Here is a 288,358-nt window from a genome sequence, read left to right as displayed (position 1 = left end):
TTGGCCATTCTTCAAACTTAGCAAAAGCTTGAGCCTTATCATGAAGAAAATACATCTATATTTTCTTACTAGAGTCATCAATGATGAATATAAAGTAAGAAGATCCCTTAAACTTAGCAAAAGCTTGAGTCTTATCACAAAGGAAGTACACCTACATCTTCTTACTAGAGTCATCGATGATTAACATAAAATAAGAAGATTCTCCAAAGGCTCATATAGACATTGTACTACACAAGTTAGCATACACCAAGTTGAGAGGAGTCTTCACTATCAAAAGATTATGTACCAGTGAGACAGTAGGGTTTGTGGGGAGGAACGCGGAGTGAACTCAGCAAACATGGAGAAGAGAAGAGAAGAGAGAAGAAACTCTAATGAATGGAATGATGAAGATTTGAATCATGGAGTGAATGTAATACGAGGGAACAAGGGTGCCGTAGCACAAGGAAGATGATGAAGACAGCCGTGAACCACGAACCGCAATGTCCTCCTAAAGGGGTGTGAGGGTAGTGGAGAGGCTGGAGAGAAGAGACGACGGACTGAATGAATCAGCCGTGGGGAATGAATGAAAGAGTGGCCTATAAATAGGCACAATCAGTCTAGGATGACGTCCCTTTTTGGGGCTGCAAACCCTAAACACAAACCCCTAGCTCCGTGCATCCATGCTGGAAGGAATACGAAAGCCTCATCACAAAGTCGCGGCTGAATATTCGAGGTCCCAATCTAGGTGGTACCTGAAGATCCTGGGTATCAGTAGAAGAGATGACCAGTCGAAGACAGCCACCCCAAGAAATTAGAGGATGGGTGAAGAACTTCATGTGGAGTAGGTTCCCCCTCTGAGGTGAGAGGTGGAGGAGCCCCCGCTAAAGTCTAAGAAGTAAATGCCTCCTCTAAATCTGTCTCTAAAGTAGAGAGAGAATCCAAAAACTCATGGATCACGGACTCTGAAATGTCTGATGATGAAGGAAGTGCCGCCGGTCGTGCCGAAGAAGGTATCTGGGATGTTGAAGAGCTCCCAGAGATAGCCTCTCGAACCTGAGTAGTTGAGGGTGGGGAAGGGTGGGGCTCAGAATGAGCAAGAGGTGAGAAATAGTCGTTGTCTCTCAATGGAGCTGACTGGGTAGCCAAAGAAGAGGAAGGAGTCGAGTAGCCACTATCTCTTTTGGAGCGTACTGATGAGGAGATGGTATTAGACAATCATTGTCTCTTGATGGAGCGGACTACAGATCCATAGGTCGTGGAAGCCACTATACCTGAAAATAAGTGGGAGAAGACGACCGTTGGCATTGAAATGATCTCCAAGAGGTCATAGCACCAATCGATCCTTCATGTGCTCGAAAGGACTTAGTGCACATCGGATGCATCTTATTGCCTAAAGCATAGTACTTTGATAGCCGATGCAGAACGTTTTCTATGGCCCAAAAAGAAGAGGTGGCACAAGGAGTGCCTAGTGGAAGACGCATATACTCCGGGGGGTGGGGAGCAAAGATCGAAGTCGACAAGCATCGATGGTGTGTCTGGTAATGCCACAATAAGAGCACCCAGTAGTCTGGTCATCTTTTGGTAAAGAAGCCATGGATACTAGAGTGCCTTGTTGAAGAAGGAGGAGGTCAACCACCATGAACCACAAACCGCAATGTCCGCCTCAAGGTGTGTGAGGGCAATGTGAAGCACGAACTGCAATGTCCGCCTCAAGGGATGGGAGGATAGTGGAAGGGCTGGAAGTGAGCTCCCAGTGGGAGGAGGATATGACCAACAATAAGTGGTTGCAACTAGTAGAAAAACGCAGGTGAGGAGAGAAAGACTAAAAACGCAAGCAGGACAGCCTGCAAGAGAGAGAAAGATTAAAAGCGTAGGCAATAGGTGAGAGAAAGACTAAAAACGCAGCCAGCAAGACTGTGATGATGTGGCAAGCTATACGACAGGAGGTCTGCAGAGGAACAGCAGTCGCCTGGGTGGAATCAATTCCAAACTATGTGAAGAGGGTTAGAAATCAGGCGCCAACTAATGGAGATAGCAATGGATAGCTTCAGCTGAGATGTCCTCCGCGAACGGGATGTGGGCAGCAAGCTGAAACACTTGAAATCTGCAAAAACGAGATTGTTTTCTGAATGGAGAGTGATCAGCAACAGTTGCTTTGCTGTAAACAGCTGCAAACTGCAGGTGGAAGGCTGGAAACAGGCACCAGATTGTAGATGACAGCAAGGGACAGCTAGGACTGTGATTTTCTCCGCGAAAGGGGTGTGGGCAGCAAGCTGAAAACACCTAAAACTTGCAAAAACGAGATGTTGATTCAGCGGAAGAAGAAGAGAAGTGGATGCCAAACCTGCCACCGGTCTTTGCCTTCACTGAAGTGGAGAATCTTTGTTGCTGTTTGAGCAGATCTAGCTCTGATATCATGTCAAAAGATAACATACCAGCGAGACAGTAGGGTTTGCGGAGAGAAACATGGAGTGAACTCGGCAAACATGGAGAAGAGAAAAGAAGAGAGAAGAAACTCTAATGAATGGAATGATGAAGATTTGAATCATGGAGTGAATGTGATACAAGGGAACAAGGGTGTTGTAACACAAGGAAGATGATGAACAAAGCCACGAACCACGAACCGCAATGTCCTCCTGAAGGAGTGTGAGGGTAGTGGAGGGCTAGAGAGAAGAGATGACGGACTGAATGAATCAGCCGTGAGGAATGAATGAAAGAGTGGCCTATAAATAGGCACAGTCAGTCTAGGATGGCGCCCCTTTTTGGGGCTGCAAACCCTAAACACAAAACATAGAAACACAAAAATGCAAACTGCGGGTGAAGGGTAAACAATTTCTCAACATTCACTCTATTTTTGCTTTCTTGTGGAAATCTCTTTGTCTATTACTTACTTATCGTACAAGCTTCACATGGTTTTTTCATTTCAGTTTACTACTAATAGGTGAGCAACCATACCTTGTGTAACGCAACAAATCCAATGTGACCAAATCTTTCATGCCAAAGTTCACTTGTACCCATATCAACAATGGCTATAAGAGCACTTAGTTCATACATGTTATTCCTTCTTTCTTCTTTGCCACAACTTTGCCAGCACTATCGAAAAATTCTACACCTGTCTTGGTGAACCTTACTTTGTGACCAAGATCAATTATGGAAGTAAGTGATAATAAATTTCTCTTAATCTATGGAACATACAATACATTTGAAAGCTTTTTGGTTTACCATTTGCAACAACAAAGCAAATAGTCCGTGAACAATGCATTTTTTATTGTTCCCAATCATCATAATGATGGATTCTTACAAAGGCTACATAAAATTGCATAGACCTTTCTTGTTGGTCATGTAACAGAATGTGCTACTATCCAATATCCATGAGTCAATGGTAGATACTTTTTGCATTGAGGAACATACTTCCTCAATAGTTGCTACAAATAACTCTAACATTACTTCAACCGTATTGGCCATCTCCTTCTCTTTAGTGGCTTTAAGCCGCAACTCCATTAATAGTACACAAAATTTCTCAAACATCAAAGCTTGGGATCTCACCTAAGTGTTTAAGATAGTTACTAGTCTATCAAACTTTGGTGGACAAATCCAAAGGCACCTTTGAGCTAGGGGTCTTCCTTGTATGCCCAAGAAGGCAGTCTAGCTGGCATGTTTGACCATATTATAAACCTTCCCTAGTTAGCCATGGAGTATTTCAAAGAATGTTTTCTTCACCGTTGGGGTCAAGGGATCCTTGATAACTCCCACACTCCACAACTCAATATAGTGCTCCTCAAGTTTCTATCAAATTAACTATTCTATCTCACCCAAAGGCTAGACCTAAAAATATTAGCTTTTTCCTATCCCATCACATAGACATCATTTGATATACAAGTCATGACTCAATCAATACATTTGCTCACGCATGCCTTCTCCTCATAATCGGGGCCTTAATCTTTGAGCACCATGGATCATTGGTGGCACCTTATGAGAGTGGGACATGACAGCGAAATAGAAGCATGGACGTATTGTTCACCCTGTTATATAGCAATCACACAGAGACAGAGCTAGAGACAGATAGAGACAGAAGTAGAAGCAGAAGATAGAACAAAGAGCTTGTTCTTCTCTTATAGAGCCCCCACAGAGATAGAAACAGAAACTGAAGAGAACGAAGGTTATAATGCAGAAGAAGATTATGGACGCGAGCTAGAAGAGTCAATCCTACCCATGGAAGGCAAAGATGAAAACAATATACTCTACGGAAAAGAATTAGGAAAAGGTACATATGGCACAATATTTAAAGTGAAAATTACAAGTATAGTCAATAGAATCTATGTTGGAAAGTGTTATAGAGGGAAGAATTATAGAAGACAAGCAGAACAACATAGAGAGATTGTAATGCAAATTAGACACCAAGTACTAGTGTGTGTCATTGCAACCACTATTGAAGAGCCGTTGTGGAATATTACACCATACTTTAATGGAGATAGTCTTGGGGACTTCATGACTCAACTCCCTTCATTGCATGGATGATTCACAAGATTTTTTCACCCATGGAGTGATAAGACAAGGCGTGATGAAGACATGCAAATAGCAAGTGATCAGCAACTTCTCTAAGTTTTGAATCTTTGTTTGGTTTCGCATTTCTTATTGACTTATCAATGTGTTCCAAGCCTCTGATGCCTTGATTGTATGTTCAATCAAGATCAAAACATTGTCAAAATAGCTTGTAATTTGCGTTCCTTCGTTTCCAAGCCCATAGAACATCTGCATTTGAAGTAATCATAACACTTAAATTTAATGAATCTAGGATGGATTGTGATTTTGGGTCAATTCCTAGCACCATCTCCAAAAGCTCATAAGAATCAAGAATAATTGTAATTTTAAACTTCCACAATATGTAGTTTGTACCATATAACTTGCCTTTGCTGAAGGTTGGTGGAGGACTCCTCAATGTTTGAATTACTAGTATAGCCACACCACTTTGATGCACTCCTCTTCATTGCTCCTCTTCATTGTTGAAGTACTTGTCTCTCATGTACTCTTCACTACTTAAAGCCTCCTAGGCTCTGATATCATGTAAAAATTACATGACACAACAAAAGAATCTGAGCAAGGAGTAGATAATATACCTCAAATATGATAAGAATAGAAACTTCTTTAATTTTAAACAACTAATATAAAGATGGCTTTGTCCATCCATGCGCTTCCATCGTGAAGCTTAGATGGTGATCCACATGAATGATAGGCAAAGAGTTTAAGGCTAGCTGGAAGCACTTTGACTTGGTGAAAGATAGATTGATGTTGGCTTTGGAGGAGCCTTCCTTTCATAGCCCAAGAAGATAGTCTAGTCGACCTATCCGACCATATTATGAACCTTCCTTGGTCGGCCAAGGAATATCCCCTTTAGCATCAAGCTGGCAGCGTTGCCTTTGAAACCGCAACAGGGGGGTTGCTAGCCCCCCTAAGACCTCCTAGCTAGGAGCCATAGAAGTGGATCCCAAATTAAGAGTCTCTAATAACTCCCCAATCCTCCAACTCAACACAATGTACCTCTATTTGCTACCAGCTCCATACTCTTATCTAACCCAAAGGTTAAATCCACAACGGTTACTTTTTTGCCATCTAGTCACATAGACCTCATCTGACATACAAGTCAAGACCCAACAACCAATGTCCAAACTCACACATGGCTTCTCCTCGTAATGGGGGCCTTACAACTAGGAGCACCAAGGATCATTGGAGGCACCTTACGAGGGTGGGGCATTGAGCAAATATAGGATTACAATGGTGATACCATTGGGATGCCATTCTATAGAATTTCCTTTGGTGTTACATTCATAGCTAGGGATGGCAACATTTATGCCTGCCCTTTTGACTTGCAAATTTTCATGTGTGACTCAACATGTGCACATTTTTCACTTAGTAAAATGTTCTCTTACTATTTCAAAGAAACCGTTGCATCATTGAAAAATTGTGACTATAGAGGTTTCAGGGACACATAAAGATTATGCTTAAGATTACAAATATGGCATTTTTAAGAATAAATACTTGTGACTCGATTGCTGGAGAGAGAGAAGATTGTGTCAAAATTGAGGTGATGGATGATTGCGCTGCTTTCAAGATACATCAGATGACAGACGTGATGATGATAGTGTTGAAGATGGCTTCAATGCAAGGCGTTGCATGATCTAGCTGTCCTGTCTGACGCATTACGGCAAGTTGTCGAATTTGCTTCATGTCAGCATCTGGTTCATTGATCATTGTGGCGCTGACCTGGAGCTCCTCTTGCTCATCAAGTCTCTGGTGCCACATGAACATACTACCTGCCCTGGCCACGCATAGATGCACCTTGACCTGCCTGTTGACCTGACATGCATCACATCCTTGACAGGTCATGAACACACGTCATCATTAGGCATGCCCGACATCAAGATAAGGTTTATCACATTAAACCTCATGACACCTGATGGCCGACTACCATTGCTGCCAACTCCCTGTTCTTATTGCTGCCTCACCTTACTGCCGAATCCTATCACAGCCACCTCCTCTATCCCACCACAATCGCCTCCTTGGCTCACAGCAATCACCCTACCTACCACGCCTCAACTTGCTTTGCCCGCACTGTCTCCTCGCTTCGTAGCCATGGACACTTCCTCAACCTCCTTGTCCACCCTTGTAGCCTTTGTAAGATTCCTTGCACAAGCAACCTCCATCTCCCCTTCCCCCCACAACCTCAGCGAGTAGATCAATGGCCATACCCTGTGCCAACAGACCATGAAACACCCACACCATCAACACATGGAGCTAGGATATCGCCCAAGATTGCAGCTGGTTCTCCACCATCCTTAGGGGGTTCCATTGTGACCTCCCGCATATACTTAGTCAATGCCTTCCCACCGATCTGCTTTGCTCCGGACACAGAGTTGGCACTCAGGGAGAGAGTGTCAGCCTTAGAAGCATCATCCTTGGCTTGCAAAATGGTTGGAGATCGTTCGCCTATCCACAGTCTTAAGGACTCCATCACCATCTCTTTTCTTGGCCTTGATGAGTATTTTACGCTATACCTTTCTGAGATTGGCAGTGCATTCGGCCATGTCATATAGAGGGATAAGACTTTTGTTGACGTAGTCTCAAAAGGTCCACACAGATACCCTTCGGTCTGAGTGATAATACCCACAAAGTCTTTGCACTGCCTTTCTTAGACTAACAGGATTCCCTCCATTCACGGGGCCTTTCTTATCCAGCTAGTCTCTTATACAAGCCTCCCTAGTCAGTGCTTTACTTGCAGGATGATTGGACATCTCGCAGTTGAATGCCCCAGGACACGCCGACACTAGACCTCCTTCAAGGATGAGGGAGGTGGTAGACCCGAGACGTGTGAGAGGAGTGATGTAGAGCACAAGAGACGGCACAAGGCTAGACAGAGGAGGAGACAACGCTTGCGAAGAGAGCGCAGTGCTGAGATGCAGGAGCACGAGGGCCTAAAGCCGAGACAGTGGAGAGTGATCAGGGATCTCATGCCATTAGCCCATGTAGAGCCACTCTAGCCCTCCACTACTCCCATAGACGCTCTTTTGGATGCCGTAGAGCCAGAGGTCCCACGGCCATTGATAGGAGCAGCACTACAGATGGATGTGATTCAGCCCACAGAGGCAACGACACCAGTAGCTTCTCAGGAGCTACAACAAGCTACAGATACGCCACAGTCCCCCAGACCATCGCCTCATCAAGTTGAGCTTCCCAAGTTTAGCCCATCTCAGGTACCCGACACACAATAGGCAAGGGAGGCCGTGATGGCCCAAGATAGTGAGCAGGAGGTAGAGAACTCAGATGACTACTCTGAGGACTTCCCCCCATTACATCCCGCTGCGATAGCAGAGAGGACACATGATCGGGTATATACTGGGAGGCAGCAGAGACAGGCTTGGGCTGTACAGCCACGCCAGTCTGAGAGATTGAGACACTCTCCATGAGGATACTCTCATGGAATGTACGAGGCTTCGGAGGTTGTTAATTTAGACAGGGCCGGAGCTATTGGAGAGTTAGCAGCTAGAGGAGTGAGCAGGAGTGAGAGTGAGAGAGAGAAATGATATATTAGCGTCTACAAAAGGCCAAAATGACCTATGAGACCATGAGTTACAATCATGTGTATGATGTTACAATTGTTTGGGCAAAATATGTATGTAGCACAAAGCAAAATAAGAAAGGAAACTAACTATAGCTATGTGTAAAACATAAAGCTCTATGTAGTAACAATGAGCTCCAAATGGTACAATCCCATGTGGGTATGGAGAACCTAGCTCTAGCCCGAGCAATAATCCCCTGTATCCGCCTATGAAGGTGTCGTCGGTGTGTGTGCTGAGGCCTAGGACGTTTGGATCAGCTAAGCTGAACGGCTCGAGCAATCAGTACTCCTTGTCTGTGTGTGGATTGTGGTGGTGAGAGAGGCTCTCGTGTGGACTGTGGTTGTAACTGTATTGAAGTCTTCTGAGTCTCCTTTGCAGAGAAGTCTGTGAGCTGCCTCTATGAAGGGCCTCGATGTCTTGGGGCAGCTGTACTCTTGAGGCACATGTCACGAAGCCGTTGTATCTCAAGAATAAAGGCCAAGGCATTGTTGATCGGTAAGATCCATGACTCTGGTATACGATTTGATTTGGGTGTACCAACAATGTGTTGGTACACAAAGAATAAAATGTATTTATACTTAGGGGGCTTTCTCCAAGGTGTTATTAATAGAATTTTCTTTTCCTGAAAAAAAAAAAAGAATAAATACTTGTGAATACAATATAGCAAAAGGTGTGATATTGTATTGATCACGTGGTGGTTTTCTCCTTTCAAATACAAGAGGATGCAGGACCCTCTTTTTGTTAATGGAGGACCCTTAACTACATATCCATCATAATATCACATATCTATATTTGGATACACAACTGTGTCTATGATATCTATGCAAGATGTGAAAAGAACAGGGTCTAAATTCCATTCACTTCGTTAGATTTAGATACTCCTCTGCCTACAATGATTACTGACACAAGTTCTGTACTTTGTAGGGCTTCTTGATAGCGTCTGTGGATGCAGCAGGCATTGTCAAATTATGGGATATACGCAAGGTCATCGAGTTTTCAACAATTGATACAGGGCCAAGTGCATCCAATGCATGTGCTTTTGATAAAAGCGGAAGTCTGCTCGCCATTGCAAGCAGTGACAGCCGAATTAAGTGGTAAGATTTGCGTACTCTAACCCATATGACTCGTGAATTCTGCCTCACTTGCGATTGCATTTATTTGATTATCTACAGCTTATCTGATGTTGGAGCTTGAATTTTCTGCAGTTTTCACGTTAGTGAAGAAGTGCTGCCCGAGACAGAACTTTGTGGTCATGGAGATGTAGTACAGGCCATTGTGTTTGACCCTTTGTGCAAATTTCTAGTTTCTGGTAGTACAGATTGTACTTTCCGAGTTTGGGCCTAAGGGTGCAAGCTATGCATGCGGTCTTGTTGATACTGTCTGACGTAGGTATGGTGCTGCTATCTCAAAGACGAAACACAGGATTTCCGGGTACGAGCCCGGAATGGAGTTTTTGGACATGTATTTGAGAGTTCGCATGCTTTACGCACTAGTAACTCACATATATCCTCGTGCTTAAGTCTATTCTGAATGCTAGTAGGGTTAATGTTAAAGATTGGGCCCTCACTTTTCTCTTATCTTTATTTCTTATCAATAAGAAACCTAAATAGAAGCTTTGAATGGGATCCTTGGCCAAGATCACTAGAAGTCTTAAATTCTGAAAGAATATCACAAAGTAGTTTTCATGCCAAAAAGAGGCTATACAAGTGATCACAATCAACATCAATAAGTATTTAACATGGTGCACACATCTTTCACTAGATCTCAAAAAGACCCAGCAATGGCTTTGTTTAAAAGTATAAGATGGGATTATAACATAGTGAAATCTTTATTTCAAGAGATACAAACAAAGGTGTGTTGCCGCATCTTTTTTCGGAGATTTGGAGGCTTTATTGGGAGCCTTGCAAGTTAGCATATTTGGAATTCTATTTGGGAATTGTGTGTGCACAAGGGAGAGCACTCTTCAATATGCTCTACTTCAATAGATGCCACCTTGGTACTTCCATTTATTCACTCAAGTATTATTTATGGTGACTCATGCCATCGCTAGGAAGCTATTCAAATCTTGTTCCCCACAAGGGAATTAAGGCCTACTCTCCAAACTCCAAGATGGCAATCTTAGTTTATCTATTCTCCTTTGCCTTGGCTTCTCTTTGCAAACCTCCCTAGTTTGGCCTCAGAAAACTTTGTGTATGTATTACATCTAGATGTGTGTTATTTCATTTTTTACTCAAAAGTCATGACAATTCAACCCATGTGTTTCCACACCTCACATCAAGTGGTATAAGTTTATTTAAGTTCCTAAAAGGGCTTGTAAACATCCAAAAGGCATTTTTACAATGTGGCTCTCTTTGAGAATGTACATATTTTACTCTAATATATCCATATTCATTGGTCCCTTTTTTTTAAAGGTAGCTACACTTGTCTCTACAAGACAAAACAAATAAGGTGATCTTTATTTCAATAAATCTCAAAAGGAGTTCCAAATTTTAGCAAGTAGACAAGATTTTACTCTAGGAAAAAGGAAGTTCTTTCATAAGTTATGCTTCTTATGGCCCATGAATCTATAGCTTCAAGATACACCAATGGAAAAGAGAAAGAGAGAAATTGTATACCAACATCTTTGAAGGACTCAATGTGACTTATGAGACCACACTAATGCATACATCGAGGTGTATTTCTCATTTTAAAAAGATAAAATATACACCTATGAGACTAGATGTTAGGTGATATTCTAAGAACATGCTTGTGGTACAAATGTAAATGATATTAATAAAGAAGAGAAGAAAAAAGATAGAACCATTCTTTTCCTAGATGAAGTATAACTATTTGGATAAGGTGTTTACACATTGTTGCCTTCCATGATGTATGTTTAATGTTCTTATATGTGATATTGTGGATGGAGAAGGTCAATGCAAAGCTTATCTACAGCCAAAAAAAGTGACTCAAATGCTAGCATATACATGTAAGATGGCCAACTAAACATTCATGTGGGAAGGTGAAAGGCCAGTAAGTTGAGATGGAAGACGCATTATGATTAGAGATTAGAAGTCTAGAGGGAGTATGGTAAAAAGTAAGGGTTTCCATGATTTTTTTAAACTTATAAATAGATAACAAATGCTTTGCAAATCAAAGGCTAAGACTTTAGACAATAGAACAAAGTGATGCTTCGAAATCTAATTTTGTGTTTGATGTAAATCTTGGATCAAAATCTCTAATATTTTGTATGATAAATATTTTTTAGATTTCTAAGCCCAAAAGTTTAGCTACATTGCCAATAAACCTCCAAAGAATAGCGATATTTGGGAAGGAGAAAGGAGACTTTGATTGAAGTTAGCCTTCTTTAGGGTATGTTGAGACAACCATAGAGAGAGAGGTGACTTTGATTGAAGTTAGCCTTCTTTAGGGTATGTTGAGACAACCATAGAGAGAGAGGTGTATGTAGATTTACAAAATAAGAAGCTAAGGCAAATTAAATTTTAGTGTTTGCTTTTGTGGATTTGCAATAGCTAGTCATGCAAACTCATTAAAATTGCTCTCATCGTTGGCACTTGCAACCACCCACTCAGTTGCATTGTGACTTTATGTTGACGTTTAAGCATTCATTTACAATAGTGACTACCAATGCATATGTGGAAGATTGCAATGGTGAACACAAATGCACATTTGTGTGGGCTATGACTAGTTATTATTGGCATCCAAAGGATTTGATATGAAAGTTTACTTTGCTTTTGATGTTGTGGAAATGTCTCTCCTCCCTTCCACATGTGGGAGGCCTCAAACCCCCTTATGACATGCTATCTCATATGCCAATTGCACCAATTGTTTGCCTTTTAACAAAACTATCACGAGACCTAGAACCTTTATGCTTGCTTATGTTACATTATTTCCAATGTGAGATTTGTAAAATTCAAGATTAGTACGGTTAATTACTTACATGGAGAAAAACTCATCCCAACATGATTCAACATCACATATGATAAATCAATCAAACAATTTGATGTTACATACGATAAATAAATTTGATATAATCAAACAATTATATAATCACAGTATTCATATAATTGAAGTTTCAACAATTTGATATAAATCTAAATTGCTTCCAGTAATGAATTTGAAAATCATTTTTTCAAATTTATTAATATTTCTCTCACCCTTTCTTCAACGACCCACTTGCAAACACTCACTCAATTGCTTGATGTTTGTAAATATGTGCTAGAATTAAACTATCGGTTTAGAAGTTAAAAGTTTGAATGAGAATTGCATTATAGCTGCGCATATGAGCTATAAATAATATTGGTTTAAAAATCCATTAGAATTTGAATCAATACTTTATTATAGTTGTGTATGGGTTGTAACAATACTTTAGTACAGCTTTGCATTTAGTTATAGGTACACTATTGGTTCGAAATTTAGAGTTTGAATCAATACTTTGTTATATCTTTAAACAAAATTTATCAATTAAGTTAGAATACAATTCGAAACAACTTTACTATAGCTTTGCATATGGAATATAAGTAAAATTTCGAATTAGATTTCAAAAGAAGATTTGAATCAATCCTTTAGTATAAGAAATAATTGGTTTAGAATGAACATATGAAATGAATACTTTACTAAAGTTTGTAAATCCATTATGAAACATTTACTTGGAACAATCTTTATGACATTATCCACATGAGACAATTGATATTATCTTTTTTAAAAAAGAAAAAACGTGAGCCAATTAGTTTAGGTAAATTATGTCATACATTTGGATGATCTGGGTCTTTAGTAATTTGCACGCAAGAAACATCCTTTAAAAATAAGTTAATGTCGTCAACTATTTGTTTAGGATTCAAAACATTAATTATTTATAATTTCTTTTATAAACATTTTGTATTATATGCAGCTAGGATAACCACCATGGACTTTTTGTGGTATATAATAAATGAAAAGGCTTATACAAAAGACCAGGGTGATTGTTTAGGTAAATATGTCAAACATTTGAATGGTAAAGTATTCCAAGATTTTGTAAGCTTAAGAATGAGAACATGATATAATGTAGTCACGACTTAAGAAACACGAGTAAGTTTTAGGTCAAACAAGAATACACCATTAAAATACATATGATAGAAAGAACATAATGTTCAATAAAGTATATTTTTGGAATAGTATTCATATAAATATACTCGTTAAAGTCAACAAGGTTTATTAAAATACTAAAACTTTCAAATATATGCTAAATATTTAAATTATTTAAAATTGAGAAAAATAAATGCATCCTTTAATGAATACAATCTTACATTTATGTTATTTAGATTTTATGAGTTGTAATTACATTTATACATGGTGAATGTCATAATAAAACTCAATCTTTTAAGTATTCACTTGCTTTTGTGTTTAAGAATTTGTACATACAAAAATGTTTTGCATAGCATAATGTGATAACATTTTGCATCGATCTTGTATATATGATTAGTAGATTTCATTATTATTCTATGCAAGTATAAATTTGATTATCTTTAGTCTATGACTAGTCTTTTGTTACTTGTGTTAGTATTGCTAATTTGGATATAAAAGGGGATTTGAATTAGCTCAACATAACGACCATGAAGATAACATATTTTTAAAAAGAAATATTAATGACTTTTTGAATCATTGTTTTACACATAATCAGTACATGATTTCATTTCTTTTATTCCATCTATGAAGTTGATAACCTTGAATTTGTTAGTGGTTTTTTTCTTGTTCATATTATTGTTCTACATGTAGAAGAACATCTAAAATAGCTCAACATGATAATCATAAACAAAAAATTGTATTGAAAGCTAATTGTGGAAATTTATATTTACAAAATGTCAAATCACTTGCAAGTGACGTATAATAGAACTTTGAGATATTAAATGCTTGATTAAAGGAGGTTAAATTTTTTAAAAGACATGTGTATAACTCAACTTTCTAAATCAATATATACTTAGTTTATCATTAGATCTTTTTTTGTCATGTCTATCATTATCTTATATGTTTTTAAATTTTTCTAATAGCTTAATACAATGATCATAGGTCAAGAAATCTACTTCCTAAGGACTAATTGTAAAGGTTCATATTTATGCCAATGAAAATATCAAGTTTTTTATTAAATAAGTCTTATTTTTAAAATAAACTCATATGGCTTAGGATTTTTTTCCTAATAGTGAATAATAGTTGCATTTATTTCCTATATAATTATATATAATTTATTTATATGTGTTAAAGATTTAATGTATACATCAGTTATGTATGGGAGTATAACGTCATGTTTATATGATTTTAAATTAATAAATGTATTATTGAATGGTCAAACCAATGTGTTAGAATCTAGTATATTTCAATATGTATTGGAATTTCACATACTTAGAATTGTAAGCACGCTTTTTTCCCACTTTAGGAGGTTTCTTTCCCACAGCCTTACACATATTCCTATTCACTTTAAGGGCATACTTAGCCTTGTAAAACTTCTCTATGAAAACCTCTCAATACACTTTGAGCTATACTCTCTCAAGCTTTTTCTTCTCCAAGCTATGTACTTGCATTCTTGCAAACCTAAATCCAACAATTAGTATTAGAGTGGGATAAAGGCGCCTTTGCCTAGCTGCCCGTGTATTACTACACTAACAATATCCGCCATTGCACACTGCAAGTGGCGGGCGCCCGTCACTATCACTTTATTCTTTATTCTTTTAGTGACGGTTTGAACAAAGGAAGGCTCGATTACACATTGTGACTGTTGGAGTTCCCATTCGCTCTCTCTCTCTCTCTCTCTCTCTCTCTCTCTCTCTCTCTCTTTCTTGCTCTTGCTCTCCTGCCATAGCTCTTCCAAGCAAGCTTCAATCATTCTCACCTTTCAACTAGTATTAGAGCATGGATTCATGATTACTCAAGCTTGGTTTTTGGAGTCTTCAGCTTCATGTTGAGTCCCTACATTCATTGGGTCTCCTTCCCAACATCCATAGCCAACTCTCCTCCCGAGCTCCCGTCACTCCCTGGCTTCCCGAGCACCTACTCGGCCCCTTCGAGCACACTTAGGGCATTCCAACAAAGGTATTTCTTCATTTTCTTTAGGGTTTTATGCTCGTTATAGGTCTACAGGTCTGAGAAGAGAAAGGGGATAGTACCATTGAAGCTCTCGTACTCTATATCTTGATATAGGCTTTACTGGGGCACCTTAGGCTTGTTGTGTGCCTTCTTTGGCACCCACTTGAGCTTCCTACCACTCTGACTAGCACAAAAACGTGAACAGCAACCCCATGCAGATTTGCATCATTTTTTCATGTGCATTTACAACACGTAATCAGTTGTTTAATCTTCTCTAACTCATTCCAGTCATTGGCTGCCTCAATTGGCCGCTATACACTTGGTTTATGCTTAGCATTTGATTCCGAGCCTTGGCATTGAGCATTGATGTGATTTACTTTGGGTTTGGGACTGTTATACATAGTTTATAAGCATGCTACATTAGCATTTTATGTCTGGACCACTTTGGCATTGACATTGGTTGCTCGATTGGTCCCGAATGCTCCCCGAATGCTAGGGGAATGTATGCCTATGATATGAGATGCTTTTGGGGCTGAATTTGCTTAGTCATTGATTGTTTTACATAGTCCACAGGCAGCCCAAAACAAGGCAACCCCCTATCATTATACTTTATGCTCATGTTACATAGTCATTTGATGTCCCATTATATCCGATTGGTTCTTATACATATGGGAAAGTATACCTATGGTTTGTCTATGGTTTTGAGCTTGGATTGAGCCACTATTTGCTCAGTTTTTGACATTTATTTGCTGTTATAATATTTAGGGCTGAAGCTCTTTTGCTTATGTTTGGATACGCCTATTGGATTCGGGCTATATCTTGGATATATACATTGATGTAGTGACTCTTGAGGATTGACATAGAGCTTGGATTTTCTCTTGAATCATTGGTTGAGCTTGAGCTCGCTTTGCATAGTATTTGGATCTTCATCTTTGATGTACTTATGGCATGTACTTTACTTATGTTTGACTAGTCTTGACATGCTTAACCTATGCCACTACTACATACCCGTTACATTGTTTGGAGTTGGATGCTACTAAGCCTTGCTTTGGCTTGACATTTGATTGCCCGGAGCTTACTGTGGCTATTTCTTAACTTGCCTGAGTTACAGTTTGGTTGTACTTGATATCTATGGATGTTATGTATGGATGCTACACGGCCTATATGCTCATGAGATCTTATTGATGCTTCATCTTAGATCTTCTAGTGCTATCATATGCCCTTGTTGAGCTTCTTTGCTTGATATTTACAGCTTTTGTGCCAATGGAAGCATCTTGATACACTTGACAGACATTGAACAGGCGGTTTATGCTACTTGAGCATTCGCATACTTAAGACTGGGATCTTCACTTGGATGTTGTATGGTTGATATGTCGTGGTCCTCACAGATGTACTTGGACCGATTGGAAATTTGTACTCCTTGAGCATACACCTCTTTGTGTTAAGTCTTGACAATGTTGTGTACACTTTGCCCTATTACACAGGGGATGTGCCGGCTTACTGACTGATTCATTTGACATGCTTGGGTCTTTGCTCGATGTTCGTATGACCGTCACATGCTGATTTATGCCCACTTGATACTAGTTATGCTTTGATAGTCAGTGGTTGACTTGGTGCATTCATTTTTCCTACAATTCGCTCTCATTGTACCTTGTTGTAATTTATTATAGCAAGCAGTTATGCATGGACTGACGTGGAATTTTAATGCTAAATCATCTTGATTTTATGTACTTTTGATGATACTTGGTGGACATCATCATTAGCTATCAATTCGTGGTCATTTTGTCTTGGTTTTGGTGGTATTTTGGTTGTTTACAACAAAAATTAGCAAGCAAATTTAAACTGTCTACACCGTTTTGTTAGAAATCAAGCTCACCGTCAGTGTGTCTTTATCTATGACCGATATCTATGACAGCTAGTGTGTGCAGCTGTCTACATGTGACTACATTAAATAAGTCGGGTTAGTAGTCAGTTAGTGACATGACTAGAGTTAGTTTGTCTAGTCTACACTTACACTAGGTCACTTTATCTTTGTATTGTGTGTGCTTTTCAGTTTAGAGTATGGAACATGAAGGAATGACCTTGAGAGCATGAAGGCTCAAGGAAATGGAGTTTCCCTGTCTCTCTCTCTCTCAACTTTGAACATGGTATCAGAGCCTTACTTGGTGGACCTCTTGGAGCAGGAGAGAGTGAAGATGATCTGCAGTTGAAGACTTGTGTCATTTTTTCACATGCGGTGTCATGTGGTTCAACGCTCCAGAGTCAATGTACCATCTGTCATCTCTATCATGTCTCGATGCATTTTTAGATACATGCTGCATGGCAAAGAGTCTATCAACTGGCTCATCATGAGCACCACTGGAAGATGCATAGTGCCCATGTTGTCTGCCCTTTGCCTTCATATCTCCCTGCTTCTTGTAACAATCCTTTGCAATATGCCCATACCGGCCATAATAATGGCAATCCTTGTCCTTGTTGGACTGATCAGATGACTGTGATGAACCAAATCCACCACCTCTACCTCGGGGTGATCTCCCCCTGCCTCTAAACCCACCAGATCCACGTTGGCCTTGTGTATTTGCACCATGCCAATTACTCTGCTGCTGCTACTGTCCATAAGCATTACGAGTGTCACCACGACCTCTGGATCCTCTGCCACGCTGGCTAGAGTATAACACAGTGTCTCTACTCTGAGATGCACTGGAACCTGTATTCAAACCAAGTTTGACTTTCTCATGCAGCAACAAAGCAACTAGCTCTTTCCATCTAGGGGGCTCTTCTCTGACAGAAATGGAAGTGTCAAAAGCTTTGTACTCTTTGCCTAAGCCATTCAAGGCAACAGCAATCATATCATCTTCTGATACACTTGAGCCAATAGTAGCAAGTTGATCAGCTATGGTCTTAATCTCCATGGTATACACCTGGATGCTCCTACCATTTCTAGACATATTATTGAACTGTTGTTTCAACTGGATCTTCCGTGCATGTGTCATGGTTCCATAATTTCTCATCAGTATATCCCAAGCATCCTTTGGAGACTCACAGCCAATGATTTGAATAGCCATAGCATCGGATATACATAGTGAAAACCAATGCAGTACCTTACATGCTCTTTCAGTACATAACCTGTGAGCTTTCTTCTGTTCATTTGTTGCATTTGCTTCAGGCAATTCAGGAGTAGCCTCATCTCCTGTACATAGATCCCAATAACCTCTACCAACCAGAAAGTTTTTCATTCTGAATTTCCATAATGCAAAGTTCTTGTTATCCAACTTCTCTCCAACTATCTGAGTGATATTTTCAGTCCCATGTGTATTAGCCATGATGCAATAGACTGTCTATCAAGTGCCAATAAGTATGACTGACCAAGTTCAGTCCGTAACAGTTTATGACAGTTTTCTGCACTAAATTGCAGAAAAAAAAGGGTATTTCAGCCCACTGACACCCCAAAACAACCCACAAACAAGTGGTCTCAATTGTAGATATAACTATCAATACATAAGCTATGTGTTTGCTTCAGCTTAAGCTTCTGTAACCTCACTACCAGGGTACATACATGCAGTCTGAAAACTGTAAACTGTGAGTAACCAGCAGCAATTTCAAGTCCAAAACTGAGTGGTAACCATGTCATACATGTTCCAAAATCTCCCAGGTAGCTGCTAGTACATTTGGCAATCAAGACATGAGCATAGAGACACAGAACAGTGCATAACCAGCACATACAAGTGTCAACAAATTTAGTTGCAGGTTGCAGTCAACCAAAATTCAGCATAACAAGCTCCAAACCGCTTCAAAGTGTCTTCAAACCAAATCATACATTTGCTCCAGTATGACAATGTCAATGCATGACTATGTAGTGACCACAGACTGTCTATCTCTAATGAGCAAAGTCATACATTACTTCTGCAATTTGTACTCAGCCCACAAGACAAGATTGCATTTGCTTCAGCTCCAAAAATTTCAGCATTCAGTAGCACTTAATGTATGCCCTGCATGTCAGTTTGGGAAGCAGGCACGGTTTCCTTTCATGAGACATGTAAAAAACAGCACTAGGCCTTTACAATTGGTACACTCTGATGTCTGGGGTCCTTCACATAATGCTTCTTTTGGCAGTGCACGGTATTATGTCTCGTTTATTAATGATTTCAGCAAGTACACTTGGCTTTATATTTTGAAGCATAAGGATGATGTATTTGATGCATTCAAAGACTTCAAGAAACATGCTGAAAATGAATTGGGTTGTTACATATCATGCTTGAGATCAGATGGAGGAGATGAATATGTCTCAAACTACTTTGACATGTATCTTGCTAAACATGGGATCAGAAGACAGCTCACATGTAGTTATACACCGCAGCAAAACGGTGTTGTAGAGAGGAAAAACAGGGTTTTGATGGAGTCAGCTAGAGCTATGTTGAATGAAAAATGTCTGCCAAATGGTTATTGGGCTGAAGTAGTGGTGACTGCTATCTATGTGCTGAATCGAACCCCTACAGCAGGGATTCATGATGTCACTCTGTATAAACGGCTGTATGGTCATAAACCTGATATTTCACACTTGAAGGTATTTGGCAGCATTACATATGTGCATATACCGGATGAGAAGAGGAAGAAATTGGATTCTAAGGTAGTGAAAAGTGTGTTTATAGGATATGCACAGGAACGGAAAGCTTATAAGTGTTATGTACCTTCTATGCATGAGATACTCATAAGCAGAGATATGGTATTTGATGAGTTAGCATCCTGGTATGGGAATCCTATTGCAGTGCCTACTGATGGCTCACCCAGTATGAGTCATGCTAAAAATACTCCTGCAGAGAGTACTTCCATGAGTGGTCAGACAGGTGATGTATCATCTACAGTGAGTCCTTGGACAGAACGATTACGGAGTCGCACTACTGCATCCACTGACACGGATATGTCAGTGAGGGGGAGAACAGATAAGGGAAAAGAAAAGGTTTTTGAAGATGTAACAGGTCCACTCACTGCAGGTTATGATTCATCTAGCAGTGACAGCTTAGACAGTGAACTGGGGATTCCATCTGTTATGACGCCAGGTGCTAGGCAGAGCCGTTATGTGCCGCCTCATGAGAGGCAAGCTCACAGTGAGCCACAGCTCAGGAGATCAGAGAGGGTCAGATGACCTGTTGACAAGTATACTTACATTGGATATTCAGCCCGTCATTATGCTTATATAACGAAAGTAACAGGTTTTAGAGAACCAAGTAAGTTTGATGAGGTAGTTGCAGATGAGAATTGGCATGTTGCTATGGATGAGGAATATTCAGCTTTGGCTGAAAATGGTACATGGGATTTGGTACAGTTGCCTAAAGACAAAACACCTATTGGATGCAAGTGGGTGTATAAGGTAAAATGTAAATCAGATGGATCATTGGAAAGATATAAGGCCAGGCTGGTTGCAAAAGGGTATGCGCAGCAGTATGGTCTTGATTATGAGGAGACTTTCAGCCCTGTAGCAAAGATGGCTATAGTTAGAACTGTGATTGCTTTGGCAGCAACTAGAGGCTGGAAACTATGGCAGATGGACGTAAAGAATGCATTTCTCAATGGAGAATTACATGAAGAGGTTTACATGGAACAGCCTGAAGGCCATGTACATCCAGAATTTCCAGCACGTATGTCGGTTGAAAAAGGCATTATATGGGTTGAAACAGGCACCCAGAGCATGGAATGCTCGCATAAGCAGTTATTTGCAGCAACATGGTTTCCGATTGGGTGATGTTGATCATAGTCTGTTTGTAAAGAAGACAGATAGTGGCTATGTTTTCCTAGTTGTCTATGTTGATGACTTAATCATTATAGGAGATTATGAAAATGGGATTGCTGAAATAAAGACATGTTTACAGGTCAAGGACCTTGGAGAGCTGAAATATTTTTTGGGGATTGAAGTTGTCTCTACACCTCAAGGCATATGGCTGCTACAGAAGCAGTATGCTCATGACATGTTACAAAAATATGGTATGGCTGATTGCAAGCCTATGGATACGCCTTTGGAGCAGAATGTCAAACTGCAGATTGATGTTGGGACAGAGATTGAGAATGTTACTATGTACAGGTAGATGGTAGGCAGCTTGATCTATCTCACGATCACTAGACCTGACTTGAGTTATGCTGTGGGGCTGATCAGTCAGTTCATGCAGAAGCCTCGCAAACCACACTTGGATGCAATCAGGAGAATTCTGAGATATGTAAAGAGTACCACAGATCATGGGCTGTTTTATGCATATGGGAAACCCCTTGACTTGATGGGGTACACTGATGCTGACTGGGCTGGTTGCACGTATGATAGGAGGTCAACCAGTGGCTATGCATTTGGATTGGGTAGTAGCATGATCAGTTGGCAGAGTAAGAAGCAGCCTACAGAGCATTGTCTAGTACGAAAGCAGAGTATCGTGGTGCGGCCTTAGCGGCCTGTGAAGCTAAGTGGTTATCAAGTTGCTGAATGACTTGGGAGTACACTTGGACAGCAAAGTCAAGCTGTACTGTGACAATTTGAGCAGTGTTATGTTAGCAAGCAATCCTGTTTATCATGCAAGATCAAAACACATTGAGGTTCACTACCATTTCATCAGGGAAATGGTTTTAGCATATCGGATTGACTTGGAGCATGTGAAGACTGAAGACCAGGTAGCAGACATCTTTACCAAATCACTTGGTAAAGATAAGTTCATTCACTTTAGACAGCTACTTGGAGTGATGCAGATGATTTGAGTTTTGTTTTTGAGCTTGAGGGGGAGTGTTAGAAATCAAGCTCACCATTCAGTGTGTCTTTATCTATGATCGACATCTATGATAGCTAGTGTGTGCAGCTGTCTACATGTGACTACATTAAATAAGTCGGGTTAGTAGTCAATTAGTGACCTGACTAGAGTTAGTCTGTCTAGTCTACACTTACACTAGGTCACTTTATCTTTGCATTGTGTGTGCTTTTCAGTTTAGAGTGTGGAACATGAAGAAATGACCTTGAGAGCCTGAAGGCTCAAGGAAATGGAGTTTCCCTATCTCTCTCTCTCTCAACTTTGAACACGTTTTGGATTGCAATATGGCATCTTCTTCCACTGATAGTGCCATCTTCAACATCACTAAGCCTGATGATACAAATTATGCCTACTGGAAGAGCCAAGTTTGGCAGGTATTGGTGCAGAAATCGCAAATAAAGCCACTAAGGATACATGGTGAGCAGCCTAAAACTATGTTGATGACGAATGGGATGAGCTTGATGAGTTATGCAAGTCTACCCTCATCTTGTCTCTCACTGAACAGGTGCATTACAATGTGGTTGTGGAAGCACAGAGTGCTTTGCAGCTTTGGAATAAGATCAAGAACCTCTATGACAACAAAAGTCTAGCAAGTCAAATGTATTGATTGAAGCAACTTATGGACCTGTGCATAAAGGAGAATATGACAATGTCTACTCATTTGAGTCAGTTTCATGCTATCCTTAAGAACTTGTCTTCGCAGGGCATTACCTTCAATGATGAGGTTACTCCATTGTTTTTGCTTGGGACTCTGAGTGAGTCATGGGATGTATTCTGCACTGCCTTATGTGCTTTTGCTACTATTTTGAACTTATGTGATGTTGTAGAGAGTGCTCTTCTGCAAGAAGAGATCAATCGTAAGAACTTGGATGCCTCTTGTGTGTTGCATGCTTTGACTGTTAGAGGCAGAGATGGTAATGGAAAAAATGACCCTGAGAATGGCAGTGGAAGAGACTCGCAAAAGTCTAGGTTCAAGTCATGTGGTAAGTCACGTAGGAAGTCTCATGGAAGAAATGCTAATGTGACATGTCATCATTGTGGCAAGAAGGATCATATACGCCCAAAGTGACATGAGTTGCACAATGAGAAGCGCAAAGAGAAAGGGAAAGACAAAGTACAAGAAAAGTCCATTGATGACTCCGATGGAGAGTATGTACCTATGAAATCAAGTATAAAAGCAAGCAGTTGAGGAAATTTTCATGCAGACTGATGACTCCGATGGAGAGTACATACTTGCAGCTAGTTCTTGTGTTGCTATGCTGTTGACCGAGGTTCACTCTATGTATGCGCAGTGCTCACTTTTGGATTCTGGTGCTTCATTTCATATTACACCATGCTGTGAATGGTTTCACTCCTACCACATTGTCTCTGGTTCATTTCACTTGGCTAATGACAGGTCACTTGCTATTGTTGGCATTGGGGATGTACGGCTGCAGTTCTCTACTGGCAATACTTTTCTATTACAGAATGTACATCATGTACTTGCACTTACATGCAGTCTTATGTCTGTAGGGCAACTTGATGATGTTGGATTTCATGTTTCATTTGGAGATTTTGCTTGGAAGATCACCCATGGTAGACTTGTGCTTGCTAGAGGTGCCAAGGCTGGTAGCCTTTATTCTCTTGTAGTTGATGGGTCCTTTGTTGACCATGTTTTGTCAGTCAATTCTATCCCACATGTATCTCTTTGGCATGCTTGTTTGGACCATATGTCCTTGAAGGAAATGAAAATGCCTTTTGGTTTGTAGTACTTATCATCCCTTGACTATGCGTGTTTTGATTCATGTGAGCATTGTCTTTATGGCAGACAGACTAGAAATACACATAGGAAGTCTGGTAGGACAAGCATGAGCAAGCCCTTGGCATTGATACATTTGGATGTCTGTGGGCCCATGCCCTGTCAGTCTATGGGTGGTGCAAAGTATTTTGTGATGCTCATTGACAATTTTTCACGTAAATTCTGGGCTTACCTCATTAAGCTTAATTCAGATGTCTTGATTGTGTTTCAGAGATAGCTTGCATTGGTTGAGAACCAGATTGGGCATAGGCTGAAATTCCTTAGGACTAACAATGAGAAAAAATATGTGTCACGTGCCTTTGAGCAGCTATGTGACAAGAGGGGTATTAAGTGTCAATTGACCTCCCCCTTTACCCCATCCCAGAATGGTTTGGCTAAGCGGATAAATAGAACCATCCAAGAGCATGTATGCAGTATGCTTAGCTATGCAGGCCTACCAAGAGCTTTTGCGTTGAGGCAGTCATTACAGTTGTGCATCTCATCAATAGATGTGGTTTGCATTTCCAGGTTGCAGAGGAGGTATGGATTGGAAAACCTTCGTCTTATGCACATCTACGTGTCTTTGGTTGGATGTGAGGCATTATGCCATGTGCCTAAGGACAAGCAGACTAAGTTGGATCCTAAGAGTGTCAAATGCATTTTCCTTAGCTATGGAGATGCACGCAAGATGGGTTACTACCTCTGGGATCCACAGGCATGAAAAGTCATCCACAACCATGATGTAGTCTTCCATGAAGACAAGATGCATAGGCAGCCTGAGAAGGTAGTATAGATATGCAATGTTATATTGCAGGAAGAGCCACGTGCTCCTGCACAGCCAATTGGATAGCCTGTAGTAGTAGTTGGTACACATGGCCAATGTATTGGACAGGATATTAGACATGCAGTAGAGCCTACAGTGAGATGGTCTACTAGAGCTAGACGTCCACTTGATATATTTGAGCCCTTGATGCATTATGTCTCGGTTACAAATATAGAAGAGCCTCTCACCTATGATGAGGCTATGTGCAAGGGTGACAGTCACTCCTAGGAGAGGGCTATGCAGTCTAAGATGGACTCCCTGCATAAGAATATGACTTGGGATTTGGTTGCATTGTCTAACGGCAAATAAGGCTTTACCATTCAAATGGGTGTACAAGCTGAAAAGTACCCTTGGACACCCCAAGTCGGCTTATAAGGCAAGACTTGTTGCTAAGGGTTTTAAGTAGGAGTATGGAGTTGACTTTGATGAAGTAGTTTCTCTTATGGTCAAGATGACCACTCTATGCTTGGTTTTGGACTTAGTCATGCAACTTGACTTGGACATATATCAGATGGATGTCAAGACTGCATTCTCATATAGGTATTTGCATGATGAGATTTACATGGAACAACCCAAGGGCTTTGCAGAACCTAGCAGGGAGCACCTGGTGTGCAAGTTGAAGAAAAGTATTTATGGCTTGAAGCAAGAACCTAGGGAGTAGTATCATAATTTTGATGCATTTATGCAGTCACAGGGCTACAACAGGAGTGCTATGGATCCGTGTCTTTACAAGAAGATAGCCCATGATGGCTCATTGCTTATTTTGATACTTTATGTGGATGATATGCTGATAGCAGGGAAAGCTCATGATGAGTTAGATGCTCTTAAATCTCAGCTAAAGAAGAGCTTTGAGATGAAGGATTTGGGACAAGCCTCTCACATTCTTGGTATGCGCATTAAGCGTGACAGGCATCAAGGACTACTTTACCTCTCCCAGAGGGAGTACATTCATAAAGTCCTTGAGCGTTTCTGCATGCAGAACGTAAAGCCTATTGGCTGTCCATTACCTTATTATGTGAAGGTTTCACATACCAATTGTCCGCATACATATGAGAAAAGGGCCAAGATGGCCAAGATCCCTTATGCATCCGCCATGGGCAGTTTGATATATACCATGATAGCCACTCGTCTAGATATTGCCTTTGTAGTTGGTATTGTGGCACGCTATATGGCTATACCTGCTAGCAAGAAACATTGGGATGTCGTGAAGGGTATAATGAGATACCTGAAAGGCATACCATATATGTATATTTGCTATGGCAGCTAGGATACTAGAGTTGTGGGATACACAGACTTCGATTATGTAGGACATGTAGATAGTAGGAAGTCCACTTCTGGCTATGTATTCACCTATGCTAGAGGTATTGTCTCTTGGATATCCAAGGTTCAGAAGTGTACGGCTCTCTACACTGAGGCTGAGTATATTACAGCCCACTGAGGCTTGCAAGGAGGCCATATGCTTAGGTCATTTGGTTCATGATCTTGGGATTGATTCTATACCTACATTGCATTCGAATTCTATGAGTGCTATTTAGCTAGCCAAGAATCCGATCTTCCATCTGAAGACAAAACACATTGAAACGAGGTATCACTCCATACGTGGAGTCATGGAGGACAAGTCTGTTGACCTTTTCAAGATCTCCACTGACGAAAATCTTGCAAATCTGCTCATGAAAAGCCTCACTACTGAGTGCTTTGCCTTCCTCAGGAGATTGATGGACGTTGGATGAGATAACATTTTTCCTCATCATGTTGTACATGTGTACATTGTATTGTCTTTTCTTTTTCTTTTCACTCCTCACTAGGGCAGATGTGCCTTTAAGTGGGAGGTTGTTGGGGTAAAGGTGCCTCTGCCTAGCCACCCGTGTATTACTACACTGACAATACCCACCACTACACACTACATGTGGCGAGCGCCCGTCACCGTCACTTTATTTTTATTCTTTTAGTGACAATTTGAATAAAGGAAGGCCCATTCGCACATTGTGACTATTGGAGTTCCCATTTGCTCTCTCTCTCTCTCTTTCTTGCTCTTGCTCTCCTGCCATAGCTCTTCCAAGTAAGCTTCGATCCTTCTCAACTTTCAACTTCGATCTCTTGGGCAAAGTTATCAAAACCCTCAACTTAATTTCCTCAAATTTAGTCAATCTTTGATGAGCATTTGCAAGCTGACAAATATTGTAGGATACCCCATTAGGGCTTAGCATCATCGTATTTAAGATTTGAACTCATTTTGGCATCTCCTTATATTATTGCTAGAACCACGTAGGCTATTTCTTCCTTTTGTATAGAATTCTTGATATCAACAAATTTTGTAGATAAGAGTCCTTACAATCTCCTTTATATTGTGCTACCATAGTACATGTTGATTCTATACATATTTTTATTTATGGAATCAAATTTTGCATCAAATATCATCAATGGCCATGGCTAGCAATAATGATATATTCCATATATTGGCTATTGAGTGAGGATAAGTTAGATGGAACAAACTATTCATTGTAGGCTTATATGATGATGCATCATGTACTGGTTCCATTCCCTCTAATGACATGTGCCCAAGGCAACAATAGCACAACAATACATGTGGTATTATAGTCACAACCAAAACATGGTCAATAGACCCAAATACAAGTAAGGGATAAAGAGTGTCAGACTTGGCACCTCATGCAAGGACAAGATTCCTACGGATAATCTTCCATGTAGAATCACCAAAAGATATAAGGTAACTTGCATCATCCAACATGCCAGCAAAATGAGGCTTTTGGTTCAAGCCAAAACATGGCGTACATCATGCAAAGTGAAGCAAACTACAACTGTACATCTCCAATACCAACAATATCCAATGCCAATTCATTACCCAATCTAATAGATCCTATCATGCTATGATAGGCATAGAACCACTCTTGATGAGAAGTAACATGAAATGAAGCCCCTAAATCAATCAGCCAACACTGAGTATAAGAAAATGAGGCATCGATCAACTATGAAACATCAAGACAAGAAGCTCCGAGTATGTAATCATCATTCAAATCAATCTACACTATATTAATATCTTCAATCTTAACATTGGACTTATTGGGGACAATGCTAAGATTATCGTTCTTTTTCTGAACCTTTTCTTGCACTTATCATCACACATTTTATGGCACTGTGGCCGAATATGACATGGCTTTCCACAATAATGACAAGTCAATGCAGACTTTTGGCCACAGGACTTATTGTGAGACTATCCATGTGACTAAGAACAAGACTTTTGAGAGTCTCTTCCACAGTTATCATTGTCGCTCTTAGTGGCCTTACTACCTTTGAATGTCAAAGCATGAGAGCTACATGAAGCATCAACATTCTTTATGTTAACTTCTTCATTCAATAATGCACACTCTATATCCTACAATTTTATCCTATCAGCAATAGCAAGTATATTTGCACATATAGCACTATAGAATGTGTCCCATGATTCAAATAATGTAACCAACAATAACAATGGTGGAAGATTCTCCTTAAAGTCAATCCCCTACGAGGACAAGTGGTTAAAAATAGAATGAAACTCATTTGAGTGGACGGATATAAAAGTCCCCTCCATAATCCTCGTCATCAAAGTCTTTGGGCTTTACATCCTCATGTCTGAATGTCTTAATTTGCAATTTTACACCAAAACTTGTCATATTTTTGTCTTCCAGTAGCTATAATTAGTACCATCTAATTTGTCAATGTTAAAGATAGCACTATCATGTGATCCACTAGCCATCACGTCAATAAATGAAAGTACCAAAAGTATCAAGAGAGCATATACATAACTCAATAAGTCCCATTGTCTTAATGAAAGAAGCTTAAGCTTCAACTATATGAAGAATCAAAAGCTCAATGCAAATATCTAAGTCTCAAAAAGTGACTCCCACTAGAACAAAACTGAATGTCAACTATACAAGACAAGCTCAATACATCATGTGCATGAATCCAAGATACATCAAGTACATAGCTGGAAGCATAAAACCCAATAAAATCTTCAAAGCCCATATGTAACAACTACTGTAGCAATTAAAGCATGTAACAACATCTAATTAAAATGCCATCAAGCTCAATCTCGAAGCTCAAAAGCTCTCAAGAGCATGTCCAAGTGCACAACATCCAATGAAGTACACAAATGGCATCAAAGACCAATAGGTATATATTTTCCATGTGTAAATGCTTGCTACCCTATTTATTACAGTAGTGAAAATGACTATGAAAACTAAGCAATTGAAGCTTAAAGCACCCCACAAAGCATCTCGAGACATCCTCTAAAAATTTACCAATAATCCCAATATCATATGATCATCAATAGGCATAGATATGAGCGCAAACAATAAATAAAATGGCTATCCCTATTTTATGACAACATATTGTCCTATGTATCCAACCACAAACAAAGTTTTGGAAGCTCAAGATCAAAGCCCAATGATAAATGCCAATGTCAAGAGGGTAGGCAAGCAATTCCTAATTATCACCAAACTACCAAAGGAAGCAATAGTGATGATGTGAATGATTGAGATGCTAGCCTATCAACAATTCATGACACCACTAACATGGTTGTACTTGCTAGCTACTACTATGGCTAATCTAAATGCTCATTATAGAGCACTTTAACTACGCTCAAGGAAGCCCTAGAGCAAGCCAATACAAGTCAAGAAGAGGCAGGGATCAAACCATACATGGGGAGGAAGAAGCCATGGTTGCCATGAATGTTTGACTGTAGATATTCGAATGCGAGCTAAAGCAATGTCGAGCGTAGCTCCTTGATCAAGCTCTAATACTAGTTGAAGGGAAATGCTCAAGTGGGAGCAAGAGCAAGCAAAATTAAGAGAGGTGCAAGCTATGGAGAATGAAGAGAGAGAGAGAGAGAGAGAGAGAGAGAGAGAGAGAGAGAGAGAGAGAGAGAGAGAGAGAGAGAGAGAGACTCAAGATGTGGAACTCCAATAGTCACAATGTGTGACCAGTCTTCCCTTATTTATTTGTCATTAAATGAATAAAGATTGAAGAGATAATGATGGGCATCCACCACCACATGTAGTGTATATGTTTGTGGTTATTATAAGTGTAGTGAAGTGTAGTGAATACACAAGTGATATATAGACATAGGTGCCTTTACCCCAAACACCCATGCTTTGATTGCATTGTCTATGTATCATGGTCCCACATATTCGCGCATATGAGATAGGTAAGAATGCTTTGATTGCATTGTCTATGTATCATGGTCCCACATATTTGCTCAAATACGATATGTAAGAATTCTTGGGTTACTCATGCACACTTGCATCATGGTCTATGTATCATGGTCCCACATATTCGCTCATATAAGATAGGTAAGAATGCTTTGATTGCATTGTCTATGTATCATGGTCCCATATATTTGCTCATATAAGATAGGTAAGAATGCTTTGATTGCATTGTCTATGTATCATAGTCCCACATATTTACTCATATAAGATAGGTAAGAATGCTTGGGATACTCTTGCACATTTATCATGGTCCCATAAATAGTCGCATAGTACACAAAACTATATATTCACACATACAACCTAGCACTCATACCGTTAGTTAGGACATGCATTTAGTTAGTGGTATACTTGGGCAATTAGTCGTATGTGGTGAGATCATGAAGATCATCTAAGGATTGCATTGCAAACCCTCCATGAGAACCAACTCTATACCAAGAAGAGAAAGTGTATGGATTTCTTTAAGGGGGGAGGATGTGAAAGATAGAGCCCAAGTGGAAGCAACATACAAGCAGAAGTAAGAGCAAAGCAAGAGCTATGGCCAATGGAGCAAGAGAGCAAGAAAGAGACATTGAATGCAGGAACTCCAATATTCATAATGTGTGATCAGCTTACCCTTATTCAATAGTCACTTAAAGAATAAAGAATAAAGTGATAGTGATGGGCACCCACCACCTACAATATATAGGTGTGTTAAGTAAATACAAGGCAGCATAGACATACCCGTCTTTACTCCCAACAACCTTCCACTTAATGACAATTTGTCTCTAGTGAGGAGAGGACAAAAAAAAGTGACAATGTACAAATGTATATAAAGTACAACAAGATGAGGAATAGATGTCATCTCATCCTACACCCCTCATCTTCCTAAGGAATGCAAAACATTTCAACAAGAGATGTTTAGTGAGCAAGTCTGTAGGATTCTCATCAATCAAGATCTTGACAAGCTCAATTGACTTATCCTCTACTATCTCCCCAATGAAGTGATAGCGCACTTCAATGTGCTTTTTTTTTCACATGGAAGACTGGATTCTTGGGGCCAACTGAATAGCACCCATAGAATCTGAATGCAATGTAGAAATAACAGTAATATCAAGGTTTATCATTAGATGGCCTAACCATAGGGTCTCCTTACAAGCCTTAGTGATGGTTGCAACATACTCTGTCTTAGTAGTAGTAGATAAGGAGGTGCATTTCTATACCATGGGTATCTAAGAAACAACACCTCCAACAAAAGTGAAGACATACCCAGAGGTGGACCTCCTACTATCTACATATCTTGTATAGTCAAAGTCAATGTAACACATGACTATAGTATCTTAACCACATAGCAAAAATACTTATATTTATAATGCCTTTCAGGTATCTTATGATACCCTTCACATTGTCCCAATGTTACTAGTCACCTATAGCCATATAGCGTGCCACAACTCCCATTGCAATTGCTATATCTAGATGAGTGACTATCATGGCATATATCAAACAGCCTATTGCACATGCATAAGGGATCTTGGTCATCTCAATCTTCTACTCATATGGGTAGGGATAATCTGTTTGACTGACCTTCATATAGAAAGATAAAGGATAGCCAATAGGTTTAATATCCTATATATGGAAGCACCCAAGGACCTTCTATATATAGTTCTTCTATGACAAGTAAAGGAGTCCCTTTGAGCAATCACGTATGATGCGCATGCCAAGAATATGTGAGGCTTGTCCCATGTCCTTCATCTCAAAACTCTTTTTGAGTTGACTTTTTAAGATATCTAGCTCATCATGAGCTCTCCCAACAATCAACATATCATCCACATAAAATACCAAGATAATAAGGATGCTATCACAAGCCTTGTTCATGTAGAGATACAAATCCATATCACTACATGGGCATCCTTGTGAATACATGAAAGCATCCAACTTGTGATATCATTCCCTAGGTGCCTACTTAAGGCCATAAAGGCTCTTTCTCAATTCACATACTAGGTGTTCCCTACCCTTTTTCTCAAGACCCTTAGGTTGCTACATATAAATCTCATCATGTAGGTTCCCATATAAGAAAGTCATCCTTACATCCATTTGATAAAGGTTCAAATCTAACTAAGCAACCACAACGAGTACCAAGCATAGGATAGTCATTTTGATCACAAAAGAGAAGACCTCATCAAAGTCAATACCATGCTCCTGCTTAACACCCTTTGCACCAGCCTTATATGCTGACTCGGAATATCCAAGGGTACTCTTTAACTTGTACATCCACTTACATGGCAAAGCAAGCTTTCCAGTAGGCAAACGGACCAAATTCCACATATGATTTTTGTGTAATGAGTCATACTTTGACCACATGGACCTCTCCCAAGAGTAACTATAACCTCTATGTATGGCCTTATCATAGGTAAGAGGCTCACCAACATCTATCACCATAACATAGTTTATGGAGGGCGTAAATCAATCAAGCTAATGTCTAGCTCTAGTAGACCATCATGAAAATAGACTATGGGGCATGTACATCCTATCCAATATCATGATCATGGGCCACTTGAATATTCAGTATAGACTATCTAGCTAATTGTATGGTAATGTGAGACTCCTCATGAAATATCACTCTACGTACCTCAACTACCTACTCAAGTTGCTTATGCATCTTCTTCTCATGGAAAACAATATCATTAGCTACATATGACCTTCCTAGCTTGCAAATCCCATAGGCAATAGCTTATCTCACATGCATCCCCATAACTAAGAAAGATACATCATCTCACCTGCATCCTCGTAACCAAGAAAGATACATGTCACCGATTTAGGATCTAATTTATTGCATTTGTTCTTGGAAACATGGCAAAAGGCCACACATTCAAAGATACGCAAATTAGCTTATTATGGAGATTTTTAAGACTACCTCCTCTACACTAAACCAATAGCAATGTATAGGGATTTGTTTATCAACTATACGGTAGTAGTAACTACCTCATTTCAAAAATGCTATGATAAGCCTACCTACCTATCAAATTCTCTCTTGATTCATCCTACTCATATGCTCTGCAACACCATTATGGAGTGGGGTATAATGGGATGTCAACTTATGCTTAATACCCTGCTCAAAATTTCTCAAATGCTTTAGAGACATATTCACCTCCATTATCTAACCTTGGGCATTTAAGCCTATATCCAAATTGGTTCTCAACAAGAGCAAGCCAACACTAAAAATTAACTAATACATCTAATTTCTCCTTTATGAGATATGTCCAAAACTTACGCAAATAATAATTAGTGAAGGTCACAAAGTACTTATGCCACCTAATGATTAGCAAGGCATGGGACCACAGCATCACAATAAACAAGAGCCAGAGGCTCAGCCATATACATAATGCCGCCACACTTCTTATGAGAATTATGTATATGTTGTCTATCATAAAGATAATGATCACATGAATCAGAACATGTGTAGTCAAGGAGCAAAAGATACTACAAATGAGAAAGCATTTTCATTCATATTAAAGGCATGCGTCCAAGGTGATGATGCCATAGAGATACATGTTGTATATCAACCAAAACATAGTCAATAGATCTAGATATAAGCAAGGGATAGAGGCTTCCTACCTTGGTACCTTGAGCAAAGACAATATTTCCACAAGTAATCTTCTATGTGGAATCACCAAAAGATACATGACAAACTGCATCATTCAATCATCCAGTAGAGAATAGGCTTTTGGTCAAAGCCAAAACATGGCGTATATCATGCAAAATAAAAGTATTACTTGAACCAAACTACAATCTAACATTACCAATGCCAATACTATTCATTGCCAAGTCATTTCCTAGTCTCATAGAATATGTCATATTGTGATAGGAATGAACCCAATCCTTATACTGGGTAACATGAAAAGAAGTCCCTTAATCAAATAGCCAACGCTGAGAAAAAGTAGACAAGGTATCATCCAACTAACTACATCAAGAGAAGAAGTTTCCAAAGTGGTAATCATCATTAAACTCAAGCTCCAAGGTATGTATCTCCTCAATTTTCATGCCAGACTTATTAGAAACAATGTTATAATCATTAGACTTATCTTGCACTTTATCTTGCCTTTCTTTTTGTGCTTATCATCATGCATCTTATAGCACTGTGACCTAATATGACCCTGTTTTCAACAATAATGATATGTAAGAGAGGCCTTATGACCACACGACTAACTGCAAGACTATCCACAAGATTGAGACCTCTGTGAGTCTCTACCATGGTGTTCATTACTACTCTTACCATCATGTTTCCCTCTAATAGTCATGAGAAGTACAAGTTGTATCCACATTCTTTCTGTTTATCTCCTCTATGAGTAAGGCACTCTCAACATCCTAGAGTTTCAAACCATCCTTATGCATATTAGCATACATGGCAGTATGGAAAGTGCCCCATGACTCAGAAAACATCACAAGCAAGAACAATGGATGAAGACTATCCTTGTACTCAATGGATTGCAAAGTCAACTAGCTAAAAATGGAGTGAAACTCATTCAAACACACTAGTTTCTTCCTTCATACAAAGGTCCATGAGTTGTTTCAACCAATACATCTATGAAGTGGGATTCTGTTTATCATAAAGATTACATATTTCTCCCATAACTACCAAGCATTATCCTTAGGTGCCAGAACATTGAAATAAACATGTTTTGACAATGTTAATATAATATTGGATTTACATAGCTCATCCAACTCATCCAAAGTATCCTCATCAATGCCTTTGGACTTTACGCTCTTGGTCTTCAAATGCTAACCTGCTTCTTTTGAAGTAGTTTTACCTGCCATATTATCTACATCTTTCAATACATAAATTTTATACCATCAAGCTTTGAAATATTAAAAATATCGATGTTATTCAAAGAACCAGCCATAATGACACTATACTGATGTAAAATTCAAGAGAATAGGCTACTCTGTAAATTACTACAAATCAATCCCCAAAACTCTTCATCCAAAATAAAGGCAAAATAGAAGAGAAGACCAAAGTGTAGAGCTATGCAACAACTACAAGCAATAGACTGTCAAAGTACGATGTTTTCTCTCTAAGACAATGCTAAAAATTATAATTACAATAATACTAAAATAAAGGCAGCTATATATAGTAATCCAATTGTAGGCAAATAGTCAAGAAAGCAAGCTTCCATTGCTAGGGATATGTAAGTAGCAACTAGATACAAAGAATGCAACTAGCAATGACTAAGCATAGACTACCAATACCAAAGACTATCACAAACTTCAATTGTTAGTAAGTTATACATCCCATAAGCATATATATCACTGACAAAATACTGATAGAGGTAAATATCATTGTCCTCTTATCAAATAGATTGTCAATCATGGATACATACTTCATTATGTATTTAGTTTCATTGTTCATGAGTAGTGAATTCGTTGCAACTTGGTAGATCTCACAGTTGTTTGGAGATCTCTTATGCATAGTTAGCTTATGTATATGGCTACCTTGTGGTTGGAATGCATATGTATTTGACACTTTTGGGCGTTCATATTTGATAGAGGCTACATTGGTCAATGCCCTACCACTTAGCGGCTTGAACGTTTATGTTATTCGTATGCTCCCAGATGTATTGCTTGGAATTATTGGGTTTTTGGATATGATGTTTATGCATTGAGCTTGATTTGCTCTCTGACACTTTGGTTTTCTTTTAGTGGGAGTATTTTAGATTTTGTATTGTAGAGCTTGGCCTTTGGAGCCCGTGGGATATTGCTATATACTCATTGATTTATGCAAAGCTTGTCCTTGCAATCATTGATCACTATGGGCTAATCTTTTTTTATATTTGGTTCTCTAGTGCTTCCTCTTATCAAAATAGATTTTGTCAATCATGGATACATACTTCATTATGTATTGAGCTCCATTGTTCATGAGCAATGAGCTCATTGCAACTTGGTAGATCTCACAGTTGTTTGGAGATCTCTTATGCATAGTTAGCTTATGTATATGGCAATAACTTTAACTATTAGAAGAATGATATATGGCAAGTTTTGATACTAATGAAGTAGACTAGACTGCTGAAATGCAAAGGCATAGAGCTCGAAGATATGGATGTTAACACTTGGGATGACTTTGATGACCTTTGCAAGTCCACTATCATATTGTCTTTGCCTAAACAAGTATCATATCATTGAGACTAAGGGTGGTGCATGGTAGCTATGGGAGAAAATATGCAATATTTATGATAAACAAATCCCTACTTCATAATTGTATTGGCTTAAGAAGCTTGTGAACCTTCATATGAAGGAAGGCAGTGTGATGTCTACTTGTTTGAACGAGTTTCACTCTATTTGTAGGCCATTTTACTTTGTAGAAGATCATCTTTGATGGTAACATAAAGTTTATGTTTTTTCTTGTCACTTTTCTAGAGTCTTGGGATACATTCTATACTATTGTTAGCACTGACACTCCTCAAGATAGTTCTAAATGCTTACGTGTAGAGAGAGCCTTACTTTATTGAGGAAGTGAATAGGAAAAATATTGATGTTGCATGCACCTCTCATGCTCTTATAGCTAGAGGCAAGAATGATACTAGAGGTAGTTCTGACCATCATGATAGAGACTCATAACTGAATAGGTCTAAGTCTAGACCTCATGGGTAGAGTCGTAGCAAATTCCACAATCCCAAGTCTTTCCTTACTTGTCAATATTGTGGGTAGTAGGAATATATATGACCATAGTGCCATAAAATGCACTAGGATAGACATGAGAAGGGAAAAGGAAAAGTGTCGATATGAAAAGTATCCCATGACTCAAGAAGTGTAACAAGCAAGAACAAGGGAGGTAGGATGCCCTTAAACTCAATGTCTTACAAAGTCCATTGGTTGAAAATCAAATTATACTCATTTAAGTGAGTGGAAATAGAAGTTCCTTCCTTCTTGCAAAGGTCCACAAGCTATTTCAAACAATACATCTATGATGTAGATTTTTGCTAGTCATAAATATTACATATATTTTTCCATAACTGCCAGGCATTATCTTCAAGTATCGCAATATTAAAATAAACATGTTTAGATAGTGACCAAATAAGAGTAGATTTCTAAGACATCTGATGATCAATAAAATAAACATGTTTAGATAGTGACCAAATAAGAGTAGATTTCTAAGACATCTGATGATCAACATATTACAAAGTCCACTATTAAAATTGAGGAGATTAATGCATTTGTGAATAGTTTTGATGATTTTATTTTGGCTACTTCTTCACTTGCTGCCATAGAGTTAGGTCTTCTTTCTCTCAATGTTGGTTACTCATATTGGATGCTTCCTTTCATGTGACCCCACATCATAGTTGACTCTACACTTACCATAATATTTCCAATTCAGTATGCATGGGAGATGAACATGTATGTGATGTTTTTGGCATCATGATGTATGTTTGTAGTTTCCCACTGGTACTTCCTTTGTTCTCCATGATTTACGTCATGTATCAACCATTGAACAAAATTCTTATCTTTATAGGACAATTGGATGATACTAGGTATCATGTTTTTGTCTTGGTGATTCTACATGAAAATTCCTCATTTTTTATAGAGATACTAAGATTTATAGTCCTTATCCTTTGCTTGTCTTTGGATCCATTGATAATGTATTGGATGTTATTGATCTCCCTCATATATCTTTGTGGCATTGTGGCCTTGGGCACATGTCACTCAAAGGAATGAAAAATGTGACCCATTGTAGTATCTCCCACCCTTGTATTATTCATTTTTTAATTCTTGTGATCATTATTTATATGGCACTCATATAAAGTCTGGTTTTAACAAAGTTTGGTTCTTGTAGCACTCATACAAAGTTTGATTCTAATGCATGGGTAAGCCCATAGCTCTTGTTCATTTGGATGTTTTGGTTCCATGCCCTATTAGTTCTTAAGTGGTACTAAGTACTTTGACATGTTTACTGATGAATTTTTGCATGAAGTCTGGGTCTATTCTATAAAGCAAAAGTCAAAGGTTTTAGCCAAGTTTCAAAGTTTTGTTGCTTTGGTTGATAACCGGTCTAGCACAGGCTAAAATGCCTATGATCTAATAATGGGGATGAGTATGTCTCACATGCTTTTGAGAAGTTTTGTGACAATGGAGCATTAAAAGTCAGTTCACCACCCCCTAGACCCCACCCTAAAATGGTACAGAGTGCTTGAATAGGACCATTCAAGAGAGAGCATATAATATGCAACATTATAATATGCAAATTGATAGATTCATTGACCACGTCCTAGGACCTTGACTCAATAGGAGATTAGCTTTAGCTCAATCAAGATAGCTCTCAAGGGAGGTATTGGGCAAGCCATGTTGCAAACAATTCTGTATCCACCTTCATGCTATCCCTTCCCCACTAAGACATTATTTGCAAAGATGTGGTCTTAAAGAATGCAAGACTATTGCTAGTCCTATGGAGATAGGTTTGAAATTGAGCCTTCATGATATTAAATATTACTTTAATGGCTTTCTCTATCAACATGCTATTGGATGCTTGATTTATGTATGCATCATGAGGTATGTCATTGATTTGTAGTCTCATAGATGAGTAGATTTATGCATAGCCTAGCACTAAACATTGGTAGGTAGTAAAGTGAATCTTTTGTTACTTGAGTGGTACTTGGTACGTCATGTTGTTTTATTCCAAGTAGGAAATCATTGCATCTAGATTTTCATGTTTTTTCAATTCTAATTGGATTGTTGTTATTACACTCTTGCATTCACAAGTGGTTTTTGCATCATGCTCGATAGCTCATGCATATTGTGGTTGAGTAAGAAGCAATCCACTATTGCTACTTCTAGTAGTGAAGCTAAGTACATGGTAGCTTTCACATCTAGGATTGAGCATGTTTGGCTCAGATACCACTTGGTTAATTTAGATGTTATATAGTCATCTTCAACCATCATATCCATTGACAATCAAAGTGCATTGGCAGTTGTATGGAATCCAGTGTTCTATGCATGTACTAAGCACATTGAGATACACTATCATTGTGCTAGGGAGATGCTCATGCATACTTATCTCATATATTCTGGGCCAAGGCAATTACTAATGTAGTTCACTTGATTAATAGATCGTCGTTGCACTACTCTTGGTAATAGAGTTGGTGAGGAGATATGGTCTAGTAAACCTCCCTCATATGCACATTTGGGAGTCTTTGGATGTGAGACTTTTCACAACAAGTTGGATCCAAATCCAAAGTTTGCCAAAGACATCTTTCTTGCACATGGTGATACAAGTGAGAATAACTCTAATACCAATTATTTGATTTAGGGTTGTAAGAATACAAGTCTACATCTTAGAGAAAAAGAAGCTTGAGAAAGAAAAACTCAAGTATATTGAGAGATATTAATAGAGAAGATTTACAAGATTGCATACATCCTAAAAGTGAATAGGTATATATATAGTGGGCAATATACCCAATAGAGAGTAGAAACCCTAAACTTTTATATGTCAAAGATAAAAAGGAATAAAGCAAGCTATTCATAGGTATGCAAACTTGAGTCTCTATACTTTTTGTTATTCATTTTTTTTGTTTGGTTGAGAGTGAAGGAGAGGGAGAGAGATGAGAGTGCATGTGAGGGGGAGGAACTTGAGGGGGAGACAGTGAGAGTGTATGTGAGGGTGAGACACTAGAGGTGAAGCTCTCTTCCATTCTTCTTTCTCTTGCTCCAGCCATCCCCTTGTCATGAGAATTGGAGTATGTGAGGATCAAGTTGAGAGTGAGTAGGAGACTTATGCATGAATTTTTCTCCTTACCCTTCTTCTTTACTTCTCTATCATCTCATCTTTATGTAGGTGTGCAAAGGTGGTTACAAGGATGTGGAGATATGACTCTTGGTGCATCATGTGGGATCGTGGAGCTATCAACAAGCCTTTAAGTTTTGGACTACAATGAAAGAGGTGAGTTGGTGTGCACTTAATCTTGCATCTGTTTCTTTCAAGGTTAGATGGGTGAGTGTATGATTGATTTGAGAGGAACATGAGATGGGTAGATGAGAGATGGATGACTAACATGGTTGATGCTCTTGAAAAGAATAAGATTCAATTTGATCTCTTGCTTGTTGCACACATAGCTCAACATTTTGTCTCTATTGTTGGGACATAGGATGGAATCAATTGTTGAGGTTCTTGTTTTCTTACCATGTAGTGGAATAGGAGTCCATCCTTGGTGTACTCACTTTGAAATGCACACAACTAGGTAGGAAGATTGGATCAATAAAAAATTGGTTTGACAATGGGATGTTTGGTACAAGTAGAGTAGATTAAAAGCAAAAGAAGTACCACAAAAGTTGAAATAAAATAAAAATGAAGTAAAAATAAGACATGAAAATTGAATCCCCTATAAGACACTCCAGCATTGTTACTTGAAGTTGAATCATGTTATGCTTCAAATTAAGACTTCAATGACAGTAATCTTAGATATGTGTGTTTCCCTTTTTATTTTTGGTTCGTGGTAATATAGCCTCCCAAAGCTCTCAATTGAATTTAGGAAAATATGTAGGGAAAAATGAACTGATTAGGGGAATTTGAGACAAGTAATGTGTTGTTGCTTTTCAATATTGTGTTATGCTCTGCTAGTGAGAAGGGTGAGAAACAAGAGGAGCAAGATTGGACCAATCATAGGTACAAGATCAATTCCATCTTGGGGAAGCTCTTCAGCAATACACAACACATCATAATCACTGATCACCACAAGTGACCTTTGCCTTCTTACAGACATATGCTAGACCAATAGCTATGTTCCTATTGTAATTAAGACACTATGCTCTCTTGATTTATATCTAGATCCCTTTTGTAACATTAGAGAGGACTATTGCATAGCCATTATAACATAGAATCTTGAAGATGATTCTTACCTTGTTGTTCCAGAGTGGGATGAGTATTTATTGGTGGCTTCAAATGTTAAGAATACGCACTAATCTACATTATAGACATTGACCATGATTTACAATTATGCACTCCGATATGAGTCGACTTGGAGGAGTTTGAAGCAACATTGAAAAAATTAAACGTATCTCACCTTCAAGAAATTAAACAAGGTTTTGACTCCTAAGCCTTTGCAGATAGGCTAATCAAGCATTCAAATATGAAGTGAGGAGTTGCTAACTTCATATGAAAATCAAAAGGTTTGTTTCAAGCTATATTCATTTGGATAGCATATTGATTTTCATATGAATTTTTCTATAATTCACTAAGTGTATTTCTATTTTTCAGCTTGTTGTATATATGTGTTTATTGATTGTCTAACTAGTAAACGAAGGGGAGATTTAGGCAAGGACTTTGCCTTGTGACATTTTGTCAAAAATATGTTTTCAAAGTTTGTTATTTATCATTGCAAGTTCTCAAGGAACAATGTAGGGTTTTCTCTTTTTTCATTGAACACCCTGTCAAGATATCTTGGAGGTATCTTATTAGATGGAATGCAAAGGAGATTATGTTGTTGGAGAAGCAAGAATCTCCACCAATTTTTTATTAAGGCCCTAGTTGCCATGTATGATGTGGTAAATAGAATTTAGTATATGCATCATTTGGCTTGATTACAGGATTAAGGATCCAAACTTCCTTGGTGAATATGAAAAAAGATACATACTTAGATGTAACTTAATAATGGGTTTTCTCTACCCCTTCAGTTGAACACACTAACAAACTACCATATTCCTTGGCAAACCAAGGGTTGTGACTATATAATATGTTATCAAAGCAATAAAAATAGTGGATTAGTAAAGCACTTGCAATCAAACTATTGAACCTTATCAAACTTTATGAAGAAAAGTTACCATGTATTGGGTAATATATTGATCTATCCATGTATGAATCATTGACTTTTTGAACTTATCTAATATTGTTTCAAAGGCCTAATAGTTATATGTATTCGATACTTGTATGTCACAGAAAGATGGAAGGCTTCTTGCCAAAGAAAGCCTCATAAAGAATCATGTCCTTCAAAGTTGATCTAAAAGACCTATTGTGGATGTGAGTTGCTATAGAAAGTGCCTCATCTCAAAAGGGAGTGAGGAAGACCACAATGCTCTATCATCGATTCAGCCATCTCAAGTATGGGATGAAAATACTCCATTCAAATGTAATGCTCCCTACAAGGCTCATCAAAGACATTAGAAAAGAATTCATTCTCATAGTCAGCTCATACACCTAAAATGTTGGAGGTCATTTGTATTTGAGCAAATACCTTCCAATATCATAGAAGTGGTGTTGGGGGTAAAGGTGCCTCTGCCTAGCCACCCGTGTATTACTACATTGACAGTCACCGCCACTACACACTGCAGGTGGCAGGCGTCCATCACCATCACTTTATTCTTTATTCTTTTAGTGACAGTTTGAATAAAGGAAGGCCCGATCACACATTGTGACTGTTGGAGTTCCCATTTTGAGTCTCTCCCTTTCTTGCTCTTGCTCTCCCGCCATAGCTCTCTGTTCCAACCTTCAATCCGTCGCTCCCTTTCAACTAGTATCAGAGCTTTGCTTTCCGACTCTTGAGCTTGGTTCGTGGCATTCTTAGCATCCCATCGACTCCTTACTTGCATTGGGTCTCCTTCCCTGCAGCCATATCCGACTCCTTCGAGCTCCCTTCACTCCCCGGCTTCCCGAGCACCTTCCCGGCATTGTTGGGTACCTTCAGGGCATTACATCAAAGGTACTTGATCATTTTTTAAAGGGTTTTTTTCAGTTCTTAGGTCTCACATGCTATAAACAAGATTGGGGCAACCACCATTGAAGCTCCCTTGCTTCATATCTCACTTGCCTTTGAACAAGACTTGTTGGAGCTTGTTTGAGACCTTCCTTGGGTTTAACCGGACCTCTCCGAAGCTTAGCCACCATTTTTTGTAGCCCCAGGACCAGCATTTATAGTTGGCGGAATCACCCAGCCCTCCCATATGTGTCTTCAGCATTGACAGTCACACAACAACTCTTCCCCTCTATTGGCACTTGGAAAGGCTCCATTTTGGGCATATGAACATGCTTTGATGCTTGGTTTTGATGGTTGATGTGTTGGCATAGCATTTGGACTGATTTAACATTGTTTTGGGATTGTCATAACAGTCCACAAGCAGTTTATGACAATGTTACACTGACATTTGATGCTACAGTTTGTTTGGCATTGTCATTTGTTGATGCTTGGTTGGTCTCATTTTGATGTCCGGATGTTAGGGGAATGTATGCCTATTTTGGTGCTGAAATTCTCAGTTTTGAACAGTAAATCACTGTTGTACACAGTTGGGCTGAAGTCATTTTACTCATGTATACTTATGCCTATGCTTTTTGGACTATGTTTCGGGCATATATGGTGATGTATTGACACTTGGGGCTCGACATAGAGCTTGGTTTTGATTCGGGATCATTGGTTGAGCTTGAGCTCGCTTTGCAAAGCATTTGGATTCTCCGTCTTGGATGTACTTATGGCATGTATGTTGCTTATGTCTGACCGGTCTTGACATGCTTAGCCTATGCCATTACTACATGCTAGTTACATTGTTTGGAGCCTATTGCTACTGGAGCTCAATCTTGGTTTGACCTTGGATTCCCGGAGCTTACTTGAGCTATTTATTGGCTTGCCAGAGTTGTATCTTGGGATGTACTTGATGTCTTACATGCTTATGGATACTACATATGGATACTCTACCGCCTACATGTTCGGGATGTACTATTGATGTATTGTCTTGGACTTATGCCATTGGCACTGTGTCTTGCCTTGGCTTAAGCTCTTGAGCTCATACATACGGCTTTTGTGCTAGTGGGAACATTCTTGAATGCTTATTAGACATTGAGCAGGTGGTACTTTTATGCATCGAGCCGTTACATGCTGTTGAGCAGTTACAGACACTTGAGACTTTGGGACTTCTTACCTTTTGGAATGATACATCATATGTCTTGATTCATTGTATGCTTATGAGCTAAGTCTCAATTTTGGATCCATATCTTTGTGAACTGACACCTACTTGTGTCAAGTTTTGGCAGTGGTAGGAACACTTTGCCCCGTTGCCTGGGGGGTGTGCCTACTCACTGGCAGATGTTTGTATAACATACTTGGGTGTTGGATTTATACTTATCGACCGTCATATGGTTATGCTATGCCCACATGATGCCGGCTTTGGTCTTGGCAGTATCTGATTGCCTTGGGATCCAATTTTGGCACTGTTAGCTCTCTTTTATTGAAATCTGAAATTTATTACAGCAAGCGTATATGTATGGCCTGACATGGATTTTTCATGCTGAAACACTCTGAAATGATGTACTTTCACTAGCACTTGGTGGGCAGCAACTTTGGTTCCACTTTCTTTGTCATTTTTCCTCAATTTTGGTGATTTTTTTGTCATTTTCTACAATAAACAGCAAGCAGTTTTGAACTGTCTATAGTCTTCCAACCTGTATTATGGCGAGTTCGTCCGCTGATCATGCTATTTTCAACATCACTAAGCTTGATGGTATGAATTACTCTTATTGAAAGATACAGATTTGGTAGGTGTTGGTGCAGAAATCACAGATCAAACCTTTGAGGTTAAGCAGGCATCTGCCTATAACTATGCCAAATGGGGAATGGCTTGAGCTTGATGAGTTATGCAAGTTTACTATTCTATTGTCTCTCACAGAATAGGTTCACTATAATGTCTTTGAGGAAGAACAGAGTGCATGACAATTGTGGGAAAATATCAAAAATCTCTATGACAAGAAAAGTCCAGCGACTTAGATGTATTGGCTGAAGCAACTTATGGATCTGCGCATGAAGGAGAATGTGACTATGTCTGCTCACTTGAGCCAATTCCATGCTATACTCAAGAACTTGACTTTACAAGACATCACTTTTGCAAAGGATGTCACTCCTCTTTTCTTGCCTGGTAAGAAGACTAATAACAAGTAAGATGACAAGAATTATGAGAGGAAGACTAAGCCAAAGTGCCCACATTGTGAGAAAGGCACTCATCTTGAGAAGTATTGGCAAAAATATCCCCTCTTGAAGAAAAGGAAGGTGCTAAGGACTTAGAGGCTATACTAGCTACTATTGAGTCATTCTTCATCCATTTGTATGAGGTCGAAGACCTTACACTTCCTTCTTGCATCAAGGAGAAGCCATGATTCATGGATAGTGGAGCTTCTCCACATATGACTTATCGACAAGATTGGCTTTAGAAACTTAGATCTAAAGGAGGTTCCATCACCGTTGATGAGAATGCTTATGTATAGAGTGGGGTCCATCCTCCTACCAAATCATCAAGATTCTTCCACTAATGTACTTTATGTTCTAGATTTGGGTTTAAAAATCTTTTATCTATTCATGTCTTGACATGGCTAGGTACATGGATGGTCTTCATCCAAGATGTTGGCATTGTTGAGAATACTTCTACATGTGTTATACTTTGGACAAGTACACATGAAAGTGGGTTACACAAGCTTAGCATCCTTGCAATACGGTTTTCCCACAAGCTTGGTCTACTTTAGCATAACCATTATAGACACCTAAACTTTGACTCTATTCAACAAGCTCCTTGAAGAAAGTTGGTAGAGAGGCTTCCTAATTTCCTCCCCATCAACAATTCATCCCTAGTTGTATACGAGGCAAGCAACATAGGAAGCCTCATCTACAAGTTGCCTTATGGAGGGCTCTACTTTACTTGACTTGGTTTACACTAACTTGTGTGGATCTGCGAGTACATTCTCCCTTGGGAAGACAAAGTATCTAATGCTTATCGTTGATGATTTTGGCATGTATGTGTGTCCCTATTTTGTTGAACACAAAAGCAAGGTGTATTCCAACTGAAAGGGAGCGATGGATCGAAGGTTGGACTCGAGAGCTATGGCGGGAAAGCAAGAGCAAGAAAGGGAGAGACTCGAAATGGGAACTCCAACATTCACAATGTGTGACCGGGCCTTCCTTTATTCAAACTGTCACTAAAAGAATAAAGAATAAAGTGAGGTGACGGGTGCTCGCCACCTGCAGTGTGCAGTGGCAATGAATGTCAATGTAGTAATACACGGGCGGCTAGGCAGAAGCACCTTTCCCCCAACAACCTCCCACTTAGATAAGATACAACATAAAGGAAAGTGGCCTACGAAGTCAAACAGTGCATAACCAACTACACTAATCAACTGGCACTATGTCTTTGCCAACTGTAGGTAGGTGTAACAAACTAAATATAATAAGTGATAAGTCAGTGGCCATGTGAGTATCATAATGACCACTAATGTGCTAAGTGTAGACATGTGGACCCATCTAGCCAGGCGATCCATCATCAATGTCCACACCTGTTGAGCTTGCCATCTCAACACTCCCCCTCAAGCTCAATTCTATCTCTGAAACTCCAAGTAAGCTTTGGAACTTTCGAAGCTTCTCTGCACCCAATGCCTTTGTGAAAATGTCAGCTATCTGATCTTGTGTGCTAACATATAGCAAGTCAATCTCTCCTGCAAGTACCTTCTCTCTCACAAAGTGATAGTGCACCTCAATGTGTTTTGTCCTAGCATGGAACATGGGATTCCTAGCTAGCTGTATGCTACTCATGTTGTCACAATGAATGACAACTGCACTATCTCCCTGCACGTCCAAATCACCTAATAACTTTTGCAGCCATACCACCTCACATGCTGCCATAGTAGCACCTCTATACTCAGCCTCTGTACTCGATAAAGCAACTGTAGGTTGCTTTTTGTTGCTCCATGTAACTGCTGCACTATTAAGGAAAAACATGAATTCACTTGTAAATCTTCTGTCTGACATACTACCAACCCAATCTACATCTGTGTATCCAAAGACATGTACATCCTTACCTGCCCCATAAAAAAGTCCATAATGTAAAGTGGACTTCACATACCTCAATATACGTCTAACTGCCTCCAAATGAGGCTTTCTAAGCATCTACATAAATTGACTGACAAGGCCAACAACATAGCTCAAGTCTGGCCTTGTGATAGTCATGTAAATCAAACTCCCTACTATCCTCTTGAACATAGTAGGGTCTTCTATCTCATCCCCAACATCAGCACTCAACTTCACATTTTGCTCCAATGGTACTGAAAGAGGTTTACATGCTGTCATACCATACTTGGATAACATATCCAAGCCATACTGCCATTGGGATAGCCATATACCATCATCACATCTGATCACCTCAATATCAAGAAAGTGCTCACCCAAATCTTTCATCTCAAACTTCTTCTTCAAGAAGTCCTTAACTTAAGCAATCCCAGTGTCAGTGTCACCTGTAATAATCAAGTCATCCATATAGATGACTATGATGACCAAACCTGCATCTCCCTTTCTCACATAAAGTGAGTGATCAGCATCAGAAATATAAAATCCAATATTGACAAGATACTCTCTAATCTTATCAGACCATGTAGAGCGTCTTCTTTAACCTGCACACATATGTGGGATGCTCTAAGTCCTCATAACATGCTGGCTGCTCCATATACACTTCTTCTTGCAATTCACCATGCAAGAGGCTCTCCTCATCCATTGCTACATCCCAATGAGCATGAACAATAGCATCCTCAAAACAAGTGGGCTCAACATCCTCAACTAGTTTCACCATATAAGCATAATGGTGAGCTGCATAACCTTCAAAACCAAATCTTTTAACAAGGTATCTGACCCTACTAGATCTGCGTACCACCGGATCACTCAATGGAGCCTTTACATTATTATGAGCTCTCTGTACACTTGGCGTCCTGACTGAAGGAATGCCAAGCTCATCATCCAAACTCTCCAAACCACTAGAATCTCCACCAAATCCCAAATGATTGGTAGATCCATCATTACCATCCATCACTTTCTTCTTTCCTTTGTCCTTCCTTGCAACACTTATAAATCCACCTGAAGGTGTGGGGCTACTCCTTAGTCTCCCAGACTAAGGGCTCACTATAGATGTAGTACTAGATGATGTTTCTGGTCCACTAAGACTCTGTGATTCTTGTTTATCTTTCTACACATCACCAGCAGGTGTATACCAACTTTCCATCTCATCAAAGATAACATTCTTGCTCCCTCTTAACTCACCTATGATAAGGTTATAACAACGATACCCTTTCTGCTCTAAAGAGTATCCAATAAAAACACATTTTTTAGCCTTTGGATCAAGCTTCTTCCGTAGCTCATCTAGCACGTGAACGTATGCAATACAACCAAATACCTTCAAGTGCGATACATCAGGCTTCTTGTCAGTAAAGCATTCTTCAGGAGTCATCCCATGAACTTCAACTGTGGGAGTTCTGTTCATAATATAAACAGTAGTATGGACAACCTCAAACCAAAAACGTTTATGCATATTCTTTTCAGCTATTAATGCCCGTGCAACTTTTGCAATATGCCTGTTTTTTCTTTCTGCAACACCATTTTGTTGTGGGGTATACCTGCAAGTAAATTGCCTCTTTATCCCATGAGTCCTCAAGAAGCCACTGAACTCATTAGAGAGGTACTCTCCCCCTCCATCTGATCTCAAGCACTTCACTTTTAAGCCTGTTTCTGTTTCAACAATTGCCTTAAAAGATTTGAAGTGCTTAAACACATCACTCTTTTCCTTCATGAAGTATACCCATAGCTTCCTTGAATAGTCATCAATAAATGTGACAAAGTATTTGCTGCCACCAAGGGGTACATTCTGTGTAGGCCCCCAAACATCTGTATATACTACATCAAGTATATTTCTGCTCACTTCTCTATCATGCGAGAAGGGTTGTCTTGCATGCTTACCAAACTGGCATACTTCACAGACTTTATGCAATTCTGCAACTCTAAAAGAAGGCAACCCTGTAACTAATCCTCTGGATTGCATTAATTTCAGCCTTTGCACATTTGCATGTCCAATACATTTATGCCATATTTCAATATATGTAACTACTCCTTTTCCTTTAGCATACATAGGAGCATCCATTGCAGGAATTCCAGCATCTAAAGTGAACATTCGGTCAACTCTACTTCCTTTTGCGGATCAACCTGCCCTTATCATTAAAGTCTTCTACAAAACAACCTTTTGCATTGAATTGAACCTGCAACCCACCCTTGCTCTACCATTTGGCCAACAGACACTAGATTCTTTGTAATCGATGGCACATGTAATACATCTATCAGACTCTTTGTCTGGCCATCATACAAGGATAAGGGAACATTTCTAATGTGTGAAATTGGGTGGCATGAATCATCACCCGTCTGCACATAACCTGGGTTTTGTAAGTCATGTATCTCTGCAAACCATTCAACATGACTGGTCATATGATTAGATGCACCTAAATTGACATACCGTACATTATCATGTGTTCCCTTTCCTATAACTGCATTCATCATATGCTGCATAACAAACAGACTCTCATTTTTTCTTCATTCTGTCGTGAAGTCGATGCATGGTTTATTTGTTGCAATTTATCATTGCGAATATCATCCTTCTTTGCATAGCAATGGGCTACAATATGGCCTATTTTGCCACAATAATGGCAAACAATAGCAGAATTTCCAGAACCTCTATTCTGCCATCCACCTCTTCTCCTAGAGCTCCCCTTGCCTCTAAAGTTTCCTCTGCCTCTAGAAACCTGATTTCACCAAACTATTAATTGAACCTGTTTTACTGGTTATCACCAACACGCCCCAATACCACGGCCTCTCGAAGAGGATCTACCACGTCCCCTTCCTGAACTTGACTAAAATGCTTGGACCTATTCACCATTTCTTTCATATGAATCACTCTGCATATTGATCTCTTCAGTAATCATGAGAGAGATTAGTTCATCAAAATCTGGAAATGGCTTCCATACATATACTGAAGTAATAAATGATTTCCATGCCTTCTCATTGTTAAGGCCACTCAGAGTGGATGAAACCAAATCATCATAGTCCAGCATTGCATCAATCGCTGCTAAAGCATCTGCAATGCTTCTCACCTTCAACACATACCCATTGACAGACATTTTTCCTTTCTTCAAGGCATTCAACACTTGCTTGAGTTGAATCTTTCATGCCTTTGTATTTACTGAAAACATGCTCTCAAATTTTGTCCAAGCTACATGTGAAGTTTTTGCATTCCTGATATGTCCCAGCATAGTATTATCAATGACTGCAGATAACCAGTACATCACATTTTTCTCTTTTGCATTCCATTCTTTCCATGCTTTTAACTCATCTGCAGTCGGAGGGATACCCAACTCTGGCTCCTTTTCTTCACCTGAAACAAACTCATAGAGGCCCTTTCCAATGAGGAAGTTTGTCACACGAAACTTCCATGAAGGGTAGTTGTTCTTGTCGAGCTTCTCAATAATGGGATTTCCACTGTTCTCTGCCATTATCACAAACAAGGATACAACACGGCAAGCTAGTCTTCTGCAATCTTTCACAACACATACACAACAATACACCAAGCAACCTTTTTCACTGATTGCTCAATAGTACATGTAATCTGCAACCTGTTTGTAGATAAGCCTTCTGTTTACTTCCTGCAAACACCTTAAAAATTACAGATTCGCAATCTATAACGTGTACACCCACTTTTGGTCAATACAGCTGAAATCACAGTGTACCCTAAAACTATTGTCCGTAACCTTGCGGCTCTAAAACAAGGCCTTAAATGGCCTCAGACGCCCAAAATAACTGTGGAAAAGCCCCAAAGGATTTATTTGCGGAATATACAATGATCTACTCGCACACCAAATCTCGCGACAATCTGAGATTTTTGATCGACCTTGCTTCCAGTGCCTCCACAGGCACTATCCAAGAGAGAGAGTGGAAGAATGGGAGAGCTTCTTACCCGTTGCTTGCTTGCTCGAACCTTGCTTCTTCTCCTTCACTTTGGCCTTCAAAATCAACATCTCTCAGTAGCGCAGCTTTGATACCATATTAAGAATCGCGTGGTGGGGGGAACTTGCTTGAGCTACTACGCCAAACACACACTGTATACACAAGAGGAAGCTCACTCAAGAACACAAGAAGAGAGATGGAGGCCAAAACGTCTTCTTGTTGGTTTTTTTCTTCTTCTTCCACACACTATACAATGTACACAAAGTATAGATAAGATACAACATAAAGGAAAGTGGCCTACTAAGTCAAATGGTGCATAACCGACTACACGAATCGCTATGTCTTTGCTAGTTGTAGGTAGGTGTAACAAACTAAATATAATAAGTGATAAGCCAGTGGCCATGTGAGTATCATAATGACCATCAACGTGCTAAGTCTAGACATGCGGACCCATCTAGCCAGGCGATCCATCATCAATGACCACACATGTTGAGCTTGCCATCTCAATAAGGATTACATCAACAGATTTCAGGAACGGGTTGCCCTCCTGGATCTTTCAACAAAGAGTGAAACAGAGGGTGGACTGAGTGTGACTGGTGTTTCTTCAATCAATTATTGAGAGGTGAGGCTTGAGGGACGTTACGACAATTGGCGTCAAGTACGTTTCTGTTTCCTTATGCACCCACGGGATGGGATCTTTGCCATCATCACATGACACGCTACTCTATTCTATGCACTACACTACAAGGCTCCCTGGCCTTCCTCCTTGCACTTATGCTAGATGGGTGAAAACATGAATGCACCATTAATTGCGCACACTGGCATACTCCCTCCAAATCAGTTTTCCCTTGTTCAATTCTACATCGTCTGTGAGTTATGGGATTTCATGCTTATTCATTGAGCAATGTGCATCATGGAGTGATCTCCGGATGCTGTACGGTCCCTGCCATGCTGGCTGAACGCTGGAGCGAGCCGTGCTACCTCCTGCAGCCGACTCCAATCCTTTTGTAGCACTAATGGTTCCTTCAACCATATGCGAAACGGGCCGAATCTTTCTAACCTTATCCTTATGAGTGCAAGTGTACGTTATGTTTTAAGTGTGGGGATGCCAGCATCCAGTCGATTGACGAGTCCTAGGTTGTGTTCATTTATTTAACCCTATCCGTTAGGTTTTAAGTGTAGGGATGCGTCCCTACGCGTCTATGATGCATACCCCCCTGCCTATGCCTTACTTTAAATCCTGCATGTATGCCATGACCTAATTTTACCCTGATGAGGTCCTTTCTCCACCCACTCATCCATGTTCAACCCACCCTTGGGGCCGTTCCTTCTCTTTTTCCCTTTATCCCTGATTGTGACGATTTTCCATGAGAATGCATCCTACATTCACCGAGACCCCCATCCAACCTTACAACCTTGTTTGTCCCTTCGACTTGACCATTTTTCCTTTTACCAACCCTTGTTCCGGCCGATGGTTCTTGAGTTATTAATTTTTGAAGCATTTCTCGTAAATTAGACGGTTTTTCATGTGAACGTATCTTTGTTGCTTCCTAACAACAATCAAATGTGATAGTCCTGTCCTCCATCTTCCTCTTGACATTTTTTCTTCTTGCTCCCTATCCTTCCAATGCACGGTTCATTCGATATTAATTTTTGCACGTTTTCGGGTCATTTTTTGTACATATTTTTAACAGTTTTCCATGTGAGCATGCCCTATTTTCACCGGAATTCCTATTTCATTTGACTGATGAGTCCCCTCCACCTTTCCCCACATTTATCCTTTTTTTCCACCCTATTTCAATAGCTGCATTTTTTATATTAATTTTTAAATATATTTTTTTCTATTTTTTGTGTTTTTCACATGTGAACCCCTTCTAACTCCATCAGAAGTGAGTTTTGACATGACAACCCTATGCATCCCCTTCCTCGGGCATTTTTCCTTTTTATTGCCCTTAAGTTCGCTGCTCGGTTCTTTTCATTGAGCCCATTTTCGGATTCCTTTTTTTTGTTTTTCCCATGTGAATGCATCCTCTCTCAGTTGGAACCATGTGTTGACGTGATAGGATTGTCGAGCACGTTATTTGGCATATTTTGCCTTCTTTTTGCCCTGCATTCCAACAAGCGGAGTTTTCCATATTAATCCTCGTATGTATTTTTAGAGCCATTTTTTGTGTTTTTCCATGTGAACACCCTGATTTTACCCCGGCACCTATGTCGCAGTTTTCTATCATCTTCCCCTTGTCTCCCGGCACATTTTTCCTTTTTATGGTCTTTCGATCGAGTGTATGGTTTGGATTTTACTAATTTTTCTTTCTCTTGACATGTGGCTGCGTCTCCCATGTTGCGCGTGAACGCGTATGTTTTTGGTTTTAAGCATCTCGGGATGCCCCCGTGGCCTCTGCGCCTTGCATGTCGCCGTTCCCGCCCCCGTTTGATCCCGTCGATGTAAATTTTTTTACTCCGGCCCCGTGCATACGCACAGGACGGGGGTGCGTTCACCTTTTAATGTATTTCCAAAAAGAAAAAAATAATAAATTAATTAAAATTTAAAAAAACCTACAAGAATACACCAAAAATAATTTTTTAAAAAAAAAAACAAAACAAAACAAAAAACCAAAAAAAAAAAAACATACACACACACACACATACCCACATACAAAACCACAATAATAATACTAAGCAAGAGAGAAAAAAACAAGAAAAAAACCAAAAAGACAAAAACAACCACAAAAGAAAAGCCCCCAAAAGACGAAAAAACAAAAAAAAGAACAAAAAATCACCCAAGACACGAAACAAAAACAAAAAAAAGAAAAAAAAACAACAAAAAGAAAAACAAGGGAAAAAACAAATAAAGGAAAAAGCCAAAACAAAAGAAGAAGAAGAAAAAACCCCAAAATTTTCCAAATAGAAAAAAAACAAAAACAAGAAAAACACAAACAAAAAGCAAAAAAACAAAAAAGCACCAATAAACCAAAAAGAGAGGAAAAACACCCAAAAAAAATGAAAACAAAGAAAACAAAAACAAAACACGAAAAAACAAATGAAAAAGAAAAAAAAAAACAAAAAACAAAAAACCACTTACATGTCGCACGTCCTGTGGCGTCTCCCTCTGCGCCCTCCTCTCGCGCAGCCCCTCTCCTCCCTCCCTCGCTCCTCACCGTCCTCCTCTCCCTCCACGCCCTCACCTCCTGTGCACCCGCGCAGTGCTCTCCCTCTCCACCTCTTCCCTCTCCGCGCGCCTCGTCTTCCACGCCTCCTTGAAAATGGAGAAAACACAAACAAAGGAGCAACATGTGATTGAGATTTTGAGGAAAGAGATTGAGGAACTCAAGAGTGTAGCTACTTCTGGCATAACAACTGCTCCTCCTTGGTGTACCCATTGTCAACAACAAGGATACGTGCCAAGTGAGTGCCCTCAACATAAATTCTGCATGCATTGTCCCAAGATGGGTCATGAAGATCATGAATGTTACTACCTTAAGGGACTCAAACCACTACCCCAAGTAAGTCCACTTGCACCCCCAAGACCTAAGGCCCCCCACAATCCCCTTGACTACCCCATATTTATGCAATAGGTGTAGAGAATACATATTATCAAAGTAGATGCATCCTCCCAAAAGAAACATATCCATGCTAGTTTTGCCCAAGTTCTCATGATTGCTATACTCAAGACTATCCCAAAACCAAAAATATACAAGCACCTTAAACCTCGAACTTGATTGATATCACTGACCCTACCACTAGCACACTAGCTCCCTTGGTGGCTATTCTCACACGAGCACAAGCATAAGCAGAGGCCCTTAAAAATTCTTCCGATCATGTAGAAATCTCGCCATGTGCTCCCTCCTCTTCCTCCTTAAAAAATCCACAATTTCCACCAAGAAAACTTGATAAGGTACCCCTAGCGAACTCTAAATCGGTAAATGAATTTGTAGAAAAATAAAAATACCCATTATCTTTTGCAAGGAAGTCCACCCTTTAGGTGCCAAAATAGTAGGAAGGCCACAATGCTATGGAAGAGGCTTTTGAGCAAACTCAAGAGCAGTTATGTCATCCATCCCCAACAAGTATGGCCAAGGCCCTTGATGATCAGCCAAGTGAAGCTTTACTCCAGGAGATTTGTAATAGTAAGTGGCTTCATCTCTCTCTTCCCCAAGAATGTCCTTCCCTGTAGTAGACATTCCAGCCATGGAAGAATCATACCAGCTACTTTATTGGCCACCCACCATGGTCATGCGCATAGCTAGGCTGTGCAAAGATTGGGACATGGATGAGCTATGGATTAAACATGCCAAGGGGCTAACACCACTGTAATTAGAGAAAGGTCCAGACTCTTATTCTTATCATGGTACCTATTGTGGAAGCTGCCATACCACTCAACCACCAATGAGCCCTTAATCCTTAGGTGACTCTGCACTCTTAGATTGGCTATGGGAATTTTCATGAAATACGGTGCTGATAAGTGAGGTTTCCCTTGCCACTCCACCAAGTGAAAAAGAGAAACCATTGCAAAACTTTGACAATTCCCCAGTTGTAACACCCCATTCAACTTCTAAGGATGTTTATAAAAACCTAGAGCTCAATGCCATAAATGTAGAAAACTCCTCATAGAAGGTAAATAATCACTTAAAGGATAGCATTGTCATAGAAAATATAGAGTGCATGGATTCATAAAACCTCTACCTAGAGAAATCTATGGGATGCCAATTCAAAAATTTGTTGCACTTCAAGTAAATTGATCCTTGGAAACTAGACACTCTTCACTTTGATCTCCATTGAGGCAAAGGACACTATCCTTTGCCTAAAACATGTCAAGCAACTAAAACCACCTTCTCAATATCACATCATTAGGAGCACTAGTATACTGACCGCACCTTCTTTCGAATAACCCATAATTGCAAACATGCATACTGAATATGGTAAGTTACCAGCATCTTGGCTAAGTGACACTATTGCAACATGAAAGATTCATGATACCCCTATCCATGATCCAATGGTTCTCATAAAGGCAACATAAGAAGATCAACTGTTGGAGCTAGAATGATTTCAAGACATGTTGCAAAAATACAACATTGGTAGCCTAGAAGTCCCAAAGCCATCTTGCTAGCAGTATGGCTATGGAAATTTCCTTCTCATTTTGAAAAGGTAACCTCTTTTTTCCACTCCTTTGATGTTTTTGCATGGAGCTACAAGGATCTTCCAGACATTCATCCTCAATATGGCCAAAATTGTATCCCACTCCACAATGGTGTTCATCTCGTATAAGATCGTGCATATAAGCTTAACCCTAAATATGCATTAGACATCAAGCAAGAAGTGGATAAAATGCTAAATGAAAAAATTATCACTCCCATAGAGAGCTCAAATGGCTTGCATCTATTGTAATTGCTCCTAAAAAGAATGCAAAAATCCAAATTTGTGTTGACTTCCAAGAATTAAACAAGGCCATAATCAATGATGGTTCGCCCTTACCTTACATTGATATAGTATTAGAAGATGTGGCTAGGCATGCTCTCTACAATTTCGTGGATGGCTTTAACAGGCTACAACTATGTAGATATACATCCAGACAACTAAGCAAAGATTGCCTTTGTCACACAACGGGGAACATTCCAATATAAAACAAGCTTGCTTTTGGGCTAAAAAACAATGCCCAATACATTCCAACAAGATATAATATTCCAACCATTCCTTAATGATTTCCTTCAAATACTTTTCAATGATTTTTCTATTTTCTTAGTTATGGGGAATGACGCTGCTTGAAACCTTGGAGTTAAATCTTTAGCAACTTGAAAAAGTATTTGGGTGATGTAGAGAAATGGGACTAAGACTCAATCGAGGTAAGTGTTATTTTCTTGTAACCAAGGGAGCATTGCTTGGCCACATTGTTTTAGCTAATGTCCTTACCCCTAATCTAGATGAGATCTAGATTAAATAATGACCATATAAAAAATTCCTATCCCAACATCAACTAAGGTAGTCCACTCATTTCTAGGACACACTAGATATCATCCATCGATTCATTAACCTATATGCACACATTGTCCATCCCTCTTTCTCAACTCCTTAGTCCTTTGTACTCATTCAAGTGGTCTTCTAAGGCTGATGAAGCCTTCAAGTATCTCAGACAATGCCTTACTCAAGCACCCATCTTAATCACCCCTAATTGGACCAAGACCTTCTAGGTCCACAGAGATGCAAGCCTTCTAGCAATAGGAGCTGTCTTCACACAACTCGATTCCTTAGACAACATCAATCGCCCTATCTACTATACTAGTCATTTGCTCAACAAGGCTGAATGCAATTGCTCCACAATTGAGTGGGAAGCATTGGCTATTGTTTACGCATGTATGAACATTTGACATTATCTTTTAGGAGTTGCATCATCAGTGAAGAAGCACCATTGTCCAAAGGTCTTGACCTAGATTTTCCACATAGCAATCTCTTCAAACTTACTTGCTCATTTTTCCAAGTGGATGTAGTATTGGCTTGGCATGAGGATATCACAAATTTATTGGCACATGGTTCGTTTTTGCACCAAGCATACACAAGGGACAAGTATCATATTCTACTCAAGAGCCGCCCATATCAATTGTGTGGCGGACAACTTTATTGTCGAGGTGCAGACATGGTTCTTCAAATATGTGTGCACACTCATGAAGTTGAAGATCTTGTGTCATCCACTCATTTTGATCCTAGAGGTAACCACAACTTAGCTCATGATAATGCTTTTAAAATCTTACAATCTAGTTCTTGGTGGCATCGTTTATTCAAAGATTCCAAGAAATATGTCGAAAGTTGTGACGCTCATTAAAGATATGGACCCAAGCCTACGAGGAGTAAGTACTTACCACTTCATGTCTCCACTAGGTGGTCACCATTTTCTAAGTGGGGCTTGGATTTCGTCAGGCCAATCTCATCAACTACCAAGAAGGGTAACAAGTACATCTTAGTCACCATCGACTACCAAGTGGGCGCTAAAGGCATTTCTTCTAAACATGTCACCACTAGGTGGTGTCCATTTGCTAAGTGGGGGTTGGATTTCGTCAGCCAATCTCATCTGTTAAGAAGGGTAATAAGTACATCTTAATCACCATTCACTATGCTATCAATTGGGCCAAAACCATTTCCTCTAAACATGCTACCACTTCTACAATTGTAACCTTCCTCTACTCCCACGTGTTCTCTCACTATGGTTGCTCCCTCAATATGATGACAAATCGTGGCGCACACTTTAATAATGCTCTTATCACAAATATCTTCTTAGTCTCATTACAAGATTTTCCATTTGCAATCTTGTGCCTAGTACCCACATGCCAACAACCAAGCAAAAAGCACCAACGGAATATTGTGTTACCTCCTCCTTCGCACACGCCACTCACATCCCCAACATTGGGATGAGGCTTTGCTTGGCTGCTTATGGGCATACTACAAGACATGCAAAATGACAACGAGCCACACACCCTTTCAGCTCGCATTTGGTATGGAAGCAGTCATGTCATTCGAGTTTGCCACCCTCACACCTTGTATCCTCCACCATCCCAAAGTCATGACACTCCTTTCCAAGCCCAACAAACGAATGTGGTCTTTGGAAGTAGATCAATGATGGTTGATGTGTCTCTCGCCCTTTGTGGCTCGAAACTATCATTATCTATAATACTACTTTTAAGAGTGATTTTGTTTTAGACCTTGTGGTCTTGTAGGCCCTTTACTATGCTATAAAATTAATCATAAGAAATTTGAAGAAATGCCCATAAATTGCAAGGGAAAGAAATAGAAGAAAACTACACAATACAATCCTTGGGTACAACGTTCTTCCATGCATGGGTAAGCATCTCTCACAAATATGTATTTATGGACCTTGTATTATATTTTTGTGCTCAAGATACATTGAAAAGAACATCCTTTTGTGTTTCTAGCTTTCTTTCCTTGAATGCCATGCTTTTGGCCTAATAATTTCCAACTCATATCTAATAAACCTATTTAAAGATTTATAAAAGTAACAATCTAGTCATTTAGGCCTTGCATAAATGTTACAACCAAATAAGTAAATTACACATGTATACACACAATAATCTCGTGCTAAAGTGCCAAAAAACACAACAATCTATGCTAATGAAGTGTCCATAAATAATTATTAATTGCATATTAAAATGCAATCTACCCAAAATGATTATTCCACATAACTTTGTTTAATAATCTACTCACCATTACACAAAATACATTAGTTTCTTACCATCTATCTAGGCATAATGTGACTAGTGCTTCATAGGGGCCCATGCATAACAAGTTACTATCATGTGGCAAACAAACAAATGAAAAATACACAAAAATAAATAACATTTTCGGGCAAGGATGCATTCTTATGAGACCTTTGATGAAACCACATGTAAACTACAAAATCATGTAAAGATACGGTCATGATACTTTCTTTGATTACCACATGTAAACTACAAAGTCATGTAAAGTTGGGGTTAGGATACTTATTTTTAGACTTGCTTTAATGAAGCCACACGTAGAGAGTTCACCCAAGAGACATTATATGTTACCTAAATTAATGAAGCCACATGTAAAGAGTCCACATAGGAAATTTTCTTTTCAACTTGCGTTTCAAAATCTCTTAAAAATTATGGGATTTCATTGTGTACTTACCACATGGGATCAGCACAAATCTTTATATTGTGGTCATTACCAAAGCCACAACCAAAGTGTATAGATAGAAGATTAGATATAAAATACAAACCCGCGGCCCACAACCAAAGTGCATACATAGAAAATACAGATAAGAGACGAGAAGGCGGGAAATAATAATGAGGCTTGTTATAGCATCTCAACGTGCAAGCCTAAGGCTACCTGGGGGTTCTCGTACTCGGAAGGCTAAGGATGACTAATCCTGTACTGAAGCGGATACCAATCGTTCTACTTGGCTGTGGAGGGGTAGGTCAACAGGTCATTGCTCACATATTGGCGACACGAACGCTCCATTCAGGCTGGGTAGGTGTCCGCTCCTAGTGACTAGTATGTAACGAGCTGGTAGCTTGAGAGAGAGAGAGAGAGAGAGATGTGTATGTTACATGTAGACCTATCTGATTTGTGTCATGTATTCTGCATGATCTTTGATGTTGGCCTGAAGGCCTATTTGTCATTCCTCATTACAATTTAGATATTGAAAGTTTTTTTCGAGCGGGTGCCTCACCCTCTCTCCTTCCATGCTCAATTTCAGAGGCTCCTCCCTCGCTCCACTTCAAAGGGGCCACGTTTATGATTCTTGTTTATGGTCTTACATTCGATATTGCAGTCTGTTCGAGTTTGTTACATTTATCTTTCTGTCCAAAATAAAAATGAAAAAGAGATGGAAAGGAAAATGAAAAAGGGATGATGAGAGGTGATCTTCACTTTGTCTCAGCTAGCTGGGGTGTTTGAGAGTTGCTTTTCACTTCGTCTCGTATGAGTTATGGGATACACAGACTCCGATTATGTAGGACATGCATATAGTAGAAAGTCCACTTCTGGCTATATATTCATCTATGCTAGAGGTGCTATCTCTTGGATGTTCACGGTCCAGAAGTGTATGGCTCTATCTACCACTAAGGCCGAGTATGTTGCAAACATCGAGGTTTACAAGGAGACCATATGGTTGGACCATTTGGTTCATGACCTTGGGATTGATTTTATCCCTACGTTGCATTCAAATTTTATGAGTGCTATTCAGCTAGCCAAGAATCTGGTTTTCCATGCGAAGACGAAACACATTGAGGTGAGGTATCACTTCATACGTGGGGTTCCATGGAGACACCGTCATTTTTGTAGTGGTGGACTATTTCTCCAAGCAAGCCTACTTCATCCCTGTCAAATCACCATTAAATGCCAAAGAGGTAGCTCGCCTTTTTTTCACACATGTGTTCCAACTACATGGCCTATCCTTAGCCATAGTGTCAGATAGAGATGGAAGATTCATGAGTGGCACGTGGAAGGAACTCTTCAAGACCGTGAAAACACAGTTGAGATTCTCATCATCCTTCCACCTTGAAACAGATGGATAAACAGAACAAGTCAACCATGGCATTGAAGATTATCTCAGGAGTTACGTCCAAGTGGATCGAAAATTTTAGGCCTTGTATCTTGATGTGTTGGAATTCCACTATAACAGTTTCATCCACTTCGCCACGGGTTACACGTCTTTTGAATTGGCCATAGGAAAAGAAGTCATCATCCCCCTTGCCTTAGTATCTGGAGCGGCCAAAGGTAAAGATCAAGATACAAAGAAATTCTCGGGGCTCTTTCACCCAAAGCCAAAAATAACTACCTAGAGTGTTGACTGACACCTAGGGCAAGAGGTCTCTAGCCCGGGTGGGGGGTCTCCTCATGCGATGGCATGAGAATCAAAGAGGCTTTGGTCGTGTAGTTAATCCTCCCATAACCGTTCCTAAGATGGAGAAGAAATCCCCTATGTAGTTAATCCCCATAACCACTCCTAAGATGGAGAAGAAATCCCCTATGAGCCTAATGCAATTAGCATATTCAGTTTGTCATGTGTTTTGATGGAGGAGGCAGCTCTTTCTAGAGCATGCATTTCTTTTTCAGTAAGTTTAGGTGTGTTTTCAGCATAGTGCATTTCTTTTTGAGTGGTTTTTGATTTTTGTTCACACCACATAGGATGAGGTGATCAGGATTTTCTTTTGGCGACTATTTCTTGCATCATTTAATGCAGGTCAGCCAGCATTTTTGGCCCCGATTTTATATAGTCGATCAATTTTGGGCATCTCTTGCTATTTAGAAATTATAGCTGCTCCACTTAGTTGATTGGTTATTTTTCTTTTCAAGTTTCAGTACACTTCGGCATCTTGGTCATTCCTTCATCTTCCATTCTTGCCATCCATCATCAGCCTGATCAGGTGTCCTCACGGACGCCTTAGGTTGCATACACGGATTGATCAATCCTTGTATTTAGCATCGGAAGCTTAGATTCTCAAACATGGTAGATGTACTCAAGCATACTTGGTGATGTATTGTTGGATGAGCCTTCTATCATGTGCCAATGACTTAGTGCAACGTGCTTGAAACATGATGCCTGATAGACATGTGACGCTTAACTATTGCTTTGACCCTTAAAAGTGAGACTAGTATTGTCTTGCACCATTTGCTCTTTCGACTTGTCGTTTACCCTTTTGTCACTACCTTCTATTATCCTTGTTTGCTATGCTATTCTTGCTAGCTTTTGCTGTTAGCAGTCATGTTTGTCATGCCTTGTCATCTCTCTTGTCATCTCCTGCTTGTGAGCCTCAGTCTGAGTCAGACGAGGACATTAGGAGCTTTGACATGTCTGTCATATGTTATGATGGGGGAGGCTAGTCACTCTTGATTGGCTATCTTAGGATGTGTATTTCTTTTTGGCCTCTTTTAGTGGGCAGCCAGTAGCTGCCCGGCCACTTTTTTAGTCATTGATGTGGGGCGCCCATTTTAGGGCATTTTTAGGGTTTGCGCCCATTTTAGGGTTAGGGTTAGGGTTTGTCCTTTTGTCTATTTATAGGTAGCTCCCCTCCCCACTTGATCACTTGTCTTCTTGCAGATTCCGACACTTCTCCCCCGTGGTGGTGCTGCCATCATCATCAGCCTGATCTGGTGCCCTCACTGACGCTGTGGGCTGCGTGTAGGGACTGATCAGTCTCCTTCCGCCTTCTCGTTTGTATTCAGCATTCATTTCAGTCAGTGCAGATTCCTCTTCCTTATTTTTTGCATTCTCTCTCTCTCTCTTCCTCTGTATTCGTATTCCCTCTTCCGCAGCGCACTCTCACATGGTATCAGAGCCGCAGGAGAGTACACAGAGCTGAGATTTATGCAGGAGATCACCCAAAATCTTTGCGTTTGCTGCTGGTCTCATCCCCAACGGTCAAGGTGGCCCTTCCAGGAGGTCACAAATCCTTGCGTTTGCTGCAGGCGCCCTCTCCAAAGGCTGCCACGTTATCAACCACCACTTCTTGCTTGCGTTTTCAGTCAGGGCGGCCACTCCTACAGCTGGGCGACATTCCTTCAGTCTGCGTTTTGCTGATCTGGCTGTCGTTCCATCCCCAGGCGGCTCTTCTCCTGCTGGCGACCTACTCCTAGGCTTCTGTCTTGGTGCTATTCATTAGACAACCTTGCGTTTTGCAGCTCTAGGTGTCTGTAGGCCTCCCCCGCCTGCGTTTTGGTGATCGGTGACCATACTATTGGTCATTATTCGGCATCGGCAAAGTTTTCTTTGGTGTTTTGCAGATTGGAAGATGTCTTCTCATCAATTTACGGGCTTTGATGACTTAGATGACAAGCTTTTGTCTCGACACTCATCTGAACAGAGGTGTGATTTCTATCACGAGGACCGTCGTCCGGAGTCTATTTCTCTTTCCCGTCCCCCTTCTATTCATGTATCTCGGCGAGTCCCTTCCAGTGGGCCGAAGATGCAGCCTTTGATATCCCCTGTACAGGTACCCATACTTTCTCAGCTGCCCAAAGAGGACCGGTTGGATAGCTCCAACTTTTCTCTATGGTCCTGCAAGGTGGAGTGTATCTTGGACTCCTTCGATCTTTGGGAGCTTGTTTCCGTTCCTATTCCCCAGCCTAAGGTGGATCCTGCAGATGGGACTTCTATGGATCGTGCAGCCTTATGGGATCGGCTCAATTCTAGAGCCAGATCTTTCCTCTTTTTGAGTTTGCAGGATTCTATCCTTGTTCATGTTCACAGGTTGAAGACAGCAGCAGACGTGTGGAGAAAGCTTACGTCTCTCTATCAACAGAAGCCTAAGGGATATCTCTCGAAAAGAAGTTGCGGATGCTCGCTATTGATGATAGTCCTTCCATGAAGGACCACATTAACATATTACAGGATATGAGGGATGAGCTTGCATCCCTTGGTCGGACGATATCTTCTGAAGACATGGCTATGATTCTTTTGACTCAACTGCCATCGCCTCGGTTTGATTTCTTCTACACTAGCCTTCTTACTTCGAGGACCCGTGTTCGGCTTCTATGGGAGGAGCTATCCCCGCTTGTCTTGGAGCATGACGAGCGACACAGAGAGATCAGTGCTAGTGGATCCGACTCCACTAGAGCCTTTGTTGCAGGTTTGGGAGGACAGAAGAAGAAGAAGAAGAAGAAGAAGTTAAAGACTAAGAAGAAGGACCGTTCTTCAGGCTCTGACTCAGATTGAGAGAGACTGAAGTGCCCACACTGTGGGAAAGGGACACATCTCGAGGAGAAATGCTGCAAGAAGTACCCTCACCTTCGTCCGGGAGCGAAGGGTGGATCTATATCGGAGCCTTTTTCTACCTCTACACCAGCTGTTACCCATGAATCAGTGTTCCTTCATATCCATGCTTTAGAGGAGGATCCTTCTTCCGTGGCTGCAGTGTCTTCTGCGCAGCCTTGGTTAGTGGACAGTGGTGCTTCGAGTCATATGACTCCCCGAGGTGATTTGTTACAGGATCTCCATCTATCAGAGGGTTCAGTTACTGTTGGTGACGTTTTATCAGTGCCTATTAGTGGTGTTGGCACATTGCCTTTGTTTATTGACCGATCTTCGAGCTCCTTTTCACAGGCCCTACATGTTCCGGATTTGGGCCTTCCCCTCCTCTCAGTTTATGGCCTTACGAGGCTTGGCATATGAGTGATCTTCACCGAGCATGCCGTTGTTATTGAGGATTCTTTTACAGAAGCTATCTTATCTACAAGTTGGCAGGAGAGCGGGCTTTACAGGCTCCTTTCCCCTTCTTTGATGCAGGGTCCTCCGCGGTAGTCTATTGCTACACCCGTTCTCGCTTGTGCACCTTCTATTCCACAAGTTCCTTCCCATCCCCCCACCTCGGTGGTTCCCTCGTACCCCCCATCCCTTTCAAAGGGGGACGATCTCGGTGATGCGGCCGTGGATTCCCAGGCCCCTAGTGTTTTAGAGGGGGATTCCCAGGATTGTGAGGAGCTCCTTCAGCGGCAATCTACATCGACGGACTTCATCAACATTGGCATTCCTCTTGCCACCCCAGGATCTATTTCTTCTTTGGCCTTCAGCCACATCCAGGATCTGAGAGGGGGTGTTAGCAGTCATGTTTATCATGCCTTGTCATCTCCTGCCTGTGAGCCTCAGTCTGAGTCAGACGAGGACATTAGGAGCTCTGACATGTCTGTCATATGTTATGATGGGGGAGGCTAGTCACTCTTGATTGGCTGTTTTAGGATGTATATTTCTTTTTGGCCTCTTTTAGTGGGCAGCCACTGGCTGCCCGGCCACTTTTTTGGTCACTGATGTGGGACGCCCATTTTAGGGCATTTTTAGGGTTTGCGCCCATTTTAGGGTTAGGGTTAGGGTTTGTTCTTTCGCCTATTTATAGGCAGCCCCCCTCCCCACTTGATCACTTGTCTTCTTGTAGATTCCAGAACACTCCTACTCCCTAGTGGTGGTGCTGCCATCATCATCAGCCTGATCTGGTGCCCTCATTGACGCTGTGGGCTGCGTGCAGGGACTGATCAGTCTCCTTCCACCTTCCCGTTTGTATTCAGCATTCATTTCAGTCAGTGCAGATTTCTCTTCCTTATTTTTTGCATTCTCTCTCTCTCTCCCTCCTTGTTCGTATTCCCTCTTCCGCTGTGCACTCTCACATTTGCCACATTGTCTAATAGTTGCTTGGCATCTAGCTCGGCTAGCTTGATCGCTAGCCTCTCATGACTCTAGGCATTGTTGAGCTAAAACACGCTTTATAGTTGATTAGCATCTTTAGAAAGCTCTGAAACACACTTAATTAATGTAAAATTCTAAATTGATGGGCGAGTTCAAGAGAGTTTTAATGGTCCCTAAAACCCTAATTTTTGGGGCACCCTGTAACATCTATAAATAGATAGGTTTCCCACCATTTAGGCTCATTCTTTTGATGCAGATTTCAGCCATCATTCTTCACCCATGTGGTAGTCCTACCTTTGCGACTACTGCCACTTCTTCCACCACTCTAGTGCCTGGCGCCTTCTTCCACAACTGTTGCTCACTGTCTGGTGCCCTCCCTCTCTCTGTGTTCGGCATCTCTGCCATCGCTAGCTCTTGCTGCTGCTTGCGCTTGGACTCCACAGTCTCTAGAGTTAGGTGACAGCCCTTCCCATCATTAGGTGAGCTGTTGTTGTCAGTGTTGGCGTGTCTCTCCATCCTCCTGGCAGCTCCTCCATAGCTGCGTTTGCAACTCCCTGATGTCGGCACCCTTCTCGGGTATCACCCATGTAGTCATCTCAATTTCCTAACTCTTTGGTGATCGGCGCTTGATGTCTCCTTGCCTACTATCACTTCAATTGGTGGTCACAGCACTTGGGATTCATCTCTGGTGGACATTACTCTCCGATAGTCCATTGCTTTGCCCTTGGACATTTTGTGCACTCTTATTTTCATTTACAACATTCATTCACTTAAGAGTTTCTTCTCTCTATGTTTGAGTTTTGAGTTTTGCGTTTGCATTTTGCGCCACATTATCTCTCTATCTAGATGGCAGACTTTCTACGAGCTAAAGTGTCGGTTCACAAGAAGTACGCCACACATGTATATAGATCACAACTCCACAAGTACTCCATACATATCTTTAGAGGGGTGAGGGTTAGTTTCCTCTTCTTCCAAAGGGAAAAGCAATAGTGGCAAGAACTTGCAAGATGTGAAGGCAAGCCAAAGCAAGGGTGATGCCACTCCCTTCGATAGAACCAAATAAACACGACCCCTTTTGCAGCAAATTCCTAAGAAAATAGGTTTTGCACATATTGTCAGAGGTTAGGCCATGTGGACAAGTAGTGTTGTACCAAGGCGTGGGGTCTTCCACACAGAAAACTACAATAGATTGTTGCAATTGCCTCCACTCTGGTTGGCAAGTCCAGTGGAGCTATACCTCCCATTGCCACACCCTCTGCTCCATCTACGCCAATGCCTGTTAGACATGTAGTACAGGGACAGCCTCAACATCCTATATCTTTTACTACTCTTGAGGGAATAGCTGATTAGTTTGCTAGTGGTTCACCTATTGCACTTTTCATATCCATTCCTAGGGTATCCACTACACCTTCTAGGATGACTGCCCCACTTCAATGTACGTAATGGTGGTTTCACACTTAACCTTTCATTTTTTAGACTTTTGTTGCATACTTATATACTCATTGCATTGCACTTAGCTTTGCTTTCCTTTTCTTTCAATTTTACTTTTTGGAGCATCTAACTACTCACCTTTGTGCTTGTAAATTTCGATCTCTTTTGTAGGGTTTTGTACTTCAGTGTAGGGCTAACATGCAGGTTTGCACCAATCCTTCCTGAGCTGGAGACAGGAGCTGCACATTGTTTCTTTCATGGTTTTATCTACTTGGAGTTTTGCTCTTCTACTAGCATGGAGACTTTCCCTTACACGATGGCTTGTGCAACATCTCTCTTGATGCTATCATGGTAGTGACTTCTATCCTTGCTCTTCCAGTGGGGATGCTTCATCATCTCATCCACATGGTTCTCGACACCACACGAAGACCAATATCCTCAAGCTTCTCTTCCTTCTTTGGCATCGACATCCTGGTTAGATAGGGGGTTTCTACCCTTCTTGGTATTCTACAGGTTTTTGCACTTGTCTTCGACATCAATCTTCCCTCCCTTGTTGTACCTTCTGTGCATCGTATGATTTCATCATCTTTGTACTAGGGCGCTAGGGCACGTGAACAATTTTTCCATGAGGGAGATTGTCCAAGTGGCACCTATTGCATGAGCATTCTTCAGTATGTAGCATGCTATGTATCCCATTGTGTAGAGCACCATTGGCCGAATCCTAAGTTGTTTCCATGGGTGGATTATACTACCTTCCTTCTTTCTATGATACTTCATCACCTTTCCCTCGTCATCGACATCCTCGAGTGGATGGGTAAGCTGGTACTGTTTTGTGATGTGTTCGGTGCATCATCCTTGCTCTTGTCTTCTAGGTCAATGCTTTTTAATGGGCGCCACCCATCAAATTAACTTTAAAAAAAAAAGAAAAAAAAAGTTCAATGTGGTTCCATCTGTCTTTGTAGGGTATGGTAGGACACTAGGCAACCAATGAGCACCCTTTGTCCAGTGCCTTGTCCTCTCTAGGGTGACTACTTGGGCTTCCTTGGTAAGATAACCATTGCCTATGTAGTCTAGTTGATGTGCACCCTTTGTTCGTTACCTTAGCTGCTTTGCGATGAGACGCCTTGGGGTAAACATTGTTGGCCTTTCCTTTCAGCTTGGTTTTAAGCTTGAGAGGGGGTGTTGAGCTAAAACACACTTTATAGCTGATTAGCATATTTAAACAGTCCCAAAACATGCTTAATTAGTGAAAAACACAAAATTGGTGCGTTGTTCGAGAGAGTTTCAATGGTCCCCCACAACCCTAATTTTTGGGGCACCCTTCAACATCTATAAATAGAAAGATTGCCCGCCATTCACCTCATTTTTTTGGTGCAGATTTCAGCCTTTAGCCTTTATCCATGTGGCGGTCCTACCTTCGGGACTGTTTCTACTTCTTCCACAGCTCCTCTAGTGCCTGACACCTTCTTCCACAATGGTTGCCCACTGTCTGGGGTGTTGGGATGAGAGTGCAATGAAGTGTGAGATAGAAATGGAGTAGGAGCAGCGTTGAGAGTGAGTGAGAGAATCCTAAGATGAGTGTACCAGTGAGTGACGATGCACAAAGAATAAAATGTATTTATATGTTAGGATATAAATAAGGGTGTGTTCACATCCGTATAAGTTTATACACCCGAAGACTAAGGGACTGTATACCCGAAGGGACTTTACACCCAACAATCTTCCACTTAAAGGCTCTAAGTGGTACTTTGAAGCTAGCTAACTCCCACTAATCGGATGCAATGCTCATACCTAGCCTTTGCAAGACTCTTAGTGAGAACATTTGCAGGGTTATCTTGGGTTTTGACCTTAGTCAGTGTGACAAGACCATCATCCAAGACCTGTCAAATAAAGTGATACTGAACATATGTGTTTGGTACTTGCATGAAACATGGCATTCTTAGCCAGACATATGGTACTCTAGCTATCACAACCAAGCACTAGAGTACAGGAAGAAAGACCAAAATCCTTGACCAAACGGCCAAGCCAAATAGCTTACTTAGAAGCTACTGTGGCTTAAATGTATTTAGCCTTTGTAGTACTGAGTGCCACAATTTTTTGCAATCTTGAACACCAAGAAATAGCCCCACCAACCAAAGTAAAGACATACCCATTGGTAGATTTTCTAGTGTCAAGATCTCCTGTCTCTAGTGTATCCTTTCCATAGCATATACACTTGTGTACCTTTTAAGTATCTAAAGATACATTTCATTGCTTCTCAATGTGGCTTGCCAGGGTTAGACATGAATCTACTAACAACTCCCACTGCATGAGCAATGTCAGGGCGAGTTGCAACTATGGCATACATCAAAGAACCACAAGTTGATGCATGAGGTATGCGCTTCATAATAGTAGCAGCTGCATCATCCTTTGGGTAATCAGCTTTGCTAAGCTTTGTATGTGGTGGTAAAGGCACACCAAGAGGCTTAGCATCAGCCATATTAAATCTGTCAAGTACTTTGTTGATGTGCTTGTCCTGCGAGAGGAACAACAAGTGCTGCCCTCTATCTCTTTTAATGTGCATGCCTAAAATGTGTTCAGCTGCCCTCAAATCTTTCATTGAGAAGGCTGAACTTTGCTGCCTTTTAAGAGTATTTAAAGTACTCTTATGCTTTCTTGCAATCAGCATGTGATCCACATATAAGACCAGCACAATAAGACTTCCATTATCAGCCTTTTTAGTGTATAAGCAGCGATATGCATGGCTACGTTTAAATCCTTGGCTGAGCATAAAGGTATTTAACTTTTTATACCACTGTCTAGGGGCTTGTTTCAGCACATATAGGTTATGTTTCAGCTTACAAACCAAATGCTCTTTCCCTGGAATAGCAAAACCTTCAGGTTGTTTCATGTACAGCTCTTCATCCAAGTTACCATGAAGAAAAGCAGTCTTCATATCTATCTGATACAACTCTAAATCCAAGGATGCAGTGAGAGCAAACAAAACATGGAGCCTAGTCATCTTCACCATTGGTGAAAAAACCTCTTGGAAGTCTATGCCTTCCTTTTGTGTATAGCCCTTAGTAACCAAATGTGCCTTGTACTTGGGCTTCCTATCAATACACTTCACCTTGTAAACCCATTTATTAGGGATAGCTTTCCTATCCTTGGGCAAACGTATAAGCTCCCATGTGTTATTTGCATACAGAGACTTCATCTCTTCCTGCATAGTAAGCTCCCACTTTCTCTTGTTTTCACATGACTGAGCCTCTTTGAATGTTAGAGGCTCACCTTCATCACTCAATAAAATGCAATCCAAAGATGGCTAAAACCCCCTGTGGCTACCTTTCGACACGTGTAGACCTTCTTACCCAATGATCTGTATTGTTAGGCAATGGGTCCATATCCTCAAGTATGTGCACACCATCATTTGGGGTGGCTGATTTGCAGCATGTTCTTCTTGCTGTCCTATTCCATCATGTGCATCAATTTGCTGTTCATTATCTTTTGGCTATAGCACAATAGGTTGCTACTCGTTTTCAGCATCAAAAGGGACATATCTTCAGCTAATGGTTGCTGAATGACTAACTATTCATGCTGAAATTTGAACTTCTGTTTGTCAAGGTCACCATGTGTAGCATTTTTCAGCAACTTTGCCTCATTAAATACTATGTCTCAGTTGCGTATTATCTTTTTGTCCTAAGGAAGCTAAACTCTATAGCCACTCTCTTCCTCATCTTCACATTCCATGAAGATGCCCTTGATGGATTTCATGTCTAGTTTAGTGCTTTGATTTATAGAAATATGCACAAGGGCAATCACAACCAGACACGCAAATGGTGATATGAAGTAGGTTTGCTAGACTAAACCTCTTTAGGAATGCCATTTTCCAATCCACGATTGGGAGATCGATTGCATACATGAATTGCAATTTTAAGAGCCTCTTCCCAACCAAAATTGCTGTTGGAGATTAGCTGTGGATAGCATGCATTTGACTCTCTGACACAGTGTGCGATTATATATTTCAGCCACACCATTGTTGAGAAACCCTTCACCTGTAGTTTTGTGTTCTGTGTTTTGCATTTAGGGTTTCATAGTGGATAGCCCAAAAAGGGGTTGGGCGCCCATAGTGGGGTGTGACCCTAAACAGTTGGCGCCCTGCCTCTGGGCGCCACCCTAGACAGTCTCTTGTCTATTTATAGGCTGCCTCTGTCACTCATTCTTTATGATTGATTCATTCAGTCCTTCTTTCTAGCCTCTCCACTTCCTTCACACCCCTTCAGGAGGACATTGCGGTTCGTGGTTCATGGTTGTCTTCATCATCTTTCTTGTGTTATGGCACCCTTATTCCCTTGTGTCACATTCATTCCATTAATCGGAGTTTCTTCTCTCTTCTATTCTCTTCTCGTCTCAGTGTTTGCTGAGTTCACTGCGTGTTCCTCCTCGCAAATCCTATTGTCTCGTTGGTACATCGTCTTTTGACAGCCATTTGATGTAGGATTGTAAGGGGCTGTCAACTCCCTCTTAATGCCATGCATCTCACAAAACTTTTTAAACTCATTAGAAACATACTCGCCCCCATTATTCGTTCTTATAGCTTTTAACTTAAAGTCCTTTTTGTGTGGTAACAAAAGTATGAAACCTTTTAAAGGCATTCAACACTTTCTTTTTGCTCTTTAATACATATACCCATGACTTTCTATTGAAATCATCAATGAAAGTGACAAAGTACTGTGCACCCCATGTGAATTAACAAACATAGTGCACACATTAGAGTGTACTAAATCAAGAGCATTGGACTTCTTAAAGACACGAGAGTAATAAGGAGACTTCATATTTTTTCCATATATGCAATCATTACAAAAGTTGAGACTAGAGCCTTTTATATCAAATCTCCCTAAAGAGAAGAGAACTTGAAGGTCTTTCTGGCTCATATGGCCAAGTCTTTTATGCCAAAGTTTCATCAGTGAGTGAACTTTAGCCACAATAAAAAACTTGCTAGGTAATGATTTACAATGCAAATAGTATAAAGTCCCCTTTTAGCCTTTGTGGACGTTCCAAGATCCATCACCAAAGGTAGTAAAATATCCTCTTGTATTAAGTTGCCCAACTGACAATAGACTTTTCTTTATGCCAAGTACATATCTGATATCTTATAAAATCAGCTCTTGGCCATTTTCAAGGGCGAAGTGAATGGTACCTACACCCTCTATTTCACATGCATAATTGTTACCCAAGTAAACCTTGCCTAGGCAACTTGTAGTGTATTCAGAGAATGACTCCAAAGAGGGAGCAACATGAAAAGAGGCACCGCTGTCCACTATTCATGATTGGGACAGCCCATCATGAGCTGAAAGTAAGGCATCAATCACCTCCTTTTTGGTGATGTGCATATCATCTATTGTTGCCATAACATCCATATCATTGCATAAGGGTACAAGAAGTATCTCTCCAGTGTCAGAGAGCTCTTTAATGACCATACTAGATGCAACATTTGTGCCTTTGCAACTTCTTTTGAGGGAGAGCTGTCATCATATTTCTTGTCATCATTCTTTTTTTTCCTTGCTATTTCTTTCTTTCTTGCTTTTTCTTGTAGTACCAACAATCGGGTTTTTTATGCCCTTTGCGCCCACACTGATAACAAGTAACATCTTGCTGTTTGCCCTTGCTTTTACTCTTGCTTTTGCCTTTATTTCCTGCATTACCCCTTTTTTTTGACTTGCCTCTAAGATGATAGGCTGAACCACTACTTTCTCCATTGGACTTTCTTCTAATCTCCTCATTGAGAATAGAGCCTCTAACTGTCAAAGTGCAGTGATGCGGAAGCGTAGAACAAATACTGAGAGAGAGTGAACACACAAAGAGAGAGAGAGAGAGAGAGAGAGAGAGAGAGAGAGAGAGAGAGAGAGAGTGTGTGTGTAACGCAGAAAATCTGCAGTGTGGTAAGCTGTATAGGAATGTAGAAATATACACGGGTGCAAAGAAAATATCTATGTGTGTCTCCGCCTTGAGAACCTCGATCTCCCTTAGCCCGAGCACAGTCAGTCTCAGCAGACCAACTCTAACAGATCTCAAGATCAGAATGATAAATGAGTGTGCCACCAACTAGCTATATATAGCTAATAAATAAAAAATACCTAGTATGAGGTCGGCTGCTATAAATGCAGCCAACTGTAGAAAAAAATTGCCTGACTGCAGATTAAAAACTGTCTGACTGCTGACGTGTCCTTTACGCTGACATGGCACTGCCTGCTGACATGTCACTCTGTTGTACTCTGCTGATGTGGCACTGTGGTCGTACGACTGTCTAGGAAATGATTGTCTAACATCCCCTCTCAGATCCTGGGCTGTCCAAAAGACTGAGGGACCTGGAATGCTATCGAAGAAGAGGTTGGGGAAGTGTCTTCGTGAACAAATCTGCAAGATTATCCTCCGTCTTGCAATACTCCACATCAATGGTCCCATCCAGAAGCTTCTCCCAAATGAAGTAATATTGTTTCTCAATGTGCTTTGTTCGGGCATGGAATACAGGATTCCAGACCAAGGTATTGCAACTCTCATTGTCGCACCGCAGAAGAGTAGGATGAGTTTGGGGATAGCCAAGCTCCTCCAACAGTCGCCGAAGCCACACAACCTCACATGTGGTGGAAGACGCAGCCCGATACTCCGCCTCAATAGGAAGAAAGGGCTATGGTGGGCTACTTCTTGCTCCTTCAAGAGATAACACTTGTACCCAAGGTACAACAATAGCCTGTAGTGGACCGTTGTTGATGCACATCGCTAGCCCAATTCGAGTCACTCCAATCTGCAAGAACAAGATTTGAAGCATCTGTACCCTGCTGGATAAGAAATCCCCAAGTTAGAGGTTCCTCTCAAATTCCGAAGAATCCTCAGGGCATCCTGCCAATGCACTTGTTTGGGTTCACTTATGAACCCTGCCAAAAGACCCACAGCAAAACAAAGATCAACATGAGTGTTGAGAAGCCAAATCAAGGATCCAATCAATTGACAGTAGCGGGAAGCATCTGTCACGGGAGAATCGGAGTGTGAAATAGCCTTCTAGTTAGGATCCATAGGAGCAAAAATGGTCAGACAAGTCTCCATCTCAAAAGTTACCAAGACCTCGTGAATGTATCTCTGTTGAGAGATGAAAGTCCCCCTCTGAGATTGATAAATCTCGTGACCCAAGAAGAAATGAAGAAGCCCCAAATCCGTCATCTCGAATGTCTGATATAAAGCTGTCTTGGTCTCTCGGATTTTTTGTGCACGATCCCCTATTAGAATCAAATCATCAACATACAACACAAACAACACATGACCAATCGTGGAAGTATGCATATAAAGCTGCGGATAAGCCTGGAACCGCCGATATCCCAACTTTGACTGAAGAAACAAGTTGATATTTTCATTCCATGCACGTGGAGCTTGCTTGAGGCCAGACAAGGCCTTCTTCAACCTCCAAACTTTCCCATCTGAGGATCCAAAGCCAGAGGCTGCTCAACATAGATCTCCTCCTGCAAGTCCCCATTGAGAAAGATCGACTTCACATCCAATTGATAGATAGGCCATCTCCTATGGCCAACGAAGGCAAGAACAACTCGAATAGTCGCCATACGAGCAATGGGGACAAAGGTATCATGGAAGTCAATGCCGGGGCGCTGAGGAAAACATTTAGCAACAAGGCGAGCCTTGTGCTTGTTCAAAGAACCATCGCTAAGGTACTTGGTATTGAAGATCCGCTTGACACCAATCACCTTCTTGTGAGAGGGACGAGGCTCAAGAGACCAAGTGCCATTCCTCTCAATAGCCTCCAACTCAGCTTCTATAGCCTTCCGCCAATGGTTAGACTGCAAACCCTCCTTCATTGAGGTGGGCTCACGATCTTGCATAACACGGGTCATCAAACAATAGTTAGAGTAAACAAGCTCCGTAGAATGTGCCTGGTTCCTCCATGACCCTCGCGGACCATCATGCGGATCCCACTTCTCAGGGACCCCCTCGATCCCTGAACCTCAGAGTGTGTCACGGGCTCAATGAGGAGGAGGTCGCGGACCTCTCCCCATCGCTCTCCATTTGCTGAAGACTTGGGAGCATCTACAGCGGAAGCTCCATTGGCGTGGCCGGTGGAAGAGAAGACTTTGAATGAAAAGAAAAATCTCTATCAAGAGGCTGGGGCTCCAAAGGAATTGTCGTCGGAGCCCAACTCTCCCCGAGATCTCCAAGGACGGGGTGCTCCTTACCCCTCGTTGTGGTCGGAACTTCTATGAATGGCACATTTTGGCTCGTGTAGACATCCCGTTTGATGGGATCAAACAGATGATAACCTTGGGACTAAGAGCTGTAGCCAATAAAAACCTGTTGTCAGGAAGCCGCCTCGAACTTGTCACGTTGTGTCTTCGGGATGTGCACGTAGGCGTTACACCCAAAGATCTTGAAATACGAGACATCAAGCTTAGTTCCAAAGTAAGCCTTAAAAGGTGTCATCCTGTCAACGGCCGAAGTAAGGGATCGATTGAGGATGTGAACTGCGGTAGGCACTGCCTCGTCCCACAGAAATTGAGGTGTCTGTCGGTGCTCCATCATGGTGCATGCCATCTCGATCACACTTCGGTTCTTCCACTCTAGAATGCCATTCTCTTGAGGAGTGTTGGTGTTAGCAAACTCTTGGTGAATGCCCCTATGTGCACAAAAACGAGCAAACTCATTAGACATAAAGTCACCGCCCTTGTCTGAACGCAAAGTCTTTAGTCGCCGGCTAGATCTGTTCTCCTCAAAGAGAAGCCAATCCTTGAAGCAGGAGAAAGCCTCGGACTTCAATGTCAAGAAATAGGCCCATGTCATCTTGTTGTAGTCATCTACGATCAACATGAAGTACAAGCTCCCTTGATTCGGTCCTCATCGGGCCACAAAGATCTGTAGATACAAGCTCCAAAGGTAAAGTAGACCGCCGCGAAGCTTTGTTGGGAATCGCATCCCGATGCAGTTTCCTACGAATGTAGGAGACACATGGTTGATGGCTCACCACTATGTCCGGCAACCCTCGGACAAACGACCCTCGCGACGCCTTTTGAAGGTACTCATAGTTTAGGTGGCCAAACCGAGCATGCCAAAGCTTGGATTGTGTTTGAGCAGTAAGAAGAAGAGAAGTAAGAGCTGTAGAAGACTTCAATTTGTAGATGCCATTCTCCTCATACCCTACAGAGAGAACCTTCCTCGATTCACGATCAAGGACTCGAACAGTATCACTGTCGAACTCCACCAAGGCCAAGAGCACAAAGCTTATGGACCAAAAGTAAATGATACCCCAAGCCTGACACATGCAACACCTCGGAAGTGTGGGTACCACCACGTCCATCTGGAATCAGCTGCATCTCACCCCCCGTAGCAATAGACACAGAAGAGTTGTCTTTAATGAGAATCTGCCCACACAAAGGTCGCAAATGGGCAACACCAACAGGAGTCATGTGCCGTGAAGCACCATTGTCCACGACCACTCTCGAGCCTGGGGAGCTGTCATTGCAGCATCAGAAGTCTTCGGTGTAGAGTCCTCAATGACTGCTAAGTGTAGAAAAGTAGCTGATGAGGGTGCAGCTACCGCTCTAGAATCCTTTGTGTCCTTTTTCTTGGTGTCCTTCTTGTCTTTGTCGGGGAAATCCTTGTTCCAATGACTGGTCTTACCACAAATATGGCAGGTTGATTCCTTCTCCTTATCCTTCTTGGATTTGTCCTCCTCCTCCTTCTTTTGGTCCTTCCCCTTCTTCTGAGAGGCTTGACCAACCAAAGCCTCCAATTTGGAAGCATTCTATCCCTTCAACTATTTCTCTTGGTCCAAGACCATAGGAACCAACTCTTTCCACCGAAGAGTTGACTCTTGCCCTGATGCAATAAGAGCGGAATAAAAAGTACCGAATCGTGGCAGTAACTGAGACAACATAGTGATCGCCATGTCTTCGGAGGAAATAGGCTTTCCCGCATTTTGAACTTGCATTTGTAGCTGCTGAAGCTTGTTGATGTGTTTCCGAAGCGAAGAAGACTTATTCACAGACAAGGTCCGCATGTGCATCTCCAAAGAAATCCTCTTCATCAGGGTTATCCGGTTATACATCTGGTTGAGCTCTAGCCATATCTCTCAAGCCACCGTCAAGTGCTCGATGTGAGCTATCACAATTGTGGTGCAAGACAGAAAAAGAAAAGAACGTATCTTGGCATTCAGTTTGTCGCAATGAGATTGGGGCTTTGGTCAACTCTGTACGAGCATTGGAAGAGAGTTTGGACTCATCTCTTACCGAGGGCTTGTTAATCTCCTCCATCACAAGCTCCGCTAAACCATAAGACTCCAGAATGGCCAACATCATCACCCACCAGATGTGGTAATTGTCACCATCAAGCTTCTGATCCGATGGAAGAGCTGGTAGGACAAGCACCTTCCTGTCCATGATCGCCTCGAACTCCAAATCAGTCTCTATAGACATTCTCACTCGCAATTCCTGCACAAACGCAAAATCAGCCCCCTTTGACTTTGTAAACGCAGCTTGTTAGGGCTGGTTCCTCTGTTGCCCACGTCTTCACTTGCTGGAGGCGATGAAAATGTAAAATCTGTAGCAAAAGGCCTAAAACACAGCCTTCCTTCCCTTCGGACAGCAATAACCTGCAGCAAATTCACTAACTAGACTCCTTTCCCACACGCCCACGCTCGCTTCAGCCTTGATCCGATGCGCAGCCCTCCCGCTCACCCTTGGATGCTGGAAAGGCAGCCTTGTGTCGTGCTGAAATCTCCTCTTTAGGTAGGTTTAGCACTTAGTCGTCTGTATTCACTGCTCTGATACCATGTCAGAGTGCAACGATGCGGAAGCGTAGGACAAAGATTGAGAGAGAGAGTGAACACAGAGAGAGAGAGAAAGAAAGAAAGATCTATTAACGTCTCTAAAAGGCCAGAGTGGCCTATGAGACCATAACCAATACAACTGGTATCATCATCTCTCATCAGATAAGTTGGAAAAAGACCTAAGTTTAAAAAGATTAAGAGTGTAGGGTATTCCCCCCTCAGTCTATAGAATCCACCAAGACTCTGCAAGCGACCTCTGACTGAGTTATTGTGCCAATCTTCCTCTATACTGAGCAATTGTGATGCGAATGTGGCGTGCATGGGGCTGCCTATGTTGCCGTGTAGGTACTCTAGGGTGTCACGCTCTACGTAGTGTTGTAGCTCTGTCAACTGTGATGCCTCTTGACGTTGTATCTCGACAATGCCTATCAGTAGGAGATGTAGTGTCTGGGGTGGTCGTGGCTGGGGGTTCAGCTACGCAGAAAATCTACAGTGTGGTAGGCTGTATAGGAATGCAGAAATATACACGGGTGCAGAGAAAATAGTTGCGAGTGTCTCCGCCTTGAGGACCTCGATCTCCCTCAGCCCAAGCACAGTTAGTCTCAGCAGACCAACTCTAACAGATCTCAAGATCAGAATGATAACTGAGAGTGTGCCACCAACTGGCTATATATAGCCAATAAATAAAAAATACCCAGCACCAGGTTGGCTGCATTAAATGCAGCCGACTGCAGAAAAAAACTGACTGACTGCAGATTGAAAATTGTCCGACTGTTGACGTGTCCTCTGCGCTGATGTGGCACTGCTTTCTGACGTGTCACCCTACTGTACTCTGCTCACATGGCACTGTGGCATATGACTGTCCAGGAAATGACTGTCTAACATTAACACCATCAAAGGTTAAAGGAGGGTTGTTGCTTAGTGAAACAACAACCTAGAGTCCTACAATTGACTCGAAATCCTTGTGAAAGCACTCAAATGCTTTGATGCTAGTTTACACTCATCCAACTCCATGTTCACAAGCTTGCATATGAGATGCACTTGATTTATTGGAGTTGTATTTTCATTAGTGTACATCAACTTTTTTCCATATGGCATAAGCTATATCGATGCTTAATGTATGTAAGTACATCATTAGATACAACCATTTTAATGTATGCAATGGCCTTCATGTTGAGTCTAGCCCAATTCTTATCTATCATAGTTGTAGGCTTGATTTCCAAGAGAGCATAATCATAGTTCTTGAAAAAAAAAATGCCTTGCATCTTATCCTTCCACAAATCAAAGCCAGTGCCATCAAACCTCTTGGTTTCAAGAAGGGATTTAGTATTATTGTTGCTAGAAGCATTAATGGCCATTGTTTAGCAAAGTTCCAAGTACCAATGCTGTATTTTATGACAATAAATATTAGGCTGAATATTCAGCTAATTTCAGCCCAAAATTTCAGGAGATAAGAGCAAGATTTGATCCAAGTTCATGTACAATAGTAGAAGGAATGACTTTCAACAATATAACTGAGGTTCCGACATATAATCCATGCATACACCATACAAGGTGACTCCCACTTCGGCAATATCACCAAAAATACATTTGCAACAATCCTAGATCTGCAAATGATCACTAAGACTGCTGCACCATGAATATTCAGCAATACATCAACTCAATGGGATGTACCAAACATGTATACTGCGTACATATATGCCCAAAAGTACTTTTGATACACAAAAACACCAGAAATCTTTGCAATTTCTTCAAAATCTCACAAGTGGGAGATAATAAACTTGAATTTCATTGCTTACAACAACCAGATTACTTCAACAATGTGTCCTATGTGCATTTCACACATCAATTTTGCCAAAATTGACAAATTTCAGCAAAAGCCCCAAAATTTCACCGACCAATCTGCCCCAATTGCATTAATGTGTGTTCCCAAGAGCATAAAACAATCAACTTTAGCAAAATTTTGCAAAAGCCCCAAATTTCTCGGGTCCAAATTTGCATCAATGTCAGTAAATTCGGCTTAGCTGAAATTTTCAAGGCCAATGTGCACAATCTTTTCACTTTTCGAGTCCAATGCAACTGTTATGCATGACCAACATTAAATCTGGGAAAACCCCCAAGTTTGCGGGCATAAAAATGCACAAATCTGAGAGTTGTGCTTACGCGTGTGAACCCCGTCAATGAGAAGGGGAATAGATTGTGGGAATTAATAATAAAAAATTTGACAAAAAAGGATGACGAATGAATGGATGCCGTTTACCTTTCTCGTTTTGCGTGATCTTTGCCATCGTTGCTTGCTCACATCAAACATGCATGCTAATCTGTTGTCTCATGCTTGGCTTGTCGACTCATGCTACTGCTCACACTGTCGCTTGCTGGTCTTTGCTTGACCTGTTTGGTAAAAAACGACTGTCGCCACAGTTGACCCGCTGCTGATGTTGGCTTTAAAAAAATGCGAGTGACGAAATTGACCAGTCGCCTGATCAAGATGAACACTTGTGCCCATCGGCTGGTTGAAAGGTGAACAGCCTAACTCCTTCGCGCACGTTGTTGAACTGACTCGCATTGTCCTCGGGAAGTGCACACAATCTTGCTGTAGCTCTAATACCAGTTTGTTGGGATGAGTGCACAATGAAGTGCGAGATAGAAATGGAGCAGTAGTGTTGAGAGAGAGTGAGAGAATCCCAAGATGAGTGTACTAGTGAGTGATGGCACACAAAGAATAAAATGTATTTATATGTTAGGGTACAATAAGGGTGTGTTCACACTTGTATAAGTTTATACACACGGAGATTAAGGGACTGTACACCCAACATGGTGCCCTCCCTCTAGTTGCGTTCGACATTCTTGTCATTGCCAACTCCTCTTGCTGCTTGCTTCTGGACTCCATAGTCCCTTGCGTCAGGTGGCTGCCCTTCCCGTCACTAGGCAATCTACTGCTATCAGTGTTGGCGCTTTCCTTCACCTGGCGGTAGCTGGTGTGCTTCTCCATCCTCTTGGTGGCTCCTCCATTGCTGCATTTGTAGCTCCTTGATGTCGCCACCCTCCTCAGGCATCATCCATGCAGTTGCCTTAGTTTCCTGACTCTTTGGTGATTAGCGTTTGATGTTTCCTCACCTTCTATTACTGTGACTGGTGGTTGCAGCACTTGGGATTTGTCTTCGGGTGGACGTCACACTCTGCTATTTCATTGCTCTGCCCTTGGGCATTCTGTATAATCTTACATTTTGTGTTTAGGTTTGAGTTTTACTTGTCGTTGTTTGAATCTTTGTGTTTCAGTCATGGTCATACATACCGTGTTTCCTCAGTGCAAACCCTAGCATATCTTCATAGGCATCCATCCCTTGTCTCCACCCTTGCTTACCATGCCATCCTTGATGGCTCCTATCACACTACTCGACAACTTTCTTGACATGTACCCAACCCTATTGCCCAATAGCTCACATCCTCCTCTTTCGGCCTTTGGTTGCAGCAAATGGCTTCTATGACCCTCACTCTAGCACATTGTTTCGTGTGATGGCCTTTGTTCTTTCTTCCTTATTCTTTCGCTCCTTTGCAAGCAATCCCCCAAGACTAGCAGAGTGTAGAAAATTCAACAATACAAGAATTTGTGCACTAGCAATAGCAAGTAGGAGAAAACTTGACTAATGAGATAGTAGTCGGTCCCTCAGGGACTCTAGTGTAGTTCCCATAGCTTCGACAATCGAAGCTATCTCATAGATCAGGTTTGACCTTGACACAAAGCTTGACATAAAAGACAGAGTGGTGGCCTTGGAGGCATCTCTTTGGAGTGTGGGTTTTAGAGTGTAAATTGATAGGTGACAGACCATCAATGCACACATTGAAATACATGATATAGACAACTCCCATAGGCACCCTTGCTAGCATCATGAAAGTAACCTTGCTTAAAAAAGGGGTGCTTTAGGGTCAGCTTTAGCACACATGAGTAATTTGCAGCATTGCTTGCCACTAGCTCCATTGGATGTTTAAATTGCAGTTTCGTTCTTTGATAGATGGATTGAGAGCAGGATTATTCGATGCTTGGAAATTGCACGATTATTATAGTTCATTTTCTAGCCTCGATGAGTACTTCTTGCCTCATATAGCCAAGATTGGTAGAGCCTTTGGTTGTATGATTGAGTGGGATAGAACCTTCATAGATGTGGTGGCGGAGGGGCACCATTAGCACCTATTGGTCAAGGTTATAGTCTCTACTTTTGCATTGGGTTCCCTTCCTTGAGCCATCAAGATATTGTCAGTGCGTGGGGGATTCACTCTCTAAGTGGTATACTATATTGGCCTCCTAGGGCAATGCTTCATTCGTAGGATGGTGGGCCACCTTGTAGTAGACTACCCTAGGATGCAACAAAGGAGAGGGGCTACTAAGCTACCTTGCCTAGACTCCTTTCAAGATGAGGGGAGTTGGCCTCATAGAAGGAGCAAGAGGAAGTGACAAAGTAACGAGTTGCTAGACTGAGGAGAGAGAGATAGGGATAGAGAGAGATATAAGTACAAGAGTAGCAGCCTAATGGAGAGTTTTTAAAGATCCCATGCTTGTTATGTACAAGGATTAGATTTTGCCACCCAAGGTGGTAGAGGTGATTATGCCAAAGCCCCCGCTCTCCTAGGCTAGAGGTGATAGAGAGCAGCTTGCTCAGTCACCTACATTGTCACTAGCACTACCATTGTTTGTAGTGGTAGCGATGCCCAATAGGATTTGAGTAGCTAGCTTATGGCCCCACTTAGCCTCCCAAGGCAGTGATGGATGCACTTGCAGTACTAGAGGCGGATCTCATTTTTTAGGCCTCCATCATTCATATCTTATGTTCACGACACTCAAGAGGAGAGGGAGAGATCCCTCCCGTGGAGGGAGGTGGATTTACATAGATACTTGCTAGCTATCAAGGGAGGCAGGAGGGAGTGAGGAAGAGCTTGGTACCAATTTTGATGATTCCCTTGACTCCTTCGAGTTTCCCTCTCTTAATGAGGCTACAAAGAGATGAGATAGGACAGAATAGACACTAGGCGGCAGAAGAGTCAAGCGCGGGTTGTGGAGCCACATGGATCTAAGAGACCTAGATGCTCTCCATGAGGATTCTCTCATGGAACATTTGGGCTTTGGTGGATGAGTATTTGGACAAGGATGAAGCCGCATGAGATAGGATCTCTGTAGAGATTGGTTGGAAGATCAATGGATTTCCTCATCTTTTGAAAGAGAGGATTTCTTAGTGATATAGGAAGTTGCTACTAGTATAGAGCTTCACATATTGGGCCCCTTGTGTGGGAGCCTTAGGGGTACAAGTAGGGATTTGTAATTGTATTGCTGAGCATTAGCTTCATGCAATTGGGGCATGCTTCTTGTAGATGTGAAGAAATACCATGAATAGAGAGAATGAATGAAGTGATATGACTATTGAATCTACAATGCTCATGCAACAAACACACTATGCAGTGAATGGATACTGAACCTCGAACTTTTGTATCTCAAGGATCAGAGCAGAGGTAATGAGCTGGAGAGTGTGTCGTACTCTGAACGGATCTCGAATCGCAGCAAGGTAGCCTCCGAGTGTCAAACAATAGTAAACACAGCTTGTGTGGTTGGACCTGATACAGATGATAGTCTAGAGAGAGAGTGTGCTGCAAACGCAGACTGAGGAGAGAGAAAATTTGCAAATGCAGGCTGAGGAGAAAATCTGCAAATGTAGGCTGAGGTGATGATGGCGATAGCTGGAGGAGAGAGAAAACTGGCAGGGTGGCAGCTAGGACCTGCAAATGCAGCAGTATGCTGACGTGGCAGGTTGTATGATAGCTAGGTGGATGGATAGCAGCAATCACATGGCTGGAAACAATAGCAAAATGATGAAGGAGGGCTGGAAACATGTGCCAGATGAGTGAAGACTGCAATGGACAGCTTGGATTGCGATGTCTTCCACGAATGGGGTGTGGCCAACAAGCTGAAAACACCTGAAACTTGCAAAAACAAGATTAAGGCTGAATGGAGAGTAACATTCCTATTTATAGAAAGTTTGGGCCCTCCCAAGTAGGTTTGTGCTTATTGGGATACATATACTCTCTAGGAACACATTTCTTTTAAATAAACAAGGTTTTTTCCTTAATTAAGCATATTTTGGGGTTGTTTAAGTGAAGCTAATGCATTTTTAGCTCAACATCCCCTCTTAGGCCCAACAACAGTGCCACGAGAAGTATGCCAACCAAGCCCTTTTTTTTTCTTTATCTTTTACCCCAAGGTGTCCCATCCCAAAGCAGCTAGAGCATCGCACAAAGGGTGCGCGTTAGTGGCTGCCTAGTGGTCTATTAAGACTAGAGAGGCAATGGTTATCTTACCAAGGGAGCCCAAGTGATCACCTCAGAGAGGCCAAGGCATCACATAAAGGGTGCACGACGGCTGCTTTGTGGCTTACCAAGTCCTGTGAAGGTGAATGAAATCAGCTATGGACTTTCTTTTTAGGGCTTTGTTGTTTTGATAGATTTAACATTAAGTGAGGGTTTCAAATTAGTTTTCATCCTATTGAGTATTCGTGCCCCAAATGGAAAAGTGATAAGGGATGGTCAGACCCAAGATCTCCATGAAACAAGCATACCATTCCTACTGTTACTGGGTGTCGGTGAAGAAGGAAAATGGCTAAGGTGTGGGTGACACAAATTTAACAAGGTGTGAAGCAAGCAAGACAAGCAAAGCAAGCAAGCAAGCTAGGGAGAATTGCCTTGGAGAGTGCCATGTGCAATGCCACAAATATGGTGGATCCAGAGTCTCGACCACTTCAAAAGATCGAAAAGGGATAAATGCGTACATATACATGTTTACATGAATAGAATGCCAATGCATGGGATAATGCAAAGGGAGATGCAAGATGTTATACTCATGGAAAATGCAATGCAATGGTGCCACTTGGACAGTGCCCTTATAGGGGAATGGTTCGCTTGTCTAAGTGTCCTTTTACAATCATGTCATCTTGACAGTGCGGATAAAGTTACAAATGTCCATAAGTACAATACAAATGAATAAATGAATGAATGTCTAAAAATGGTAAGCATCATCATTGCCTCTATCAAGAGAAGGAGCAGCTCTCTCTCAAACTGGAAGGGAAAGCAAGAGGGAAGCACTCTCTCCCTATCTATTTAAAGAAGTAGGGTTGGGTGTACCCAAGCCGACCTTGTGATGAAGAATCGGCCGGTTGACCGCTTTGGTTAAAATGTCTGCAAAATTGTGTGATGAAGGCATAAACTCTAGGCGAATAGTGCCTAGCTTAACTCGCTCTTTGGAAAAGTGGAAGTAGACTCCCACATGCCACATCCATGATGTGATGATCGGATTGCTTGCAAGGGCAATGGCACTTTGGTTGTTGTAGTAGACAACGGTGGGAGAGTCACAAGGGAAGTGAAGCGCCGATAGTAAGCTCCTCAGGTAGATGGCCTTGGTGGTGCCATCGAAGAGAGCCCTGTACTTAGTCTCGGCCGTGGAAGACGCTACTGTCTCTTGCTTACGGATGAACCGAGAAATGGGAGCTGTGCCTAAGGTGAAGAGGTAGCCATCATGGAAACATCGGGTGTTAGGATCTCTTATCTAATCAGAAATAGTGTACCCGTGCAAACATAAATTGGAACCATAAGCGAGGCCATAATAATAAGTACACCATAAATAACACAACACACGAAGACATGCAATCCAATGTGACATCCTAGGTGCTGTGAAATATTGATTGAGTAAGCTAAGTTTGCCCTAGTATGAATTAACCAAAGAAGTTTTCCTATAACAGACCTATAGGTATGCATATCAAAGGATTGACCTAGGGTATCCTTTGATAAGTGGATATTAGGATCGAGAGGTGTGGCCATTGGCCGTGTTTGATCTGTAGTGAACGTTTTTACGAACTAAAGTGCGTACTTTTGCTCTGACAGAGAAATAAAACCGCCAGATTGAACTACCTCCATCCCCAAGAAGTAAGACAACAAACCGAGGTTTGTCATCTCAAATGTAGCACTAAACTTTGCCTTGATTTCAGCTATGATAGCAGAATCTGAGCCTGTGAGAAGTAAGTCATCAACGTACAATAGGATGTAGTTGACCCCCTTTGTAGTTGATCGAACATATAAGTTCGGGTCATAAGGGATAGAATGGTATCCGTGTGTTTGCAAGAACTCGTCCATTCTATGGAAACAGGACCGTGGTGCTTGCTTCAGCCCATAAAGAGCTTTCTGCAAGTGGAATACCTTATCCCTCAGGTTTGCAAAAGGAAATCCCGGTGGTTGCTTCACATAGACTTCCTCCTCCAGATAACCATATAGGAAGGTACTCTTGATATCCATTTGATCTATTGGCCAACTGTGATGAGTGGCTAGTACGAGTAATAACTGAAAAAATGTCAACCGCATAGTAGGTGCAAATGTCTCTTCATAATCAATATCATGCTTGTGTGGAAACCCTTGCATGACAAGGTGTGCCTTGTACTTGTCTAAAGTCCCATCAGCCTTTAGCTTGGTCCTAAAAATCCACTTTATCTTGATGACTTTCTTGTGGCTTGGACGATCCACCAATTTCCAATCCTCATTTCGGTCATTACTCTCTAGTTTCTTCTCCATGGCCTCTCCCCATTGAGGGTGTTGAAGAGCCTCTTGCTATGTATCCGACTTAGAATGCACTATGTAATTAGCTGTAAACAATGATGTAAATGATGCATGAGGTGCAAGCCAGGCAGATCTTCTAGGTCCCTCCAAAGTGGAAGCTAGTGGTAAGATCCTTGAATCCCGCATGGTTTGCTGGTACCAGTGAGGTCACAGGTCTCGTAGAGGGGGACTTGGGAGCTGAAGAATTTGCAGGTTGGTTAGGAGCAAGTAGTAGTCCAGGCTTAGTAGGCACCATCTCCAATGTTGTGGAAGGAGAAATCGGATTGGAATCCGGTGCAGAGGATTGCGTGATATCCCTCCTGTCAAAGATGATGTCCCTTCTAACGATCACCTTGTTCGTCTGAGGATCGAACAAACGGTAGGCTTTCTCTTTGAAGGAATATCGGATAAAGATAAGGAGATTAACTTGGGGAGTGAGCTGTGCTATTTTATCATTAGGGGTGTGTGTGTGTGTGTGTGTGAGACACTCGAAGACTCTAAAGTGGGATATGACAGGGCGAGAGCCAAAGAATGCCTTGTATGGGGTGTTCCAAGGAAGAGCCATAGTCGGGCATCAGTTGAGGATGTACACTGTAGTGTTAGCATCCTCAACTCAAAGGCGCTCAAGGAGCTATGGTGTGAACAACATAGAGTGTGCCATTTCCACGACTGTCTGGTTTCTACTCTCTACGACTCCATTTTGAGAGGTAGAGTTGGTAGAGGTGAGTTGGTGAGAGATGCCATGTTGCTATAGAAACTTGGAAAACTCGTGGGGAATGAACTCACCACCGCTATCACTCCTCATGCAACCAACACGATGACCCGTTTGGTTATGAACGAGCAACACCCAAGTAGAGAAATATGTGAAAGTATCGGACTTATGCTTGAGGAAGTACACCCGCATGTATCTCGAACGACCATCCACTATCAAAAAGAAGTACAGTGTACTGTTCAAGGCAACAGTGGAGTGAATCAATGTAAGAAGTGCCTCAGCTCTATACGTAGATTGTTGAGGGAATGGGGTACGGTGTTGCTTCTCAAGTTGACATACTTTACAGATATCTCGAGCTAGCTTTAGGCGAGGAAGACCCTCAACCATCTCACGGTGAGACAACTCATAAAGAGAGTCATAGCCAAGATGCCCTAGGCGGAAATGTCAAAGTGAAGCAATGCGGAAGCGAATGACCAAGACAAAGAGTGAACAGAGAGAGAGAAAGAGACAATGAAACACAGAAAATCTGCAATGAAGAATGCTGTTTAAGGATGCAGAATTATACACGGGTGCAGAGAGAATATTTGTGTATGTCTACACCTTGAAGATCTTGATCTCTGTTAGCCTTGAGGGCAGTCTCTATGGTCTGCAACCCGAAATTTGTGGAACACAACTGACAGACGCTGCTGGAAATAAAGCCTATAAATAGGCTAAAAATAATACTCAAAATAATGCAAGTCGGCTGCAATTAATGCAGCCGACTGCTGGCCGACTGGTGCAATCCGACTGCATGCCACGTGGCGCTTGCGACAGCTTGCCATGTGTCCTACATGTCCAGGAGATGATCTCTAATAGGAAATGCCAAAGACGTTCATTGTTCATAGGCTCTTGAGATGTGGCTAATGCTTGGAAGCTATGGAAATGGATCCCTCAAGTGTGAGCTTGGTAAGAAAATGGGTCATGTGGTATAGGCCATTAGGCTGTGTCTCATCGCAAGCAATCACTAAACCAGTTAGAGAGGCAAGGACCTTGATTGTGGTCTCTGTAAAGAAAACTGCTCACCCCAACCGACAAAGTTGCTGAACAGATAACAAGTTTACCCCAAGGTGAGGGACAGTATACATTGTCCAGCAAAGCCAGATCCAGACCCTTGTCAGTGGCAAAGTTGATGCAACTTTGAGTTTGGATCTTAATCGAGGAGTTGTTTCCTACATGGACCCCCCTTGTCTGCAGGGGTTGGAGTACGGAAGATGTTTTCTATAGGAGTCATGTAATGTGTAGCTCCACTATCCACAATCCAAACAGGTGCTGATTGCTCGACTGTGATGAGTGGGGCTTTGGGGTAACCTCGTTGGGAGGCGACTCACAAATGTGGACGAGACTCGTATTGGATGTGTCTACAGAGACGATGTGGGTCTCTGCAAACCAGTCAGACAAGCCCTTTGGAGTTGAGAATGTTGTCGATTGAGATGTTGATCGGTGGCAGGGTGGGTTTGACCTTTCCACTGCCCCTTGCCATCACCTGGCCTCCCCTGATGGGGGTTGCTCGATTGAGGGGCGGGGTCTGTGACTTGGGTTTTCGTGCTGTGCCTCTTGCCTTTGATCGATACTTGTTGTCAAAATGGCAAGCCTTTTGACATTGTTTACAATACTTATTTTTCTTAGGTATATTTTGCGATTCGAGTTTGAGTTGTGACTAGGAGTTTCCTTGTGATTTCCTTGCTTGATTTTGATTTTGATTTGAAGTTTGATTTTGTTTACCCTTCCCTTTCTGCCCCTTCCGAGAATGAGCAACAAGAGCCCCCTTTGAGGGTTATTCATATGAAACTGATTGAACAGCCATGCATAACACAATAGTTGACACTCAAATTCATAGAATGTGGATAAATTGGGCAGTCAAACCACTTGTTGCACAAAATTGAAGTATCTACATGGCAACTTATTAAGAAACAACGTGACCTGATCATCAGAGGACTTAAGAGTCCTTGTCGTGGAGAATTTGGCAAGGAGATGCCGATACTTAGTCTCGATACTTAGCCAACTTGACGTTCAAGTCATTCCGGTCAGAGATTTTGAAGTTTTGAAGCTCATGGTTAAGATTTATTCGACGGGTCCTATCTCGAGCCGCATAGGGGTCAGTCAAGTGTGCCCATTGCTTTGATGCTAAGTCAAAATATTGAAGCTAAGAATGAAACTCAAGCAATAAGCCGTACATCAGCTCGATAATAGTGGAGGTATTCCTAGCCTTCTATGAGCGGACGACCTCGTACGGAACAAGTTCGGGATTGGGTTGGGATTCCAATACCTGCACAAGATCCCATAGGTTTTGTGAGTCAAGGGTACGTCTCATCAGGTTCAACCAAGTTGTAAAGTTTAAGCTATTAAAACGAGTCTTGTCATTGAATGCATGCTTGGCGGAAGATGAGGTAGAACCTGTTAGAGAGTCATTTCCTGGACAGTAGAGTGCTGCGTGAGTAGTATGGACAATGCAGAGGAGCCACGTCAACAGGCAATACAATTGATAGGTGCCACGTAAGCATAGTCGGATAGGGACAGGAGCAGTCCGATTGTTTTATGCAGCCGACCTGTTTTTTGGTCATTTTCGTGGCATTTTTCCAATGCTATTTATAGCAATTGTAGTTCAGCACTTTCATTACTTTCTGATCTTGAGATCTGACAGAGACAGCTTGCTGTGACGGACGGCACGTGGACTGACAGAGATCGAGGTCCTCAAGGCAGAGACATACACATATTCTCTTTGCACCCGTGTATATTTATGCACTTCTTTATAGCATACTACACTGCAGATTTTCTGTGTTTCACTATCTTCTCTCTCTCTCTCTCTTCTCTCTATGTTCACTCTCTCTCAATCTTAGTCCTATGCTTCCGCATCGCTGCACTCTGACATGGTATCAGAGTGGTGAAATCATACCCAGTGATTGAAGAACCTACTTGAAGAGGAGATTTCAGCGCGACACAAGACTGCATTTTCAGTATTCGGGAGGGCTGCGCATCAGAACAAGGTTGGAGCGAGTGTGGGTGTGCGGGAAAGGAGTCTAGCTGGTGAATTTGTTGCAGGTTATCGTTGTTCGAATGGAAGGAAGGCTGTGCTTTAGGCCTTCCATTGCAAATTTTACCTTTTCATCGCCTTTGGTGGTTGAAGAAGGTTCGGGAAGTGGAGGAAACAGCCCTAACAGGCTGCTTTTATAAGTTAGAGGGGGCTGATTTTGCGTTTGTGCAGGCATTGCAGGTGAACATGTCTACAAAGACTGATTTGGAGTTCCAGGCGGTCATGGATGGAAAGGTGCCTATCCTACCGGCTCTTCCATCAGATTAGAAGCTTGATGGTGACAATTACCGCATCTGGCGCGTGATGATGTTGGCCATTCTAGAGTTTTATGATTTGGCTGAGCTTGTGATGGAAGAGATTAATGGGCCCTCGGTGAGAGATGAGTCTAAACTCTCTTCCAATGCTTGTGCGGAGTTGACCAAGGCCCAGTCTCATTCGGACAAATTGAATGCCAGGATACGTTCTTTTCTTTTTTTGTCTTGTACTACAGCCGTGATAGCTCACATCGAACACTTGACGGTGGCTCCAAAGATATGGTTGGAGCTCGACGAGATGTATAACCGGATGACCTTGATGAAGAGAGTTTCTTTGGAGGTGCAGATGCGGACCTTGTCCGTGAATAAGTCTTCTTCACTTCGGGAACACATCAACAAGCTTCGGCAGCTATAGATGCAGGTTCAAAATGCAGGAAAGTCTATTTTCTCCGAAGACATGGCGATTACCTTATTGTCTCAGTTGTCGCCACGATTCGGTATCTTTTATTCCGTTCTTATTGCATTAGGGCGGCAGTTGACTCTTTGGTGGGAAGAGTTGGTCCTATGGTATTGGACCAAGAGGAACAGTTGAAGGGATACAATGCTTCCAAATCGGAGGCTTTGGTGGGTCAAGCCTCTTAGAAGAAGGGGAACGACCAAAAGATGAAGGAGGAGGATAACAAATCCAAGAAGGATAAGGAGAAGGAATGGACTCGCCATATTTGTGGTAAGACCGATCATTGGAAGAAGGATTGCCCTGACAAAGACAAGGACACCAAGAAGGACCCGAAGGATTCTAGAGTGTTGGCTGCACCCTCATCAGCTGCTTTTCTACACTTCGCAGTCATTGAGGACTCTACACCGAAGACTTCTAATGTTGCGATGACAGCTTCCCAGGCTTGAGAGTGGATTGTGGACAATGGTGCCTCACGGCACATGACTCCTCCCATTGCTGTTGTCCATTTGCGACCTTTGCATGGGCAGATTCTCATTGGAGACACCTCTTCTGTGTCTATTACTGTGCGCGGGGTGAGATGCAATTGATTCCAGATGGACGTGGTGGTACCCACACTTCCGAGGTGTTGCATGTGCTAGGCTTGGGGTATCATTTACTTTCGGTCCATAAGCTTTGTGCTCTTGGCCTCTTGGTGGAGTTTGACAGTGATATTATTCGAGTCCTTGATCGTGGATCGATGAATGTTCTCTCCGTAGGGTATGAGGAGAATGGCATCTACAAATTGAAGTCTTCTACAGCTCTTACCTCTCTTCTTCTTATTGCTCAGACACAATCCCAATCTATGACATGCTCGGTTTGGCCATCTGAACTATGAGTACCTTCAGAAGGCCGTTTGTCCGAGGATTGTCAGACATAGTGGTGAGCCATCAGCCATGTGTCTCTTGCATTTGTGGGAAATTGTATCGGGATGTGATTCCCAACAAAGCTTCGGGGCGGTCTACTTTACCTTTGGAGCTTGTATCTACAGATCTTTGTGGCTCGATGAGGACCGAGAGTCGCTGAAGGGATGCTCGTACTTCATGCTGATCGTAGATGACTACAGTAGGATGACTTGGGCCTATTTCTTAACATTGAAGTCGGAGGCTTTCTCCCACTTCAAGGATTGGCTTCTCTTTGAGGAGAACTGATCTGGCCGGCAACTAAAGACCTTGCGTTCAGACAAGGGCGGTGAATTTATGTCTAATGAGTTTGCTTGTTTTTGTGCATATAGGGGCATTTACAAGGAGTTTGTTAACACCAACACTCCTCAAGAGAATGGCATTTTGGAGCGGAAGAACAGAAGTGTGATCGAGATGGCGTGCACCATGATGGAGCACCGACAGACATCTGAGTTTTTGTGGGCCCTGGGCATGGCTACTGTAGCTCACAGCTCAATTGATCTCCCACTTCAGTCTTTGGCCATTGACAGGATGACACCTATTGAGGCTTACTTTGGGACTAAGTCTGATGTCTCTTATTTCGGGATCTTTGGGTGTAATGCCTATATGCACATTCTGAAGACGCAGTGTGACAAGTTAATAGCGGGTTCCTGACGACAGGTTTTTGTTGGCTATAGCTCCTAGTCCCAAGGTTATCGTCTGTTTGATCCCGTTAAGTGAGATGTCTACACGAGCCGAGATGTACTTCGTGGAAGTTTCGACCATAGAGGGGTGTGAGAAGCACCCCGTCCTTGGAGATCCAAGGGAGAGTTGGGCTCCTAAGATAGTTTCTTTGGAGCAAGAGTCTCTTGATGGAGATTCTTCTTCTAATTCAGAGTCTTCCCTTCCATCGGCCACCTGAGTGGATCTTCATTTGGTGGATGCTCTCGAGTCTTCAGTAGATAGAGAGAGATGGGGAGGGGTCCGACCTCCTCCTCAGCAGATGGAGAGAGATGGGGAGAGGTCCGACCTCCTCCTCGAGGATGGAGAGAGATGGGGAGAGGTCCGACCTCCTCCTCATTGGGTCCGTGACACTCTGAGGTTTAGGGATTGAGGGGGTCCCTGAGGAGTGGGAACTGCATGATGGTCTGTGGAGGTCACGGAGGAACCAGGCACATTCTACGGAGCTCGTTTGCTCTAAATATTGTTTGATGACCCGTGTTATGCAAGATCGAGAGCCCACTTCCGTGAAGGAGGCTTTGCAGTCTGACCATTGGTGGAAGGCTATGGAAGCCGAGTTGGAGGCTATTGAGAGGAATGACACTTGGTCTCTTGTGCCTCGTCCCTCTCACAAGAAGGTGATTGGCGTCAAGTGGGTCTGCAAGACCAAATACCTTAGCGATGGTTCTTTGAACAAGCACAAGGCTCGCCTTGTTGCTAAAGGTTTTCCTCAACGCCCAGGCATTGACTTCCATGATACATTTGCCCCCACTGCTCGTATGGCGACTATTCGAGCTGTTGTTGCCTTGGTTGGCCATAGGAGATGGCTTGTCTATCAGTTGGATGTAAAGTCCGCCTTTCTCAATGGTGACTTGCAGGAGGAGAGCTATGTAGAGCAGCTGCTTGGCTTTGGATCCTCGGATGGGAAAGTTTACAGGTTGAAGAAGGCCTTGTATGGCCTCAAGCAGGCATCGCATGCATGGAACAAGAAGATTAACTCGTTTCTTTAGTCAAAGTTGGACTATCGGCGCTTCTAGGCCGATTCGCAGCTTTATGCGCACATTTCCGCGGTTGGTCGTGTGTTGTTTGTGTTGTATGTTGATGATTTGATTCTGATAGGGGATCATGTACAGAAGGTGCGAGAGACCAAGACAGCTTTACATCAGACATTCGAGATGACGGATTTGGGGCTTCTTCATTTCTTCTTGGGCCACTAGGTTTATCACTCTCAGAGGGGGATTTTCATCTCTCAACAGAGATACATTCAGGAGCTCTTGATGACTTTTGAGATGGAGACTTGTCGGACCATTTCTGCTCCTATGGATCCGAACTAGAAGGCCACTTCATACTCGAATTCTCGCATGACGGATGCTTCCCGCTACCATCAGTTGATTGGATCCTTGATTTGGCTTCTCAACACTCGTGTTGATCTTTGTTTTGCTGTGGGTCTTTTGGCAGAGTTCATGAGTGAACCCAAACAGGTGCATTGGCAGGCTGCCCTGAGGATTCTTCAGTATTTGAGGGGTATCTCTGACTTAGGGATTTCTTATCCAGTAGGTACAGATGCTTCTTCAGATCTTGTTATTGCAGGTTGGAGTAACTCGGATTGGGTTGGTGATGTGCATCAACGACGGTCCACTACAAGCTACTTTTTTAGCTTGGGTATAGGTGTTATCTCATGGAGCAGTAAGAAGCAGCCCACGGTAGCTCTTTCTTCTACTGAGGTTGAGTATCAGGCTGTGTCTTCCACCACAAGTGAGGTTGTGTGGCTTCGGATATTGTTGGAAGAGCTTGATTGCCCCTAGACTAGTCCTACTTTTCTCCGGTGCAACAATGAGAGTTGCATTGCCTTGGTATGGAATCTTGCATTCCATTCTTGGACGAAGCACAATGAGATCCAGTATCACTTCTACGGGAGAAGCTCCTAGATGGGACTATTGGCGTGGAGTATTGTAAGATAGAGAATAATCTTGCAGATTTGTTCATGAAGGCGCTTTCCCAGGCTCTTCTTCGGAGACATGCCAGATCCCTTAGTATTTTATCCCTTAGTCTTTTGACTTGTCCAAGATCTGAGAGGGGGTGTTAGAGAGTCATTTCCTAGACAGCAGAGTGCAACGTCAGCAGTACGGACAACGTAGAGGAGCCACGTGAGTAGGCAATACAGTTGGACAGGTGCCACGCGAGCAGTACGGACAGCATAGAGGAGCCACGTGAGTAGGCAGTACAGTCGGACAGGTGCCACGTCAGCACAGTTGGATAGGGATAAGAGTAGTCAGACTGTTTTATGCAGGTGACCTGCTTTTGGTCATTTTCATGGCATTTTTCCACTGCTAGTTCTAACAGTTGCAGTCCAGTACTTTCATTATATTCTGATCTTGAGATCTGACAGAGACAGCCTGTTGTGACAGACGACACGTGGGCCGACGGAGATCGAGGTCCTTAAGGTGGAGACAAACATAGATATTTTCTCTGCACCCGTGCATATTTTTGCACTCCTATACAGCGTACTACACTGCAGATTTTCTGCGTTTCATTGTCTTCTCTCTCTCTCTCTCTCTTCTCTCTCTCTATGTTCACTCTTTCTCAGTCTTAGTTCTACGCTTCCACATCGCTACACTTTGACAGAACCATGAGGCGTTGGGAATGTGGGGTATGATAGATGTGGAGGATAAGATGGTGATAGTTGTGGTGCTGTTTGATAAGCAGGAGACGGAAGAGGTGGATAGGTCGAAATAGACTGTGAGTGTCCAATGAGTACCAATTGATGCGGAGACACGGGAACATGAATGTTTCCATAAGGTGTCAGTGGAGGTGGAGGCACTGGGATATGTAAGCCCTATCCAAATGTTGGTTGGGACATAGCATAATGACTAGAGGGTCCATTAGGTAATGCCATGGAGGTAAATTGTGGCACCAATTGATCCACACTTCGGAGAGATTGGGGGGAATACCTAGGCTGCAATGGTTCTGAAAGTGTGGGAGGAAAAGGTGGAATACCACTCAGCTGAGGAAGAGATGAGATCCTAACGGTTGTGCCTAAGTTTGAAGAACCCCGTGGTGTGATGAATGAAAACACATGTGATTCTACATGAGATGCAACATACGGTACACTTAATGGAGGTTGAAAGGATGTGGCAGCAGAATGAGGTGGGATGGGAGGGAGATTAAATGGATTTGTGACAGGTGTAGATGTGGGAAATAATGTGGGTTCCTTTTGTCCATTAAATGCATTGAATTGAAATGATGATGATGTACTCATAGTTTCTTGTTTCAACTGCTTACCTAGTCTTGAGTTCATAAAGAAATATCTGTCTTTCTCATTACTCATAAACTAGAAATTGTTTTGCATACGTCCTTCATCATGAAAATCATCCATACTAATAGGAGAAGGCGAATCATCATTAACAAAATTTGAAATGGTAGGCATACCTGGCATCAAAGAGAAGAGTATGAAGGTAATGAAGTGTACTCTATGTCAGTTTCCACTTGCGGATGGCCACCGAACCTAAAGGGTGAAATTCAGACTAACCTTGTATTTGCTGCTAGGCTCTATGCATCAAAATGAGATCTTACTCAGCTGCAGTGATCACGTAAGATTGTGGAGCAAGCTGTGAGGCCTAGGCTCTTCCTCTTCTTTCTCCTCCTCCTTCTACATTCTTTTCCTTTGCCTTTGTTTCCCTTTCTCCTTATCCCACTCCTTGCCCTCTCTTCAGATTTTCCCACCTTGATTCTCACCCTGGCAACATTTTCCCTAATTTCGACTTATGGCTTTGCTCTTTTGCTAGCATTGCTTTTGAAAAAAAACCAACCTTATCATAATAAAACCACCTAGATCATGCTTGCTATTAAACCTTTTTGACTTGCTCACATTGTGTCTAAGCATGCTACCTTGCGCATCCGTTCGATTGGACGAAAAGCAAAAGGAAGGGAAGAAGCTGCTCGCTTGATCCAGCAAGGGGGGGAGAGAAAGAAGGACGATCCATAGCCACCCAAAACATGATGTCAACTATGACCATATCCACCCGTGATATGATGTCACATTGATTATTATGATAATTTCAATAGTCATAAATATCAATATCAAAATCTTGTCACCATTCTCTAGTACTCCCTTTGTTGTGAATTGGTTTGGGGTTGGAAATCTGGGTTAGCAGCTAGATGTCACCATATTCTCATGACAAATCTCTGAATTCTCTCTCTATAATATTTTTTCTTTTTCTCCAGTCATTTTTTAGCTTTGCTCCAAGTTTTATAGTAATCTAGCCATTGGAGGTGGAGATTTTGGTGAATCTTTGTTGTAAACTTAATTTATAGTAAAAATTAGGATTTGATAGTAGCCACCTTGGGAAGTGTGCCTAGATTTAAAGGCTTTAAACTTGAGTTTTTAGAGTTGAAATCAGTGCATTTTAAGAGGATTTAGGAGGCAGCTAATCAACATTGAATTTAGGGCTAATGTAGTTTTCAAGAAGCATGGTAAAGATCAATTCTCTAGCAAATCAGGGGGCAAATTGATTTGAAGGCTTGTTGGTCATTTATGATAAGAAGAGATACTTGGAGTAGTAGAGGAGGATGCAGAATCTCAGTTAGACTCCATCCATTTGTAATACAAGTTAAAGGAACACTGCAAGGGACGCCAAGTTTTGGGGCCAACAGGTTGTCCAATGTCCAAGATTAAGTGGTAACATTTGTATTTTTAGTTAATATAAATTTTATGCTTATTGTAATTGTCATGAAGACATGTATTTTTGAAACATCACTTAACATATGGATTAATTTTTAATTACATGATTTAGTAAATGTTGCACATGTGAGATGTAATTGGGATTAGAGTAAATTTGCGATTTCAAGACTCAAGGAAATCACGGGATGTCAAAGGCAAAAGTTGCTATAAGTTATGCCACAGAGGTACTTGGTGGTGTTTGGTGCGAATGGTTGGTCTAGGTCGTTCATTTGACGATAAGTGTAAGTTTGTGACATTAGAGAAGTGTCGTTTAATGGTATCTAACGCCAATTTGATGGTTAAAGATGGTGTAAAGATGCTCGAAAATGGAAGTTGTCTAGCCAATTTAATGATTGACCAATTAGATTATTTTTTTAGGCATCGAAATAATTATTAGATTAGTATTTAAATAGTGAAAGTTAATATTTAATTATGGATAATATTGAAAAAACCATTTGAGACGGTTGCCCACTTTTGTTAAAAATGCCTATACAATATTAAAAAACGTATTTAGAGGCTAGAGAGAGGTATTTTAGTGTTTTCAGTCTCCAAGAGAGAGAGAGAGAGGAGATGCTACTGGTCTGATTTGCAGCCATTTGAGGTCGTTTTGAGCAGTTACGGGTAGGAGAAGACCAATCAACAGCAAGTGACAACATCTAAAGGCTCTTGAGATAGGGCAACAATAGAAAATGACTGATTTTCTTCAATTCTTTGTATCTACAGGCTGTTGAAATAGGGCAACAATAATAAATGAGTGATTTTCTTCAGTTCTTCGCGAAGGTCTGCTTTCTCTCTTATCTCCCAGCCTTCCTACAACCTTGCTCCGAAGCTTACAACATTGAGATCACCAGAGACTGAGAAATTTTAAAGTTCTCTACTGTAAGCCCTAATCTGTAACAAAAATTAGGGTTTAGTAGCAGCCTCGGGAAACACACTAGAAATGGGAAGTTCCAAGACTTGGATTCAACATGGCCGAAGTTGTTTTTAGTCAAATTTAGGTGGAGGGATCAGCAAGTCAATGAATTTGGGGCATTTTCAATCCCTATCAAAGCGGGTGAAGGCAAGTTGATTGCCTGAATCAAGGGGCAAAATTATATTGAAGACTTGCTGGTCATTTTTTGGACAAGGGGAGTTGCAATATTGAATAGGATTGGGAGAATCCCAATGTACATCAACTTTTTCTTCAATTAAGTTAAAGAAATACCGAAAGGGGTATCATTTTTGGGACCAACAAGGTGTGCATTGACCAAGATTGTAAGATGATTTACATTTCTCAATTTTGTAATAAATGTTACTGCTGTAAGTAAGTTGTAATCAGGGAATTACCATCCATCCATGGAAGGAAGGTTGGTTTCATGGTTTCATTGTCGAGATTTGAACCATGTATTTTTGAAACCTCACTTAACATGTGAATTATTTTTTAATCATATGGTTAAGTAAATGTTGCACATGTGAGATATAACTGGGATTAGAGTAAATTCACAAGCTTGGGACCCAAGGAAATCACAGGGTATCAAAGGCAAAAGTTGCTATAAGCTATGTTGCACAGATACTTGGTAGTATTTGGTGCCAGTTGCTGGCCTAGGTCATTCATTTGGCCATATGTGTCAGTTGGTGACACTAGAGAAGTGACGTTTAATGGTACCTAACGTCGATCTGAAGGTTAAAGATGGAGTAGAGATATTGGGAATGGAAGTTGCCTAGCCAATATGATTATTGGCCAGCCAAATTATTTTTTTGGGCACTGAAATAATTATTAGATTAATTTTCAGTATTTAAAAATTAAAAAAATTAATATTTAATTATGGATAATTCTAAGTAAACCATTTGAAAAGACTGTTACTTGTAAAAAATGCACATGTAAGATTGAAAAACGTCTTTAGCGGTTAGGGAGAGGCATTTTAGTGTGTTCAGCCTCTTGCTAAAGAGAGAAAGGAGATCTTGCTGGTCTGATTTGCAGCCGTTGGAGGACCTTCTAAGGCACAGCCAAGGGCAGGAGAAGACTAATCAACATGTAACGACATCTGCAAGCTATTGAGACAGGGCAGCAATAGTAAATGATTGCTTTTCTTCATTTCTTTGTTAGATATGCTCAATGTCCCACCCTCATAAGGTGCTATCAATGATCCATGATGCTCAAAGTTGTAAGGCTCCTATTATAAGAAGAAGCCATATGTGAGCTCGGATATTGGTTGAGTCTTGACTTGTATGTCAGATGAGGTCTATGTGATTGGACGGCAAAAAGGTGACCATTGTGGGTCTAATCTCTGGGTTAGACGGAGTAGTTAAGTTGGTAGCAACTCGAGACACATTGCATCGAGTTGCAAGGTAAGGGAGTATTTCTTGGAATATTCCTTGGCCGACTAGTGGAGGCTTATATGATAGGTCAATCAGGCCGACCTAACTGCCTTCATGGGCTATAGAAGCTAAATCTCTTCATAGCCATCTATTATCTATCTTTCACCCAGTCAGAGTTGTTCCAGCTAGCCTTAAGCTCTTCATCTATCTTCTGTCTAGATTGCCATCTAAGCTTCACAGTGGAAGCACATGGGTGGACAGAGCCAAATTTTGTATCAGTTGTTTGGAGCTTAAGAAAAAATTTTCTTCTCTTATCAGTTGTGTATTCTCTATCTCTTTCTCAGATTTTGTTCACTGCACTGTGTAATTTTTACATTCTTTGCATCTACAAGCTGTTGAGATAGGGTAGCAGCAGTAAATGAGTGATTTTCTTTAATTCTTTACGAAGGTTTGAATTCTCTCTCTCTCCTCAGCATTCTCTCTTATCTCCTAGTCTTTCTACAGCTTTGCTTCGAAGATTATAATATTGAGATCACAAAAGGTTGATAAGTTTCAGATTTCTTTAATGTAAACCCTAAGTTGCAGCAAAAATCAGGGTTTGGTAGTAGTCTTGGAAAGTGTGCTAGAAATGGGAAGCTCCAAGGCATGGATTCAACAAGGCCGAAGCTGTTTTCAGTTAAATTTAGGTGGAGAGACTAGCAAATCAATGAATTTGGGGCATTTTCCATCTCCATCAAAGGGGAGTGAATGCCAATTGACTGCTCGAATCAAGGGGCAAATTAGATTGAAGACTTGCTGGTCATTTTGGATAGCAAGGGGATTTGGAATACCGAAAGGGATTGGGAGAATTCCATTGTACATTAACTTCATCTTCAATTAAGTTAAAGAAATATCAGCTAGTTTTGGGGCCAACAGGGTGTTCATTGTCCAAGATTGTAAGTTAATTTGCATTTCTTAGTTTTGTAATAAATGTTATTATTATAACTAGGTTGTAATTAGGGAATTACCACCCATCCACAAAAGAAAGGTTGGTTTCATGGTTCCATTGTCGGGATGTAACTAAATGTATTTTTGAAACCTTACTTAATACGTGGATTAATTTTTAATCACATGGTTAAGTAAATGCTATACATGTAAGGTGTAATTGGATTCAGAGTAAATTTATGAGCTGGGACTTGAGAAAGTCATGGGATGTCAAAGGCAAAAGTGGCTATAAGTTATGTGGCATAGGTACTTGGTGGTATTTGCTGCCAGTTGTTGGCCTAGGTTATTGATTTGGCCAAAAGCGTCAGTGACACTAGAGAAGTGGCATTGAATAGTACCTAATACCGATTTGATGGTCAAAGATGGCGTAGAGACTCTTTGGGATGGAAGTTGCCTAGCCAATATAATTATTGGTTAGTTAGATTATTTTTGTGGATACCGAAATAATTATTAGATTACTTTTCAGTATTTAAAGATTGAAAATTAATATTTAATTATGGATAATGTTGGAAAACCATTTGAGAAGGTTGTCACTTGTCAAACATGCCCATGCAAGATTGAAAAACGTCTTTAGAGACTAGAGAGAAGCATTTTAGTGCATGCAACCTTTAATCACATGATTAAGTAAATGTTGTACATGTAAGGTGTAATTGAGATTAGAGTAAATTTGCGAGCCTCGGACTTCAAAAAATCATGGGATGTCAAAGGCATCTGATGGTCAAAGATGGCACAGAGACACTCAACATTGAAGCTATCTAGCCAGTTTAATTATTGGCTCGCCGGATTATTTTTTCGGGCACCGAAATAATTATTAGATTACTTTTCAGTATTTAAATACTGAAAATTAATATTTAATTATGGATAATACTGGAAAAACTATTTGGGAAGGACACCATTTGTCAAAAATGCCTATGTAAGACTGAAATACGTCTTTAGTGGTTGGAGAGAGGCATTTTAGTGCATTCAGCTTGCAAGAGAGAGGAAGGAGATGATGTTGGTTTGATTTGCTTCCATTGGAGGGCCTTTTGAGGCAGCTAGGGGTAGCAAAATACCAATCAACAATAGGTGACAGTATGTAGAGGCTGTTCAGATAGGGCAGTAGCAGTAACTTCTATAAGATGTTGAGTCAGGGCAACAACAGTAAATGATTGATTTTATTCAATTCTTTGCGAAGAAAGTCTGCATTCTCTCTCATCTCCTAGCCTTTCTATAACCTTGCTCCGAAAATTATAGAATTGAGATCACAGAGACTGAAAAATTTCAGATTTCTTTGCTGTAAACCCTAATATGCGGCAACAAAAATTAGGGTTTAGCAGTAGCTTTGGGAAGCGTGCTAGAAATTGGAAGCTCCAAGACTTAGATTCAACAAGACCGAAGTTGTTTTCGGTCAAATTCAGGTGAATGGACCAGCAAATCAATGAATTTGGGGCATTTACCATCTCCATCAAAGTGGATAAAGGCCAATTGATTGCCTGAATCAAGGGGTAAATCAGATTGATGACTTGCTGGTCATTTTGGATAGCAAGGGGAGTTGGAATATTGAAAGGGATTGAGAGAATTCTATTGTACATCAACTTCTTCTTCAATTAAGTTAAAAAAATATCAAAAAGGGCATCAGTTTTGGGGCCAACACGGTGTTCATTGTCCAAGATTGTAAGTTAATTTGCATTTCTTAGTTTTGTAATAAATGTTATTATTATAACTAAGTTACAATTAGGGAATTACTACCCATCCATGGAAGGAAGGTTGGTTTCAGTAATTGTTGGTTAACTAGGTCATTACCGCTCTCTTTGAGAAGGAAGACTGGTTTCATGGTTCAATTGCTAGGATACCATCAAATCCCTTGCCTTGGTAAGCTCAAGGCACGTGATTGAAGGTTAGAAGTTTTACTCTAGTGTTAAAATTGTGTTCAGCTGAGCATTTACAGCAAGTATGTCATCTTACAACAAGATGGGAGCAAGCAGTGATGATGGATCTCATTCTGAAAATGCACATGATGAAGGTAAAAATGTAATGCCTAATCTTGGAACAGGCTTACAGTATGGATAGTAAGGAGAAAATGTGGTTGTTGACTAAGAAGCGGGTCTTTCAAGGCCACAATATGCTAATGAATAGCAAGGAGATGAAGAATATGATGACGAGTTCAAGGCTTGGTTGAAGGCAAAAGCTGGCATCTTTGTTCAATTGGCCAAAGATCCACAGTTTGAGAGCTTTTTGAATTCTCCCAAAAAGGACATGAAGGGTAAGAAGAAGTTATTTTAAAAGGCCTTTGGGTAGCAAGAAGCTTCGTAAGGACAACCAATGCAGCCTAAAGATGCAGCTAAGGTTGGGGATGAGCAAAAGCAAATGGTACTAGTGGGATTGGATAACCAAATGCAAGGCCATGTTGCTAGTGCCAATCTGATTGATTTTTGGACAACCCCGGGCATGTTTGCAATGATGGGGCAGCTAAGATACTTTGGTGATAGCACTATTTTTCATGCTATGGTGGGTTAGGGACCGTATACAAAAATGTATGGCACAACTCCGTATGGTATGTAGTAACTAATGCATGATATGCAATGCTCAATGTATTTGGGTATGGATGTTAATATGCATAACCCCATGTATTGCAGCATTGGCGTGATGCCTGGGGCACAAAGTGACATGTTTGGTAGTGCATTTGTATCCCTAAGTGCTTATGGGACTCAAGGAACGAGTGCTGGTCACGCAAATGCTTCTTGTGGTATCGGTCATGATGCAAATACAATGAACACACTCTTTTTGCAATAGCCATAACAGCTAAGAAACACGTTTCTTTCAGTTTGAAACTTATGAAATCTTAAAGTACGAAATACTTCTGAGAGTAAAAAATGTGTTTTTTTTTTGTTGGTAAGTTGGAACCCAAAATATGGTTTTTTTAACATAAATTGTTGGGCAATGTTAAACATGATGATGATATGTAATGACTAATGAGGGCTTAAAATTTTGGATGAGAGATTGATTTTTGTGTGATTTTGTTTAGTTATTGAACTCTGTCAATCTATTATCTATTCTTATCTTGAGAGTTGATTAGTATATGACTTTAGTCTCATTTATGAGTTATTTATGGTATATTATGATTAATTCTCGATTTTGACATTTTTTCAGCTTGTTTTGAAATGAGAATCATGATGTTGCAACTTGACTCCGCCCATATTGTAGATAGGCTATTTACATGTTTATTTCAATTTTCTTTGTATGATATATATAAATCATAATGTTTGAGTTCTAAACCATTGTATAACTGTGACATAAGTGACAAGTCAATAATGAATCATGGATATGTAACGTATTATTCTTAATTGACTCTATGATCACTCAATATCAATTGGCTATTCTTTGTTTAAGAGAGAGTTCCATAGAGGTTTAGAACCTCTTTCCCTAGTCAAAACTATGAAAAATCCCTATATAAAAAAACTCGCGTTTCTTATTTTATCCCCTCTTGAAAGAAACTTATGAAACACGTTTCTAACATTTCGTTTATAAACGTTTCTAAATTTTTTGGATGCTATGGCAATTGCTAGCGTATGATCAGTTGATCCTCAAAGAGGTAGCAAGAGACTATGATGAGGGTGGAAAAGAGGTGAAGTTTGAGTCCTTGAGTGGTGCACAAGATAGATTGAAGGCTTTGACTTTTATTCAGTAGTTTGACGCATGTAGCCTATTGGAGGGAAAACTTTACTGAATTCTCAAAGATTTGGAAGGCAACCACTTTGTTGAGGGGGAATGCATTGCACTCTTAAGACAAGGTAGAGCATTGTCAACATGGGTACAATTCAAGTAAATGTGCGCATCAAATTGGTTGACTAGTACATTTGAGATGGACATCATGACAGCTTGGAACAAGCTTGATGTAACACTAATAACTTCTTATCGTCTAGTTTCTTCTCATGAGAAAGGGGAAAAGTATGTATGTGGGCTGCCTAAGGGAATCATGGATACTCTAGACTGCTGCTATAGCTGATGCATTGTTACATAGGAAAAATTTGGGCTTCCAAGAAAGTGGGAGAAGCTGAATAAGAAGTTGTCAAGGGTTGAGAAAAGGGATAGATCTGAAAATCAGCCCAAAAAGAGGTCAAAACAACAAGGAGAGGGTTCAAAACTAGTTGCACAATGTAGGGAATTAAGGGCTGTAAATAAATGCTTTGCTTTGTTTGTGAATAGGAGGGTCACATGACTAAGGACTATTCCAATAGGTAGCAAGCTAGAAAATCAGATAATTAGGAAGATTCCGAGGGTAAAAAGCCTAAAACATTAGTTGGATTGATGTCAGATGTTGTTAATAATTAGCCCAATAAAGGTGCTATTGAGTTATGCAGAGCATGGGGCAAAATTAGAGATATAGGATTAACATGCTTTGATTTTCTTTGATAATGGAGCATGAATCAATTTTATCTCTATGGATATGGCAGTCCGTCTAGGCATCAGAGAGGATGAGATAGGACCCATGGGAGAAGTTGATATGGCATACAAGGGTCATGTAAAGCTTGTCATATTGCTAATTGAAAAGCTTAGTTTGCACATTCAGGGATATGTGGATAGCAAAGAGTTCTTTATTTCTCCTCTTGAGGGTTGTGATGTCTTACTTGGTATGCATTGGTGCTCTCGTATGCATGCCATGATTGATTTGCATGTTAAAGTGATCACTATTCATCATAAGGATAAGACCCATATTTTGGATGTAAAGTTAAAAGGGAAATTTGTCCTTGTTGTATCGGTTGCTGCCTTTTCCAAGGTAATGAAAAATCACCTTTCAATGTACTTGGTTTTTACTAAGGATAAGGTTGATAATAATAAAAATGTTGGGAATATGTCAAAGCTAGAAAATGATCGCGTTTTATTTTTAAAAATATATGTTGATTGCTTCTCTCAATTACTACCAGGGCAGCTATTGCCTGAAAGGCCAGAAGATCACAATATAGATTTTATCCCTAAGCATAGCCCACCTAATAAGACACCCTACATGGTAAGTGTAGCCCAACAGGAGAGAGTTAGCCAGGTGAATGAGTTATTGAAAATAGGGTTGATTCAACCCAACTCATCTTTCTTTTATTCTCTAGTGCTTTTGGTGCGGAATAAGGATGATTCATAGTATAGTGCATTGACTATCGTGCTTTGAATAAAATCACAATAAAGAATCGTCGATCGGTTACCGATTCCTCGGATTGACGATGCTATGGATAGATTGCAGGTGGCATCTATATTCAGCTATATATATTTGAAAAGTGGATATCATCAGATTCGCCTTAGACTGGAGGGTGTGTCTAAGACAGTTATTAGGACATCTTTTGGGTTGTATGAGTTTCATGTTATGCCTTTTGGACTTATGAATGCTTTTGCCACTTTTAATTGGATAATGGATCGCATCTTTAGGCCACATAGGGGATTTCTAAGAACCTTCTTTGATGACATGATTGTCTACACAGAATGAAGCAAAGCATAGAAAGCATTTGGACATTGTGTTCAATGAGCTACATAAGCATAGTTTGGTCATTAATGACAAGAATAGTGAATTTTTTTCACATGAGATCCACTTTTTGGGGTACATAGTGTTGGCTGATGGTATTCGTATGTATCCTACAAAGATTGAGGCAATACATTCATGGCCACCTATGAGGAACGTACATGAGATCCATAGCTTTTTAAGTCTATACTTCTAGTACAAGAAGTATGTATACAATTTTGCTGAAATTGCATCTTCACTGCATGCCTTGCAGAAAAAGGGCGTGCCTTCTAAGTGGACAATAGTTGAAATTTCAGGATTTGAGAAGTTAAAGAAAAAGATGACTTCAGATCTTGTGCTTGTGTTGCCAGATTTAAGGAAGTCTTGTGATGCATGTAGCAACAATATAGGGGCTGTTTTAATGCAAAATGGCCGAGTTTTGATGTATAAGAGTTGTGTTTTCCATGGTATATAAAGGAATTTGCAAGTTTACGAGAAATAATTGTTGGCTGTAATTCATGGACTTCCGATATGGAAACACTATCTTTTAGAGGTTGATTTCACAGTGCAAACATACCATCAAAGATTGTGCTATTTTTTGACTCAAATTAAGCTGTTTGAGAAGTATGGAGATGAGCCAACTTCTTATCTATGTTTTATTCTTAGATTTTGCACATAGATGGAAAAAAGAATGTGGTGGCTAATGTATTGTCATGTAAGCCTAAGATTTCGGTTATCAGTATGGTATTTCACACTGAGTCGGATGTGAAGGATGGAGCTAATTCATTGGAGACAAACCCTCCACTCTTATTGGATCTTACTGCCTTAAGCTTTTGTCTTGAAATGTTCTCTTAAAATATGAGCCAATCCTTAAAGTATGAGAAAGCTTCTGATTTCAATGCTACAAAATATATACACATGTCATCTTGTTGTTATCATCCACAATCAACATAAAGTAAAGACTCTCCTTTAGGGACTCCATCCACTCGATCCACACAACTCTGTACAGAAAAAGCTCCGAGGGCTTATGTGCTAATCGTCAAGCCTTGTTAGGAATACCCTTGGCTTAGCATGAGCCTCACCTTTTCCCACCCTCGACTAATTAGGTTCAAGAGGCCATCTCCGGGAGTTATTTGACATCTTCGGCATCCTAGATACCTTCTTTGGCACGATTGACGACCCTTTCTTCGTCATCAGATAATCAAAAATCCGTGATCCATGAGTTTTTAGATTTTCTTTCTCTCGTTGAGGGGGAATATACACTCTTTGCCCTGAGAAGGGGCTTCTACTTCTTCTTTGGCTTTAGAGGGGGCCCCTTCCTCACCATCTCCAAGGAGGCACCTACTCATCATAAAGTCTTTCACCCATCATTTACTCTTTAGGGGATGGCTGTCTTTCAGTAGTCATTTCTCCTTTTGATACCCAGGATCTTTAGGTACCGCCTAGATTGGGGCCTTGGAGGCTTAGTTGTGGCTTGGTGGTACGAGGCCTTCGAATTCCTTCTAGCATGGATTTATGGAGCTAGTGGCTTCTCTCCTGAGGTGGAGTTAGGTTCTATAGTTCATCCTATCTGGTGTTCCTTACTACATGTTATCTTTGAGGTGGAAATCTTGGATCTCTAGGATCCTTTGCATCTTCTTGGTATCTCTCTTTGCTTTTTTTTCTTCCTCCCTTTTTGGGCTTGAGAGGAGGTGTTGAGAAACCACTTCTTTAGTTTTCCCACTTTAGTTAGGGTTTCTCACTAACAACCCCAAAAAGTGTTGGTGTCCTCATTCTGGTCATTTCGTCAATGGATGCCCACTCAGTCGTGCGCCACCTTAGACAGCTTAGGCCTATAAATAGATTGTCACTTCATTCATTCTTCACCTCTCTTCTTACGCCACTTCAACTTTCCCTCTTTGCTACCACTGCTGCCCATACCCCTACTAGAGAACATTGCAGTTTGTGGTCACCCCTCTCTTCTCCTTCAGGTGCCTTGTTCCCTTCATCCTTCATGCTGCATTTGGAGGCTTCCTTCATCTTGGCGACATGTTTCTTTATCTTGGCATTAGGTTTTTCACACATACATTAATCTTTTCCAACTAGCATCATTATCCACTTTGCGTTTTCATCATTTGGAGGCTTTCCACCAGCAGACATCAGCTTCCATCTGTCTGGTGTCACCATGGAATTTGTGTTTTGCAGTTTGGAGTCCTTCCTTTAGCTGACATTATCTGCTGCAGCGTGGTGTCAGCAGTCATGCACTTCGTGAGACAGCATCCATAGCTTGGCGTTGGTGATTTCATCTATATTTGTAGCTCGTCCCCATCAGACATTTGCGTTTATAGCTTTTTGGCCTTGGAGATTTGTGTTTGCTGCCCAGGCCATCTCCTGGTGTTCGAGGATTGTGCTTCGCTCCCTCGATAGTTGGTGATCGTCTTCCTCATCTTGGACAACATTAGAGGACTGCGTTTCACTCCCTCGATAATTTTTCTTCACCTTCCAATGGTTACTTTGATAGCCTATTGCCCAAAGGATTGTGTTTCGCTCCCTTCATTGTGTAGAATCTCCATAGGTGTTGCTGCCTGAGTCAAACAGGACAATGTAGTCATCTTTTGAGCTTTGGCTTTGCTGTATCAGCTTTTCTTCACATAGCATGTTTTAGTGCATCATCATCGTGCTCTTGTGTTTCTGAGTTTCTCTTCTCTCTTAGTGTCTGTTGTACACACTCTGTGTTTCTCCTTACAAACCCCGCTGTCTCTCTGCATCATTGCATATCTTGACATGGTATCATATCATACATGTCATCTTGATAGTTGCATGGCAAGATGCCTCGTGTTTGGGGTCCTCCATCCTTAGGAGTAGGGGTTGGAGATCTCTTTAGAATCACTACTTCAGATATAGTTGGGCTTCGACTTTCTCACATGTTGCATGTGCATAGTTGAATGGTTCTCAGTTCATTGACAATAACACGGAATTATTTCATCTCACTAGATCTAACACCTCAAATTGGGATATTGTATCTTGATTGGTGATATGTTCAGTTTCAACATCCCTTGTGAACTCGTTTCATGTCCAAACCACTAGACCACAGTCTAGTATTTCAAGTCCTTGGGATCACTTGAGTGACTGGCTAGTCCTCTCCACCCTTTCAATAGCCACATGGTTGATTCAAGGAATCACATTGAATTTAGATTGGGGGTAATGTTAACCACGCGGAGTAACATGGCATATTTTGTATTTCATCATACCTTTTATGGCAAGCACAAGACATGGAAGACCTGCCCTTTTCAACATTCTCTTCCCTTTCCATGTTGGGTGTAAGCTAACTCTATTCCTCTTTCATCTGTTTCCTACAATTCAACCTGCTGCCTGATTTACATATATTTGTTATCATTAACATTTTCAAAGTACTTTAATAAAAAGAACTGAAAGATTGCAACTTATCTAATCAGGGTGAGGTATTTACACCCTCTACTCTGTTGAACTTGCAGGGACTGCACATCTCTGTATTAGCTGTTTCTGACAGCAAGTGGTTGGTTCGAGGAAGCAGCAATTATGTTTCAGAGCTGGAGGATGCAATTCTTAGACAAATCATCCTGTTGAAGGCTTCTGGGTCTTCCCTTTCAAATCTGCAATCATATGGTCTGCAAATATTCGAACCCTTGCAACTTCATTATATAACAAAAGCTGTAAAGATCTCATAGCTATATGCGGATTATGGCCTAAGAGCTGATGAACTGATATTTTGGTGATTATATTTTTCCCTTTTCATGGGAAAAAAGAGGTTATGTTACTTTCTCTTGTATGTGTTTGCTCTCTCACTGATGAGATTTGAGAGTTGAGAATCGTGAGATTGTGCTCCTCCACCAGGGGTATGGATTTCTATTTTTATTTGGTCTTGTTTGGCAGTATATGGCCTTTGGCAGTTGCTCTATTGCTTTCCTAGGTCACATTCTTCACAGGCCATTCTTGAGATTCTAGGTCCTTCCTTAATCCAGCATGGCTCTGTTCTGGAGGATTTAGGGTGCCCTCTTTATGAGAGGTTGTGGGCCCTAGGTTGTTTGAAATCTTGCAAGCTGTTTCTTACTTACAAGCTACTTTTGTTTAGATATCTTACTAAAGTTTAGAGTAGTTTGAAGTGCAAAGCTCCTTGGAACTTCCTTAGCTTTTTGGAGCTGTTGATTTTCTTGAAGTGTCAGGCCTTCAAATGGTTGCTCCCAAAACCCTCTTTGTTGAGTCATCAAATCACTCTTTCTTTCATTGCTAGAGCTGATCCCATTCCATCTTTACATCAAATCACTCTTTGTTGAGTCATCAAATCACTCTTTCTTTCATTGCTAGAGCTCATCCCATTCCATCTTTACATCAAATCACACTTTGTTGAGTCATCAAATCACTCTTTCTTTCATTGCTAGAGCTGATCCCATTCCCTCTTTGTTGAGTCATCAAATCACTCTTTCTTTCATTGCTAGAGCTGATCCCATTCCATCTTTACATCTCTTTTGAAATAAACATGAAGACTTTATTGTGTGAACGAAGGACCTCTAGATTTTTGGGGCAGCATGATCATATTCTGATCTTGTCCACCAAGTGTTGACTAGGCCGGTCAAATGTAGAATTGCAAACTTAATCTTAAAAAGAAAAAGGTTGCCATGACTATTCGAGATTTGGAATCAACGAATAAACTTAAAAAAGAAGATTAGGATTACATGAACCATTATATATATTGAATTTGATCTTCTTTTCAAGGTGAGATAGTCACTTGGTCTTGTTCTTCTTATGCCTTTGTTCATGCTTGGATTGAAGACGATGAAGCGGTTGGTCATGATGAACATGGATGTGAGATTGAAGAATGTTGATGCTTTTGTTGATGTTAAGATCTTTAACAAGAGGGTGGGACTCTTGTCACTTGATGAGGGTTCACTGGAAAAGGCATTGGATGGCTTTGAAGAAGAGGTTGTGGGCTTGGGGGCAATCTTTCTTTATCTTGAAAATTGCTATGAGCTTTTCTCCTAGAAGAATATGGGTTTCTCTCCTTGGATTCTTTAGGCTTCTTGCTTACAAATATGTTGATTACCCGAAGAAAAGTATGCTCAAGCAATCTATGTAAGGGCTGAATACAAGCTATCTTAAAATTGCAAGTACTACTAGTATTGGGATGAGGATCCAAGCCTAATCTCTGTTACCTTTGTAGATACCCAATACAACATAGTATGCTTAGCAATTACATGATTTGCTTGTGTTTGAGACTAAACATTTCAAGAGAATGAAACTATAAATACTTGAAGAGAGACATACCAATTACTCAAAAAGTTAGCCATGAACACATAAAGAGCTGGAGACAAGTTGAGGGTTAAAGATTGGCACCCTCCTTGAAGGATTGCATTTCTACTCAACCCAAGTCCCTTAGAGATGAGCTAAGCTACAATCAACTTGAGAGTGAGAAATACACAAGATCATGCAAAGGATGTACACATGCACACATGCATCATATGCATATACTTATTATGCAGCGAAACAATTGATTTCTTTATACATTGAGAGTAGAAAGATGAACCTTTCTTCATGATCAATTAGTACTACATTGATATGGCTTCTTTCTTGATCCAGAAGTGGAAGAAGAGCTTCAAAAAGAGGCGATGTAGTGAATTTACTAGTTTGCTGTCCTATAAAACTGGTAGCTTGGCATTAATTTCTGTTAGTTTGTCATCTCCTTGTTTTGAGCTCCATCAGAGTTTGATGGAGGCATTGGAACTTATGACTGTTATTTTCACTTGGATAAGTGTGCATTTCTCTTTGTCAGTGTGCATTTCTTGGCATCTGTCAGCCTATACAGCCCCTACAAGATGCAATCTGCCCTACCAGCCCCTATTTGCATTTTCTCCATGCCACATCAGCATTTTCAGCATTTTCTGGTGCTGGTCGGCCAGATTTAGCTGGCCAATTGCTACACTTAGTGGCTCAGCTAGCTGTTTGGCCAGTTTAGGGGCATTTCAGCTATTTATAGTTGGTCTCTACTTTGAGGCAGATCATTCTTTTTCGTCTTCTGCAGGTGCACATTCAGATTGCAGCATCCTTCTTCGTCTATTTCAGGTGTTGTTGGTTGCACACTCTGTCTCTGTCAGTGTTGTCATCTCCAGTCCTATCATCATTTTCCAGTGTGATTGGGTGCCCTCACTGATCCTTTGCGCCGCGTGCAAGGAATGATGTCCATCATTGTATTCAACATTCTTTCAAGTTTCAGTGGAAATATCTTTTTCATTCCTACTGTCTTCTCTCTTCTCCGTTTCTCTCCATGTTCGTGTTCCTCTTTTGTTATACACTCATAAAAATGATAGTGAGAGAGGAGAAAAATCGAGAGATTCGATGATAAAGTGAAGGATGATGGTGGAGATAGCTACGACCAACTTTAGCACTGTCTTTAGCTGCTATATGAGAGTTTACAACAATGAAATTTGATGTAGAATGAGAGAAATTGAGCTCTTTTTTTAGAAGAAAGGTAGACTTAGTCCCAAGGGGAAAATTTGAGTAGCACAAGGCAAGTGCCTAGCCACATCTCAAGAAGTGGGACAATTGGAGGGACCTTGGGAGTTTGTATGATAAATGTCTTGACAATTGTTTCTTCCTTATGGCTTTCCTTTTTGATTGAGAATTGCAATTAGAAAGAACAAAATTTAGGAATAATTGTCAAAGCACACACTCATTGTGTTTACAGCACTACCCATATTTTTTAAGGATTAGCATTTCTAGGCAAATCCAAGACTCCTAGTGCTTAGGGACCTCCTACAATTTATGGGTTCTCTAATATACATATCATCTGAAGGTCTTTTGCGAGCACATTGCAAAAAAAGTCCTAGAATTCTGAAGTGAGTTTTCTATGCAAAGTTATATGCATTTTAATATTTCAGCATATATTTGCACATTGAATAAACTTTTGATGATCATGCCATTTTGTTGATTGTAATTGCAACCTTTTGATGATCATGCCATTTTGTTGATTTTAATTGTCCATCCTAGTAGATCTAGTTTTCACTCCAAGGCATTAATCCTTGCTTTGTGCAAGTTTGATCATGATATTCTTGAATTCTAGTGGAAGATGCCTAAAAGGGTCATATAGGTGTTGTGAACAATCTTTCTCTTGATCCACTGCATCACTTTAACATAACTTGGGACCACTTATTAGTGGCCAACTCTAACACACTTTTCTAGATACATGTTAACTACAAACGAAACTAATTTGATAAGTAATTGACTATGCACATCAAGTAAAAAGAATATAAGTTTTTTTTCTGTTATATTATGATAGGTAGCAAGAGCAGAGCCTTATCGGTTAAGCTTAATTATTAAGGGCCTTCTTCCAAGCTGGAGCCTTAGAAAAAACTATTGCTATGGAGGTTACAATGTACTACACCTATACTTAAAGGAGGACCATGGTGACATTAATTGAAATTTTTAGGAGACCATGACTAGAGACCTAGGGAGGAGTTTTAAGGTTAGTTTTGTAGCTGCTATCATTAATGCCTAGAGTTCTATTTCATTTACCTAAATTAATTACCACTGATCACAATTAAAGAGAAGAGGAGGTAGCCTCTTCTCTTCAATGACTACTTGAGATCAAAGTTTGGCCATAGTTTTGGACAGAGGATCCATCATTCTTGGGGGGCATTCCCATGTACGTTGCTTTTCTAGTGGGAGGCTGGTTTGCTTTTCAAGAGCTATGCAAGAGATCTTGAGGCAAAGAGTATTGGGTCTTGTAGACACCAAAGTTCTTGTAGAGACAATGATAGAGGGAATCACTCTCAAGTGGACATATATGGTCACCTCTCAGACTTGGGTAGGTTTTTTCTTCAAAGGAGACATCCTATGTGGGTTAATTGCAACTAACGAAGATATGATTTTCACATGCACAATGGAGAACAAAGGCGAAATTCAAAGAGAGGATAGGGATCAAAGTAAGTTTCGTGGGTTGCTCTAGATAGAGGATTAGAGTGATGGTACATTGTGAGACGCGATGGTATATTGACCCATACCTAGTCACTTTCTCCATTGAAGGATGGAGATATTGGCCCTACAAGGGGAGTCCCTTAGATTATAGTGGGATCTAGGTGAGTGGGTTTGGACAGACCCATTCTTAAGAGACCTTGTGATGTAGCTTTCTTTATCTACATATCTAGGCTAGTGAGGAGGATACAGATGAGTAGGATCGGTGTAGAGCCAATAGCCACTCATCATTCGCATAGATAGGGTATCTTAGATAGCCCTTAGGATGGTCTTTCGTGGAACAACAAAGACCATGGTGAGAGGGGAAAGTAGCTTATGTTACACATAGAGGGCTAATATGTGATTATGAGGATTTTCAAGGGAACCACTCTTGTATGCTACTATATGCTATTTCCCCCCTATGGCATCTTGATATGCTCCACCCAAGGGGCAATCACCACATGTGGCTTTGTATGAGGATATTTGGGAGTTCTCAAAGGAGGGAGATGTTATCTTACTAGGAGACTTTAATGTTAGGATAGTCTTGCACCAGGTGTCTTTCTTTGGTGCATGTGGGGAGATGCTATAGGAGTAGGATATATCAGAGTTGTAGCTGGAGGGAATATCTCAAGATATAGGGAAAATCATTGAATATGGGAGATATCTTGTGAAGATGGGCACAACACACAGTTTGGGGTTCCTTAATGGCTTGGCTAGTGTGTGAGTCTATGCATGCTTTATAGATGGGCATTATTTAGATTATTTAAGTTGTTTTTAATGGTCTTCATTTTGGTCATATTTAGCATTTATTGCTAGTTGACCAACATTAAATACTGGCCCACCTGATCATATTGAGGACATATTTTTGTTCTATTTATTCAGGCTCCTCCTCCTCAGCTAGTTAATCACTCACCATCACACTCCTGGATCTTCTACTGGAGAGAGGAGCAGATGCTTGTGCCTACATAGCCAATGACTTACTGTTGTATGGGACTATCTCGCGTTGGATATAGGGATTTCATTTCTCGAGCATACATCTAAGTTCTCATCTGTATTGTGTTATTCAGTGTTGCTTCTTTCCTTTCTTTTTTGTCTTGTGTTCAATAGTTTATTTCAACACATGTTTATGCTTCCATTGCTGCATCCACTTTTGACACGGTATCGGATTTCAGGTTCGTGCTCCTGGTGTGTTTTCCTTACTGATTTCAAGACTGTTTTGACCATTGATGATGAAGTGATTGCTATTCTGCACAAGGTGACCTGTTTTCCTACAGTTAATCCTGATGTCAACATCTATACAGTCTGCGTCAGCAGCTCCAGCTTGTGGTGTTTCTACATCTCTTGGCTGGGCGACTGCATCCTCAGACCGTTTTTGTTGTTTCAGGCAGTTTCTTGCTTATTTTTTAAAACTTTTTTTAGTAGATTTCTTATTGTTTTGGTTAGCTTTTGGTGAATACTACATGTGAACTCTCATTTTTTGCAGTCTGTGCTTGTGGTTGGGCTGTGTTTCCTCTCCAAATACCTTCTTTTTTCTCCCTATCTTCTCATCGTTACAAATGGCTCCTCCATGCACATCCACTTCTGTCAATTTTACACATATGACCTCCATGCTACTTGAGCATGAGTTGTCTTTGCGGCTATAGGGGTGGCTTTCGTCCTCTTATGGAGGTTTTAGTGAGGCTTTTGCAGCTTCAGAGAGGGGTTCAAAGAAGAAGACCTAGTGTTACCATTGTGGGAAGAAATGTCATTTATGGAAGGACTACAGAGAGTTAGTGGCTTCTCGGAAGCAAAAGAAGAAGAAGACGAAGTAGGATGTGGACTTCTCGGATGAGTCATTATCTACCTTCCACTTAGACATGGTTGTCACGTCTAATGGCGTTTGATTAGTATAGTTCGATGCTAGTATGGTACTAATCGGACTAATAAATCTTGGACCTACGTCCGATAAAAGAAAAATACATATAATTTTAAGTCTATGCTTAATGTTTGGACTTAAAAGTTAAATATAAAATTAGAGATTCAAGTCAAAAGTGCAAAAGAGAGTTGAAACAAGACTTGAGAGTGTACTATGTAGCATGAATAATGAAACCAACAACTTTATTATGAGTCAGATGTGTAATTTCATACAAAAAGTGTACAAAAATGGATTGAGATAAGAGGCATCATCCATGGCTCAATCCGAATCAAGATACATGATTACTCCAGGTGCTCATATCACTCTCAACATTGAAGGTGGAAGCATCCTTGTCACCACTTGAGAAGCCATCATTCTTCTCAACAAAATCACTCTCACTGATGACATTGTCGTCGTCATCATACTTGGGCCCTCTAAGCTCTAGGTGAGAGGTAGTGATAGGTATGTCCTCTTGGGTCGAATTAGGAGTACTTCTTGAGTTTTAAACTTTACTCTTGCAAGTTGTAAGTTGTAACTAGAATTAAATGGAAAAAGAGAAGAGATTTTCAAACCTGTGTAAGAATGCGTAAGGCCACTCTTTCGAGGTAAGACAATTGGTAGCCAAATGACTTCCACAAAAAAAGGGCTTCACCAACAATTCTCGCTTTCAACAAATGGTAGATGCAAAAGCGGTGTCCCTTTGATCTCTATAATTAATGAGCTCTTGGAGGAAGGCACCATGGTGCTCTTCCACCAAAGCCTTTGGAAGAAAGACATCACGATTGGCAAGGACATTGGCATCCATGAAGAGAGAGGGTTTTTTGAAGGCGAGATGCAAGAGTGCCGCAAACCTATGTATGGGTCAGTTCATCCACTCCCATATTTTCTTTGTTAAAAGGAGAATGTCATCTCTTTTAGGGGTGGTATTCAAGATATTACTATAGTAGGTGTAAGATGATAGAGATTTAGAGGTGAAATTTGAAAAGAAAAAGTGTGAGACAATATAACATATAGATTCTAAAACTAAAAAAAGCATGGATTATAAAAAAAAAAACAATACCATGAAGAAGAGGTCTTCCCATTCAAGATGGTCGATGATTGTATCTCCTCCATCTCATCCACCATAAGATGATAGAGGAGGCCAATAGTGGCCCCCTCCATGTCCGTCATGCGAAGCACCTTGTAGATGAGAGTGACGGCAATGATAATGCCTCTCACATCCATCCAAAATTCCTCCTTTAAGCAAAGCCTTTAAATAGCCTTTGCTTCCACTTGGCTTGATGTGGACTCTCCTTCAAGCCATTCCTTAAACTCATTTGACACAACCGTTTTTTGTAGCTTGTTGCGAACATCATAGAGATGCTCGAGGAGAAGCCACATGGCTACAAACCGAGTCTTCGCGGGCTTCTTCAACTCCAAGTTGGAGTATGAGTGATAAATCGCAAGAACTTGAACCTTGGAGTTGACAAAGCCAACGATTGTGCAAGCATCGTTGACAATCCTTGCCACCCACTCCAACTTGCCTATATTTTCCATAAGAAGATCTAGACAATGTGTAGTGCATGGTGTCCATACTATGGACGGAAACTCGGCCTCAAGTTTCCGCCCCATAGATGCACAATTCGAGGTGTTGTCCGTGACAACTTGCACCATACTTTGCGGCCCAACCTACAAGATATACACGATGAAATTAAAATAAATTTGGGAGGTTAAAAGAAGAGATTACAAAATAATGGATTTAGAAGCAGTACCTCAATGATGGCTTGCTGTATGTGCCGATACATAAACAAGCCCGTGGTTCTCCTTTCCCTTGTGCTCGCATCCACTGCTCGTACGAAGTATATGCTAAGTGAGCAAGAGACGACGATGTTGGTGATCCCTCTTTTTTTGTGGTCACTCCATCCATCGGATAGGATAGAGCCTCCATACTTCACCCAATTGGCACGCACAGGCTTAAGGGACTTATCAATCCTCTCTCTCTCCTCATCGAGTTTCTTGGTACACATGTCATTGTACGTGACACCGTACCATCCCTCGCATGGACCAACGACGGCAATGGCTTTCACCATCCGCTTCCGTCGATCCACTTTGAGGATATAGAAAGAGAGATTGTACTCAATTATGGTACGTGTAATCTCTATTTCCGCTTGCCTTTGCCTCTCCTTGAGAAAGAAGAGAGAATCGAAAACATGCCCGGTTGCCTGGGCAAGAGTGGCTTGTCTCTTGGGCATAGGTGCACCACTCGAATGGCTTTTTCTAGATGGGATAGAAGAGGCCTCTCCAATGGAAGAAATGAGACAATTGGAGAGGGACCGCCTTCCGTATCCGAGACCTCAATATCGGGAGAGATTACCTATTCACTTGTCCTTGAAAGGCCTTTGCGTCGCTTCAATGGTAAGTATTTCCGACAACAATCTTCATAGACATCGTCGGGAATACCGGGGCATGGTGTGGCTTTCCCTCCTAATTTGCAAAGGTGGATAAGAAGGCAAGTGACGGATGAGATTTGCTTTGGTAATACTTGCATTGCCACTTGCAAGTGTTGGCTTTCTCCTTCACTCGTTTGACGTAGGCACAATGCAAGTGAAAGGCCTCATGGAGAGGGGGTGCCATTGATGATGTATAGAGAGCGCCTAGAGGGTCATGGATGGAGGGTGAAAGAAATGAGTGGAAAGAGTAGAGAGCTTGAGGGAGTAGAGAGAGGCTATAGCTTGATGGAGGAGGAGGTTGGAAGGGTTGAGAGGTTAAGGGAGGACTAGAGGAGAGAACTTGAGAGAGTAGTAAGGATGGAGAGCTTGAAAGGAGTAGGGGGGGTGGAGAACTTGAAAGGATGAATGAGATGGTGGGAGAGGGGAGATTTTATAGAAAGGGAGAGTGCTTTGGGGTTTAGGGTTGGCCCTTTGAGAGAGAGAGAGAGAGAGAGAGAGAAAGAAAGAAAGAAAGAAAGTTATATTAACGTCTTCTAAAGACCAAAACTGGCCTATGAGACAAACTGTGATACAACTGATGAGGTCCAGCTATCCAAAATAAAAGTGCTGAATGAAAAGCTAAAAACAGGAAACTGAAAATACGGTGCTGTGAGTGTGATAAGTGTCGTGTATGTGTATGTGCGTATGTAGCTCTGGTACTCCAGATAATGGCTACAAAAGGGGAACAAATGTCGGCTGTGATAGGGGAACAACTGTTGGCTGTGATAAAGTGGTGCGATGTGTATATGTAACAGATGCAGGGAGATATACTATCCTGGGATGTAGTAGCAGTCGTCGAAGTCGCTAATAGCAGGTGATCCCTCCTGGATGCAGGATGTGGTATATCGGCGGTGGAGAAAGAGCAAACTGGAGATCTGAGATCCAATGTGTCGAGTGTCGTCGGATCTCAGTCTGTTGTCGATGTAGATCAAGAATCCTCCGGATCTCCTGTTGGTGTGGCTATGGGGTCCGAAACCCACGGATCCTCGTGCAGCGTCGGGTACATTGGTCCTCAGCCTGCTGTAGTGTGAGCCCGGAGGTGCAAAATCCTTGCGATAATTGAAACAGAAAGCCTGCCTATCATATTTCATGTTCCTCCAAATAGTTCTAGCTGCGGGAAAGAAACTCTCCTAGGAAGACCCTTCAAAAGGGTGACCAAGTGTGAGGCTGACTATCTAGCATAGAGGATACACCTGACACTATCGGGTGTGAGGATAGTCACAACCTTTAGCAAGGGTGACCTCATCAAACCTCGAGGGAGGGCAAGGAAGGTGCTGATGTAACAATCAAGCCTACTAACGAGAGCAAGGACTTGTTGGAAGAGTTGATATAAGCACAGGTCGAACAACGAGAACCAGTGAGTAAGGCCATGCCTGAAACAAGAAGGTCAAGAGACAATGCCAAGGACGGACTTTGGACTTACAAATATCGTAGAAGACCTCAAAAGAAGCCCAAGCCTTATAGACAAAGACATCGATGGAGGGTCAGCACAACGCCGCGATGGATATCCAAAGCGTTGCTACGTGCTCAAGGGTATTACGCAGGTAACCGATGGATTTGGATACCAAAACCCCCTGCCAAACCACCTATATCAGCTGAAGGCCAGATTGCACCAAAAGCAATGAGGCACAGGAGGAAACCTAAGAGAAACTCCAGATCTCGAGGCAATAAACAAAACATGAGCGTTCGAAAGAAAGAGCCAAAGACTACAATACATCATTAATATTAGCCTTGATAACATCAACATCAAAAGACCGGTTTTCAGACTGATCAATCTGCTTAACACTTTGCAAACTAGCAACCATGTTCACAAGTTTATGATACTCAACCTATATCCCATGAAGCTTTTCTTTCAACATATCCTTCTCTTGAGTCAATGCTTCCATATTTTCAGACACGACTGCTGTAATATTGCATAGGGCCTAGAAATAACCTATGACATCCTGCTAGCAATAGCAACCCATTGATCATGCATCACACTAGTCAAAGTAGCTCTCATAGTAGCCAAATCTTGCTGCATAAACACAAAACCATCCAAATCAACTTCCATGTCACTCAAAAGCTGCTTTTCAACCTTAAGTAAAGGTTGTTACCGAGCATCCAAAAGAATCCTGTTAGCCTTAAGTCTAGCATTCTCTTGAGCCACCAAAATAAGATCACCTTGGAATTTCTCTTGCATGTGTGTTGTCCATTCCTTGAAAGCAGATGAAGATATTTTACACTTAGCCAACATATCATCATATTCATCAATTTGTCTCCGCAAAGCATCCACCTCATCAACATACAATTCCTTCATCTTTTCCATCTCAATGAGCATAGCATCCATCTTAGATTTCATGTATGATAATTGTTCTTGCAAGGACTAAACTACATCTAATTTAACAGTACCATTGGCATGCATATCAACCATGAACTGATGTAAACCTATCATAAGTGAGCAAGCTTCCTCAAGATTTTGAGGCACATAACCTGTTGGGATAACTTTCCTGTCATAAGGCATACCATGATCCTGTTGCATACAATCAGATTGCTTAGGCATAGACATATTCTCCATTTTGACTTTAGGGAATCTAACATTCTTTTTCACCCTTGTAATAACTACATCCTCATGAACATTATCAATTTTTGCATCATCATTCAGCCATTTCGAAATATCCAAAGACATAGCACCACTCAAAGCATTAGCATTTGACACATTATGAGAAGAAAAATCCATAAACAATGGATCTATAACCTCTCTTCCTTGACCATTAAGAGAGAATACTTGGGATAGAAGAGAAGGTGTGAGTTCCAATTTACCACCAATTTTGCCACTCTCTACTCATCAAAAGTTGCTATTGGACATGCACATTATTGCCCCAAGAATCCCATGGTAGTTCAGTAAAAGAAAGGAAGCCAATCTTCTTAAGCCAGCCCTTGGTATTGGACTCAGACACATCCATGAATATAGAGCAATCTATCATCGGTGTGGCCATCTCACCGTCATTATCACTAGACATAGTGGAAGACGCTTTCAGTGTAGAATCCTTTGCTTTGGCAGGAGTTGTGTTAGGAGGGCTGTCGCTCCAATCCTTCTCTTGCTTAGGAATCTCTCTCGGCTGTTGTTATGAGGACATGTATTTTTGAGAAGGAAGTAGAGAGTAGGAGATAGAAGAGAAAAAAAAGAATAGGTAGGAGGTACAGAAGATAAAGACAAAGATCAATAATTCAAAGCACTATGTATTGATAAAATCTAAGTATGGGACTACTCGGAAGCAATCTCTAAGCATTAGAACTCTTGGAGCTCCTTGGTAGACAAAAAATGCACACCAAACACTAGTTTCTTATTTGCTACTCAGAGATCAAATCTTATGGTTCCGTTGGCTTACTTGGTGGTATTTGGTGCCAGTTGTTAGCCTAGGTCATTCATTTGGCCATAAGTGTCAATTGGTAATATTAGAGAAGTGGCGTTTAATGGTACCTAATGCCAATCCGATGGTCAAAGATGATGCAAAGATACTCGGGAATGAAAGTTGCCTAGCCAATTTAATTATTAGCCAGTTAGATTATTTTTCAGGGCACCAAAATAATTATTAGATTAATTTTCAGTATTTAAAGATTGAAAATTAATATTTAATTATGGATAAATAATTATTAGATTTATTTTCAATATTTAAAGACTGAAAATTAATATTTAATTATGGATAATGTTGGAAAAACCATTTGAGAAGGTTGCCAGTGAAAGGGAGAGAAGGATCGAAGCTTGGACTCGAGAGCTATGGCGGGAGAGCAAGAGCAAGAAAGAGAGAGACTAGAAATGGGAACTTCAACAGTCACAATGTGTGACCGGGCCTTCCTTTACTCAAATTGTCACTAAAAGAATAAATAATAAAGAATAAAGTGACGGTGATGGGCGTCCGCCACCTGCAGTGTGCAGTGGCGGTGACTATCAGTGTAGTAATATACGGGCGGCTAGGCAGAGGCGCCTTTACCTCCAACAGGGAGAGAAGGATTGAAGATTGGAATCGAGAGCTATGGTTGGAGAGCAAGAGCAAGAAAGAGAGAGACTAGAAATGGGAACTCCAATAGTTACAATGTGTGACTGGGCCTTCCTTTATTCAAACTGTCACTAAAAGAATAAATAATAAAGTGACGGTGACGGGCACCCGCCACCTGCAGTGTGTAGTGGCGGTGACTGTCAGTGTAGTAATACACGGGTGGCTAGGCAGAGGCGCCTTTACCCCCAACAACCTCCTACTTAAAGGCGAATCTACCCTAGTGAGAAGTGAAAAGAAAAAGATAAAAGAACAATACAACATGTATACATGTACAACAGGATGAGGAAAGACGTCATCTCATCCCACGCCTATCAACCTCCTGAGGAAGGCAAAGTGCTCTGCAGAGAGGCTTTTCGTGAGCAGATCTGCAAGATTCTGGTCAGTCGAGATCTTGACAAGATCAACAGACTTGTCCTCAAAGACCTCACGTATGAAGTGAGATACCTCACCTCAATGTGTTTCGTCTTCGCATGGAAGACCGGATTCTTGGCTAACTGAATAGCACTCATAGAATTTGAATGCAGTGTAGGGATAGCATCAATACTAAGGTCAGTAACTAAATGACCCAACCAAATGGCCTCCTTGCAAGCCTCAGTGGCTGCAACATACTCGGCCTCTGTAGTAGAAAGAGCCGTGCATTTCTGCACCCTAGACATCCAAGAAATAGCACCTCCAGCATAGGTGAATACATAGCCAGAAGTGGACTTCCTACTATCTGCATGTCTTGCATAATCATAGTTAGTGTACCCCACGACTCCTGTATCTTGGCTGCCATAGCATATGCACATATCTGCAGTGGCCTTCAGGTACCTCATGATACCCTTCACGACATCCCAATGCTTCTTGCTACGTGTAGCTATATAGCGTGCCACAACACCAACTGCAAAGGCAATATCTGGACGAGTGGCTATCATGGCATACATAAGACTGCCCACTGCGGATGCATAGGGAATCTTGGCCATCTCGGCCCTCTGCTCATCTGTTTGCGGACAATCAGCCTGTGATACCTTCACATAAGAGGGCAATGGACAGCCAATAGGCTTTATGTCCTGCATGCGGAAGCGCTCAAGGACTTTATGAATGTACTCCCTCTGTGACAAGTAGAGGAGTCCCTGATGCCCGTCGTGTCTAAAGCGCATACCAAGTATGTGAGCGGCCTGTCCCAGATCTTTCATCTCAAAGCTCTTCTTGAGCTGAACCTTAAGAGCATCTAGCTCATCATGAGTTTTCCCTACTATCAGCATATCATCCACATAGAGTACCAAAATCAATAAAGAACCATCACGGGCTTTCTTCGTGTAAAGACACGGATCCGTAGCACTCCAGCTGTAGCCGTGAGACTGTATAAAGGCATCAAACTTATGATACCACTCCCTAGGTGCCTGTTTCAAGCCATAAAGACTTTTCTTCAATTTGCAGACTAGGTGCTGTCCGCCAGGTTCTGCAAAGCTCCATATAAATCTCATCATGCAAGTCCCCATGTAAGAAAGCCGTCTTGACATCCATCTGGTATAAATCCAAGTCAAGCTGAGCAACCAAAGCCAAGGCTAAGCGTAGGGTGGTAATCTTAACCACAGGAGAACAGACCTCATCAAAGTCCACACCATGCTCCTGCTTAAAACCCTTTGCTACCAATCTAGCCTTGTATGCCGGCTTGGGGTGTCTAGGGGTACTTTTCAGCTTGTACACCCACTTGCATGGCAAAGCCTTCTTGCTCGTAGGCAAGGAAACCAAATCCCAAGTGTCATTCTTATGCAGGGAGTCTATCTCAGACTGCATAGCCCTCTCCCAGGAGTGACTGTCACCCCTGCGCATAGCCTCATCATAGGTGAAAGGCTCTCCTGCATCTGTAACCAAGACATAATGCATCGAGGGCTGAAATCTATCAGGTGGACGTCTGTCTCTAGTAGACCGTCTCACGACAGGCTCTGTTGTCTGCTCAATTGCGTGTCCAACACCCTGACCATGAGCATCTGGTGCAGTTGTAGGCTGTCCAACTGGCTGTGCGGGAGCTCTCGGCTCCTCTTGAAATATGACCCTGTGGATCTCAACAACTCTCTCAGGCTGCCTATGCATTTTGTCTTCATGGAAGACTACATCATGACTGCGGATGACTTTCCGTGCTTGCGGATCCCAGAGACGATAACCCATCTTGCCTGCATTCCTATAACCAAGGAAAATGCATTTGACACTCTTGGGATCTAGCTTACTTCTCTTGTCCCTGGGCACATGGCAAAATGCCTCACATCCAAAGACACAGAGATGCGCATAAGAGGGAGGTTTTCCAGTCCATACCTCCTCTGCAACTTGGAAATCCAAACCACTAGAGGGTGATCTGTTTATGACATGCACAGCTGTACTAACTGCCTCACCCCAAAAGCTCTGTGGTAGGCTTTCATGGCTAAGCATACTGCGTACACGCTCCTGGATGGTTCTATTCATCCGCTCATCCAAACCATTGTGGGGGGGGGGGGGGGGGGAGTAGGGGGCGGTCAACTGACGCTTAATACCCCTCTCATCACATAACTGCTCAAAATCACGTGAGACATACTCACCCCCATTATCTGTCCTTAGGCATTTTAGCCTATACCCAAACTGATTCTCAACCAATGCAAGCCATCTCTGAAACACAGCCAAGGCATCGGATTTCAGCTTAATGGGATAAGCCCAAACTTTCCGTGAAAAATCATCTATAAACGTAACAAAATACTTTGCACCACCCATATACTGACAAGGCATGGGCCCACAGACATCCGAATGTACCAATATCAAGGGCTCACTCATGCGTGGCCTACCAGACTTCTTATGTGTAGACCTAGTCTGCCTGTCATAAAGACAATGCTCACATGAATCAAAACATGCATAATCAAGGGGCGGTAAGTACTGCAAACTAGAAAGCATTTTCATTCCCTTAAAAGACATATGGCCCAAACGGGCATGCCAAAGCGATACATGTGGGATAGAACCCACAGACAAAACATGATCAAGGGAACAAGCTGATACAATCAAGGGGTAGAGATTGCCAGCCTTGGCACCTCTTACAATCACAAGTCTGCCACGAGTGATCTTCCATGCAGAGTCTCCAAAAGATATATGATAACCTGCGTCATCAAGCTGTCTAGCTGACATGAGACTGCATGTCAAAGCGGGTACATGACGTACATCCTGCATAACAAAACTGCTGCCAGAAGGAAACTACAGCCTAACATCACCAATGCCCACAATATCAAGGGAGCTGTCATCACCCAAGCGCACAGTACTTGAAACAGTACGGTATGAATGAAACCACTCTCGGCAAAGTGCCACATGAAAGGAGGCACCTGAGTTCAAGAGCCAACACTGTGTATACATAGAGTGTATCTCTGTCATCTGCGAAGCACTAGAAGAAGCTGCTAGGATATAATCATCATCATCAACATTCTCAGGCTGCATAACATTGATCTCTTCAATTTTAACACTGGACTTTGCAGGCACTATGCTGCGATCAGAAGACTTATCGTGCACTTTGTCTTTCCCCTTATCTTTGCGCCTTTCATTGCGCAATTTATGGCATTGTGGCCTAATATGGCCCTTTTTTCCACAATGGTGACAAGTAACATCTGGATTCCTGCCACGGGATTTGCTACCTGACTTCCCACGAGACTTGGACCGAGATTTTTGAGAATCCCGTCCACGGCCACTACCACTGCCATGCTTTCCATATCCATCATTCCTGCCTCTAACTGTCATAGCATGAGACACACGAGAGGCATTCAAATTCTTACGGTTAACCTCTTCCTGGAGAAGAGCACTCTTAACATCAGATAATTTCAAGGTAGCAGTAGAGGCACATAATGCAGTGTGGAATACATCCCATGACTCATTAAGAGTACCAAGCAAGAAAAGAGGAGTGACATCCTCTGCAAAAGTGATGTCCTGTGAAATCAAGTTCTTGAGAATAGCATGGAACTGGCTCAAGTGAGTAGACATAGTCACATTCTCCTTCATGCGCAGATCCATAAGATGCTTCATCCAATACATCTGACTCACTGGACTTTTCTTGTCATAGAGATTTTTGATCTTTTCCTACAACTGCCATGCACTATGTTCTTCCTCAAAGACATTATAGTGAACCTGTTCTGTGAGAGACAATACAATAGTGGACTTGCATAACTCATCAAGCTCAAGCCATTCCTCATATGGCATAGTTGCAGGCGGATGCCCGCTCAACCTCAAAGGTTTGATATGCGATTTCTGCACCAACACTTGCCAAATCTGGCTCTTCCAATAAGAATAATTCGTACCATCAAGCTTAGTGATGTTGAAAATAGCATGATCAATGGACGAACTTGCCATAATGCAGGCTGGAAGACTGTAGACAGTTCAAAACTGCTTGCTGTTTACTGCAGAAAATGACCAAAAAATCACCAAAGTGGAGGAAAAATGGCGAAGAAAGTGGAACCAAAGCTGTTGCCCACTGAGTACTAGTGAAAGTACATCATTTTCAAAGTGTTTCAGCATGAAAAATCCATGTCAGTCCATATATATATACTTGTTGTAATAAATTTCAGATTTCAGTAAAGGAGAGCTAACAGTGCCAAAATCGGATCCCAAGGCAATCAGATATTGCCAAGACCAAAGCCGGCATCATGCGGGTATAGCATAAGTATATGACGGCCGATAAGTGTGAATCCAACACCCAAGTATGTCATACAAACATTTGCCAGTGAGTAGGCACACCTCCCAGTCAACGGAGCAAAGTGTTCATGCCACTACCAAAACTTGACACAAGTAGGTGTCAGTTCACAAAGATACAGATCCAAAACTGAGACTTAGCTCATAAGCATACAGTGAACCAAGACATATGATGTATCATCCCAAAAGGTAAGAAGTCTTAAAGTTTCAACTGTCTGTAACTGCTCAATGGCATGTAACGGCTCAATGCATAAAAGTACCGCTTGCTCAATGTTTAATAAGCATTCAAGAATGCTCCCACTGGCACAAAAGTTGTATGTACGAGCTCAAGAGCTCAAGCCAAGGCAAGATACAATGCCAATGACATAAGTCCAAGACAATACATCAATAGTACATCCCGAACATGTAGGCAGTAGAGCATCCGTATGTAGCATCCGTAAGCATGTAAGACATCAAATACATCCCAATCCAAACTCTGACAAGCCAAGTAACATTCAAGACTACTCCAGATAATCCAAAATGCATCCAAGGTGGAGCTTCAGTGAGCACTCAAGCTTAACGTATGCATAGGGTAATCAACCGTAACATGAGCATCAAGCCGTAGGCAACAGGTATGCATAAACCCAAGAAGCATCACTGTCAAAGCTTATACCAATGTTAATAAGTGCGGGCTGAAATAAGCTCAAGCTTCCAAAAGCATCCGGATTCAATGACAAGCTCAAAGTCGTCCCTTGATGATCAATACATCATAGCATAACCCAAGACATACATCCGGAACCAATAGGCATATGTCAAAGTATGAAAGATAGCTTCAGCCCAAGAGTATTCAGCATGCATTTACTGTTATAAACTGTGTATTTCCAGCCCCAAAATCAGGCCAAAATCATAGCATTACATGTAGCTTCAATCTCCCAATCAATCGGGATGCAATAGGCATCAAACCGGTTATGTAGTCATGTCCAAACAAGCATAGGCATACAAATACATGTTGTCTCAGACCTGAAATCTGTTGCAGAAGATTCTGTCATCAGAATTTGGCAAATCCGACATCGCCATCGCGTCCGGAGCGTGCCAAAATCCGAACTTAGACTCTTACCTTGCCTGAATCGGATTCCGAATGCCTGAGATATGACAAAAAGAGTGATTTTTGGGCCAGATTTTGAAACAGGCGCAAAAAAAACGTGAGCTGGCTGAGGGGGTCTGCTGTCCCACGTGTCAACAATGGGTTCCAAAGGGGGCACAAATGAGGGCCAAAGAAGGCCTACACCAAGCCTCAGCAAGCCTTGATAGGCTGGAAGCAAGATCCAGGTGAAGGAAGCTCCAAGAGGTGTAAGCTATGGCTGCTCACAACTTGTTTTCAGCCTGTGAGACATGAGAACTGAAGTAAACCTTGAAGAAAATGATCAAATACCTTTGATGTAATGCCCTGAAGGTGCCAACAAATGCCGAGAAGGTGCTCGGGAAGCCGGGGAGTGACGGGAGCTCGAAGGAGTCGGATATGGCTGTCGGGAAGGAGACCCAATGCAAGTAGGTAGTCGATGGGATACTGAGAATGCCATGAATCAAGCTCAAGAGTCGGAAAGCAAAGCTCTGATACCAGTTGAAAGGGAGAGAAGGATTGAAGGTTGGACTCGAGAGCTATGGCAGGAGAGCAAGAGCAAGAAAGAGAGAGACTAGAAATGGGAACTCCAATAGTCACAATGTGTGACTGGGCCTTCCTTTATTCAAACTGTCACTAAAAGAATAAAGAATAAAGTGACAGTAACGGGCGCCCGCCACCTGCACTGTGCAGTGGCGGTGACTGTCAGTGTAGTAATACACAGGCGGCTAGGCAGAGGTGCCTTTATCCCCAACAACCACTTGTCAAAAATGTCGATGCAAGACTGAAAAACGTCTTTAGATGCTGGAGAGAGGCATTTTTTGGGCATTTAGCCTGCAAGAGAGAGGGAGAAGATGCTACTACTTTGATTTGCAGCCACTGGAGGACCTTGTGAGGCAACTAGGGGCAAGAGAAGACCAATCAATAGTAGGTGACAGTATCTACAGGCTGTTGAGATAGGGCAACACAGCAGTAAATGATTGATTTTCTTTAGTTCTTTGCATCTACAAGCTGTTGTGGTAGGGCAACAATTGCATTTGACTGATTTTCAATCATTCTTCGTGACAAAACTCTGAATTTTCTCTCCTTACAGCTCTCTCTCTCATCTTCCAGCCATTTCATAGCCTTGCTCTTAAGATCTCAAAATTCGGACCCTTGGAGGTTGAGAAATTGCAAATTTCTTTGCTGTAAACTCTAATTTACAGAAGAAATTAGGGTTTAGCAGCAGCCTCGGGAAGCGTGCCAAAAATTGGAAGCTCCAAGACTTGGATTTTTCAGGGGTGAAGGTGAATTTCAGCTAAATTCAAGTGGAGGACTAGCCAACATAGAGACAGGGAACGCCCGTTCCGGCGCATAGGAATGGATTAACGCGTTCCGGGAGGTACGAGCCCAAGAAACGCTGGCGAAACGTTTCCTCCTGTTCCTTGGCCCGTTTCCTGGCCGTTCCTGCCCGTTCCCTGGCCGTTTCCTGTTTGGAACGGCCGTTCTAGCAAGGTAATTTTTAAATTAAAAAAAAAAGTCGCCCAGAGCCCGCTACTCCCGCCTGTCGCCACTACTCTCCCGCTTGTCACCCGTCCACCTGTATGCAGTCGTGACTCGCCTGTATCTTGCGCATCGCCCGCGAGCTTCTCCACACTCCCGCCTGTTGCCCGCCTTCTCTCGCTTGTCGCCCGCCTTCTCCACACTCCCACGTGTTGCTCCGCTTGTCGCCTGCCTTCTCCCCCCTGTTCCGCCTTCTCCCGCTTGTCGCTCTGCTTGTCGCCCGCTGCTCCGCCTGCCACACCTACCTTGCCAAGGCCGTGCCTACTTCTGCCCACCTGACTCTCCCACTTGCCTCTCCCGCCTATGTCGCGTGCGGCACATGGTACATCTCTATTGATTGCTTGGCCTGACTCCCGCCTGCGATTAGGTGAGGTTTGAGGAATCTAGATTCTCGATACTCATGTTGAAATTTTGGCCGAAATTTCTGCAATTTCATTGGACTTTCAACTTTGGTTGAAATTTCTGCAATTTCATTGAACTTTGACACATGGATGTTGAAATGTTGGCTGCAAATTTCTGTAATTTCATTGAAGTTTACTGATTATTTGTCACTTCTATATAGATGGCAGCATTGACATCTACGGGATCTTCATCATCCTCAGCAGGTACTTCATCAACAACTGGACGAAGTCGAAGCACTACTTGGTCATGGTGGGATGAGGTAGATGCAAGGGTGCCATTGAGAGGTGGAGGGGCTCGCCCTTGGAAATGCAAACTTTGCCCTTATGCTCGCACTAGTGGGGCTGATAAAGTGAGAGCCCATCTTCTACATGAGGAGGGGAAAGAGGTGCGTTTTTGCACCAATGTATCAATTGAGAAAAGGCAGGAGTTACTTGACCGCACAGCCACTTCTATGGGGAATTCACATGTCAGGTGGACGCCGAATATAGCAGTGGATCCAACAACATGGACTCCAAGGCCAGCAGAGCATGGTGCTTCATGCAGAAGACCACCAGGATTAGTGGCTACGCTGCCATCTCGTGGGCCATCAATGGCAACAGGTCGTGGTGTTAAACAGAGTTCATTGCACACTTCATGGGAACCAAAGAAAAAAGAGGAAACAGATGCAGCAGTGGCACGCTTTTTTTACCATGACCATATTGCATTCAAATCAGCCAGGTCACCTTATTTTTTAAATATGGTGACAAAGATTGCAGAGTATGGACCCACATATAAGCCCCCTTTATCAGAAACTATCAGGACTACATTGCTTCAAAAGGAGAAAGTAGCCATAGAGATTGCAACAACAAATATTTGCAATCAATGGGCAAGAAATGGAGTGACATTGATAGCAGATGGATGGAGTGACACACGCCATAGGTCCATACATGGTGTTGTTGCATATTCTCGTGGAGATGTATACTTCATTGGTAGTCATGATGCTTTAGAGACTGGAAAGAGTGCACATGTATTGGCATCCGAGTGGTGCAAGGTAGTGCAGGCTGTTGGGGCAGAAAATGTAGTGCAATTTGTGGCAAATGGTGAACCTACAAACAGGGCAGCAGGAAACATTTTAATGGCAATGTATCCACATATTACCTTTAGTCCATGTATGGCGCATTGCTTGAATAACTTGTTGAAGGATATTGGGGACTTGCCATGGATTGCATCTCTTGTTGCGAAAGGCAACAAGATTATCACATTTATATGTAATCATCAGTACTTGCATGCTGAGTTTCGCAAGAGAAGTGACAAAGAACTTCTTAAATACTCGGATACACGATTTGTATATAACTTTCTTATGCTTGGTCGATTGCACTATTGCAAAGGTGCAATTAGGGAGCTATTTGCTAGTGATGAGTATGAAAATTGGACTGGGGCTGCCACTACTACTGCTATGTTATGTAATGCATATGTTTCTGATAGAGATTTTTGGGATGAGGTTAATCGCACCAACCAAATGGTTGATCCTATTATGCACATGTTGAGGCTTGCAGATGGCATGGATCCATGCATTGGGAAGATCTATGAAGGTATGGATCGCATGATTGAGAGGTTGGAGAGTTTGGAACCAAATGCTGATAGGTATGAGCAGATCAAGGAGTTATGCATCAGCAGATGGAATGAGTATGACTCTCCTATGCATGCTGCAACATATGTGCTTGATCCTGAGTTTCAAGGAAAGATGCAAGAAAGAGACCTTGAGGTGGTCAAGGCTTGGAACACATTGCTTGCAAGGCTTTATCCTAGCCGTGAAATGCAATGCAAAATTAAAAATCAGCTCTCTGTATATCGGCAAACATTAGGGATGTTTGGTACAGAGGATGCAATAGAGGACAGGACAAATATTGGGGTTGCTTTATGGTGGGAGGACTACGGGGCAGAAGCTCCAGAGTTGCAAAGTTTGGCTATTTGTATTCTTAGCCAAACAATTAGCTCGTCTTGTTTAGAGCAACTATGGAGCTCATTCAATCACATTCACTCAAAGAAGAGAAATCGTCTTGGTACAATGAAGACAAATGACCTAGTTTATGTGAGCTCCAATCTTCGCTTGCTAGCTCGTACATCAGTTGCAAAGGCTGATTCTTTTATATGTTGGGAAAAAGATGACGATGATGATGGTGATGATGGTGATGGGCAAGATGTTGTTCAGCAGGATGAGCATTCAGACACAGTGGAGCCATCTTCCATGAATCAGAGCACTTAGTAGCTAGTCTTTTGGAACTTTAGAGTATTGACTTGGAAATTGGAGCTCTTGTAACTTGGATCTTTACTATTTAGGCTTTAAAGTTTAGTGCATATTTTGTGTTTTTGCAATGCACACTTGTTGCCAGTTGGACTTATGCAACATTGTTGATTACAATATTGAATTATGAATGCGACAATCCATTGCTGGTTACAATGTTTTGAATCTTTATTATTGTTGAAACTTGATTATTATGTCTCTAGAGTCTAATTTCATGAATTATGGTTGATATGATCTCTCTCCCTAGATTCTAAGACAAGTGTTGAATCTCTCTCTCTCTCTCTCTCTCTCTCTCTCTCTATATATATATATATATATATATATATATATATATATATATATATATATATACCGTTCCCGTTTCCTCACTTTGGGCGTTCCCCCCGTTCCAGGGGGTCCTGTTCTCGTTCCCCGTTCCTGGTAACTATGCTAGCCAGGCATTGAATTTGGGGCATTCCCATCGTCTATAAAGTGGGTCAAGGCCAATTAAGTGCCCGATTCAAGGGGCAAAATAGATTGAAGACTTGCTGGTCACTTTGGACAGCAAGGGGAGTTTGGATTGCGAAGGGGATCGGGAGAATCCCATTGTAAATCAACTTCTTCTTCAATAAAGCTAAAGAAATACCGAAAGGGGCACCAATTTTGGGGCTAATCGGGTGTGCATTGTCCAAGATCAGTAGGTAAATTTGTATTTTCAGATTTGCATTAATTGTTTGTTGCTGTAATTAAGTTGTAATTAGGGATTTATCACCAATCCACAAAAGGAAGGTTGGTTTCAGCTGTTGGAGCCCCCTCTTGAGAGGGAGTTTGAGCACCTTCTTTTGCCTTGTTTTCACCATCGTAGCTCCAACAACCACCTGCTGAGAATCAGGTAAGAAGAGAGATGAAGAATAGGAAGGAAAATAAAGGTGTGGATTCAAAGGATGGCGCTATTGAATGGACGCTTCAAAGGTAGGCGTCAAGGATCGTGGCTTCTTTGCCATGCCTTTCCCTTTTTTCCCTTTTCCTACTTCACAATGAGTGAATCTCCTAGAAAAGAGAGTCCATAACATACTGATTACAACATGTACTCACTACGAGTTTGACATTGGTCTTGTGTCTCTTCAGTTTTGCCTCATGCAATTGAAATTTGATGACCTTACACAATTCCGGTACCAAAAGAATTGAAGTTGAAGTTAGTTGCCCTTTTAATCCATCATGCACAAGTCTATAGTTAAAGGTTAAAAGTTATTTCAAAGCACTATCCATAAGTGCTATGATGACAAGCCATGATTACTTGTGGAAAAACTTTGTCTGTATATCCACCATAAGGCAAAGTCCTATGGCCAAGCCTTAGTGTTAAATAATACCTCCACTTCATGAGGTTTCATAATGATTGCAACAAGACTGTTAATGCTTCCACAATACCCGACACCTCATAGAGCACCATGAAAGTTTGAGTGGCTTCCTTATGAGGACCAAAAACAATCTAAAGGATAATAACATCGGCAAACATATCACAATGACATGATGATACTCCATTTAAGAAATCAATCAATGCAAACTTATAGACAACCATAAGAGTGAGAGAATTTGAAATTGCTCTATGAGGCAAAACCCCACTGCTTGCTCTATGAAGCAGCACTGTAGAAGGTTGAACCAAATTGACTGCAACTGTGGATTTCTTCTAAACTTCTTGAGGTAAATCATCATAATTTGGTTGTACCAATCTCCTTAGTCTAAACCCTTTTAGTATTGGCTTGATTATTTCACTGTGCAAAGTAGCTAACACAAAAGTCCCTTGGTCCACATCTTTAACAACCTCATAAGGACTAGTATACTGCAATTTCAACTTTTATGGATGATTTCCAAGCTTTGAATTATAGACCATGACAAGATCTCCCTCCTTAGTTATCTCTTTCTTAATGTGTTAGTTTACCCATGCTTGTCTTCTTGACTGCACCATTGCTGAAAGGTAATGGGCTATAAACCGATCTTCTTTAAGCTCCATCAACTTTTGCAACCTGTCATGAACTGACTCTTTAGGACATAACCTATAAGTAACTGCCACTCTTAAGCTAGGAACCAGAAACTCCATGGGTTCAAGTCCATAAACTAACTTGAACGGAGTCAAACCAATTGAAACCTTATATGTTGTACGAAAAGATCACAATGCTGAATCCAACTTAGTGTCCCAATCCTTATGGTTATTAGCAACTATCTTCTTAAGGATTCGAAGCAAGATCTTGTTAGAACTCTCAGCCTGTCCATTTGCTTGAGGGTGATAAGGTGTAGATTTCTTATGCAAAATCATATGTTTAGAAGTCGACTCCTTAATCACTATATTCAGAAAATGCTTTCTGCGGTCACTTACCAACTCTATGAGGCAACCAAATTGAGTCATTATATTAGAATAGAGAAGCTGTGCCACACTTGTTACCTTATTGTCCCATAGAGCTTTAGCTTCAACCCACTTAGTACAATAATCCGTACATACTAAAATATATTGGTTTTTCCTCTAAAGGGCAGCTGGCTTGATAGGGCCCACAAAATCAATATCCCACTTTTGGAAAGGCTCTAGAGGCAAAATTGGATGATCTTGCATCCTGTCCCTAGATTGAGGTTGACCTTCCTTCATACAAACAATGCACTCTTTTGCATACTAATGAGCATCTTTAAGTACAATTGGCCACCACAAACCAGCTTGAAGAATCTTCTTGCTAGTAATCTCATTGGCAAAATGACCTCCTGTCAGTCCCGCATGTGCCTCATGTAGAACAACAAGATGGTCTTCAACAGTTACATATCTCCTTAACACATTGTCAATGTCCCTTCTATAGAGCACTTTCATAATAACCTGAAAGTTGTACTATAGCCATAGCAGTTTGCAACAACCTTCAAAGGTAAGAGGTATTGTAGTAGATTATGTACTCACTCCACTGATGCTGATATCTCACGTCCAGGACCTCTCAATATCACCACATGTGCTCGAAGTTGCAGTGGACCATACCTACCTATCATTCACCATTGACCTCAAGTTCACTAATTTGTAGACCCATCATTCAGCTCATCGGCACTCGAGACACTCTTTCTAGAGAGAGACAGGATATATGAGATGGAGATTTTCAGATTGTTACATGATTCATACGTTGATGTTCTATTATAGGAAGTGACTTAGTAGTTTAGCGATGCCCTACACATGGCTGTAGGTGTAGCCTTCCCACACTCATGACCCACACAGAGAGTCCCCCACCGGAGTGACATCTCAGAATTTTTAGTATGTGACGAGTGCCGCGAGACCAAAGCATAGCTAATGAGAGAGATAGCATTGGAGTCCACTACCCACAAGCAGACACAATACTCTTTAGACCTCTCATATAGAAGAGAGCATCCTTAGCCTAGCTAGAGCGAGCCTATATTAGCGGTTGTTGGGCCAAGACTCTAGAGACCCTTGGAGGCTTTTCAGAGAGCATTGCCTAGCCATACCTATTACGTCAATTGCTACATGGAAGGAGCATGCAACTAGTTTTTATATGGTAGAGGGTCAGCCCCCTTGTCTTGATCCACTAGAGCCTTGTCCAAAGACCACCACTTTCTTTACAAAGAGTAGGGTCCGAGAGGCCATTCATAGACTTAGTGGAGAAAAGACACAAGATCATGATGGATTAGTAGTTGACCACTTGATTCATGCCAGAGATTTAGTGGCAGGATTCCTACCTTGCATGGTGAATAGAGGCATGTGCAAAGGCCTCCCAGAGAGTTGGAGCATGAACACTATTTTGCCCATCGTCAAGTCAGGGGACCCTACTTTACTTAGTAACTATCAAATTATCTATGAGAGAGTGCAATGGAAGAGAACCACAAACACACACACACACACACACACACACACACACACACACACCTCACACACACAGATGAAATGATATATTAACGTCTATAAAATGCCAAAATGACCTATGAGACCATGAGCTACAATCGTGTGTATGATGGTACAACTGTCTGGGCAAAATATGTAGCACAAAGCAAAATAAGAAAGGAAACTAACTATCGCTATGTGTAAAACATAGAGCTCTATCTGGTAACAATGAGCTCCAAATGGTACAATCTCATGTGGGTATGGAGGACCTAGCTCTAGCCCGAGCAATAATCCCCTGTATCCGCCTATGAAGGTGTTGTCGGTGTCTGTGTCGAGGCCTAGGACGTTTGGATCGGCTAGTCTCCTTTGCAAAGAAGTCTATGAGCTGCCTCTGTGAAGGGCCTTGATGTCCTGGAGCAGCTATACTCTTGAGGCGTATGTCACGAAGCCATTGTATCTCAAGAAAAAAGAGGCCAAGGCATCGCTGATCGGTAAAATCCATGACTCTGGATAGTGGTCCAAATCCGTCTCTAAAGAGACAGTGGAAACGACCACGGACCTCATAATACGCTGGGCAGCGGCAGACATGATGCTGCTTTGTCTCTGGCTCTAATTGGCATATCTGGCATATGCTCTCCTTTGGTGGGATGGATCTATATTTGGCACTCTCAATCTCTAGCTGATGTGAGGAGGTGCGCAACGGGCCACCAATAGTACATTTGATCCCATGGAAAAGGTGGGTGTCCATATATCTCAGGAGAACAATAAATCCATCATCTCTAGTATGAAGGAAACGCTTGCAGTAGAAAGCCATCTTTGTCCCTAGCTCTTGCCTTGGCATGAACCATGTCCACCTGATATCCAATTGTGTAAGATCCATCCTAATGATCTTGCGGCTCTCTAACTTGCTCAGATTAAGAGATGATGCATCAAGGGAGTACTGGAAGGGGGGTAACTTGTCCATGCTAAAGCCATGCAGCTCAAACTAGAACGACATCTGTGCATACCAACATGAAGTATCACCCTCTTTCGCAAGTTGCGTGGAGGACTCAAGGGCCAACCGTGCATATCTGCGTCTTGGTAAGTCCCATAGTCTATGTATGTATGCGACCGATCGAGTGAGGGCCTCTACCACAATTGATGTAGTTGCTAGCTCGGCTCTGATGATCTCATGTGGCACTGAGGCCTTACATCTGATCATCTTGGATATCATGGGCACTAGGGGTTTCTCCATCGACCTCCATGTGTCATAAGTGCACCTTGATCTGCTATGGTGGTCAAGACTGGGCCCCCATATCTGTACTCCATAAAGTAGTGTGGATGCGACCAGTGTATCGAAGAGCCACAGCTTGGTTCAGGGTTCTTGGAATTGCACCTGTGAGCACATCCTCTCCAAACCACCTAGTGCTGTGTATCTGCGAGTTAGTCTAGTGTCTGTTGCCTCTCGCATAGAAAAGGTGGGCCCTGTGAATAAGACTCCCAGGTATGTATAAGAATCCACATACTCCAGCTCCTCAGATCCATATGTGAATTTAGGTGCTGATCTCCTGACCCATTGTGGTGTAGTATTAAATACCACCACCTTGGTTTTACCAAGGTTCACTGAAAGCCCACTATCAAAAGTATAGGAGTGTAATGCATCCAAGTGTCTCTGTAGACCCTCTAGAGAGTCAACTATCAATACAATGTCATTTGCATACAATAGGAGAGGTATCCAAGTGCCAGCTACTAGTGGAGCTTCTCTATCTCCTTCCTGTGAAATGTAATCAGTAATCCCATCAATGTACATGCCAAATATTATTGGAGAGAGAGGGCATCCATGCTTCACCCCAATGGTGGAGTAAATAGGTGCCGAAAGGCCCTCAGGTGTCCAGACTCTATCCACAACTCTCTCATACAGTACCAAAATACCCTAGCTAAGCTCTTTCGGTACTCCCATGGCATGCAATCTATTTATCAGCTTGTCTCTTGATAGTGTTTCAAAGGCTTTGCAGAAGTCCACAAAGCAATAGTAGGTCCGTTGGCCATGGGCCCTTCTCTCCTCATTGATCGCTCTGAGTGTGAGGATGTGATCCAATGTGGAAAAGGCTCTCCTAAAGCCAGCTTGTCCTTGTGCTCTAAGACCCCACATCTCTGCCCACTTGCTTAACTCATGCTCAAGGATGGAAGCATATAACTTAGCCAATGTATGCCCAACCATGATAGTCCCGATAGTTACCGGGTAGAGTAGGGTCCCTTGACTTGAGGATAGGCACAATAGTGTTCGTGCTCCAGCTTTTTGGTAGGCCTTCACACATGGCTCTATTAAACATGTAAGCTAGGAATCCTGCCACCAAATCTCTAGCATGGATCAAGTGCTCGGCTACTAATCCATCATGATCTTGTGCCTTTCCTCTGTTAAGTCTGTCAATGGCCTCTCGGACCCTACTTTCTGTAAAGAAAGTGGTGGTCTCTAGATAAGGCTTAAGTGGGTCAAGAAGAGGTGACTGACCCTTCACAATATAAATACTAGCTGCATACTCCTCCTATACAGCGGTGGACGTAATAGGTGTGGTCGGGCAATGCTGTCTGAAAAGCCTCCAAGCCTCTCTAGAGTCCTGGCTCAAGAATAACTGATATAGGTCTCGCTCCAGCTAGGCCAAGAATGTTCTCTTCTTCCACCGTGTGAGGCGTCTGAAGAGACTCTATGCATGTCTATGGGTAGTGGATACCAATGCTATCTCTCTCTGAAGCCGTGCTGTGGTCTCATGACACATCATCATACCAGCTGTTCCGAGGTGTCACCTCGGTGGAGGCTCTCTGTGTGGGTCTTGAGTGTGGGAAGGCTAGACCTGCAGCGATGTGTAGGGTCTCACTAAACTGCTGAGTCAGCTCCTGTAATGGAACGTCGGGGTCTGCATCATGTAATAATCTAAGGATCTCCGCCTCATAGGTATCCTCTCTCTCTTTGGAAAAGAGGTATCTCGGGTGTCGGTGGGTTGCATGATGGGTCTGCTTGTCAGTGAATTGGAGGTCGATGGTGAATGATAGGTAGGGCATGGTCCACTGCAACTCCGAGAAGGCGTGGGGATATTGAGAGGTCCTGGATGTGAGATATCAGCATCGGTGGGGCAAGAACATAGTCTACTGTGATGGCACTCTGTCGGTGAGGATAACATGTGAAGGCGCCGAATAGGGGGTATCTAGCTAGGTCATTGAGAATGGCCAACTTGTGTGCTGTGCCCATCTCCACAAGGTATCTTCCATATTCGTGACTTCCCCCATATCCTGAGATGTCCTCTCCAGCTATAGCTCTGACACATCCTGCTCCTGTAGCATCTCCTCAGATGCATCAAAGAAAGACACCTGATGGGAGGATATCCTGGCATTAAAGTCTCCTAGTAAGATAACCTTTCCCTCCTTCGAGAACTCCCAAATATCCTCATCCAAAGCCACATATGGTGATTGCCCCTTGGGTGGGGTGTATCGGGACGTCATAGGGGGGAAATAGCATATGGCAACATACAAAGTGCATTCCTCACCACACACTCTCACCCACATGTATCTGTCCTGCTCATCTCTGCAGACTACTTGGATCATCTGCTGTAGCTCCTCCTTGAATAACACTGCCACTCCTCCTGACCCGCGATTACTATGGTCTGTGTGTGTCTCCTTCCTGCAAGCTGACTCCCACTTATAGCCTGTCACCCGTGGAAGTGTAGTATGTGGTTCCTGATGTGTCTCTGAGTAGAACACTATATCTCTCCCTCTGAATGTCTCCTCAAAAGCTTCCACATCCAATCGGAGGGCTTCATTACAGTTCTAGACTGCCACTTCAAGGCTAGTCCCATAGGTCTCATGCTGTCATTTGTGGCGCCTCTCCATAACTACCACTCTCCCTCCTCTGTAGAAGGCGAGTTTGCCCTCCACCCTGGCTGCCTTAATTTTTGGCATGCACTCCCTCATGTGGGCTAGTTGGGTTGGTGTGAGATCGTCACCCAAAAACACACCGGTCCCCTTCAATGTGTGGCGTTGAGATAGGAAGTCTTTCCTAGCCTTCACGGTTGGGAAGCAGAGAATGAGTGCACGCTCTTTTGAGCTCTCTCTTTCTGTGCTTTTCTTGCCCACTCTCCAAGCGGAGACATGTGTGTCTTTCTTAGTATTCATTAACATATATAGCACCTTGGTGTCCTTATCCACTTTTTTATGCATCTTCAGCCCCGTCATCCGAACATGGAGTGCTCTCATTTTCTTTTTTTGTTTCTCCTCCAATGTGTCATTGATTATGGTTGTTGTAGGTGTGTGTGCTAGGTGTTTCCTCTTCTTTGCAATTTGAATCCGTTGCTCTGTCTCCTCTACTTGCTGTTGGGTTTTCATGAGAGAGAGAGAGAGAGAGAGAGAGAGAGAGATTTGCGAGAAGGAGGTTATGGATGTTTTGTTACACTTGCCTAAGGATAAAAGCCCCGGTTGGGATAGTCTCACCAATGAATTCTTTGAGAGCTCAGCCACCTAGTTGGTGAAGCCATTGGCGGCTATGTTTCAGCAGGTTTGGGAAACAGGGGTCATGCCTTCCTCATGGAAAGAAGACCTTATCAAACTGCTTCCAAAGGTCCCTTCGCCATCGATGTTGCAACACTGGAGACCAATTTCTTTGATGGGCTCGATGTATAAAATCTTTTCCAAAGTGCTGGCGAATCGGCTTCACAAGCACCTTCCAGCTATTGTGCATCCTCTTCAATATGGTTTCATTAAGGGCCGCAACATTCTGCATAATATCATTAGTTTTTGATGGTGATTGATCTTGCTTCCATCATTCAAATGTGTGTTGACTTTTATAAATCTTTGTTGGGTCGGCAGGAGATTATTTCTAATGCTGTTCAATTAGCTCGTAGATATATTTGCGATTTGGTTAGTAACTAGGTTAAGCTAGAATGGGTTGATTTGATGGAGGCTAATATTTCAGAGGATGAAGTGGAGGATGTGCTGTCCCATTTGCCACAAAGGAAAAGCCATGGTTGGGATGGGCTTCCTAATGAGTTGTTTTCAGCCCATGTTGAGCAGCTTAAGGACCCATTAACTTGCTCGTGTTAGCAAGTGTGGAATTCTGGTAGGATGCCTTCAGATTGGAAGATTGCTGTCATTCGGTTATTGCCTAAGGTTCCCTCTCCGACCTCTTTGAAACAATGGAGATCCATTTCTGTTATGGGTTCTTTGTATAAAATATTCTCTAAAATCATTGTTAACAGATTGCAAAAAGTATTTCCGCTCTTAGTTCATCCACGTCAATATGGTTTCATTAAGGGTCGGAATATAATGCATAACATTTTGAATGTTCAACTGGGGATTTATTATGCGAAAGCCTCAGGCCAGCAGGTTGTTATATGCTTCAGTTTGATCATGGAAAGGCATTTGATCATGTTAGCTAGTCTTTCTTATGGTAGCTAAGGTCCACCATGGGATTTGGTCCTTGCTTGATCTCTCTTGTTGATTCCATTAGTTAGGGTGTTGTGGCTCGTATTGCACTTAATGGAGGGATCACAGATGAAATTGCCTTGTCTCAGTCTGTTTGGAAAGGCTGCCCTCTTAGCCCTTTGCTATTTGCGTTGGTCACTCACCTGATGCTCTCATTGTTGGATAAGTTGGCCGACCAAGGCGAAATTGTTGGCCTGTCTCTTCCTAGTGGTGTTCAACTTTTGGGTCAATCTTTGGCTGATGATTCCTTTATGCGCCTTTAGGTTGATCACACTAACGTTAATTGGGCAAGTGTTGTGTGGAATCTTTTTGCTATGGCATTGGGACTTCATATTAATGCTCAGAAATCTATATTGCTTTTTTGTGCGGAGAATGATTTGCAGGCTTTGGGCTAGCATGGAGTTGTGATTTCTAAAGGAGATATAACTCGACACTTGGGTTATCCTATTGGTGTGGATGTAACTCCATGTGCCTTGCTTGATTGGATGTCATCCCGTATTCATGATCAGTTCATGTATTGGACCGCATGTACATCATGTAGGATGATGCTTTTCATAGGGTTTACTTTTCATTCTGCGCAGCATATGGCTATATGCTCGCGGTTGGACTGCATGTACATCATGCACGATGATGCTTTTCTTCCTGAGATATTGGAAATGAAAGTGTTGCAGCAATATGCCTTGTCAGATCATTTTCCTCTACAGCTTGAGATGCTTGTACAACCCATTGCACCTTTTAAGCAATTTCTGGATAGACTCCCTTTGCGCTTCAACTCGTCTTATTTGAAGCATTCAATCTTTTAGGGTTATATGTAGCAACTGATTGATAGATTTTTATTGGACTTCTCTTCGGAGGGCAATGCTTCTTTTGAACAATTGCTCTCTAATGTGCAGCGGGTTGTTCGGCAGTATGGGATCCATCATGCCTCTCTTTGTCCGCGGCGTCGACAAGCAGCAGAGGAATTACTGGCTTTGGTTTGTTCTCTATTGATGGAGATTCCAGATGATGTATTTCTGCTGTCATTGGCTATGCGTTTGGCTGATCTTATTAAAGCGTTTCAGTTGAAATCTTATCAGCAAGCCAATTTGCAAACTCTGACAGAGAATTTGCAAGATAGTGGTTGTCAGACTCATAAGTTCTTTCGAGCTCTCCATGCCTCTCTTGCTCGAGAGAATATGACTAGACTCCAGGATGCAGAAGGTCAAATGGTCATTGATTCGTAGACTATTGTGAATATGTGTAGGAATTATTTTCTAGACCTTCTTGGTTCTATTCCTCCACCTTCAGTCCAAATTACTCATGCTTGCTCAATTTTCTATGATATGGTCCGCAATCAGGTTTCACATGACATGCAAACTACTTTGGAGACAGATATTCGTGAGGGCGAGGTTATGGATGTTTTGTTACACTTGCCCAAGGATAAAAGTCCCGGTTGGGATGGTCTCACCAATGAATTCTTTGAGGTTTTTGCTACCGAACTGGTGAAACCATTGACGGCTATGTTTCAGCAGGTTTGGGAAACGAGGTTCATGCCTTCCTCATGGAAAGGACTTATTAAACTACTTCCACTTCCCTCGCTGTCTATGTTGAAACATTGGCGACTAATTTCTTTGATGGGTTCTATGTATAAAATCTTTTCCAAAGTGATGGTGAATCGGCTCCATAAGCATCTTCCTGCCATTGTGCATCCTCTTCAATATGGTTTCATTAAGGGCCGAAACATTCTGCATAATGTCTTAAATGTGCAACTAGCTACTTACTATGCAAGGCACTCTAATCAGGAGGTGGTACTGATTCAATTGGACCTAGAAAAGGCTTTTGATTATCTAGACTGGTCTTTCATTGCAGAACTTATGCCTACTATGGGCTTTGGTACTCGGATGTCTCGTCTGATCTACACCATTAGTATTGTGGCTTCTTCGCGAGTTATGCTGAATGGTGGTGTTACCGAGCCATTTGTCCTTGCCCGCTCTGTGAGACAGGGTTGCCCTTTGAGTCCTCTCTTTTTTGCCCTTGTGACTCATCCAGTTCTTTCGATGTTATCTCATATGGCAGCTTCTACTCAGTTGGTTAGATTGTCTCTTCCTTTTGGACATCACTTCATTAGTCAATCCTTGGCTGATGACAACTTTATGATTTTGTGTGCGGACAAGGATAATCTTCGCAAAGCATTAGATGTTTGGACTCTCTTTGGTCAGGCTTCTGGTCTTCGTATCAGTGCTTTGAAATCAGCCATTTTGAGCTGCACGGAGTCAGATTTGCAGTCATTGGACTGGTAGGGAATGGTTGTTCCCCGTGGTTCCATTGTCAGGCATCTTGGGTACCCTTTGGGTGTTGATGTTCGGCCAAAGCAACTACTAGAGTGGATTTCACAGAAACTGGCAGCTAAGTTTCTGTATTGAAAGTCACAGGCTTGGCCCTTCCATGTTCGCCTCAAAGTGGCTCAGACAATTATGTTGCCAATGCTACCTTGGACTACTACTACATTGAATGCTCTTACTCAGTATATTCATTTCATGTTATGGAAGGACTCCTTGCATGCAGGCATTTCATGGATTTCTTGGTTGCATGCATGTACCCCCAAATGCATGGGTGGTGGGGCTATTTTAGATGCCAAAACTCATATGCTGGTACTCCTTGGTCTCTTTTTCGCGCCATGCGCTTGGATCATCACCCATGGGTCTTTATAGCCCGTTATTTTCTTGAGGATCACGGGCTTGTGCATGGTAATACCCAAATCCGGAGTTCTTGGTGGCATGTTCTTAATGCAGACTCTCAGTTTTCTAGTCCATCATCTTTGCTTGCTCATTTGGTATGTTCCTGGAAACTAGTTCTCCAAAAGGTTTAGTGGCATCCAGCGGAGGACCGCTTAGCTACTAACTCTTTTCAACTGGAATTGTTGGCAGCCTCGTGGTTACTTTCTTGGGAAGGCAAACATGAGCTCAGACCAAAATTTAACCACATGGCACATTTGGGCTTGACTTCAGTTGCAGATGCCACCCTTGCCAGTCGCAATGTGTTGATATCGTTTCATACAGCCAGGAGGCTTTTCAGGATTCCTCGTGGATATCGGGATTTATGGGGATAGCTTTTGATGGTGTTCTAGAGCAAACAACCCTTTCTTGCCCTTGTTTCGGATTGTCCCTGGTAGGACTGGGACCTTGCAGGCCGGCTGAATTTAGAAAAGGCTTCATCTAACCAGTTGTATCATCTTGTGATTAAAGATCATTAATGGATGGTTACTAGAGCTAATACTGTATGGGGATTGTGTCAATCTCAGTCATGGTGGAAGGTAACCGTGATGGAGGGCTGGTTGAAAAAGACACCTTTCAAATGCAAGGTCTTTCTTTGGAGGGTGATGATTGGTGGTCTTCCTCTTGCTTCAGCCCTTTCCAAGCGCCGAATCTCCAACGGCAATTGTTTCTTTTGCACCACCAGTGTGGAATTGGCCCATCATTGATTGATTTCTTGCCCTCTCGCTAAGAAAATCTGGTCACTCTTGTCAGCAGTTTGGTGAGCGGTGGTTGGTTTCTCGCTAAGCCCTTTGATTGGGTTTTTGTGCGGCCCAAATTGTGCGGCCCAAATACCCCACACCGGCACAGTCGCATATGAAGATCTTGTTTCACTTTCTTAGATACTGGGGCTGTTGGCACAATTGGACCATTTGGAATGCTTTTCTTTTTGATTCGGCCTCTAATGTTCAGGGACATATTGCTAGGCTTAAAGGTCTCTTGCATTGGCAGATAGATCTCATTCGGCACTCTGACTTACTCCCTCGGGAGGACTTACTTCCCTGGCAGATGGCAATTTCCTCTGCGTCTTTGCCATGACTTTTGTAACTCTTGTTGTTTAGTACTTTATAAATATAACATCCATTATGAAAAAAAAAGAGAGAGAGAGAGGACTCTTCACTAACTGAAGAAGAATGTTGAGTACAAAGGAGTGGATTGATCAGTCCTTGCATGCAGCCCGAAGCGTCAATGAGGGCATTGGATTAGGCCGAGATGATGATAGCACCACCGACGGTGATGGTGACGGAGATGGTGATGGGGACAAAGAGTATTCAGCTTGTTGTCCATGCTGGAGACCAAGAGGAATGCAGCAATCTGAATGTGCATGTACCTGCCAAAAGAGAGAAAGAATCTGCCCCTAGCCAACTCATGGCTAGATAAAGCCAAAAATGGCCAATTGGCCAATTGGCAATAAATGCTGGCGACAGCTCATAAATGCTGGTCGACAGCTGAAAATGTTGATGTTGCAAGAACATGGCTGGTCACAGTCATTTGGAGCAGGTTGGGGCTGATGCAGTGTGAACACACCTATACTGACTAAGAGAAGAAATGCAAACTCTAGAATGAGCTGCCTTCTCCACCAAAGCACATAACCAACATGTTAGAGCTCCTAATGTACCCATTTTACTCAGATTGAGGCTCACAGATAGGAGATGATACTGTATGCCAAACATGATTGCTAACACTATCATGGTTGGGCATACACTGGCTAAGTTATATGCTTCCATCCTTGAGCATGAGTTGAGCAGGTGGGTAGAGATGTGGGGTCGGAGAGGTTTCTTCACATTGGATCACATCCTCACAGTTAGGGCAATCATTGAGGAGGGAAGGGCCCATGGTCGATGAACTTACTACTGCTTGGTGGACTTTCACAAAGCCTTTGACATATTGCTGAGAGACAAGTTGATACACAGATTGCATGCCATGGGAGTACCGAAAGAGCTAAGTTGGGGTATTTTGGCACTGTATGAGAGGGTTGTGGGTAGAATACAGACACTTGAGGGCCTCTCAACACCTATTCACTCCACCATTGGGGTGAAGCAGGGATGCTCCCTGTCTCTGACATTATTTGGACCGTACATTGATGGAATTGCTAATTATATCACTTGGAGGAGATAGAGGAGCTCCACTAGTTGGCATTATTTGGACCGTACATTGATGGAATTGCTAATTATATCACTTGGAGGAGACAGAGGAGCTCCACTAGTTGGCACGTGAATACCTCTCCTATTGTATGCAGATGACATTGTATTGATAGCTGACTCTCTAGAGGGGCTACAAAGACACTTGGATGCATTACACTCCTATGCATTGGACGGTAGGCTTTCAATGAACCTTGGTAAAAACAAGGTGATGGCATTTAATACTATACCACAATGGGTTAGGAGATCATCACCTAAATTTACATATGGACAAAAGTTGAAGTATGTGGATTCTTATACATACCTGGGAGTCTTATTCGCAGGGGCCACCTTTTCTATGCAAGAGGCAACATACGCTAGATTGACTCGTGGATACACAACACTAGGTGTTTTGGAGAGGATGTGCTCATAGGTATAGTTCTAGGAACACTGCACCAAGTTGTTGCTCTTCAATACACTAGTCATATCCACACTACTCTATGGAGTAGAGATATGGGGGCCCAGTCTTGACCATTACAGCAGATCAAGGGGCATGTATGATGGATGGAGGTTGATGGAGAGACCCTTGGTGTCCATGATATCTAGGATGATTAGAGTAAGGCCTCAGTTCCACATGAGATTTACTAGAGCTAAGCTAGCTATTGCATTGATTGTGGTAGAGACCCTCACCCGATTGGTCACATACATATGTAGCCTATGGGACCTACCCAAACACTGATATGCATGGTTGGCTTTGGAGTCCTTGAGGTAGCTTACCAAAGAGAGTGATATGAAACTAGCCTTCCTTCTTGGATAGGGTGGTGATTACCTGATTTAAGAGTTAATTACAGCAATAAATAAATGCACATAAAATGAAATACACACTTTACCATAATATTCTTGGACAGTAGACTCCTTGTTGGTCCCAAAACTGGTGCCCCTTGTGGTATTTCTTTAGCTTCATTCAATTGGAAGTACAACTTGAGATTCTTCAATCTCCTCCTGCTAACCAATTGCTCTTGTTGTCATAAATGACCAGCAAGCCTTTTGGGTCATTTGCCCCTTGATTCACCCAGGACTTCTTCTCCAATTTGACCCTTGGTTGGCCAAATGCTGCCCCAAATCAATTTGAGATGGGCTGGCTCTTGAAATCCCTTGATAATCTTCAATTATCAGCTGCTGATTCCAATCCCTTGAGCTTTCAATCTTTGGCACGGATCCCAAGGTGGCTGCTAAACCCTAATTTCTGTTGTAAATTAGGGTTTACTGCAGAAATTACAGATCAGCCCACCAAAAATGGCTGAGATTTCCTCCGAATGGCTAAGAATTGCTGAGAATAGCTGAGCATAGGCCGAAGGAGATGAGAGAATGCTATAGAGAGAGAAAAATCTGAGATTTGTTGCGAAGAACTGATCAAAATCAGCTGCTGCCCTGCTGCACCAGCCCCAAACGGATGCACCAACAACAATAGGAGCATCAGAGACTGTGATCTTCAGGAGAAAGTGCATCAGCAGCAATTGTCAGCTTCCCAAGGTCAAGAATATGCAATCTCCATCACTAAAATGGTCTCCAATGGCTAGGAAATGGCCCCAAAAGCTGGCAGCAACAGTCCAACACCTCTTTCCCAATAGCTCCAAAATGAAAAAAACAAGATTTCCCTCTCCCTTCAGCCCTATTTAGCCTCTCTCCCGCTTGCATGGGAAAGTTTTGCTAAGTGGCAGCTTTCTTAATCCATTTTCAGTTTCAGCCATTTAATTAATTTTCAGAATTAATTAATTCTGAAAATTAATTCAGCCCTTAATCCATGCCCAGAAAATTGACCTTGCCCATCCAAAAATTAATTGGCTAGGCCATTTGCAATCCAAAGTGGTCCCATGCATTAATTGACCCTTGGATAAGCATTAATCCATTAATTAATGCCTAGTCCCTAGTGTCACTACTGACACTTAATGGCCAATTAATGGTCCTAGGGGCAAACTGACACCAAAATTCACCTAGAATCTAACAAATGTAACTTGTTACAACTTTTGCCTTTGATATCCATCTTTTTCAAAGGGTCCTTCGACCTTCAATTGTGAAAAAGTAGCTTGTACCTCACATGTGCATCTTTTAATTGCACATTTGATTAATCCTTTAATCAAATGTCAATTAAACATAAGCAAAGCATCAAATTTTCACGTCCTCGTGACATGATACTTCATTTTGGTATTTAGAGATGTTGGCTTGGTTTGAGCTATGGACAGGTTAACCTGCTTCCACTCCTTTGATTCACCATCTCTTGATTTGAGCAGGCTAGAGATTTGTAGGATCATTAGGATGGATTTTACCTAGTTGGATATGAGGTGAACATATTTGATGCCAATATAGGAGTTGGGGATGAAGATGGCTTTCTACCGTGAGCATTTTGTTCATACTATATATGATGGATTTATTGCTCGCCTGAGATACTGTCACAACTCTATAGAAACAGAATTTGTATCCTTTTTCATTAATTTGTCTATATAATGATTTATTAAATTTGTTTCCTTTGTACTAATTAGATATAAAGAAAAGTGCATTGGAGCTGGCCACTGATGAGTGGTCACAGGTTATGGTGGATCCATGCGGTGGGTTAGAGAAAAGATAGTTCACACTTCTACCTATATGGCCTGATTGGGCGCCTGTGACTAGAATTCACGCATATCAGTATTAGACTCGCACACAGAAAGGATTGATGCCTTGAAGTGTGGGCTAGATCTCCCATAACAGACAGTTACAATCAATTAGATGGCATGATCATGAAATGCTTGTACAATGTGCATGTGTGGGTTGAATGCTAGTTCTAAAAAATAGGGATGTCATTCTAAAAATAGTAAATTCTGTACGGTGATTGTGCTTACTAAATTTGGTTGTTTCTATTCTTGACAGTATTTAGCCCAAAAAGGAAGGCCATAGAGAAGAGACAAGTATCAAGACACTTGTCACACAAGTTTCCAAGTTTCCCACCACATCTTATCATTCCAGATTTGGTAAAACCATTTGTGGTGGAAGCAGATGCTTGCGGTGATTGTATTGGTGCAGTGCTAAATCAAGAAGGCCATGCCGTAGCCTTTGAAAAGTGCCGTCTAAATGATGTGGAGAAAAGGTATGATATTTTTGAAAAGAAGCTCTTAGCAGTGGTTCATTCTTTGAAGATATGGAAACATTATCTTTTAGACAATGAATTCCTTATTAAAATTGATCATCAGAGCTTGAAGTATTTCAAGACTCAAAAGCATTTGTAGGAGAAACATGCAAGACGGGAAAATTTATTGTCTATGTTTCATTTTCAAATTATGTACACTCCAGGGAAACAAAATGTAGTTGCTGATACACTTTCTAGAGTGCCTTGCATTGCAACTATTATAGTGGCTCATCATGAAGATTTTCAAACGATGAAAAATACTTATGATGAAGATATTGATTTTGCAGCAATTTGGTCAAATTTACAGCAAGGAGGTTCTCATCCAGATTATTCCATAAAAAATGGTATCAGAATCTTCATGTAACTTTCCTATGCAAAGAAATATGCATTTCAAGCTTTCAGTCCACACATGCACATTGTAGAAGCATTTCATGATCATGCCATCTTGTTGATTGTAACCGTCTGTTCTGGCGGATCTAGCCCACACTTCAAGGTATCAATCCTTTGTGTGTGCAAGTCTAACCCTGATATGCGTGAGTTCTGGTCACAAGCGCCCAATCGGGCCATATAGGTGGAAGTGTGAACTATCTTTTCTCTAACCCACCGCGTGGGTCCACCATAACCTGTGACCACTCATTAGTGGCCAGCTCCAATGCACTTTTATTTATATCTAATTAGTGCAAAGGAAACAAATTTAATAAATCATTATATAGACAAATTAATGAAAAAGGATACAAATTCTGTTTCTATAGAGTTGTGACAGATACATGGACATCCACCTTTCACATGGGATTAGATGTAGTAGTGGCTAGCTGCGCACCTACTCGCATAAGTTGGAGATTGAGATCAGCAGATATAGATCCACCCCACTAGAGGAGCGCATATGCCAAATATGTTAGTTAGAACCAAAGACAGAGGAATATTATATTTGGAATTGCTCAGCTTATTATGAGGTCGAGGGCCGTTTCCATTGTTTGTTTAGAGACAAATTTGGACTGCTATCTAGAGTCATGGATGTTACCAATCAGCGATGCCTTGGGCTCTTTCTCGTTGAGATACGACGGCTTTGTGACATGCTTCGTAGGAGTTCAGTTGCACCAAGGTATGGAGGCACTTTTGAGAGGTAGCTCACAAGCTTCTTTGCTAGGGAGACTCAGAAGACCTCAATACAGTTACAACCCTAGTCCAGATAGGAGACTCTCTCACCGCACAATTCACACATAGAATTTATTGATTGATCAAGCCATTCAATTTAGATGATCTAGATGGCCTAGGTCTCCATATAGATGCCGATGATATCTTCATAGGCGGATATAGGAGATTATTGCTTGGGCTAGAGCTAGGCCTTCCATATCCACATGAGATTGTACCATTTGGAGCTCCTTGTTACTAGATAGAGTTCTATGTTTTACACATAGCCTTAGTTAGTTTCCTTCTTATTTTGTGCTACATGTTTTGCTCAGACAGTAATGCTAGTGTTTTGATTACTTGGGATGGTTTGCCATAGTCTCGGAGTGGCAACTATCTTGATTCCAATTGTTAGTACCATAAAAAATACTTGCACACAAGGGTCACCCTAACACAACCTTGAATACAAGTATTGGACAAGAAGCATACCTTAATTGTATCACTACTTGCAACATGTGCCCCTCTTGCATTCTCCTCGTGCTAGTAGTGTCCCATACCACCCTATATGAGATGAAAGCATACTTGTTAGGCATGGACCATCACGGTCCTATGAATGGACAGTGGTTTTGTGCCCATCATTGAGTCTCACTCCACACAACAAATTGATGCTTTGATATGAAACGTCAACCTAGGATCTAACTTGCACATGAGACATGATACTATCATATCTACGAACATACGAAAAACGGACATTAGACTCACCTCCCAACCATACAGGCCAATGAGTTCACCCTCAAGCTTAAGAGCTAGCGGCACACAAGGTCATGACCACATCCCAAGAACTAGTGTCCCATACCATCAGCCCACATTGTCCTAGTTTACTGATGTGCTGGCCTATGGGCTTAGAGTCCAAGAGTGGTGATTACACAATGATGTGCACCATAGGGCCTTGAGTCCTATAAATAAGACTCCGTTACCCTAACCTTGAAGTGCCCTTAATGTGTTTGCACCGAGTCACTTCATAACTACTATGGCCAATGCTACTAGTGCCCTTTGAAGCTGGTAAAGGGGAGACAATAAGTATGCTGACCTAAGACCTGAGTGCAGCTGGGAGCAGGGTTGTCTACGACCAACGGATGGATCTACTCATCTGATCGGTTCAATCCCTTTGATACTAGTTAATTGGAGATCTTACTTTTGAGTTGATCTTGTCTTGCACACTATTAGGGGGCGAGAGTAGTACAATGCTGAGTTTTTGTTTCAGCAAGCTGTAAGTGCCTTAAGCACTGATGTTCTTTCTTCTTCTTTTGGCTTCTAATTGACTTGCAGAGGGGAATTGTGGGGATCCTTGAGCTATAAAGGGTTTTGTTGGACCATGGGAGATGCTTAGTCATCTCTACTTGTGGGATTGATAGTCGAAGGGACAAAGCCAAAGGGACATCATAATGCCTTTGGGTTGAGGGTTCTCTTTTGTGCAATTTGAGCTACTTGTTTGGTTACCTATCTTTTGGTCTCTCAACCACTTATTTTTCTGGTCTTCTTCAATGCTCCACACGTGTGTATATAGACATCCATCTCTCTCTCCTTTGAGGGTGTAGCATGATCTTAATTGGTTGAGTTTAGGCTCTTGGTTTCTCAAAGGGGAATAAGAAAACTAGAATCCTGCATGGCATATGCAAGAAATTAGTGCATTTTAAGAAAACCTTATTATACAAAGCCCGGGACATAGACAGTAGTAGTACAATCATGCATTCAGACAACTCTTATACAAGCTTGCAAGGAGAAGAGAGAGTGAAGTCTTTGCAATTGAAATATTGTATGGTGTGCTTTCTTTATTTGTTTAGATTTAAGAAACTCATTAACCCTTTGCTTCAAAGGATTGTTATAAAGAAAATGGGTAAAGTCTTTAGTAGTTTGAGGGTTGGAGTTTCAATTGAACATTTGCGTAACTTGTTCTAATGATGTAAGACTGATTTTGCAGGTTCATTAAGGGCTATTTTCAGACTCTAAAAGTTTAGTAGATTGTAATAAAAGGTTAGGATGTTAATGAAAACAATGTCATTTGCTTTGCAGATTCTGTTAAAGTTTGTAACAACTCTGTGAAGAATGATCTGTTTTTAGAGCAAGGACATGGCTTCAAAGGTATTATAATGTCTCTATGATTTCATTTATTGCCTTTCCATATTTTAGTTATTATCTTTTGATTTTATAGAAGAGTAGCATTTGTTTTCTCTGCAAGGCATTCTAACTTGAAAATCTACGGCGAGATCAGTCATGTTATTGGTTTGATAGTTTTGTATGAACACACTTAAATTTCTGTTTAACAAGTAAGATTGGAAACTAGGGTCATGAGCTGACCTAGATTCCATCCAAGTGCCACTGTCTTTGTTGGGAATGGGGATTTTTCCTTTCATAGCCTGATCTGTTTGGAAGCCTATCTAGTCCACCTTAATAGTCCCTTTACCATTGAACTGCTCACTGACAACCTCCTCCGAGAATGCCTACATGGTGACTCTCTAGTGAGAAGCCCCCTTTGAACACATGGCCAGGATGGATGCTATTCCATATTGATAGCGAAAGCATGTGATCTTACACCACCCTTGGCAAATAGTCCCCTTTGCATGGGTGACTCTCAACAAAGATGAGTGATGAAGAATGAAAGGTTCACTGTGTGGGGAAACACTAGGATTTGTTGAAGATACAACAAATTCTCAAGGAGCTGAGGAAACACGAAGTGTATGAACATGACTAACAAATGAACTCAATGCACGAGCAAGGTAAGAGATACAATGAATGCTCAGGGAGCTGAGGGCTATCCAACAGCCACTATCTGTCAGTGGAGTGGACTGAGGAAGGTGAGAGGAGTGTGTTGTACTTTGGTACACCTCAAATGCTGAGCAAACCATTAAACTCTATGCGAGGAATGAGCTGATCAGCTGCAAGAGAGGAGTAGATAGCCAAAATGCACCAGTTCTTGGCTGTAATGATGACATTGCAGGCTGTGATAGCAGTGAGCACCTCTTGGACATGGGGGCAGCAGTGACATGGCTCTGGTTGATGACATGGTAGGCCCTGGAAGCTACTAATTTTTTGCATATCATGGGTATTAGGCACTGTGTTTATGTGCATTTCATGGGCTTTAATGGGCAGCTCATTTAGGCCATCAGGTGGCTATTCACATTGGCTGACCTGATCCTCTTCGGTCTCAGCACATTGTTGCCAACTTGTCTGTATATAGACCTCACTCCTCCTCCTCCTGTACTTTCATCATTAAATCACCTACATCCTTGGAGAGGGAACTGGAGTCACTGTGGCTGGTCATCCAAGTGCTGGTTACTCTGGTAGTATTGTACTAATTATCGTGCTTTCACTATGGAATCCATTTCCCGTTTGTGAGTTCTCTCTGACTTCCTTGCTGTTTTCTGTTCATTGTTCATTATGTTTGTGTTTGTGCTTTGTGTTTATTGCTTTCACTTTCATTGTGCACTCTCACATGGTATCCAACATCTTGCTTGCTAGATCCTGGTGCTTTGTGTGTCTGCATTTTGGCTGTTGCAGGTCCCTCACATAGTGCTGGGTGGCCTGTATACTACTGGGGTGGCCTGTTATGGAGCTACTGACAACAGCTTCTTGCTGCCAACCTCTGCATTTTAGCTTTCCATGCTGACAGTTGGCTGAACAGACCGCTGTTTTGGACTGGACAACTGTCATCTTGCCGATCTGGGTGTCATTTTGATATCCTCTAGGGAACTGTTGGTTTCTTGACTCACGCTTTGTACTGATAATTGCTGCTTCAATTGTTGTTAACCTGCGCTTTACACTTCCACTATGAGAGGGGTCTGCCGTGTTTGATTTAGCATGTCTACAGTAAATTCTGTGCACTATTGCTCCTAGTCTTGTTGTGCTTCCCGTTTTTGGGTTTATGTGTTCTTGGACTATGTCATTTGCACTGTTGAACTTCTGTTTTTGGTCAGGATCTTTAAGACTTAGTCTCCCCATGCACCTCCATGCATCTCTCTCTATCTTTCTCATTTCTTTCTTCAAATTTCTGTCTAATGGCACTGCTATGTACTGACATAAGCTCCAAGGTCTTAACCATCAAACTTGGAAGTGCTGTTGTGAAGGCTTGTTTTGTGTGGAAGGTATGCTATGCCATCTCTGGAGTGGCTCCCTAACTTGAATGACTATCATGGCTACTGGACAATTGTGATGAATATGAATTTAAAGAGAATGGCCTCCTTTGGGATAATGATGATGATTTGACATTTTGAGCAGTTCTCCAATGCATCACCAAAGAAGTCCTACTAACAGTTATTCGTGGGAATTGTGCTCAGAAAGAAGGAAAGAAAGGGTATATTGACATCTTGGAAAGGTCAATGTGGCCTATGAGACTGCACCAATACATACAAAGAGTGCATCTCTCATCTAAAACGAGATAAAAGACATGCCTATAAGACTAAATGTTAGATGATATTCTGTGTAAGAATACATCTGCGGTACAGATGTAAGTGATACAACTAAAAAAGAGAAGAAAGAAAAAGCTAGGAATACTCTTTTGCTCAATGAAGTACCTCCTGCAGGTAGTGAAGGTTGAGCTAGCTCCTTAAGCACCTATCTTTGAGGTGTTTTAATGGGTTAAAAGCTGTAGATGTAGCACTTTTTCTACTCCAAAATGCAATAGATGCATGGCCATGTAAATTTTTAGAATTCTTGGCTCTTGTCTGATTTTGCAGGTGTGGTAATGGTTGATTGTACTGCAAGCGAGGAAAGTGCTTATTTGCTCACTGAAGCTGTAGATTTGGGTAATTTTGTTGTCTTAGCAAACAAGAAACCTCTGACGTCCACTTTGGTGAGACCTCTTTTAAGTATTTCTTGTTTGAAACATGCACTGGGTATTCTGGTATTGACTGTTTTTTTACTGACTTGACAGGAGATCTATGACAAGCTGTTCAGCAAATGGCGTTGTTTGCGCTTTGAATCCACTGTACTGTATTTGCATTTTGAATGATCATATTAGATTAGCCATTGTAGTTGTATCCTCCTCCACTGTGTGAAGTTGGATGCAGTGGAGGTGTTGGTATTGAGCTGTATACCATGTTGTTATCAAACTATCAATGGAATTTTGTTGTGTAAGTTGTGCTGATATCTCTGTAAAGCTACTGTCAAATATAAAGCCTAATGATTGAGAAGCTTGGAACAACTCTTATATTTTCAATTGTATGTGGATTGTTGGCAAAAATGTGCTGCTGTCTTGCTTGACAATATGTTGAAATTTTGTAGGTTGGAGCAGGACTTCCGGTTATCAGTGCAGTGACACGCTTTTTGACTTCTGGAGATCCGATAACTCAAATTGTTGGTGTGCTTAGTGGTAGGGATGGGCTTCACATTTGGAATTTGTAGGGTATATTTTTAACCAGTCACATCTAGATCTGTCTACATTTAAGGTATAATTTAAAATGGTCCTTTAGGAACTTGTTGTAAATCCTTGCAGGAACCTTGGGTTTTGTCATGAGCAGTTTACAGGAAGGGCGGGCTTTTAGTTCTGTAGTGCAAGAGGCCAAGTCACTTGGTTATACAGAGCCAGGTTTCGCTCTTCATAGCAAAATCTTAAAGGAGTTTGAATAGTTTTCCTTTAAGAAAAATCTGGATTAATTGCATGTTTGTGGATGCAGATCCTCGTGATGATTTGAGTGGTATTGATGTTGCCAGAAAGGTATATTGGATATGGAGGTTTGATTTCCTTGAAGGTACTTTTATTGCCCACAATGGCCAGATTGACTCTTCTATTATTCCCAGGCCCTTATTCTATCTCGCCTAATGGGGTGGCGTATCAACATGTCAGATGTAGAGGTATTGTTAAAAGATACAATAAGATTGCTTTTATGTCTGTGTGTCAAGACTGACTACAAAGAGTTTTTCATGACTTTTGCAAAGCTGTTTTGATATTGTAAGTATCAGCAGAGAACTACATGATTTGCAAATTATTTTACTCGATAAGAAAGTACAGGCTCAAGGTTATACGTTCCTTAAAATTGTTATATGGACTTAGGAATGGAAAGAGTCCTAGAACCTAAATTTGTATTGCACCCAAAAGCAAAAAAGAAAATGTGCCTAGTGATCCCACTTGTCCTGCTCTCTGCATTGCCATCTGGCCACTGCAGTCAGTGCTCCGCTCTCTTCTTTCTGCTGCCACACCTTCTGCCTGGTAAATAGTTTCTTTTTATCTTCATGGTGCTTTCATCCCGTCCTGCATTTTACAGGCTTCTGCTCCTCTCTGGATGGCCTCTTGGTAGGCTGCCTCAACCAGAGAGATAATGGAGTGTGGTGTTGATGATTAGTTTGAATCTGGTGCTGCAACTGAGACCTATAATGTGTCCTTCAGAGAGGTGTTCTGAGCAATAAGCAGTAAAACTTTGCAAAAGGACACTCCGCTTCTGCTTCTGAGGTTGAATATTGTTGCTCAATCCCTGAGAAGTGTTTCTGATGAAGTTGGCAAATCTCCTGCAGAAGTAACTGAAAGCAAGGAACCTTATCTGCTGCTCTCCAGCTGGCATGAGGAGCTAGGGAAAACTGCACCACTGCATGAGGACCCATTTGGTGTCAGCGGTAGTGCAGTGCAGTGGGTTTCAATATGACAGGTTTGTCACTCAAGCCTGGCTACCTTTGATGTGGCTTAGAGTGAAGTGAGGGATGGACCAGAGGGTTAGGGATTGGGCCAACCGATCAGGGCCACCTAGCATCTCTAAGTTGATGACCCTAAGTGCAATGTTTGTGTGTACACCTAATTTAAAGGTGGAGCATCTACTATCTTTTCTTTGTTTCCAGATCTCTTTTTGTTTTCAATTTTCAAGGAGTGGGTTGATTGACAGATATATAGGAGAGGTCTTCCAAGTTTCCATTTCCATATGCACTAGGTCTCTCTTGTTGCCAAAGAACACTAGGCTATAGCCCCAATCGTTTATGAGTCGCACATTCCTCATCCAATGTCTTCCTAAGAGAAGATAGTACTTAATGCTGTTTATTATAGGTATGGTAGATTGTTGCGATGCCGACTAAGTATCAAAGAATTTAGTGCTCATCTAGGGTCTTGGAATTTGGAACTTGAACTCTCAGCCTTGGTCGGGAGTTGGAACTCTCCTTAGATCTCTGGTAACTTGCTGGGAGGATGTAGTAATCATTTGTAATCTTTGCAATGTTGACTTGGCCAAGTGTGGAACTTGCATTAGATAGGTGGAAAATAATTTGCTATAAGTATGGTAGCTAGGATGGCCCTCTCAAGGACCTGAAAATAAATGGCCCCCTTTTGGATTGGAATGACTTCCATTTTTGCCCCACAATTGAAATGACCCCCTTTGGGGTTGGCCTCAAGATGCCGCAAGGGAGTTCCCCCCAAGGGAAAGAGTGTGATAGAGACTTGGCCTATTCATTAGAGAAGGCATCCTTGTAGCTATAATTGGGACCAGCATAGAGTGAGTCTTTACCTTCTCAGTAGCAAAAGATGGCAAATTGATGAGAGAGGATTTGGACAAGACAAAGTAACAAGCTGATATCATTTGAGGATTAGAGTGGTGGGTCATCAGATAGGACTTGGTACTTGTGTGACATCTTTGACCATTTGTGCCTTGCTGTACACTTTTTAGAGAGTATTAATCTTGTTGTAACAGCAAACCAAAATGCATGTGTTTGCACCTTGAGACGATAACAAGCTTACCTCTTTTAGAAAGATGGTGATGGCTTGTACTCTATGTATGAATTTGATGGACAAAAAGAGGGCCTTCATCATCATCTTGGTGTAGCAAACTCGGCTCTAATGATCTCATCTCGTAGTGATGGTTTGCAATGGATCATCTATGAGAGCATGATGACCTATGGTTTCTCAATCTATGTCCATAGGTATGTAGCCAAGCCCAGGATCCAAAGGTGCACCATACATTATGGTTGGTGTGACCAATGTGTCAAATAGCCACCTCCGTGTGTGGGGCTCTTCAAGTGTGCTTGGTGCGATTGTCTCTCCATCATGACCAATGCTGTGGATCCTCTTGTGAGGCGGTCTTCGATTACTTGTGCCATGGTGAATCCCTTGGCAGATGCAGTGAATGTGACCCCTAAGTAGACATATGACTCCACAACCTCCACTTGTCTTGCTCCTAGGGTGAGGGCTGATCTCCTCCTCACTGGGGCTGATGTGTGGAGGATTAGGATCTTGGTTTTTCCAAGATTAACTCTCAATCCACAGACCGCGTTGTGTGCAAAAGTCATGAAGGGAGTGGAGATGATGTTGTAGACCCTCCTCTCACTTAGAGACCAGAACAATATCATCAATCTAAAGCATAATAGAGACTAATATATGTGCCATCTTCACCCCATCACCTCCTCCGTTTGTGATGTGGTCTTCTATCTCATCGATGTAGAGTCCAAAAAGTATAGGGGAGAGGGGACATCCCTACTTCACTCCAATACTTCACTCCAATGGTGTTGGAGACCATGTCTGAAAGTCCTCTTGGACATCTCACATGGTCTACCACTGTAGCATTGCGGGTCCTTGATGTTTGCAGTTGCCCCCGTATATGGAAGCACGAGAGCTCTCAAATCACCACCCAACCATGCTAAGGAAGATACTAGAAGACTAAAGCGTGTCTCCCCCTTGCCAGTTGTCAATTTTCAATGAGTTATCCTAATTTTATAACTCACTTACTTCCTAAGCCCCTTGAACCTCGTACGGGCGCCCAAGGCCCCCGAACGGTCATCTCTTGTGCTGTTTCCCCATAAGTTACATTCATTGATGTAACATTTTCCTTCCCCTTAAGAATCGGTTTCGTCCTTGAAAACGATACTTGGAAGGTCTAATTGTAAATTGGGAAACCTTTTTCTTAAAGTGCTTACTCGCTCCCATTTTGAGCTTTCTTCTGATCAATCTCTCCATTTTACCAAACATTCTTGATAAATAGTATGCCTTATTCATCTATTACGAACATTTAGAATTCTCTTTGGTTCATGTGGAATAGATTGGTACTGAATAGCTCCTCAATCTTATCATTTAAGACTAGATTATCCATATCACCCAGCTTCTTTCTTAGCTTGATTACATGGAAAACTGGATGTATTTTACTACCAGCAGGTAGTTGGAGTTTGTAAGCCAGTTCCCCCACCCTCTTAAGTATTGTGAAAGGGCCACAATACCTGGGTGAAAGTTTTGGACATCATCTGGTTTTCATGGTTTTAGTTTGTCCAGGCACTTTAAGATAAACTAATTCTCCTTCTTCAAAGGAGATGTCTCTTTGGTGAGGATGTGTATAAGCTATTGCTCGGTCTTGAGCTTTCTTAATATTTTCTTGAGCAAATTTTAATATACTATTCATATCCTCCAAAAAATCTTTTGCTGCCTGAACCTTTTCCTCATGCACATGACGAGCTTTGGGTTGAAACCCATACATTAGTATAAATGGACTATATCTAGTGGAAGAGTGTTTGGCACTATTATATGCAAACTTTGCTATCGGTAAATACTCTTCTCAATTACTTTGCCTTTTACTTACATATGCTCTCAATATATCTTCAAGGATTTGGTTAACCCTTTCAGTTTGCCCATTAGTTTGCGGGTGCTCCGCCGTGGTCATACTAAGTTTAGTATTCAACTTCCTAAATACAACATGCCAAAATTGACTATGAAATTTTCTATCCCGATTAAAAACTATATTTGCCGGAAGGCCATACACTCGGTATATGTTCTCTATGAACAATCTAGCCAATTCTGGTGTTTTAACATCAGTTGAAGTTAGAATAAACCTAGCCATTTTGGTTAACCTATCCACAATCACCCACACAGAGTCGTGCCCCCTCTGTGTCCTGGGTAACCCAACAATAAAGTCCATGGAGATACTTTCCCATTTTCCCGAAGGAATCTCTAATGGATGGAGAAGTCCTCCCTTTTTCAATCTTTCTGCTTTATTAAAATGACACTTATTACATTTGACCACATAGTCAAGGACATCCTTATTCATTCTAGGCCAATAGAACAGCCTTTTAATAAGACTATAAGTCTTATTGACTTCTGGATGTCCCGCACTAGGGGTATCATGACACTTAAAGAGTATGTGGTGCCTTATTTCTTTATCTTTCGGGACACATACCCTACCCTTGTAGAGTAAATAACCATTATTAATGGTAAAATTCTTCCACTTGAATCCCATTTGAGCAACCCCTGATGCTCCATTTCCTTGTTGAACATCCTCAGATGTTCCTTCCTTTGTGGAGGCCCTTCCATTTGGATCCCCATTTTGAATTGCTTCCCATATGTTGGAATATGCTGGATCAACCTGGCATTTCCCTTTTAAGGATTCAAGCAAATCGGAAGTGAACTGAGTAAAACTCAATTTATTTATGATGGGCATTTTGCTAAGTGTATCAGCCACTATATTGTACTTTCCTTTTCTATACCTTATCTCATAGTCGAACTCTTGAAGGAGTTTGACCCATTTGGCTTTACGCCCTTGTAGATCTGGTTGGTCATTAAGCCACTTAATGCTTTCATGATCCAACAAGATCAAAAGTTTGGCATTGTACAGTTAGTGCCTCCATTTCTTCATTGCATGTACTATTGCATACAACTCCCTCTCATAAATGGAATAATTCCGTGTTGCACGGTCTAGTTTCTTGCTTTCAAAAGCAACCGGTCGACCCTCTTGTAATAAGACCGCACCTACTGCCTTGTCACTAGCATCAGCTTCAACCACGAATGGTTTTTTGGGATCCACAATTAATAGTACTAGAGCTGTAGCAATAGCTACCTTAAGTTTTTCAAAACTTTCATTTTGGTCTGTTTCCCAATTAAAGCTCTTTCCTTTCCCTTTAAGTTGGTCCATCATTGGAACAACTATCTTGGCATAATCTTGAATGAATCTACGATAAAATCCAGATAAACCTAGGAAGATCTGCAGCTCTTCCAGGTTCCTTGGAGATGGCCATTCAATAATTGCCCTTACTTTTTCTAGATCTATCTCGATTCCCCCTTTAATGTTCACATTTAGTTTTCTTCGCATAAAGGGAATGGGTTCTTAACAATTGGAATACCAACCGTATGTGTTCCAAATGTTCTTCTCTTGATTTACTAAAGATTAAGATATCATCCAAAAAGACTACTACAAAGCGTCCTAGATAGGGCCATAACACACTATTCATTAGCTTCATAAATGTAGCTGGTGCATTTGTGAGGGCAAAAGGCATGACCAAAAAATCATAATGCCCATAACTAGTACGAAATGCCATCTTAGGAACATCTTGGGCCTTAATTCGTACTTGGTGATAGCCTGATCTTAAGTCAATCTTTGAAGAATTTTGCCCCTTGTAATTGATAAAAAAGATCTTTCATTTTGGGCATAGGAAATTTATTCTTCACCGTTATCTTATTAAGTGCTCTATAATCAACACAAAGTCGCATAGAGCGGTCTTTTTCCTTCACCAATAAAATTGGCGAAGCCCAAGGTGAATTGCTGGGTTGTATAAACCCCTTATACAGGTAATCCTTGATTTGTCTTTCGACTTCTTGGTGCTCTGTTTCACTTAGCATGTAAGGTGGTTTAGAAATAGGGCGTGTATCCCTATCTATATCAATTGGGTGATTTACATCACCCCTATTTGGTGGAAGGCCACTAGGTAAGTCAGATGGAAACACATTTAAATTTATCTAACAAACCACTTAATTTACTATTTACATTTAACTCACAAGCATAAGAAAATTGCTACTTTATATTACAAGAAGTAAAAGTGTCCTGTACAAGGAGGAACCATAACATGTATACCTCACAAGCTTCCTTCTTCATCAACTTCTGTATTTCAAGGAAACACATCAAAGGGTTATCAATACTTCATGTTCGCCTTGAATCACAAAAGTCTTACCATCCCTTTCAAATTCCAGTGTATGATGATGATAACTACGCTTTAAGGATGGTTCCAATCCCCATAGCCACTCCCTCCCTAGAACAATATCGGCCCTTTCCATATTCATAATTTGAAAATCAAGCTTATGTTTATATCCTTGGATCTCGATTTCCAAATTGGATACCATTGTATCCTATATTTTGTTAACTTGGCCTTTCATCATACGAACAATGTATTGATGCTGGCTATTTTGTTGGGGAAGTTTCAATTTTTTGACAAGTGCATAACTTATGAAATTGTGGGTGGCAAAGTCATCAATCATGACTCTGACCTCTTCCTACCTATTGATCCATGCACTCTAAGTAAATCATGTGGCCTAAAGGTAGGTTGCCACATGGAAGTTAACATACAACACTTGTGTTGTACATCCTTGTGCAAGACCTGTAAAGATTTATAAATTTCATGCCCCTTTAATTCCAAGGTCTGTACTACATGGATTTGTTTCTCTTTTCCCTTGCCCTTGTCCTTATCCTTTTCTTTATCTTCCCCCTTCTTTCTTTGAGGGCAATTCCAAGCACCATGGTTAGGGGATAGGCAATTGAAACACAAACTTTTTTTTTTTGGCCTTATCAAAGTGATCTTGGCTTAGCTTCAACCGTACATATTGTCTCTTTTCAAAGGGCTGTTTCTTACCCTTAAGAAATGGCATTTTCCTTTTGGATTTGCCTGCAAATTTTGAGGCCTCAAATTCCTTAAGTCGGTGGGACTAGTGAGTGCACTTGGACGCATATTATCTTCATTAATTAATGCAAATTTAATTGCCTCTTCAAGCGTCTTCGGTGAACTCCTTTTCAATTCCTTTTTACAGGCCTTATGTAGTTCCCTTATAAATCCTCTTGTCTTTTGGAATTTATCTATTCCTTCCAATTTGAGGATTATCTCATGATACTCCTCAAGATATGTCAACAAAGGTCTTCCCTTTTGTCTGACAAAATCCCAGTCTTCACAAATTTTTTCCATTTCATTTTCAAGAACGAATTCTTTCAGAAAGACCGATTCAAATTGAGCCCAAGTTTCAAGTATTTTATTTGCCTCCTTTAAAGTTCTCCGCCATTTATATGCGGCCCCAAGGTTAAACTGGCCTCCAGCGCTTGGAGATGTGGTGGAGTATTCTTTAATTTGTGCAAATCCTCCCATTTTTGGAGGAAGTTAAAGATAGTGTCTTTGTTTCTATTTTTTTTCTCCCCATGAAACTGAGGGGGTTTCATGTCTTTTAACATTGGGCTATCCCTCAGTTTTTGGTGGGGTTCCCTTGGGTCTTGCATAATCACATCTACATTTTTCAATGAAGATGGAATATCTGAGGCCTTTGCTTTACCTTTATTCCTTTCAGCCCTTTCTACAATAAGGCTAATTGGGATTTTATTTCAGTGTGAGTGCTTGAGTTAGCAACTCCATTTGAACCCCTGTGCTTGCACGCGAGTAGTTAAATCATCAAATTGCTCTCATGTAGCAAATTTTTTTTCCCAGTGTTCTTCTTGCATTTCAATTTCATGGGGATCCACCATAGGGTGGTCCCTGGAACTAGAGCCTTCCGTTGCCCCCTCTCTCTCTTTCCTCTCCTTCTATACACTGGAATTGGAAAGAAAATGTAAGAATTTTGCAAACAAAGGTGGGGTACTTCCTTGTATTGTGTTTGCCCTGATTTCTCGGCAAGGGGCGAAGACGTGTATGCTGAATTTCAGTTTTCAAGACGCAACACGCTGGAAATTCCTGAAATTCCTTGCTGAAATTGCTTAGGGGGTGTAGACTTGTTGATCGGTAGGGTAGATATTGGCGGCTGGTAATTGAACTGAGATGCAAGGTCGTGCCTAGATACGGTCCTTAGCAGTGGCACCTGTCTCGAAGTCGCGAGTGGGCAAGATCGTGGCCACCGGGACGGTATGTGACAGCTGGCACCTTTCTGCTCTTCAAGAAAGGGGGGGGGGGGATGCGTGAGGCGGGAAACGGAGCACGCTACCTCTCGCTCTAGAATTGGCATGGCCTTTAGCAGCGGCACCCGTCTCCAAGTCGACTAATTATTTCCTACTCTTCTCATGTTCGATAGGCATCGAACAGCTCTGATACGAGTGTAGTGTTGTGGGTCCTTGATGTTTGTGACACAACTCTATAGAAACAAAATTTGTATCCTTTTTCATTAATTTGTCTATATAATGATTTATTAAATTTGTTCCCTTTGCATTAATTAGATATAAAGAAAAGTGCATTGGAGCTGGCCACTGATGAGTGGTCATAGGTTATAGTGGACCCACGCGGTGGGTTAGAGAAAAGATAGTTCACACTTTCACCTATATGGCCCGATTGGGTGCCTGTGACCAGAACTCACGCATATCAGGGTTAGACTCGCACACAGAAAGGATTGATGCCTTGAAGTGTGGGCTAGATCCGCTAGAACAGACAATTACAATCAACATGATGGCATGATCATGAAATGCTTGTACAATAAGCATGTGTGGGCTGAAAGCTTGAAATGCACATTTCTTTGCATAGGAAAGTCACATGAAGATTCTGATACCGTTTTTGCGATGTACACAGAAAAAGCTTTCATATGACACCCATATTTGGGGGGGGGGGGGGGGGTCCCTAAATTGGGGTCCCTAAATTTTAGGAGCCTCGAATTAGCCTAAAAATGCGAGTCCTAAAAAATAGGGATGTCATTCTAAAAATAGTAAATTTTGTACTCTGACTGTGCTTACTAAATTTGGTTGTTTCTATTCTTGACAGTATTCAGTCCAAAAAGAAAGGCCATAGAAAAGAGACAAGTGTCAAGACACTTGTCACACAAGTTTTCAAGTGTTCCACTACTTGTCACATCTCATGACATGTGGCTGGACACTTGTCTTGTGCTACTCCACTTTCCCCTTTTGTACTAGTTCTTTCTTCTCCTATAAATAAGAGCTCGTTTTTTTTCATTCAGCATCATTTTTCTTTGCTGTAAACTCATGTACAGCACCCACAGATAGCCAGAAATTGGCCCCATCCATCCCCATCATCATCCCCCACTTCTCCATTATCAAATTCCTTTATATTTCCTCTTCTATCACTGCTGTTTTACAGGACAGCAAGCCTGTAAATTCATTACAGCACCTCCTTCTCGAGCTCTTTCTTCCATTTTAGCAACAAGAAGCAAGCCCTATCCATGTTCTGTTGATCAATGATGAAGAAAGGGTGATTTCCCCTCTTTCTTCTCTCATACTGTAAAGAAATCAGTTCTTATCATTGCGTAATAGATAATGCATGTGTGTTTGTACATCTTTGCATGATCTTGTGAGAGTGAGAATTACTTCTCCTCACTCTCAGGTTGACTGTAACTGAGCTCTTCCCTAAGGGACTTGGGTTGAGCAGAAATACATTCCTTCGGGGGGGGGGGTGCCCATGTTCAACCCTCCATCTTGTCTCCATTACTTTTACATTTTCATGGCTGTAATTTTGTGAGTAATTTTCATTTTCAGCTTTAAGTGTTCATTCTCTTTTATATTAAATCTCGAAAACAAGCGAATATCATAATTGTTAAGCATACTACGTTGTTCGGGGCGTTTATAGTTTGCAGTCGCCCCTGTATATGGAAGTACGAGAGCTCTCAATTTACCACCCAACCACGCTAAGGAAGATACCGGAAGACTAAGACGTGTCTCCTCCATGCCAGCCGTCAATTTCTAATGAGTTATCCTAATTTTATAACTCACTTACTTCCTAAGCCCCTTGAACCCCGTACAAGTGCCCAAGGCCTCTAGACGGTCATCTCTCGTGCTGTTTCCCCATAAGTTACATTCATTAATGTAACCACGACCCTCTTGTACAGTTTATAGATTCCCCAGATCATGTTGGGACCAGTTAGGTACGGAGATCGAGATAGACTGTCATTACGCGTAGTGAGAGACAGAGAGAGTAGAGTCGAGAGTGAGCAGGTTTGTAGGTACAATGACGAGAGTGTGGCTTTAGGTTTTTAGATCGATATATATGTGTAAGTACAAGTGCTAAGGGTGTGTTCACACTTGAGCACAATCAAAAGGCACGAGGCCTTTATTCCCAACAACCTCCCACCTAAAGGCAATGTGCCTTAAGAGGAGAAAAGAATCAGCTAAGTCTGGGTATGTACAAAGCTGAAATACATATATCTATCCAACTTGCATCATCTGTCGGCAATGAGCAAACTGCTCTGCTAGAAGACCCTTCGTGAGAAGGTCTGCAGGGTTATTATTTGTCTGCACTTTGACAAGCTCAATGCTCTTGCTGTCAAGTACATCGTTAATGAAGTGGTACTTCACCTTTATGTTCTTTGTCTTTGCATGAAAGACACGATTCCGTACTAGCATGATAGCACTCTGACTATCACAATGGAGAACAGGTAACTCTGAGATGCCAAGCTCTCCCATCAGATGTGAAAGCCATAAAGCCTCCTTGCATGCCTCAGTGGCAGCCACATACTTTGCCTCTGTAGTAGACAATGCAACACACTTTTGTAGCCTGGAGATCCAAGAGACTGCTCCTCCTGTGAAAGTAAACACACACCCAGAAGTGGACTTTCTGCAGTCCGCATGACTAGCATAGTCTGCATCCGTAAAGTCAACAACAGATGTCTTCTACTTTCCAAAGCAGACACACAACTTCTTTGTGCCTTTGAGGTATCTCATACTATCTTTCACTGCATCCCAATGCTTCTTGCCAGGGGTTGCCATGTATCTGCTAATCACTCCCACTGCAAAGGCAATGTCAGGACGTGTAGCAACCATAGCATACATCAAACTGCCAACAGCTGAAGCATATGGCATCTTGGCCATTTCAGCCTTCTCATCATCAGATGTAGGGCTGTCCTCTGCATTAAATTTCACATATGGAGGCAATGGAACCCCAATTGTTTTCCCCTTCTCCATATTGAAACGCTTCAAAACTTTGGAGATATACTCTTGTTGAGATAGATAGAGTAAGCCTTTCGATCTATCTCTGAGTATTCGCATGCCAAGAATGTGATTTGCATCACCAAGATCCTTCATGTCAAAGTTGCCATGAAGACTTTGCAAAACCAAAATAATCAGGCTGCCATCTGTTGCCTTCTTGGTGTACAAGCAATGATCCACTTGACTTCTATGAAAGCCTCGGGACTGCATGAATGTATCAAACTTATGATACCATTCTCTTGGTGTTTGTTTCAGCCCATACAAACTCCTTTTGAGTTTACATACCATTTTTTCTTTCCCTTGGTCAACAAACCCTTTAGGCTGCTGCATATATATATCCTCATGCAGATCACCATGTAAAAACGCAGTCTTTACATCCATCTGTATAAGCTCCATATCCTCAATTGCAACCAAGCCCAAAATGGTTCTCAATGTAATCATCTTGACTATAGGAGGGAAAATCTCATCAAAGTCAATTCCATGCTCGTGCTTGTATCCCTTTGCAAGCAATCTTCCTTTGTACTTTGGTGAGGAACTAGAAATGACCATATTGTAAACCCATTTGCGTGGAAGGGTTTTCTGCCCTTTAGGCAACTGCACCAAGTCCCAAGTGTCATTTTTTTCAAGAGATTCCATCACTAACAACATGGCTTTATACAATTTCTTGCTGTCCTGTCTGTCCATTGCTTTCTTGAAGCAAGACGGTTTACCACAGTCTGTCAACATGACATAATCAGCCACATTAATTACACCACGAACAAACCTGTCAGGTTGTCTAGTAGCCCTAGACGATCTCCTAACCCAATGGTCATTGTTTGCTGGTTGTTCTTGCAAATTTCCATTTTCTTGCATTTATAGGTTCATTTACAGTAGGTATTTGCTGCTGTTGTACAACGGCCACATTTTGCTGTCCAAAAGGTATTTCTTTTTGGAATACAATCCTACGGACCTTCTTAGTCTTTTCGGGTTGTTTGTGCATGCGATCTTTCCGGAGGATAACGTCATTGTTGCGTACTACTTTCCTTTTCTCGGGATCCCACAATTTATACCCCATTTCACCCTCGTCACCATACCCTAGGAAAATGCCTTTACAGGAGTTTGGCTCAAGTTTGCTACGTTTTTCTTTACAAATGTGCACATCTGTTTGGTAATTGATTAATCAAGTGAACGGCTGTCATAACAGCCTCTGCCCAAAAATCATGGGGTAATGCAGCATGAGACAACATCGAATGGACCTTATCCTGTATGGTCCGATTCATATGCTCTGCAACTTCATTTTGGGGCGGATTATGAGGGGCAATGAGCTCCCTCTTTATCCCTTTGGTGTCACAAAATGCCTGAAAGGCCTTGGACACATATTCCCTACCATTATCAGAGCGAAGACACTTAAGTGTCTTATCTGTTTAATTTTCAGCCAATGCCAAGAAATTTTTAAACTTGTCAAGCACTTCTTCCTTGCTACGAATAGGGTAAACCCATACTTTTCGTGTAGCATCATCGACAAAGGTGACGATATATTTCTTTTCCTCTAAAGATAATCCTGGCATTTGACATACATTTGAATGTACTAACTCTAGAGGAGAAAATTTCAAAGAATGAGACTTTTTGTGAGATGTTTATGCATGTTTGCCATAAATACAATGATCACAATGCTGAAAATCAGCATAACGAAGACAAGGCAAGTAACCCAAACGAGAAAGCACTTTCATTCCTGTTTGACTCATGTGTCCCAACCGGCCATTCCACAAAGAAATGCTTGGTTGCTCGGTCACGGCAACAACATGGTCACTCATACTAGATACATGAAGTGGATACAAAGTATCACTCTTGCAACCTCTGGCAATAACCCTAGATCCCTTATAGATCTTCCATTTTCCATCACCAAAGGTGGTATGAAAACGATCATCATCTAGCTGCCCTGTGCTAATCAAGCTTTTCTTGAGCTGAGGTAGATGCCGTACATGCCGAAGTGTAAAGACAGAGCCATGCTGAAGCTGTAAGTGCATACTGTCAATACCTGCAATCTCACATGCATAGTTGTTCCCAAGATGGACAACACCATGTCGACCCCCTGTATATATAGAGAATCACTTACGATGAGGGGTGACACGAAAGGAAGCACCTGAATCGAGAATCCAAGCATGCATGTCATCATCTATATCTGTAAGTAAAGCATGTGCATCAAAGTGTGAAGAGACAAAGAGTACGTCACTCCCACTGTCGCTGTCATGAGTGACTACATTCACCTCTTTAATTTTTACACTGCTCTTCTTAGGCTGACTGTCCTTCTTCTCTTCCTTGCTATCTTCTGTCTTCTTGCTTTTTCCTTTCTCTTTCTTCCATTTGTAGCAGCCACGTTTAAAGTAACCCTTCTTGCCACAATGATGGCATTCAACATCTTTGCCACGTGATTTACTGTGTCCCTTGCCATCATATTTTCCCTTTTTGCTGTGATCTTCCCCTAGTATACAAAGCACTGTAAGACTTACTGGATGCATTGTTTTGCCGATTCATCTCTTCCATAAGTAGAGTACTCTCTACATTAGTATACAAAAGGATTACATTAGAATTGCTCATAGTAGTCCTGAATGTATCCCAACTCTCTGGTAGAGTGCAAAGCAAGAAAGTAGCCTTAAATTCCTCATCAATCATGAACTTCAAGGCAACCAGCTGGCTGAAAATGGAGTTAAACTCACTCAAGTGAGTAGACATTGCTGTACCCTCTTTCATATGCAAATCCATAAGCTTTTTCAGCCAATACACTTTGGTCGCAACACTCTTTTGTGCATACAGTTCTTCGAGTCTAGTCCATATAGTATATACAGAATCCAAACCTTCAATGTTGAACAACAAGGCATAAAAAATGGATAGCTCTATGGTTGAGCGTGCAAGGTCATTTAACTCATCCCAATCGTCTTGTTCCATGTTTGCGGGCTTTGCCCCTTTGGTTTTGATTGGCTTTGCTTGCTTCTTTTGTAACAGGATATTGTAGCACTGCTTTTGCCAAACTGCAAAGTTATGTGCGCCTTCAAGCTTCTCTATGTGCATTAGATTACTGTTGTCATTGCTACCAGCCATGATTTTCAGCCCAAATGTAACAAAAAAACAAGCAAATGCAAGCCCAAACCTGTCACCCGAGTGACCAAGGTACAAACACGTACCAATCAGCAATAAATGACCACGTAGAAACACAGATTTCAGATCTGTAAATAAATTTTCAGAAACACCAAACCATGTGCTACAACATTATCCAACTGATTACAGATGTTCCAAGGGCATATGCATCACATTACATGAGAAATCCCAAAATTTCGGCTGCAATTTCTTTTGTACATGTAACCATGGGCATAAAGTTTGACACGAACGGTCAAAAGCCCCAAAATTTTGTGCTCAAAGCATCAACCACACATCTGCATTTTCTTTGTCATGTATAGAACAGTCCAATTTTGCCAAAATAGAGCAATTTCAGAAAACCCCCCAAATTTTACCAAGTGTGGATGTCCAAATTGCATGGAATTCAACTTGCATGTACATAAAATGACCAAATGCTGCACAAATGTTGCCCAAACTGCAAAAGCCCCAAATTGCACGGGGTCCAATTTGCCTCAATGTCGAGAAATTGGGTTAATTTCAACCCAATTTGTGCATGTACATGAAAAGCCTCAAATGTCAGGGACAAAATGTCACAAATTCCTGCAATTTCTGAGACAATTTTACTTGTCTTGCATCAAATTTCCCAAATCTGGAAAAGCCCCAAATTTTATGGGTCCAATGTTGAGAAATTTCACTCAGATGAGCAAAATTTCAATAATTGTGGTGAAATTCCCAATTCAAATGCGCACAATGTCTGCAATTTCTGACGCAGATGCCTCAATTTTGCACGAACAGTACTCAGTCTGGAGAAGCCCCAAATTTCTAGCTCAAATTTGAGTTTTGTGCTTATGCGAACGAATGCCGGTTAGAGGGAGGGGAATCTCAAAAGATTTTTTTGAAGAAAAAAAAAAGGGTGGATGACGGGTGCGTTGACACGTCAGGACTGACACTGCTCGTTCGTGCCACGCAGGTCTCGTGGTCAACATGCCGTTGCAGTCCTGTTGCGCAGAAACAGATGCCCGTCAGTCACGTGTGACGCAGATGCTGGCTAGCTCACCATTGGTCGTTGCCACGTTGGTCAATGCCACGCTGGGCATCAACGCAACCATAAAGTCACCCGTCAGTTGTGTGGCTCCTGTCCGTCAGCGCCACTGGTCGTCAGCCTGAACTAGTCGACTGCCCTTTGCTCTTGCCGACTGCTTCTCCTGCATACGAGCCTGCGTGCGACTCCCTTGCACCTATCGACTTTCAACTACTACTCGTCGAGTCCACCTGGGACTCATGCAACACCTTGGCTGTCTCTTGCCAGCTCTGATACTAGTTTGTAGGGACCGGTTAGGCACGAAGATCGAGATAGACTGTCGTTACGCGTAATGTGTGTGTGTGAGAGAGAGAGAGAGAGAGAGAGAGAGAGAGAGAGAGAGAGAGAGAGAGAGAGAGAGAGAGAGAGAGAGAGAGAGAGAGAGAGAGAGAGAGAGTAGAGTCGAGAGTGAGCACGTTTGTAGGTACAATGACGAGAGTGTACCTTTAGGTTTTTAGATAGATATATATGTGTAAGTACAAGTGCTAAGGGTGTGTTCACACCCGAGCATATTTAAAAGGCACGAGGCCTTTATTCCCAACAGATCATGTTCAATAGGATCCCCAATGTTAGTAGCCTCTCTCGCTGAACTAGATCAAAGGCTTGCGGAAATCCACAAAGCAACAATGGACTTTCTTTCTTCTCAAAGGTGAAGATGTGGTCAAGTGTGGAAAATCCTTGTCTGAATCTAGCCTAGCTTGCTGTCCTCAATCTCCCTCTCTTTGCATATGTGTTGAGCTTCGCTCCGTCACTACTCCATATATCCTAGCCAATGTGTGGCCCACCATGATGGTTGTGTAATCACGAGGATCTAAGGAATCTTGAGACTTATGGATAGGCACAATGGTATGCATGGTCCACTCGTTTGGGAAGGCTTCCTATAGATCTGTGTTGAACATAAAAGCAAAGAGAGGAGCCAAAATGTACATTGCATACTTGAAGTGCCCACCTTGCATACCTATGTGATCCATTGATCATCCATGCTGTAGGTGCATTATCGTGCTTCTCACCATATCAAAAGGTGGATTTGGGGGGGAGGGGGGGGGGGGGGGGGGCGGGGGCGCTCTCCGGTGGGTGAGGAATCGGTGGCTAGTGTGGTACATCATATAGTCCCTTTGCATAGGAGTGCCATGTCTTTGGGTCCTTGATGGTTGTGGGGGGTGGCGTGGCTCCTACAATTTGTGCCATGCTATGGCTACATCTTTGTCGATGAATAAATGGTATAGATCCAAATACTTTGCCTCCTCATGTGCTCGCTACTTACAGGCGAGTTAGGGATCTCAATTGCTTGCAGATCTCTCTTCATAATAGAACCTAGTCCTCTCTAGGTTTGGAGGTGTCTATATAGCTCCTTGGATTCGTCATCATACTATTTGTTTTGGGGCATAGTCTTGTGTTTTGTGAGTTTGCTAATGTGTGTGGAGTGTGGGAATGTCCAAAGAGCGGTTGAGTGCAGGATGGAGTTGAGCATGCCTAGGGAGACAGTAAGCTCAAACTGTGTAAGGCTTAAGCCTATCATAGACATGATGGCTGTATATGTTAGGTTTTAGCTAGCTTGTCCATGAAATAGAAAGTGGTGGGCTCGGTGTGGGCGGGAGTTGGGACTTGTGGGCATGGGGAGGCAGTTGTTCCCCTATCACAGCCGACATTTGTTCCCCTTTTGTAGCCATTATCTAGAGTACCAGAGCTACATACGCACATACACATACACGACACTTTTCACACCCACAGCACCGTATTTTCAGTTTCCAGTTTTTAGCTTTTCATTTAGCACTTTTATTTTGGATAGCTGGACCTCATCAGTTGTATCACAGTTTGTCTCATAGGCCAGTTTTGGTCTTTAGAAGAGGTTAATATAACTTTCTTTCTTTCTTTCTTTCTTGCTCTATCTATGTGGCATGTGCTTTGTGCAGCTAATACACTTTGTTCTGTATAAATTGGAACTGACAGATGGCTTTCATTTGTGATTCGAGGTTGAAAGCCTCTTTCCAATGCAGTTATCATCAGAGAAAGTTTCAGTAGATCAATTTCTTGCTGAAGGTATCTGTAGCCTGGATAAAGAAATGAGTGAACGTGTCATTAGTGCAAAATCAAGAGGTTGTGTGCTCCGTTATGTTGCAAAGATTTTTAATGGAAGGTATGCTATTTATCCACATTCCTGCATTTTGCAACATGAATGTGTTGAAAAAATTACAACTACCATATTATAACTTTCTTCAAAGAACTCATTCATTTTTCAAAAGAATGTTTTCATTATAAAGAGTGATGGCAAAGGATCTGCAAATTCAAAGAAATATAGTAAGTTTCAAGTATTCAACCATTTTCTTGGCTGCATAAGAGCTCTGATGGAAAGTTTTTGTTCACATGCACATAAGATTTACCAACATTCCCTACGAAAAGGCAAATCTCTGTGCGGATTCAATGCGTCCTGTCATAATAGTATTATCATTACTTGTTATAAGTGACCATAAAGTACTCAAAAGTCCGACTAGAGGTGAATGCAAACAAATGAAATGTGTACAAGGCCTCTCAAGGTGGTTTGGGGGGGCATGGGAGAAATAAGCCAAAGTGGGTGGATATGATGGCACCCATATTGTGAAAAACAAGCTATGGTAATCCCACATGTGAAGAAATAGTTGCCAAAGCTTTTGTCAATGCCACAAGCCTCCTTTAATATGCTCCCAGTGGCCCTGCAGGGAGTGGATGATGGATCTTTGCCAAGTGGCATATATTGAAAAGTTGTCTCTGTTGAGTGCTAGTTGGAAATGGGCCTTTCAAATGTGTCATGTTGTGAGGTTCTTGGTAAGCTCCCACACCCGTATTAGCATGGGACAACCATTTTCTAGCTTTCCATCCTAGTCCCATCCCATTTTGTACCATCCTAGTCCCTATGTTAGAGCTCTTGTCATGGTGGCAGGGGATGGCAAGTCTTGTTCCCATTCTGGTTCTCATCCTCATCCTCAAAACTTGTCCCCATGTTGCTATGCCCACACTTGTGATCATGACATCATGGGTGTGAAGAAATACCCTAATGTAGAAACATAAATGAAAGCATATAACAAAGCATAAACTCAAAAGAACATAGTTAGGGTTAGGGTAACTTAGAAACAATGAACACAGTGGAATTTGAATGAATGACTGAACACTGAATATACAATGCTCATGTAGCAAATGAACTGTGTAGGATTGAAAATTGTACCCCGAACTCTTGTGTCTTGAGGATGGAGGCAAAGGTGCTAGGTGGGAGAGTGTGTTGTACTCTTGATGGATCCCTACACGCAGCAAAGCAGCCTCTAGATGTCAAACAGCAGCAAACACAGCAGTGTGTGGTGGGATTAGTGTTGGACAAGCAAAGCAAAGGAGAGATAAAGCTGCAAATGCAGATTTTGTTGATGACAGCGATCTGCACAGTAAACGTGGGTAGTAGATAATGTGGCAACAACCGGGTGGCAGCTGGGGCTTGCAAACGCAGCAATATGTTGGTGTGGACAGGCTGTATGATAGCAGTGTAGCAATTAGCAAAAGTCGCGTGGTTGGGAATAGTGCAAATCAGCAAGGAGGAGGCTAGAAACAGGCATGAGATTGATGCAGATAGAAACGGACAGCTTCGGTTGAGATGTCCTTCATGAATGGGGTGTGGGCACTGAAGCTAGAGGGGATGAAACATGCAAAAACAAGATTGGACTCAATGGAGAGTGACATGCCTATTTATAGAATGTTTTGGGACCTGATACCGCACATGGTTTTAAAACTCTTTCGAAATGTGCACTATTTTAGGGTTTCCTTTGAGTGGCTAATTCAACATGCAATGCTTATTTTAGCTCAACACCCCCTCTTAAGCCCAAAAACTAAGTGAGAAAGGAAGGCCAACCCAAAGTTTTAAGTGTTTTTGTTTTTATGTGGTGTTATCCCAAGGCATCCCACCCCAAAGTAGTCAGTGCATTGGACAAAGGGTGCACGGTGGTTGCCCAGTGGCCTACCAAGACTAGAGAGGCGAGGGTTATCTTATGAAGGGAGTCCAAGTGGTCACCCTTGAGAGGCCAGGGCATTGGACAAAAGGTGCACGTTGGTTGCCCAGTGGTCTATGAAGTCCTATAAAGATGAATGGAACCATAGCAAACTTTTGTTTTTTTCTTTTTGGTTGGGTGGTTTGATAATGTTTGTGTCAAAAAGGGGTGGTGGTGGTCGATTAAGTAAGGGATGGGAGACTAGTAGCTAGACCCAAAGGCTTTCATAAAATAAACAGGCTAGCCCTACCACTACTGGGAGTTGATGATGAAGGAAGAGACTAATGATGTGGGAAGGAAGTATGGGGAGTATGCGTAGAGGCAAAAGACATGTGGAAAGCAAGCTAGCAAAGCTAAGCAAGGGAGATTGCTATATGTGCAATGCCACAAATATGGTGGATTGAGAGTCGACCATTTAGAAAGACTGAAAAGGACTACAATGGTTATTAATTAAGGTCATGTAGTACTTTCTACCACCTAATGTGGCATTTTGCGTAGGCCCCAATACATCAATATGAATGACATCCTACTTACATTCTTTGCATATGGGAAAATGTCTTGCTTGCTTATCAAATTGATATACTTCACATACTTTTTGCATTTCTAACTTTAAAAACAAGCAAATCGATAATCTAAAGTGACCAATACTTTAGATTGCATTGATTTCAAGCTTTGTATATTTGCATGACCAATGTATATGTGAAATATTTCAATATCTGCAACTATACCTTTACCTTTAGCATACATAGCTACAATAATGGTAGGAATACTAGTATCCAAAGTAAACATATGACTAACTTTGCTTCATTTTGCAACCAGTGTGTATTTGTTATTAAAGTCTTCTAGATAGCATTCCTTTTGGATTAAATCTAACTTGCAACCCTTGCTCAACCGTTTGTCCAATAGAAACTAGGATCTTTGTGATACTTGGTACATGCAAGGCATTTGGCAAGAACTTAGCTTTTCCATCATGCAAATACAAGGAAACTTTGTCAATATGAGTAATAGAGTGATATAAATCATCACCTCTCTTTACATAGCCTTGATTGTCCAAATTTTGCATCTCTTTAGATCATTCTACATGGCTAGTTATATTGTTAAATGCACGTGAATCAACATATCCTACATTAGCAGAAGTGCCTTTTCCTACAATAGCATTCATCATATGCTGCGTGATAAATAACACATTTTTGTAATCATTTTGTCTTGATGATGATGCATAATTTTCCACTGAAATTACTTCTAATTATATATTTCTTGTCCTAAAAGTGGCTTGTAATATGATATTTTTTTCAAGTAAATAGACAAACGAAGAAGGCGTTTGGCTTTTGCAATTGGTCAATATGTCTTTGTTGAAATTCAACAAAAGCTTGCTAAAATAAGGTTCTTATCAAAATTTATCTTTTCCAAGGCAATCTAGTATTTTAGATTCTTCAAAGTAATTAATAAAATAAATGAAGTTTTTGATTGACTTGAGCTTCTTGCTCTATTGGAAAAGGCACAATTCTTTCTATGTAAGCTTATCAAAGTCTTACACGTGATTAGAACCATAGCATCCCATTACTGAAGGTCTCCGAGAATTTGAAGAAACGCAATAACTCTTGAAACATGAGCAAATTTGTACTACAAGGATTAACCCACAAGATTTGGGCTTGTGACATGAAAATTCTCACTAAAATAAAAAAATTTACCCATAACAAGTGCATAATGGATCAATGATAAATTTTGTAAGGATTCCATTACGAAAAAAAATTTAATTTTGTAAGGATTATTTGAACATTCTTTAGTTGTAGAAAGAAGCTTTGTAGCTGAGAATAAGTGAATAAAAGCCGAATGTTTATCACATCACAATAACAAAAAAAGAATCTATATCCTTTATATTATTTTGTATACTTAATTTAATTATTAAATTTGTTTCCTTTGAATTTAGTAGATATAAAGAAAAGTGCATTAGAGTTGGCCACATTGATGAGAGTAGTCAAGTTCTGGTGGACCCACACAATCTGTTTAAAAAATGATAATATACACTTAATCTATATGATCCCATTGGACATGTGTGACCAAAAGTCAAGCATATTAAGGTCAAGCTGGCACATAGAAAGGATTAATGCCTTGAAGTGTGGATCAGATCTACTAGAACAAACAATTATAATCAATGAGATGGCTGAAATGTTTGTACAAAATACATGTGTACGTTGAAAGCTTAAAATACACATATCTTTGCATATAAACCTCATATAAAGATTTCAGCATTGTTTCTACTATGTACTTATAAAGAGCTTTCATATGTGATATGGTACTCTTAGTGGAGAGATTCCTAAAATTTTAAGAATCTCTAAATTTCAAGAGTTTTGTAAATTTTAGGAGTCTCAAATTGTCCTAAAATGCTAGTCCTAAAAAGTAGGGATGGCATTCTAAAAATAATAAGTTTTGTGTTCTAATAGTGTTTACTAAATTTTGTTGTTTCTATTCTTGATAGTACTCAATTACAAAAAAAGAGACCATAGAGTAGGGACAAGTAATATTTGTCACCTTTCATGACATGTAGTTGGAAACACGTCTTATGCTACTTTACTTTTACCTTTTACACTAACTCTCCTTCTCTTATAAAGAGAGCTTATTTTTTCTTATTCTACATTAGTTTTCTTGGTTGTAAATCCTTGTATATATAGCAATTGAAGATATCATAAAGTTGGCCCCATCCATCTCCATGATCATTCTCTACTCCTCCATTAACGAATACCTCCATATTTTTGTCTTTTTTCATTGCTATTTATAAGACAATAGATCAATAACTTCATTGTAGTGTCTCCTTTTTGAACTATTTTTTCATTTAAAAAATAAAAATAAAGTCATATCAATGTATTACTATTCATTAATGAAAAAAGACTGTTGTTTTCGTTTTCTACTCTTGTCTTGTAAAGAGAATAATAGTTTTTATGAATAATAAGTGCTACATGCATGCATATACATCCCTACATGATCTTTTGAGAGTGAGAACTACTTCTCCTTACTATCACACTAAGTGTAACTGAGCTCTTTTCTAAAGGACTTAGATTGAGCATAAATATATTTATTCAAAAAGGAGTTGTCCATTTTTAACTCTTAAATCTTGTTTTTTTTGCTTTTGCATTTTTATGGCTGTAATTTTCTAAATAATTATTATATTTAGCTTAGAGTATTTGTATTCTCAATTTCTTGAAATACTAAGTCTAAAAAACAAATGCATATTATAATTGTTAAGTACACTATGTTGTTTGGGGCATTTACATCCCATCATTGAGAAGTTGGGAATGATTGTTCTTCATGAAGTTCCGTATAATGAACTTTCTCGTTTAAAAAGGCTTGTCAAAGTTAATTGTTGTGAGTGAAGAAAAGAAGCCACAACTAAGTGGATACACAACTATATATGAATCAAAGGCGTGGAAAGAATGCAAGGACAGAATATTGATATATTGGTTATTAGCAATCATTGACTATATATTGGAGCATACTAGAAATCTAGAGAATATACATCACTTGTATCACAATTTTTTTTTTAAAACACAAAGGTAAAAAAGATTTAGCTTAAGCAAGAGGTGAGTACTTTGATGAAAGAAAATATATTAGTAAATGAGTATGAATTGAAAGCTAGGAGCATTGCAGATGCTTTAGTAGCTATTGATGCAATGTCTTTATGATCATGGCTAATGATCAGACTTCTTTGTTTCTTGACTATGATGTATTGTTCTCTCTTTCAGTAACACTAAAGAGATCATCACGCAGGGTGAATCATGAAAAAGAAGCAAGAATAGTCGCTAGCCTTTTACTCTAGTTCATAAGAATAGCAAGATAAGTCCTTTTAAAGAGGCCGATGTGGCATGCTAGTGGTAATGAGCCAAATGTGGTAACTTTAGTATTGTATCGTTGTTGGGTAGTTTTGATAGTGGCTTAATCTTGACACATTGTTGATTGTAAATTTGAAATAGGCTCATCAATGTTTAAAAATCTTATCTTTAGTGCAAATAATTCGAGTAAGAATTGCTTTATAATATATTATCTCATTTGGAGCTTTCGTTGTGGGTGAATATATTGTATTGTTGTAAGCAAACTCTAGCAATGAAAGATATTTCTCCCAAAGTAACTTACGTTCACTAACATGAGCTTTCAATATATGCAAAAGAGTAAAATGCATAATCTCTATTTGGTCGTCAATTTGAGGATGAAAAGATAAGGAGAACTTTAAAGTGGTTTTCAAGTTCTTAAATAAAGCACACCAAAAGTTTCTTTTGTGAATTTGAAATCTCTGTCCAAGATGATTTCAGAAGGCATATAATACAATTTGAATATATGTTGAACCAAAAGTCCTATAGCTTGTGAGGATTTTAACATAGTTGCAGTAGTACCACGTACGAAAGGTTTGATACTATACCATACTTTAGGTACCGTACCTTACGTATTAGTACCATAAGGTACCAACTTAATGGATACATCTTTCCCATTCGAATTGCACTTTGGGACGAGCTAAATGCTCCTTATATTAATATGATTCTCCCAAGAGATTAGGTTATTTGAGGTTCAAACAATTTCTCTTAACCTTCTCTCTCTTAAGCCCACACTTCTCTTATTTGTATGATCATGCATGTATGATGTATCCACTCCCATCTATGTAGTTATAAGTTGTAGACAACAGTAGCGCATGTTGTGCATGCAGCATTAGGTTTTGGCATGTTACCCTCAAGTACTCATCTTATATACTCTAATAGCATTGCTATTTAGACTTAAAATATCTATTCTATTATCTTTAGTCCAATTTTTTTTTTTTTGGTACTAATATCGTACCGTACCTTATAAAATCTTAAGGTACCATTTAGTATCGTATTTTATCGTATCGTACCGTATCGTACCTTTCGTACCTACCAACTATGGAATTTAATATTTTGACATAAAATAAAATATGATTGCTTTTGCTGAATCTATTAATTATGATCCAAAGTATATCATGACTTTGAGGTGTTTTTGGAATGCTTGAGAACAAATCCATCGTGATAGATTGGATGGAGTATTAGACATTGGAAGCAATCACAGTAATCCTAGAGTCTTCTTTACGTCATACTTTGGATTTATAACATGCTAAATAAGCCTCAATGAAGTTATGTATGTCTCTTTGTAATATTAGCCAATAAACGAAATGCTTAATTGCACTTAAAGTGGATGTCCTTCTCTATGCCATGCATAAGGAGGTTCATATATTTCTTTAAGCACTTTTTGTTGAAGAGGAATGGTGACACAAAGGCAATTATTAATGGGAAGGTGATAGTTTTGGATGAAATAATCTAGATGAGAACCTCCTTGCTATAAATTTGTTTAAACTATTGAGAAATAGAACATAGGTTAAGTCGTATCATATGGTTGTATTAAAGTGGAAAAGAGACAGTATGTAAAGTATCCTAAAGTCAAAGTATCTATCCACTTTGGGAGATACTTACTAGTGTGCATTGAGAGAAGGGAAGAATGAAAAATAAGAAAAAGATGATAAATTGAGTCTCCACAGCTTATGCCATTTTGCTTTTGTTACACATGTAAATTAAATCCTTTCAGCTGGTATTAGAGCGAAAGTGCGGGAGTTAAGAATCGGATTGATGAGTGCAAAAAATCAAGTTCTACATCAGATTCAAAGCTTGTCGTGAGCCAGTCAATCAAGTAAAATTTCTCGTTTAATTAACCCAAAATAGGAATAAATGATTTGGTTCTTTTGGTGTTGAATCCGCTTATGTGTCGAATGTTGAAAGCTCGAGGGCCGTTTAAGCTTGGGGGCTAGTTAAGCTCGGGGGCTACTTGAGCTAGAGGCTTGCTTGTGCTCGAAAGCATTGGGGCAGCGTATGAAGATACATAGGGCCTGCTTGGAAGAATAAGTAGAAGGTTATTGAGTACAGAGATAGAGAAGAGAAATCCAGAAGATTGGTTATGGTGGATCTTAGAGAGCTTGAGGTTCTAAATCACTTCGAGTAGGTCAATGGTATACACTCCATCAAATCAACACTGGTGAGAACATGGAGAAGAATGTATTGGATTTTCAGCCATTAAAAAAAGGCACAGCCTGCAGTGAAATTATCCATTCTAAGGTTATTATTAACCTTAGTTAATGGTCTCCCCATGTGTTAGGTGAACTGGTTTCTCCTTGGTATTCACATTGGACTTGATAAACTAGATAGTTGTAGTGTTTCTTTCACATTGAGTTATATGTGGCTACAGAAGATGATACCTTACATAAGATTACTTACATTGGGAGTGTATCTTTGGTGACTAGAGATGGGATAGAGAGTAAGCTTAGAGATGTTTTGTATGTACCTACCATCACTAAGAATTTGACAAATGACTGATCAAGGGTTGCAAGAAAGGTTTAATAAATATAGTTTCTTTATTGAGGAGGTTAGAAATGGAAAACCTGAAAGGTTGATTGCTCATAGGCAAAAGAAAGGCTGGTTGTTTGCATTGGATGGAGGTACTCCTAACATACAAAGTTCTATGTATGTTGAGAGAAGACAGAGAAAATTTAAGGATGTTGAGTTATGGTATAGAAGAATTGGGCATACAAACTTGCAAAGATTGAAACAAATGTAAACTAGATAGGTTCTTTGTGGCCTTTTGCAGTTTGGCTATGTGAACTATGATCATGTATGTGAGGCATGTTAGTTTTGCAAGTAGTCTAGACTCCCATTTTCAAAGAGGGGAGAGTTAGCACTTACCCTTTGGAAATGGTACATTCGGATATATGGGGTCTATGTTAGAATGTTTCTTTGAGTGGGAGATGCATATTTTGCATATTGTAGTTCATATTATGAATAAGACTCCTATAGCGTTGACTCATCGCATTTTACTGTATGAGAAGATGTATGAAAGATCACTTACAATTGTACATTTCAAGGTGTTTGGTCATATATGCTATGTTCATGTTCTTAATGATTTGAGGAGGAAAATGGAATTGAAGTTTGTCAAATGTAATTTCTTGGCTATCTAGATGAGAAAAAGAGTTATAAATACTATGATCCTCTCACTAGAGAGGTCTACATAAGCAAGGATGTAAGGTTCAATGAATATAAGTCTTCGTATAGACCTAAAGCTATTGTTAAGATGGATGCTTATGAGAGCAATGATGATGATGGCTATGGAAAAAAATTGCAGCAAATAACAATTAAAAAAACAAGCATATTAAGGACATGTATGGGCCGCAAATCCATGAAGAAGCAGTGGGAGTTATAACCCATGGAATGGTAGGTTGAGGAGAACAGAAAGCACAAGGAAAGAAGCCTATGGGTGAGAGTTCAAAGGATGAGCGTATGGATGATGAGTTTTGGATATCTCATGTTGGAACTCTAGGAATAAAGAGTATAGAGAAGTATGCACCATTGCATGCAAGAATGGTTGAGACACCATCTAGTGCACCTCAGTTAAGACATCTAGTTGATACATTGACATATAATGGCTTTATGAAGATGCATTATGTATACATAATATCCTATGTGTAGCATGTAGAGTTTAGTTGCTTTAATAAAGTAGTGAAAGCAAAGATTGGAAGGATGCGATGGATAAGGAAATGGATGCATTGGCTAGAAATAAGACTTGGAATCTAGTGGAGTTGCCTTATGGTAGAAAAGCAATTAGAAATAAGTGGGTTTATAAAGTGAGGTGGAAGTCAGATGGCTCATTGGAAATATACAAAGCATGATTGGTTGCAAAGGATTATGCACAGACATATGGATTGGACTATGAGGAGACATTTAGTCCAGTTGCAAAGATGACAACGATGATTACCTTGGCTTCGACCTATGGCTCGAATTTATATCAAATGAATGCCAATAATGCTTTCTTGAATGGAATTATGGAACATGGGAAAAGAAAGCTTATATGAAATAGCTAGAAGGATGTATGCATCCTAAGTATATACATTATATATGCAAGCTAAGAAAGACATTGCATGGGTTAAAGCAAGCATTTAAAACTTGGTGTGAGAGGATGAACAAGTTTTTATGTAGCATGGAATTTCAACAAAGCATACTTGATTATTCACTCTATGTTAGACATACAAAGGATGGAATGGTGGTGGTTATCATCTATGTCGATGATCTTATCATAGCATGTACTTTAGAGAGAAATTACTGGAGTAAAGCATGGCCTGCATGAGGAGTTTGACATCAAAGATCTTGGATTATTGAGGTACTAATGGGCATTAAAGTGATTGACACTCCATATGCAATTTGGTTAGTGCAAAGGCAATATTCCTTGGAAATGTTAGAGAAGTATGGGATGATAGCATGTAAGCCGGTTAATACGTCATTGGACTAAAACATAAAGATGGTTGATAATGGACATTATGTTGAGAAAGTTACTATATTTAGAAAGATGGTTGATAGCTTGATTCACCTATCCATAACAAGACTAAACTTGAGCTATTCAGTTAGAGTGATAAGCCAATTTATGCAAAGGCCATGCCACTCACATTTAGATGAAGTGAGGAGAGTGTTTTAAAATGTAAAGAAGATGGTTAGCTATGGCTTGTTCTATGAGAAGGGATCAAGCCTACATTATTTGGATACAGAAATGTAGTTTGGTATGAAGTATTATGGATAAGAGATCCACTAGTGGTTATGCTTTTTAATTTGGTTCAACCATGGTGAATTGGAGCAACAAGAAGCAATCCATAGTTGCTTTGTCAAGCACAGAAGTAAAGTATAACGAAATAGCATTGGTAACATGTGAGCAGATATGGCTGAGACTACTTTTATATGATATGTGGATTAAGGTAGATAGTGGAGTTTATCATGTATTGTGTAGCATTAGGAGCATCATGCTTGTAAGAAATCCAATCTACCATGGACAAACAAAGCATATTGAAGTGCACTATCATTTTATCAGAGAGAAAGTCATGGATGGAGAGATAGACTTGGTACACGTCAAAACTAATGACTAAGTTACAGATATCTTTACCAAAGTATTAGGTAAAAATAAGTTTGAGTATCTTAGAAGTGCACTTGGGGTGTTATATTTGCAAACTAATTTTGAGCTTGAGGAGAAATATTAAGAAATAGAACATAGGCTAAGTCATATACTATGGTTGTATTAAAGTGGAAAAGGGAATGCATGTAAAGTGTCCTAAAGTGAAAGTATCTATCTACTTTGGGAGATACTCACTAATGTGCATTGAGAAAAGAGAAAAATGAAGAAAAAGAAGAAGACGGATTGAGTCTCCATATCTTATGCCATCTCCCCTTTGTTGCATATCTATATCGAATCATTTTACAAAGTGCTACGAAATCAACATCTTGGTTATAAAGTATTCTTTATCACTTAGAGAACTTCATGATGAGCCACTATAATAGTTGCAATGTAAGGCACTCTAGAAAGTGTATCAATAGTTGTATTATGTTTTCTAGGAGTGCATATAAATTGAAAATGAAACATAGACAAGAAAGTTTTATATCTTGGGTATTTCTTTTGGAAATGCTTTTGAGTTTTGAAATAGTTCAAGCTTTGATGATCAAGTTTTATAAAGATTGCATTGCCTAAAAGATAATGCTATCATATCTTTAAACTATGAACAAAAACTAAGAGATCCTTTTCATAAGTATCATTTTTTTTCACATCATTTAGACAATAGCTTTCAAAGGCTACAACATAGTCTTCTTGATTCAACACTGCATCAATATAATCATTGCAAGCATTCGCTTGTAATATGTAAATTTGCCAAATTTGGAATGATAAGAGCAGGTTCAAAAACAACCGCTATTTTTGGCCTTCTAAAGGTTGTTTTCTCTTTCCTCTCTATTGGAAGGAGATCTTCTTCTTTGTGAGGTCGTGAAGAGGAGAAGCCATATGTGCAAAATGCTTGATGAAGCGGCGGTAATAGAAGCATAAGCGAAGAAAAGATTACACCTCTTGTAGATCACAAAGATCAAGCCATTCTTGAATTATCTTGATGTTTTCAAGATTCATCTAATCTTTTTTGAAGAGATGAATATCTAAGATAATTTATTTTGTGTACGATAAACTTATCTCTTTTTACCATTTATCAAGAGTTTATTTTGTCAAAGCAATTATGGAATAATCTGTAGATGATGACATACTTCTATTTATTCTACTAAAACAAGAATATCATTAAGAAAATTACCGATATATTATCGATGATTTTTATATATGTGCTTCATAATTCGATTGAAGGTGGCTAGTGCATTGTTAATCCAAAAGTAACCGTTAAGAATTTATAAAGACCAAATGAAGTGTGAAAAGTAATTTTGTGTAAATCTTGTGGTATTACTCTATTTTGATGATAATCACTCTTCAAATTAATGTAGATAAAAACCTTTTAGTCTCTTAGACTATCTAAAATATTAGTTTGAGGAATAGAAAACCAATTTTTCATAGTGATTTTGTTGAGGACTTTATAATTAATGCACATTCTAAATGTGCAATCCTAATTTTGAACAAAAAGAATCAACAAGCAAAATGATGAGCTACTTGGCTTGATTAGTCCATGGTTAAGTGGGTTTTCAACTTGGTTTATGATTTCTTATTGCCAAGGGTGGCTCACATGATACAGTGCTATATTTTGGAGAAGAATTATTGGAAATAATATCAATATGATGGCCTTCTAGCCTTTTCGAGGGAAGTTGATAAAAGGAGGATATTTAAAAAAACAACATTTATACTTTTCCAAGAGTTCAAGTTGCTCTTTGTTTGTAGCATTTGTGCTATCTTTCATTATCATTGATATAAAGTAAACAATATTGAACATAATTCTTAACTGCTCTAGAGACTTGCATATAGCTTACCATAGGTATGGTGTCTCCAAATACTCTAGCTTGGATCTTGTACTTCTTGCCTTTATTCGTAAGTTATATCTTCTTTTTTTGAGAGAAGGTGGTCAAGTCTATTCCATGATTGCAAGAAGGTATACTAAGAATCACATAACCATCAAGACTTGCAATACAGAAGGTATCTTCGTCACTATATCCTTGGATTTGAAATTTAAGCTTGCCAATGTAAGATATTGTGGTCTTCACTGTGCTACCTTCATTGGCATTTAAAGTTTAGTGAATTTTAGCTAGAGTCTTCATCTCTTCATTCTTTAATCCAAGGTCTTCAGCTAGCTCCAAGAAAATAAAGTTTTCATTTGCTTCATGTTCTATCAAGAATAGTGCTTGCTTATCTTGCTTTTGTCCCCAAACTTTTAATAGTTTGCGCACCTCTAGAGTGTGATATGCATTAACAACTATATAACTTATTGATTGTTACTGGTGACTTGGACTTGTTGTCGAACACTTTACTTTGTTCTGTGTGGACATTTCTTTGCTATGTGGGCTATTTATCCACATTTAAAACACTTTTTTTTCATGAAGTATTGTTTTTCCTCTTTAGAAAGTTGCTTGGCTTGTGGGTATAGATTGGACCGGATTTGAGGAGTATTTGGAGGTGTATAGGGCTTCGCTTGATTTTGATATGATGACTGATTTTGTTGCTGTTTTTGTCCTTCATTTGGGGCTGAATACTCCTCATGATCAGCCACTCACTTCTTATAATTTTTTTTGTAATGAGTTGTCATTATGTTGCCTTTTCCATATCTTAGCATGGTCAATGTGTTTTTTGAGACTAGAACAATGATAGTGATTAAGAGCATTATGAAGTTTAAATTGTAAATCTCCCTAGAGCTTTCTGAGCTTTTCAGAGTTGCTAATTTTCTTGAAATGTCAGACCTTCAAAAGTCATCAAGTGACTTGTTTTTTCTTTGCTAGAGCTAATCCATTCCATTTTTATATCTCTTTTGAAATGAGCAAATTTTTTTTGGCTTTATATCATGTAAATGAAGGATTTGAAATTGATGAATACAATTAAAAAGAAGGTTAAGATTTCGAGAACTATTATAATATTGAATTTGATATTATTTTTAAGTTGAGATAATGACTTAGTCATCTTCTTTTTATGTCTTTGTCCATGATGAGATCTTGAGGTTAAAGATAATGAAGTGGTTGATAGGGATGAATATAGAGACAAGGATGTAGAATGTGGATGCCTCTGAGGTTTTCCATGAGCAAGGTATGACTCTTTGTCGCTTCATGAGGATTCATTAGAAAGACACTAGATGGCTTTTAATAAGAGGAGAGGCTTCAATGCAGCCTCTTTATCTCTCCTAAAGTAGATTGAGATGCTTTACTTGTTTCGCTACATCTCTTGGAAGTGATTGAGCTTTTTGATTGGCTTCTTTCATTGGTATAGCTTTGTCCCCTCGAAGTAGATAGACTTCTTTTTTTAAATTCTTTGGGCTTCATTTTTGAGACATAGTATTTTAAGAAATGGAAAAAAATAACTTAATTCTGAATATGACATTTATTTAGAAAATGAAAGATGGAAACATAAAAGTAATGGACATAAGATTGAGGGTTGAAGGTAGCCAATCTAGATCACCAGTCCGTGTCTTCTGTCAGAGGAAATGCATTTTTGTTGAAACCAAGTCCTTTATGGAAGAGCTCAATTACAAATTAGCTTGAGAGTGAGAAGTAGTTCTTACACTCACAAGATCTTGTAAAGAAATATACACACACATGCATCACTTACTATTCAATGAAAATAATTGATTCCTTCATGAGGTGAGAGTAGAAAGAGAAAATTAGTGAAACTAGCCTTCCTCCTCGGATAGGGTGGTAAATAACTTGATTAGCACTAATTACAGTAAGCATAAAATTCATATAAACCTTTTTATCTTATATTGCAAATGAAAGAAATACAACTGAGATCCTATGATCTCCTTCGCTAATCCGGGTGCCTCTTGCTGTCAAAATAGACCAACAAGTCTCCAAATCAATTTCTCTCTTGGTATGCTTGGGGATTGACCTTCACCCTGCTTCTTAAAAGACAAATTCAATCCTAAATCTAATATTGGTTGGTTGAGTGGCCGCTTGAATCTTCCCAAAATTCCTCAATTTTAGTTGCTGGAAATCAAGTCTTAGGCCCTAAATTCTGAGCATGCATCCAAAGATGGCTGTCGAAACTCTAATTTCTATTGTAAATTAGGGTTTACAACATAGATTCTCTGAAATCTCTTTCTCTAATGGCTCAAATTGTTGGAAAATGTTGAGATAACTTGAGAGATAGTTGGGATATAAGAGAGAATACTGCAGAGAGAAAATTTAGAGTTTCATTGCAAGAAACACTGAAAAGCTATTGTTGCTTTGCTTTAACAGCCATGGAAGCTGTCATCTATAGCTTAGGACCACTAGAAAGACTGCTACCCCCTCCTACATACTATCATCTATACCAAAAGGATTTAGGGCTATTATCACCTGCTCCTAGAGAGCTCAAAATTGTTGTCATATGCTGCAAGATTGGTCTCTGGTAGCTATAAATCATATCAACAGTCTCTCCTTGCTCTCTAAGAGCCTCCTCTCTCGCAACGGCTGAAACTGACTCCACTAGCTTCTAAAAACGTTTTTTCCACTTATATGGACAAGTTTTGCTAAATGATAGTCTTTTAATCTCATTTTTCAGTATTATCCAGCTTATTAAATTAATTTTTAAAATATCAATTTTGAAAATTAATTTAATATTATTCTAGTGCTTAAAAAATTCATTTCACCAATCAATGGTTAAATTAGATAGGCTAATTTGCCTTAAAAGTATCCTTGACTAGTTATTGATTCTTAGATCGGCATGCATTGATTAATTAATGCCTAGTCTCTGATGTGACCATTGACATTAGTAGCTAATAAATTGGTCTAGACCCAAATTTGACACCAGGTATCACCTAGTACTCGTCATGCATAACTTATCACAACTTTTGCCTTTGACACCCATTGCATCCTCAAGGCCCTTGGCCTATTACCATGAAATAACTGCCATATGCATCACATATGCTAAACTACCTTGCACATTTGATTAATAACTTAATCAAATGTTATCGACAAGATTAAAGGATCTCGAAATTTTATGTCCCCATGAGAATTCACATTTCTCTATCCATGAACAACAACACAGGCTTTTGGCAACTCCCTCTTAAACTGGAAGATAGGTTTAAGACAAGTTTTTCTATTCCTCATGGACATTATTAGTGGATTGTCCCTCCTTTTGGTATTAAAACAACTCCAATCTATTTTCAAGGATGGACTGATTTGGTTTTGGCTAAATTTCCTTTTTGTTTAGTTTACGTTGATACCATTCTGGTATTTTTAGAGACCTTGAAAGGAGCACATTAATCATCTCTATCAATTTGCTCAAGCAGTGGAGAAGGCTAGTGTGGTTCTTTCACCAACTAAATGTATCATGTTTACTTTCTCAATGGAATTTCTTGGTATGCAAATCCATCAAGGCAAGATTACTTTACGGAATCATGTGTTGCAAAAGGTTTTGGATATGCTAGTTGAACTCACTTCTGTAAAACAATAGAACAGTTGTTGGGATACTTAAATTGGATTAATTCTTCTACTCCCAAATTAGCTCTTTATGCCAAAGATATGTATGCACTACTCCTCAAAAATCCTTTTCATTGGCAACCTATCCATACCTTGGCTGTACAAAATATCAAAAATCTCGTTTAGCATCTATCTCCTCTTCATTTGCCAATTGGCTTACCCCTCATACTTTACACTGATGCTTCCGATTCGGGCTGAAAATTACCCCTCGTATCATCAGAGAAAGATCTTGGCCATGATTAAAACAATCAAAGATTTTAGAAATTTTGTTGAATTTGTTCCTTTTACAATAAGGACAGATTTAAAGCATGTGTTGGAAAATGGTAGCCAGCTATGGAGAGCGAGAGGAGAGACAATAACAGCAAGAGAGTGAGCTGAAGCAAAAAGAGAAGAGTATACTTGCTAGAATAAAAGATAGAGTGAAAGTACAACTTATGTTTAGGTCAAGGATTGACCTAACCAGTCTTCCACCAACTATCTAGAGTTAGGTTTATTTTACTCTAGAGCCTAGTGTCGCTACTTTAAGTTTCTAAGACACTAGGTGTACACACCTTACATTGACGCTTTAATAAGTGTCCACACCACACAAATTACATTGGGTGCTGCCCATAGAATTGGCAAATTCCAACATCCCTCTGCAGTGCCAATGTGATGAAGTACAAGGATGATCAATCACCAAAGGGTAACAAGTTTAAGGACTTTTAAAAAGCCTCAAACTTCTCACGTGGTAGTGCCTTGGTGAAAATATGTGCAACATTTTTCTGTGTGGATACATACATCAAGCTAAGTTCTCCTACATAGCATCTCTCTCTGACATAAAGGTAATGCACCTCTATGTGTTTCGTGCGAGCATGAAACACAGGATTTTGTGCTATTGCAATATCACTCTGACTATAAGAAAGAATGGGTGTAGGACCCTTCAATGGTGAATGTAGATCAGCCAACAATCTGTGCAACTATACACATTCCACTATTGTTGTGAAGGTTGCCCTGTACTTAGCCTCACAAGATGAGGTAGCCATTGTAGGTTGTTTCTTGCTTAGCCATGGAATGCATGAACGGCCTAGAAAGAAGCAGTGCCCATTAGTAGATTACCTAGTGTCTGCGTCACCAGCGCAATTTGAATCGCTGTAAGCCTGTAAGTGCAAGTCTCCCCCCCTAGGAAATAATAATGCATGTGACTGAGTACCTTGCAAATATTTGAAGATCTGCTTAACAGCTTGCCAATGTATGGTCTGTGGGCTATGCATATACCTGCTCACCTAAGATACTGCATACTAAATGTCAGGGCGTACAACATCCTGGCTGTAAATTGCAACATCAGACATCTCTTCACCATCATGCATAGATAGTGGCTCCATAGGAGTGCACATAGGTTTGCAATCTTACATACTAAACCTATGCAATAGCTTATCCACATATTGTAGCTATGACATGATGATACCATATTGATTTTGGTTGAATTGAATTCCCAAATAATAGTGTAGGCAGCCCATATCTGATATAGCAAATGCATGTTTTAATTCAGCCTTAAAATCTGCAATTTTTTCTTATGTAGGATCAGTGTGAGCAGCATGTCATCTACATAAAGAATGATAATCAGCAAGTTCCCCCTCTCATTCTTAATGTATAGAGTGGGAGCAGTTGGACTATTTTTGAACCCTTTGCTAGCCAAATAAGTATCAATTTTGGAGCATCATGCACGAGGAGCCTGTTTGAGACCATAAAGAGCTTTATGCAGCTTGCATACCATGTTCTCTTTCCCTTTAACCACAAACCTTGGAGGTCGTGACACATAAACATCCTCATGCAAATCCCCATTCAAGAATGCTGTCTTAATGTCCAACTGATGTACTTTCCAGCTATAATTTGTAGCCATAGCTATCACACATCTCACCGTACTCATATGAGATGTAGGAGCAAAAGTGTCTTCGTAATCAATGCCTTTCTTCTATGCATAGCCTTTTGCTACCAACTGTGCTTTGTACTTGTCAATTGTACAATCAGCCTTGCGTTTGAGTTTAAAAACCCATTTTGTGCCAATGGCCTTCTTGCCAGGTGGTAAATCCACAAAATCCCATGTAGAGTTAGTGGCAATAGAGTCTAACTCATCTTGCATGGTATGCATCCAATGTACATCTTGCTAAGCTCTATCCAAGGAAGTAGGTTCATCATCATCCAATAGTGAGCTCATAAACACATGCTCATCACAATCATCTACTTCCGTAAAATCAATCAAATGTGCCCCCCCTACATCATTTGTTGCACTTCTGGTAGCCCTTCTAGTGCGTTGAGGTATAGGAGCATCTATTTTACTCCTCTGGAGAGTCTGTAACAGCCATCTTGGGATATCTTGGGACTGTTTTGGCTGCATTTACAGTAGCCCTTTCATGGTGTACTGCTTCTTCCATTGCATGTGGCAAACCATCATTGATAACTTGCTGTTCGGGAACATATGGTGCAGCAACAACTTGTATGAAGTCTGTCCTGCCATTTACAGTAGGCATAGACTCCAAAGTAAGTGGCAAAAGACCCTCAAAGACATCACCAATGTCGTGGCTGGCATTTGAAAGTGATTATGTGAAAATGCAACATTTTCAGCAAATAGGACATCCCTATTGACAAAGACTTTCTTCGTGCATGGGTCATACAAGCGATAGCCCTTGTTGTCCGAACTGTAGCCAATAAATATGCATTTTACAGTCTTGTTATCAAGCTTCCCACGAAGCTCTTTTGGAACAGGTGCATAGGCTATGCAACCAAACACCCAAAAGTAGTCTACTTTGGGTTTCTTGCCATGTCAAGCTTCGAACGGTGTGATCGTCTTTGGTACTAGTGGGTGCACGATTCAACACATGATTTGCACATTGAAGGCCTTCTAGCCAAAATTTATGAGATAGCCCCTTGCTTTTTAGCATACAATGAGTCATCTTCATAAGAGTCCAATTTTTCCTTTCAGCAACACCATTTTGCTGAGGAGTCATTCTAACAATGGCTTGATGTGTAATGCCATGATCAAGCAAATATGTCTTAAAAGCATGAGACATGTACTCCCCCCCTCTATTTGTGTGAAGTGTCTACGCTTTTAAGTCAGTTTCAGCTTCAAGATTTGCAACAAGATTTTTGAAATGAATGAACACATCGGATTTTTCCTTCAGCCTATACACCCATGTATACTGAGAGTAGTTATCAATAAATGTAACAAGTATTGATGACCTCCAAGTGCACGTGTCCTCATGGGACCACAAGCATCAAAATGAATAAGCTGCATTTTTCGGACAGCATGTACTGCACCATCCTTTTTGAAGGCAAACCTATGCATCTTGCCCAAAATACATCCCTCCCATACTTTTTTTTTTTGCAAAAAAAGGGTGGCTAATTATATTACTTCAGAAAAAAATTCTGAATACAAAGAAGTGCTCATGCTCAATGGACCAAGCTGGAGCTGGTGAAAGTCATAGATACATCATATATACAAGCCTCTCAAGGCGATCTGGGGGGGGATAGGGGCAAGAAGTCATGGAGGGGGGGGTGTATTGCCATCTGGGGCTGCCTGCCCGCATCACGAAGAACAGGTCCTAGCCACCCCAAGTGCGCATGAAATGACCTCAGAGCTCTTGATGAGCCCTGGACTTGCCCTGCACTTGATTCCATCGGCCTCGAAGGGAGTGGATGATGGAGGTCCAGAGCTTGGCTAAGGTCGCCTGTACTAAAAGTCTCTCTCCGTCAAAAGCCACTTGACACCGCGCCTTCCAGATATGCCAACCAGTAAAACTCCCTATGATTTCCCATACCTTAGAGCCGTCTGTTGTGGGCTCCAGTATGGTTAGAGCCTCTAAACCCACCACTGCGCACGACCTTGTCTTGATAATAAATATCGTGTCCTGCATCCCGGCCTTATACAAAAGGTGACGGCCTTGGTTGACCGCCTGCCAGCAGAAAGAATCCCAAGAGATATATCCAAGGCTGGGTGCTATGCGGCGAAGGATGCGGCATACTCCTCTCCACACGAGCTGTGCTGCCTCATACGACCAAAGGCAATGCTTTGGGGTTTCCATAGATTGCTGTGTGCAGCACTTACAAACTTCCTTCTGCATCTGGGCAAGCCAGCTTCCCACTGCCAAGCCTCCATGTGCCACTATCCATAAAAAATACGATATCCTCCTCGGCCTCCAGCTATCCCATATCCAGGTTCGTCGGAACGGCTTCGTGATGCTGTGCTCCGCCCGATGCCTGCTAGTGGCGGCGCCCAATCCATATCCTTCTGCATCAGTATGTGTCTGCCAATCCTGGCGGTGTACTCCATGAACCTCGGTGGCTTCTTGGTGACTGCAATGGCCGGCCAAAGCCACTCTCCCGGATCCCACTCTAGCTCATCAAGTGGCCTTCCTTCCCAGATCCAGAGGCGCTACTTATTAGCTCCTACCAAAAGACCAAAGGGTCCAGCCCTCATGTCTTCCCCTGAAGGCCAACCACCCGGACCAAAGGAAATTCTGCACTAAGCGGCAAAACTGCATTAGGTAGAAGGAGGAGAATCATCAACACGAGGTGATGTACCAGGCCGTTGCTAGGAGGACCTGGTTAACTAACAGGGCTCGGCCGGCTAGTGAGAGGCGAGCCGTGCTCCAGTAGGTCAGCTTCCTCCGAATAGAATCGAGAACTGGAAGAAATTGCTGGGCGGGGGTGACGTCGAGTCCCACCTGGAACCCTAGGTACCGGACGGTCTGTCCTTTGCTCACCCATCTAAATCCGAGGTGGATGCCCCACTCTGTGCTAGAGTCGGGTTTGTGAGGAAACCGACCGACTTTCGCCAGTTGATTTTTGCTCCCGCTGCAGAACAGAATACCTCAAGAGCCAACCTCACTCTCTCCAGCATCGACTCATCATCCTCTATGTAGAGCGCTATATCATATGCATACTCTGAGTCTAACAACTCGGTCTCCTCTCTTACTGGTAGTCGGAGGCCACGTAAACCACTCACACATGACCCGAGGAAGTGAAACATCGCCTTTGCAAAGAGAAGGAACAGGTACGAGGCCAGGGGGCAGCCTTGTCGGACCGATCTCTCCAGTCGAAACTCCTCCCCTCGCCTCCCTTCTTTGAGAACCCTGCTAGTGGCCGATCTGTAAAGTCCAGAGACCTCGGACATCAAAGCCTGGGGAAAACCCAACCTCACCATGGTGCCCTCTAGGAAATCCTAGTCCACCCTGTCATAGGCTTTCTCAAAATCCAAGAGTAGTACGGCCAGTCTCTGCCCATTGTACTGGGCCCACTTTGTCGCCTCAAAGAAGGTGAATACATTGTTCAGGATGCTCCTATCCTGGACAAAGCCTGTTTGTGTGTCATGGATGATGTCTGGAAGTAAGGGGCGTAGTCGCCTACCAATCATCTTTGCCAGTGTCTTATAGGCCACTGATAATAAGGTGATCGGTCTCCACTGGGAAACCTCGAACCGGTCTCCCCCTTTGGGGAGAAGATTGATAAGGCCTGCCAATAGACTCTCTGTATCTGTCCTGAAGTGAAAATCTCCTGAAAGGCCATCAATAGGGGATCCTTCACCACTTCCCAAAAGGTAATGAAGAAAACCTTAGAGAGGCCATCCTCTCCTAGGCATTTCTGCCCCTCCTGTGTATGGAAAGTCTTTTCTAGTTTCTTCTCTGTGAAGGGGCCTAGGAGGGAGCATTCCATCTCCTCTGTGACGAGGGATGGGATGTTATGCCAGACCTGCTGTCTACATTGCTGTCCTCTAGATGAGGTTGTCTCCTGCTGGAAGAGGCGATTATAGTAGTCGGTGGCAATCTCCATTACCTCGTCTAGGCTAGAATGGGTTCTCCCATACTGATCTCGGAGGCTGCGTATCTGCTCTCCTGAGGTGCGAGGCTGGTGTACCTCAGAAAACTCCTTGCACATCGTGTCCCCCTTCCGCGCCCACAAAAGGCTACTGAGGTGCGGAAAGAGAACTGAGAGTACCTGTCCTCTAAGCCAGCAATGGCTGCTCGCGCACGCACCTTCTGTGCGTAGAGAGTGGAATCCCTTGGTGTCTCCTGTAATAATCTCTCCGTGGTTGCAAGGTCCCGCTAGAGTGCTCTCTCCTCCTAGCTCTGCTGCCTGGCCTGTATGACTGTCTCTTTGCAAATTTTGCTTGACTCGGCTAGGGCCTTTGCAACCTCCTCTGCAATCTGGCCCTTCCTGCCCCTCTCTGGTCCAAATTTGCTCTATCTATCTCGTCACCTCCTCCCTCCTATAGATCGAGTCAGGGATCGGACAAGATCGTGTATCTAGGGCAGATGTTGGGGATCTAGTGTCAGGAGAACCGGGCAATGATCGGACAACGTGGTGCTTGCCAATTGCCCAATCTGGCATCCTCGAGAGCCTCCCCACTCTCCCACATAAAACCTATCCAACCGCTCCAGCAGGACTCCACCTAGCCGCCTGTATCCCCAAGAGAAGTCCAGCGACCTCTCTCTCTTGTTGAAGGCAAGGTCTTTCCAGGCATCGCGTGCTCCTACTGCTAGTAGAAACACCTCCCATGCCTCCTGCTCCTCCCCGGCCATGCCCTGGTAGTTTCTCCCTATGCCCTGTTGGTCCTCCAAAGCCTCCAGGTTGTTAAAGTCTCCTCCAATAATCAACGAGTCCACCTCTGGGAGTCCTTCTGCGATCTCCACCCAGAACTTGCTACGTGTCCTAACCTCCATAGGGGCATAGATACTAAGGACTCCAAGGCACGAGTCCCCAATATCCAATATGATCCATAGCACCCTCGTCGCCACTATCGTACCGTGGTCTCGAACACAAGCGGTAAGACTCGGACCAATAGAGATGCATACGCCTCTAGTCCTACCGTGGGCACCTATGGCGTGCTCGCAGTAAGTGTGCGAGCTCCCTGGGAGTACCTTCCCTATCCGCTGGGCCTAGTTGGGGGTGAGCTTGTGCTCCTGTAGAAGTAAGATGTCGATCTGTCCGGCAAGGGCAGGCTACAACTCCTGCCGAACAATCAATTTCTTGGAACCACGTGTCCCATTGTAGTGGAGGCTATTCACATTCCAGGATGCAAGGTGTAAGGTCATGGGGAAACCTGTGACTGCCCGAACAGGCATCTGTTCGGTGTGAAGACTGCTGATGACGAGTAGGAGCTATGAGGCATGCAGGTACGCTTTGCCGTTGGTCTGGACAGCGAGCTTCATTTCCCCATGGTGGCCTTTGGCCGCGGACCATAGGGGTGATAGAAGTTCCAGGTGGTACTATCGATGCATCTATCAGCCATGCTGAGAGTCGAGACTCTGTGCACTGGTAGAAACGGGCCGCCCTTGTGCCAGGGGCCACTCGATCACATCCCTCGGAGCTTTCCACTGTGGAGGGGCTCAAAAGATAATGCTTAGGTGAGGGATCTTGGCACCAGCTCACTAGTTAATGTCCATCATGCAACCAGGCCACTGCTGTGCAAACAATGCTAGTCCTTCTTCTCCCATCCATTGGGAGATGTGGTCTGCCACTTAACTCTTCAACTCTTCCTCTATCTGTGTCGTTGTCCACTCCCCTGAGTGAGAGAACTGAAGAAAAAAAGCGTAGTTTGGTCCATCTGGTGGTGCTAGTAGATGGACCTTGCCCCTCCTTCACTTACGAACCACGAAGATCCTCACCTCTAGAGGTAGTGGGAACTCTCTGCGCTCCGCAATTCTCAAGTAGGACCATGGGCCACTGCGGAAGAATTCTTGTCGCAATAGGTGTGCCTATCTCGGGAAAGTGTGACAGGCGGTAGGGGTGGATGAACTGGTGGCTGTATGGGAGGGGGAGGATTGCTGGTGCGAAGAGGATGTAGGTGTGTGTGGCTCATCACCTCCTGTGGGAGGATGGGGGGTGGGTCTGGGGGGGATGGCCTGAACCAAGTGCGCATCAGGGGGGGTGATCGGTACGGGAAGTGGTGGGGGGGGAGGATGATCGAGGGATGGTGGGATGGACAGAAGTACATGGCGGGTGTGGAGGGGGAACTTGTGGTCCTGGAAGTGGGGGGCTGTGGGCCAGGGTCAGTGGGGGGGGTATAGGATGTGGAGGGAGGTGGGTGTGGTGGCTGTGAGGACTCAGGAGAGGCAGTTTGTGATACAGGTGGTGGATGTGGGGAGGGGGGGGGGTGCGGTCTTGCTGGGTGGGGCTGGTAGAAGGGGCTGTGGAGTGCTTTGCCGAGGGGGCGTTGCACGCCCACCCGCTCCTTGCTGTCAAGGCTGGGTCTGAGACGCTGGCTGCGCTCCCTTGTCGTCTCCCTATCTGTCGTCTTTGGACCCATGTGAAGCCATCAACGTCCACTTGTGGGCCTGTTGGCGGAGCCACCTTGGCTCCGAAAGGCATGCAACCTGCTGCCTGATGTCCAAAGCCGTGGGAGCGTAGGCACTGCCCTAGCTGCCCCGTCACAATGACTTATTGCCTAAAAGAGTGCTTGCCCGCCTCAATCTCTAGGAACTGTGGGATATTCTTGATCTCTTTCACTGCCACCCGTACCTTTGGGACTCTTGCAGTTGTCACTGCATCCGCGAAGGACGCGGGAAGGATGGTGCTGAAAAGCCATCCAAAGTCTTCCACCAATTGGCAATACTCAATCGCCAGGCCGGGGAAAAGAAGGGTGACCAGGTGCCAAAGAAACTTGTTGTGGAGTGCAAATGCCTCCACAGTAAAGCCCTTGTACTAGGGGACCATGTGTATGACCCCCTTCGTGGACACATATGGTGAATTGGTGAGTAACTCGCGAGCTGCGTCTGCCAAGCTGAGCCAGACCATGAAGATCCCTTGGCCCAATAGGACCGCCTCCTCGATCTGCGCTATGCCGATGCGTAGCGTAGAGTATAGCCAGTCTTGAAGCTGGGCCCTTGTTGGGGAATGTCCTACTACCTGACCATAAATCGTTGTTTCCATTAGCTCCAGCTCCTTAGTTGGGACGGCTAAGAGCTGTTTCTTAGAGAGGATTACGCGCAAGGTATTTGACTAGGGGGCACTCGCTGAGTGCGCCGGCGTCTGACCAGAGGTTTCCATTGCGGGTCCCTTCTGAGAGAACTACCAATCACGTCGTGGTGCTACCTGAGGGGGGGAGTTGTTGTAGATGGAGGGAGCAATAGGAGGGTGGGAGGATCAGTGGCGAGGGGGGAACACTGCTATGTTTGCTACGAATGGATCCGAGGTCGCGAACGGGGAAAGCGCGCCAGGGAGGGGGAGATCTGGAGCAGAGGATAGCGTGGGGGGGGGGGGGGATCTAGAATAGAGGGTAGCCTCCCCTCACACGCATGAGGAGGTGGAGTCTCCACTAGAGGCAATGCATCTACCGTATGACACCTCTGAAGGGTCATCAAACTCCTAAAGCTCATGTGTCTATAGCGGGCATGCCATAGCTCCGCATTTTGTATAGTGGGCGAAAGAGTAGTGGCTGCTAAAGCATCATGAGACTGTTTGTCATATGTATCCAACAAAAATAGACCCTTATGCAGGGTGCCGGACAGCCTAAGTGCATAATCCATCTCTCTATCTCTAACAAAGCATTTGTCATCCTCAAAGATGACCTGAAAGCCATGCTTATTAAAAGCAGAGATAGACAACAAGTTCTTTGTAATGCTAGGTACAAACAAGACATCTAGAAGCATGAAATCACAACCATCTGCAGTAGTAATAGTGACTATCCCAATGCCACATACATCATAACTGCTACTGTTTGCACATGTAACACACTTCCCAGCAGGGGCTGAATGCAAAGAGGTAAACAAGCACTTCCTAGAAGTGATGTGCTTTGATGCCTCATTGTCAAAATACCATGTTTGCTGCGCTTCTGCAGCATTAAATGTTGAATCAACCATTGAAGAATCATAAGTGCATGTGAGAAATGCATAGTCCTCCTCTACAAAGTTGGCTAAAGTATCATCATGTTGGCTGATGTTTCTTGGATAGCCAAACTGGATTTTTTTTTCTTCTCTTTGGCCAATCTCTTTCTGCATTCATCGATATAGTGATCGGGTTTCTTGCAATAATGGCATTTCCCCTTCTTTTTAGTCTTTTCTGTGTCTTGGGCAACCTTATTTGATGGCTGTCCAACATCACCCTTTTGCTGATTTTTTAGATTTTGCTTGACGTTTACTTTGCCTTTGAACTTGGAAAGCATAGCTATATCACCTGAACGCAATGCCACATTCTTTCGAGTCTATTTCTCTTGCAGCAAGAGGCCTTTCAACTCCACAAATGTAAGGGGTTGTTGCCTTGCCACCCCCACCTCAAAGAGGTGTGGAAACCAAGATATGACTCTCGAAGAGAGTTCAGTGTGATGTTTACCAATTCAGCATCTTGAATGACCTCATCAACATTTGAGTAGCTGCTCATGCAAATCCTGTATGTGAGTAAGGTGGTCTGTTATGCTATCACCTTTATCCATGGTCACATTGTCCAACTCTCTATGGAGATAGGATATCCTGGTCTCATTGTGTGCTGCAAACATACACTTAGGTACATCCCATGCTAATTTAAGGTCTCACAAGAGTGAATGTGCGGAATAATTGCCCTTTTCATTAACAAGGCAATCAAAGAAAGTGCATGTGCATCTTTTGAGTCCCATTTCCTCTGATCCTCAGTAGGAGGGAGAGGAGAGGCAGCAGCAGTAGCAGCACCAATACCACTAGCAGCAGCACTGGCAACCTGTCCTCGAGCGTTACGCTAAGGTGTCTGAGGTGCAAGACCTCCTGGTCATTGCAAATCACCTGTAACATAGTCCCACACGTTCTTCACCACAAGAAGGTTATGGACCATAAAACTCCACAGTGGGTAGTTTGAGCCATCAAGTTAGTCCTCCTGAGTGAGGACACCAAGGATGTTGCTCTAATCATTATTCCCGTGACGTGCGATGCTGTTAATAATAGACAAAAATCTGCAGCCAAATACTTTAATGTCGAAGTATAGAGTATACTCCTTAGAGTACCAAAATCCCCCATGGGATTAAGAAACAAGTACCAAACTGTCACTCAAATGCCAAAGTATGCACAATGCCACCCAAATCAGCACTCAACCAATAAATTACAACACTATACTGTTGTACTACATCCGCCTTGAAATGTGTGCCAACAAAAGTGCAAAATACAGCAACTTAATGTTGATTCTTACCAAAATTTATTGAATTTTTCCAAAATTCTCTTCCCAATCTGATTGCAAGCTGTATTGCTTGTTGCTTGCCTTAGAGTGCACGTCGGGCAAAAGCCCCGAATTTCTTTCTAAAATTTCAAAGAAATTGAAGAAATGTGTACCTTACAGCTAGAATTTCTGTAGAAATGTCGCCTCGGGATGCATGTCAACAATGAATAGCAGCGGAAATCTGCCTCATGATGCGTGCCGGATCCAAAAAACTGAAAAGCCCCAAATTTTCTTGAGCCAATGTGAAAGAAATTGCGCAATGTCTATGAGTTTGGTAACTATTTGCGCAAAGGGCCTCCAATTATGCAAAAGCCACAAATTTTTGGTGGGAATGTCCAAGAAATTGAGAAGTTTCTACGAATTGGTTGTCAATTTGAACTGCGAGAGAAAAAATTAGCAAAAGCCCCAAAATTTTGGGCAGCACGAGCTGAGATTCGAGAAGAGATGGCTGAAATAGGCTGGAAATTCGAGAAATTTCGAGAAGACCCCAAATCTGAAAATTAGGGTATCTGCAGTTTTTAGGGTTTGCAGAAATTGGTGGGCATGATTGAGAAAATGATGGGTAGAGCTGAGAAAATGGCAGGCAGAGCTGAAAACAGCAGCAGCTCCTCAGGCTGCGTGCAGGGCTGCGTGTAGGGCTGTGTGCAGGCCTGAAACACAGATCTGGAGCAAATGACTGAGCTGGACAGATCTGGAGCAAATGGACAGATTTGGAGCTGATGGCTGAACTGGACAGATCTGGAGCAGATGGACAGATTTGGAGTAGAGAAGAGACAGCTCAGCCACAGGTCCTCCTCCACTTCAGCAGCACCTCACAACAGCCGAAAACTCTTCCTTGAGCTGAGAACCAAGCCGGCAGTAGTAGGACCTTGGGCAGGATGGCACCGGTTGACGGTGGTTGAACGGAATCCGCGCGTACGAGCCACTCTGATACCAAATGTTGGATCTGGAGCAAATGGGCAGATTTGGAGCTGATGGCTGAACTGGACAGATTTGGAGTAGAGAAGAGACAGCTCAGCCACAGGTCCTCCTCCACTTCAGCAGCACTTCACAACAGCGGAAAACTCTTCCTTGAGCTGAGAACCAAGCCGGCAGTAGTAGGACCTTGGGCAGGATGGCACCGGCTGACGGGGGTTGAACGGAATCCGCGCGTACGAGCCACTCTGATACCAAATGTTGGAAAATGGCAGCCAGCTATGGAGAGAGAGAGGAGAGACAATGACAACAAGAGAGTGAGCTGAAGCAAAGAGAGAAGAGTGTACTTGCTAGAATAAAAGATAAGTGTGAAAGTACAACTTATGTTTAGGTCAAGGGTTGTCCTAACCGGCCTTGCACCAACTAACTAGAGCTAGGTTTATTTTACTCTAGAGCCTAGTGTCACTACTTTAAGTTTCTAAGACACTAGGTGTACACACCTTACATTCACACTTTAATAAGTGTCCACACCACACAAATTACATTGGGCGCTGCCCATAGAATCGGCAAATTCTAACAGCATGTGCTGAGTTTACCTCACCTAAAAGGCTCCAAATGAAATAGGGAATAAATGCCTTCTTTGGTGGTCACTCTTTTTTGATTCCCTAGATGCCACTTTTCAACGTTTTCTTGGCATTCAAAATACTATTGTTGATCTTTTGTTAAGTCAAAGGTGACTAGATTTCTTACTTTTGAAATGATGTAACATTATTCTGAGCGCATTAAGTGCCTCTTTTGTATGAGTCAGCAAGCACTAAAATATGCTCCACCCACATTTCAATGATTAGTGTACCCTCTCAGAAGCCTATACATACTCCCCTTGTAACTCATTTTAGAAGTGAACATTGCAATACATTTAGCATTCTCTACTTACAAGCTTTGTCTGGCCGAGCCGTGTCCTGCTGTTGTGTACTCTGTGCTCTTCTCGTGTACTCGGTTCTCTTCGACATCTTGCTTTCCATGTGCGCTCTATGAGTTGGTATCAGAGCCAAATTACGAACACTATCACCCTGAGAGAAACTAGGTAGTCAGTGACGTTTAAGGTAAGCTCGTGTGAGGTTGTGAGGCTCCTGTGCCGCGTTAGCCGTGTGTTGAGCATAGTCATTTGGTCCAGTAAATCCTAATGGCTTCTTTCAAGGCTGGTGGAAATGTGTTTAGCTCTGCCTTCAAAACTTTGTCGGAGCGGTATAAGTCACTTGCGAACTCAACCATTATTGTGGATGAAGCACATCCCAGTGCTAAATGGATTTTACGTGATATTGGCACAGCTCATATTTATTGAGAGAATCAGCTCTTCAAGTTCAAAGCCTCTATTGTGTATATAGAAGATCACGGTATTTTTAATGTAGGAGACACACTATTTGAAGATCAACATGTAAATTTGTTATCTTTAGTCATTCTTAAGATATAAAAACATCAACAGAAAAAGGATTATCCTTACTTGCATTTAGGCTGTATAGCAATAGGCATAAGTTCCCTGTTTCGCAGAGGTTTAAATGTTTCTTATAGGGCAATAGAAAAAGGATTATCCTTACTTGCATTTAGGCTATATAGCAATAGGCATAAGTTCCCTGTTTCGCAGAGGTTTAAATGTTTCTTGTAGGGCAACTATTTTAGATACCTCACATGTAGAGTTAATGGATATGATAGTTGGTGTTGCAGTTTCCTCTCTCTCTCTAATGGTCCAATATTTTTTGAGTTACATCCCAATTATGCTATTTCCATGGAATACCCTTATTTGCTTGAGTTGCTTATGTTATATTTTAGAACAATGGGCTTACAGATGAAAGCTTTTTCAGCACATTTAGCAATCCAATATTGCATGGCATTTTGATGTATGTCTTTGGCAATCCCCAGAGTAGTTGAAGGAGTCAGCTCGTCCAAAGACAAAGAACAAACTATTATTATGAAATCAGGCGAAAGCGCTCAACACTTTCTATCTGATTGTGTTAATTGGTCTGATATAGAATTGCCACATGAATGGCAATTAGACATTGCTTCTCTTCAAAAGAAGAAATTTCTGCCACCCAGAATGATTAAAGTCCAGAATATAAAAGGCAAGACCTTGTATCTACCACAATGGATAGCTCGTGAGATTCTAGAAGACCTACAGACTATTGTCGTGAAGGTTCCACAACCAACATTGAAGGTATCTCTATCGCAAAGAGCCAACATTCCCAAGTTTTATACACAACCGTGTCCACATGACTAGGTACAACATGGAATATGTTTACATTGCAAAAAGTTAATTGAACGTGCCTTTTCTTCTGTGGTTAATGTTGTCCAAGAATTTGAATATAAGATACAGAAATATAAAGCCGCACTATATTTAAGACTCTAGGTTTATACTTCCTAGACTGCTAAACTACAAGCTGTTAATTGGACACATCTAGCACTTTCTGGCCTTATAGAAAAGGTAGAAAATTTACAACAACTGTGTGACTCCATTTGGAGTCTATGTCAAAATATTGCCAAAGGTCAGCTTGATCATTTCAACCCGCTACTCCTGACCGGACTACTTTTTTCAACAAGCGGCTCCAAAAAGGCTGGAGTTCCTATTTTTCTTCACCTGCTCAAGGTTCCCTGAATATGGATCAAGTGATTCAGAATAAGGGAAAAGAGAAACTCCTTGAAGAGGTGCCATCTGATGATGGTCCTTCTCATCACCCCTCTACTTCCTATGCACTCCCTAATTTGAATCAAATGTATCCACCTATTCGGGAGGAGGAGCAGGTTGAGTTCGATGAAGACATTTTCTAGCAATTACAAGAGATTTATTGCCCTTCTTTATACTCTGTTCTCACAGGAGAAACTATAGTTCAACAACCTTGCCTATTACAACCAGCACTCCAAATTGGTGATATAGCTAAAGAACTGTCAGAATATCTAGAACTGCTATTTCCAGATTGGTCTGCTGAAGATTATCGAATTGCTTTTTACCATGTAGATCAAGCTATGTTTGACAGGATTAGACAACAAAGAGAAGCTAATCAAGTACTTGAGCAGATGCCTCTTTGCATTTCTTCTATGGATCAAAATAAAAGCCAAGCTCATCACAATTTGGATGCTAGATTAGACTCTCGTCTAATGGAAGAAAGCATTGAACAACAACCACCACATCAACTTGCACAAGAATTACCAGCATGGTATTTTTGGGATCAAGTTACATTCAAGAGACAGGCAGCTTATACATTGATATCCTCAGATGAAGATGGAGACATTGTCGTTGATGATGATTTTGTCCCCATTAATTCACATCAAGATTAAGTGCCAAAAGATACAATCCTACAAGCTTTACTGAATGCACACACAGAGGTCAATGTAAGTAATACTCCTCTTGCAATCAATGCCACCAAAGCTCAATCTACTCTTGTTAATGCCAATACCTCTTATACCAAGCTCTCATATACAAATTTCTATAAAAAAATAGGAGTCCTTCAGAAAGTAGGTTCTTTTTCTATCTCATCAATTGATGGTAAATCTCCAGAGGAAATTAAGCTACTAATGCATATGATGTATGCTTATGTGGGCCAAAAAATCCTAGATAAACATCAAACCAATAAGATTGATATCCTTAATGCTATGATACATGGATTTGTAGGAGGCCTCAAACAATGGTGGATCTCAATTCATCCTCAAGTAAAGTTAGCCATTGTACCACATGTAGACCTTGTATAGTTATTCTTTGATCTCTTAGGAGAACTAGTAGGAAATAAACTAGATGATGTTTTAGAAGCTAGGAAAACTTTCTTAAAACCCAAGTTATGTGATCCTGGATAGTACAATGAATATCTGATCTACATAAGAGACTTATTGTATGAAGGTCTAGGAGCTCATGATTATAGTATGACGGAACACCTAGTATGTTCTCTTTGTGAGCCTATTCCTTTCTATTGTAAACAAGAAATGAAAGTAGAAAACAAAGATTTCACTGACAGTGTCAGGCAGATTCTACAAACAATTGAACAGACCATCAAGGATGTGTGCCAACAACAAAAAATGACAGTTAAATCAAAGGTTTCCTCAATCTGTATGTAAGTTTGCAAGCAAATATGATCTTGATTTTGATTGTTCTCAGTGTGCTTGTTCTTTTACTGGTGCTGGACACCATTCTGGCTGACCACGGTGGTCTTCCTTACGCAGTCGTCATTCTTATTTTAACCTTCAAGAAAGACAAGACAATTGGTATTCCAGAAGTCAAAGATTTTTCCGTCGACATGGTAAGCACCAATCTTCTCATCGCCATATTTCTCATCATGCTCAGAATAAAGGCGAAGACAAAAAGCATTTGAAATGTTATATCTATGGTAGCAAGTCAGATCTTGCTAACAAATGCCCTAAGAAGACTAAACATCAAAACACTTTTACTGCTGCTACTTTTGCTAAGGTAAATCTACACTACCTTAGTGATGCTTCCTCAGTTTCTCACATTGACACTGAAAGTTATTCTTCCTATGACACTGAGACTGACAACTCTACGTATTATGACTATGATTCTAGGTCCAATTCTAACATGGCCAACTTGATTTTCGGATCATCCCCTTCCTCAATAGAAAGTATATTCTGCTTGGTCACAGAGAGGTGGCCGGCCTCACTAGCCCAATCCAAATAGATTAGGAGCAAGATTTTCAGGAGGTTGCGACTATACATGATACGCAAGTATTCTTGGAACTCCTCATCTATCATGAATCTTGTATCTGGCCAAGAAGAAGAAGGTGAAGATGGAGCATTGTCTTCTTCATCAAGTCCATGATGCCTTCTCAAGTCCTCCCATGATGGAGAAGCCTGATAAGACAGTAGGATCCGAAGGAAGAGTATGAGACATTGTGAATTGGTTACATGTCATTCGTGTATCTCACATAAAACCAAGCTCTCAATGATAGCCACAAGATACTCTTTACAACAGCACCAACTCTTGATACCATGTTAAGGAAAGCTGATACAATAACGTAGAAATCCTAAACACAAAACACAAAACTCAAAAACTCAGAAACACAAACACAAATAGAGGGAGAAAGAGAACAATGGAATGAATGAATCAATTCTGTAAATGAAGGAAAGAGCATACAAAATGCTTAAAGGCAGAACAATGAATGCAGTTAGAGTGTGACATCCACTAGGGATAGATTGCGAGTGCTATAACCACCAGTTGGACTTGAGAGAATGCTGAATGTGGAAGGGCAGCGGGCTGGTCACCAAAACACAGCGGTTTGGAGGCTGAAATCTGGTTAAGGCAACAGTGTACCACCCGTCGGCGGCTGAAAATCGGTCACAGAAGCTGTAGACAGGGGTGACAGTTGGAGAGGGGTGTTGACATAGGGCAGCCTGTAGAACAGCATTTTCAGGCTGTTGCCTGACGCCTGAATTTTGACATTCCAATGGCAATATGGACTGCGGGCCTGCAGGAAATTGCAGATGTCTAGGTGCCCCTAGCAGCAAGGCAGCAGCAGCAGAAAGGATGCCAGGTGCTATAGATGATGTGGCTGCAGTTGATGATGGCTGGACAGCAGATCGGCAAGGGCTGAAGGGTGAAAACTGGTTGTCAACAGCAGCAGAGGGCATGTGGACTGATGAAACCTACAAAAAGGCATAGGCTAAATGGTGGGCAGCTTGTCTATTCATAGATGCAAAAGGATCCTCCCAAATTAGGGTTTTTCTTATGGAAGACAGAAACTCTTTAGGATTCACGCAGTGTTTAATGAAAACTTTGGTAATTTACATGTTTTGGGTTGTTTTAAAGTGGTAATCAGTTTGTGATGCATTTTTAGCTAAACAGAGTGAACCAGCCACCACCTCTATCTCGTACATTGACCTTTGTTGATGCATAGATATTGAGGATTCCAATGCAGGAACCCCCTATATCGAGCCTAATACACAAGGTTAGACTTTCAATGACGGTCTTGTGATCCCACATGCAAGACACTAGATTTGAACCAATCAAAGTACACACTCTACTCCGGTACTCAAAAGGTGAAAGAGCCTCCTAAAAGCACCTTCTGGACTCCGTTGTCTTGGGAGGAGGAGAGCTTGTGCTCTTGAACTGGAAGAATATTGATGCATGTAGCAAGAGCTTGTTGTAGCTTCTATTGAATAGTTCTCCCCTAGGATCCCAAGCTGCATTGAAATGAGGCTATTCGCTCATGGGGAAGTTTTAAAATTTTGCTGAACATGCTGCTCTTTGGCATTGTTTAAGATGAAGTGGAGAATGGTGCTTGATGGTTGGTTTGGAAGGTGAGCCTCACTCCCCCTTACTAGCATGTGGGCATAGTAGGGGGAGTTGTCAAACATGTCTTCGTCAACATGTAATATGGAGTGGCTTGGGCAAGCAGCCACTCAATCAGGTCTAAGTGGAGGTGCCATTGTTGTGTCATAAGGGGAGGTGCCATTGCTATGTTATGTGTAGATGGCTGCTAAAGGGAGGAAACTCTACACTGGATCTCTAGGTGATGTTCATCATGCATGTAAGTCACTGCTCTAAAAGCAGCTCTAACCTTGCAGATCCCAGTCATTGGGATACATGCTCAGTTACTTTGTCACGAACAACCACCACTTGTGCCTCAAAGCACCCATTGGAATATGCAATCTATGGAAAGGAGTGGTTTGATCCATCCGGAGGAGCCAATAAGCATGCCCTTTTTTCCAGAAAAAATGGATCGAGAGCTGCTTCAAGGGGAGGGACGAGTGTTAGTACAGCTTGATGAGGTAGTGAGCTAAGGGCTTAGAGGATAAGGATGGGTAAAGCAGGCAGCCAAGTGGCAGTGGTAAGCCTGGTGGTGGGACTTAAACAAGGGCAGTGAGTGACGGGGGCCTGTGGCAGAGATGCGAGCAGCCGGCCAGAGGCAATCAGGGATGGAGTGACAGGTAGTGGCTGTGGCAGGAGCTAAGGTGGCAGCAACTAGGAATGGACAGGTGGGAGCTGGGTAAGGAGGCAGTGGCATGAGCAGAGGTGAGGGAAAGGGGCAATGGACAGTGGCAAGGGGGTTCAGTGACAGCTGACTGGACAGTGGGGGCAATTTCCAAAAAGTCAATGCGAAGGCTGTAATTTGTTTGGTAAGCTTTATTTTCATAGTTGCTAGTAGTTAGTGTTTGAAGGGTCAATTTGCAAAGCAATAAACCTGTGTGTGTAACTTTATGTGCTTTAGATGCAAGGTCGGCATCGAAGAAGTACCCAAGGATTCTGCACTTGGACAGCTGAAAGGAAGTGACAACTTGGTAACACACCTGCTGTCTCGCTCTTCTGTGAGGGTTTGTGGTTTGCGTGTGGTGGGCACACACAGGCGCGCACACACACACACACACACACACACACATATATATGTATATGTATATATATATACATATACATACATATATATATATATATATATATATATATATATATATATATATGTATATATCTATCTATCTATCTATCCACACACACACACACACACACACACACACACACACATATATATATATGATCATCAGAGACTTCATGTTAGACGATATGTGCTCGCTGATATTTTTGTTGGTTATTTGAACAGGTCGAAATATTCAGTCGGTGTTACAGCAAGTCACCGTTTGTTATTCGAGGAGCTGGAGCAGGCAATGACATCACAGCTTGTGGAGTTCTTGCTGACATATTGGACCTGCAAGACCTTTTCTAAATGTTTGATACATGTGGGGGTCTGGTTTTCTAGCCCTTGCGCGTGCGCACACACGCGCACGCACGTAGATAAATTTCATTAAAAATTTTATACTTTTCATTAAATTAATTTCATCTATTAAAACATTAATAGTTAGTTATCCAAAATGCCTCTATGCACCCAAGATCTTGGCACTAAATATACATTTTCTCGCCCGTGATCCTATAACACTCATCTTGCAATCTTTCCTTTTTGCTAAACTGCCAGAATTTGGATAACAAAAATGACACTACTGGAACAAATTAATTGAGTTTTGTTGACAAAGGAAATAGAACAATTGTATAACAACTTTTCAATTTTTGGCTTGAAAATGTTCACTACAATGCTAATTTTCACCATTACCACAAGCTTCTATGCTAGAAGGGAGTTGGGCCCTCTTCAATGGCATGCTAAAAAATGTTTCAAGTTGCACTCTTGCTTTCAATAGTGTTTGAAATGGAGTTACATGCTCACTCAATGGGACCATGTGTAAGAGTTGTGGCATTTATTTGGCCATCATTTTAGGGGTGAATTTTGATTTAGCAAAGTAGTTGTAGCATTTACATTGTTTTTTGGGCTTTCTCAAACTATGGCAAAGAAAAAATTTCTAAAAATATGGCTCTCTACCCACCTAATGAATATTCTTTTGTATACTACACTTGTCATTGAGCAACAACCTAGCAATTTTATTCATCCTCTTGTTAGGAGCTCACAAATACATCTTGGTTGATTTATACTATGTTTAGGTGCCCTACTAAGAGATCCACGACCTACTAGATTTCTCATCTTTATGATTGTTAATGATTGCATTTATCAAAAGAGGGTGTGGATTGTTGGTGGTAGCTTGTACTCTAGTATGTCTTTACATTTGCAATGTGTTGACTTGCAATGATTACATTGTAAGATATGTGCATTTTTTCCCTTAGATGTGAACCCCTTTATATAACAATAAAAATGGAAGTCAACCCCTTGACCAGAGGTAAGGAGACACACACCCCCTTACCACTCGCTTGTTGCACATCATTGCTACCTTTCTAGAAAATATATAGGCTTAGTGTACAAGGTCTTACCTAAGTGAGTATTGATTAGACAATGGTTTTCGTACTCAAAATATTGAGAAGTGTGAAGCATCTATGTCTACATTTGTTGTATTGCCTACTCTTTGTTTGGAGGGAAACAATTTTCAGAGCTTCACGACATTTACACTATGGTTGCTCATATCTAGGGCTGCTTTTAGTAAATGCTACAACATTTTGTTGCCATGAAGCATTCAATCTTTAAGGAGTTTGTAACAATCAAATCTTTAGTTTGCAACATTATTTGTTGCCTTAAAGCATTCAATCTTTAAGGAGCTTGCAACAATCAAATCTTTAGTTTAGCCACCCACACATGCGATTGCCCACATCCAAAGTTGCTTCTTAGTGCCACTTTGACCTTTACACATGGTTGCCTGTATCCGGGTTGCTTCTAGTAATTGCCACGACATTGTTTGTTGCCTTCACACTCTACACATCTTACCTGCATATGGGTAGAATTATGTATATTTATACAAAATGCACGCGCACACACACACACACACACACACACACACACACACACACACACACACACACACACACACACACACACACACACACACACACACACACACACACACACACACACACACACACACACACACACACACACACACACACACACACACACACACACACATACACATAGAACGTTCTCACATGTAACATTCTATATGTATTAGATAATAATACACATGTACATCTTAAATGTCAAACTAGTCTTTGCCAAATAGATGGCAGTAATTACATTTTGCTTGAATTAGAGTATGTAAACCAATCTTACGTGCATTTTGGCTTATTGCTTTTAATTCTCTCTATAACGAGAGTAGAGTTTGGCTCATCTACTCTTAAAAAGATCCACCCTATACTAGGACACTCTTGGGTTTAACCCATAAGAGTACATCATCCAATTAAGGATGCACAAGTGACCCCCCTGCAAACAACTAAAAATGATAGCTTGTTTGGCCTTTACTTCTCTTGGATGAAAATCTTTGGGGTTCTTCAAAATTGTAGTGGGCCCAATGGGCATGCCTTCAAGATTTGTGAGGATTTTGAAAAGTCTCAAAGGATATATCAACTTGGCATGTTTTACTCACATCTTAGAGAGACTCGACGTTATTTTATGAGTTATCAAGCATTTGTGATGTGGTTATTGTGGAAATTTGTTTCCATCATTATGATCCTTGTTTAAAATCCAAGAGGGATCTAATAGGTGGGCATCTTCATGTTATGCGAAGTCTCTTTCTACCAAGAACTTTCAATTTCTTTAGGGACTCTCAGTGAGGAGTAAGACAAATTGAATCTTTGTGGAAAGACCATGTTGAGGATATGGGCTCTTCAAAACTTTTACATTTGAGGGGTGGTAGGTCTTTATGCCATTAAACATAGCCACGTGTTGTTGAGTGGAGGCCAAGGGGAAAGGTTTACACCTAGTATTTTAGCACAACATAGGTACAACTAGCAATTCTTTTCTTATTGTTTTTTGTTGAGGCTATGAGTAGTTGTTGATAGTAGAGGATGTGGATCTATGAAGCCTCAAATTGCTTGTCATGTATTTATAGGGCAATGAGGCCAACATTGCATGCTTTGAATATGCATTGAGATACTTTGCTCTCTTTCAAAGGATCCCTTAAGCAACACCTTTGTCTCATTAATTTTCATTTATAATTAACTTGTATATAATCCCTCTCTCTCTCTCTCTCTCTCTCTCTCTCTCTCTACTTTAATACATGTTTGCATAGTCTCTTTACCTTGCTTCTACAAATGAAGCCTTATTGCTTCTCTTTGAATGTCTATTTTTAATACTATATTTTCTTTAGTCAACAAAAATGGTTGCGAAGTGGGGTTGACTAGTATTAAGTTAAGAGTACATTATGCCTAGATGCATAAATGTTGGTGCCCAAATAAGCCAATCAAAAAGTAGCCAATGAATTCATGGTCCATTATGTGGATTTCCAATCACTCCTATCAACTCCAAAATCTTGATGGACACCCTTCCTCGCCCAAGCCTAATGTCCACAACCAAACAATCATATGTTTAAACTAGATAAGCGGGAAATAGATTTAGCTTCATCTCACTTGATACATAGAGGGAAAATGAAGTGCAAAAGAGGAATTCATGAATTATGAGGTGCATTCAATGGACAATGGCTCACAATGTTTCCATTCACATGTCTAGCACTCGACAATAGCAAGTGGCCGATGAGGTTAACATTTAGCTTCATCTCACTTGATATATTATTACATAGAGGGAAAATGAAGTGCAAAAGAGGAGTTCATGAATTATGAGGTGCATTCAAAGGACAATGGCTCACAATGTTTCCATTCACATGTCTAGCACTCGATAGTAGGAAGTGGCCAATGAAAGGAGAAGCATGTAAAGGTTAACAAAATAGTTGGGTAGGGACATGCATGGAAAGGATATTGTTTGTTTTCAACAAAACAACTCATTTTCTACGTTGGATAAGTGGGCATTGTTTTCACTCCAGGTCATAGGTTCCATTTATTGTTGCACTTAAAAGCCTCCAAGAAAACAAAGCAAGTTTTATCTATCTATAGATGAGAAAATGAGAGATATTGCACAAAATATACCACTAAAGAGCATGCAATTATGTATTGACTTGTATCCTAAACATAGAGATCATTGTAATACATCCATATTTTGTCGTCCTTATTGTGTAATAAATATATATTATGTTCTAGTGCCACACTCTAGCCATTCATTGAGTATGTCACTTCACAAGCGCTATGAGCACTTTTGTTGCTGTTGGCTATACCTCTAAGTCCAATATTCTCTTGGCAAATAATAATTTCTTTTGGTATGCATTGAGTATGCTAGTATTTTTAGCACACAACATTAGATTGGATCATCATTTATTAGACTATGTTGTCCTAAATGGATTGGCTAAGAATCCTTCTATAGAGAAGTATGTGTTAGTCCAAAATTGGGAGCATTTTCAATATTTTGAGGATACTTATGGGCTTTAGAGTTTCTTTGGGTCTTTAGACTTGTCTTCAGTGGAAACCCTAAGTTGGTCTAGGTTTGCTGAACCTTGCATTCTAGTATCAAAACTAGCAATGAAGTGGATCTTGAGGAGCCTCCACTCTTAGGTCACTCTAATAAGGAAATATTGTTGCATATTCCATCTGTAGGGTAGAAGGATTTGGAATTTATTTTACTATCCCTAAAATTCCATTTAGTTGCACTAGATTTGTGCCCAAGGGATCCTACTTTATGTCCATGATGCAGAGTGCTTGGATGGAATATAAAACTTGTACAATGTAGGGAAAAGGGAACCTATGTTGCAAATACTTGGGTTGAAATGTTCATGTTCGATAGTCTTTACCTATTTTGATTCTTCTCTCCTCTTTAAAGCTCATAAAATCTACGAACTAGGAATTTGCTAATTGAATGATGTTTCTTCTGAGGGTAAATGGTTTGTCGCAAATAAGATACAAGACAAGTATTTGTTAAGTCATGTTTTCTTTTAGCTCCTTTGGCATTGACTTCAAGCACTACAAAGTCAATGGTATTGTTTTCCTAAAAGGGGTTGGCATCTACATCAAGATTTCTACTTGCTTTATAAGCATGCCCTTTAGTCTCTTTTTTAGACCTTTGAATTTTGAATCAAGACCTCAATAACAAGTTAATTGGACTTTGGGCTTGTGTTGGAGCATTAGAGCTATGGATTTTAAGTTATTTAGACTTTTACTATTAATGTTAAATATTCATAGCTACTATGATTGATAGAGTTACAAGGTCCTAAGACTAACAGTTGGGCCAAAAAATTCAATCTCGATAATGCTGTGTTGCAAGAGGATTAGCCAAACCTAACCACATTCATCAATCACAAGTAAATTGAATGAGAAATGTTTCAATTTTATGCGTCAACACCCTGCTACCTTCTAGCATTTTGTTTGACCCATTCTTTTATGATACATTTGTTGTACATGATTCCTACATCTAAATTCAATCATCAAAAATCTATGTTCGTCACTAGTCACTTGTTGAGGCGAGTTGAGTTCTCATGTCTTTTCAAAGATAAGAAATCGTTCAAGTTTTTATTCGAGCTCTAACTATTCTGAGTCTCTTGAGAATGCAAAAGCATTAGTAAATTGATTTTATACCCATCAATCTCTACAAGCCATGATAGTGTGTAGACATTCATGTCTATTGTAATGGTTTGCTCTATACTAGGATCCACAAAAACTTAGGTTTAGTTTAATCCTACCTTTAGAATTTGAAATTCACCTAGAACTTTTGAACTTAAAAGGTGCCTAAATTTCCAAAAATCAAAGTGGTTTTAGTAAAGTCTAACCTACCTCAAATTTTCCAAGAAATATATTCAAAATTTTTTTAGGTCAACATATTTTCACTTATGAAGTTTTTGAATGCATTGGCAAAGTACTATTATTGAGCTAGAAAGGGATCAATCTTATCGAAAAATTTATATTCTTTTCTTTATCAAGTCTTAGGAGATGGCAGTAAGTGCCATGGGTTGGCAACCTATATGGTTTGTCAATGTTTGCCTTGTCTATCGACATCATCCTGTAACTTTGAATTTAGGAATAGGAACTCGTTATAACCTATATGGGTAGAACTCCCTAATCTTTCACTTAATATAGCCCACATTATGTTACTCTATCATCTCCTAGTGAGCTCAGACAAAGTTTGATGGAGACATGGGAGTTGTGATTATTTCAACTCGTTCTTGAGTGTGACTTTCAAGTTTGACGAGTCCTTAGGTGTCTGGCTTGAGAGTTTGCTCACACCCGACAAGAGCCAACCAACATTATTATGCAGTGATGATCAACATTTTTTGGTGTGACTTGCATTATTTTATGATTATTTGTAGGTCGTCCAACTTTTTTCACATGCTTCTAGGTCAAGTCAACCAAATTTTGGCTCCTTGGCCTATTTATAGCAATCAAGTCATTGGCTACATCCATTCTTCTTTCGAGCATCTTCTCCATTTTTAGTTTTGCCATTTTCCATAAGCCTAATCTAGTGCCCTAGTAGTTGATACCTTGGGCAAATAAGTATGGACTCTCCCTAAAAAGGAGGTGATCTAGTCGCAATGTGCGAGGATTGATCAATCCACATTGTATTCAACATTCTTTTCAAGTCTAGTGTAGGTGTATCGCTTTCATTCTCTTCTTTCAATGCAGTCCTTTTCTCTTATTTGTGTTCTTTTTCCATTGCACACTCTCACATGGTATTATTATCAAAAGAGAGGACTCACATATTCAAAGAAGATAAGACAACACTTCTCTTGCTATTTGGATCAATTTTGTTGTGAAGAACATATTTTTTTGCCTTGTTTAGCCTTCTTTGAAGTAGATGAGAGGCATACAACTTGTCCTTGCAAGGTAGCTATTTTTTCCTCCATTTGGGCAGCCCAACACCAAAACGCAACATGTTTTTGTCTATTTATAGGTCTACTAAGTTATGGAGTATCGCTAATTTCATGCTTTTGATTACTCAAACAAGGAATCTATCTATTCTTTCAAAGACATGCATTCTAACCTATGAGATCGTCATAATGATCAATAAAAGATAGAATATTAGAGCCATGTAACACTGATAGGCCAAAGTAGCACTCTTCCCCTTCAGGTTTCTTATATGTTTCACATAGGGCATGTACTTCTCTAGACCTCTGATGGCCTTTACAACACCTTTTATGCAAGTACCCATCCTTTCTTCTTTACCCAAAGAGAATCAACTAGATGGTGTAAATTGCTCCCTTTGGTCATGCAAAGTGGAGTATATTCTTCACACCTTTGACTTATGGACATTTTTTATTACCCCTGTCCCCGTCCAATGGAGGATTCCAACATTGCTTCTATAATGGACCAAGCAGCACTTTGGGAACATCTTAAATCTCGAGCCCAATCCTTTTATCTTAATGAGTTTGCAAGATTTTGTTCTTGTGCATGCATGTAGACTTCAAACAATAGCAGAGGTGTGGATGAATCACTCTTGTCTTTACCATAAGAAGACCCCTTCCCATTTCATTACCCTAGAGAAGAAACTTAGGATACTCTATGTTGACAATTCTCCTTCCATCCACAAAGGAACACATCAAATAGATGGAGTTCTCAATTTCCATCTCCAAAGGATGATATCTGCTACACTGACTTGCTAACCTCTAGGGTTGATGAGACTCTTTTGTGGGAGAAGTTAACTCTACTTGTTTTTGTAAAAGATGCGGGATCTAGAGCATGGCAAAGGTGAAAGCTATGGAGGATGGAAGATAAAGACACAGCTCATGTTGACATGACAATGTAGACAACTGTTACACAAGTAAATTAGGTTTGAAGATTGACACTTGAACTCATAAACACAATCTTGTGTATGGACAACAATGACATAGACAATTGATAGAAGAGACAAGTACTATTGCATTATCATCATATGAAAGTGATAGTTCAAGTACATCATTATATAGAGTTCTTTGGTAGCACTTAGCATCCACTGTGCATATGGGATTTTGTCTCTCTTCATAGAATGGACTGCATCTTCCTAGCCTAGCTGTCCTATACAAAGGGACTAAAGTAGGTGTGATTGCAAATATCTCAACACCCCTTCTCAATCACAACCAAAAGTACAAACTGTGTAGAGGTTTTAGTAAAAGCAACACTTGCAAAGTGTGGGCACACCATAAACATGGAAAAACACCAGAGATTATTGCAAAAAAGGCTAAGTGTGGGTACCACAAACATGATGAACATCCAGAGGCTATAGCAAGGGCCTTACAAAGTGTACAGAGGCTGTAATACAAGGATAATTGAGGAGTTTTACAAGTTTATGTTTGAGACATTAGGGCTAGGAAACACAAAACTAAAAAAGTCTATTTGAATAGAAGGACTAATGAGGTTTGTCCTTCTCCTGGTGGTCTTCTTCTTCTTCTTCCTTTGCTCCATTTTCTTCTTCTTCTTGGATTGCAATTAGATAGGCCTTTTGGGACCTCTTTCTTGCGTAGCAGAACTTCTTAGTGTGTCCGGTCCTTTTGCAGAAGTCACAGAAGAGCTGATCCTTCTTGCCTTTGTACCTGTTGCCAACATATAATGCATGCTCATCTCTAGAGGTACTTGATTCTTCCTTAGTTTTTAGCTTCTTTTCCTCTTCTAATAGTGATGCCTGGATATCAACAAGTTCAGGATTTGGCATGTTGATTAAAGCTGTTGATACACTATTATATTTAGGAGGCAAACTCTTAAGTAGAACACCGATGCAAACTTCTTCCATTTTAATGTTGATTCCTGCAAGTTGGGTTAGAAGTCCTTCCATGTAATTTAGATGTGTGACAAGTGATGTGCTGGACTTCATTTCAAGCTTGAAAAACTCAATCAAGAGACCATACTTTGATGATTTAGACTGTGCACCGAACAAGGTGTCAAGTCTCTTCCATGTATCCTGTGAGGTCTCACAATTATCCACATGGTGGATATAGCTGTCATCTAGCTCCATTTTCATAATGGCCTAGGCCTTATCATCGTTCTTTTGACAAGTTAGGGCAAGATTCGCATCACGAGGCTTCTTTTCTTTTCTAGTGGTAATGGCCCAGATGCCTTTCTTCATCAGGATGAGTTTGATGCGGGTTTGCCAAGTGTGAAACCCGACTCCTTTGAACCAAGCAGTTGGAGAGTCTTTGCCCATGTTAGACTTACGGGAACAATAGCAAATCAACTTCAAAATTTTGAGATTTATCAATGGAAGAGCAGATTACAACGTGTCAAGAGACACAAGTAATGACAGTGTGAAAACACACTATGCAGAGACTATGTCTGTGTTGATGTTGAGCTTGAATCTTCTTTGTTCGGGGTCTTCAATCCTTCTTCAATCTTTCCAAGTTCTTCCCCTCCTTGATTTGATGTTGAGACAATAGATCAGAGTGGCAGTGTGTTGCTCCAGGTGGGCGGGAGAGAGAAAATAATGAGATTTTTTAGCTTGAGTGGAAAATTGGCTATGGTGGATTTTAGGGTTTCATGATAGGGGCCTAGTTTTTTGCTGATTGCAGGAGCTATGGTTAATCATTTTCAAAACTTTTTTTAATGGAAATGTAGATCTTTTCAAGTCCTATCAAAGCCCTATGATCCTCGTCTAGATCGTGGCATGTAGCGATGGCGGTAGCAGCTCGATCGTCAACAGGCGCAGTTCAGCCAGGTCCTCGCAATTTCGTGAATGCTAGAGCAGAGGGTGATCAATGTCATGCTGTGTTGTGCCATGATGAAGTGCCCTTATGTAAGGAATGATTCCTTAGAAGGAAGCAAGAGGAGATATGCTCTGTGTTGGGAGATCCAGGGACTCCAATCAAGTTATGTCTTGTAGGTCACTAATTTAGGCTATGGCTGACTGAAAATTTGAGCAATGCTGAGCTATGGAGTGGCCAATGTCAAGCTCTTGAGTGATACAGAGAAGCCTTGGGAGTCAAAGAACAAATGTCCAAAAGAGAGCAGGTTCAGATATGACCTGTGGAGAGAGATCCAGGAGCTTCACATTGACATGGTGCTGCTGGCTATGGCTGCCACAAGGTCAAATGGAGGAGGAGGAGTAGAAGATGAGCTCCTAGACTTAGCCTAAGCTAGACTGAGCTCAAGCTGAGCTAGATGAGAGTACAATGGAGCTGGAGGAGCAGTGCCATGCCCGACTGTGCTCTGATACCATGTAAAACATGTGGGATCTAGAGCATGGCAAAGGCGGAAGCTATGGAGGATGCAAGATAAGGACACAATTCATGTTGACATGACAATGTAGACAACTATTACACAAGTAAATTAGGTTTCAAGATTGAGACTTAAACTCATAAACACAATCTTGTGTATGGACAACAATGACACAGATACTTGACAGAAGAGACAAGTACTATTGCGTTTTCATTATATGAAAGTGATAGTTCAAGTACATCATTATATAGAGTTCTTTGGTAGCACTTAACATCCACTGTGCATATGGGATTTTGTCTCTCTTCATAGAATGGACTGCATCTTCCTAGCCTAGCTGTCCTATACAAAGTGACTAAAGTAGGTGTGATTACAAATATCTCAACAGTTTTCAAGCATGAAGAGTAAGTCAATGAGGCTGTAGCCAATGGATCTAGCTCTATTAAGGCTTTTATTGTAGCATTAAGTGGGTGGAAATAAGATGGGTAATAAGTCCCCCCACCACACAATTCTTGACAATCCTCACTATCACTTGTGCAGAGGTTGTATGCCTTATGCGCATTTTATGGTGCAATTGTGCATCCCTCCCTATGCCAACATATAGTGCAAGAAGGAAGGCCAGAGAGCCTTATGGTGCAGTGCACATGAACAGATCGTGCATTGTCCATTGAGAGGCCCATACCGTGCATGCAACACTCAAGTCACACATCTCAACTCTCATTTGATTTGAAAGGAAAGACTCATTACTCAGCCCACCCTTTATCTCACACTCTGTTGAAAGATACAAAGGGTAGCCCATACTCACGTCCCCATCCTGTTAGGATAAAAGCTCGCATCACTAAGGAGGTTGGTGATGAGGATTGTGTCGGTTGTTGTTGTCATCAGGATATTGAAGGCGAGGCGTACTCGGGGAGGTAGCCAACAAGTTTGGTACTTCAATGATTTGTAAGAAAGGTCGTCTGTTAAGAAGGGCAGACTGACTGATGTTGCAGAGACAGCGCACCAAGGGAGGTGGCTTCAAATTACTTGTTGGAAAGGTTCTGTTGGTGAATCAGCTATCTTGAACTACGGGGTTTTACCACCTTTTCCATAGTCAGCTTCCCGCCAAGGGTGTTTTCACATTTTCTTGGAATGAGGCCTGTTATGACAGGAAATTTCTTCATTTTCTTCCATAATAGTTTTGTTTGTTTTATTTTTTGTTTATTTTTCTTTTTCCTTTTTTTTTCGTTAATAAAAAGAATGGTAGAAATACCATGTGTCAGGACCAACCTCGCCACCGTTGTTGAATCAGACGAGAAGAGAACAAGGTAGGGTTGAGAGGTATCTATGAGGGGCTAGCAGAACGAGACTGCCTTATGAGGAAAATCATAAGGGCTATCAGAAGCACGAAGAGAATGACAGTGCGACGCCCAAAAGGAAGAGGGTAGGTCGACTGTGATTGTCAAGATCCCCAAGGAGGGAAGTACTTCTTCAGACGATAGCCATTGATCAGAAAAGAATCATTAGAGGCATTAATGCTCTACACTTGAACAAAGCCATTAGGATTGATAGCAAGTACCTTGTACGGGCCCATCCACCGTTGTTGAAGCTTCCAGGAAACTTGCCAAATCTCGAATCATAGGCCAGGACAAGATCACCTTCTTTGAACTCCTTGTCTTGATGAAACTGTCATGATAGGCCTTGCGTCGCGCTTGAGTGGTTTCCATACACTGTAGGGCCATCCGCCGAATCTCATTCAAACATTCCAAGTGTAGGAGGCGGCGTTGCAGTGACTTATCATCTCCCAAGCGTTCTTTAACTGCCATTCGCAAAGAGGGCAATTCCAATTCAACAGGGAAGATGACTTTTGTACCATATACTAGCTGGAAAGGGGTCTGTCTTATAGCTGCCTTATGGGAGGTTCTATATGCCCAGGGGGCCTCTGTAAGTCGATCGTCCAATTCCAAAGAGGGCAATTCCAATTCAACAGGGAAGATGACTTTTGTACCATATACTAGCTGGAAAGGGGTATGTCCTATAGCTGCCTTATGGGAGGTTCTATATGCCCAGGGGGCCTCTGTAAGTCGATCGTCCCAGTTGCGATGATGTGTGACAATCGTTCTTGTCAGGATCGAGCAGAGGATGCGATTGGTGACTTCAACTTGGTCGTTGGCTTTGGGGTAGTAAGGAGTGGACTTGTGATGGCAGATTTTATACAGCTCTGTCATCTCCTTCATAATTTTGTTAATGAAATGAGTACCTCTATCACTTACCAGCTCGAGGGGACTGCCAAAACGGGTGATAATATTTTCGTACATGAACAGAGCTACGTTGTTACCATCATTCTGCTTCAGAGCTCTAGCTTCACATCACTTTGTGACATAATCCATACATACTAAGATGTATTTATTATGCTTCCGTCTGGTGGGTGGATCAATGGGACCCACAAAATCAATGCCCCACTTCTCCAATGGCTTTAGGGGAAGAATAGGTTGTAGTGACATGGCACTTGTTTTGGTGGGTTTTCCCATTTGTTGACAAGCATCACATCTCTTGCAGTAGTCATGTGCATCCTTGTGGAGGTTGGCCACCAGTATCCTACCAACAGAGCCTTCCTAGCTGTCGCTTCTCCTACGAAGTGTCCACCACATGGTTCGTCATGGCATGCTTTTAATAATATACTGATTTCATCCCCTGCAACACTTCTTCTCAGCACGTCATCTTTGCCTCTCTTATATAGTGCATTGCCTAGCAAAGTGTAGGGGGGGCTGATTCTAACATAAGCTTCTTCTTCTCATGGCTTGAGATGCTAGGAGGATATTGTCGAGTTTCCAAGAGGTTGGCTATGTCTCCATACTAGAGAGTAACTGTTTCAACTAGAAACAAAAAAGCATTAGGAAGGTCTAGATCATCATGTTCCTCTTCTGTAGCTTGAGGGATCGGTGATAGATGATCGGCTAGGACATGGGAATGGCTAGGCTTAGTGACCACTTCAAAATCAAACTCCTAGAATAGGAGCAACCATCTTATCAGTCGTTCTTTGACATTTACTTTGTTCATCAAGAAGGACAGGGCTTCATGATCCACGTAGAACTTAAAATGCGTTGACAATAGATATAGTCGAATTTTTTCCAGTGCAAACACCATTGCCAAGCACTTAAGCTCTGTCACTTTGTATTTCCATTCCCTATCAGTGACCTTTCGGCTTGCATAATATATTTGTTGATCTAATTTAGAGGGGCCCTTTTGACATAGGACAACACCTAGCCCTTCGACTAATGCATCTGTGTGCACGTGAAACTCCTTCGTCTAATTAGGAGGCTGCAAAATATGTGCTTGGATAAGGCATTGTTTTAGGGTATTAAAGGCTCATTCGCAGTCATTAGTCCAAAGGAAATCTGCATCTTTCCTTAGGAGCTTGTGGAGAGGGGCGGCCTTGGTTACCAAATGTGTAATAAATCTTCTGTAGTAGCTCATATGACCAAGAAATCCTCTAAATTACTTGAGGTTTGTTGGTGCTATCAAGGCGGAAATCTTCTCAATCTTCACCGGTTCTGTTGTAATCCCTTGTGCAGAGACAATATAGCCCAGAAGAAGTCCTGATGAGATGCCAAAGACACATTTGTCGTGGTTGAGAGAAATCCCATACTCTTGGCATCTGTCAATGCAATGCTCTAGGTGTCCCCAATGCTCACAGATTAAGCTATAGACATAGAAGTCATCAAGATACACCTTAATGAAATCATGCAAATGATTCTAGAAGGTAGCCATCATTACTCATTGGAAGATGGTAGGAGCATTACAGAGCCCAAATGGCATCACTTTATAGGCATAGGTTCCCCATTCTGTGGTGAAGGTTGTTTTGGATTGGTCCTCTTCTGCGATTTGGACTTGGTTATATCTGCTGAATCCATCCAAGAGGGAATACATCTCATGGCTTGCCACTGTGTCCAACAGTTGGTCTATAAAAGGGATAGGGAAATGATCCTTCTTTGTCTTCGAATTGAGCTTTCGAAAGTCCACACATATTCGAAGTTTCCCATTCTTCTTAGGTACTACCACAATGGGCAAAACCCATTCACTGTTAGCCACCACGGGATAAATGAACTCAACTTCAAGGAGCTTCAATAATTCGGCCTTCACCAAAGTAGAATAATTAGGATTCATACGCCTTTGTCTTTGCCTTATAGGTTTGCCATCATGCTCTAGGTCAATATGATGTTGGCATACCGTGGGATCAATCCCCTTTAGGTCTTTGTACGACCAAGCAAACACATCTAAGTTCTCCTTTAGTAAGTCTTGCATGACCGCTAGTTCTTCTTCTGGAAGATTGAGACCCACTTTCAAGTGACATTCAGTACCGTCAGTATCCAGGAACGTCACTTGTCTTTCACCTTCCACTTCACGGATAAATGTCCCACGGATTGCTTCTGGATAGAGGTCTAACTCTTTCAAGGGAGTAGTGTCATCGTCTGATGTTCCACTAGAACCAGTGTCCTCCTTCTGAATAGATGACTCATTTGTCTGTTGAGATTGTTAGAAGGGTATCAGAGCTTTGTTTGCTTCTGTGTGAGTAGTGATTTCTTCTGGACTTAGGGATTCATCTTCAGAGGATAAGTCCAGGAATGTCACATAGTACGAACCTTTTAGAAGCCGTGGCTCTAATAGCTCTGGCTTCTGTTGACAAGGGGCATCATCATAATCTTTTCTCCGGAATGAATGGTCAGGGCGACATGAGCCACTGATGAACTTAATTGTTATGTCTTTGATCCATTTCTTATGCAGATTCTGCATACTTTATGGTTTATTGGTCAACCCAAATGAAACCATGGTCATTCCCTCCAACACCCCGAGATCTTCGGCCTCTGAGGTCTCTATAGGAACATCAACAAGATCGTCTGCTATTAGAGGAAATTCTTTATCTGCACTTTCATATCTTGCTTCATTTTCTTTCTCATCATTTTCATCCTCTTCCTATGGAGGCTTTGTCTCTGCTTCTATAGAGGCTCTATAGGAGAAGAACAGATCCTCCACCTCTGTGTCTATTTCTGCTTCTGCTTTTGTCTCTAGCTCTGTCTCTGCTACTATCTTTGCGACTATCATGTAACAGGGAGAACAATACATCCATGCTTCTATCTCGCTGTCAGAGGTGATTTCAGAGGTCAATTCTAGTTGAGGCAGGAGGTATTCTCCCATAGACAAAGACTTGGCTTCCTTTGGTAGTTGGCTTATAGTGCCCACCGTTAGGGATTGTGCCTCTGTTTTCTTGGGAAAGATCTGTTTAACAGCCTCTTCATCTCCTGATGTACCATCTATTACCTCATTGGAGGAGTCAGTTATGACTTTGATGGATGTGGATCCATTACCTTTTTGCGATCCATACAATTTCAACACCACTTTGTTGGGTCCTCTGCCTAGGGTTAGGGTTCCTTTGAACGAGTCCGTCTTGGCTCTCGCTTTAAAAAGCCAAGGTCTTCCCAATAGCAGAGGGTATGAGGTCCCATAAGAATTTGGTTTAACCACCATATAGTCAATCAGTAATCTTTTCCTGCAAGGGTTGCTTTTACGTATGGGAGGATGCCCAACAATTTAATTCTGCTTTGGTTTGCCAATCTGATAAGCCACTATGTAGGTTGAATTCCTTGCAACCCTAAGTCCTTCATTCATTGTCACATCCGTCATTATGTTTATTGACGAGCCCCCATCAATCAATGCATCTGAAATAAAGCATCCTTCTATCCATACACTAATCTATGGGGTTCCATGATCTAGGAAGGCGTTAGCCACATCTACTTCTTTTGCAGGCTCTGGGGTCTTATTGGTCTTGGTCACTGTTGAAGGAGCAATCCTTAGTCCACGTCTTCTTGTCGAGATGCTTTTAAATTTCTTTCAGCAGTTGGGAGATAGCATCAGCAACAACTGTCGGAATGTTAAGTTTGGTTTAAAAGTGTCTAGGTCTTTTACCAAGTCATATTCTGTAACAACTCCGAAATAAAAATACACATTTCGCATATGAATGCCCTCTTAGGTTAGGATAATTATTAGGGATAATATTTTTTGAATTGGGTAAATTTTTTAATTCCCTCCTTCCCCCAGCCGATAGTCGTGCTGGGGGAGAGGGAGGGAAGGGTGGATGACTAAGCATCCTTGTGAGATGCTCTGGAGGGGACGTAGCCATGCCAAATGCCGCGTGGGGGAGAGAGGATCCCCTTCCCTCTCCCTATAAAACCCATACTCCTGGGAGCTGGAGGGGGGATGGCTGAGGACGCTACCATAAAAGCCTGAGGAGACGCTGCAAATCGAGGTGCTACCGAGACACAGCTACACACGCCGCCGAGTACTGCTCGATGCCACTGCTAAGAGGGAGAGGAGGAGTGGAGGCGCTGATCGCTGTCGTGAAGGAGGAGATTCTGGTGCTACCATGAAGACGCCAGTCTGCCATCTGTTGCTGCCACCAGCCCATAGTCAATCCCCACGTGGCCTTTGTGAAGCTTTTGGAAGGCCCTTGGAAGCTTCCAAGGGTGGGCTTCCTAAGCCCCCCCTTCATGTGGCCTATTAACCCTTTTATATCCTTTGCTTATTGCCCCCCCCCCCCCCCCCCCACACACACACACACACACACACACAAATTCCCTCCCAAGGGCTCCTTAAGCCCCTTCCCCCCCCTTACAAAAATTTCCTCCCTAAGGCCCTTTTATACCTTTGTTTTTCCCCATACAAAAAGAAAAGACCCCTCTATAAGCCCCCTCCCCCCCCCCCCCCCCCCCCCCCCCCTTGACATTTGACTTGAAGGGCCTTCATTAGCCTTTATGTTACACCTTTCCCCCTCCATAAATTACCCTTGTAGGCCCTTGTTGATGTGGGCGCGGTAAAGACCTTTTCTCCCCCAATTTGATTTGAAGGGTCTTCATGTGCCTCTTTTAGCCCTTTTTCCCCCACACACAATCCCCTATATCCAAAGCCCTTAAATCCTTTCTCCTAAAAGCCCTATCATCGTTCTTATACCCCCTGCCCTTCGGGATTCTTCCACCCAATTTTGCGTAAATTCCACCTAAATTCCTTTCCGTGTTCGCGTACGAAGGAGACGGACAAGATTGTAACTCCGCGCCTAAGGCAAAAAGGTTATATTTGCAATGGCTCCTAAGAAAGCCCAAGGCACAACCGCAGGAGGATCGTCTCCTAGCATCCACATGGACATCTCACCACAAGTCTAGGTTTTCCTTCCTAATTTTTATGTTGTTATAATTCAATCGTGCGAGGATGATTTTTTTGGAGATAGGATGCATTTTTTATCTTAAATGCTTTAGTTAATTTAGAAAAATTAGCTCATGACGGAGGAATTCAGTCATTAGTATTTTTTAATAAAACGAACAAAATAAAGTGAGTAGAAGATTGATATGCATTCCTAGTAAGTAGCTTTTGTGCATTTCAATGAACTGAACTTAGATTATTGTCCATATTTTCAAACGGAATTAAGATAGTGCACTCTGTTTAAGCATGGAAATTGCATGTCACATTATTAGGCCATATCTTCTTCGCAATGAGTCATTATGGGAAGTGCTAATAATCCATAGGAAATTGCAAGGCATGAAATGATTCCTAAGTTGCATAAATTGGTATAAATACCTTTTTTTCAATTGCATAATTATTAGAAAAGGCTGCATGTTTTAGCATGAACCTTGTTCGCAGGTTATAGGATGATCAATCGGAATTAGGCTATAATCTAACCTATGCTTGACCTTAATCCGAAAAGTTAGGGTTTGAAAATCAACTTATGCGTAGACAATGAGTCATATGGTTATGGAAATAATAGCGTAATTATCATCAAGAATAAACAGGTTAAATTGGCATAAACCTAAACACCAAAAACCGCGGAGTACTCGTTTAAGAAAAAAAAAGGTTAATCCAATGCAAAGTATCCCAAGGAACTGACTAGGTTTAGAACGGTAAAGATATTTACCTAGTTGCCTGTATTGCTAAAACTGAAACTCCTATACCCTAAAGACTTGCCCACATTCACGGAATATAGGGACATTGAAACATACTTGAAAAGTAATCTAGGGTTTTCCTAATAACCCCTCGCTAAAAAGATGAAACTCGAAACCCTAGGACTGACAAGTCGGCCTAATGCCATCCAGAGCAGAGTATTTCGTGACTCCATTCGATGGATAGGATAGTCCCATAGTTTAATGTGACACTTGTGCAACAAATTGCAAAGTCGCATGATCTTGTGATTGGATCACAAGGGAATAGCCAATTCCTCGGAATGAGGTTGGCAGATCCTGACGCAAGTTATCTTGCAAGAGGATGAATAATCGTCCGAATATAGTATCTTTCTTCGCTAAAGATAATTGCTTGGAAGCAAAGGACAAGCCAATAAATTGAAATAACATAAGAACTTTAGATATTGATCAAGTCGGGTTAATAGGGTACGCCCTAACCCAGGATATTAGGGATCTTGCCAAGTCGCAAGTCATCCCGGATCGAGTGCTGGAAGCATTCGAAAAGAAGGATTCGCTCCTTAGCAGTTGGCCAACAATAACAACCAATGGAAATGATTGTGCTTGTTACAGACTTAAGAGCACTGTTTTGCTTTGTTTGATCAAAGAATTAAAGGATAAATGGATATCTAATGCTTTAGGTTGAAGGCCTGAAGGGAGAGGCAGCTTCAGTTACCCCCGACTGCCTGCCTGACCCTAAACAAGGGGGTTGTTAACCGCACCGGGAAGGTGGACCGAACCCGTCGTGATAGATCTCTCCGTTGAGTGCTACTTAGAGCAGGAGGACGCTTGGGTGCCAGGGGGGCTCTGGCCGTAAATCCCTCACCTTCCGGGCCTTGCATAAGAGGCTAACATGACTCGGGATTGGATCTCGAGGCCCGCATACTAGTCTACGAGCGGAAACTTGGATTAGTGATCCTAGTAGATTGCTGGATAGCCTTCGGGCGGATTGTGGATAAGCTTGCGCGCTGGACTTTATGTATTTCAAAGATAAATGTGATAACCTGTTAAAAAGAAATTTGTTTGACATTGCTTTTCTATGTCAAGTGATATGATTACGTGAATGAGCCAGTGCCTAACAGGTTAATTAAGGAAGCTGATTGATATATGCCCAACTAAATGTGTTAGGTAATTAAATAACTAAAACAACTTGAGGAAAGTGCGGTGGATGTGGCCATAGGTCCGTCCTACGGATGGGTGGTCCCAGTTGACCGGGAACTTTTCTCAAATCACGATGGATAGCTAGAAAATCGTCAAAGAACACGAATAACAAAAGCGTTGACCTAGAGTTATAATTAATCCCGATTTACGATGTTTTAGGGGAACGGAATGGGACTATGCCTTATGACAAAGAGGTTGAGCCTCGCATCCCTCTTGTTTCCCATTCTCCTTGAACCAAGTGTAACGTAAATCTGCTTCGGACTTGGTATTTCTACGTAAAGTAGTTCACTTGGGTTCGATGCTAGTTGCCGTTAGGAAATGACCAATAGGGAAAACCCTAATTCAAGTCGGTCCTAAGTGGGAACGGCCGAAATACTTCTGCTACGTGGCAGACACGGAAAGTCCTTGATCGCAAACCCTGTAACATTCCATGGGAGTGCCGGGTGGAGCTTTCTAGATATCCTTTCCAATGGACTGCTAAGACGTGTCCTCAAGATAACAAGTGGACATGCTACATATTCTTTGATAGGATCCATGGGCTTCTCCAGCTTGCTGAGGAATGGGACTACACCTATTTTCATCTTTCCTTTGTCTTCTAGTAATGGCAGCATTGGCACTTCCTCTGTTTTTTGAGGTGCTTCTGTATCGTCCATTTGCTGGACCTTTGGTCTTGTTTCTGGGACTGTCTCTGTGACTCTCTATGGCACTACAGTGCTCTGTACTGCGCTGTTTTGTCTTGTAATGCTTTGTCCCTATGTTGGCAGGTTGAACTTCACAGTCTTGGCAGGAGAGTTGTTCTCTTTCTGGACAACTAGTTTCTTCTTCGTGATGCACGTGATAGTGGCAACTTCCAACTCTACCAAATTGGAGGCAGGCTCTTATGCCTTCCGTTGGCTATCAGTGGCATTGGCCTTGACAGGGGCTGGACTTGGGTAGTCCTTTGTAGTGTGGCCTTCTCCTTTGCATCGGCGGCTGCATAAGGGCTTGTAATCCATAGATCTTCTTGAGTTTGGACAATTTGGTGAGATATGACTCTTTTCTCCACATCAGTAACATTTAACCTCGGATCTTTGACCACCGCCAGACTATTATCCTCTGTAACTTTGAGAGGAAAACCTCCTTGGACCGAAAGTAGAACCAAACTCCCTAGGCTTTGGTCCAATATTCTGTGTTGTCATTTTGGATTCTAGCAATTTGAATCTTGCATTTTCATCTTTCTGTCTTCGTTCGTGCATCTCTTTCAGAGAGCATATATCCTCTGTATGGTTCTTCCGCAAACAGGAGGAACAAAATGCTCTAGGAATGGTTGGTTTTTGGATACATTCAATAGCTAAATGTCCCGCTTGATGACACTTTTCGCACCATGTATTAGAACGCATCACATCTCTCCCAGCTCTTGTAGGATTAGATATATTAGCAGTATTCACGTTGAGTACCTGTAGCTGCTCTGTAATCACATCCATAAGCTCTTTCTTGATACTTGCAACTAAGTTGGATAAGTAGTTCTTCATATTTTTACCTCCTGAAGTACTTGTAGTAGGGTTTTGGGAAGCTTCTGTAATTACTATATACACTAATAGGGTTGATCCAGAGGGTCCTTTGTTCTGGTTCTGATTCAGAGCTCCTATTGAGACTTGGGATTGTTGATTCTAGCTGGTAGGGTTCCGCTGTTGTTGAGTCGACATTGGAGAAACTGTTTGAGGCCACTATTGCTGTGGTTGAACCATCATTTGAGGCATTGTCATCTGTGGCGACTACAGTGGATTAGGTGCATTATACTGCGGTACTGTTTGCATCTAGGGATAGGGGTAGGAAACTATCCTTGGGATTGCATTTGGTGGGTATACCATTCCTGGCATGGGAGGAGGTAAGACTCCTCTTCTTGGAGTCATTGACAGCCTTGCTTCAACTTCATCATACAATCTTGCACCTTCCACTACAACTTGCAGATTGACTGGTCTTCTCAATTCCATGAACTTGCGAACCCTTGGATGTAGGCCTATGAGAAACACCCCTTCCTCTATACCTTCGTCCAAATGATGGTTAGTCCATTTCTTTAGAATGGATTCCATTCGCGAGACATAAGCTTCTATTCTTTCTCCAGAAGACTAACTTAGGTTCATGAACTCCTCTCACATCCGCTCTTCAAAACCTTCACGCTTGAATTTAGTGAGGAAGGCCAACTTCAGGTCATCCCATGTGCCAAAAGTTCCTGCTACTTGTCTCTCATACCACTAAAACACCGCACCCTTGAAAGTGGCGGGGAATATCGCTAACCAATGCTTAGGGGTTCTGGCATTGTTAGCCACACATGCTATCATAAACTCTGCTACATGAAGATCATGGTCTTTATTATACTCTCCCTTAAAAATTGGCAATGGGACTACATTTGCTGGCCTGTCATCAATATTTCCAGGACGAATCTGACTAAGAAGGGGACCTTGAGTTGCCATGGGGACTTCTATAAAGAGTGCTTTTAGGGTGTCAAAGGAGGCTTCTGCTGTGCGAGCTTGTTCTCAGCCTTGATTCTTGCCTTCTCTCTTCTCACGCACCTCTGGACTCGTTCCAATGCTTGCCTCTTGATTGCATCATTCATTAGGGACTCGGCTCCAACCAGTTGTTCAGTACTCAACAGAATAGAATCAGAGAGGGCTTCAGTCTCTGGGGGATTCTCTGGCCAACATCTCTTCTACTTCTTTCTTTTCAACATCTTTGAATTCAACTTTCAAACCACTACAGAGGGGGAGATATTTCATTCTGAAAGTATCAAAATTCATTCTTCTTAGGATTGTTGTTGTACCATCATTATAATAATGCCAGCTTCTGAGGGTTACAACAATGTATGTTGTGAAAAACACTTTGTCTACCAACTTCTAGTGGGTTTCTAATTGGACAAATAGAAGATTTTCAGTGCACTAAGCATCCCATGTATCTTGCTGTTGAGCATCCACGAACAAATTTCAACTCTTTTCCCTCTTGTTTTCGTGAACCTCCACAGACCACGACTCCTGAAGCTTCTTCACGATCTCCCACTTGATGATGCTTGGAAACTTCTTGATGAATACCAAATCTTCCATGGATAGTCATTCTCTCTGCTTTTGCTCTTTAGTTTGTTTCCAAACAATTTGCCACCAAGATGCAAGTCTCTATTGCTTCAACAGGAAGAGGAAACAGTCCACCGCATAGAGCTTGCATTATGATGGTAATATGTTTCCGCCATTGTGGGATGAAATTCTTGTGGAAAGTGTCTTTGATAATAAGAATCTCCAACTCTTCAGTGGAAGAAGGAACTTTGCAAACATCGATTGAATTCTTTTCTTCTTGGCAATGCCATTTCTTTCATTTTCAACCTCTTTTGATGCTTGTTGATGGCAAGTTTCCTCGGCTGCGCACCAAAAAAATGGAGCCCCAAGAGAGATACCAAGGAAAGGGGGATTCTACTGCAAGAAAATCTATATTGTAACATCAACAAGCTTTTATTTCATTCTTTTTATGATCAAAACAAAGGAAACAACAATTATTCACATAGCATCATAGTAGATATCTCCCAAACCACGGATTTGATAGAATCAACCATAATCTTCAATATCTCAAAGAATCCATCAATAGAACAAGAAACATAAAAGAATACACCACTTTTAAATAAAAATCAATCACATAGTATTCATCTTCCATGTCTTCATAGTTTTCTCTCTCAATCTCTCATAAAAAGATACATTGTTTTGATAGAATTGGTTATCTCTCTCTCTCTCTCTCTCTCTCTCTCTCTCTCTCTCTCTCTCTCTCTCTCTCTCTCTCTCTCTCTCTCTCTCTCTCTCTCTCTCAAAATAATACATCATTTTTTAAACTAAAATACTCAATAATGAAACTTAATAATCCCTCTTAGGTCATGGATGCACCTCCTAAGAGGTATAGGAGGTATGAAAGGGCACCAGAGCCACTACAGTGTCTCTTCATAGCTCACTACTATCACTGTCACTTCAGTCTTCTCTTCAGTCTTTAGCAACTGCTTCTTCCATTTGTTTTAGCTCTTTTGGAATTAGATTCATCATTTCCAAAAGTTAGAAAACTTTCCCAAAGTCACACATACATTCTACAGAATACTTACAGAAGATCTATAGAACAGAACAGAACAGGAACAGAGCAGAGATAGAGTAGAGACAAAGGCTCTACAAAAGGTTTACAAAGGGTTACAGAAGGTCATCAGAGAATAACAGATCCTCATAACTCATAATAAAACCATTCCAAACTATCAAAAACTATTCAATAAGCTTTCAAAAGATCTTAACCTTTATCAATCATCAATCCATGCTTCATACAGAAGAAAATCAGAACAAAACATAAGCTATACAGAAGGTATCAGAACCAATCAGAACCTCAACAGAACCTATCACAACATCACAGAGCTTCATATTTCTACTGAGAAGCATCATGAACTTCCAAAACATAATCAATATAATCCAAAACACTCTCAAACACTCCCATTAACAACCATACATCACTCTAAATCCATCAAAAATCAACCATTCAGACCTCAAAAATAACAAAAATAAAAAAAAATCAGTCTTTTTCCACTCTCAACAACTCCTGATGAGACACCAAAGACACATTTTTCGGGGTTGAGAGAAATCCCGTATTCTCAACATATGTCAAAACACTGCTCTAGGTATCCCCAATGCTCACGGATTAGACTATAGACACAAAAGTCATTGAGGTACACATCAATGAAATCATGTAGATGGTTTTGGAAGGCAGCCATCATCACTCGTTGGAAGGTAGTAGGAGCATTATAGAGCCCAAAAGACATCACTCTATAAGCATAGGTTTCTCATTTGGTTGTGAAGGTTGTTCTGGATTGATCTTCTGCTATGTGCATTTGATTGTATCCATTGAAGCCATCTAACAAGGAGTAAAGCTCATGTCCTACAACTGTGTCTAATAGTTGGTCTGTAAAAGGGATAGGAAAGTGATCCTTCTTAGTTTTGGAATTCAATTTGTAGAAATCCATACATATGCGAAGCTTCCCATTCTTCTTGGATATGACCATGATGGGTGAAACCCATCCATTATTAGCCACTCGATAGATGAACTCGGCTTCTAGAAGCTTTAGCAGCTCTACTTTCACCAAGGTGGAGTAATTTGGATTCATGCACCTCTATCGTTGTTGTACTAGCTTAATATCAGGTTGCTCCAAGTCAATGTGATGCTGACACATTGTGGGATCAATCCCTTTCAGGTCTTTATAGAACCATGTGAACGTTGGAAGAGAGGGAGAGAGATAGAGTGGAGCAGAAGATGAGCCTTAGCTCATTTTTGTTATTCTTCCATTATCCTTCCATCATACTCACTGCAAGAGACTTACACACATATGTAGACTAACCAATACTAACTGTGGTTAAGTCACTGACTACACCGACTTATTGAATGTCACACATGTGTACAAATGTATCCAGCTAATGCCTATCACACACATAAAGATAGATTAACTGAAGAGTAGCGAGAGCTTGATATTCTAACACTCCCCCTCAAGCTCAAACCATATGATAAACTCCAAGTAGTTGTCTGAAGTATATGGACTTTTCTTCACCAAGAGACTTGGTAAATATATATGGTACTTGGTCTTTAGTCTTCACATGAATCAAGTCAATCTGCCCTGTAAGAACTATTTCACTGATGAAATGATAGTGAATCTTAATATGTTTGGACCTAGTATGGTAGACAGGATTGCTAGCCAACATAACACTACTGAGGTTATCACAATGTAATCTCACACTGCTTTCCAATAGTATTCCCAAGTCTTTCAGTAGTTTCATCAACCAAGCTGCTAAGGCAGTTCCTCTGTACTCGGCTTCTGTACTAGACACTGCAACAGTAGGCTGTTTCTTACTCTGCCAAGTGATCATATTGTTGCCCAATCCAAATGCATAACCACTGGTTGACCTCCTGTCGTAGGCACAACCAGCCCATTCAGCATCAGTAAACCCTATCAAGTCAAGGAATTTTCCATATGCATAAAACAACCAATAATCTGTAGTACCCTTTATATATTCATGATCCTCCTGACTGCATCTAAATGTGGCTTGTGAAGCTTCTGCATGAACTGACTAATCAGCCCCATTGCATAACATAAGTCAGGAACAAGTATATCACGCTGCCCACCATTTTTGACACATGGTCACATTCTCTATGTCATTTCCAACATCAATTTGCAACTTGACATTTTGATCAAGAGGTGTCTCCATAGGCTTGCATTCAGCCATACCATACTTCTGTAACATGTCATGAGTATACTGCTTTTGTAGCAACCATATACCTTGAGGCATAGAGACTACCTCAATTCCAAGAAAATACTTCAACTCACCAAGGTCTTTGACTTTGAATTCAAAATGTAAACATGATTTGATTTTAGCAATGCCATCTTCATCATGTCGAGTGATGATAAGATCATCTACATAAACCACTAGAAACGCATATTCATGATTTGTCTTCTTCGTGAACAAACTGTGATCTACATCACCCAATATAAATCCATGTTGCTATAAATAATTACTGATCCGAGCATTCCATGCTCTAGGTGCTTGTTTCAGTCCATATAAAGCCTTTTTCAGCTTACATACATGTGTAGGAAAGTCCGGGTGAACATAGCCTTCACGCTGCTCCACATATACTTCCTCACCCAAATCACCATTCAAGAAAGCATTCTTGACATCCATTTGCCATAATTTCTAGCCTTTGCATGCTACCAAAGCAATGATAGTTCTAGCTGTTTCCATTTTAGCCACTAGACTAAAAGTCTCCTCATAGTCAAGGCCATACTGCTGCGCATACTATAGCATTCTAACGAATCATCTGACTTGTACTTAACCTTGTACATCCATTTACAACCAATGGGGACTTTTCCTTTAGGCAACTCAACCAGTTCCCATGTCTCATTTTCAGCCAAGGCTGCATACTCCTCATCCATGGTAGCACACCAGTTATCATCTGTAATAACTGCATCATCAAACTTTGTAGGTTCTTTGTAACCTGTCACACTAGCCATATATGCATAATGGTAGGTTGAATAACCAGTGTATGTAAACCTATCAACTAGTTTTTTGACTCTCTCATATCTCCGTAACTGTGGTTCACTCTGAGCTTGCCTCTCATGATGTGGTACATAATGACTCTGCCTTGCTCCAGGTGTCATAACAGAGAGAATGCCCAACTCACTATCCAAACTATCGCTATTAGATGACTCACAACTTGCTGTAAGTGGACTTGTCACATTCTCAAGTATATTTTCTTTTCCCTTATCCAATCTCCCCTCACTGACACATTCGTGTTAGTGGACGTAGGAGCACGACTCCGTAAGCGTCCTGACCATGGACTTATTGTAGGTGACCCATCACCTATAGGACCACTCATAGATGTACTCACTGTAGGTGTATTTTTAGCATTACTAGTGCTAGCTAATCCATCAATAGCCACTAAAACAGAATTACCATACCACGATGCCAGCTCATCAAAAATAACATCTCTGCTAATCAATGTCTCATGTGTAGACTGTACATAACACTTGTAAGCTTTCTGGTCTTGTGCATAGCCAAGGAACACACTCTTGCAGCTTTAGGATCCAATTTCTTCCTCTTTTCATCAGGAACATACACATATGCAATGCTGTCAAATACCTTCAAGTGTGAAATATCAAGCTTATGACCATACAACCTCTCATATGGAGTTACATCATGAATCCCTACCGTAGGGGTTCTATTCAGCACATAGACAGCAATCACTACTGGTTCAGCCCAATAACCATTTGGCAAAATCTTCTCATTTAGTATAGCTCTTGTAGATTCCATAAGTACCCTATTTTTCCTTTTTGCTACACTATTTTTCTACGGTGTATAGCTGCAAGTTAATTATCTTCTGATCCCATATTTAGCAAGGTACTTGACAAAGTAATTAGAGACATATTCTCCACCTCCATCTGATCTAAGACATGAAATTTTACAGCTCAACTCATTTTCAACATGCTTCTTGAAATCCTTGAATGCATCAAACACATCATCCTTATGTTTCAGTATGTAAAGCCAAGTGTCCTTGCTGAAATCATCAATGAAGGATACATAGTAACGAGCACCACCAAACGAAGCATTATGAGATGGACCTCATACATCTGAGTGTACCAACTACAAGGGTTGTGAGCTATTCTGTACATATCTCATAAATGGAAACCGTGCTTGCTTTCTGAATTGACATGCATCACATACATGCCCAAAGTCATGATACTTGAACTTAGGTAGTCCAAGCACAATCTCCCTTTGCTACATAGATTTTAGCTTTTGTACATTCACATGGCCAATCCGCTTATGCTCAACATCCCGTATAGCACCATCATCATGTGCAAACATGGTTTCTCTCAATTTTGGAATTGACGCATCAAGAGTAAACATTCTGCCATCTCTTCGGCCTCTATCAATCAATTTGCAGCTATTACCATATTCTTCAACAAAGCATCCATCTCTATTAAATCTCACCTGCAGATTTTGTTCTGTCATCTGTCCAACTGACAAAAGATTCTTGGTTATTGTAGGTACATGTAGTACATCATGTAGGCTCTTTTTCTTGCCATTAAGCATCAACAAAGGTACAACTCCTTTATGCTGAATAGTATGCTGGGTGTCATCCCCAGTACAAACATGTCCATGCAAACCTGCAACCATCTCATCAAACCATTCTCCATGGGGTGTCATATGATTCGAAGCCTCTGAATCAATGTACCATCTCTCATCTTTGTTCTGCCTAGATGCATTCTTAGACACATGCTGCATGGCAAACAACCTGTCACCCTGATCATCAAGAACTTCACTAGATGAAGCATAATTTCCATGCTGTCTACCCTTGGCTTTCATGTCAGCAGCCTGCTTCTTATGACAATCTTTGGCTATATGCCCATACCTACCACAATAATGATAGTCCTTGTCCTTGTTGGATTGATCACTTGACTGCCATGAACCAGATCCACCACCTCTACCACGGGGTGATCTCCCCCTGCCTCTAAATTCACCAGCTGGCCCTGTGTATTTGTGTCATGCCAGGCATTCTGCTGATGTTGTCCATAAGTATTTCGAGTGTGTTCTCGACCTCGAAAAGAGCCACGGCCTCTATCGTCTCTGCGACACTGGCTAGAGTAAAGAACAGTGTCTCTGCTTTGAGACATACTTGAACCTATATTCATCCCAAGCTTAACTTCCTTATGCAGCAACAAAGCAATCAACTCATCCCAATCAGGGGATTTAACTCTCATAGAAATAGAAGTATCAAATGCTTTATACTCTTTATCAAATCCATTCAATGTCACTGCAATCATATCATCCTCAGACATTGAAGATCCAATGGTGGCAAGCTGATCCGCTATGTTCTTTATCTCTGTAGTGTAGGCCTGAGTGCTTCTGCCATTCCTAGACATGTTATTGAACTGTTGCTTCAGTTGAATCTTTCTTGCATATGTTACATTTCCATAATTCTTCATGAGTATGTCCCATGCATCCTTTGGGGAACTGCATCTAGTAATCTATATAACCATAGCATTTGACATACATAAGGAAAACCAATGTAACATCTTGCATGCTCTCTCAATCCATAGCATATGAGTCCTTTTCTTATCATTTTTTGGATTCCTTTTAGGCATTTTATGTTTAGTCTCATCTCCTATACATAAGTCCCAATAACCTTTTCCAACCAAAAAATTCTTCATAGAGAACTTTCATAGTGAAAAATTTTTGTTGTCCAGCTTTTCTCCCACAATTTGAGTGATATTGGCAGTGCTTTGAGCATTTTCCATAGTTGCAGCTTAGGTATTCAGTGATGTATACAACCTGTAAGTATCTGAATCCTTTTCCAACAATTCAGGACCAGTTTTCTATAATTCAGGATAGTTTCGTGCAATTCAGGACCATTTTCCTGCAATTCAGGGCAATTTCCTGCAATTCAAGACAGTTTTCCAATTCATGATAGTTTTTTGTAATAATTCTATGCACCAAAGAAACATGGTATTTCAGCCCTTTACAACCTCGGAAACATCCACAAGCATGTGGGATAACCCGTAGGTATTTTAGTTAGTACATAGACTCTGTAAGTACTGTATCTCTGTCTCATGTATTCTTAATGCAGTGAAGAGAATATCTAGCCTAAAACCTACAATCTGACATTTAGGCGTCTTCTTGACATTTAGGAAATCAACTCCTTTGAGACCTTGCGTGATAAATGATGCTATTTTCTTCAAGAGTGTAGAGAGGCAATGTCATACACTGCATTTATTGTAAATGACTAGCCAAGTAGACGTCAAGGCATTTGTTTCATCTCCAGATTTCAATCCTCAGTTGTATCCAATGCTCTCTTTAGTCTTCCAAGCATTCAACATACATATGTCATGTCATACAAATGACAGAAGCTCCAAAATGACAAGCATTCAATATACATCCACAAAGGTTAACTTCCTTTCACCTTCCACTTTGTGGATGAAGGTCCCATAGGCTGCTTCTGGGTACAGATCTAACTCCTTCAAGGGGGTGGTGTCTTCTTTTGATGTCCCACTAGATTCGACTTCTTGTTTCAGTGAGGACTTGGGTTGCTCCTTGGGATGCTAAAATGGTATCAGGGCTATCTCAGATTTGGTTTGGGTATTAATTACCTCGAAGCTCAAGGACTCCTCTTCTGAGGATGTGTCCAAGAACGTCACATAGCAGGGACTCTCGACATTCTATTGGTGGGCCCTTGGGGCTGGTGCTTGTTGACAAGGGGCGTCATCATCATCCTTTCTTGGAAAGGGTAGATGAGGGTGGCAAGAACCACTGATAAAGATGGCTTATTTTTCTTAATCCATTTCTTATAAAGGCTTTGCATATGAGATTATCCATTTACTAGTTCAAAGGGTACCATTGTCATTCTGTCCAACAGCATGAAGTCTTCTGCTTTTGAGGCTTCTGGGACTCCCTCTTCATCCATGCCTTCTTTGGATGGAATAGATTCTTCTATCTCACTTTCAAAATCTTCTTCTTCAGGTTCATCATCGTCCTCTTTAGACTTTGACTCTATATCTATAAGAGCTCTATAAGAGAAGAACAGGTTCTCTGCTTCGCATTCTGCCTCTGTCTCTAGCTCTAATATAGCCATGTAACAGAGAGAGCAATACATCCATGCTTCTATCTCACTATCAGTAGTGATTTCAAAAGTCCTTCCTGGCTCACACAGAAAGTATTCACCCATTGACAAGGACTTTGCATCTTTTGGGAGTTGGCTTATAGTGCCCACTGTTAGGGACCGTGCCTTTGTTTTCTTGGGGAGGATCTGTTTGACAGCCTCTTCGTCTCTTGATGTACCATCTGTTACTTCATTGGAGGAGTCTGTTACAACTTTGATGGATGTGGATCCATTGCCTTTTTGCGATCCATACAACTTCAATACCACTTTGTTGGGTCCTCAGCCTAGGGTTAGGGTCCCTTTGAACTAATTCGTCCTTGCTCTTGCTTCAAAAAGCCAAGGTCTTCCCAACAACAGAGGGTATGAGGTCCCGTAGGAATTTGGTTTGACTACCAGATATGTCAGCCAATAGTCTCTTCCTACGAGGGTTGTCTTTACGTATGGGAGAATGCCCAACGGTTTAATTCTACTTTGGTCTGCCAATCTGATAAGCCATTATGTAGGTTGCATTCTTTGCAATCCTATATCTTTCATTGTCACATTTGTCATTATGTTTACTGACAATTCTCCATCAATCAATGCATTTGAAATACAACACCCTTCAATCCATACGCCAATCTTTGGGGTTCCAGGATCCAAGAAGGCGTTAGCCACATCTATTTCCTTTATGGGTTTTGAGGCTCTGTTGGACTTGGTCACCACGGATGGAGCAATTCTTAGGCCTCTTCTTCTTGTTAGTATGCTTTTGAATTTCTTTCAACAGCTAGTAGAAAACATCAACAACTATTGGAATATTAAGTTTGGTTTAAAAGTGTCTAGGTCTTTGGCCAAATCATACTCTTTGATAGGATCCACATGTTTTTTCAATCGGCTGGAAAATGAGGCCACGCCCACTTTTATCTTTCCTTTTTCTTCTAGGAGCGGCAACATCGACACTTCTTCTTCATGAGGAGATACTTCCGTATCCTCTATTTCATGGACTTCTAGTTCTATCTCTGGGATTGTCTTTGTGACTCTCTATGACATTGTAGTGCTTTGTACTATATCGTTCTGTTATGTTTTGTTCTGGTTTTATGTTGGAAGACTAAACTTCACTATTTTGGTAGGAGGATTATTTTCTTTCTAGACAAGTGGTTCCTTCTTCTTGGCATGCGTGATGGCGACAACCTCCAATTCCACCAAATTGGAGGCAAGCTCTTGGACCTTGGATTGGTTATCAACAGTGCTGTTCTTCACTGGAGCTGGGCTTGGACAATCTTTTGTAGTGTGACCTTCTCCTTTGCATTGACTGCATAAAGGCTTGTAATCCACAAACCCTCTAGGGTTTGGACAAATATGACCCTTTTCCTTGCATATGTAATACTCCATTTCTGATCTCTGGCCACTGTCGTCCTTTGTAAGTCTAAGAGGGAAACCTCCTTGGACCAAAATTAGGACCAAACTCCCTAGGATTTGGTCCAATGCCTTGTGTTGTCATTTTGGATTCCAATAAGTTGAATCTTGCATCTTCATCTTTCTTTATTCGTGCATCTCTTTCAGACAACAGATATCCTCTATATGGTTCTTCCTCAAACAGTATGAACAAAAGGCTCCAGGAATAGTTGGTTTTCGGGTACATTCAGTGGCTAAATGTCCCGCTTGATGGCACTTTCTACACTATGTATTAGAACGCACCACATCTCTCCCACCTCCCGTAGGAGTGGATATATTGGTGATATTCACCTTCAATGTTTGTAGCTGCTCTATAATCACATCCATAATCTCTTTCTTGATACTTGCTACTGAATTGGACAGGTAGTCCTTCATATTTTCACCTCCGAGAGTACTTGTAGTAGGGTTTTGGGAAGCTTCTGTGATTACTGCATACACTGGTTGGGTTGATCCAAAGGATCCTCTATTCTGGTTCTGATTCAGAGCTCCTATTGAGACTTAGAGTTGTTGATTCTAGTTGGTAGGGTTCCACTGTTGTTGAGTCACCATTGGAGGAGCTGCTTGAGGCCATTGCTGTTGTGGTTGAACCACCATTTGAGGCATTGTCATTGATGGGACCTAAAATGGGCTAGCATTGGCTATAGCACTAGCCGGACCTCTGACATGCACAAGACAACCCCATGGCCTCACGGTCAAGAGCATCTATAGGACACATTGCCATGCAATCATATGTACATTTTGCATTTGTATAGTGTTTTGTAGTCCAACCCTTAACCTTCTCAGACTCCTTAGAGGGAGACCCTACACATTTTGGTGTAATTTACCACATAGAACAACATGGGGGGCACCCCTTGATTGATTGTTGTGGCCCCATTGCGAGTCCTCCTACACCTTGGGGATTGGCCCCTCGATGCGTCGCTAACACATATAACACATACGAAATAGACTCCGCTCTTGGTACCAATTTTATATCATTTCAAGAATGTACTAGTCCTCACTTACTTGTCCCCCTTGGACCCACCGTCTAGACCTACAGCTTGGGTGCCTTACTCTCTCCAGCATGGGTCATTTATACTTCAACCAAGTGCTATGCCTACAGGAATAGATACCATGTATATATGATTCATGCCATGGTGAATGATTTATTGTGCACAAACAATTATGGTTTACAATCAGCCCATGTGTCGTACAAAAATAGCTCTTTTAATGAATTTTCACTAATACGCAATGCTTCGTTGTAGAAGCCTAGCACCAAGGCTAACCCTCCTGCTAGATCCATTATTTTCAAAATAAACTGCATCCTAAATGTTATGCATAAAGAGAATAATTAGACTTTTTATTATTTTAGCATTTAAACTATTGTATAACATCATCCTCCCCCTCACTGTTTAAATTTTGTTGTGGTGCATAGGTGTAGAGGTTCGTTTATGTCATTTTTTGTATGTAAAAGCAATAAATACGCACTTTAACACAAAGGATAAGGGCCAAACTGAAGTTTTAACCTCATGCTTCAACCCCGTCAGATATTCACATACATAGATCTTATTTTTTCAATTTTTTCTAGCACAAAAACCTTTTTTTTTTCATTTTTTCTATTTATCCTATTTTTAATAGAAAATAGGTTTTTTTTAATGACCAATCATTAAAACTGAGACTCTGTATTTTTTCTTATTTTATCCTATGTCCACTCGTTTTTTCCCATTCAAAATCAAAGAAACTATCAATTTCCATCAAAATTAGTGTTCTTTTGGGTTTTAAAAATTTATAATTGCTGTAAATCAATACAGGTTCTGCATAACAGTGATTGCATCCCTCAAACATAATGCAAGGAACATTCAAATAAAATTTGAGCCCATGCGCACACCATTTAGACCATGAACGATAAAAAACAAGCAATTTTTTTTTATAAAAGAGAGCATACCGCCTTTTTATGTGTTTTGGGTTTCTTGAATATATAATTGGGACTGTGTATCGACCAACCAGCCATGGATTTCAGCATAGATCTTCAGTCTTCAGCCTCCTCATCCTCTTGGAACAATCCGGTGCCTCTTGAACAAGCATCCATCACCCGATCCTCTTCTTGATTCTTGCCACATGAATTGCCTCTATGCAAGAGAGAGAGAGAGGATAGAGAAATACTAAAAATCAGAATTTCATTCCCTTCATCATATTGCACGTGGTTACCATCAAAATCTTGCCCTCTCTGCATAGATCAAGGATCTCCCATTTTCTCTCTACATGATTGAGCATCCAAGAGGCACATACATCCCCAAAAAATGGGGCGTCAATCAAAAAATACCCCTCCCCTCATCACAACATGTTTTTACATGTTTTCTTCATTTAGAGTTTCATTTCGTTTCATTTATAAAATGTTCACTTTTTAAAAAAAAAAACCACTTTCACACTACTATGGAAGGGTTTTCAGCTTGTTTGGGGGTGCAAACGGACTTCGATTCGCGATCCGACTGGACGCTTGGCTTCGTGATGTTGAAATCTATAAACTTGGGCCTTGTCACATACTTTTTGGCTCTCGGATTCAGTAAGCTGCTTTACAATGCCAACCCTTGTGGGGATTAAATGGGGGGTTAAACGACCTCCGATCGATGAACCGAGACATGCGATGGATTTCTGACGTCGAAATGCATCTATGAAAACTCTAGCTTGGCCATCTGCCATCATTTGATTTTTCATGAAAATTGACTCTTTATCGCCTCTCGGACACTTTTCGGCTCTTAAAATGGGCTCCATCACTTCAAGAACAGGTCCAAATCGGGTCCTAAACCCAGCTTTCAGTCGTATGTGGCCATTGTGGATTAGGTGCATTGCATCTGGGGATAGGGGTAGGGAACTATCCCTGGGATTGCATTTGGTGGATATACCATTCCTGGCATGGGAGGAGGTAAGACTCCTTTTCTTGAGGTCATTGACAACCTTACTTCAACTTCATCATATAGTCTTGCACCTTCCATTGCAGCTTGTAGATTGACTGATCTTCTCAATTCCACGAATTTGTAAACTTTTGGGTTTAGGCCTTTGAGGAACACTCCTTTCTAGATGCCTTCATCCAAATGATGATTGGTCCATCTCTTCAGAATGAATTCCATTCGTGAGACATAAGCTTCTAATCTTTCTCCAGAGGACTGACTTAGGTTCATGAACTGCTCTCGCATCCACTCTTCAAAAACTTTATACCAGAATTAAGTGAGGAAGGCCAACTTCGTCCCATGTGCTGAAAGTTCTTGTTGCTTGTCTTTCATACCATTGAAACACCGTGTCCTTGAAAGTGGTGAGGAATATTGCCAACCAATGCTTTGGGGTTTTAGTATTGTTAGCCACACATGCTACCATAAATTCTGCTACATGAAGATTAGGGCCTTCATTGTACTCTCCCTTAAAAATTGGCAATGGGACTACATTTGTTGGCCTGTCATCAATATTTCCAGGACGAATTTGACTAGGAAGGGGACCTTGGGTCGCCATGGGGACTCCTGTAAAGAGTGCTTTTAAGGCTTCAAAGGAGGATTTTGCTGCAAGCACGTTCTTGGCCTTGATTCTTGCCTTCTCTCTTCTCACATACCTCTGGACTCGTTCTAGTGCTTGCCTCTTGATTGAGCCATTCATCAGGGGGTTGGCTCTAGCCAGTTGGTCTGTACTCAACATAATAGAATCATAGGGGGCTTTAGTCTCTGGAGGACTCTCTAGCCAACATTTCTTCTACTTCCTTATTTTCTACATCTCTGAATTATTCAGCTTTCAAACCACTATAGAGGGGGAGATATTCCGTTCTGAAGGTATCAAAACTCATTCTTCTAAGGATTGTTGTTGTGCCATCATCATCATAATAATGCCAGCTTCTGATGGTTTCAATAGTGTATGTTGTGAAGAACACTATGTCTAACAACTTCCAATGGATTGCTAATTATTGGACAAACAGGAGATTGTCAATGCACTAGGCATCCCACGTAACCTGCTGTTGAGAATCCATGAACAAATTCCAAATCTTTTCTTTCTTGTTTTCATGAACCTCCATTGACTACGACTCTTGAAGCTTCTTCACAATCTCCAACTTAATGATGTCTAGAAACTTCTCAATGAATGCCAAATCTTCCATGGATGGTCATTCTCTCTGTTTCTACTCTTCACTTTGTTCTTAAACAATTTGCCACCAAGATGTAAGTTTTTCTTGCTTCAATAGGAAGAGGAAATAGTCCACCACATAGAGACTGCATCATGATGGTAGCTTTTTCTGATGCCAAATCCTCCAAGGCTTTACTCAACTAGCTGGTCAATGAATCCACCTTATCTTCCAAGGAAGTATACACTCCTATGTAAAAGACTGAAGACAGGATGTAAGGGAGATCTCCAACGTAAGTTGGACACCAAAAACTATGTGAGAGAGCAACAGTCCACCAACTATTAATGTTTGTAAGGAAGCAGGAATTTTCTGATCTACCTGTCTATCCCTCTGAGCTGCAAAGAGGTTAGGACATGAGAGACACACAGGAAGGGAACTGCTAGAAACAGGAGGAGTAGTATCTATGACCAAAGGATTTGTAGCTGATACTGTAGAGGGACTAGGTGGCCCTTTACTACGTTGATGCTTAATTCGGAAAAATCTTGGAGGGGGCTCATCCTCTGAATTTGAGTTTTCCTGTAATGGGGAAGGGGATGGAACATGAGGTGGTGGTTGCTTTGGAAGAGGAGCAGGATCAGCGACCGTTGGCACACCACTAGGAGGAGGGGCAATAGTGATAATCTTTTGAAGGAAAGCACCATAACACACATGACTGCCCTAACCTTTTTTGACTCTTTGGAAATGTTGATCCATCTTGGATAACATGAAGGCTTACCAATTAAATTTAGCTCCTTCTAGGATCCGAATAGAAATAGTGAAAAGCTTCTTGGAGAGACATTTAGATGCAGGCTTGCTCGTCGACATAAATCTGTCTTGTAGAAAGTGGCAAAGTTTCTTCCAATCGGGGAGGCAATAGGAGCAACATAAACCCTTGAACTAGTAATAAGCTTGCCGGACATGAAAGGGATGTTGGGGTAAAAGGCCTCTGGGCCTGCCCGTGTACACTGTGACCGCCCATTCTTTATTCATATATAATATGATAGTGCAATAAGGCCATCAGTTCAGTTGGACATCACCTACATTGTGTGTGCTCTTCTCTCCCGCATCTTCCTCTTCTCCTTCTCCACTGCCATTGCATCCCCTTCAATTGGTATTAGAGCTTTGGATCAAAGCTTGATCGTGGAGCTTAAGCATATCATACATTATCAAATCCAATGATCCCTATTGAATCATCAAATTAGATAAGAATTCTAAAGCACTAGCACCAAATCTAGGATAGAAGAAGCCAGTCACAAGCACTTATTGTTCATGATAGCAAATGAAAATAACTCGCATATCCTCAACCATTATTTAAGGAAATAACCTCCAAAGTACAAGATATGAGGTACCATTATCTTATAGACCCCCTGACATTAATAGGTGAACCAAATATATGACAATATGCAAGGCAGTGGTGGGAGCAAAGTTACTACATTGCTATAAAAATAAGGGGAATTAAAAATGATAATTAAAGTAACATATCTAATGAGATCAAGGATTCCCATGCCTAGACAACAAACATTAAGAACTTATTTTTGTATGAAAACCATAATGGAGTCAATCAACCCCTCTTCATTAGAATGAGAGAGCACCCAAATGTCAAGAGCATTGAAGTACTTCCCTCTCAAGGATATAATGGCTTGGTTGGGGGCCACTATGCCCCCCAGGTTTACCATGCATACTCACTGAGGATGGTATCAAGTTCTCTATCATGAGCACACCCCTCCTTCATTGAAAGTGGGAGTGGTTGGTGAGGTCTGTTGGGCCAACAAGTTGAAGTAGGTGTAAGGGCAAAGACTATACGAAAGAGGCGGGGGTTGATGGGGCTAGTGGTGCTTGGTCTGTATGGCTAGTGGGGCTTAGTTGGGGGAGCTTAGGGATGGCTCCAATGTGGGCTCATGGGGGGAGGGCACTTGGGGATCAAGCTCATGGAGTGAGGGCACTTGGGGCTCGAGCTCTTGTGTTGGGAGCACTTGGGACTCAAGCCAAGTCTTAAGCTCAGCCTTGGGCTCATGGGGTGGAGGCACTTGGGCTTGGGCTAGGACTAGGGCTAGGGCTAGGGCTCGAGCTCATGGTGCAAGGGAACTTGGGCCTAGGGTTCAAGCTCATGGGGTGGGGGTACATGGTTTGGGAATTGGGATTCAAGCTTGAGCTCATGAGGCTTGGGGTCTCAGGCTGATGGGATTTGATGAGCTCTAATCCAAAGGTCAGGCTAGGGTAATGCTCATGCTCTTTGTAAGTATTAACAAGGTTTGGTGGGCTCTATCTAGGGCTTTGGCTAGGTTTTTATTCATGCTCTTTTTAAGCATGTGTCCCTCTCATAAAAGACATGGGATCTTGGTCTAGCTCATCATCAATGAAGAGGTAGGATAGAAAGAATTTTCTACATGTGACAATTTAAGATCTTTATAGGATTCAGAAGCCTATCATATCAAAGTCACAAGTGACACAAGCTATCAAATCTCTAGGCATGACAGTCACCTTGTGGGCATGCACTACAAAGAAAATATGTGTCTTCAAAAAATTCGATGAAAAATTCTTCAACAATCTTTTGAAGTGTGAGAATTTTGAAGAATATTTGAAGGTCTTGTAGCCTAGCAATCATAGATTTCTCAAACCAACATTTGGAAGGGTAGGTGTAGTATTGAAGATTGCATGTGAGTATCTGTGTTGTGTAGCTCACTAAGAACTATGCAATGAGTCTAATAACTTATGTGCCTTTTGTAAGAAGGGACCCCCTACAACTTACATTAATGAACTATGAACCATTTGGTGGTGACCATCAAAGACAATAATACTAGATGAGGGTTACCACCAAGCAATAGAGACCGTTGCCCCTAGGTACCAAAGGTTTGCCACAAACTACTAACCCTCAAAGACAAGAACACTCAATTAGGTTCATTATCAAGTGATAAAGGGCACCCTTGGGCAAGTGATTGACATGAATCACTTGGTGATGACCCTCAAATATAAGAACTCTAAAACAAGGATCATCACCATCCAATAGAGGATACCCTTGGGCAAAGGATTGCCATGAACCACTTGGTGGTGACCCTAGAAGACAAGAATACTGAAGGAGGGTCACTAGCAAGAGATTGAGGCTATCCTTGGGCAAAGGATTGCCAAAAAACACTTTATGTTGTCTCTCAAAGACAAGAATACTAAACAATTATCACCACCAAGTGATATGTCAAGAACCGTGTGGTGGGGGAGCTCGCTTGAGGTGCTATGTCAAACACATACCACACACGGGGAGGAAGCTCACTCAATGATACAAGAAGAGATATGGAGGCCAAAACGTCTTCTTGCTAGTTTTTTTCTTCTTCTTTCACACACAATACAATGTACACAAAGTATAGATAAAATATAGCATAAAAGAAAGTGGCCTACTAAGTCAAACAGTGCATAGCTGACTATAATAATTGGTTGGTGCTATAACTATGCTAGTTGTAGGTAGGTGCAATAATTTAAAAATAACAAGTGACATGTTAGTGGCCATGTGAGGATCATAATAACTACCGACGTGAGGATTCCTCTAGCCAAGTGGATCAATCGTCAATGTCTACACGTATTGACCTTGCCATCTCAACACTCCCCCTCAAGCTCAACTATATCTCTACAACTCCAAGTAAGCTTCAAAACTTTCAAAGCTTCTCTGCACCCAATGCCTTTGTGAAAATATTAGCTATCTAATCCTATATGTGCTGATATATACTAAGTTGATCTCTCCTGCAAGTACCTTCTCTCTCACAAAGTGGTAGTGCACCTCAATGTGTTTTGTCCTAGCATGGAACATTGGGTTTCGATCTAGTTGTATGCTGCTCATGTTGTCACAGTGAATGACAGCTGGACCATCTCCCTGCACATCCAAATCACCCAATAACTTTTGCAGCCATACCACCTTACATATTGCCATAGTAGCACCTCTATACTCAGCCTTTGTACTCAATAAAGCGATTATAGGTTGCTTTTTTCTACTCCATATAATTGTAGCACTACCAAGGGAAAACATGAATCCACTAGTAGATCTTCTGTCTAACATGCTACCAACCCAATCTACATCTATGTATCCAAACACCTATACATCCTTACCTGCCTCATAAAAAATTCCATAATGTAAATTGGACTTCACATACCTTGATATGTGTCTAACTACATCCAAATGAGGCTTTCTAGGCATCTGCATAAACTGACTGACAAGGCCAACAGTATCTGGCCATGTGATAGTCATATAAATCAAACTCCCTACCATCCTCCTAAACATAGTAGGGTCTTCTATCTCATTGTTGAGAATCACGGACCTAGAACTAGATGAGCTATGGTGGACGCAAATCAAACACATGATACATGATTATAATAAGAAATTTTAACTTAGTGGATTAGTTTCCAAGATAGATTAGCTTGGACTCATAAACACAATATTGAGTGACTCAAACTGATTGTACCATTACATTGAAATGAGTGTCAAGTACATGCCTTTATAGCTTTTTGGAGAGTACCACTTTTCCTCTTTGTGCATATGGGATTTTGGATATCTCTTCCTAGAGCTTCTAGAGCATACATCTTTGTCATATCTCTCATACAAAGCCACCTCTTTTGGGCACGCATCCAGTCTCTATGGGCATACATACCAAGCATCATTTGATATTCTCAACATCCCTCCTCAAATGATGAGTCTCTACCCTTGCTGGCTTTTATCCCCCCTACATGATGACATGGCTCGAGAGACTAGCTCTTTGGCAGCATAGTCAAGTTAAGGCTTGAAACTTTACATCTTTGGTAAGGGCTTTTATATCCACTATGGGAAACAAGATCCACTATAGAAAATAAAGATCCACTATGGGAAAAATTCTTTGTTGTCAGTAACAGAAATTTCTTTATCTTCTTCATTTTTCTTTTGCTTCTTTGGCATCCTTTGGTGATGTCCTTGTTCTTCTTAGTGTCTTTGATCTTCTTAGACTCCTTGTTCTTTATGCTCTTTTTATTTTTGTGATCCTTGTCCCCTTTGTTGATGCGTGGTACTTCTCTTTTTTTGCTTTAGTCTTCTTGACATGATCTTTGTGCTTGCATGGCTTTGACTTGACATAGGATTTAACATCAAGCTTTTGTGCATAGTGCAAGCAAATCATTTTTGATGCAGAAAGGTCTTACCGATTGGTGTTTTCTACTCAAAGGTAGTGTCTAATCCCTTTTACAAAATGCTTTGATAGATATTGGAATGGATGCACAGTGCTAGTGTCAACAGACACTCGATGACATAGATGCTCAATGAGTTTTTGCAAGGATTCAAGCACTTTTTATGTGTGTGCAAACAAGAGAAAATCAATTTGAGTATGTATGAAAGCAAAGCTTAGTGTGAGAAATGATCAGTGTGAAGTGGCTTTAGTAATAAGGATTTTCAAACCTTAGATAAAATAAAGGAAAGGATAATGAGAGTGAACATGACGAATAGAGATGGCTGCCAACAAAAATGGCACAATTTCAAATAGGTCAAGATTATGATAGCGACTATGGAGAGGGCTCCTCTAGCACCAAGTGATGATATTTAGAGATTTAGATTCTCTCTTGTTTTTCTCCTCTTTGACTCCTTTTCTCTTCTATGTCTCTGTTGTAGACATAAGCAGACCCCCTTGCTTACAGAGTGATGTAGTGCGTGAAGTGCTCCTCCATGCCTGATAGGCGTGTTATCTTAATAGGTCCCCCTTGGATGTGGCAAAGGAACACAATTGTCTATCTTGAAAGAGGATTACTGCATGTGTCATCTAGCAATAGGTGACATGCTTCTATCTGTTCTTACAATAGAGACTCCTTTAGGGTTAAAAGTTGAGGATATTATGGATAAGGGTGAGCTTGTTTCTGACGAGTTGGTGGTGGGCGGTGGGTATAATAGATGAGGCTATGAAAAATCCATCTTGTGAGAAAGGATTTTTTCTAGATGGTTTCCCAAGGACTGTTGTTCCAGCTAAAAATCTTGATGTTACTAGAGAGCCATTGATTCAATGCAAGGATGGCAATGCCAAAGTCCTAAAAAATCGGTTAGAGCTTAGAGCTTAGAGCTACTCTTCTACCACTCCGCCACCCAAGGCAACATCAAACCTATTGCTCCCTTTCAAGGTGAAGACCAAACCAAGCTTCTTGATCTCCTTGAGCAGCACCTTCTTCCTTGAGCTTCTTCATCTAATATGCACACTGGATGTTGGATGGCTTGAGAGATTGGGATGGAAATAGACTTGTATAAGGAGAAGAATGAAAGAGGGACAGATTGTAGAGCTTGCAAAGAAGAAGAAGCCACACCACTAGCTACCTAGCTCAGCCATGGCTCTAATACCATGTTGAGAATCACCACGGACCTAGAACTAGATGAGCTATGGTGGATGCAAATCAAACACGCGATACATGATCAGAATGAGAAATTGTAACTCAAGTGAATTAGGTTCCAAGATAGATTAGATTGGACTCATAAATACAATCTTGAGTGACTTAAACTGATTGTACCATTACATTGAAATGAGTGTCAAGTACATGCCTTTATAGCTTTTTGGATATAGTACTACTTTTTCTCTTTGTGCTTATGGGATTTTTGACATCTCTTCCTAGAGCTTCTAGAGCATACATCTTTGTCATATCTCTCATACAAAGTCACTTATGGGAAAGCCTCTTTTGGACACACATCCAGTCTCTATGGGCATACATACCAAGCATCATTTGCTATTCTCAACACTCATCCCCAACATCAGCACCACTCAACTTCACTTTTTGCTCCAATGGTACTGAAAGAGACCTATATGCTATCATACTATACTTGGATAACATATCCAAGCCATACTACATTTGGGATAGCCATATACCATCATCACATCCAATCATCTCAATACCAAGAAAGCATCACAACTTACCCAAATTCTTCATCTCAAACTTCTTCTTCAAAAAGTCCTCAACTTCAGCAATCCCATTGTCACTGTCATGTGTAATAATCAAGTCATCCACATAGATGACTATGATGACCAAACCTACATCTCCCTTTCTCACATAAAGTGAGTGATTAGCATTAGATATATAAAAGCCAATATTGAAAATATACTCTCCAATCTTGTAAGACCATGCTCTAGGTACATGCTTCACAGCCTATAGAGTACCTTCTTCAACCTACACACATATGTGGGATGCTCTAAATCCTCATAACTTGTTGGTTGCTCCATATATACCTCTTCTTGCAATTCATTATGCAAGAAGTCATTCTTAACATCCATTTGCTACAAACTCTAACTTTGGCTACTGCCAAAGCAATCATGCATCTAACAGTTGCCATTCTAGCAACTGGACTGAATGTCTCTTCATAATCTATGCCATATGTTTGAGCATAGCCTTTTGCAACCAACCTAGCCTTATACCTACTAACCAAACCATTTGCTCCATATATACCTCTAGGTACCTGCTTCACAGCCTATAGAGTACCTTCTTCAACCTACACACATATGTGGGATGCTCTAAATCCTCATAACTTGTTGGTTGCTCCATATATACCTCTTCTTGCAATTCATTATGCAAGAAGTCATTCTTAACATCCATTTGCTACAAACTCTAACTTTGGCTACTGCCAAAGAAATCATGCATCTAACAGTTGCCATTCTAGCAACTGGACTGAATGTCTCTTCATAATATATGCCATATATTTGAGCATAGCCTTTTGCAACCAACCTAGCCTTATACCTGCTAACCAAACCATTTACATTATGCTTGATTTTGTAAACCTACTTCTAGCTTTCTTGACCTTAGGCAAGGGTACCAAATACCAAGTCTTGTTGGCTTCTAATGAAGCCATTTCCTCATCTGTTGTTGCATCCCAATGAGCATGACCAACAGCATCCTCAAAACAAGTGAGCTCAACATCCTCAAGTACCTTCACCATATAAGCATAACGGTGAGCTGCATAACCTTCAAAACCAAATCTTTAAACAACATATATGACCTTGCTAGACATGCATACCACAAGATCACTTAGTGGATCCTTTGCATTACTATGTGCTCTCTGTACACCTGGTGTTCTGACTAAAGGAATACCAAACTCATCATCCAAACTCTCTAAACCACAAAAATCTCCATCAAATCCCAAATGACTAGTAGATGCATCAATACCATCCAATGCTTTCTTCTTTCATTTGTCTTTACTTGTAATACTTGTAGTTCCATCTAAAGATGTGGGGCTACTCCTTAGTCTCCAAGACCAAGGGCTAATTGTAGGTGTAGTACTAGATGATATTTTTGGCCCACTAATGCTTTGTGACTCTTACTTTTCTTTCTGTATATAGCTATCATGATCATTATCATCATCTAGTACATTACTAGTACCAACTACTCATCTCATAAAAAATAATTTCCCTACTCACTCTGAACTCACTTGTGAGACAAGATTATAATAATGATTACCTTTTTTCTCTAAAGTGTATCCAATAAAAATACATTTTTCATCCTTTGGATCAAGCTTCTTTCACAGCTCATGTGGCACATGAACATATGCAATACAACCAAACACTTTCAAGTGTGACACATCGGGCTTCTTACCTATAAAGTATTCTTCAGGGCAAGGTCATCCCATGAAGTGCAGCTGTGGGAGTTTTTTTCATAATATGAACAAATTTAGACTAAAAAATTTTGGACATATTATTTTTAGCCATCAATGCTCGTGCAACTTCTGTAATATGCCCCCAATATGCCTGTTTTTTCTTTCTACAACTCCATTTTGTTGTGGGGTATATTATAAGTAAACTATATCTTTATGCCATGAGACCTCAAGAAGCCACTAAAGTCATTAGAGAGGTACACGCCCCCTCCATTTGATCTTAAGCACTTAACTTTCAAGTATATGTGTGTTTCAACAATCACCTTGAAAGATTTAAAGTGCTAAAATACATCACTCTTTTCCTTCATGAAATATATCCATAGCTTCCTTGAACAACCATCAATAAATGTGACAAAGTATTTGTTGCCACCAATCCAAGAGATACATTCTGTGTAGGTCCCCAAACATCTATATGCACAACATCAAGTATTGTTTGGCTCACATCTCTATCATGCAAAAAGGGTTGTCTTTCTAGCTTACCAAACTAGCATGCTTCACACACTTTTTATGGAATTTTGCAACTCTAAGAGCATGCAACCATGTAACCAATCCTTTGGATTGCATTAATTTCATTCTTTGCACATTTGCATGTCCATTGTGGTCATGCTATCTTTCAATGTCTGCAACCACTCCTTTTTCTTTAGCATACATAACAGCATTCATTGTAGGAATTCTAGTATCTAAAGTGAACATGCGGCCAACTCTAATTCCTTTTGTGACCAACCTACACTTATCATTAAAGTCTTCTATTTAAAAAAAAATTGCATTAAATCAAACCTACAACCCTTGCTCTACCATTTGGCCAACAGATACTAAATTCTTTGTGATTGAGGGCACATGCAATAGATCTAATAGACTCTTTATCTAGCCATCATCATGCAAGGATAATGAAACCTTTTCAATATGCAAAATTGGGTGGCATTGAATCATCATCCATGTGCTCATAACCTGGATTTTGTAAGTCCACCAAACCATTCAACATGACTGGTCATCCCATGAAGTGCAGCTGTGGGAGTTTTGTTCATAATGTAGAAAGTAATATCAATAACTTCAAACCAAAAATGTTTTGGCATATTCTTTTCGGCCATCAATACTCGTGCAACTTCTACAATATGCCTATTTTTTCTTTCTACAGCGCTATTTTGTTGTGGGGTATATTGCAAGTAAATTGTGTATTTATGCCATGAGACCTCAAGAAGCCACTAATTTCATTAGAGAGGTACACATCCCCTCCATCTGATCTCAAGCACTTAACTTTCAAGTATGTTTGTGTTTCAACAATCACCTTAAAATATTTGAATTGCTCAAATACATCACTATTTTCTTTCATAAAATATACCCATAGCTTCCTTGAACAATCATCAATAAATGTGACAAAGTATTTGCTGCCACCAATCCAAGAGATACATTCTATGTAGGCCCCAAATATCTATATGCACAACATCAAGTATATTTCTGCTCACATCTTTATCATGCAAAAAGGGTTGTTTTTCATGCTTACCAAACTAGCATGCTTCACACACTTTTTATGGAATTATGCAACTCTAAAAGTAGGCAACCATGTAACCAATCCTTTGGACTACATTAATTTCAATCTTTGCACATTTTCATGCCCAATGTGTTCATGCTATATTTCAATGTCTACAACCACTCCTTTTTCTTTAGCATACATAACAGCATTCATTGTAGGAATTCTAGCATCTAAAGTGAACATGCAACCAACTCTACTTTCTTTTGTAGGAATTCTAGCATCTAAAGTGAACATGCAGCCAACTCTACTTTCTTTTGTGACCAACCTATACATAACAACATTCATTGTAGGAATTCTAGCATCTAAAGTGAACATGCAGCCAACTCTACTTTCTTTTGTGACCAACCTATACTTATCATTAAATTCTTCTACAAAAAAAACATTTTGCATTAAATCAAACCTACAACCCTTGCTCTACCATTTGGCTAACAGATACTAAATTATTTATGATTGATGGCACATGCAATAGATCTAATAAACTCTTTGTCTAGCCATCATCATGCAAGGACAACGGAACCTTTTCAATATGTAAAATTGGGTAGCATGAATCATCATCCATATGCTCATAACCTGGATTTTGTAAGTCCAACATATCTCCAAACCATTCAACATGACTGGTCATATGATTAAATGCACTTGAATCGCTATACCATACATCATCATGTGTTTCTTTTCTTGTAATAGCATTCATCATATGTTGCATAACAAAGAGATGCTCATTTTTATCTTCATTCTATCGTGAAGACGATGCATAATTTCCTAGTTCAATGTTTTCTCGTGAGGGTTAACATTTTGCCCCCTTGCTAGCCAAGTGTAAGTTCCATGGTATGTTCTTTTATTTTGGGGTGATGATCTTCATGGAGTTTCGGATCAAGAAATCCTCTTGCTCTCTATAGCTTCTACCTCGCATCCCACCATTGATTCCCTCTCCTACCAAAGGGGCAAAGGACAGACAATTAACTTGAATGGACTCACTAAAGGTTAGTCAAAATATAAATTCCATGGATTTGTCTTAACAAATATTGAGTCATACATATGCTCAATGGTAGCATTTGTAGATTTAGTGGGGGGATATTTACCAGCCAATTACACCTTTTGAATCACAAAAAACTTTTCGTTATTCATAGTAATAAGCTATACCAATATTACTTGTTATATAAAACTGTCATGGTGTAGATTCAAATCACGTTAGAGTTTTCATTATTTATAATAATAAACCATGCAAATATTACTTGTCATATTAAGCTATCAAGATCCTTAATGAGGCATGTAAACACAAAACTCCTCATTATTCTAATAATAAACCACTCAAACATGTGACCTTTATTTTATATTATGTTTTCATGATCTCATTAACATCCAAAATGGCCAATGGAATACAAATATTGGGCATGTTGATGGCTCACCAAGGACTTTGTCATCTATTTGACTATATCCTCATTAGAAGTGGTTATATTATAGGTACAAATGTACCCAAGTGTTATGGGCACGATCATCTCCAATATATCCAACCAAGCCATATTGGGACCATCTTTGTGCTAAATTATTTTGGTAAACAATAATTCTAATTTTGTCTTAGGCTATCTAGTGCTTGGTGCATACAATCTTGATCCTCATAAATGGCTTCATTCTACATGATGAAGAGAGCTACGCTTGTTGTTTTCATTGTTTTCTACACTAAGAGCTTCTCTAGGGTTGGAGGCAACATCATGTAAAAAATGGCTAGAATATACGGATGGTTAGTACCTATTTCTACACCTTTTTGTATTTAATCTTGTAAAAAACATGCAAAGGAAAATCTATTTTATTATAATTGGAATTCTACTTTATTCCTTGTGTTGCTTATCCCAATCCAGTAAGGAAACTAGTCCCTTGCTTAAATGAGCCATTGTTGAACAAGATCAAACATAGTGTCAATGGACATGCCCACCACTCTTGCATTGCTTGAAATTTTAGCATTCCACCTAACTTCTAATTTTTTTATCAAATGACTTCCTTGTCCGATTTCAACATGTGGTCTCTAGTTTTTAAGATAAGATACTCATATCCTTCTAGTAGATATAGTCAATTTAGGTTTTGGTCAAATGTGCATGCACCTACTTCTTGTCCTACTTACAAGAATTGCAACACTTGATTCATTTCTTTGGTAGGTCAGAATGCATGTTGGATTCAAAAGTGTTTGGAGTTTGATTAATTTTTTGTGCCTCAAGGGCAGCTAATTGCTCTACACGTAGGAAGATGTCATCAAGACATTTATCTCATGCTTTTGGATTGACAAAGGCATAGTAGAAGCTATAGAAGATTTGGGTGCCAAGGTATCAACCCTACTTCTCAACATAAATTGCTATTGGTCACACTTTCTATTAGATCAACTTTAATCTCAAGTCTTTCACTTCTAGCTTGTATTGATGGAGTCTTGGTTGGTAGTTAAGAACATTAAGCTTGAGATTTAAATTTTATGTTTTATCATATTTATATGTGTGCATTGATATCATCATTGGTTAATGAGACAAGGGTATCTCAAACAAGTGGGTTGAAGTGCTTATCACCATGTTGGATAAGTAATAGCTCCTTTTATGTATTTCAATCAGTACGCTTGACACAATGCACTTACAAGGTTTGACTTTTTCTTCTTAGGGATGTTTGAGATATAGATATAGGATGAGTCAAAGGGTCCTTGCTTTCCTCAAGGTTCAGAAGTTAAGTAAGAATCAAGCATCAAGCGACTAGATAGACAAGATATTGAAATGGTGCTTGTTGTACTCTTCCACCTCTTCCTTTAAGCTGATCCAAAAGCCACTTTTGTATGCTCCCAAAACCTCCAAAAGTCTAAAGAGAAAAACACCTTCGTGATCCTCCCTTCCATGTGTTTCTACTCTTCTTTTCCTTTTTAGCTTTCTTGGATAGGATTTCCTCTAGCCCTTGTTCATATATGATCCAATACATACCACACTCTCTAGAAGACTTCGCATAAGCATACATATTTAAAAGATATTGGATATAAATTGTATTTTATATGCACACAAGTTCAAATCCCACCAAATACAAATGCGCACTCTTATCTAAATGCAACTCATAATATATATTAAGCATTATTGTACACTTTTCACAGACCCCTATCAAGGCATTCAAATAGAAAATACATAAAGTTGGGCAAAACCCTCAAGCCATATACATAAATACCCCAAAAATAAAAACAAAAGATCTTTGCTTTTCACAATCTCACCTCTTTGATTAGAAGAAAACTACACTCCACCCACCATCCTTATGACTCTCAATGATTGAAGATAAAGCATGTTTCCTTGCACTATGCTAGTTGAATGGGCTCCTCCATGACCATTTGTACTCCCATAAAAGAGCATGCTTGTGCCATTGCTGTACTCATTGTTTAAACACTCATGCTTCTATAGATCATTCCATTGGGAAATTATACTTGCATTTCATACCCTCAATGCCCAAAAAGAAAAGATGGATGCATTGAAGTACTTGTGATTAATCCACATAGTGCTAGTGCTCTATGCATATGTGTAGACATAAAAATTTCAGTGTTTAGTTTATAATACTTTAGCATTTAGTGCCTCACCCCTCAAGATGATGAAATTTTTCTCTCTACCCCCACCTGACTGACAGTCATGATGATAGATTCAACGAGTTTGAGGAAGCCATCTTACAATTGATGTAGACCTACATGACCCTCTAATCTCCTTTCCATCTCACCTTTTATCCCTAGGATTCCTAAATAGTTATGGATTTTCCCCTTGTGCAGTGCCAAAAATGTGTATGAACAATGATGGTGCTCACTCATGTGCTCATGCATCTATATTTGCTAGATATACTCCACTGGGCTTCATGCTGTGTAGTTCCTTTCAATGGTGCAAATTACGTGCTTCTTCATCCATGGCCTGGTAGCATTTTGATAAAAGAAGGGGTGTATGAAGTCCTAGTGTAGTGTAAGAACAAGTGATTAGTGTAGTGATTGGTGTCATCCCCCCATAGTGAGTGCAATGTACAAGATTTTAAAAAACATACCTTTATTTGCAACCTTATACTTGACTTATTTTCCAATTGTTCTCTCCTAATCCTACAAGAACTAACACAACATAAACATTAAATGCAAATGACCTCTTCTCTCAATCCCATGTCTATCTACGAGGGTATCTTATCTAGACTTTAGATTACCTTTGCCATTTCCAGTTTATCCTAAACTATTTTTTTTTCTAAATTTTTCTAAGCCAAAAAAAGTATCAATGTAATAAATCAAAATTTTCCATAGACAAAATTTACCAAAAATTTTGATAGTCTTGCTCTTTTTTTTAAATTTTTTTTCATTTAGATACTCCCATAATGAAGTTATTCTCCTTTGGTCTATGTAGGTCACCTCATAGCTTGGCTCAGAATGTATCTACATCACGGGCCATTTCTAAGTTTCCAATGAGATGATGTAGTTGTAATAGTAATAGAATATGCATTTTGGTAGATGATGAGGCTATTAAAGACATTGTTGAAGAGGCTAGCAATGACATTTTGCCTTTGGCATCAAGTGAGAGAATTTCCACCTCAAAGATAGCCTAGACCACAAATAGTATATCACTTGATTTTCGACCTGTGGTTGAGAAGGAGGAGGAGGAGGAGGATAAAGAAGACATGGAGAAGCTTGGTCTCAAGAAGAATCATGTGCACCAAATTGGAGAGTAGGTTCAGGTTGGGATTATGTCAAATGTGTTGGTTTCAATTTTTGTAATTTGAAGAACAAGACATCTAATTGTCCCATTATGTCCCCTATTTCCATATGAAACCATAAGGCCTACCTCTTCTTCTACATATGGTTGATTCCTTTCTTTGAAAATGTCTCCTATATGGACACAACAAAAAGATCCATTGTTTCTCTCAACACACCCTTTGGTGAGACAATGACTATTACACCTCAACATATGGATGAGTGGGGATCAATATGGAGGGAGGTCGACAAATAATTTGAGGATGAATTGATCAATGAACGGGTTGACCTTAAACAAAAGGAGTTATTGGTTTGGGATAGCAAACATGCCTGCATTCTCCCAAAGTATGACAGCCCAAAAACAAGTGCATTTTACCCTGTTCACATTTTTTGACATGTTTCCCTTTCTAATGTCAGTGTGCTCATTAACATAAGCTCATTCATATGGTGAGAAACCCCCCCTAGAGAGCCTCAATAGGTTTTGGTCAACTCAAACACAAGATACATACCAATTAACAAAGCTATGGCTCTGCCATTTTTGTAAGACATTTCAAGTTAGCTCTCTTTTCTCCTATAGACCACTTCAGATCTCTTCATTCCAACTCCTGACTTCAAGATCTAGCTACCGAAATGTCGATGCCGAGCTTCCAGGATTCTCAGGCTTCATGGATTCATGGGGGTTCATGGCTATGATACCATGTTAGAAAGATGAGAGAGAGATAGGAGCAACATAGAGTAGACAACACTCAATGATCTTCTTCTTCATTATTCATCACACTTTCTCTAACTAAGTAACACAAAGTACAATGTACTACAACCTAAGTCCAGTAGTGTAAAGAGACCTAGTCTAACTATACCAGCTAAGTCTGATCAACTTTTCTACACACACATGTCATCCAGCTAATCTACTGCTAGATAGAGTCGACAAGTGGTAGGTAGATTGAGCTTGCATATTACAACAATTCTTGTAGCTAAATTATGATTAGTGTGGTACATCATGGAGCCAAGAATCCATGGAGTATGACTTTACCTAGGTAGCCCCAACCTCAATGAAACTAAAAGCTCAAATTCTCAAAGAGACCATCATATATACAAGCTTCCAAACTAGCCATCACTAAAAGAAGTCCTTATTATAAAGGAAGCTTTGCATATGGCAAGTGCCTTAGATAAACCAATGAATGAAACTCTATCGTTACATGCTTTATTCATTGATCATAAGGCTAACCAACTTACATGTTTTAATAGAACTTTAATAAAACTTGAGCTTTTATTGATTATACCTTCTTGGACATAGGTGCAATGCATAACTTCTTATCCAAATTTTTGTGAAGTTATGCCTAATCTAAATAACCCTTATTATGTATGCACATCATCAATATTTGGTTTCCTAAGATATTCTGTAAAAAGGAAAATGAGAAGTAGCCTTTAGGATTGCCTAATTCATTCAATATAATACTTTGTACACTTCCATGCTCTAGTTAAGGTGATTATAGTTGCAAATTTTGATTCTTTGTTTTCAGGGATCCAACATTGAAATTCATAAACAACACTTAGTGACACCTAAAGATAAGGCTTGTGGACCATAATAAGCACAATCACAAGGGGTCTAAGCTTTCATGCACTCAATATTGAGACATGAGTGGAACTCCAATTCTTTCAAGACCTCAACCACCTTGGTGGACTAGCTCTCACCTAGTCACTTGCATCTCCTCTCCAAACCATCAAGCTTGCTCTCATAAGCATGAAAAAGTAATCCAATAATTCCAAGATTGTTATTGACACACCTCAGTCTTCCCTCTTGTTGTAGCCTTGATCTAGAGTAGGAGATGGCCTCATCATCTTTGTGCCACATCCTCACTCAAAGCCTTCAATCCATGCTCTTGAACCTTCTCCAAGCTTGAGCCATTGCATAAGAGAATCACATGGAATGGGAGAAGAAGGGAAGAGGAAGAAGATGGAGATGGTGAATTTTTTGGAGTGATTCTCCACTTCTTCATCACACTCTCTCCCTCTGTCTCATCTTTTCTTGAACTCAAAGTTGGCATACATGAGAATGAGCTGCTATTCAATTTTTCTAGCTTAATATATAGATATTGTTTGTCTCCCCTTAAGTTGGAAACCTTATCCTTTAGATGGTCTCTTTTCCATGAAATGTTTGGCCACAAGAATTGTTTTTAGTTCACAAGTATTGAATTGCCTAAAGTTCTCCTAGTAGTCTTTTACAATTTTCACAGTATTGAGCCCAACTCTCACAAAATTACTTGCATTAGTACTATTGAAACAAAATGGAATCTAAAGAATAATCCATTAAAATTTGGGCATTCAGGTTTGGGATTATCTTCCTTTGCTCTTTTCATTCTTTATTGTCAAGGGTTAACATTTTCCCCTCCTAGTTAAGTTCTAGTCTATTTGACACTTGCTTTGATGGTCGATTGGTGGTAGGAAAATAGTTGCATGTGCTAGTACTTATGGGAGGGTAGTAGTCATTGTAGTTGGATTGGGACTATGCCAAGCCCCAAATGTTGTCCCACAGTTCATGCATTGGTGAGTATGTGTACTGCAATGTTTAGGATGACAAGTCATCTAGTGTACTCTTGATGTGCATTGAGATGGTTGAGTGGGGAAAGGGCTAGGGCTTCACAACTCCCCTACGTGTAGTGCATGTAGTATCTATCTCTCTCTCTCTCTCTCTCTCTCTCTCTCTCTCTCTCTCTCTCTCTCTCTCTCTCTCTCTCTCTCTCTCTCTCTCTCTCTCTCTCTCTCTCTCTCTCTCTCTCTCTCTCTCTCTCTCTCTCTCTCTCTCGTAGGCTTCACAAGCCCCCTAGGTGTAGTTTACATGTACTCTCTCTCTCTCTCTCTCTCTCTCTCTCTCTCTCTCTCTCTCTCTCTCTCTCTCTCTCTCTCTCTCTCTCTCTCTCTCTCTCTCTCTCTCTCTCTCTCTCTCTCTCTCTCTCTCTCTCTCTCTCTCTCTCTCTCTCTCTCTCTCTCTCTCTCTCTCTCTCTCTCGTAGGCTTCACAAGCCCCCTAGGTGTAGTTTACATGTGCTCTCTCTCTCTGAGGCTTCACAAGCCTCGTAGGTGTAGTTTACATGGTCTTTCTCTCTCCCCTTTCTCTCTTTCTTTCTTTCTTTTTCTTTTTACTTTGTTTGGTTCTTTCTTTTTTAAATTATTTAGGGAGAGGCTATAGTGTTCTTTGGAGGCATTATTTGCTTAATACATATTCCCTGGAAATTTCATGGAGGCTAATGGAGAACTTCAAAAAAATAGGGTGGATACACATGGCAATTGTGCTACCTACCATGTCTTCAAGTAGAGTTGTGTAGTATGAAGGTAGTAACACTAGCCAAAGGTATAGTTGCAAGGAGGCTACAACATCACCTTATGATCAATCCTTACATTCACATGAAAAAATGAGGGTGAAAGCCCATCTTCATATGGCATAATTGACTATTAGAGGAGCAACAATAGCCATAGATAATTACAAGTAGTGATGAATGAGGGGAAGGGAAATTATTAAATATTTGTGCAAAATTGTTAAATGGGGATGCAAGGTGCATGGGTTTGAATATGTACATCTTAATAACTTGAAGAACTCAAACATGTGGAACCTTGGGAAAATTGTACCCTTCATGATTATTTTTAGTACAGTCAATGCCATGCCTTTGAGAATAGTGTTAGAATATCAAGTTCTCGTTACTCTTCAGTCAGTCTATCTTTATGTGTGTGATCAATATTAGCTAGATAAAGCTGTGCATGTGTGTGACATTCAATAAGTTGGTGTAGTCAGTGACTTAACCACAGTTAGTCTTGGCTAGTCATACCTATGTGTATAAGTCTCTTTCAATTAGCATGATGGAATAATAATGGAAGAACAACAACAATGAGCTGAGGCTCATCTACCTCTCCACTCTGTCTCTCTCCCACTCTTCCAACATGGCATTAGAGCTTGAACACCTAAAGCCTGAAGGCTTGGTAGTGGCCATTTGACATCAAGACATCAGATCTGAAGAAAACGTCATCAAAGGAGAGCGTGCCTGCAGCCCGTTTTTTTGTAGAAGCTATATCTTGCTACAAAAACGGTTTTTGGAGAAATGGCCTACAAATCTTGAGTGTTTCGACATGATCTACAACTTTGCAGAAGAAAGTTTTTTCAAATTCCTCACAGATTTTGAGATATTCAACACAGACCTGTGCAGACTGGTTGTTTACTGCAGTAAACAACAGGTGATTCCAGGGCACTATTGGCTTTCATCCTAACAATGTATATGCCCTTATTATCATGCATTTGATCATGATATTGGAGTATTAAATGCTCAATTTTGGAGCTTATTTTTAGACTGGAAACGGTAAACTGGTTGCTATCCTGAATTTGGAAACAATATACCTATAGGGTTGATGTATCTGTGATGCTTATTTGCTACTGACAAATGCTTGGATCATACCACTTGAGTGGTAGATGCTTTTTGGGATATTGTGAGTGCTGAAATTCCAAAGTTTGGATTGATTTGTTGCTAGTTATACCAGGGTATTGACTGGTTATTGTCTACAGGAAGGATACCTATCATCTTCACTTGACATACATGCAATATCGATCGGTTGGATGTGTATCAACTCCTGCATAGAGTGGCAGCTGAATGAGATGTTTTGGGGCTGTTTTGAGGTCTGAATACTCTTGTTTTAACATAGAAAATACTACTAGTTATAGTAGTGGGCTAGCTGTATTTGGCACTGCTACTTGCATATAGTACAAACATTGATACTTGTATGGACATAGTTTGTTGCTGGGATGTTTTGCCACTACCATACAATGCTTTGAACTGATTTGAGCTTGGTTTATGCTCAGTTGACTGTGTTTTTTCATTGTTGGAATACAGTTTATAGCAAGCAGGTTGTTAGGAAAACTGTCTTGAATTACATGAAACTATCTTGAATTACAAGAAACTATCATGAATAGCAGGAAACTGGTCCTGAACTGTAGGAAAATGAGTCAGATACTTACAAGTTGTATACATCACTGAATACCTAAGCTGCAACTATGGAAAATGCTCAAGGCACTAACAATATCACTCAAATTGTAGGAGAAAAGCTGGACAACAAAAAATTTTCTTTATGGAAGTTCCGTATGAAGAATTTTTTGGTTGGTAGAAGTTCCGTATGAACCTGAAATGCATGAAAGGAATCTGACAAATGATCAAAAAAGGCCTCATAAGCTATGGACTGAGAGAACATACAACATGTTACATTGGTTTTCCTTATGTATATCGGATGGTATGGTTATACAGATTACTAAATGCAGTCCTCCAAAGGATGCATGGGACATACTCATGAAGAGTTATGGAAATGTAACACATGCAAGAACAATTCAACTGAAGTAACAGTTCAATAACATGTCTAGGAATGGCAAAAGCATTCAGGCCTACACTACAAAGATCAAGAACATAGCGGATCAGCTTGCCACTATTGGATCTTCAGTGTCTGAGGATGATATGATTGTAGTGACATTGAATGGACTTGGCAAAGAGTATAAAGAATTTGATACATCTATTTTTGTGAGAGCTGAATCCCCTAATTGGGAGGAGATAATTGCTTTGCTCATGCATGAGGAAGTTAAGCTTGGGCTGAATACAGGTTCTAGTACCTCTCAAAGCAAATACATTGTTCTTTACTCTAGCTAGTGTGGTAAAGGCAGTAGAGGCCCTTTTTGAGGTCGAGGAGACACTCGAAATGCTTATGGACATCATCAAAAGAATGCCTAACATGGCACACATACACAGGACCAGCATGGCGGCTTTAGAGCCAAGGGGAGATCACCCCATGGTAGAGGTGGTGGATCTTATTCATGGCAGTAAAATGATCAATCAATCAATAGAGATAAGGATTGTCATTAACTACAGCAGATATGGACACATTGCAAAGGATTGTTACAAGAAGCAGAGAGATATGAAGGCAAAGAGCAAACAGCATGGGCACTATGCATCTTCTAGCGGTGCTCATAATGAGCAGGTTGACAGATTGTTTGCCATGTAGCATGTGTCTAAGAATGCATCTAGGCAGAACAAAGATGAGAGATGGTACATTGATTCATGGGCTTCAAATCATATGACACCCCATGGAGAATGGTTTGATGAGATGGTTGCAGGTTCACATGGTTATGTGTGTACTAGGGATGACACCCAACATGACATTCAACACACATGAATTGTTCCGTTGTTGATGCCTGATGGCAAGAAAAAGAGCCTACATGATGTACTACATGTACCTACAATAACCAAGAATCTTTTGTCAGTTGGACAGATGGCAAAATAGAATTTGCAGGTGAGATTCAATAGATGGATGCTTTGTTGAAGAATATGGTAATGGATGCAAATTGATTGCTAGAGGCCGAAGAGATGGCAGAATGTTTACTCTTGATGCATCAATTCTAGAATTGAAAAAGCGGTCACGTTTGCACATGATGATGGTGCTATATGGGATGTTGAGATATGGCATAAGCGGATTGGCCATGTGAATGTACAAAAGCTGAAATCTATGCAGCAGAAGGAGATTGTGCTTGGACTGCCTAAGTTCAAGTATCATGACTTTGGGCATGCATGTGATGCATGTCAGTTTGGAAAGCAAGCACGGTTTCCATTTATGAGACATGTACGGAATAGCTCATGACCCTTGCAATTGGTACATTCAGATGTATGGGGTCCATCTCATAATGCTTCCTTTGGTGGTGCTCGTTGCTATGTATCCAAAGAAGCATGCTAAAAATGATTTGAGCTGTAAAATTTCATGTCTTAGATCAGATGGCGGTGGAGAATATGTCTCTAATTACTTTGATAGGTACCTTGCTAAATATGGGATCAGAAGATAGTTAACTTACAGCTATACACCACAGCAAAATGGTGTAGTAGAAAGGAAAAATAGGGTACTGATGGAATCGGCAAGAGCTATGCTGAATGAGAAGAGTTTGCCAAATGGTTATTGGGTTGAAGCAGTAGTGACCGTTGTCTATGTGCTGAATAGAACCCCTACATCAAGGATTCATGATGTAACTCCATATGAAAGGTTGTATGGCCATAAGCTTGACATTTCACACTTGAAGGTATTTTGTAGCATTGCATATGTGCATATTCCTGATGAAAAGAGGAAGAAATTAGATCCTAAATCTGTCAAGAGTGTGTTCCTTAGTTATGCACAAGATTGGAAAGCTTATAAGTGTTATGCACCATCTATACATGAGACATTGATTAGCAGAGATGTTGTTTTTGATGAGCTGGCATCATGGTATGGTAATCCTATTGCAGTGGCTACTGATGGATCTATGAGTGAGTACTAGTAAGGTTGAAAATACACCTACAGTGAGTACATCTATGAGTGGTCCTACAGGTGATGGGTTACCTACAGTAAGTCCTTGGTCAGGACACTTGCGGAGTCGTACTTCTACGTTTGCTGACATGGATATGTCAGTGAGGGGGAGATTGGATAAGGGAAAAGAAAATATGCTTGAGGATGTGACAAGTCCACTTACGGCAGGTTATGACTCATCTAACAGCGACAGTTTGGATAGTGAGTTGGGCATTCCATCTATTATGATGCCTGGAGCAAGGTAGAGTCATTATGTACCACCTCATGAGAGGCAAGCTCAGAGTGAGCCATAGTTACAAAGATCTAAGAGAGTCAGAAAACCAGTTGACAAGTTTATATACATTGGTTATTTAGCCTACCATTATGCATATATGGCTAGTGTGACAAGTTATAAAGAACCTACAAAGTTTGATGATGTAGTTACAGATGATAATTGGTGTGCTGCCATTCATGGGAATTGGTTTAGTTGCTTGAAGGCAAAGTCGTCATTGGTTGCAAATGGGTGTACAAGGTTAAGTGCAAGTCAGATGGTCCATTAAAACGCTATAAGGCCAGGCTGGTTGCAAAAGGGTATGCACAGCAATATGGCCTTGACTATGAGGAGACTTTCAATCCGGCGGCTAAAATGGCAACAGTCAGAACTGTCATTGCTTTAGTAGCATGCAAAGGCTAGAAATTATGGCAAATGGACGTCAAGAATTCTTTCTTGAATAGTGATTTGGTTGAGGAAGTATATATGGAGCAGTCCGAAGGCTATGTTCACCCAAACTTTCCTACACATGTATGTAAGCTAAAAAAGGATTTATATGGACTGAAACAGGCACCTAGAGCATGGAATGCTCAAATCAGTAGTTATTTACAGCAACATGGATTTAGATTAGGTGATGTAGATCATAGTCTATTCACAAAGAAGATAGATCATGGATATGTTTTTCTAGTGGTTTATGTAGATGATCTTATCATCACTGAAGATGATGAAGAGGGCATTGCTGAAATTATATCATGTTTATAAGGGCTGAATTTAGAGTTAAAGACCTTGGTGAACTAAAGTATTTTCTTGGGATTGAGGTAGTCTCTACGCCTCAAGGTATATGGCTGCTATAGAAGCAGCATGCTCATGACATGTTACAGAAGTACGTTATGGCTGAATGCAAGCCTATGGAGACACCTCTTGATCAGAATGTCAAGCTACAAATTGATGTTGGGAATGACATAGAGAACATGACTATGTATCGACAGATGGTGGGCAACTTGATATACATGACTATTACCCACATCCTGACTTATGTTATGCAGTGGGACTAATTAGTCAGTTTATGCAGAAGCCTCGCAAACCACATTTAGATGCAGTCATGAGGATCATGAGATATATAAAGGCTACTATAGATTATGGGTTGTTTTATGCATATGGAAAATCTCTTGACTTGACAAGGTTTACTGATGCTGATTGGACTGGTTATGCCTATGACAGGAGGTCAACTAGTGGTTATGCATTTGGATTGGGCACAGTAGTATGATCAGTTGTGGCAGAGTAAGAAATAGCCTATTGTTGCATTGTCTAGTACAGAAGTTGAGTACAGAGGAGCTGCCTTAGCGGCTTGCGAAGCAATTTGGTTAATGAAACTGTTGAAAGACTTGGGGATACAGCTGGAAAGAAGAGTGAGATTGCATTGTGATAACCTGAGAAGTGTTATGTTGGCTAGCAATCCTATCTACCATGCTAGGTCCAAACATATGGTTCACTACCGTTTCATCGGAGAAATGGTTTTTACAAGGCACATTGACTTGATTCATGTGAAGTCTGAAGACCAAGTAGCAAACATATTTACCAAGTCTCTTGGTAAAGAAAAGTTCATATACTTCAGATAGCTACTTGGAGTTTATCAGATGGTTTGAGTTTGAGGGTGAGTGTTAGAATATCAAGCTCCCTGTGTGTGACTGACATTAGCTGGATATAGTTGTACACGTGTGTGACATTCAATAAGTCGGTGTAGTCAATGACTTAACCATAGTTAGTCTTGGTTAGTCATACCTATGTGTGTAAGTCTCTTTTAGTTAGCATGATGGAAGAATAATGGAAGAACAACAACAATGAGCTGAGGCTCATCTTCCACTCCACTCTGTCTCTATCCCTCTCTTCCAACAAATAGAGCCAATGTAACAAATCAACTCAGTCATCTACATGCGAGTAGGAGTAATTATACCAAGGCGTAGTTATTACATTTTAGAATGGGATACTACCACTCTACTTGACCCAACCTTGCATCCCTGGGATGCTTATTGAGGCAATGACTTCTACTACCTTCTTTGAGGCCATAATGTTTGTAGAAGACTTATTGATTCTGCTAGTTGAGACACTTTTATGCTATGCTCTCTCCTATCCTAATGAGTGATTGCATAGTTTGTAGGGGAAGGGGCCTTTTGAATTTTGGGTCCTCATACACTTTGAAATCAAAATCAATGTCACTGTAATGTCTAATTGATGTCTTTCCTGGTACTTCTGTAAGGTCTCCTTGGGTCTTCCTTCTTCTTCTTCCTCTTGCAGGATTTCAAGTGGGAGGTCTAATATCTTTCAAGTGGGGGCCCTTAGGATCTTGATCATTCTTTTAGAGACCTCCCATTGTTCTTAGATCATCTCCTTAGCTTTTTGGGTGTTTTGTAAAAGTGGGGATTTATTTTGTTGGACCTATTTTATCCCTTGTCTTCTACACATAAATCTTACATCATAATCACTATTGATGACTACTTACCAAATAGTTAGAGCGCAAGCTACTCAAAAGGACAAGGTGAAATAATTTGTTGGAGGTAAAGGCACCTCTGCCTAGCCGCCCGTGTATTACTACATTGACAGTACCCGCCACTGCACACTGCAGGTGGCGGGCGCCCATCACAGTCACTTATTCTTTATTATTTTAGTGACAGTTTGAATAAAGGAAGGCCCGGCCACACATTGTGGTTGTTGGAGTTCCCACTTTGCATTTCGCTCTCTCTCTTGCTCTTGCTCTCCATCCGTCATAGCTCTCACTGCTAAGCTTCTTCCTCTCCTAGGTTCAACTTCCCTTTCAATTGGTATCAGAGCAAAGGCATTGGAGCTGGCCCGACATTCTCTTCAGCCTAGATTTGAAGAGCTTCAACCCAAGCTTCAATGGCAGTCATGACACCTTCATTTGCAGGTATGTTTTGATCTCCCGCCTCCTCCCTGAGCTTCTGAACTTCCATTGGCACCTTCCAAGGTTGCATCGAAGCCCCCTTAACATTGTCAAGTGCTCCCAAGCACGCTTGAAGACCTCCCAGCCCCTAAGAACAGCCATTGCAAAATGCAGCGCATTTTTAGGGGGCTGGGCTAACCTGCTCCTGGCATTTCCTGCTTCTTCCCTATTTTCCCGGCACTCTTGGCAACCTTCCCGATCATTGTTGGACTCCCTGGCATTAGTTCTTGGCAACCTTCCCGATCATTGTTGGACTCCTTGGCATTAGTTCTTGGCTCCTGGTGATCGATTTGAGTGCTTCCCCCATTCAGCCATTGATGTATACACAATCCTAGGACTATCAAAATAGAGAAGCACTTGACTTTTACTGTTTGATGCCTCTTGGCATTGCCTGTTTGATGCTAATGATGCTCAGATGTTATATGGGATGCCATGTCTATGCTTTGGGACTGATTTGGAGTAGATTTGGGCACCCATTGAGCTTCATTTGATAGTAAATATGTTGTTGTAATACAGTGGGCTGAATCTCATTTACTTGGTGTATGCATTGGTTCTTGGATGCGGGGTGCTTACCGGAGATTTGAATGATCATACCGATGTATTTGGAGATTTTCAAATGCTTCTTTTTGGTTCCGGAATGCTTTTGAGCTTGGATTGGGCTCTGCCTTGGTCGTCATTCACTAGCATTTGGCTTCAGTTGGAATGGTTTGGACCAGTTTATGCCTATTGTCACTGCTTGACATTTATGCTTTGGTCAGATATGGATGCCACTTGGTTTGCCCATGCTTGACAATTACTTGGAGCTTCTTCTTCACATGTATTTGAGCACTTTGGATCTATCGGACATTACATTTTTTGCCAGTTACATGCTCTTTTAATGCTTTCAGGCTTATGCTTTACGGGTCTGAGATAACTTGGGATTTATGCTCCGAATGTATCCTACTGGGATTTGGCATGTCTAATGCTATGTACTCCATGTATTAGAGTGTTGCTTGCTCTCTTTACATCTGACTTTACTTCCAGTGAGAGCCTCTTGGTATATTCAGATGTACGCAAAGACTTACTTACACTTGAGCTTGAGTCTGTGGGACAGTTACATGCATTTACTCTCTTGAGAGCTTTATGTCTGGAGTTAGTTTGTAGTGGGTTGTTTTGATATGCCTATTGGGGTAGGCACCTCTCTCTGTCATAGGTTTGTCAGTTTTGTATGCATCTTGGATGGTTATGCATTGAGCTTCTTGCTCTATCAGTTGTGCTTGTGCTTGATCTCTTCTCTTACCCCGAGACCCATTACATGCATGACTTCTAGACCTATGAGATGTCTCTTACCTGACAGGTTATTGGTTTGACAATTCTTGGTACCTTCTTGCCCCTTGACACTTACTATTGGATGTATCTTGCTACCTGGCAGTTGTAGTGACATATGTATCAGTGATTGCTTCACTTTGGGATAGTTTTACATACTGCTGTCATTTATTCCAGCAAGCTCAAATCTGTAGATTTTGAGCACTCCTATGAGGGTAATGCTTACTATTTGATGTTATCTTGGTCATATTTGGTGGACAGGTGCTTCTCTTGGTGATATCCACTCTTTCAGCCAGTTTTACCAGTTGTTTTAGTGCATTTTCTACTAATTACAGCTTGTTTGCATTGATTTGGGACATTATGGCTGGTCATCTGAAAGACACGGCTCTCTTTAACATTGCCAAGTTGGATGGTACCAACTATGGGTATTGAAAGTCCCAGATATGGCAGGTTTTGGTGCAGAAGTTGCAGATTAAACCCTTGTGTTTCAAGGACGTTAAACCGAGGATATGGATGATGATGTTTGGATGGAAGTTGATGAGCTATGCAAATCTACCATTTTCTTGTCACTCTCAGAAGAGGTCCATCATAATGTTGTTGAAGATGAGAATCAGAGTGCATGGGATTTATGGGAGAAGATTCAGGAGCTTTATGCGCAGCAGAGTCCTACGTCACATATGTATTGGCTGAAGCAGTTAATGGACCTTTGCATGAAGAAGAGGACATCCCTATCATCTCATTTCAGTCAGTTTTATGCTAACATGAAGAATCTGTTGTCACAGGGTACTGAGTTCAAAGACAACTTACACCCGCTGTTTCTGCTTGGCACCTTGCCTGAATCATGGGATGTCTTCTGTACTATCATATGCATGAACAAGCTTGATGGGTTGAAAATCAAAGATGTTGAGACTACTTTAATGACTGAGAAAATCAACAGGAGAAACAATGATGCTTCCCGCTCTTCACATGCATTGACCATTGGAGGTGGCAGACATGGCAGGCCTAATAATGATCATAAGGGCAGGGACTCTCAGAAGTCCAAGTCCAAGTCATATGGCCGTAGTAAATCCCGTGGACGGAAGTCTGATCTTACCTATCATTATTGTGGGAAAGCAGGACATATTAGGCTGCAGTGCCATAAGCTGCGCGATGATAAGTGCAAGGAAAAGGGAAAAGAGAAAGTTCAAGAAAAGTCTTCTGAGCGCAGTATTGTACGTGCAAAGTCCAGTGTGAAGATAGAAGAGGTTAATGTCATGCAGGCCACTGATTCAAATGAAGATTAGATACTTGCAACTTCTTCATGCGATGCCTTACAAGTTTCTGAGATACATTCCATGTATGTGCAGTGCTGGCTTTTGGATTCGGGTGCGTCATTTCATGTGACACACTGTAGAGATTGGTTTCATACCTATCGTACCATCTCTGGTTCTGTGCGTCTTGGTGATGGACAGGTCTCTGGACATTGTGGGCATTGGAGATGTTAGGCTATAGTTTCCTTCTAGCAATTCTTTTGTTTTGCATGATGTAAGCCATGTACCTATGTTGACTTGCAGTCTTATGTCAGCTGGACAGCTTGAAGATGCAAGGTATTTTGTGTCTTTTGGAGACTTTGCATGGAAGATTACTCGTGCGAGGCTTGTGCTTGCAAGAGGTGCCAAGTCTGGTAGCCTCTATCCCTTACTTGTATCTGGAGCTACCTTGGATCATGTTTTGTTTGTGGGTTCTATCCCCCATGTATCCCTTTGGCATGCTTATTTGGGGCATATGTCCCTTAAAGGAATGAAAATGCCATGTGCTTTGCAGTGTCTTCTGCCTTTTGACTCTTCGCATTTTGATTCTTGTGATCATTGTTTGTATGGCAGGCAAACTAGAAATACGCATGAAAAGTCTAGTAAGAAAAGTATGGGTGAGCCCTTGGCTCTTGTGCACTCAGACGAATGTGGGCCCATGCCCTATCAGTCGCTCGGTGGGGCAAAGTACTTTGTTACTTTCATAGATGATTACTCATGTAAGGTTTGGGCTTATCCCATAAAGAGAAAATATGATGTCTTAGACACATTTCAGCGTTGGCTTGCATTGGTAGAGAACTAGTCTAGGAAAAGGCTAAAATGCCTAAGGTCAGATAATGGGGGTGAGTATGTATCACGTGCTTTTGAGCAGCTTTGTGATGAGCGGGATATTAAGCATCAGTTGACTGCCCCTTACACCCCTCCCCAGAATGGTACGACTGAATGCATGAATAGGACCATTCAGGAAAGGTTCCGTAGCATTCTTAGCCAAGCTGGCTTACCGCAGCACTTTTGGGCTGAGGCAGTTACTACTGCAATGCATCTCATTAGTAGGTTGCCTAGCAGTGGCATTGACTTTTAGGTTGCAAAAGAGGTATGGGCATGCAAGCCCCCCTCTTATGATCATTTGTGTGTCTTTGTATGTGAGGCATTCTGCCATGTGCCCAAGGACAAATGCAATAAGCTGGATCCTAAAAGTGTCAAATGCATATTCATTGGCTATGGAGATGCAGGAGAGATGGGTTACCGTCTACGGGATCCGCAGGCTTGGAAAGTGATCCGCAGCCATGATGTCATCTTTCATGAGGACAAAATGCATATGCAGCCTAAGAAATTGGTTGAGGTACGCAGAGTTATCTTTCAAGAGCATCACCTGCTCCTGTTCAGCCCGCTCCACAACTAGCTAGACAGCGTGCAGCATCACTTGATGCTCATGGCCCATATGTTAGACATGCTGATGTTAGATAGGATGTCAGTCAAGCAGCAGAGCCTATGTTGAGACGTTCTACTAGAGATAGATGACCTCCTGACCATTTTGTGCCCTCTATGGATTATGTACTAGTTATAGATTCAGGAGAGCCTCTCACTTATGATGAGGCTATGCACAAGGGTGATTGTCACTCTTGGGAGAGGGCTATGCAGTCTGAGCTTGACTCATTGCATAAGAATCAGACTTGGGATTTGGTTTCCTTGCCTCAGGGTAAGAAGGCTTTGCCATGCAAGTGGGTGTACAAGCTGGAAAGTACCCCTAGACACCCCAATCCGGCATACAAGGCTCGATTGGTTGCTAATAAGGGTTTTAAGCAGGAGCATGGTGTTGACTTTGATGAAGTATTTTCTCATGTGGTCAAAATGACCACCCTACGCTTAGTCTTGGCCTTGGTTGCACAGCTTGACCTGGACTTGTACTAGATGGATGTCAAGATGGATTTTTTACATGGGGACTTGCATGATGAGATCTACATGGAGCAGCTTAAGGGCTTTGCAGACCCTGGCAAGGAACACCTAGTGTGCAAGCTAAAGAAGAGTCTATATGGCTTGAAGCAAGCACCTAGGGAATAACCTATTTATACCCTATAGTATCCTATAACAACCTTATTTCACCCTATTTTGATATTGAAGAGCCTTAAATCTTTGAGATTATTTGAATATTTAATTCTCCAATTGAGGTACCTATGTGAGGGACAAAATCATAGACAGGCTCCCTACACAAGTCTCGAATCACCCGGGAGGTGGGAAAAGTCCCGTTGGGTCAGTTAATTGCACCCCTTCATGATCTTTAATAGTGGGGGAGGGTCACCTCTCTATTATCCCACTATATGCCCCTAGCATCCACCTTTTTCCTCAATGGGAATGTCAACATGGTAGTGATATGCTAATCTAATCAATCAACATGATATGTGTTGCTAAAATTTCCATTCAACTCATTCCATGAAGTGCAATAGAATTGAAATTAGCAAAACAAATAGGGAGAGAGTCTTACTATATACAGTGACTCACAACTGACTTACCCTTTACAATGAATTGTGATATTTATTGCCATGAATCAAACAATCATCAAACAAATCATTGGATTAGAGTGAGCAATTTAACCAATCAGTTGGTTCTTTAATCAATAGGATTGAATGTAATGTTGAGAACTCGAGCAAAAGCTTCTAATTCAATTTTTGAATCAAGCAAGCAATACATTCCATGAATGGGCTAATTTAACCAATGATGGACTGAACTTTGATAGAAACTTTTTAATTCTTTGATCTCAATCAAATGGATGAAGCTCAACAATTGGATAGATGAGAGAGATCAAGAATTGAAGAGAAATACCTCTTGCATAATTTGATGATGGCTTGAATAATCCCAAATTCTTGATGTCTCCCGTTACTCAACGTTGTTGAAATAACCTTCAATCCTTGTTCCTTGGATACTTGAAAGCAATATTGAAACCTCAAAAGCTTGAGATTGAAGCCTTGAACTCATTTTCCCTAAGTCTTGACTCCATGGAAGCTCTTGAGGTTGAATATTGGCCAATTTTGCTCAATCTTTGCAATTTCTTCAAGGAATCTTCAATCAAATGAATCCCAGGGCTGAAATGATCAAGAAACTTCAAGAAAGTAAAGAGAAGCTGAAGCTTGAACTCAAGCTTTCATGGCTATCCATGGATTGCATTGTTAGGGTTCAAAAGAGCAAGAAATATGCCAAAAGGGCTAGAAAGGATGCTTAGTAGTAGAGGATGTTTTCTTATGTCTTACCATGGCATTACTCTACTTATCGAAGCCTTGATGTGCATGATTGATGCACAAAAAGAAGCACAATAGTAGGTGATCAGCCTGACCCCCTAAAATTCCATTGTTTTTTTCATGTTGCTCTTGAAGGACCATAGATAGCTAAAGCTCCTATGTTATGTCCCTAAATGAAGAGAGGAAGCTTATGCAAGTGTTGAATAGCCATTAGAGATCAAGATTTGAGAGGTAGAGTGAATTCTTTGTTGAAAACTTCAAGAAAGGGGAAAGAGAATCCTCTCTTTGACAAGTAACCATAGTTTGTTCTTTCTCCTAAGCCTGGTTAACTCCTATTTTACCAAGTTACCTTCAAAATAGCCTATAATAGATACACGGCTTGCCAATTTAGCCATGGTTTTAGCTAAATCTCACCAAGATCTTTGTCAGAGCTCCAAGATTAGTCTTTGCTCTAAGAAGAACACAAGTACCTACTATGTGGCTCCTATACATATTGTCGAACATTCAATGGTGGAAAATTGGAGAATATATGTCTAAAAATGAGAAAATCAAATGGATAAAAAAATTGCACTCTGATACCACTTGTCAAGGAGAGAGGTGAGAGGGGAGAGAAAGAAGAGTAGAGGAGAGAGAAAAGAGTGACGAGGAGAGAGAGAAATACTAGAAAATTAGGAAAGAAGAGAGAGAAGCCATAGAAGCTATGAACAAGGAGATAAGGTAGGAGAAAATAAATGTATTATTGTCAAAAGATGTGTAAATTTACATGTCTCACCCCTTTTATACCTATGTCAGTGTAACAAATATTATTAATAATTCCACACTAAAATGTATCTTCTTCCCAACTTCTTACATGACTGCCCTGATGCTAGTATCATTCTCTCTTAGGTTGCTAATTTAACTCAAAGTTAACTCTAAGGTTGTGTGAAAAGCTTTAAGTTGAAAGCTTCTTCAATGGCTAGCTTTGCATGAAAATATGGCATACTTTTTTGCCTGCTTTTTAGTGTGTGATTCATGAATGGAGAGAGAAAAAAAGCTACCCTTCATAAAGGATGTGGAGAATGATTGTTTCGAGGGGAGTGTTGATTGTGACAGGAGAAGAACAATGTGAAGAAGTTTAATGACGGTTTCAGGTGGCTCCTTTGTGAATGATTTGCATCAACGTTGTAATTTGAATGGGTTACTACAGCTAAGTTGCCACACTGGTAAGGATGGTGGACGTCATTAGAGAGGTGGATGCTGAGGAGTCCAATAGAAGAAACTATAACAAAAAGGAGTGAGTGGAGTCAAAGATGAGGAATTTCACAAGCCAAGACACGAGCTTCTATGAAGGATTGATGGCAGACATTAGTCATAAGGAGGTTGTCACATGTGATAGAAAGACTATGACAAAAGAGATCAAGCTTGCAATATGATCTGTATGATAATCAAACTATGAGCTTAATGATCAAAGTCAACATCAATTGAAATTGCTATTATTGTGCATTTAGAGCTAATCATTGTAGCTAACTAAAGCTGAAGCCAAGAAGAGAGCCGACTATCAACATCAACATCATAATGACATATTATTGGTTCTAGAAGGTGGTTGACATTGATTGTTGTTTGTGTTTGTCATCAACCTCCAAAGCCCATGGTGTCAGGAGTGGAATATGATTTAATTTTAGCAAACTTGCCATAATGCTTGTGAAAAGAAAAAGAAGCATACAAGTTGCCATGAAAAAGGTGACGAGTCAATATTAATGATCTTAGTTTTGATGATTCTCAAGCTGTGCTCACAACTAAAGGTCGCAAGGATGTTTATACTTTGATGCTAAAGATTCATGAAGAGGAAAAGCTGATCTTGCATTGTAAACACTTGTGATTTTTGTTAGTGGAGTGTCCACACCACAAATCTTATGTGTCCTATGTCAACTGGGTGGACCAACTCTTGAAATTGAAGATTGTTAGAAGATAGGCATAGGAACCCACTAAGCAAGGGAGTATGAGGGCAGATGGGTGCAAATAGCCCTAGGGGTAGGTGAAACCCTAACCCTAGCTTGGCAGGGCTATATAAACAGCCTATGGGTCACTATCAAGTGTGAGATAAAGTGTACCCAAGTTGTACCTTGAGCAACTTATTAAACAAGAATTTGTTATTGTAATTTGAGCCTCTTTCTCCCTCTTGTGCACACATTCCAATGCTGCAATTCTGCTTTCTAACATGGTATCAAAGCCTTCTCTGATCCCCTCAGCTTCCTATACCCTCAGCCTCACTAAGTGCACATGATTGTTCATCATCTTCATCTTTTATCTCTTGCCTCCATAGCCAAACTAGACCCACCTCTGATGGAGGACTTGGGGAGGACAAAGAGGGCCATATCAGCTCCTGCTTTCTTTTGGAGATCTCTTTCCCACATCAGGGCGCAACTCCTCGTCAAGTCTGCCCCCAACATTGTCCACGACTGAGCCTGGCATTGCGTGTTTTCCAGACCAGGCGCAGTTTTCTGTTAGCGCGGAATTTGTACCACTGTGCATGCAGCAGGTGACGCGATCCCACCAACCACCTTGGGGCTTTGATAGCCCCCCTAGTGGGCTATCCTTATCTACAAGGGTTCCTGGAAATTTGCTCTACAGAGAGAGATCTCTGACAAACCCTAACTGTGTATCATGTGGTATCCATAGCTAGTAAGCTCTAAGCTTGGCATTTTTCACTTTTTTCACTCTGAGCTTTATTGAACAGTGATTCTAATCACTAATGCATCTTCTTTGAAGCTTATTTGAAATCTAAAAGCTCTCGGACATGCTTGATGGACATCACTAAGTGCATTGGGAAGCCGACTTCCAACCTGCTTTCATTCAAGCATTTCACTAAGCTTGACATTAGTGTTTCTAAACACTAATCATTAATCATCTAATCATTTGCTTGCTGGGTATTTACTAAATCTAGTGAGTGTTATTTTGTCAGCTTCCTCTTCTTATATTGTTGTAAGGTTACGTGTACAATTATAAACACATAGGCCATCATACACTAGAAGTGTATTGCATATCTTGAGTGACTTTGTTTCAAGTACACTAGTCAATGAAATCAAAAGGATGAGTGCCATTGTACTCTCCTCGAAATGATCAACAACAAGCATTGAGATCATAGACCAACCTTGTCCAACATAAGCTTCATCCATTAAGCTATACCACAAGGAGGAGCCTAAAGTCCAGTCTAGGTTTACTTCATTAAAACCTAAAAATACTATTAAACCTCGGAAGAAGATTGCACATAAGAAAGGACCATCACAGTCATACCTTGAAATATTACATCTATATGATTTTTAGCCTTTTCTTCATTGCAACTTTGATTTCAATTGTTTGATTTGCTTCCGCATTCAGTGGAAAAATTGTAAGGGACTAGACACTGCCCTTGTCCTAACAAGTGGTAAGACCTTCCCAATGGCCACAACATATGTTGATGTCCGTCCTCGAATTTGAAAGTTTGATGGCAAAGATTTCCACCCATGGCAGGTACTTATATAGTATAAAATGATGGAGAAAGGGTATTGGCCTCTCATTCAAGGCACTAGAGTTGTAAGCTCTGCAAATTTGGTTGATATAGAGGATGACCAACGTGCCCAAGCAATCATAATGTTACACTTAGATGAGTCTCTGATTCATCATGTTGATCAACTAAACACTGCTAGAGAAAAATGGGATGAGCTTGAGATGCTCTATGGAGCCACTGGTAAAAATACTAAAATCTTCCTTAAAATTGAATTCTTTTGCTTGGAATATAGATCAAGAGAAGATTTAGGAAAATTCATCTCTCACATGAAGGGACTTATGTCATAGCTTGCCTCTATACAAGCTCTAATACATGAAGAAGATGCTATTGCTATTCTCCTAAAAGCTGTAAAACAGGTGTTTCCTACTCTTGTAACCACTCTCACCAACATTCCAGATCCTACATTGGCAAGTACCATTCAATCCTGTTTGCATGAAGAAAAGAGGAACCACAAAGAAAGCATCAATAGTCAGGCATCTTCAACTTCCCGTGATCAAGTATTGGTACATACAACTCTCACTAGATGTTCGTTCTGTAAGAAAAAAGGACATCCTGTAAACAACTGTTGGAAGAAGTATCCTAAGAAAATGAAATGTAACAAATGCAAGAAGACAGGGCATATCACTAGTAAATGCCCCAACACTCCTGATGTACCCAAAGAATTGGTGGCCAACTATGCCTCCAATCCATCTGAAGATTGATTGTTTTGACTCTTTAAATCATCTACCTAAAACATTCTTGTAAGCCTGATTTATAAAGGCATCTCGAGGAGGGGGGGATATCCTACATGCCTTGTAATCCAATGCCACCTTGGCATTGAGGGGGGTTGTTAGAAGATAGGCTACCCACTATAAGCAAGGGAGTATGAGGGCAGATGGGTGTGAATAGCCCTAGGGGCAAGGGAAACCCTAACCCTAGCTTGGCAGAGGCTATATAAATAGCCTATGGGTCACTATCAAGTGTGAGATAGAGTATACCCAAGTTGTACCTTGAGCAACTTATTAAACAAGAATTTGTTCTTGTACTTTGAGCCTCTTTCTCCCTCTTGTGCACACATTCCAATGCTGCAACTCTGCTTTCGAACAAAGATGAAGTTGGAGTGGGTCCTTTTTTGCTGCTGGTCTTGAGGGGATTTGTCCTTTGAAATTGAATATCGTGTTGGACGAATCCTTGTGTGAAGAGAGACTAATGGGCGAATCCATTTTTGAAATTGAAGATGGTTTTAGACGAATTCATCTTTTGGTCCTCCGTGGTTATCTTCTCTACACTATTCTAAATGAACTTCTTCATTCACTTTTTTTGACTGTCTCGGTCTATCTTTGTTCTATTTTGACTGCATGGTGACATCGTTACAGAAGATGGCCACATTTGTAAGCAGGTGTTGGTTCCAGGACACTTACCTTTTTGAGCTGTCAAGGGCTTGATGAGAAAGCACAGACGCGTGAGTTGATGTTGATGGGGTCAGAGGGGAATTGGGCTTGGAAAGAATGACAAATCACCTAGTTAAGGTGATGGGGGCTGGGAGCGTATTGCATGGATGATAGAGCCTCTGAAGTTGGTGGTTAGGGCCTTTATTTGTACCTAGAAAGAAAAGAAGGTGCACTACCTGAGGGTGTTTGCTCTATCGTGTGGTGCATATTGTACTTGTGCTAGTGGAATTGGGAGTTGGGTCAAAACCACAGTCAAAAATCTTGGGTATTGTTTTGCACTTAAGGACTCACTTTGTGTAGAAGGGAGGTGCGGTGCATGTAGCTTAAGGTGATAGGTCTAACCTTAGGCGAGTGCTACCTCCCTAGGAATGTCCTACCCTTGATGTGCCCTAAGCATGTGTAGTGGGGGATCAAAAGGGGCTAGGGGGTTAGACGTAGAGCCGCTCGACCAACCGAGGCCACCGGACACACCTAACTTGAGAAACCCTAGGTGCAGTATTTGTGATTGACATGCAACTTGCAATGTCTTGCATGCTATGTCTTCCCATTTCCATTCTTCTTTTTTTCCTTGACTTTGGTGGGGTAGTACAAAATAGAGGATTTATTCCTCGGGCTCTTGAGTGTGAGATGGGGAGGTAGGGGGCTTTAATGATTTACTAAGGAAGTGCCTACTTAGCATGTACCCTTTTTTGGCCTATTCTAACATGGAGAGGAGTGGTGGACAAAAATGGATGGCTACAGCTGGTAAAATGGTTGTCGTTCATGTCCTCAAGGAGGGCCATGCAAAATGATGGGAGTAAAGTAGCGTATAGCATTAGCCGAGTCATGGCGCATCCATCTATTACTGCATTAATGTCAAAAAAGAGCGGCGAGAGATGGTACTCTACACGCAAAGTAGGATCAAGCAAGCGGCGCAAACAAAGGGGATTTGACAAACCCACTCAATCCGATCGATAGCTTGGCGAAGCACGAGAAATCGACTATGGTGGAGGAAAGCTCGGACCGCAAGTCCAACAAGGAACTCGACTTGGTCATCTTCCCAGAGGCTATTCAGCAATTGGTCAGCAACTACGATGCGCACGCCCGATATGAGCACCACGGTCAGACAGCAAATGCTATCATCGCAGACTTAGAAGAAGAGAGGAAGCTAGCCCATAAGGCATTGTAAGGCATAACTGCGTACAATAGAGACCAGCAGGTGAGGAGTTAAAGGCAAAGCACGGCGTTGCGTGAGGTACAACGAGTGCTGAACTTAGCCGGCAAAAACCAAACGGATCACGAGAGAGCCCTAGAAGGAGACTTAACACTGAGTGAACTTCTTATGAAGCGATTGTTAGACAAAACCGCAGCAGAGCAAAGTGCTGCAGCATTAGCGACCTCATTGCTGGCAGGGTTAGGAGCAACCCAAGGCTCTAGGAGCCAGTCTAAAATCCCAATAGTTGCAAAGTAGCTCAACAAGTACCAACCCCATGATGACCCATACAGCTTTGTAGAGCAGTTTGAGCAAGTCTGCGAAGCCAATGGCCTCAGCAATCTGACTCAAATTTCTCAAGTGTTTGGACTTTGCTTAGGTGACAAGGGCAGGACCTGGTATACAAGCTTAGACGCTGCGGAGCGGGCAAACTTCAATAGCCTCAAGGATCTCTTCATTAAAGATTTTCCAAGCCTGGATACTTCGACAATCTACTGGTGCGACTGATGAATGTCAAGCAGAAAGAGGAGGACATTCGCGACTATGTAACCCACGTAAGGAGCCTCTTCAAGAGAATCCCTACAGGTGAATGATCGACTAAAAGAGCAGTTTCAACTGTATTCTTCAGCGGAATTCGAAATGAGGAACTGTATAAGGCTTTGGCAATCAACTCGAGCTTGCATCGAGACATGCTAGCTAGGGTTTTTGAGGAAGCTATCAGAGTTGACGATCAACTGAAAGAGAGGAGCTCCAGGAACTCCAACTCAAAAGAAACCATCTCGTGAGGTTTAGAAAGAGCAATAACCTCTAGTGAGCGACCAGTACCATCATCCCAAGATAAGGAGAAGGCCATCGAGATGAACGATGACTTGGCTGATGTCAAGATGGAGATAGTCAAGCTGCAAGACGTGTGGAGACGACCAACACAGCCACACATCCAATGTGTGTACTGTGGCAGAAATCATTTGCCAGCTGAGTGTCAAGACCTCGGTCGAGACTTTGTGCTAACTGCAGCAAGTTCGATCATGACACTATGCACTACAGATTGCCTAGGAGACTTCTGTACTCCCAACCATATGGTCAGCCTTACCTAGCAAACAGACCGCATCCACTTTTCTGAAGGGGAGCCCCATTGGCCCTTTCTGCGCCTAACATCATGAAGCTGGTTGCCCCCAGGATGGACATAAACCCTACAGGTATATCTAGGCCACCCGGTCCCTATGTGACCCATCCACCAAGTGACCCTCTAGTCCACTACGCGGAAGAGCCAAATGAGGAAGAGACTTAATTATACCCTTATGTCTCTCACGACGAAGAGGGCAACACCGTTCTCATGGACTATCGGCCAGTACCAGTGATGGCGTGAGGGAGAGGACAAGGTAAAGGCCTAGGGGGGCAGACGCAGGATCCAATCATCTGTTGGACCTATGGAAACCCAGGCCATGTCTCATCACGTTGCCACGAGAGGGAGCAGTAGAACATAGACAAAGCTGACCTAAGGTGTGTAGAGTGTGGAATCACCCATCTCTTCGTCGATTGCCCAAAGTGGAAACCTTCTGCAAATTCAGTCGAAGTACCATCTGTCCCATTGGGGTTGTTTGGGGTCAAGAACCTTGATGGGGAGGCCACACCCATCTTGTTGCGGGTCATGACCCGTGCCCAGACAAATCAGGCTGCCATATCACTACCAGGCCCTAGCAACCTTGATGCAGCTGCGAAGGAAAAAAAGAGCCGCAGGCCAAGGAAGAGAAGGCCGGAGGCTAAGATCGCACTGAAAGCTGAGAGTCTTACAACTCTACCTGTTGGAAAGAAAGTCGAGGATGCAGAGATGGAAACTTCAGCCCCCAAGACGGTTGAAAAGGGAAGTGTCAAGGTAGGGGAGTGCTCGCATCCGAAGTGCCAAGGTAGGGGAGTGCCCGCATCCAAAGAGCCAACTCGAGGCCATAGAGAAGGTGAGGGACTGGGTAAAAGAGGCACAAGAGCACTTAAGAGACACTGAGCCCATCCTAGAGGATGAGAGCGAGGATCTCATCAGCACGAGCACAAAAGACTCACCCCCTCAACCAAGGTCAGGAAGGGCAGCCGCACCACAGAAAGCACCCCTTAGGGCAAACCTTGATGTTACAGGCCCACAAATCAGTCATGGCCATTGGCCAAGACAATTTGGCACAGGAGAGAGACAAGTAATTGACAGCCTCCTCACCATGCGAGTGACCACCTTAGTGACATTAAGCCTAGGAGAACTGCTTAAGCAGCACCCCACCCTATGGCAAAACCTCAAGCAATGGGTCGAGGAATCACGAGAACAGGCGTTGGATCTGTAGGATCAGGACGCAGAAACACAAATACCGAGTCTAACGCTACACTTTGTGCCAAAATCCTTGCACATTAATGCTTTTTGGGAAGGCACCGAGATGCATGCAGTGTTACCAGTCCTAGCCTTAGGAGACACAACAAGAAAGGGGATTGTAGACACGAGAGGCGGGGTTAGTGTGCTAAGCCATGTAGTACTGCAGACATGGGGAAACCCACCTGTCGAGACCGCTCGGTTTAATGTCACATTAGCAAACGGCATGAGGGCAAGGCCATTCGGGGCACTTAAAAACTGGCTAGTGAAAATCGGAGGTGTCCAGTTCTTTGTCAACTTTATAGTCATAAAGGGGGTGGACTACGATGTCCTGTTAGGCTAGCCTTGGATGCGCAATGCCAGAGTTATTGAAGATTGGGGTAACGGCTTGATATTTTTAGGCAACAGGACGAAAGCTATGAGGGTGGAGATGGACACTTGGAAAACCTCACCAGTCAACTTGGATGCCATCTCCTTGATGCTCAAGGGCCACAGTCAGGTCAAGAAGTCTTATGGGCCCTTGACCAAGTATATCCCATGTAGACGAGCAGGATTGGATACATGTTCTCGCTACAATCGACCTGCCGTTCTCAGACCAAGAAGCGCATGAGCAAGCCATCAAGATGATGGGCATGACCGACGCCACGCCCTCTATACCAGTGTGCATGATGGAAGGAACCCATCTTGGGAGACCTAAGCCCATCACCAAGTGCCAGGCAACAAGAGAGAACTCCAAGAGGCCCTGGAATACTTAACAAACAAGATGGCTGACAACTTAGTAGCAAACCCCACACCACTCCAGGACCTCTTAGGCGAATCCAAGTGGCAATGGACCAGAGTACATGACTTGAACCTTATGTACAATTGGGCCTTAGTCCTGGATCAGCAACAAAAGATGTACCAAGCCCTACGGGACAACGAATCACCTAGCGCAAAGGACTCTGACGGCGAGTACGAAGACTGCCAACCCTTCAGTGATGGAAGTGAGGGTGAGGTGGTTTCGGTAGAGTACGACACGGAGGGACATGAAATAGAACAAATATGGGTAGATTCCAAGCCACAAAAAAGAAGTGCCTACAAGACAGAGCGAGGACTCATGCACATAAATTGTGACCGTGCCTGGTTAGAACACTTAGCAGCCATAGACCTTGAGCAAGCAGGCCTAACTCAACCAGGGGTGACACAAGTACTTAGAGTAGAATCACCATGTGAACTGTGACCACCAGGGGAGACCCCCTCTTCTAGCGAAGATGGCGAGTTCGACTCTGAGTCAGAAGTGAGCTCGGATAGCGACCTAGAAATACCTAGGCTGTCGACGCATAGGCGAGGACTTACCTTCGGGGACTTACCTGTCCACCTAAGGCACAAAGACGATTGAAGCAAGGAAGGGTGAACCAAACCAAGGACACCCGAACACACGAGCAACGAAAACCACGAGACCTTCCAAAACGATTTACGAAATTCAAGAAAGGAGATAGAGTAGTGATCTTGATGGGTGCCAAACGGCAAGGGCAAACGAGCGAACCAATCGAGGGACCAACCAGGGTCAAAGAGGTGAACTTAGCCCGGGAAGGGGAGACACCCCGACCAGTCTTTGTTGTCGATGACTTGGCTGAGAACGAGGAAGCGAGTCTGGTCGCTCTCTTGTGAGAGTATGTGGACGTGTTCGCATGGTCCTTGGAAGATCTTAAAGGGGTAGATCCGAGTGTAGTGACTCATAACATACCCATGACACTTGACGCAACACCGGTGAAGTAGCAACCGTATCCAATGAATCCTAAGCACGCTCATGCTGTCAAGGAAGAAAGCAAGACACTGACTCATAACATACCCATGACACTTGACACAACACCGATGAAGCAGCGACCGTACCCAATGAATCCTAAGCACGCTCATGCTGTCAAGGAAGAAATTGATTAGCTAATGAAAGCAAGATTCATTTACGAAATTGAGCACACAAACTGGGTATCACCCATAGTCATTGTGATGAAAAAAACGGAAAAATTAGAGTGTGTGTCAATTATAAAAAGGTGAACGCTGCTACCAAAAGGGATAATTATCCATTGCCATACACTGAGCACATGCTTGAAAGAGTGGCAGACAAGGAGGCCTATAGTTTTCTGGATAGTTTCTCAAGATATAACCAAGTGCAAGTACATCCTGCTGACATGCATAAGACTACCTTTGCCACCGAGTGGGGCGTCTTTGTGTACATAGTCATGCCTTTTGGGTTGACTAATGCCCCTACCACCTTCCAATGTCTCATGTGCACCATATTTAAAGACATGCTTCGCAAGGAGTTAGAAGTTTTTGTCGATGACCTCTGCGTTCACTCGACCTGGATGGAACACTTGAACAAACTCCAAGCAATCTTTGATCGGTGTCGCCTATATCGTCTCTCCTTGAACCCCTTGAAATGCCAGTTTTGGGTGAAAATGGATGCATCCTTGGCCATGTGGTGTCGAAGAACGGCATTGCCACTGACTTCTTGAATATCAGGGCTATTGTCAACCTTCCACCCCCAACCGACTACAAGGGAGTTCAATGCTTCTTAGGCCATACGAGATACTATCGACAGTTTGTGTTGAATTACGCATTGATAGCAAGACCTTTATACAAATTGCTGATTGTCTTCAAATGGACTGAAGCCTGCCAATGCGCATCTGAAGAGTTGAAGATGACTCTAACCACAACACCAATTCTATGAGCCCTAGATTGGACCATAACCTTCCACGTGCATATCGATGCTTCTAAAATCGTTGTGGGAGCAGTGTTGTGCCAACCTGGCGAGCACAACCTAGATTATCCAGTGAGCTTTGCTAGCAGACAACTCAGGAGATGAAAATGAATTACTCGACAACGGAAAGAGAGGGCTTGGCCATAGTGTTTGTTGTGAAGAAGTTCCGACATTATCTATTGGCTATGCCCTTTACCTTCTTTGTAGACCACCAAGCCTTGCTATACCTAGTGAACAAACCTTGTGCTACAGGACACATAGCTTGGTGGCTCCTTCTGCTCTTGGAGTTTGACTTCTCTGTGGTTGTACGAAAGGGAAAACAACACTACATGGCTGATCATATGTCACGCATCCCCACAGGGAAATGCGTTGGAGAAGGCATTATCGATGAATTGCCCGATGCCCACCTCTTTAACCTCTCCAATGGGAGGGATTTATTCAAGGCCGATCTAACACCATGTTTTGCAGATGACATAGTCCAACTGCTTGAGCACAGACTGCTTGAATGACCAATAGAAAGGCAAGACTGAGGTGAATTATTC

The 288,358-nt window shown here is 41.2% G+C and overlaps 2 protein-coding genes and 2 pseudogenes across 4 annotated transcripts in view; 2 read left to right on the top strand and 2 right to left on the bottom strand.

The window, feature by feature from the left end:
* Positions 1-10,455, top strand: part of LOC148039084 (flagellar WD repeat-containing protein Pf20-like) — a 232,084-nt gene extending 221,629 nt beyond the window's left edge. Inside the window, exons 13-14 of one of the 2 annotated variants that reach the window (XM_087674970.1) lie at positions 9,018-9,187; positions 9,299-10,455. In XM_087674970.1, the coding sequence (XP_087531096.1) occupies positions 9,018-9,187; positions 9,299-9,437 (309 nt within the window). In that variant the 3' untranslated portion in view covers positions 9,438-10,455. The remainder of the gene's footprint in view (positions 1-9,017; positions 9,188-9,298) is intronic. The other variant, XM_087674971.1, reaches the window with a different exon arrangement.
* Positions 10,456-59,275: 48,820 nt separating this feature from the next.
* LOC148039081 (Glyceraldehyde-3-phosphate dehydrogenase-like family protein) lies at positions 59,276-210,126 on the top strand. Of its 2 annotated transcripts, none has more exons than XM_087674968.1 (12): positions 59,276-59,512; positions 109,092-109,242; positions 152,546-152,614; positions 155,206-155,321; positions 155,403-155,456; positions 155,753-155,840; positions 155,964-156,056; positions 156,145-156,185; positions 156,269-156,322; positions 173,455-173,618; positions 209,195-209,264; positions 209,579-210,119. In XM_087674968.1, exons 1-12 carry the CDS (start codon positions 59,402-59,404, stop codon positions 209,699-209,701), a joined length of 1,134 nt encoding a protein of 377 aa, XP_087531094.1. In that variant the 5' UTR covers positions 59,276-59,401; the 3' UTR covers positions 209,702-210,119. The 2 variants fall into 2 exon arrangements, with proteins under 2 accessions (XP_087531094.1, XP_087531095.1); XM_087674969.1 differs by lacking the exon at positions 109,092-109,242 and adding an exon at positions 149,089-149,305 and having other exon boundaries at positions 59,379-59,512; positions 209,579-210,126.
* LOC148039083 (uncharacterized) lies at positions 116,142-118,087 on the bottom strand (annotated as a pseudogene).
* LOC148039082 (uncharacterized) lies at positions 138,817-139,358 on the bottom strand (annotated as a pseudogene).
* Positions 210,127-288,358: the final 78,232 nt, after the last annotated feature.

The sequence above is a fragment of the Lygodium microphyllum genome, chromosome 3, assembly GCF_053477565.2.
Source record: "Lygodium microphyllum isolate KBCC chromosome 3, Lygodium_microphyllum_v1.1.10, whole genome shotgun sequence".
In the NCBI taxonomy this organism is placed as follows: domain Eukaryota; kingdom Viridiplantae; phylum Streptophyta; class Polypodiopsida; order Schizaeales; family Lygodiaceae; genus Lygodium; species Lygodium microphyllum.
Note: the sequence above shows the minus strand (reverse complement) of the source record. Positions and strands in the feature narration are given on the sequence as shown.

Bases quoted from the DNA above. Each gene is read 5' to 3' on its own strand.
- LOC148039081 (XM_087674968.1), top strand. From the start codon at position 59,402: ATGACTAATCCTGTACTGAAGCGGATACCAATCGTTCTACTTGGCTGT. The intron at 152,615-155,205 runs GTATTATAATGT...CTGATTTTGCAG, and splicing joins GCAAGGACATGGCTTCAAAG to GTGTGGTAATGGTTGATTGT. The intron at 156,057-156,144 runs GTTTCGCTCTTC...TTGTGGATGCAG, and splicing joins ACTTGGTTATACAGAGCCAG to ATCCTCGTGATGATTTGAGT.